At 49.6% G+C, this 288,358-nt stretch overlaps 1 protein-coding gene and 1 non-coding gene across 2 annotated transcripts; one reads left to right on the top strand and one right to left on the bottom strand.

The window, feature by feature from the left end:
* The first annotated feature begins 89,389 nt into the window (after positions 1–89,389).
* LOC103191537 (contactin-associated protein-like 5) lies at positions 89,390–212,703 on the top strand. The gene is made up of 24 exons (XM_042336196.1): positions 89,390–89,432; positions 107,320–107,430; positions 109,311–109,504; positions 137,755–137,902; positions 146,209–146,412; positions 146,669–146,853; positions 147,485–147,628; positions 148,193–148,454; positions 153,757–153,900; positions 154,425–154,596; positions 161,281–161,387; positions 163,115–163,234; positions 165,138–165,338; positions 176,833–176,989; positions 178,778–178,905; positions 180,627–180,797; positions 181,529–181,747; positions 185,899–186,138; positions 188,324–188,539; positions 193,559–193,692; positions 196,823–196,916; positions 200,439–200,660; positions 211,168–211,239; positions 212,474–212,703. The coding sequence occupies exons 1-24, from the start codon at positions 89,390–89,392 to the stop codon at positions 212,668–212,670; spliced, it is 3,885 nt and encodes a 1,294-aa protein (XP_042192130.1). The 3' UTR covers positions 212,671–212,703.
* Positions 212,704–247,319: 34,616 nt separating this feature from the next.
* trnaa-ggc lies at positions 247,320–247,393 on the bottom strand. The gene has a single exon. It is a non-coding gene; the product is annotated as a tRNA-Ala (tRNA).
* Positions 247,394–288,358: the final 40,965 nt, after the last annotated feature.

Raw genomic sequence — 288,358 nt, 5'->3', positions numbered from 1 at the left:
TGTTTGCGGGGACGCTGCTGCGCGCAATTGGCTGCCGCCGCGTTTTGCCCACAAAACACAGTCAATTCGCTTTACAGTGTATCCCTGTGAAGCGCTTTGAGACGTCGCGAAGACCTGATAAGGCGCTGTGTCAAATTAAAACAAGTTTTAAACAAATTGAGGGGTTTTGAACCCGCAACCTTCTGATTCAGAGGCAAGAGCGCTAACCCCCCCCCTTGGATGAACCCTTTTCTTGGGGCTTTGTACGGGTCCACTTTGGTTGGAAACTTTTTTTTTGCGGCTTCGGAGAAAACAGCAGAGCTGAAGCGGCTTTCCAGGTCGCTGAAGCACAAGCTGAGATTTTTTTTTCAGGATAATGAAGACAGAATTGTAACGCCAGCCTTTCGCCTTGAATTGCAAGGGAGGGTTACAGAGGAGTCAATTGCCTGCTTAACTCAACAGGCAAAGTGATGAAGGTTCGCCCTGTGAGGAAGGCTGTTTTTATCGGCGCTCCTCGTCTGCGACCTCGTCCGCCACTACACTTCTCCGCGCAGTCCCCTGTGCGTACAGCTGATGTCTCCCCCTCTCTCTCTTTCTCTCTCTCTCGCCCCTCCAATCCATCGAACCCGGGTCCTCTCGCTTGCGAGGCGAGTGCTCTAACCACCGAGCTGCGGGACTCCATTGCATTGGAGTTCCCTCTTGGATTGCCAACGTGGAGGCTTTAAACCCACAGCCTTCGGACTCGGTCCTTTCTTTCTGCATTGCAAAGAGTGGAAGCAGTCCTATTTATCAGTTAGGCTGGAGGAAACATCAGTGTTTGCTGGTGCCTCTGGTTATTGGCAGCAAACATATTCATTTCAATCAAGCCAATTTACCATCAAGGAAGTTTCTGAGCGGGTTGCCGCAGCACCGTAGGAGCTTTTTGTTGGGAGAGATATCCCGAGGCATCCTTCAGGACAAAGTTTGACAGCTTCATGGGGGCGCAATCGAAAATAAATCAGGTTAAGCAGTTAATGAGTTTCTCCGCAATTGTGTAATGTGCTTTTCATTCCAACTCTTGTTGTATTGTGGAAGATGTATTAACTGTAAATGATGATGGATGATCTGAAGTGCACAGCGTTGAGTAATTTATAATCTACAGTGGGATGTTTTTTATGCAGTCAAATTGCTATAATGGCATCAAAATGTGGCGCTGTCAGCAGTTGTCTTGCACATGATAAGAAGAATAATTCTCGCGTCTGGTCCGGTGTCTTTCACGTGCGAGAGGACATCTCGAAACATGTGCGGCCGCTGAGATATTGGGCCCGAGACAAGCAGACTGCAGCGAGCGTGAGGTTGGCCTGCGTATCGAATACCCGTCACGTGGGTGAATTGAGCGGATCGCAGTCGTTCCTACCCATTCCACTGAGAGACATATTCCCCATCCCACAGCCTGTCTCTCCATCCGACATGTGTACGTTTCCTAGTATGACTATTTTTTGGGAACAAGTCCCATCTCCCTCGATGCCAGCCCCAATACATTATATCTGGATGCATTGGATGAGCCGGGGTGCGAGCCAACAGCCTTTCCTACCCCGTCTCCTCCCACTCTTTCAAGAGGGACAGGTTGGGTGAGTCTGATGTGCGATGAATGCCAAAGGGATGTCTGCTTTGAATGTAGGATCAGATGGACAGATGCAGCAAGTGGCGCTCCATGTTAGATACCGAGAGAAACCTCTAGTGAGGTTGTGTGTGGAGTCCTGTAGCGTAGTGGGTTAGAGCGCTCACCTCCCAAGCGAGAGGAACCGGGTTCGATTCCCGGGCGGGTCAGGTCAGGGCGAAACCTTAGTCAAGTTTCCTTACTCCACACACGCACGCACACACACACACACACACACGCACACACACGCCTCTGTTTACCCAGCGGCAAGTAGGAACCCCGTTGTCAGTCAATTCACGTGTCGCTTTCCAGCTGTAATAATTTCTCGAGCAAGAAACGTGGTCACTCAAATCCACTGACCTGCGCAAACTTGTCTGTCGCCCACAAAATATACAGTCACTCCACTTTGCAGTATGGTTCTGTGAAGCGCTTTGAGACGGCTCAGGGACGTGATAAGGCGCTGTATCGAAAGCAAGGTTTAAGATGATTATTATTATTATTCCAAGTCCCTGTTATGGTAGCAGATGGTTCTGGTCTGTTGAGCCACACGTTTTTACACAGCTCCATCTGACGCCTGTCACCAAACCTCCACTAGATGTCAGACACATACCACGGCATAAGTGCTTGAAAGCTCCACAACGAAAGAAACGAGACAACTGAGCTTAAATGCCGACATAATTAGCATCCCTCTGTGACCAGTGCATTGGCTTTCCAGGCACATTCTCGCCGTCAGAGTCTCAGACCGGAGAACACTGAGGGAAATGCTAAGACGTGGGAACAAATAGGCAGTAAATAACTAATGAAATATTTAATGTTTCATTATCGGGCAATCTGAGACGCAGGCGGAAAGCTAAATTGCACAGTAATCTTAACCCCTTGTTTGCGACGTGAAGATAACAGGCGGCAGAAATCCCACCCGAGTCTAGATTTGAGATCTAATAAGAATATATTAATAATTACGACACTCGCGCACGCGATACAGCGCCTTATCACTGAGACTGAGACGTCTCAAAGCGCTTCAAACTTCAAAGCACTTAGTGTGAAGTGGAGTGACTGGGTATTTGCAAGTAAACTTGACAACCCACTTGCACACAGCAATGTCCCACAAACAGCCATGAACTGAACCATCATTTTTTATTTGCTTGTTGGCCGGGATACCGGAGGGTGGGGGGGGGGGGGGAGAGAAAAAAAACTCCCTTGTCTTTTAGAGTAGCGCCTTGAGATCACTGGAGCATCAGGCTAGACCGTATGAACTCAAAGTCCCCGACGTGGGGCTTGAACCCACCAATTTATGACTCCGAGGCGAGAGCGCTACCAACTGAACCAGGCTGACGGTCTCAACAAGCAGATAGATGCTGCTTCGGTTAAATATTATCGATAGCAAGCTGTGCGGTTTTAGCTGGATCGACTCCAACGTTTACCCCCAACGCACACTCTGGGCTCTCCCCCACCCCCCCACAAGCCTCGGCCTCTGGCCAACCTGCGCCTAATACTCTCCGGAATTAGGTAAGCAGGGTGCGTCCCTCCAGGGAGAGAGGGAGAGAGACAGAGAGTGAGAGTGAGAGAGAGAGAGAGAGAGAGAGAGCGTATCCATTCCAACAATTTATCTCTGGGATGTCCACGTGTGGGTGGGAGGCGTGGCATTCTCATCTTGGTTTGGAGACTCTTAAGCAACGGTGATGGGTTTCCGTGTGTGTCAGACACCCCCAAAATATATATAAATCTCCATCTGAAGATTGAAGGCAACTACCTCCCTCTCTCTCTCTCTCTCTCTCACTCCCTCCCTCCTTCCAGCTCTGCACTTTGGCAGGACATCAGGAGATATGTGGGACAGATTCAAGGTGACTCAACAACTTCCCGGTACCGAACGAATCCGGTCTTTTTTTCTCTTTTTTTTTATTAAAAGAAAAGAACCCAAGTCAAGGATAGATTAATTAGCGACAAAAGGAGCTCATTAACAAAAATAATTATTTGTCTTTTCGAACAATCGGTTCGTGTTGATTGCGTTTGCGCTGAAATCAATCTTTACGGTCGTTCCTTTATCTTTTGCCTCTTTCTCAAGCACAGCTTTGATGTCTTTGCTAATACGCCGCTTTCAAATCCAATTGATTTAGTTAATCGTTCGATTAATCTTCACGTTCTCTGCTCTCAGCGGCTCTCTATGTATTTAATGTGCATTTTGTTTTTCTTGTCACGAAGAGGGGGCAAGCGATTTGAAGTTGTTTAACGTACGTCATAAATCCTCGCACTCGCATTTGATACAGCGCCTTAGCACCTTGTTGCGCCGTCTCAAAGCGCTTCACAGGATATATTGTAAAGTGGATTGACTGCGACACTGTATTTATAGTGACACTATTTTCTGTGTTGCCTGTTCCACACACTCACCACTCTCTGTTTAGTTCTGGTCCCAAGCGAGAGGACCCGGGTCCGATTCCCGGACGGGGCGAAACCTTAGGCAAGTGTTTCCTTACTCCACCTACCCCTATCTTCCTGGCAGGAAATGGGAACCTGGTTGTTAGTTGATTGGCGGATCGCTTTTCCGGGGATAATAATCCCTACGAAAAAAAAATTTGTGGGGACGCTGCTGTGCGCAATTGACTGCAGCGTTTTGCCCACAAAACATACAGTCGATTCACTTTTAAGGTGTATTCTGTGCAATGCTTTGGGACGTCTCGAGGATGTTATAAGGCGCTGTATCAAATGCAAGGATTATTATTATCAGTTTCTGGCTCAGAGGCGAGAGCGCTATCGACTGAGCCAGGCTGACAGTATTTTCTGTGTTGCTTATTCCAGACACTCTCTGTTTAACTCTGAGCCAATTATACAACTGGAGCTCTGCCATGCAGCTCAAACTCTCCGGGACGAGTGATAGCCTCAGTCACAAGGGAAAAATCCAGCGGCAACATCTAAAGTAACAGTCAGGCTTGGCGAGCAAAGCAAGGGTCAGAGGAAACAGCCGGGGGAATATCAGAGCAAAGTGACGCTGACAGGCAGGAACATGACTTAAACCCCTGTCTGCAGTCAGTCACGGATCACTTTGCTGTGGGTTACAGAGTCTGGGGACAGCAACAGGCTGCGCAAGTCACAGCAGAAAATCGCTCGTGTTAGAGCGTAGAGCCGCGAGCCGACAAACGAGGCCACTGCCATTGAGCTGGGGCGCAGGAGTTCGCATTGGGCCACCCCTCACCTCCCCTCTGTAACCGAAGCAAAACATGCTCGATTGCTGCCCTGGTAATCAGGCAGTCGTGTTGTGATCCACCTCAACGCAGAACACGGGAACAGGAGTTAGCCCATCCAGCCCCTCGAGCCTCTCCGCCATTCTGTTGGATCACGGCTGATCTGTACCTCAACTCCAATTAAATCCAATCAAGTAAACGAGATGGGGGGGTGACTAATAATGCCCCTCTTTTTCCTTTGCGGTCAGCCGGGTGTCCGACACACGTGGAAACCCATCGCCGTGCTTCAGAGCATCCAAACTAGACTGAGCTATGCAATGGAATGAAATCTGAAACGGAATGCGCTCTTTCTCTCTCTCTTTCTCTATCCTTCTCAGTCTGTCTCTTCCAGGAGGGATGCATCCTGCTTTATTAAGAGCCAAAGCTTAGGGACCTCAGTGTACGCAATGGGTTCCTGCTGGAGTTTAACCAGCTAAAACCCCCAAACTGTGTAGCTTGCCATTGATAGACCAGTCTGGCAAACCTCTCACCTCTCACGGTTTGTCCAGCTAGGACCACCTGATCCATTAGGACTTACTTTGGCTTGGAGGGGAAACAGGAGCTGAGGGGGGAAAAAAATCACTGCTCCCAACCTGTTCGTGGGACATCGCTGTGCACCAATTAACTACTTCATTTGCCTGCACAGCGCCTTGGGACGTCCTCCCGACGCGAAAGGCGCTTTACAAATGTAATTTTGCATTGTATTTTGCATCGTGCAGAAACACAGTGCCCTACACTTCATAGCAAATCTTTCAGTAGAGATGTTTCGATGATGTATTTCGGCACTGTATCAAATACATTCTTATTATTCTTCTTATTATTTTAAATCCCTGTTCTCTGTTTAACCGATAAAGCAGATAAGCGTTCGGTCCTAAATATCCCGATGGAGGTTGGAATGCGTGGGGGTTTTTTGGCAGAAGGCATGGAATTGAAATGAAATAAAAGCCATTTGCGGTTCACAGTGGGGTGGGAATGAATCAATAATTTAATAAAGTGTAACGCTTCGCGGATTGAACATAGCCTTGGCCCTCAAATACTCATCTCAATAAATGTGGCACATCCAATAGTTAAACAATATTAGCAATTATAATAATCCTTGCATTTAATGTGCATTTAAGCACTTAAGGGTAATAACCCCTTCAAAAAATTAATAATAACAATGCGGTCACTCAATCTACGACTGTTTGTGGGGACCCTGCTGTGCGCAATTGGCTGCCGCGTTTCACCCACGAAAGCACACAGGCACTACGCTTTACAGAATAGTCTGCGAAGCGCTTTGAGACGCCTCAACCGCGTGATAAGAGCGCTATCTGAAACGCAAGGATTATTATTACTTTCGCAACGGGAGACTCTCTCAAAGCACTTTACAGGATATACTGCTTGGTAAACAGAGGCTTGTGGAGTGGGGAAACTTACCTGTCCAGGTGTCCCAGGCTGGTGTCGGTGCCAATTTGCATGACCTGATAAGGCTCTAACGTTGCCCGAATACATGGTCCAACACCTCCAACTGGAGCCAGTTATCAGGTTTCAAACCTGACTTAACGCACCACAAAATTTCATTTGTATAACGCCTTTCACGTCGGGAGGACATCCCAAGGAACCCGGTTGTCAGTCGATTGGTGGATCACTTTCCTAGAAGCAATAATCCCCTAAAAAAAATGATAATGTATGTTTGCGGGACACTTTTTGTGCACAATTGGCTGCTGCGTTTCTTCCACAAAATGTACAGTCAATTCACTTTACATTATGTCATTTTGCTCACTCACTACACGACTGTTTGTGGGACACTGCTGCGTCAATTCACTTCACGGTATATTCTGCGAAGCGCTTTGAGGCGTCTTGTGGTAAGGCGCTATATGAAATGCAAGGATTATTATAATTATAATTATTATTGCGGTAACATATCACTGTGGAAGGCGTCAAAGTGAAAGAGACAGACTTAGACCTCTTCAGCTCCAAAGAAAACTTGGTAATACAGCACCAATTGTGGATCGGGGGGGGGGGAAGCAGACATTTGAGTTGCTCCGATTTCCGAGTGAGCTGGTGCTTTGGGATCTGTGCATCAATGCAATGGAATCTGATAATTTGTGTCAGACTCTTATTAACACAAATTGAAACGAGCGAGAATCATAACTTCATTTTTACAGGAAAATCAGAGCCGATTCAGAGGTGTGGATTAAGTAACATCCAATTACATAGTCTAATGACTCTATTAAGCGGCAACCAGTGAATAGCTCCCAGTAATTACAACCCACGTTTATAATTGTTGCACAATTAACCTAAAGAAAAGAAGACATCTTACCTCGCCACCTAATAACGGAGTGACCGTCTTCTCTGCTGGCTGCCAGCAGGCCTTTAGAGTGACGCTGTTTAATAATAACACTTGCATTTGACGTAGCGCCTTATCACCTCTTCGAGACATCCCAAAGCCCTTCACGGAATGCACAGTGAATTGTCGTGACTGTGCATTTCGTGGGCGAAACGCGGCGGCCAATTGCGCACAGCGGCGTCCCCACAAACAGCCGTGGATTGAGTGACCGAATTATTTATACGTTTTCTTGAAAATTAGGTGCCCAACAGGATCCTAGCGAGAGGGACCTCTTTGACCCTCATGGAGTTGAGTGAGGTCAGGTGTTTGGAGGCTAATTGGGACAAGCTATGGCTTTGAGAGCGGGTGGGGCTGAAGGGTGGATGGAGCCAGGTCAGGTATAAAGGGTGGGGGTCTGGGTTGTATATAAGCTCCACGTCACAAACCCTGTTCTGGTTTGTCCCCCCCCCCCCAAAAAAAAACGTGCGGAACAACTTTATGGGGCTTGTGAAAAAGAAGAGGCGAGAGAGAAAGAGAGGAACGAAGGAAAAAAGATGAAGGAGAAGAAAAGGGAGTGCATCAACGCTAGACAGGACTTTCTGATTCCCAACGCCTTACAGCCCAGCGCCAAGGGAATCTGTGACCGGGAGAAATGCTGTGAGTAAAACTGAGCTCTGTGTGAGCGGGTAGAGGGGAGATGAAAAATTGGTTGCAGAAGTAAAGGGACTTTCTTTTTTCCCCCACACACACACCGACGGAGAGAAAGAATTGACGCCAACAAGAGTAAGAGAGAGAGAAGGTGAGGACCAGAGAGAGAAAGGGAGAGATAGACGCAGCCAAGGAGTGAAGGGGTGTCATTTTGAAACGAGTTGACCGGGCAAAATGTCATGAATAACTTGGAGCTTAAAAATAAAATAAAGTGAATGCTTGCCCTCTGCCGCCACAAGATAGTAGCTTTCAAAAGGGAATTGGATAGGCACTTGAAAAGGAAAACAAATGTGCAGGGATATGGGGAGGGAGCTATGGGGTGGGATTAGTTGGCAGTTCTTTCAAAGAGCTGGCACAGGCACGATGGGCCGAATGGCCTCCCTCTGCGCTGTAATGATCTATGCTTTGGGTGTACAATTACAAAGAGAATTTGTGCTAACTTCAGCTCAAGGGGCAGAATGTCCCTTTGTGGCTACTGTTTGATCTTCATAAACGTTGACTGGTATTCCACGTTGTCCAATTGGGATTTGGCTGAAATATCTGGAGTTGGGGAATTTGAATGCCTCATGTCTACTGTGGGGCAACGAGGCTGAAATCTCGACACTGAGACGGGGATCTGAGCAGAATTCCAGAGAGACGCATTCTGGTTATTTGTAGTGTTTCCTATTTATTAATCCTTTCATCAAGCGTTTTATTAAGTTTCTCTCCCGTCTTTCCCACCCCCCCCACCACCAAACGTTGTGAGCGAAAGGAAACTGATGCACGTTCTGTGAACCGGAAATAATTCTCGACGCGTTCAAGTAACCTCGCCTCAGGGGGAAAAAAAAAATTGCGGCGTCTTTTGTGATTCCGATCGGGTTGATCGTTTCCATTAATACCGAGAATAAAGATAACTTTTTTTTTGCGTGGCGATGGGCAACATAAAGGAGAGAACGTGCTCGCGATTCCATGCGTCTCGCCTGACTTTAAAACTTCCATAAGTCTATCATTACTTTAATAGCTTTTTTTATTCGAGGGAGCCCGATAATATATGCAAGTGGATTGATAAGGATGATTGACATTTATGGTGACATCGCTTTTGGCCAGGGATCAGTACCTTTATAGAAGAAAACAGACGACAGTCCCATTATGTCGGCGCGCAGGCAATGTTAATGCCAAAGACAGCAGGCAAAGGCAACTTGAAATAAGGACTTAAGAATTTCTTAGAGGGTTCTGTTCCCTACGTTTGCCGCTCGCTCGCCGAAGCAGTGATTCCGCAGATTTGTCCCGAATTTACACCACTGCGATCGCAGGCCGTGTCCTCTGGTTCTACTGTTCAGTACAAGATAAGGCGATCAAACTTAGCCAGCATTGATCAGGCTGATATACCTAAAGCCTTCACAGATTGATGATATGCAAGATGCATCAATTACCTTATAGCCTGTGGTTTGCACAAAGAGACCGTCAGTAAGTATAGTGTTATCCAAATAAGCTCAATTGATCCATTTTTTTTATCGTTCATAGTTCAAGGTCCTGTCTGGATTAGACCCGGGTCAGATAAGAGTTATGAGGGATTCCTGGATAGGTTCAGAGAACCACCCTGTAATACAAGGATAAGAAGCCCTCAAATTGAGATAAATATAAGGGGCTCAAATTCTGGTCCGTGATACCACCGATGATCATTATCACATCAGCCAAATGTACAGTCAATAATTAACCTTGGACTTGAGGTGGAAGGGAGGGCAATACCTTGTTATCTATCGACTAATTTTAATCTGCATTATTGGTTGATGAGATAACTGCAGCACTGATGGCATTCCACGCTCCAGTTTTGACCCTGAGATATTTGGGACTGGCTCGTAACTTGCGGCACAAGGAAAAGTGGCAAAGGGGTGGTGGGTGGGGAGGGTTTGGAGTGTGGCCGGGCGAAGGGACTCACAGACCAACAGAGTAAAAGTTTTTAACTGGGGAAAGGATTTAAAAACACTGCCGGGTGGACATTCTAAAGTAAAGTGCAAATCTCCCACGAGTGCCTCTCTCTCTCTCTTAACACTGCAGTTTTCAATGACAAAAAAAACATAGACGCACAACACGTTTCACTCAAGTGCTCTGTGGCATGGCTGGAAGCCATATTCAGGTTTCGAACCCCATTAAGATGCTTTCTGTGCAACATAAATTATGTTATGTTTTGATAAGCGCTGATAAATCAATTTTAATACGCATCCATTAAACGCTTGAAAGCAGTTAAGAGTTGGGGATCAAAACAGCTCCCGACTGAGATAATTAGCTGCTACTCGCACTTTTGTTTTTAAAAAAAAAAGAGAGACTACCGCTTCGTGACTTGCTGCAGTTAATGATGCGTTCTACATCTACAACCATTTAAATGTGCAACTTTCATTTATTTCCCCCTACCATCAAGGGAGTTGCAATTTCCCCCTTCACTCCACTTTAGGACCGCTGTTAATTCTCCCCCCACCACACTTTTTTTAAAAAAAAACACAAAGCATTTACCTCTGTTAATGAACATTTCTTTTTTGTCCCTGTAGTGCTATGTTATCATCTTCCTTTTAACCAAAGAATCAACTATAGGTGTATGGGGAAGAAAAGAGTAGGTAAATGGGACAGAAACGATTGCTCTTGAGGGATACTCAATGGGCCGAACAGCCTTCTTCCGTGGAATAAATTTTTATGCTTCCCTTCTCTGCAGTGCAGTTTCCTTAGTAATAGTCGTCAATGATCCTGATCCTCGACTGTTCAGACACCCCGGCTCACCAACAACAAACCTTTTTTAAATCACTTTTGAGGTTAAAGTTGGGAACGGTGCGTGCACAATCTCCCAGGACCGCAGTAATGGCCGACATCATGAGGTTTGGCGATCATGAGGCTTGGAGTTCAGTACGCTCAACCATAAGGTCCATGTTCCTCCCATCGCCTAGCAAACAGCCTTGAGCTCCGTTAGCACTTGCCAAACCATTGCTCTGGGACCCTACCCCTTGTGAAGGGCGCTATATAAAATGCAAGTTGTTGTTATTGGAAGCCCACCAACTCGGTTGGCACGTCTGATGCCACTCGGTCCACTTTTGTTCCGTGTTGCTGATAGGAGCAGGAGACTCCGACACATTCACTTATGGCTCAGACTTTTCCTTCTCCTCCTCCCCCGCCCCCCCCCTCACCCCCCACCCCCACTCCTTCCCAGATGACGTTATCATAAATCTCTGCGGTTCCCCATCTCTTTCCGAAAACGGGGACAGGGAGGTGGGCAGCCAGAGCAATTTTTCTTGGTAATCGCAGCTTGCCACGGCTCGCGGCGAAAGATTGAGGTGGGCGGACGCATCAGAAATTCCTCAACAAAGCCGTTCGCAAGAAACCTGGCATCTGCGTGACATCCCAGATAATAGATAAGCCAATTGATAGCCCAGATAGCATTAAAATGTCTCTTGCACAATAAATCCTTGCCTGCCAGATTGTGAAAGTGCCATAGATATTAACATTTGGACAGCCTCGCCTCCCTACGTTGGAGGAAATCTATCATAACAGCTAAAACGATCTAACAATAGGAGCAAACGACTTTCTCTCGAAAAGCCTCTGTCCTATTTTCTTTTGATGGCGGTGGATATTTAGTGAACGTTCCGTGAAGAATCACTGAAAGCTTTCATTTGTTAATCATCTCTTGCCCTCAGTGGTTCGCTTCCAACGCTGACGTTCCCATGATTTCAAGGCTGACCTTTTGTTTTGTTATAAAACGACTCTCTCTGAACATTCAGGGATTTTAATTCATTCCCCCCCCCCCCCCCCTTCTCCCTCTCTGTCCTAATATGCTGTTTAGAAGCCAGTGTTCAACTTAAAACCTGTTTAAAATGTCCCGGATGACATTCGCCCCGCGTTTTCTCGTTCCTCTGCTCGTCTAACGCCGGAGGTGCTATAGAAAAGCAAGTTGTTGTTGTTGTAGTCTTGTCAATCTAGATGTTATGTTATCCGTTGGCGGTTCGGGCCAGAAGGAGCTCGACTCCCCGCTCTCCCCAACCCCCTTCCTCCCCCAAAGCCACGGAGAAGATCACAATCAGTCCTCCAAGTGAGCCCCAACTTGCGGCATCCGCCTGGGTCCCCACTTGACCCTCTCCCGACTCGTCGAAGGTGCGCTCCCACTTCCCATCCGGCACGCTGCTTGGCTCGGGCGTCTTCACGTCTGAATGGGGAATGGACCAGTCAATCAGGCCAACAACTCACCTGTCTTAAAGGCGACGCACCCTCTAACTGAGCTGCACTCCCACACCCCCAGAATATTTTCACCCTCTACCTTACCTTTAATGGTATCTCGTTGGTGGATAGCTCTTCGATTCGACACCCAATTAAAAAAGGTTATCCTGAAATTATATCGGGCCATTATTTATTGTTATTTTAATAATAATTTGCCCACGACTGTTTGCCGCTGTACGCAATCGGCTGCCGCGTTTCACCCACAAAATACACAGTCACTCCACTTTGCAGTACATTCCGTGAGGCGCTTTGAGACGTCTCAACACCGTGATAAGGCGCTGTATCAAATGCACGGATTATTATTATTATTTATTATTATTAGCTGCACCACAATAAGCATTGCCGGACTATCTTTTTTCTAAAAATAAACAATTGGGGATTAAACGCCAGAAAGGCAAATGGGTTAATTAGTCTTTCCTCTCTCCTTAGTTTGACTTTGCTGTTACGCTTCCACGTCTGCTGCTGAATTTTAACCGTTTAAAAAAAAAAAAATGTCCTGTGTTTCATATTGGTTACTCAATCCACGGCTATTTGTGGGGACGCTGCTGTGCGCAGTTGGCTGCCGCGTTTCGCCCACAAAATAGTCAACTCGCTTTACAGTCTATTCCCTGAAGCGCCTCTCGAAGACGTGATAACAACAACAACAAGATTTCATTTATAGAGCGCCTTTCACGTCGGGAGGACTTCCCAAGGCGCTGGACAGTTGGGTCGGGAACCGAGCAGTGGGGGGGAATGGTCAGGGTGATGGGAGGGAGCGAGGAGGGGGGAAATGGTCAGGGTGAGGGGAGGGGGCGAGGAGGGGGCGATGGAGTTCCAGAGCCTCGGGGCTGAGAGGCTGAAGGCCCGGTCACCAATGGTAGGCGCTGTATCAAATGCAAGGATTATTACTATGGGATTGATATGGGACTTTTCACACGGGGATGGTTGTCTCAAAGATCTTTCACATGATGTACTGAAAAGTGCGTGTCTTGTGGGTGAACATAGCAGCCATTTTGTACGCAGTAATGTCCCACAAACTGCCAAGAAGTGAATGCTCGATTTTTACTGTGGGCAAGGGGGACATTTTTGGCCAGGACACCGGGAGAGACTCTCCACTCCTTTTCTAAAAGTCCCACAAGATCTTTAACGTCCACCTGAACAGGTAGACGGACTCTCGGATTAATGTCTCACCCGAATGACGGCACCTCTGACAATGCACCGTTCCCCCAGCACTTCACTGTAGCATCGGGACGGACGAGTGTTGGTCAACAAGATAAGTGTTTCTTGATCGAATGTTTCTTGTTTTATGGCTTAAGTCAGTGCCATTTTGTGATTTCTATGATCATTTTGTTGGCCAATCCTGGGCAGTGAAAATCTGCGACCATCTCCCCCCCCCAAAAGGCTGTGGATCCATTCAAATCTTCCAGACTGAGGTGGACAGATGTTTGTAAGGTCAGGGTATCGAGGGAATACGGGGCAAGAGCGAGCAATTGGAGTTGAGGTACAGATCAGCCATGATCTAATAGAAGGGCGGAACAGGCTCTCTAGGGGCTGAATGGCCTCCTCCTGTTCCTATGGATCACTGGCACAGACTATATGGGCTCCAAGTCCCAATGTGGCACTTGAACCCACTCTGAAGCGAGAGTGTTCCCCCACTGAGCCACGCTGACAATCTGGCGATGGTGTCAGCTTGCCACACTAACCCCGAACGGTGCAAATGCTGAGCACAAGGGCAGTCGGGGAGCTTATCTGGGGACGAACGGTAACAACGGGAGCAAAGGCATCCCAGAAGGTGAAAGCGCCAGCGCGAAGCGACGGATTCTGGGACGAGCCCAAGTTGAGGACAGGAATGAGAAATGCACGATCAGATAAGACCCAGCTACGAGATGCAACTGATTTATTATTTAAATCCTAATTAAATTCCATTGATTGCCCTTTCAATCAGCCGGAGATCTGAAAAACTTCCACGCGGATTAGCCAGGGCAAAAGGGACGTTTTAAAGCCCTCGAACCTCCGGCTTTAGAGGCTGCGGGGCTCGTGATGTATGGAAGGCACTTTATATTCCAGATATGCAAAATGATTTAATGAAGCTCCAAGCAGAAATCAATCGGCGCGATTAAAAATCATACCGAGTCGACCTAACAGACTGCCTCCCCCACCACCCCCTCCCCCTTCCGCTCAGACACCTAGCTTTGCTTCTGCGAAACTTTTCCGTCCTCAGCTGGAGGTTGAGATTTCAGTGAAGTGCCGATTGATGCTGCAGTCAGACCACTCGCACATGAGCTAACTTAGCTCACGGCTGTGCAGTGATGCGTAGCTGCTAATCTCTCCGTACCTCTTTGGAGGAGAGGGGTGGGTGGTGGGTGGGGGGGGGAAGGAAGGTCTCGGTGCATACGTGGAACTTGCATTCAGCCTGTCTCTTGTCAGTAGCACTCTCACCTCTGCGTCAAAAGGTTGCGGATTACAATAACACCAACAGTAAACCTTGCGTAGATATAGAGCCTTAACACATCGTTGAGACGTCTCGAAGCACTTCACAGGAGAGCCTGTGAAGTTAGTTGACTCTGTATATTTTGTGGGCGAAACTCAAGAGCGGCCGATTGCCCGCGGGCACGGATTGAGTGACCGATTTTATTAATATTTCCCCCGGAAAGCAATCCGCCGATCGACTAAGCAACCAGGTTCCTACTTACTGCTTGGTAATCAGAGGCGTGTGGAGTGAGGAAACTTGCTGAAGGTTTCGCTCCTCCTGGGGAATCGAAGAGCTTTAAGGCAATGCAATCGACTCTGGAAAGACCAGCGTAAGCAAGTACTTATGCAAAATGAGTAAATAGGATACATTTTCTATTCATTTTTTTTAAAAAAAATCACCTAATAAGAACGCAATTGACCACTTCACGCAGTACTGTATATCTAAATGGAGATGTATTATTTCTCTGCAAAGGTAAAATAGTTGCCGATATTACAATTTAACCATCTTATCAATTACATCGAAAACTTAAGAAGTTTTAATTACATTGTGGATTTATTTAGCTCTTTTTTTTTTTTGCTTAGCTGGGGCGGGTTTCCAAGCCTCATTTACTATTCCGCTGTTGTATAATTAATGTTTTCAGTAAAGCTCATTAAAAATGTATTATACTCCTAAATGTTGATGTAATTGAATTCATTACAAATTTTAGATGACATCGTTTGTCTTCTGACTGTTTAGGATGTGGTGGAGCCCAGTTGCAGAAGGTGACCTTTAGCAATTCTCTTTCTTCAGTCTCGGTTTCTGCAGGTTTCGAGTACGCTTTCCGCGTACTCTATGGGACTCCAAATACCATACAGTCCCCGTAGCTCAGTGGTTAGAGCTGCTCGCCTCGCAAGCGAGAGGACCCGGGTTCGATTCCCGGGTCAGGGCGAAACTTGAGGCAAGTTTCCTTACTCCACACACACACACACGTGCCTCTGTTTATCCAGCAGTAAATAGGAATCCGGTTGCTTGTCGATGGGTGGATTGCTTTCCGGGGATGATGATGATAATAATAAAATTAGTCACTCAATCCGTGGCTGTTTGCGGGGACGCTGCTGTGCGCAATTGGTTGCCGCGTTTCGCCCACAGAATTCCCAATCAATCCACTTTACAATACATCCCGCGAAGCGCTTTGAGACGGCTCGGCGACGTGATGAGGCGCTGCATCAAATGCAAGGGTTATTATTATGATTATTAATTAATATCCCGCAAGGTCACACTCATTCCAAGCTGGGAAACTGCGTGCGACAGACTCTCCTAAGGAGAAACTCCAGATCTCATTGTGCTATCTCAAATGTCCCGGAGCTTGCTGCGAGCGTGCGTTTTGAAACCCTTTCTGATTTAATCCCGTCTCCACCTTTTTTTTTTTTCCTTCTGCAAGGAATCCCGAGCAACGCGCAGCATACGAGTTCTTCCTCCCTCGTCCAGTCAAGCAATCTGTCTCTTTTTTGGGGGGGAGAAAAAGCTCTCACGGTGAACAATGTCTTATAAATCCTTCTTCAAAAACGTTCTCCTCCCACCCCACCACCACAACCACCCGCCTTCGGCTTTGTGCAGTTCTCAATAGATTCAGCTCACCCGCCTTCCCATTTTCCCCGGCTATTTTCTCGGAAAGTAATTTAACCTGCCAGCTTCCATATCAGCCGACGAGGTAAAAGTCAATGACTCTGACAGGTCGTAGGTAAAGCTAATGGACTCTTGTGTGCTTTGTTCAATTGACAAACATGAAAAGCTTTCGAGATGTAGCTCTCCTCTCCCCTCTCTCTGCCTGGTGTCTCGCGACCCGGGAGAAAATAACGGAACAATTTGATTTCAACGCGCGCGCACAGAAGAAGAAGAAGAAAAATTGCACGTGCTTGGATTTTCTTTTTTTTTTGTGTGTGTGTGTGTCTAGTCCTCGGCTCGATACGGACTTTGTGTTGGCTCACAAAAGCACAGCAAGTCGTTGTCGTGAGATTCGCTTCTGAAATGGTGCATAATAAGAGCCTTTTGTGTCCACTTGCTCGTCTCAGGTAGTTTCGGCGAAGCCTTGAGCTCCTAGTCTAGGTTGACGCTCTAACTAGACTAGACGAGGGGGAGGCCGGGATTGTCGGGGGAGCTGTCCTTTGATTCCTTTGCTATTTTTTCTCCGTGGGCGTAAAAGAAACCCCAGTCGCTGTTGGAGAAGAGGAGGGACTTTCTTGTCAGCTATCCTGACTTAGAACAGGGCAGTCCAGACTTTTGGCCCGGATGCTCTATTTGAGAATCGTCCGCATAAGCAATATTTTTGTTTCCCTTCCAGAAATATCACATAAGATTGATGGAGGGAGTGGTGGACCAGACGAGGTGGAGGGTCTGGGGGGCCTGATGCGGCCCGAGGGCCGTCAGTTGGACCACCCTCCTCTAGATAGATCATTTAACCATTCCACCTCCTGGTTCTCCAAGGGGCCTTTCTGCCTCTCTCATAGCGTTGGCGTCTTATGAACCTGAAATGTGGGCGCCCAGTTTCTGTGCTTCCTGTGCAAAATTCCCGCTTGGAGGATGAGCTCAAAGTCCTGATGTGGGGTTTGAAGCCAGAACCTTGGATCTGGAGGTTAAAGTGAGGTCCAGAGAGCTAAGCCGAAGCTTCGGGCATCCTATCCTCTGCAAAGTCTCCTGGAAGACATCTCCATTCGCAGCTGAAGAGTCCTAACTTGTATTGTTGCTCATATTGTTCAGACTTGTGTTGGGGGTCCAAAACAGAAGTGAAACGTGACAATACATGTTACTGTTTAAATGAGGAAAGGCACAAATTAGACACACACAGACGACTTGGGAACCTTCAAACTCTTGGTTCCTACTTACTCTTTGGTACACAGAGGTGTGTGTGTGTGTGTGGAATAAGGAAAGTTGCTTAAGGTTTCGCCCAGCCCGAGAATCGAACCTGGGTCCTCTCACCTTCGAGGCGAGAGCGCGACCCGCTACACTACAGGGTTCTAAGTGGCCGTTAATTTTTTGCATGCCCTTCAACTTAAGAATCTGTCACACGCATTCCTTCAACTATATCAATGTGAACAGGTGAGAAAATACTTTTTTAAATATATATATACACACGCGCGCGCACACACACACTCGTTTTTCCCATGCCAAAAACAACACCTGGTTACCTTCAGGCTGAATTTTTTTTTAAATTAAAAAAAAAAATAAGTTTAGTACAGGAACGGAATAATTGCAGCGGTGGATAATTAGGGAAAGATTTTCTGCTTCTGCTGAGATTTTCCATTTGCACATTCTGCCTGGGTCAGGCGGTTTGTACGGCAGAGTATAAACTCTGGAGAGCGGTTTGGGATGTCGACGCACATCAGTGAGCGAGGAGCAGAGTGGTAGGTAATCCGTGCAGAGATAAAATAATAATAATACTTTGGCCACTCGATACACGGACTGTTTGTGGGAACGCTGCTGTGCGCAATTTGGTTGCCTTGTTTCGCCCACAAAATACAGTCAATTCGCTTTACAATATATGCTCTCTTCAGGCGGATGGTAAAGATCACGTGGCACTATTTGAAAAGAGAAGGGAGTTTCTCTCCCTCCCTGTGTCCTGGACAACAATCTCCCCACCCACCCACCTACCCACCCCGCGTAAATAAACTGATGGTCCACTTCACGGCTGTTTGTGTGGGTATTGCATAAAAAGAAAAATCAGCTGCCGTGTTTGCCCTCATAAATGCAGCCTCTCCCTTTTCCAGGGTATCCTACGAGGCTGTTTTGGGTGTGGGTGGGGGGGGTCCTCCTGACGTGAAAGTCACCACGATCAAATGCAAGGATTTGTTTTATTTTGTGCTGGGGAGCAAACGCCTGTCGAAGCGAGGAGGTCGAGTTGCCAAGCTCCGACACTTAAAGGGAGCTATTTGACGGCTGTTATCGGTGCTCAGCAGATGTGCTGTTCTCTCCTCAGTCCCCAGTGAATACCATTTTGCAGAGCAGGAAATGTAGGTTCTGTCACCGCCGCGACAGACGCTCGCACGTGTATAAATAGAACATTCTGTTTTATGTTTGGGCCAGGTAGGCTGTAAATATAGAACCATATGGCGTACAGTGCCATTACCTGTCTTGCAAAGTTATTGAATTAACTCGAGAACCGCGCAGAAATGTGCAAGCAGGCAGTGATAGATTAGGCAGGTGGGCGGAAGTGTGGCGAACGCTATTTAATGGAAGCGAACGAGCGGTAATGTCTTGATCCTCAAAAAAAAAGAAGGGGGTTTGTAGATGATGGGGTACATGTATTAATTTTGAGGTGGAGGTTAAAATAATTTTTACATTTGGTGAGCGCGCCTTTCACGTTGGGAGGATGTCCTGAAAAGCTTCACAGGATACACCGTAAAGCGTAGCGCCTGGGTTTATTTTTTTCGCGGGTGAACCCGGCAGCCAATTTGCAACCCAACAGCACCCCACCAACGGCCAAGGAGTGAGACTGACCAATTTTATTTGGGGGAGTGTTGGCCAGGAAACCGGTGGTTGGGTGGCGGGGGAGGGGGTGGGAGGGGAGAAAGAAAATCCCTTAACGTTCACCCGAAAAGGCAGACGGAAGGGGATGGGGGGGGGGGGGTGAGGTCGGGCATCTCATCTGAATGGCAGCATCGCCAGTGCGGTGCGTGCCCTTCCAATTGTTTACCCATTGGGCAAAGGAAAAACTTCTTGGTGTCTTCCCTGAAATGGCTCTTTGTATTCCTGCTACAATCTCTCTTCCCTTCTCCCTCATCAAATATCCCTCTCAGCTGATGCTTTTTTATTTTTGATCGAACCCATAACACTTACCAGTAAAACAGGATTACTCATAAATTCAGTCTTGAATTGCGAGATACGTTTCCGCTGTTCTCAGTGAGCTCCGGCTTCAAAATTTGGGGCTGAATTGGAGGACGGATTGATTTATTCATCTTTCATTTGACAGAACTCTGCGCGGCAGAAGTCTCATCGAAATTTGCGGTGCGGAAAGAAAGCCGTTTGACCCGTGGAGTCAGCACTGGCATTCTTCTGCGGGCGAAGCAAAGCAAGCGGTCTGGCAGGCTGAGACTAGGTGGAATTTCGAGGCTCCTACTCGCAGGAAAAGGACCTGGAGCAGTGATGACTTTTATTCATTCCCGAAAGCCATTTAAGATCACACAGCTTTCAGAATAGATGTATTGGCTTCACACTTTCCCCCCCAATGTATTCCATTCGTAAAGCCAGAAATTGTTTTTCTTTTCCCCCAACTCCAGTTTGCTTTTCTGTTTCTGTTTCATTTATTTTTTGGGGGGGGGAAGGGGAGGTGGGGAATATCTAAAGAAATCTTTTTTTGCGCGTTTAATCGTGTCACCCTGCCTTCTCTTTCGTTATTCGCCTCGTTTAGACCATGGCGCTTCCGAAGGTTCTGAGCTCGCGAAATTGTCGAAGTCATGGGCTGGAAATTAAACAGCGTGGGTTTAATCATTCGCGTCCAGATTAAACGCGCACGTAAAGCCAGTCGGCAGACGCTGCGGAGGAAGCGATCTCGGCATGAAATTCGCACACAAAAGGGAGATCTTCTTTGTAGCGCTATTCTGAACGCCTTTGATTATCTTGAACCGCGTCGCTTCGTATCATATCCAGCGCTTCAGGTGAAAATTACTGTGTTTGTCTGCTGTAATGGCTGTGACTCACGACCAGGCTCTTCAAGGACACGCTGAGTGCAGCCGAGGCTTTCCGCAGGAGGCAGTGGCATTTTGCTAAAATGTGGAAATGTCACCGTGGCAGCATAACAGATTTGCAGACACTGTTTCATACCCCGTGTCAATTAAAACGCCTGTGATGGACATGAATAATGTCTAGCGCTGACGAAAGGTTTCGCCGCGTGAGAGGCTTTCAGGGTTGCAGGCCGGTACGTACGTGGAAGCTGCTTCTGGTCTTAATTCTGCTTTTATATTAAAAAAAAAGCCCTGCCATCGGGAGGTATCGCAATAATCCTTACATTGGATACGGCGTCAAGTCAGGTCGTTGAGACGTCTCAAAGCGCTTCACAGAATGTATCGTGAAGTGCGGTGACTATCTTGTGGGCGGAACACGGCAGCCGATTGCGCACAGCAGCGTCCCACAAACAGTCGCGGATCATAACTCCCAGAAAAGCAATTTGATTTGCCATTCGACTAACAACCGGGTTCCTGCTTACTGCCAGGTAGACACAGGCGCGTTGAGTTCGGAAGTTCGCCTCGAGTGCGAACCCGGGTCCTCTCGCTTGCGGGTTGAATGCTCCAACCCATAATAATAACGAACCGCGGGTCTCCGATTATATACTAGTTCGCTAAGCATTGCGGTTGAGCGTAGAAAACATTTTAAGAAGAAGTCACGATCGATAGCTGAGCGTCTTGTAGTTTTGGGTGGCTTGCGGTTCAGTGCGAGGAAGGCTTCACTATCAAATTGGTTGTAAACTCACTGACCGACAAGGCATGAAGCCCAAATGATTTTGGGGATGTTTAAAAGGGAGATGGGTGGCCGCGCATTAAATCAACGTAACTCAACTGGAACGTGTTGGAGCACGAGATAGTTTGTGCATTCCGTTGGACATCATCATAATTAATAATAATAATAACGATGCCCAGATAATAATAATAATCCACGACTGTTGGTGGGACACTGCTGAGCGAAATTGGCTGCCACGTTTCGCCCACATAATATATAGTCACTTTACTTCATACATATCGTCTGGAGCACTTGAGACGTCTTGAAGACGTGATCAGGCGCGGTGTCAACTGCAGGGATTATTATTATTATTATTACCATCAACTTGTCAGAGGATTGGGGTGATGTTGTCCTTTTTTTTTAATATAACCAGGCTTCAAAAATGATTAGTAAAGTGTTATTTTGAATCAGTCGAGAGAGAAACCAGCGCGATATCTTTTCGGTATAAATCCCTAATGGAACGCTTGTGAACATGATGAGATTGCTCGGCGATTGTTAGCACGAAAGGCACTCATCTGTCAAACTCCGTGACTACATTATTTATAACCAGATCCCGACAAACTGTGAGAAGCCTTGGCAACCTTTTATTGTGTCTCGGTTGATCACAGAAACCATTCAGAGTGTGTGTGTGTGTGTGTGTATGTATATATATATATATATCTCTGTGTGTCCATGCTTTTGATTAGCGCAATTAAATCAAAAGTATTTCAAGACATTCATTCATCTTTCATGACAGCCAGTGTCAGCTTGGCTCGGTTGGTAGCACTCGCCTCTGAGGCAAAGGTGGTGGTGGGGTTCAAGCCCCGACACAGGGACTTGCAACTCGTATGGTCTAAGCTGACACTCCAGTGGAGCGCTGGGGGTATTGCTAGAATCTCGGAGGTGCCGTCCTTCAGATCAATGTTAAACCAAGGCACAATCTGTCCGTCTGTTCGAGCTCTCACGGTATTTATCGAAAAGGAGTCCTGGTGTCCTGGCCAGCAAGCCACCAAACAAAACTGATCATTCACTTCAAGGCTGTTTGTGGGGCTTTGCTGAGCGCAAATTGGCTGCTATTTTCGTCTGCAGAATACACGGTTAACTGCACCGTTAGTGTGAATCCCGCGAAGCGCTTTGAGGTGTCTTCTTTCCCTTTAAACGTTGTGTGAATTCTTCGGTTGTTTTAACTCTTGATACAGAGAATGCCTTGGCTCGGTGGTTAAAGCGCTCGCCTCGTAAGCAAGAGGACCTGGGTTCGATTCCCGGGCAAGTTTCCTTACTCCCCACACACGCCTCTGTTTACCAAACAGTATGTAGGAACCCGGTTGTTAGTCGATTGGTGGATCGATTTCTCCGGAGGTAAGAATCCCTCCATCAAAAATAAATGATATTAAAATAATTTGTTCACTCAATCCATGGTGGTTTGTAGGACACTGCTGTGCGCAATTGGCTGCCATGTTTGATGTAACCCCTTATCACGTCTTTGCGACGTCTCAAAGCGCTTCACAGAATTAACTGTAAAATGGAGTGACTATATATTTTGTGGCCAAAACACATGTTGTCACACACTCGCACACACACACAGACACACACAACAGCTGGTGTCGGCGTAGTTTGATAAATGTGATCATTTTAATGTCTTGTTAAAACAAAAATCGAAGTAAGGATAATCTATTACGATCTTTAGCAGATATAATAATCCATTATAATAATCTATTATAATCTTTAGCAGATCTAATTGGGCGGGTGTGGGAGAAAAAAGTCAAATTGAATTCAGGGCAGGACTGAAAAATAAATTTAACAAAGTTTTTTTTTTACGGTCGGTACTGACCCTCCAATACAATGTTGTATTGTTAGAAGTGCCGTCGTTCGAACGCGACGTTAAAACCAAGGTCCCGGTCCGTACCCGTTCAAGTTGACTTTAAAGATCCCGTGGCGCTATTTGAAAGAAGGGAATTTCTCCTGGTTTCTGGCTGATAGTTTTCCCCCCTAACCACCCTGCACCCCCTTGAAAAGGAAATAAATTGGTGGATCGCTTTCAATTCAATTCAAGGGTTTGGGGAAAGAACAGGAGAGTGGGACTAGTTGGTGGCTCTTTCAAAGGCACGATGGCACGATGGGTCGAATGGCCTCCTTCTGTGCTGTAAGTTTCTGTCGATGATGATGGCCTGGGACAGGACTAAGTTGGTATCTGGTTTATAATAATACCCAAGGATTTACTCCGGCTCGTCTGTTCCTAGGGGAATGTCACCCGGCAACAAATCATCATTCCAAAGACACATTGAACGCCACCCCAGATGCTCATCTGGGCTGCAGTCAGTTGTGTCTTGCGCAGAATCTTCCCTGCTGTTGTCTCTCAGTTAATTGAAGTCTAATAATTAGCTGTCAACATACATTAATAAATCTTCCAGTCAAACCTACCTAGCCATGTCACTATGAATTCTTCCACTATAGGGAGATACAGCACCAGGTGTGTTGACTTGACTGTGTTTCATCTTGTCCTTCTGGGTTTTAGTCACCTCATCGGGACGGGGGGGGGGGGGGTTGATGTGAATGTACAGGAGCGAGCTTTGGCATAATAACCCTTGCATTTGAGGCAGCGCCTTATCACGTCGTTGAGACGTCTCAAAGCGCTTCACAGGATATAATGTAAAGTGGAGCGACTGTGTATTTTGCGGACCAAACGAAGCGGACACAGCAGCGTCCCACCAACGGTCGTGAATTGAATGCCCGCGTTTTTTGACCTTGGAGAGATTATTAACCACAGAAAGCGATCTGCCATTCAACCGGGTTCCGTCTTACTGCAGAGGTGCATGTGCAGTAAAGAATCTTGCCGAAGGTTTCGCCCCCGTCTGGGAATCGAACCCAGGTCCTCTCGCTTGCGAGGCGACTGCTTCAACCACTACACTGCAAGACCTCAACGTTAATCGGCAACGCTCTCCTCGAGTCAAAGATTGTGGGTTCGAGCTTCCCGTCGGGACTTTAAACTCACAGTCCAGGCTGACACTCGAGGGCAGCACTGGGTGGGGTGGGGGGGGGGGGGAGAGCTGCATTTGCCAGAGGTGCCGTCCTCTGAGTGGACATTAAAACTGCGGTCCTGTCCACTCGTTCAGGCGGACATCACAGGTCCCGTGAAGCTATTCGAAAAGAGAAGGGAGTTTCTTCCTTTTTCCTGTCGAGCAATCTCCTCCCCCCAACGCCCCCCTCCGTCTCCCCACCGTGATTGAATCAGTAATTCACGTGTAAGACACTGTCGTGTTGGCTGTTGCGTTCGCCCACAAAATACACAGTCACTACACTTCACCGAAGCCAGTGAGCTGCATTGAAATGCCAGCGTGGGCTATATGGGTTCCGGATCCCAAAGTGGGGCTTGAACCCACAACCTTCTGACACAGTGGCCAGAGCGCTATCCACAGGTCTAACCCCGTGACTCGAGGTGCGTACACTGAGGAGCAGCTCAACCCATTCAAAAAGAACCGCCGTTAATTTCTGCAAACGGCGTGTAGCTTTACATTAAGCGCTTTTTACAAGCTGATCACAGTCACTTGACCTTAAAAGGTCCCGCAAATTCCCGTTAGACTCTTCATTTGGTTTCGAGCCTTGATTTATACCGTCACAGCACTAATAACTTGCATTTACACAGCGCCTTGCGCATAAAAATAAATGCCTCGAAGCGGTTCATAAAATATAATTGATTTGAAATGAAACGAATGCCTGTTACACAGTTTACACACGGCAGCTAATGTCTACCAGCCGCAATTCAGCGGAGTCCTGTAGCTCGGTGGTCAGGAGCCCTCGCCTCACCGAGAGAGAGGACCCCGGTTCGATTCCCCGGCAGCTCGAAGCCTTAGGCAAGTTTCCTTACTCCACGCGCCTCTGTTTACGTACCAATGAGTAGGAATCCGGTTGCTAGTCGATTGGCGGATTGCTTTCCGGGGGCGGCGGAGGGGGGTGGGGGTAATAATATTAATAAAATTGGTGCCTCAATCCACGAGTGTTTGTGGGCACTCCGCTGTGCGCGATTGGCTCCCGCGCTTCGACCGCCAATTACACAGTCACTCCACTTTGCAGTATATATATCCGGTTTGAGACGTCCCGATTACCTGATCGGATGTCATATCGACTGCAAGGATTATTATTCCTCTCGATGTGAAAGGCCCCGTACGAATCGCGTCGTTAGATTCGGATCAAAATGACGACTTGGCGTCACCGTTTGACGCTGTCCTTTGAACGTTGCCAATAACAGGCGGAAGCAAACGGGTCAGAGTCCTTAATAATCAATAGACGTTTTGATAAAAATAGCAATCCTCGCGTTCCGCGTGGCGCCTTATCGAGTCGTCTCAAAGCGCTGCGCAGAACATAGGGCGAAACGAATCGACTGTGTATTTTGCGGGCGAAACACGGCAGCCGTTCGCGCCCGGCAGTTAAGTTGTTAGGAGACATCATCTGATTTTTTTTTTTTAACGTGCTGTGTGTTCTCCGTGAAATCAATGGTGTAACCTTGTTTCACCAGCGCGAGCAACTATTCGATAGCAATCCGATGGGGGCGGGGGGGGGGTTAGGGGTGGGGGGGAATGAAGCAGAACGGAAGATAGCGTAGAGAGTCATTCATCACCGAGAGCGAGAGAGCCCAGTGGCATTTTGTTCTTACTACGGGTGCATATTTTTCATGATGGAGTAGGCTGCGGATCCCTTTCTCTCCGGCCTCCAGTCATTGCGTTTACACCGGATAAGTGCATAGTTTCACGGTTGTTTAATTAACCAGTGACCGTTAATGCCGGTTCCGCTGAATCCCCCGAGAAATGGCACTTTTGCCAGCGAGTGGCCAATCTGCAGCGTGTGGTGGTGGTTGATGTGACGGACACCGTTCCTGACGGCTATGCGCCCCTATCCGTCTTCGGTTGCGGAGTCCTGTAGCGTAGCGATCAGAGCACTCGCCTCGCACGCGAGAGGAGCCGGGTTCGATCCCCTGGCGGGGCAAAACCTTCCCTTGCTCCACACGCCTCTGTTTACCGAGCAGTAAAGTCGGAACCCGGTTGGGCGGATCGCTTCCTGTGTGGGGGGGGGTGGGGGGTAATAATCCCTTTCAAGTAAAAATAATCACAATTTGGTCACTCAATCCACGACTGTTTTGCCGGATTGTATAATTTGTGCGCAATTAATTGGCTGCCGCCTTTCGCCCAGAAACTACACAGTCACTCCACTCTACAATGTATTCTGTGAAGCGCTTCGAGACGTGATAAAGCCCTGTATCAAACGCACGTATTATTATTACAGGTACCTATTTTTCAGGGCCGAGGTAACTCACACGCAATGCCATCTTGTAATACAATATAATATTTAATACTAAATCGCAAACCGTGTGTTTGATGATAGGTCAATTATCCCATCAAAGAGTTTCGCCGGATTTTACTGTAAAGTGAAGTGACTGCGTGTATTGTAGGCAGTTGTGGCAACCAATTTGCACACAGCAATGTCCCACAAACAGCCATAAGTGTGAGCGACCAATTTTTTTTTGAACAGCATCGCGGGATCTTTGAGTAACCACCTGTACCGACACAGACGGGACCTTGGTTTAACGTGTCATCCGAAGCCCCCAGTACTGGGACTGGAGCACCAGTACTTAACTGTACAGTCGCCGGCAAAGTTCTCGATGACGTTTTCCACCCCATCAGCCAGTCATTTACACAACTGCTGGCATTTAGTCGAATGTACCTTCTTAACAGCCGTTGCAATGGAAACCGTTGCCAATAGCTGCTCAGGCTTTTAAACAGCCCCATTGCCATAAAAACACCAGGGTGTGTGTTTTTTTATATAGCCAGGAAATCACTGATTCAATGGACTGTTATTAACTGCACTTAACAACACTGCACCCTGCAGCGACTATCTGAAACCTACTCGCTGTAATTGCACTCTCCGCTGACTCAAACCCGCTTCAAGGCTCCTACCCCCACCCCTGCTCCCATTCAGCAAGTGACCTCTTAGCCACTCTCTGCCCCCATTCCGCATAATTCCCTCCCTGAATCGTTCCGCCCTCTCTCTTTGCTTTCACATCCCATTTGAAAACCTCTCTGTATCGTTGGAGTGAGTGAGTGAGTGAGTGACCAGTTTTATCTGGGGGAAAGATAGTCAGCCAGGACGCCAGCTGAGAAACTCTCTCCTCTCTTCATACAGTTGCCACAGGATCCTTAACAGTCCGCGTGAATGCAAAATAACTCTTTTCACAGCCCGCTCTGGTTTTTTTTCCTCCAATAAAGATTTGCTTTCTTTTTGGCCTCCCGACGCGAAAGGCGCTGTACAAACATAACTTGTTGTTCTCTGGGCCGTTTGTTTCTCTCTAAGCAGCGAACAGAAATACTTTGCTTGCCTCTCTTTCTCTCCCCCCACCCCCCCACCTCTCAAACCCCCCCCCCCCACGCCCCACTCCTATCTATATAACATTTTGCAGTCTCCTATTCATCTCTCACGTCCCACAGACGGATCTCGCAGGTTGGCCGAGGTACGATATTGGGTTTCTCGGCGGGACTGGATATTGTTAGCACGCCTTTGTAGCGTGAGCTGATTCAGTCCCGTCATTTAACAGGAGGCAAGATCGTCGCGAGCCGTCGCAGCTGACGGCGAAAGGTACACCCTCACCAACATCTGTGGGACTTAGACGAAGAGTACAGGCCCGCGATTTGTAATAAAACACGCACAGTCACAGCGCTGAATACGCCGGGGATCCAGGCATTTGTATTCCACCCGGGGCTTCATTTTACTCCTGATTTATGGCACCGTCGCGACAATCTGTCGCCACATTTCTCAGTCTCTCCCGGTGTAAGCAGAGTCTCATCAACAGCGCATTAGCGAACAGATACCCTACCGTAATCTTGCGGGTCGTTTGTCACTCTGCGGTGAGCAAGTCCAGTCCATTAAAATCCCATCGGCAGCCCTCGCTGGCGAGTGCAAGGTTTCAGCTCGGAGACGGACTGCAACGAGGGGACTTGCTTGCGCTGTGCGCGGTTGGCAGCCGCGTATCGCCCACAAAACATTACAGCCGTATTCACTTTATTACTGTGTATCCTGAGAAGCGCTTTGAGACGTCTCGAAGACGCGATAAGGCTCTGGGTCACACTCAAGGACTATTATTATTAATATTCTTGTTAAAGGAGCCTTGTAGAGGAGGAAATATGAGTGTATACATCGGTTGTCTTACCTCGCACGTCTTTCTACTTGAAGACCTTTTTGACTGTGCTTACGGTCACCACCTTCCTCCCTCGAAAGGGGGGGCGGTGAGCGGAGTTTAAGCTCCTTTTGTCCCTAGTGTGTGAGTGCTCCGGGATACCGTATAAATGCAAGTTGTTGTTGTGAGGCTAAACATTTAGTGCGACCTTGTGCGTCTTAAATCCGACTCGTCCTTTTTACTTGCGTTCAAGTGAACTCTCGGAAGAGCGATGAAAACGCAAGTCAAATACTCAAATACTTTTTATCCTATTAATAATAACAATCCTTGCATTTTGACACAGCGCCTTATCACATCATCGAGGCGACTTAAAGCCCTTCGCAGGATGTATCGTAAAGAGAATTGTCTGTGTATTTTGTGGGCGAAACACGGCAGCCATTTGCGCACAGCAGCGTCCCCACAAACAGCCGTGGATTAAAGCGACCAATTTATTATTGGGTTTTTTTCTTGAGGGAATATTGTCAGGGGAGTGTGTGGAGTGAGGAAACTTGCCCAAGGTTTACGCCCTGCCGGGAATCGAACCCAGGTCTCTCGCTTGCGAGGCGTGCGCTCCAACCACTGAGCTACAGGACTCCACTAAGGCGCTGAGGCAAAGCGCTTTGAGGTGTCCTCCCGACCTTGAAAGGCACAGGATCAAACGTTGGGGTTATTGTTCGATCTCATCCTTTCAAGGACATTAACCCCACCGTTACTTAACGCAGCGTCAAGCTGTTTGCTGAGCGAGTGCCGGCTTCCAGGAAATACTTTCGTGGTCAAATGATTTCTTGTAAAGCATCTCGCTCTATTTTCACAGCCTGAATAGGCTAACGGCTACAACGGGGCACCTGGGATTCATAGGTTGTTAAGCATTTATTACAAGCACCAAATTGCTGCATAAAAGCTTCAGAGCCTGAATGACTTTGCTACCCAGAGAGAGCATTTGCACCTTGGCCCTGTGCCTCCCAAATGCAATCCCAATGTTAACTCTCTGCCCCTCGCTCTTGCAGAACCAACATTATTCACAAGTCAATCATCAGCTTGTGAAATTGCTAATTCTGGCTCTCGCCTCGCAAGCGAGAGGACCCGGGTTCGATTCCCAGGCAAGGCCAAACGTTGGGCAAGTTTCCTTCCTCCACACGCCTCTGTTTACCCAATAATAATAATAATAATCCCTCCAAAAATATTGGTTCGCTCACTCCACGACTGTTTGTGGGACAGTTCTGTGTACAATTGGCTGCTGCACTTTGCCTGCAAAAATATGCAGTCAATTCACTTTACAGTGTATTCCGCGAGGCGCTTTGAGTTGGCTCAAAGACGTTGTAAGGTGCTGCAGCAAATGCAAGGATTATTATTATAAAAACTCAATGAAAGGCCAGACTGAAAGGCAACCCCAACACACATGATCAGATCGAAGTGGCTCCAAGTGATAGCCTCGTTCCTCTTTAATTCACACTGAACATCGGTGTCAGGAGTTTTGTGAAATCGTAATCCTTGGGCTTGACCCAGCGCCTTGTTACAGGGACGTCTCAAAGCGCTTCAGGAACAGGAATCAACGAAGGCAGAATTAATTGTAGTGCACACTTCTCCCCGTACTCACACCGAGCAATTTGGTCGCTCAGCCCACGACTGCTTGTGGGACGCTGCTGCGCGCGATTGGCCACACAGTCGACCTCCTCGGCAGTATATTTTTGGAAGCTCTTTGAGACGCCTCGATGGAATATGGGTCCTTAAAAAGTTCTTTCAAAATTATCGAACGTGGGAGTCGGTTGTCTTTTAGCAACCACTATTTATATGTATTTTTTGTACGTTTGTCAGCTCTCTTTTTTTAATGCGCTAATTAGTAATTTCCTGCACCATCATAACTCTTTAAGAACACAGTGACATGTCATTAAGAAGGGTAAAGCAATTTGATGTCGAATAAAATTGCATCTTCCCACCACGCCGGATTTTAAATTGCATCCCTGATTTACTCACAATGAGTTTTCTACCCTGTTATCTGAGGGCTTAAGGAAGATTGGTTGGTAAATTAGGATCTCGATCATATTAAAAAAAAATTGGAGCTCATTGATAGCCTTCAGCTATCAGGGTTATAATTAACACTCTGTCGCTAGTTCCTCAGTTCCTTCCAGATTTCTAACTGATCGTGAGATTTGCCACTTGACTGGTAAACTTCTTGAAAAGGGCATGAATCGTAGGAGCAGGAGAATTTGCCGGGCGAGATATTACTTAATTTATATTTGTTTTACGGGAATCCATCTCATTTGTTCTTGAAAGGATCGGGTTCGATTCCACCATCTCCCTCGGGGAGCCAGTTCTAGATCTTTACGGTCGGCACTACCCCCGGGGGTCCTGTTCATTTTCCGGACAGATTCCTTCCTTTCCGTTCAAATGACAGTCCCTTCCTGGATTTTTTTGTTCCTCGCGTGAAGCACTATGAAGTGTCCTAACCTTGCCGCGTTACCGTGTGTGAACTCACCCACGGGGCATAATGCCACGTGCCACGATTGCCCAGTGTAAAACGGGATTGAAATCAGGCGTTTCGCCCACAAATATACAGTTAATTCACTTTACAGTATATTCTGTGAAGCGCTTTGAGACGTCGAGAAGACGTGATAAGGCGCTATATCAAATGCAAGGATTATTATTATTATTATTATTATTATTATTGGCGTGAGACCAGAGGTCACCGAGTTGCCGCAAAAATCTGCGTAACATCGGCCCTTCCACTCCACCCAAATGTCACACAGACAGAATCTACCGGGGGATTTAATAGCTACTGGATTAATACTTGGGAAGTAAAGGATATTAAGAGGTTTTAGGGGAATGGTTTAAAACAATCTACCTTAATCCAAATGCTCTTTTATAGTCAGGGGCTGAGACGATGGGCCAAATGGAAGATCTTTAGATAGGCCTTGAGAACAGGTTCGATGGGTATATCGAATGATCTCCTCTGTTCCAAGTGAACATTGAAACCAAAGATGTTAGTTTTTTTCTCCCTTTTAGTCGGTTTTGGAAACGATACACTTTACTTCTCGTGATTGGAAAAAAAAAAATCAATCGTCTGAAGGATTAGCCCGACGTTAAGGCGATCTGTGCAAATTAAGGGTTTTAAGTTTTAATGAATCCTGATCATTTTTTTCAATGAGTTGTGTAAGTTATTCCTCAGGGCTGAGTACATGACAGTATCCATCATTGTTACTCCAGTCGAAAGAGCTTACACTTCAATGATTTTTATTCGGATTTTGATAGCGCTTCGTGTAAACTACAACATGTGTAGCAAAGTTTTGAATATCCTTTGGATAAACATGAAACTGAAGTCCTATTTGTGTCTGTTCAGGTGGACGTTAAAGATCCTGTGGCGCTATTCGAAAAGAGAAAGGAGTTTTCCTCTCCCGCTATCCTGGCCAATAACCCGCCAAATAAAATTGGTCGCTCACTCCATGGCTGTTTGTGGGGACATTACCATGTGCACAATTCATTTCACTTCACAATATATCCCGTGAAGCTCTTTGAGACGACTTGATAAGGTGCTGCATCGAATGCAAAGGATTGTTGTTGTTGTGACTACCTTTCTCATCGTCGTAACGATAATAACCCTCGCATTCGATTTAAGCGCCTCATCACGGCATTGAGACGCCTCAAAGCGCTTCACAAGATCTAGTGTAAAGTGGATTTTATTTCATTTAAAATAGATCGAGGAAAGCTGACGCTCATTCACACGGCCACTCAAGCCTCCTGTTGCTTGCCTCTCTCAGCTTACACCCACATCCCTCTCGCACGGAGCCTGCTGCTTTCGCATGCCACTTAAACCCCCCGAAGGCTTGATTCCGTTAGTTCAGAGGTTTATATAAAATGAAAGTTGTTCATATTGTCTCCATTCACGTTGCTCAGTCATTCCTGCACAGTTCTGCCAATATACAAGCAGAAATTGCATTGCCTATAAATACACAGTCGCTGCACTTGACAGCAATTACCTATGAAGCGCTTTGAGCTATTTCAGCGTCGTAGGCACTGTATCAAACGCGAAGATTTTATTTTTAATGCCGTTTGCGCTATCATGTGAAAACGTTCCTCTGTTCATTCAGCCCATCTGCATTTAGACAGGTTGCTCTGCACCGAACGAACATACTGTATACCAAGTCTGTCTCTGACACGAAGTCTCCATTTCGTGCTTTCTCCAATTTTTTTTGCGGGGTTCAATTTTTTTTTAATCTCCCTTGATAACCCATTTAGCCCTTAAATGGATTCAGAGCAATATACGTTCTTTTCTGTCCATGGGAAATTTCCTTATGTCGGTGGCATACTTGCGTGGAGTTCTCAGTCTGGTCTGTGATATTTTCAAGCATGGATATTTTCACATCTGGCTCACCAGCAAGAAATATTCTTCCAGCAGCTATTGTGGAGTCCTGTAACACATTGGTTAGAGAGCTCGCCTCGCAAGCGAGAGGACCCGGGTTTGATTCCCAGGTGGGGGCGTAACCTTGAGGCAAATTTCCTTCCTCCGCCCACACAACACCTCTGATTACCTCGCAGTCAGTAGGAACTCAGTTATTTAGGCGATTGGCAGATCGCTTTCTGGGGGCAATAATACCTTCAAAAACAGTAATAGTAATGTAGTATCTCAATCCACGTGGGGACGCTGCTGCGCGCAATTGGCTGCCGCGCTTCACCCACAAAATGCACAGTCGATTCACTTTGCAGTATATCCTGTGAAGCGCTTTGAGACGTCTCAATGGCACAATAAGGCGCTGTCACGAACGCGAGAATTATTCTTATTCAAATTGTGGATGATAGTGAGGGATTCTAACAGTTCGGAAATGTATAAATGAAGTTGCTGCAGGAAATTCGAGACAAAACCGAAATGTGACATGAATAATATCACATTTTTAACCGTCGCATGTTTGCACGGACATCAGAACACAATTAATCTCTGTTTCTGCCTTTAGTTTTATCCTTCAGTTCCATTAATTTTGCATTTATATTCTATCTGATTATGCAAAAGATTTAATTCACACCGTGGTGAAAATCTATTCCCTTCAGAGAATCCTCGTGGTATTTTTGCTGTACACTCTATTAACAAGTTGATGCTTTTATGGTCTATACGTCTTGATAATGCAAATGCAATAATGAGGGATTGCAGTGGCAATAACAGCAACATCACAACGCATAATTTTCTCCCTAAAAAAAAACACAACGTTCGTTAATAACGGAGAATTCCAAAGTTTTCGGGGTCGGGCTCCAGATAAACGGTTGACATGGGGTTGCGAAGAATGGATTTATTCTAAACGATGGAAATCGGTGCGTATTACGGCTTCGTGCAGTGCTGCCGGAAAGACAATCCAATATCCCAGCCGTTTGGCGGAAATTATTCTTCTGCACGGCAGCTCTAATTGATCCTTCTCGTCAAATGCCGTCGGCGAAATTACTCGCCAGCCTCGACGGCAAAGCCAATCACTCGACTGTCTGCGCCTCGTGTTTAACAATTTGTGTCGCAAGTTCACTGCGCCTTTGAACGGTGCGTCGGACTTTGACGTTGGTGCGTTGACTCTAATTTGGTGCCTCGCTATCTTGCCCGGCCCGAACGCTGTTTATGCCTCTAATTGCGGGTTGAACGAGTAAACTTGATTAACGTTATTATCTTTCAAAAAAAAACCAGAGAGGGAGTTTCGCTCTCGGTGTCCTGGCTGACAATCCCCCTTAGATTAAAGAGAACCGGTCAGTCACTTTATGCCTGTGGTGTGCAAACTAGCTGGCGGGTTCGCCCATAAAATACACAGCCACTACACTTCGCGGTTGAAAATCCGGTGAAGCGCTCTGAGGCGTCTCGAGGGCACGGCGAGGCGCGGTATCAAATAAAAGGGTATATTTTTTTTTCTTGTTAACGTCAGGATTCTCCATTAACGCCTCTTCTGAGCTGGAAGAAAGTGAAACTCCATTCGTCATCTGCTTTCTTTTAAAATTTTCGATCCATCTCCGCGATTTCAGTCCAAGAAAAGGCTGCGTCAGCTTTCCTCCTACTTAATTAAACAGAAACATACCTGAGTGTGCAATTGATACGTAGGATTTTTCCCGGGGAGATTTTTTTTTCTCTCTCTCTCACTTCTCCGCTGCAGTCCAAGGTCACTCGAGTAGATATTTTTCCCCAGCAAAGCACTCCGCTGATACCGACAGTGAAAGGGATGTGATGGGACTTAAGCCCCTGCACCTCAGTGGGTGTGTGAGGGGTTGGGGGCGGGTGGGGGGGCAGTTCGAGCAGCCATTGCGTTAATTGAATATGGGAAAGGTTGAGATCTTATTGCTGTGACCAATGAAGTAATTGAAGGCAGCGACCTACTTAAGAGAGAACTGGCCCGTATGTGTGTGTGTGTATGTGTCCATACGTGTACAAATGTTTAGGAGTGTGCGAGTGTGTGTATGAGTGTGCGAGAGAATGTGAAATGTACCCCATTCGGTGGGTTCTATTTCTCTTATTCATTTTGTCCTTTCGTCTTTTGGATCGAATAATAATCCTGGCATTTGACGTAACGTCTTATCACGTCGCTCGGACGCCTCAAAGTGCTTCACAGGCTGTAAAGTGGAGTGACAGCCAATCTCGCAAACAGCCGTGGGGCGAGCGACCAATTTTATTCGGGGGATGACACCGGGAGAAACTCTCTCTTCTGTTCGAACAGCGCCTCAAACGTCCACCTGAACAGGTAGATGGGAACTCGGGTATCAACTCACCCGACGGACAGCACCTCTGACAATGGAGCACATCCCCGGCACTGCATCGCGGCGTCACCTTAGATGAGGGATTTTTAAGTGAAAGCACAGTCAAAGAGGAAGAACTTGAGGCAGAGCTTGAGACGTGACAGTAGATCCCACGGAGGGCTTTAAGACATCCTCCCGCACCTGATGAGGCAGTATATCAAACGCAGGGGTTTATTTTTTATTAATATCAAACCCACACACGAAACGATATCACTTCGAAGCCGTAGACATATTTGCATTGCAACGAACCATCTTAGAAGCCGAGGGGATAATATAAATCGGAATTCAATCAGGGAATTTCCAGCAAAATTGCAAAAGGCGCTCAATATCTCAGAAGAGATATCTGAAAATCGATCTGAGGTTCCGCCGACTTTATTCAGCGGTTGATGAAATCAATATCATCTGAATTGAGTGTAGACTTACAACGATCTCCCAGGTATTTACGTTTTATATAGTCGAAGGAGGGCAATTATATATCTAGTCATACGCCACATCATCTATAAACATCAGGCCGGCTCAGTTGGCAGCGCTCTCATTGCCAAGTCAGAAGCTCACGGTTCCAGCCCAGGGGTGAAGAATGTTTAACCGAGGTCCCATTTACCTGTGGACATCAAAGCTCCCGTTGCAAAAGAGAAGTGGGTCTTTTTAATTCTCCTGGTGTCTTGTCCTGGTGTCCTGCCTAACGGTCCTCCAGCTAAGAAATCGATCTGCCATTTCACTTTATGGCAGTTTAGAAAACAATGGCTTGCGTTTGCACAGCGCCTTTCGCCCGGGGCAGGGTCTCGGAGTGCTAAGCGATGGCGGAGCCTGAAGCCGAGCCGGGTGGAGGGATGGGTGAGGGGGGAGGGAGGTGACTGTCGGCATGGTCGAAGAGGTAGGTCTTCAGTCGTGATCTAAAAGAGGGGAAGGTCAGGAGACGTTCCTGTGTGCAATGACACAGTCAACGCACTTCACAACAAAATCATGCAAAGGATTTTGTGCTGTTCCGATGAAACTTGTGATAAGACGCTGTACCAAATGTGAGGTTGATTGTTATTCTGATATAGAAGCCTTACAAGCGAGATAAGTCACACAATCTCGTGGACCTAAGCAGCTGACAGTCACCATTGTGTTCTTTTTATTGTAGACTGGATTAATCTACCATCACTTTATCTCTTCATACATTATGATCATAAACCGCGCTGTCACACAAAACCACGAACTGTTGCTCAGTGAGTTTGGATACTATCTCTCTTTTGAGGACTATATAAAGAATTTTACTACCAAAATACTGCGCTTTCGTAGGCATAACACTATCCAGCAGGAATCTCAAATGTCACCATTATTATGATCGATCGAGGGACCTGCTTCGAAGCATTGGATACGGTGTGAAGATGCCGTCCTATTGTAGGGCACTATTTTCCTCCCTGCCCCCTGCTCCCCCACCTCCCCACACCCCCCCCCACTGATTAATCACTGCTCGTAGATCAGCTCCACATCCGCTTAAAGCAGATTTAACGTGTCAGGGTTTTCCAGGGTTGAGCTGGTCACTGAGAACACCAAATACAGTAGAAATTTACGATTTACAAACTTACGCACGGCCCGGCCCGGCTCATCGGCAGGACCTGGAAGGGCAGACCAGTCACGAGGGACAGGGAACCCTCCCACTCAGCTCCTGTTGACGAGCTGTGGCGTGTTAGCTGGTTAAGCTCCAGCAGTTACCCCAACTCACACTCTGGGGTACCCCAAGCCTTACCCTGCGCCTAACACTGTCTGGAATTAGGTAAGTAGGGGGAAATTTCCATCATAGGTGCTCTACATATGGTGGAGCTTTGTCTGCTTTGCACCCTGTTAAGCATGGCGATGGGTTTCCGTGTGTGACAGACACCCCCGGCTGACAAAAAAAATTAAAAGACTATATTGAACCTAATTCCTTCAGAGATTTCTATTTATGTCCGAGTATTTAGCATTCCCATAATCACTGTGCAAATGTCTATAACTGGAGAAGACATTAGACAATGATCATGACTTATCATTAGGCATAATGGATGGGTAAATGATGAAGTGCACTGACAGAAGCTATCAAATCACTGCTTTCTTTGAGAGCGCTCATTACTGCTTGAGGAGAGACGAGGTGGGTGGATTCAGATTAAGGCTCTGTTGCCGATAAAGATTTCGCAGTAGTAATAATAATCCTCGCGTCTGATCCCAGCATCGCAAACGGGCTGAAGTCTTAGGTTCCGAAATTCTAACCCCCACCACCCCTCAGCGCTGAAAGACTAGGAAGCCATGGAATTTCAGCCCGGAGTTGGTGTAACCGTGCCCTTGATAGCACTCGAGCGGTGCCTGAGCTCTCAACGTGCTAACGTTTTAAGTCAGACACACGGAAGGGTGACGATTCTCAATGGGATTCGCGAGCTTATTAACCTGACCGCTGCCGGCAACGTTCACAGTCACTTCACTGTAAAATCCTGGGAAGCGCTTTTATTATTATTATCACGTCATTGAGACGTCTCAAAGCGCTTCACGGAACAAACTGGGGAGACTCGGTGTAATAACCGGAAGCCCATCCTTTATTTTTGGTGGCGGGGGTGGGGGGGGGGTGTGTCAGTCTGACACATGCGGAAACCCATCACCTTTGCTTAAGAGTCTCCAAACCCAACTGAGATTTCCAGGCTTCCCGCCTACGCATGGAAATCCCAGAGAAAGATTGTTGGAATGGAATGCGCTCTCTGTCTCTCTCCCTGGAGGGACCCCTCCTTCTTACCTAATTCCAAAGAGTATTAGGCGTAGGTTGGTAAGAGCCTAGGCTTGGGGGTGAGTGGGGGGGGACTCCAGAGTGTGCGTTGGGGCAGCTGTTAGAGGTTAATCAGCTAAAACCGCACAGCTTGCCATTGATATCACTGCCTGGCAAGCTTTCCCGCTGCTTGTCCAGCCAGGACCACCCTCCCCATCAGTAAACCACCTTGTAATCAAATAAAAGGGAGATTGAAAGCACGAGGCGACATCACAAACCGCAGGCGCTAACATCAAATCGGTGGTAATAAATAGAATCATTTTTAGTGTCTGAGGGAGAGCTCTGAGATGACAGTAATGCGTCTTTATCATATCAGACACCAAAGCAAATCCTTGTCAGGTCAACAGGAAGAGCTGGCAATCAATTAGGCGTTCGAGATTGAAGAGATTTGACAGCCTGGGGCTGTCGAGACGCAATGTTTTAATCAAGCGAGAGGCTAAAATGTGTTAGCTTAGACGTGTGTTTGTGTGTGTGTGTGTGTGTGTGTGTGTGTCCGGAAAGCGATCTGCCAATCGACTAACAACCGCCTTCCTGCTTAGCGCTAGGTAAACGGAGGCATTTGCGTGGAGTAAGGAAACGTGCCTATTATTCGCCCTGGCCGGGAATCGAACCCGGGGGCTTCTCGCTTGCGAGGCCGGGGCTCCGACCACTGAGCTACAGGACGCCACAACACGCTGGGATCACTGCAAACAGCAATTGCTGTATCATTTTCCAAATACCTGTAGGGTGGTGCCAGCCATCTGCCTGTACAGAGGGAGTGTGATAACAAGCAGATCCATTAGTACTTTACGCTGCCTGCCAACAGCTGCTGGCTAAAGTACAACACACAGCATGACTGGATCGGTTAATAAATCTCCCTTGGCTTGAAACTACTGTCCCGAACGCAAGACAGCAGACGACTGTCGGAGTAGCATTCAGAAGACTGTTGGAGACCCGCAATAGAGATGACAATAGGGCCTGCGTCGCTTTTTTGCAACCGAAGATATTCCCCTCCTCTCCTCCCCCCAAGGGTGTCAGCCTGGATTTTAATGTCACAATTTCCCTTTCACATCCAAAATGGAGCTGGGTAAATATCTGCAAAAAGGCTAATTATTTTGGGGGAGAAAATGGCAGGTAATTGGGACTGAAAAAGGATGGCTTTTAACGCAGCTTTTAACGGCTTTCTTCGGTCCTCTACTTCCGACAATGCCAAGCTCTTCCAAAGAAAATAAATGGATTTAAATGAAATAAAATGATAATGATGTGATGACTCAGTGACGCTGTTCGCCCACAAAATATACAGTGACTACATTGTACTCTTCTGTGGAGTGCTTTTTAGACGTCTCGAAGACTTGATAAGGCCCTATATCAAATGAAAATAATATTACTGAAATGGAATATCAGTGTTGACTGTGAGTTCAAAGTCCAGACATGGGGTTTCAACCTCCGAGGCTTAAAGACAACAGTGCTAACGACTGAATCAGGATGACTTGGATAACAATTTTACACCTGTACTACAGTACTAAAGGAAGTCGTCCTCAAGGAAACCCTGATTAACTTCCTCTCCGACCTACTATCCCCCTGCCTACCTGCCCCTACCCTCCGTTCCTCTGGCTCCGGTCTGCTCCACATTCCCCGCCCCAACCGCCCTACCATTGGTGGCCGGGCCTTCAGCCTCTCAGCCCCGAGGCTCTGGAACTCCATCCCCCAGTGCCTTCGCCGCTTCCTCCCTTTCCTCCTTCAAGGCCGGTCTCAAGACCTTTCTCTTTGACCTTCAGCCTTCAGCTCCACTCTCGACTCTCTACCCCCTCCTCGCTCCCTCCCTTCCCTCCCCTCACCCTGACCATTTCCCCCTCTCGCTCCCTCCCTTTCCTCCCTCACCCTGACCATTCCCCCTCCTCGCTCCCTCCCTTCCCTCCCTCACCCTGACCATTTCCCCCCCTACTCGGGTCCTGACCCAACTGTACAGCGCCTTGGGACGTCCTCCTGCCGTGAAAGGCGCTCTATAAATGGAATCTTGTTGTTGTTGTTCCTCTCCCCCCATTTCCAGACTAGCAACCGGGCTCCTACTTACTGCTGTAAACCGAGATGTGTGTGTGGAGTAAGGAAACTTGTCCAAGGTTTTGCCCTGTCCAGGAATCGAACCCGGGTACTCTCTCTTGCGAGGCGAGCGCTCTAACCACTACACTACAGGACTCCCAAGTCCACCCAAGCATCACAACCACGCAGTTCCTTGGATGCAAACGCCCAGACAGAAAGAAAATCAGACGACGTTTTAATTTCACTGGCTTGGCGGGGGGTGGAAACGCACACAAGAATCATTTAGCACCTCAAAGCTTTTGATCACAAAAAGGCCATTTATACCTAAACGACTTTGCTAACATTTTTGCAGCGAGCGAGTAACCTTTTTTTTGTTCAAATACCATTTTCAGATCAGCGGTTCGGTAAGTTTCATCACATTGAAAATGTCTTGCATCCCCTTCGGCTGCTTTTTTTTATCACGTGGACTGAGAGAATCATTTGGTTGTTACAATGGCACTCCTTTGGACCCCACTCAGAGATTTGGAGGGTTTAGCTTGTACGGTCCTGTCGCTCAGTGGTTAGGACCCTCGCCTCGCAAGCGAGGGGACTCGCGTCCAATTCCTGGGCGGGCAGGACAAAAGCTTATGTAAGTTTCCTTACTCCACACACACACACACACCTCTGTTTACCCAATAGTGAGTAGGAGCTCAATTGTTTGTCCATCGCTTTTTGCGGGGCTAATAATCCCTTCAAAACAAATAAAGTTGGTCACTCAATCCACGACTGTTTGCGGGGACACCTCTGTGTGCAATTGGCTGTCGCGTTTCATCCACAAAATACGCATTCAATTCACTTTACAATATATTCTGTGAAGCGCTTTGAGACATCTCAACGATGTGACAAGACGCTGCTATATCAAATGAAAGGATTTTTATTGTTATTAAAGCGAGAACACGTTCACACCTTCAAAGGAGACCCGTTCGCTCTCAAAAGTGCTGTTTGTCTAAGTACTTCACGGAGAACACTTCTCCTGCATTTAATAAGCAGTCATCTGAAATATTTATATACTTATGACGCTTTTGTTTAACGGCACTCTGGGCTGGAATGGCCTGCCCAGAGCGAATGCAGATTGAAATGGTGTTTGGGTTGTACGTGGCAGTGTGTACATAGAAACAGGAGGAGGCCATTCAGCCCTCAAGCCTGTTCCGCCACTCGAGAAGATCATGGCCGATCTGTACCTCAAGTCCAATTACCCGGCCTTGCCCCGTGTTCGCCTGACCTAACAGACATCCAGCCGCCTCAGGCTTGAAGATGCGAATGGATCCAGTTGTAATCCACAGCCTTTTGGGGGAAGGGAGCGAGTTCCAGATTCCCACTGTACTTTGGGTGGAAAAACTGACTCCCGATTTCACTGCGTTCGGTAAACGCAGACCTGCGCCCGAGAGCCCGAGAGCAAAAACAAAACCGGAGTCCTGTAGCTCAGCGGTCAGGGAGCTCGCCTCGCAAGCGAGAGGACCCGGGTTCGATTCCCGGACAGGGGGAAAGCACAGCAGCGCCCCCACCCCAGTTTTTTTTTAACTCAATCCATGTCTGTTTGCGGGACACCGCTGTGCGCAATTAGTTGCCGTGTTTCACCCACAAAATATACCGTTAATCTCACGTCACAGTGTATCCTGTGAAGCGCTTCGAGACGTCTCAACGGACGTGATCAGGCGCTAAATCAAATGCAAGTATTATTATTATTATTATTAACTGGAGAGAAAGCACGTGAATCTTGCCCAAAAATCGCTGTTCAAGTAGTAAAACGGTGACAGAAAAGTACCAGAATGGGATGGAGCGAAACACATTTTGAAAGTCCGGTAATAAGTCCGCTCACAGTTTTATTTAACGTGTGATTGAATGGGGGTGGGTGTGGGGGGGAGGGGGGCTGGGAGGGAGGCGGGGGAGGTGAGGGGCCCCTAGGATTTGATTGAATGTGCCGTTTCTTGTGGTGGATTTGTACGGGGGGAAATTAATAACCTATATCTCTCCACAGCATCAAGTCGAGTCTCTCTTGCAGTCTCCTCCGCCGACCGCAAGCACAGTTACAGGCAGTCAGCGTGTTTCGGTCTCTCTAACAAGTAAAATTGAAGCCATATGTCATGGCTTGACAGGCTATTTGCTGGCTTGCCGTGTATTTGACAGATAATGGGCGAAATAAAGAGAAAACGAGCGTTGGACTTTTGATTCGCTTCTGATCGCTAGTGAGGGTGTTATTATCCTCTCCGCGGGGTTGAATTCCACCCTGTTGTGGATTTATCGATCTCAATTTGACACAGGGGCTAACGTGACTTATTGCGACGATGCAGCAAAGTGCCGTTAAATGGGTCTCACTCTCACCTGTAAATTTATTATCACTATTAATGATGCTCGCATTCGACCGGGTGCCGTATCACGGCGTCGAGACGTCTCAAAGGGCTTCACCGAATATGCGGTGAAGTCGATTGACTGTACATTCGCGGACGACACGCGGCAGCCAATTGCACACAGCGGCGTCCCACAAACAGTCGTGGATTGAGTGGGGGGGGGGGGGGTAAGGTGGGGGCAGTTTGCAAGCTGGAGAACTGGTGAGATCAGTGCCTCAAACCTTTTCCTTTGCTGCCAGAACGGAAGCTTAACAATGAACAATAAGACTCCAGTAAAAGTTGCCACGGAGAGTTTCGGAGAGAGAGAGAGAGAGAGAGAGAGAGCCTGGCTTCATAAATCAAGGTCTGCCCTACTGTGGCACCATAATTCACGCATCATCTAACCAGATGACATTCAATAAAGGGGAAAAAAAAAACCTCAGGAAGGTCAGCTGAATTTCCCCCCGATCCATCATTTTTCTCAGGCACGATCTTGAAGGACAGCGCGATGGTGATTTGCTCCGTGTCAGTTACAGCGAGTTTCCGGTGCTAAATCATGTCAATGGGAACTGCTAAGAGATGTGCGAGGGCAGAGAGGTGGGAAGTCCATTAAACACACACACAGTCTATCACGGCACGGCATGCTAGTGTGTGTGCGTTTTTTTATTGCTGAGAAAGGTATTAGTTTAAGAGAGTTCTTTGTGCAACGCTGCACACTTTCCATCAGCGCCTCGGAATAGGTCCCTGCATTAATCATGTCACAGCCACTACAAAGATCCGGTTGACTGAAAGGTTACAATCGCAGCATCAACTATGTAGACGCAATCTGAACTCAGGCCGTTCCATCAAGCCAGCAAACCTCCTCTTACCTCTGTTCCGTGAACGGTGTCAACAGTTTCTTTTAATAGGAAACTCGATGCGTATGTAAGATGGCGTGGAGGAGAATAGAAGGGTATGGGAGAGGCACGGGTGGGGTGGGGGGGTGGGGGGGGGCTCAAGCAGTGTATAAACACCCGCGTAGGCAAGTTGGGCGGAATGGACGGCTTCTGTGACGCGTTGAAATGTCAGCCTAGAGCAGTGGTGGGAAACCTGCGGCCCGCGGGCCGCTTCCGGCCCACCCGGGGGGTAATAAACCCTTCCAAAAATAAGCATATGGTCAACTCAATCCACGACTGTTTGTGGGACACTGCTGCGCAATTGGCCCTCACGTTTCACAGTTCCAATCCACTTCACAGTGAATCCTGTGAAGCGCTTTGAGACGTCTCAACGAGGTGATAAAACACTGTATCAAATGCAAGGATTATTATTATTATCTATTCGATGCCTTTCCTTGGGCTACAAGCACCAAGTTAGCGATGGCTTGTGACTGCTGCATTAACTCGCTAATCCTGCCAAGAGCGAGAGAGAGAGAGAGAGAGAGAAAGCACGAGCCATGACCAGAGATCGGATCGAAAATGAACATCGATAAGAGAACTAATCCAAAGGGTTATTCGACACAGTTCAGTGAATGTAATCCAATCTTGGAGTTTAGGCCACAAACAAAGTAATGACTGTTGCTTAGAATATCAACCAAACTCATCAAGAATCTAATCCATTTTTTTTCTTAATCCACCACCATCAAGCTTCTAAATTAGTAGAGGTTTCCACTCCTCGCTTGCGCAGGCAAGACTTCTGATCACGTTTCATAATCCTCTGCTTCGAGAGGTCTGGTGCACTCTCTCCTTCGAGTTAGAAGTTTGTGGGTTCAAGCCCCCGCGTTGTGACTTTGGACTCGCAGCGTCCAGGCTATTGATTCAGTGCAGCGCTGGGGGTGGGGAGTGTGTGGGGGTGTGGGTGGTGGTGGGGGGAACACCGTGTTGTCGGGAGGCTCACGTCCTTCAGATGAGATGTTAAACCGAGGTCCCGTTTGTGCTCTGTGCAGGTGAGGGTTAAAGATCCTCTGACGCCATTCGACAAGAGAAAGGAGTTTCTCTCCTGTGCCCAGTGACATTTACACGGTTCCTTTCACGGCAGGATGACGTCCCAAGGCGCTGGATTTAGGGATTCGTGCCCAAGCTAATGGTTGGGATCAGGAGGGGTGGAGGGCGGGGAGGGAAGTGATAAGAGGATGAGGATCAACATGACAATGTCCAACAAACAACTGTGAAGTCAGTGACCGATTTTTTTTTCCTTTGGGGCTTATTGTGAGCCAGGACACCGGAAGAGAAACTTCCTTCTCTTTCCCCGAACAGGCAGACAGGGGAACTCGGTCTAACATCTCGTCCAAGCACAGCACCTCTGATAATACAGCTCTTCCCCCCCCCCCCCCACCCCCCAGCACTGCATTGAAACATCAGCCTGGAATGTGAGTTCAACGTGACTGACTCTTTATATAGAGCGAACGGCAAAATCCGGCTTCCCTGTCCTTCCTCCATAGCCCCCACCACAGCTCAACCCAAGCGAAATCAACGAAAACCTTTTCGCAAACCACTCAGCGGTTTAGCATTATTAAAGAAAGAGAAAGAGAGCGAGAGAGAGAGAGAGAGAGAGAGATCCATTACAATAATCCATCTTCGGAAAAACTTTTCAACTAAAAGCATCATATCTGCCACTCATCTAAATGCTTCCCAACAGCTATTAGCAAAGGGATAGTTGGTTTTGTCGTTGCTGTGTGTCATTCAATTCAACATTATACGGAGCGGGACCATAAAAGAAACGTAAGCTGGAAATTGACCTGAAATTGGAAGCAAGTCAGTGGGGAAGGAATCTAAAGCTGGAACGTGAATTTGAAGGACATTGAAATGCATTTTAGCGAAGGGCTCATTGCCTGAGGCAGAAGGATGTCAGTTCAAGGCTTCACGTTCGGCTATTGAACTCCCTGTCTTAACTGACACACCAATATAATTACCCTCACAAGACACACAACATTTGCAGTATTCCCTGTGAAGCGCTTTGAAACATCTTGACATCTCAAAAGAAAAGGCACAGGATCAAATGCAAGTATTATTATTAATGTTGTTGTCAGAGGTCCTTGAAGTGAGATGTTTCGAGCCGTCGTAAGATTTTGAGATTTTCCAACAAATCCTGTGATGTTTCAGCGAAAGTTAACCAGGGAAAAGTGGTCAGACTTGGCCAAAACTTTATGAAACACAAAATAATAATCCTTAAATAATAATCCTTGCATTTGATAAGGCACCTGATCACATTTTTGGGACGTCTCAATGCGCTTCGCAGGATTTTACCGCGAAGTGCAATGGCTATGAGTACAATGTGTTGCGAGTCATTTACACGCCCCACCTCAACTAAATGATCTTTGATTGTTTTTATTTTTCGACCGGGGTTTTATCAGTGACTTCGAAGTTAAATCGTCGATTGGCGAATCTCTTTTCCGGAGGGCAAGAAAGGCTTTTCGGCCCATCTTCAAAAAAAATAATGACAAGAAATCGCTCACTCAATCCACCACTGTCTGTGGGGACGCTGCTGTGCGCAATTGGCTGCCGCGTTTCGCCCACAAAACACACCGTCAATTCACTTTACAATGAATTCTGTGAAGCGCTCTGAGACGTCTCGAAGAAGCGATAAGGACCTACATCAAATGCAAGGATCATTATTATCACAAAATTATTATACACACTTCAATTCAGTTGCGAGAGGACGAACATTCGGGAAAAAGATTCCACGAGACAACAAATTTGTGGGTCAAGATGCCCAATACCGGACAATAAATGGATTTCATTCCATTTAAAACTATATTTTTAATTCAAATGTCTCCGAATGTGCTCTGTCAGATGTCAAATATTTGAGTCGCTCCACATAATATTATGATTTCCATGGTTTACAATCCCCCCCACCCACCCCCACTTCCACCCATTTCAAAGATTAAAAGCAGAACTAAACCTAATTTAGATTAGATTGCGACGATGATGATGATAAGGGGGGAACTAATTCAGTTGAGAACTGAAATAAAACCTATAATGAAAGTCTCCCTCTTGGGAATAAGTGTTGCAATCTGAGCCAATAACAACTTATGCATGGGATTTAGTTAGTGACAATTTGGCGATTTGGATTTAAATGGAAATTGGAGAAAGGGATTGTAATAAATAGCTCTCCTCATTATAATAATAATAATAATCTTTGATTTGACATTGGGCCTTATCATGTCGTTGAGACGTTATACCTAACAGGAAAGGCTGAACATACTTAGACTCTTTTCTCTTGAAAAGAGGAGGGTAAGGGGTGACCTGATAGTGGTCCATAAAATGATGAAAGGGTTTGATAGGGTAGACATAGGGAAGATGTTTCCACTTGTGGGGGAGACCAAAACCAGGGGCCATCACTATAAAATAGTCACCAATAAATCAAATAGGGAAGACAGAAGAATTTTGTTCACACAGACAGTGGTGGGAATGTGGAACTTTGCTACAAGGAGTTGTTGAGGCAAATAGCACAGATGTATTCAAGGGAACGCTCGAGAGGTACATGAGGGAGAAAGGAATAGAAGGTTAGGCTTGAAGGCTTAGTTGAGGAAGGGCAGGAGGAAGCTCAATGTGGAGCATAAACACCGGCAGAGACCAGTTGGGCCGAATGGCCTGTTTCTGTATATTCTAATGTATTCCAACATAAAGCACTTCACAGCATATACCGTCAAGTGAATTGACCGCATTTTGTGGGCGAAACGCAGCAGCCAATTGGGCCCAACCGTGTCCCACAAATAATGGTGCATTCTTTTTGAAGGGTTGATTGTGCCCGGAAAAGCAATCCGCAAATCGTCTAACAACTGGGTTCCTATAACTGCCAGGGAGACAGAGGGAATGTGGAGTAAGGAAACCTGCCTAAGGTTTCGCCCTGCCCGGGAATCCAACCCCGGGGTCATTGAGAGTTAACACTACAACACATTCGAAGGTTTGATCAGAACCATCTCCGGCAGTAATAATAATCCTTGTATTTGAGGATCTTCACACAACGCTTCACGTGATGTGCTTAAACATTCAGATGGTTGGTTCAGATGAAGAAAGCCTTTCAGCCCCTCTGATCCTTCAGAACGCCCACCTCGCCGTCCCCTATCATTAATTAGCGAGTTCGAAGTCCCTGATGTGAACTTTCTGGCTCAGAGTTGAGAGTGGCTCTAACTCTAATCACGTGCCGAGTACAAATACGTACAAGGAAATGGTGAGGAGGAGGTGTGGTAACTGTTTGTGGGAACACCGCTGTGTGCAATTGGTTTGGCCACATTTCGCTCCACAAAATACATAATCACGACACGTTACAGTATATTCTGCGAAGCGCTTTGAAACGCCTGGAAGCCCCGATAAGGCTCGCTGTATCAAATGCAAGGATTATTATTATTATAATAACAGCAATGCTAATATCCAGTGAAAGCAATTAATCGCACGTATGTTGATGAATTCATCAAGTATTAAGCGATATTCAATTGCAGTTTCATATTCTTTCTCAGATTAGATTTGAAAATGAATTTTAAATGTCGAAATAATATGCAGCAGGGAATGAACGCCAGGATAATATTCCTGTATAGTTCCAGTAACTCAAGTTTATCAGAAAAAAACACAATAAAATCACTTATAATGAAAGCCATGGCGGGTAATTGTTATTACATTTCAGTCTTGTCGTTGCATTAAGATCATGACACTTGCTGAGCGAAAGGAGAGTGAGAGAGCGATAAAAAAGACACTTTGAGAAATGTGGAACGGTTTTGCCCAGAGAGGCTGTGGAGGTGGATAGAGTGGGCAGTTTCAAGAGGAAATTGGATAGCATCTTGACAGCAAAGGGAATTGGAAAGGCGGGGCATGAGAGAGAGATGGTATTTGTAAATGGCATCTGCGAGATCGACCGCAATGCCCTTTTAATAATAATAAACCTTACATTTGAGATTTCGAGATCCCCCCACCCTTAACAACCCCCCAAACCAGGATAAAATTGGTCATTCACTTCATCTGTTTGTGCAACGTTGCTGTGCGCGAAACAAATACACAGTCACTACACTTAAAGATCTCGTGAAGCGTGTTGAGGCGTTTTGGACACGACAAGGCACTGTACCACTCACCAAATCGATCGGCTATACAAATCCTCCCTGAACGAGCCATCATCATAATAATAATAATAATAATGATCATCATCTTTGCATTTGGCACAGCGACTTATCGCGTCTTCGAGACGTCTCAAAGCGCTTCACGGGATACACTGCAAAGTGAATCGACTGTGTGTTTTGTGGGCGAAACGCGGCAGCCGATTGCGCACGGCAGCGTCCCCACAAACAGCCGTGGATTCAAGTGACCAATTTATTATTTATTTGTTTTTTGGAGGGATTATTACCCCGGAAAAGCGATCCGCCAATGGGCTAACAACCGGGTTCCTACTTGCTGCTGGGTAGCGTGTGGAGTAAGGAAAGTTGCCCAACGTTTCGCCCTGAATCGTGAATCAAACCCAGGTCTCTCCCTTGCGAACGTACCTCTCACGTACAGCGGGAAGACTCAATGAGGTGTGATTGAACGTGCAATGCAAATGGCACGGACTCTGGGGGTTTTGCTTTTGCAACGCGTAATGCCCGTGGTGGCGGTGTTTGTAAGATGACGTTCTGTGACTGCAGCGCAACCCGATGAGATTCCTTGAGGGTGAGTGTATTTCTATTGATGGCGTAACAGTGTGCGATAACATTACAGCGGGTTAATTTGGGGGTGGGATGAGGGGTGGGGAAACTAACAGTTATCAAAACCCGGGCAGGCTATCATTCTTCCCTATTACGATTATGCAGTGTGTCTGTCTGCTCTCGGTTTTTTCTTGGGAAGAAAAAATACACTCAATTCTGGATTGATGTTAACACGCGCTGTTCTGTAAACTGCGCCGTGCGGGTTGAAATATTTCTGACGCCTTTCCCACACCGACATCCGTCTTGCGAGATGGTTTTCGTGCCCAGTGCGGCAGCTTACTCAATCACACCTTTAATGTGGCCGCTTGACAAAAGTAGGCTAAACGTTTTTCAAGTGCTGCGACTGAGGGAACGAACGAAACCCAGAAACGGGCTGCGAAGGTAACTGTTGAACGTTTTATCCCTTATTGAACCAGGCATCGATTATGGCCAACGGAATATCGGTGGCGTAATCATTTCAAACAGGGGCCCCAGATCACTCATATTCGCGCGTCAGCCTGGCTCAGTCGGCAGCACACTCGCCTCTGAGTCAGAGGGTTGTGGCTTCAAGTCCCCCCCCACGTCAGGTGGATGTTAAAGACCCCGCGGAAAGAGAAAGGAGTTTCGCCCGCGCTCTCCTGGTGTCCTGGCCGACAATCCCCCCAGTTAAAATCGGTCACCGATTTCCACGACTCTTTGCAAGACATGATTGCGTACGTTATTGCAATACTTTGCGAGTGACTCAGTGGAAATGCCGTGAAGCAGTTGAGATGTCCAGCTGACACGAAAGGCTCCTTCCCAATCGTGAGGATTATCTAACAATGCCCTTTCGAGTTTTATTTTTAAACACACGTGAGACTGGAGCTTGTGTGCAACCGATTGGAGTTGGGGATAAGTACGGCGGGCACAGATGTTGGATAAATGTAAGGCTGTTGTGTTGCTGGAAGCACAGGAAGGCTTGGGAGAAAGATATGGAACTGGTACAAGTGGGCAGGATTCCCATAGCTCACAGCTCGCTCCTGTCACCCCCGCCTCAGCCTGTGGGCAAATGCATTTGAGAGAGAGTGAGAGAGAGCGCGAGAGAGAGTGTCTGTGTGTGTTCTAGGCCAAAACACAGTCCACGAGGAACGTTCCACGGACAATTGTTGTGCAGTTCAGCTAGCGCTAGACATTCTGGATTGATTGCAGAGTTGAAAGGAAGTTGCGTTGTCCATAGCTCTCCATTAATTCCAACCATCCCAAAGTGCTTTACAGTCCTTGGCGTCAAGTCAAGCACGCTGGCTAGTTTTTTTTTGGTGTCCCGGAGGATAGTGGTCAGAGCACTCGCCTCGCAAGCGAGAGGACCTAGGTTTGATTCCCGGTCAAGGCGAAACTTTAGGCAAAGTTTCCTGACCCCACGCCCACGCCTCTGTTTACCCAGCAGTAAGTAGGACGTACTGCTGGGTAAACAGGACCCTCGACAAATCGACTCTCCCCTCTCACCCCCTTCTCACCGCACTGGTAGCATCTGCAAACCGAAACTACTCTGATAACCCAGACTTATGATAATAAGATTAATAATAATTTGAAGCCAACTTTGAGCAAGTGACCTCAACGCCATCTTAGGGAGTTGGAGGAGGGAGGGGGAGGAGAGAGGGGGAGGCAGGTGGTGTGGGGGTGGGGGGGTGGAGGAAGGGAGAAGGGTTGGTTGAACAGGCATTTCAGAAACTAATATTGCCGAAATGCTTTAATGCTGCAGATCACTGACTCCTGGTGATGTAGATAAGGCCACGTACAAAGCTGATGCGATATAGGATACACTGCAGCCAGTAATGGGAAAAGACATTCATGCATTTCCCCGGATTCAATTATAAATAGGAATCTGAGTGGCTCTTCAATAACATGTATAATACCATCTGCTGAAGGATGCGGTGAATATTCTGAGATATTCCAATGAATGTTATTCTCTCCCCAACCTCCCTTTCGAGAACAAATGAGATAGATTTCCGTTAGGAGGAGATAGCGTATAGGAGGGAGATAGCGCATAGTTTGGGACCTGACAGGTCAAGCGACTGCCAGGATGGTGGAAGGCAAACTGGATGGACCTTGAAGGGCTTCTTTCCTCCGGAAAGTTCTTGCGTTCTGTTCTTATGGGGAGAGAGAGCCCATTAGAGTTCTTGCTGTTGTTGCCCTCTGTTAGAAAGTTGCATGTGGACATGGAGTGAGAACGGGGATTGGGTTTGACAATGACATCCTCTTCGTTAGTTCTGCTGCTGTTCACGGTCACTAGGCTGACGTTTAGGAGTCAGTTGGTCACCAACCCACCTGCCCAGAGGCATTTTTCCGCTAATGGGGCGGTAACCAGAGGACACCGATTTAAGTCAGTTGGGTAAAAGGACCAGAGGGGGAGACGATGAGACATTTTATCTTCACGCGGTGAGTGGTTACGGTCTGGAACGCTCTGCCTGAGAGGATGGCGGGAGCAGATGCGATAATGGCTTTCTAAAGGGAATCGGATATGTACTTGCGAAAGAAAAAAAATTGCTTAGCTGTGGGGAAAGAGCGAGGGAGTGGGGACAAGTTGGTGGCCCTTTCAAAAGAGAGCCGGCGCAGGCAGGCGCGCTGGGCCGAATGGCACTCCTTCTGTGCTGTAAGGTTTTATCATGCTATGGAATACGGAGGATAGACAGAGCGCTTGGACCCCTGCACCGGGAAGAGGCGATGTTTCTGAGGAGCAGGAGAAGAGGAGAAACTCTTCAGCCATTTGTCTTCATAATAAACGGTAATTCCTTGGTGCAGAGATTGATGGCAGCAGAAGCACATCTAAAACCACCAGTGCACTAAGTTAACGGCTGATAATAATAATCCTGGCATTTGATATAGCGCTGTATCATGTCGTTGAGTCGTCTCCAAGCGCTTCACAGGGTATCACTGTAAAGTGAATTGAGATGACCTCAATATAGCTCCAGAGAGGCTACAGCAATTTTGTGCAAATCCATCAGGGAGCCATTGAGACCCCTTAAAATCAGTCGGAGAAGAGCACAGTTAATGGGATATAGATGCAAGCCTGGTGTCAATACTTCAGAGGGCTGTAGGACCCTTCGGAACTGGAGCAAAGGTTAATCGTGTCTCAGCTAAAGGTTAGAGACTTTCTTTTTTAGACCTCATTGTCTCAGTTGGTCTCAACTAGTTTGAAAACCTTTCCCGTATAATTTGTGCCAATTTCCCATCGGAGTAACATGCCACTGTGTTAGTCCGTACCAAGTGTCAAGTGCGAACAACAACAAATAGCATTCGTACAGCGTCTTTCACGTCGGGGGGAACATCTCGCGGCACTTTACCAGATCTACCGCAAAGTTGACTGCCTTTCACCGCGCAAATTGGCGACTACAGCAGCCAATTCGCGCACAGCGACGTCCCACGAACAGCCAAGAGCGAGCGACCAATTTTATTTGGGGAATTGTCGCCCAGGACACCGGTGGGTGGGGGGGGGTGGGGAGCAGGGGCGGGGTGGAGAGAGAGAAACTCCCCTTCTCTAATCGAATAGCACCGCGGGATCTTTTACGTCCACCTGAACAGGCGCAGACGGGACCTCGTCTCGTCTGAAGGTCCGACAACCCAACACATACACCCCTGACGCTGCAATGGCGTGTTAGCCTGGCGCGTACAAGCCCTGGCAATGTGCGCAGCCTTCTGACTCCGACTGAGCCCGGCTGACATACATGTGGAGATTAACAGGGTAGGGTTTTGCCAAGAGCCGCAGAGAGAGATGTGACACTTAAAGACGCACAAAAGCCGCCGGCTCCGTGCTGCCACACACACACACACACACACATGGAACACACACGCACGGAACACACACAAACACACACGCGCGGAACACACGCACACGGAACACAGAACACACACACACGCGCACGCCAGGAACACACACACACACATGGAACACACACACACAACGCTGTCTCCTTTAGTTCCATTGTGCGCGAACTTGAAGAGCGACATTGCTCAGCTCACAAGGGAGCGATGGATATTTCTGTACACATCCCCCTGCACCCCCCCCCACCCCCCCCTCCCCACCCACCCCTGCACTTCTTGCAATTAGTCAAAACACTCAGAGCTAAGAGAGTTCTGCAGGAAATCTCCTTCCCCTGCGGCCCAGTGGCCCGATCCAAGGCCTCGCCCTTCCAACGTTAGCTGCGAGGTGGATTTCGGGCAGAACAATTTTGATGGCTGTGGGGGAAGCAATCACACTTGCAGCTCGACTGACTCCGGCCTCCTTGATGTCCCTCGTGCCCTCCGTTCCACCATCGGCGGCCGCAGTTTCAGCCACTACGCCCCGGAACACTCTCCCTCTATCCCTCTGCCTTCCGCCTTGCCCCCTCCTCCCCCATCTTCAAGTCGGGCCTCTTCGACTGTGCTTACGGTTACTTCCCCCCCCGCGTCTTGCTCTGTCACCGTCGAGCGCTCTGGGAGGCTCCGCGTGAGGGTGGGTTGGGGGGTGGGGGCGGGCGTGGTGGGGGCTGCGGTGCTGTATAAATAATTGCACCTTGTTGTCGTCGTTGTTGTCGTTGTTGTTGACGCTTTTAGTTTAGTTGACGGGGCGCAATTATCAACCATAGTTCAAAAAAAATAATAATCCCTGCGTTCGAAAACAACAACTGCGTCTCAAAGCGCTTCTCAGCTTTTACCGTAAAGTGTAGTGACTGCGTGTTTCGTAGACCATCGCGGAAGCCAGAGACAGAGAGAGAGAGAGAGACATCCCGCAAAATGGTCATAAAGTGAACGAACGATGCTTTTAAAATACTTCTACGCGTAGAAATTTCCCTTTGGAGCGCAGGAGGTAGCACTCTGCCAACTTAATTCAGGAAAGAAATCATAATCCTTGCACTTGACACAACGCCTTCTCCGGTCGTTGAGACGTCTCAAAGCTCTGCGCAGGATATAATGTTGACCGTGTACTTTTTGGGCGAAATACAGCGACCGCACTTGGAAGACTGTGTGAGGTTCTGGTCACCGCAATTCCAAAATGGATATTGCAGTCATTGAAAGGGTACAGAGGAGGGCAACCAGAATGATTAATAATGATAGTAATAATAATGATCCTCGCATTCGATATAGCGCTTTTCACGTCGGGAGGACGTCCCAAAGCGCTTCACAGAACACACTGTAAAGTGAATTGACTGTATGTTTGTGGGCGAACGCGGCAGCCAATTGCGCACAGCAATGTCCCACAAACAGTCGTGGATTGAAAATGACCAATTTATTATTGTTTTGGTTTTGGAGGGATTATTATTAGGCTCTGTGTGGAGTAAGGAAACTTGCCCGAGGTTTCGCCCTCTGCCTGGAATTGAACTCAGGTCTCTCGCTCGCAAAGCGAGTGCTCTAACCACTGAGCTACAGGACTCCAGGGGGATGGAGAGACTGGACTATGAGGAGCGTTTCATTGAATTGGACCTGTTCACGCTGGAGAAGAGAAGGGCGAGGGGAGACGCGATTACAGACTTTAAGATGCTAAAGGGAACAGACACTGTACACCACGATGAGCTGTTTTATCTTGCACTGAACAGTAGAACCAGAGGACACGGCCTGCCACTGAAACGGGGGAAATTCAGAACAAATCTGCAGAAGCACTACTTTAGTGAGCGAGCAGTAGACAGGAGGAACAGACTCCGCTAGGCAGACGGTGGAAGGTAGAAAGCATTGATTCGTTCAAGAATAAACGAGATAGATTTCTGTGAGGAAACAATAGCTCAGGATGCAGTATATAGTTTGGGACATGACTTGCGACTGCCAGAATGGTGGAAGGCAAACTGGAGGGTTATAATAATAATAATAATCCTTGCATTTGGTACAGCGTCCTGTCACATCTTCAAGACGTCTCAAAGTCCTTCACAGAATACACTGTCAAGTGAACTGACGTTTGTTCAAATGTGTTGTATTATTATGTGCAAACACCCATCGATTCAGTGACCAATTTTGTTTTCTCTGGGAGGGATTATTACCCCCGGAAAGGGATCCGACAATCGACTAACAACCGGGTTCCTACTTACTGCCGGGTAAACCGAGGTGCGTGGGGTAAGGAAATTCGCCCAACGTTTCACCCTGCCCGGGAATCTCATCAGTAATATATTTCAGCTGAAATACTTGTGCCGTGTTTTAAAAACCTCATCCTGTAGGTGCGTCCATCTGTAACAAAACACCACGGCTATAAGTACCTCGACAGCTGACAGAAATGTATTATTGATGATAGTAATTAACCGGGGAATGCATTCATCACAAATGGAGATTGGGGTATTTATTTAAAGAAAGGGATTCAATTCAAGATGCCAGTCTCTTAATGAGGGCGAGTGCAACACGCACTTAATCCAGTCCGACCTCATAAAAGACGTTCGCCTTCACACAGAAAAAAAAAAGGCTTCGAAATCCGCGAGGCGAATCCTAGCAACCGCTTCGTTTGGTTCCAAAGCTCGCCCGCTGATTAAAAATTCTAATTAGCTGCACTTCCCTGGTTCTGTTTCAGGCTTGCTTGCATCTCTTATCTCGGCCTTGGGAGAGTTTTAATTATACCCCCACCTCCTATCGTCGATGGACACGACTCGACCCAGACAAAGTCACCGCGCTGTCCTCAAAAGAACGACCCGCGTCCTTATTTAACGCGAAGGGGGTTACGTTCTTGGCTTGACGTTCTTCGATCGCGCTTACGGTCACCTCTTCCTCCCTCGCTTGGGGTCGGGCTCTGCCACTGTTAAGCCCCCCACCCCCCACACCCACCGCGCGCGTGAGGTGTGGGGGACGCTGCTGGGCGCAATTGGCTGCCGCGTTTCACCCGCAAAGTACACGGTCAAATCACTTCGCGGTATATTCTGCGAAGCGAATGCTGTATCGCCATCGACCCGGGGGGTTTTGGGGTTGGATTTTTTTTCCTCCTACTCTCTGGACCTCCCTCTCGGAATCCCTCCGCCTCAAGAACTCGTTCAGACACTGGATGGATACAACAAGAAATTTTTCCTCCTGACAGGTTAACAAATGACATGTCACGTACGGAGGAGAAATAGCGTCCAGTCTCCTCGTATCTCCAAGACTACAAAACGACCAAAATAGACCCGTCCCAACCAATGACCGATCTGGGGCGCTGGCTATCCATCTTCTCCTGTCTCTCATGTCTCGCTGGGCATTCACAAGCTGCCGGATGGTTATTTGGTCGTTTAACTAGATTTAAATCCACGGCAGACGATTTAATAAAGTCGATCGGAATAAAGTTTACTCGGCACGACCTTGTCAGTGGTCGGAGCGCTAACGCCTCGCAAGCGAGAGGACCCCAGGTCCGATTCCCGGACGGGTCAGGGCGAAACCTTCCAAGCTTCCTCACTCCACACACGCGCCTGTGTTTACCCAGCAGTCGGTAGGAACCCGGTTGTTAGTCGCTTGGCAGATCACTTTCTAGCTGTGATAATCACTCCAAAATCAATAATAATAATAATAATTTGGTGGCTCAATCCATGACTGTTTGTGGGACATGAAAATTGGCTGCCCGCAAGGTACACGGTCATTCCATTCCGTGAAGCGCTTTGAGACGTCTCAACAACAAAGACAGACTGGTTTTGCAGGCTCAGACCAGGTGGAATTTCAGGCCAATTTCAGAAGAATAACACATCTGCCGCCCTCGTCTCGAGACAGATACGGTGAGGTTCATCCCAAGTATCTGACGCAGTTAATGAGGAGAAGCATTATGCGTTTGATGAGGTGCCTTTCGTGTCTCCACATCTCAAAGCCTTCCATGCGGAAGAATCTCTCTCCCCGTGTCTTCGCTGATAAATCAAACCTTCACTTTGTGGCAACTGCCTTGCAAAGCACTTTAAGACCTTCAGACGTCGTCGGCTTCGTGTGGAACGCAAGGAATCTTTTTTTTCTCGTGCTGCGGTTCACAACACGTGTGAGTTCTCGGGGCAGGAATTCGAAGAAAGATCCTATAAGACTGCATCAGCGTCAAGGAGAGAGAGAGAGAGAGAGCCCACCTTCAGCCAAAGTAATTTCCAAGCACATAAAACTCAGTTGCAAAGGCTCGAGGCAAAGATGTGTGTTGCGTACTGGGTTTGCAGCATTTTGACTGACACAGAGAAATCTTTCGCAGCTGATTATTTTGAACGGTAAAATCTGAACTCGTGGATAACACCGCAGCTTAGAGCGATTTTTTTTTCTAGCCTAACTCGCTAACAATTCTGAATAATAATAATGAATAGTGCTAATTCATAATGCATCCGTAATTATTAAGAATAATTCATCACGATAAACAAACTCACTAGTGATTAAGAATAATTGAGAGCTAATAATTATTCATTTATTGTTCATTCATTTTTAATAATAATAAGCACCCATATTGAACCAACTCTAATAATAATTAATGATGAGAAGAATTAAGAGTTCACGATTAAGAGCCAATAATCATTAATAGTTAAACTGCTAATTATTAATAATTAAGAGCGAATAATTAGCCCTGGGGTTCTACCCGGCATGGAGGGGCACTATATAAATGCAAGTTGTCGCGGTTTTAATTTGGACTTGAAACGCAACCAGATCCAGATACAGCGGTGTGTGCAAGTGCTGAAGGGACCTGAGGAGAGAGCAAGGCTTGAGGATAACCCTCTCGAGGAAAAGCAGAGAGTTTCGCAAGTTGACAGCGGGTCAATCAGCAGCCGAAAGATGAGAAAAAAAATATCCCCCTTGGTCAGAAAGTTTCTTTTTTCTCGTCCAGGTGGCGATTCTTCAGACTCGATTTGCAGCACATTCCCTTGCGCGGTCGGTTGACATTATAAAGACCACCCCTCTCCCCGTCCCTCCCCACCACAAGTTAATGAAATAAATGAATAATCCTGATATTCGATGGACAAGCTTTTCACGTGGGAACGTCTGAAATCGCTTCACAGGATATTACCTTAAAGCGCAGTCGCTGTGTGTTTGTGGGTGATTCAATTGCACGCACAGCAATGACGCAAACAGCCAGGGAGCGAGCGACTGGTTTTACTTGGGGAGGGGGAAGGGATTGTCATGACCAAATTATTTGGGCAAACAGCGTGGTATAATATAACTGTGATTCCTTGCGAAACTTCCACACACACACACACACACACGCACACGCAGACGCACACACCCTAACCGAAAAGCAACTCCACACCCCGAACAGTAACACACATACTGTTGAACTCTCCGTTAATAACAGGAGCAGCTCCTGGATTAAGATCGCCAGAGATTTCGTTGATCGGAGCTCGGGATGATTGATGACAGCGAAACACATCTGATGTCCCTCAATCTCAACCTGCACAAGGTGAATCCTCGCCCCTACCACACCGCCCCCCCCCCCCCCCCCACCACCACACCACCCCCCACATCCCTGGAGGAGATGAAAACTGCCCGGGGGGCAAAACAAAAATGCCATGTGTGATAACTTGGCACATCGCCTGAGATTGCTGTCAAACCAGTTGATGCTGATCGATTCATTTTTGACAGAGGGTTGATGACAATGTTTGATAGGAAATTGAAGCTGCAGAGAAGTGATATTAAATGATACAGGGAAAGAGCATGAGATTGAGCTGGGCACTGCGGGAGAGACAGAGCGAGAGAGAGAGAGAGAGAGAGAGAGAAACTGGCGACATGGGATCTGTAACTTTCATCCCGAAAAGCACATGAGGTCCTCAACGATGCAAAGCTCCTCCTCGCCCCTCACCCCAACGCTGCTTGGCCCGTCAGTCCCACTGTGACCTGAACGTCCCAGTAGTGATAATAATAATCCTTGCATTTGACATAGGGCCTTATCTCGTCTTCGAGACGTCTCAAAGCGCTTCGCAGAATATGCCGTCAAGTGAATTGACCGTATGTTTTGTGGGCGAAACGCGGCAGCCAATTGCACACAGCAGCGTCCACACAAACAGCCGTGGAATAAGTGTCCAAATTATTATTTATCTTATCCTTTGGAAGGGATTATAACCTCCGGAAAAGCGATCCGCCAATCGACTAACAACCGGGTTCCTGCTATCTGCTGGGTCAACAGAGACGCGTATGCGGGGTAAGGAAACTTGCCCGATGTTTTGCCCCGCCCGCCCGGGAATCGAATACAGGTCGTCTCGCTTGTGAGGCGAGGGCTCTGACCACTGAGCTACAGGACTCTAAAATAGGGTTCAAACCCACAATTTTCTGACTCGGGGGTGAGTGTGTTGCGGACTGAGCCAGCCTGACACCGCCATTGCTTCTCCTCCGGTGTGATCCAATCGAGGACACCATTCTCTTTGCCGTGACTTTCCTTTGCCCTTTGTCGCTTCTTACCAAATATCAGCCAGATTTCACGCCGTCTCGATTGAGAGCGCTCTCTTCTCTGAAGACGGATAGACTTGAGTTGAAGGCCGCCTGCTTGTCCCTCGTACCCTCCACTCCACCAACGGCCGCGTGCTTCAGCCACTACGCCCCCGAAGCTTTGTACCTCTCTTCTGATCTCTCCGCCTTGGCCCTTCTTCGGCCGTGCTGGTGGTCACCTCCCCTGTGACCCGACCAGCGCCTTGGGACGTCCTTCCGACGTGAAAGGCGCTCTATAAATGGAATCTTGTTGTTGTTGATGTAAGACTCCACCCCTGGTAAACGCCTCGAAACGCTCCCCCCTCCTTGACTCCCTGTGGAGTCCTGTAGCTCAGTGGTTGAGCACTCGCTTTGCAAGCTAGAGACCTGAGTTCAATTCCAGGCAGAGGGCGAAACCTTGGGCAAGTTTCCTTACTCCACACAGAGCCTAATAATAATCCTCCAAAACAAAAAACAATAATAAATTGGTCATTTTCATTCCACGACTGTTTGTGGGACATTGCTGTGCGCAATTGGCTGCCGCGTTCGCCCACAAATATACAGTCAATTCACTTTACAGTGTGTTCTGTGAAGCGCTTTGGGACGTCCTCCCGACGTGAAAAGCGCTATATCAAATGCAAGGATTATTATTATTATTATTAAGGGCGGTATATAAAATGCAAGTTGTTGTTGTTGTTGTTGCTGTGGTTGAGGAATTTCTCCTTCGACTCTTTCCCAACAATCCTCTGCATAAGTCAGTCAGCGTTCACCTCTGAACCTTTCCTCCCGTAGAAATGTCTGCCGTGCGTGTTGGCCGATCGGACCATTCTCTGCGCTAGACAGTAACTGCAAGTGGTTTGACTTTGCTGCATCACACTCCCAGGTGTTCTCTCATTGCTGTAATGACGATTCCATACCTATCCTTTGATTGAGCTCACACGTCAAGTCGGCCCTCTAACTAATCCCTCAATTTCTCCTGCAATTGCTCACCAGAGGAAGGATGCAAGAGTTTCTTCTTAACAGACATCAACAAGTGCACTGATCAGGTGAACTGACCTTTTCTGCTGAAGATGTGAATGCTGATTCGATGAGCGAAGGTTGTGGTGCGATCTTCAGACAACGCACCCGTTTAAAGTGCTTTACCTTGACTCTAAAGTTAATATAATAATTACGATATAACAAGAATAATCCTCGCAGTTGATACGGCGCCTTATCACGTCTTCCAGACGTCTCAAAGCGCTTCACGGGATGCACCGGAAAGTGGAGTGACTGTGGGTTTTGTGGGCGGACGATTGCGCAGAGTATTTTCCGCACATAGATATTTTTTTTTAGCCCCTTATTTCATCGAATCACAGAATATTGCAACGCAGAAGGAGGCCATTCGGCCCATGGTACCTACGCCGGCTACCCAATCAGTCCCACTCCCCCGCGCTCTCTCTCTCTCTCTCTCTCTCCCTCTCTCTTTCCCCACATCCTCGGAAAATGTTTGGTTTCCGAGCACCTATTCCAATGTCTTTTTATTTAATTAAGTAACTTTCAGGAACTAGATCAAAGCATGGCATTTTGCCTCATCGACGAACTCAACCAAACCGAAGTAAATGAAGTACGTTTTTCTTCCGTAGTACCAAAGAGAGAGCCTTCCGAAAGATTAGCCGAACGACTGGCTGACTGACAGGATGGTTCCAGCATGGCTCTGGCTTTCCGCAAGCCAACGCATTGCACATGCAAAGTAACCTGGCGTAGATTGTTTAGCATGCTGGATGATCTTCCTTCCGTCATGTCAGGCATGGCTGCAAGTGGGAGCTGAATCCCTTTCGGCAGCTGTCAAGATCAATCGAATGTGAAGGAACTAGGACAAGAGTATGTTGAAAGCTGCCCTATATGTGCGGCAAAGCCACCATTTCAGGAGAATACACAACCGAGCTGCCCGCCCGTCTGCGTCCCGGCCATATCTTTCCCTCCTGCTTCCTGAGGGGCTTGGGAGCGGCGACGGTTTGCAGCACAAGAGTACAGCAGCAAAGACTGGCGTTTAGGGCACCGTAGAAATTTACGGCGAGGAAGACCATTCGACCCATCGTGTCTACGACAACTCCCTCAAGCGATCCTTTCAGCCCCATTTACCTGCACTTTACTCTCGTCCCTGTAGTTATCTCTTCTTAATGGATCTGTATAGTTCCCTCTTGGCCAATACGGATTCTGTCTCAACCACTGCCCTCTGCAGGGACTTCCATATCCTGACTACTCTGTGTGTGAAAAAAGTGCTGCTGACCTCCCCATTTATGTAGGCGGAGGTGACTCGGAGCACTGATATAATAATATTTAATGTACAGAAGGGTACATTTTACATTTACTCCACTTTACAGTATATCCCGTGAAGCGCTTCGAGGCGTCCCAATGACCTGTTAAGGCGCCAAATCGAATACAAACGCCACTATACCCTGAAACTCTGCCTCTATCCCTCCTCCTTGCCTCCTCCTTCCCCATCTTCAGGTCACGCCCAAAGAGCGTCCTCTTCGGCCGCGTTTACGATCACCTTCCGCCCGGCTCGGCCTCCTGCCCCGCCACTGTCAAGAGCTCCGAGACGCTACCCCCCGCTCCCCACCCCCTTGAGTCCTGCGAGAAGCCAAGGGGATAGAGAGATAGCACGGAAGAACCTTAGAATGGAAATAAATCCACCACCACGAAGACTGAGCACGTCTAAAGGGTGCAAGTGAAATACACCGATAATAGAGGTGGTTAGTTGAGAGATATCTCTCGGAGAACACTCAAAGGATAACGGACGGGGGAAAGAAAGCTGTCTCTTCATTAAATTTGATTTTGACACATCTCGGTAAGAAGGCAAACGATGACGGTGTTTTCGATGAAAAAGGAATGGAGCAAGACTGACATTTAAAGGTTACGGGGAAGGGGGCGAAAAAAAAACGCACGCACACACACACACACACTCGGAAACATCTACAAATAGCTGGAATGAGCATATTTGGCTGCGGTGCTGCTGATTAAAAATCCTGTTAGCATTTTGTCGGAAAGGGAACAGAATGAGCTGGGCGGGCGAGTTAATTGCCACGGATGGATGGCGGCAACTCTTTCAGAGCGAAAGGCTCTGCAGTTGGGTCCTCAGATATCTGGGCGCCAGGTCAGGACTCGCAGAGGTTGTTGTCGGGACTGGACATCATCTAAGTGAGAGGTTAAACGGAGGTCCCGCCTGCGCCTGTTCAGGTGGACGATTCGAAAGAGAAGCGAGTCCTGGCCAACACGTCCTGTAGCTCAGTGGTTAGAGCACTTGTCTCGCGAGCGGGAGACAAAAACAATAATAAATTGGTCATTTTCAATCCACGACTGTTTGTGGGACATTGCTGTGCGCAATTGGCTGCCGCGTTCGCCCATAAATATGCAGTCAATTCACTTTACAGTGTGTTCTGTGAAGCGCTTTGGGACGTCCTCCCGACGTGAAAAGTGCTATATCAAATGCAAGGATTATTATTATTATTATTATTATTATTATTATTATTATTATTATTATTATTATTATTATTATGGGTTCGATTCCCGGGGCAGGGCAGGGCAGGGCAGGGCGAAACATCGGGCAAGTTTCCTTACTCCACACGTCTCCGTTTACCCAGCAGTAGGTAGGTTGTTAGTTAATTGGCGGATCTCTTTTCCGGGGGTAGTAATTCCTTTCCTGTGAGGTTCCTTTCCTCTCCGTGATCAAACACTTTGAGGGACCCCCATCTCAACTGCGGCTCCGAACTCCGCTATAATCCCATCCATTTGATGCAGCGCCTTATCGGGCTGTCTCAGAGCCTCCAGATGCTTTTACAGGATTTCGCTGTGAGAAGCTGTGACCGCGCTTTCATGATCTTTCCTTCATTCTTACTGAGCAATGTTTCTTTGCAGTTCAACTCTTCCAACTATTAACCAAGGGTTCGATTGATTTTCTTGCCGGTAATAACCAGGTTTCGTGTCTTTGAAGCTTCCGGTTATGCCTTAAATAATAATAGTGATAATAATAGTAATAATGACACCAGTAATTATCACAGCACTGACGATAATCCTCGCATTTGATATAGCGCCTCATCACACCGTCGAGACGTCTGGAAGTGCTTCCCAGTGCACACTGTAGAGTAACGTTCCCCGGAGAGCCGTGAAGTGAGGACTGATTTTAATCCGGGTGGGGCGTGGGGGGGGAATAGTCGGCCAGGACGCCGGGGATAGAGAAACACCAGGGCGCAGACATCTCTGGTTTGACGTCTCCATCGAAGTACAGCATCACTGACCAAATAGTAACCGTTACTTCTGGTAGTCGATTGCTTCGAAGGCCCAAATAAAAAAAAAATGCACAGCTTCGTGCAGTATCAGGGGAAAAGCAGCTTGTCACAGCTTAGCGCAACTATATTATGCACGTGGTTGTTTGACTTGCACGTAAAGTAAACAGATCTCAGTACAAACTGTTTCCCTGCGGGTTTAATTTGCTGCCAGCTGCCCTGCTGTTGGTCCTAAACTAGATGTTTTCCGCTCTCGACCGCACAACTCTTGTGTCAGCCTTTCTCGATTGGCAGCGCTTTCGTCTGCAGGTCACAAGGGTGTGGGTTCAAGCCCCCGTGCTATTGTGTCGAGTGGATGTCTCCCAATGGCGCCTTATCACGTCCTCAAGACGTCTCAAAGCGCTTCACAGGATGCACTGTAAAGTGAATTGGCTGCGTATTTTGTCGCAGCGAAACGCGGCAGCCAATAATTGCGCACAGCAGCGTCTCCGCAAAGAGCCGTGGATTGAGCGACCAAATTATTATTTTTTGAAGGGATTATTAGCCTCAGGAAACACGATCCGCCAATCGACTAACAACCGGGTTGCTACGTACTGTTAGGTAAACAGAGGCCCACAAAATTGATTAAGCAGACGACAATGAGAAATGACGGCAGGTTGAACAATCTGCTTGATCTTTATTAAAGACTCATCCTCACACGCTCCAGGTGGGAAGGTGCAATGAAGTAAATACGATGGAGGGTGCAGGTGCCCCAGCGTTCCGTTCCATTGGAGATTCAGTAAAGATAATACTATTTTAACGGCAGATATCGCGGAGCAAGTTTGAAAGGCTTGGATCACTCGGCCCATTTGAAGCTGATTTGCTCACGTCCACAGAAATAGACAGTCAATCACTTTACGATCCACTCTGAGAAACTCTTTGAGACGCCTCGAAGACGTGATAAGGCGCTATATCAAATGCAAGGATTATTCTTATTACAGCGAGGTAAACAGAGGCGTGTGGGGTAAGGAAACCTGCGGACGAAATTTGCTCTGCCAGGTATCGAACCTGGGGCCTCTTATTATTATTATTATTATTAGTAGTAGTAGTAGTAGTAGTATACGATTTTAATTGCTTCTCGTGCCCATTGACTTTGATCCAGGAGAACCATCCAAAAAGAGATTTCAACAATGAAATTAAAAAAAAAAATCGTAACGGCGTAACTTTTTACCTCTTTCACACGAGAGCCAAATGTCTGGCGTCCAAGGACTTATCTCCATTTAACAAACTGCTCTCTGGCCTGAGGGGGAAAGTCAAGCTGAAGCAATTTCCCAAGTCGGAAGGCTGAAATCCACAGAAATTCTTCCAGATTGTCCCTGAGGCAAGTCTTTCAAGGTTGACAATATCTAGCAGGAGAAGGAATCAAAAGCCCGGCCTTGGTTTGGATTTCCCTGGTTCAGATCAATACAAATTGATTTACAAAAAAAATGAGAACTTGCTTTACTCTGTATACCATTTGACGCGGTGTACCTTGACTTCCAAAGCACTGCTATTTGCAATAGACTCGTTCCTGCTCAAGCTCACATCACATGGGTATCAAGGTTATAATAATAATGATCCTCACATTTGATGCAGCGCCTCATCACGTCGTCTCAAAGCACTTCGCAGGATACGCTGTAAAGTGGACTGACTGCGTATTTTGTGGGTGAAAGGTTGAGACTGGGACGCAGATCAGCAAACCTGGCCAAAGAGGAGCAGCAGAGAAGTGTGAGGATGGCAAGGAGAGGAATCCTGTGCGGGTTAGGCACGTATCCTAACCCAAGCATCTATCCAGCAGAACGCTGGATATAGCCCCCCCACCCCCCACCCCCCACCCCCCAATTCCTGGAATAATTAAACCACCTAGACTCACAGACTTATTGTATTTGCAGGTGATACTAAGGTTGGAGGAAAATGGCGTTGGGGGATAGGGAGGAGAGCTACGGAATCGGAACTACAGAACTACGGTCTTACAAGTAGAAATTTCGCCCGCAAAATGCACAGCCAATTCACTTTACAGCATATCCTTCGAGAGACGTCTCGAAGATGTGATAAGGAGCTTTATCACGTGCAAGGATTATTATTATTATTATTATTATTATTATTATTATTTCTGAGCGCTTTGAGATGTCCTCCGGACCCGAAAGGCGCTATGTGAATGATAACTGTAGAGGGTGACAAAAAAGTTGTGATACCATTACAACATCTAATAAGTCTTAAAAGAAATGATTTTTTTTAAAGATAATAGGGTAGTTAGCGCGACGTTCTGATCGCCCTGTATCAGTCCCTAAACCTCAGCAGCGGTTAAGGGAAAGCAAGGCGGAGAGATCGAAGGATTCGCTCCACTGCACACCCCAACCCTCACGCCAGTCTGACTGAATAACATCTTTCTTTGCTCTCTCTTTTGTTTTTACACACACACATCAGCCAAAGTGTTTTTCACACAGTCGCCGTACGACAAAGCAGAGTCTCGGAGGGATAACTTATCTCGGTCGCGAAAAATGTAATCTATCTCCGAAGTCTTTGATCCTGAAGAAAGCTACGGACTTGGAGGCTGAGAGCTGTCAGTTCCCAACGAACTGTGTCATTCAGGGAAAACAACAGCAAAGAGGTTGGCCTCGTCGCTTATTATTTGTTAGGAGGTCGTTTGTGATAATCTCTTTAACCAGAGGAGGATGGAGGGAGCGACGGAGTCAGGGGGCGGGAATGACTCGCTCCTCGTTACCTGCACTCCTGCAATTGCTCCCACTTCGCAGGATTCACCGCAAAATGGAGTAGTGACTGCGTATCTGTAGCCAAATGCGGCAGCACAACTGCGCACAGCGACGTCCCACCAACGGCTGCGAAACGAGCTACCGATTTTACTTGCGGGATTGTTGGCCAGGACACCCTGAGGCCCACCTGAACAGGCAGTCGGGTCCTCGGTTTAACGTCTCACCCGAAAGACGAGCACCTTCGTCAAGGCAACGCTGCATTGGAGCGTCAGCTTAAACTATGTGAGTTTAAGTCCCGAGGTGGGATTCGAACCCACAACCTTCTGACTCGGAGGCGAGAGCGCTACCACCGAGCCAGGCTGACACACCGTTAATAGTTCACCGTGACAGACAGCGTTGCTCCGTTTTAGCCTCGTGTCCCTTGAACGTCCACACACGGGTACATTTTTCAGTGGGCGAGAGTTAGATAGTCCAACGCGCAGAAATAACCTGAGATTAAATTAGTGCACCCCGCTATTTGCCGCAGATGAAATGAGCACAAATCTTAAAAAAATAACAATAATAACAATAATAATAATAATAATCTGGTCAATCAATCCACGACTATTTGTGGGCCGCTGCTGTGCGCAATTGGCTGCTGGGTTTCGCCCACAAAACATAGAGTCAATTCCCTTTGCAGCGAAGCGTTTTGAGACGTCTCGATGACGCGATAAGGCGCTGTATCGAATTCAAGGATTATTATGCTTATCTTTCACGGTCACGAGAGAATGAGTTGAGCGTCTGGGCCCTCTTGAATTTCGCTGTCTCAAACCAAAGCAGATTTGGCAGCCGCATTGCTATTGGTGTAACGGGACATTCCCACAACTAAATAATTGAGGAGAGCTGCTTTTATCATATTGTGTAACACAGCAGTAGTTTAGACATCACTGTCAGTGGCGGTTGGCAATGGAGCGAGTATTGTGGGTTTGCTGGGGGAAACATGAGCGGAGCTGGAGTTCTCCATCGCATGTTAATTAATAATGACGATCCTCGCATTCGATACAGCGCCTGAACAAGTCTTCGAGACGTCTCAAAGCGCTTCACAGAATATGCCATCAAGTGAATTGACCGTATGTTTTGTGGGCGAAACGCGACAGCCAATTGCGCACAGCAGCGTCCCCGCAAAACAGCCGTGGGTTGAAGTGACCAATTTATTATTTTATTGTTTTTTGGAAGGTATTAATAATCCCCGGAAAAGACATCCGCCAGTCGACAAACAACAGGGTTCCTACTTACTGCCAGGTAAACAGAGACGTGCGGCGTAAGGAAACTTGGCCAACGTTTCGCCCCGCTCGGCCGGAATCGAACCCAAGGTCTCCCGCTTGCGAGGCGAGCGCTCGAACCACTGAGCTACAAGACCTACCTTCTCCCCTGTGCACACAAAGGGGAGCCAGAGGGCACAAGCAGTTCTGGGGTTCTGAGCGAAAGAACGGGATGAAGAGAAGGTGGAGTGGGTCTGTCTGTCAAAGAACGTGCAGCGGAGCCCTCCGCCAAGATATACTGCGGGCACGAGTCAACTGGAGTGTCTAAGTCAGAAGTATTCCGCGCCAGCAATCCACATTTACACTTGCGTCTGTCTACTTGCTGCAGAAGCCGCATTAAATGCGCAAACACCGAGGTACACCAGTCCCGAAATTGATTGCAACCCAGATGGCGGGTAATTCCGATTAAGCAGACGCCAATGAGAAATGACAGCAGGTTGGACAATCTGCTGGATCTCTATTAAAGACTCATCCTCAGGTCGGGCGGGATGGGGGTGGGAAGTGCTTCGAAGTAAATACGATGGAGTTGGAAGTTCAGCGGTAAGATTCTGTTAAAAAATATAATATTTAACGGCGGATATCGCAGAGCAAGCGTGAAGGGGCTTGGATCACTCGGCCCACTTGAAGCCGATTTGCTCACGGCCACAAAAGTACGCAGTCAATTCACTTTACTGTGAAGAGCTTCGAGACGTCTCAAAGAGGTGATAAGGAGCTATAGCAAATGCAAGGATTATTATGATTATTATTACTGCTAGGTAAACATAGGGATGTGGAGTGAGGATAGTCATCGAAGAATGTTGCCCGGCCAGGACTATCGAACCTGGGTCCTTATCTAGCTGGTCTGCTCACGTCAAGTCCGATAAAACTACCGCCTTTCGCTCTTATCTTTTCCCCATCGCCTTCGCGCGATCAAACAAATCTCCCCTCAGGTTGCGGAGCTGCGGACATCGGTGAATGTTTCCGTTGTGGGTTTGAAGGCTTTCATCCCGTGAGGGTCTCGATTGAACAAGTCGACAGTGATGGTTAGCCGAGAGAGAGATCCATCCGATCAGAGAAAGCCGTCTCTCAGGAACCTGCGTCCATTAAGAATAATGGTTTTTTTTTGGGTTCTGATCACAATACTGATCCTTGAACTTGATACAGCGCCTTATCGCTTCGTGGGATGCCCCTGGGAAACTACTCTGCACGCCTATATAAATGCAAGTTGTTGCTGTTGTCTCAAAGCATTTCGCATGGACATGCCGTGAAGCACAGATGCTGTGCGTGTTTAAGAAGAACGCAGCAGGCAATTTCCGTACAGCAACGTCCCCTCAAATAGCCACTCGACGGGCAACCAACTTGATCTGGGGGATTATCGGCCAGGGACACCGGGGGAGAGCGAGAGAGAGGGAGAGAGAGAGAAACGCCCTTCCCTTTTCGAATAGGGCCGCGGGATCTTTAACCTCCACCCGAACAGGCAGACGGGACCCTCCGAAGGAAGGAACATCAGCCCGGACCGTGAGTTCTAAGTTCCCGATTGCGGGGCTTGAGCCCACAAGCTTCAGACTCGGAGGTGGGAGTGCCACTGACACCCCAACAGCCTTCAAACCCCAAACCTATTACAGCCCGATGGCACAATTCAAAGCCGTCTGGTGCCCCGCCTCAATCAATTTTTTTTTTGGTTTGAACGTACCGGAAGTTATTTATTATCCTAATTATTCATCATTTATTAATTAATTTATTTATTTATCTATCTATCTATCTATCGTAAATTGCCTCTAGCGGTCGGCGCTCAGCAGCACTCGAGTGCTTTCCCAACCCGCTCGTTTGTGCTGTTAGTGAAACAAAAACACACCAATGTTCCCACTGGGTCAGCAACAACAGAATTTAATGGAGTGGAAAGTGAGAGCCTAATGTAAGAGGTTCTGAAGAGCTCCCAGGCTGATAGTAAGCACAGTGACTGCAGCAGTAAGCTTTAAACGCAGACTGAATCTAGGCCCTGGATAGAATGAAACGAGGAGAGACGAGACGAGACGAGAGAGAGAGAGAGAGAGAGAGAGAGAGAGAGCGAGAGAGAGATACAGCTTCGGATAAACTTCGGAAGAGACGTTAAACCGAGTTCCTCGTCTGTGACTGTTCAGGTGGACGTTGAAGATCCCTGTTCGAAAAGAGAAGGGAGTTTCTCTCTCTCTTTCTTTCCCGGAGTCCTGGTCAACAATCTCTTCCTTCCCCCTACTTCCACCCTCCCCCACTTCCCAGCCCCCCACCCCCCCCCCCCAAATAAAATTGGTCACTCGTTTCTTGACCGTTTGTGCGAGGGACACTGCCGCGAGCCGCTGGCTGCCGCGTTTCGCCCACAAAATATACCCAGTCGATCCACTTTGCGGCACAATCTCCGCCTTAAAACAGTCCACAGTGAAAGCAAGTGCTTCGATACGCCGCGATAAAGCCATTAACTTCGAGACGTCTCAAAGCGCTTCACAGGACACGCCGCAAAGCGTGGTGACTGTGCATTTGGTGGGCGAAAGCGCGGCAGCCAATCGCGCACAGCGGCGTCCCCCCACAAACAGCCGCGGAATCGAGTGACCAATTGATTTATTTTTTTGGGGTGGGGGGGGTTTTAAAAATTCGAAGGGATTATCTTTCAAGGGAGGTCAGTCTTCACGGCCCTTGCAATCCAGGAACGATTGCCATCCAAAGGGAGTGCTTCGGAGTGACCCGGTCGTAACTTTGGCATTCACTTGGTACCAAACGCTAGTGATCCCTCAGAAAAATAATAATAATTTGGTCACTCAATCCACGGGCTGCCGCGTTTCGTCCACAAACTGCACAGTCACTTCACTCTACGGTATAGTATGTTCTGTGAAGCGCTTTGAGACGTCTCGAAGACGCGAGAAAGGGTTATATAACAAATGCAAGGGTTATCATTATTATTATTACGATAATTAAATCAAACGGGGTTTGGCGCGTCTGATGGTCTCACGATGCCTTTGCGCTTCTTTTAAAAAAAGTATGAAATACATTTTTCTTCAATTAAATTTAGAAAAGAGAGTTCACCTGAATTTACCGAGAGGACGGTTCTAGCGTTTTTTATTATTATTATTATTATTATTATTATTATTATTATTATTATTATTTTTCAACCTGAAGGCAAACACAGCTCGCGCGGAGAGACACGCAGCAGGACTGGGAGGGGTGGGAGGGGGCGGAAATCGATGGCGAGGAGCAGAACAAACGAGAGAGTTCACCAAGACAATACTCCGCTTCTTTTGAACGATCTCCAGCCTCGCTTCCCTTTCATCCGTCCTCATTCCAGCAAAGTGGGTCCATTAAACAATCCGACGGGCTGGGCAGATAATCAACAGGGTAAAGGATGCCGGTGGCACACCGCACTGCAATCCTGTCTTCCCTTCCGAGGGATCTTGCCGTTTGAGTGCGGGTCCATGGATTTAGCATTAGCCGCACCATAGTTGTGTGATTTACGATAATAACCCTTGCGTTTGACACGCAACCTCTTCGAGACGTCTCAAAGCGCTTCACAGGATACACTGTCAAGTGAGCTGAGATGACCTCAACGTAGTGTGAGTTCGTAGCGCAGGAAAGGGTGGCTCCAGCCTATATGACGGTCCAGTTGAGGTGCAGTGGTGAGTGCCCTCGCCCGCAAGCAAGTCAGAGGACCCGGGTTCGATTCCCGGGCGGGTCAGGTCAGGGTAAAACCTTAGGCAAGTTTCCTTGCTCCACACACACACACACACACCTCTGTTTACCTGGCAGTAAGTAGCTTGTTAATCAATTTGCGGATTGCTTTTCTGGGGGTAATAATTCCCTAAAAAGAGTAATAAATTGGTCATTTCAATCCACGGCTGTTTGTGGGGGACGCATCTGTGCGCAATTGGCTGCCGCGTTTCTCTCACAAAATGCACAGTCGATCCACTTGAGCGCTTTGAGACGTCTCGAAGACGTGATGAGGCGCCGTATCAAATGCAAGGGTTATTGTTATTATGATTCAAGTGAATTGACTGTATACTTTGCAGCCAATTGCACACAGCAGTGTCCTACAAACAGCTGTGGATTGAGTGACCGAATTATTTATTTAAGTATTGAAGGGATTATTACCCCTCAAAAGCGATCTGTCAGTTGACTTAAAACCATTTACGTACTTACTGCTCGGAGTAAGGAAACTCGCATTAGGTTTGGCCCTGCAGCTAATTGCACATTCCATATGGGAATTCCATATATATTATATTATATATATCAAATATAAGAATTATTAAGCACTAAGGAACAGGGTTGGGAAAACCACTCCTGAAGGAAAGCTGAAGTGATGATAAATCATGTGAAAGAATGCAGAAGCCCATACGAGGACTGGAAAATTGCTCTTGAACCTTAATTGCTTTCAGACCTCCAGCAAAGGAAGGGAAGGGAGGCTGTCAATTGCTTCTACAACTTTACAATGGTCTGTAGGCTCAATGGGAAGGCTAATGATGATTAGCAACCGTTCAATGGAAAGAACAGGGCTCAATCAAACTGCCCCCAAACCTCCTCTGCGTCAATGGAACATCAGCCCTCAGTGGTCTTTACCTCCTCACAGCGACGAACGAAAGAGTAACAGCTGACGTTTACACAGGCCCTTTCACGTCAGGAGGACGTCCCAACGAGCTGGACAGTCACCCGGACCAGGAGCCTGGGATCAGGAGGGGCGTGGAGGGCGTGGAGGGTGGGTGGGGTAGGAGGGTGACCGAAGGCGCAGTCGAAGAGGAAGATCTTGAGACGGGCCTTGAAGGAGGCGAGGTTGGGGTGGTGGCGGGGTGTGAGTCGAAGGTGACTGCCGGATGGAGTTCCGAAGGGCGGGGGGGGGGGGGGCAGAAATTGGTCACTCAATCCACGACTCAATGGCTGTGCCGTTTCGCCCACAAAATGTACAGTCAATTCACCCGACGGTATATTCTGTGAAGCGCTTTTACAGTCGGAGCGAGTGTCGGTTGTTTGAAATACAGCGACATTTCATTGCTTTTTCGTTTGCTTGTTGAGATGGAAAGACATTGAGGCTTAAATACAGGTCGGACGGAGATATTTCTCGAGACATATCACGGCTATTCGGGAGCAGATGTAGAAGGAAATTGACGCAATTTGTTTCAATGATCTTGCAAGGGAACCATCAAGCCACCATCCCTGAACATGATCGATCTCCATCTGAGGACTACAACCGTGACAGCTTCATCATTGTCCGAGCAGCTCCGCTGCTCCTGGTAACAGACAGCAAAAGCGTCCGGGAAGACCTCAGTCCGACAGCCATCACTTTGACAGCTCACGGGATGGAGTCTCCCCCCACCACCCCCCCCCCTTGACACAGCGTAGCGGTTATAGCGCTCGCGTTGCGAGCAAATTAGAGGACGTGGGTTTGATCCCCCAGACTCCAACCCGGGTCCTCTCGCTTGTGAGGCGAGTGCAATTTTGTACAGCAAAATATATAGACTATATATAATATATATAATAATAATAATATATAAGCACTTTGGGACGTCCTCCCGACGTGAAAAGCGCTATATCAAATGCAAGGATTATTATTATTATTATACTGTATTATTATTACTGCTATTATTTAAATACACAGAATACACAGTCACTCTACAGCGTATTCCTGAAGAAGCGTCTCAATGGCGTGAAAAGGCGCTATATCAAATGCAAGGATTATTATTATTATTATTATTATTATTATTATTATTATTATTAATATTATCATCTCCTCCCACCACCCCCATCCTTCCATAGGTTTCCAGCCTTGTAACTCACAGCGTGATGTGTGTGTTGTGTGTGTGTGTGTGTGTGTGTGTATATGTACGTATATGATTGCGATCAGTTCGCAGTTCTCTCTCTGGATGAGCATCACTGGCTTTCCGCCAGCGATTCAACAGTTCAACTCTTTTGCTCCAGAGAGAGCGAGAGCGAGAGAGAGAGAGGAGGAATGTCTGACAAGCCAGCTGACACCCTACACTGGTTAGCGGCAAAGGTTTAGTTGCCATTAACACATGCAGAGCGAGGAGAAATCGGAATAATCGCGAAACATGAACTCTTCAGCTTGGCCGAGCCCCAAAACGGTCACAAGTCTCTGGTCTCCTCACTGAAGCGCAGCTCGCAGTGTGTGTACTGACACGCAAACGCACGGAGAATCCGATCGGGTGGATGATTAATCTCTTCTTCCCCCCACCCCCCCACCCACCCCACACCGCCACACACTCTCTTGTATTCTATCCCGTCTGCCCGGCTTAATCGAAAGCGCTCTCATCTCCAAGTTAGAAGGTTCGGGGCTCAAGCCCCCTCTTCCCCCGCCATACCCACCCGGCTCGAGACGTTGAACTCGCGCGGCTTCGGGTGAGTGACACTCCAGTGCAGCGCTGGCGGGAGCTCGGCACTGTCGGAGGAGACTTCCTTCAGATGAGAAGTCGAGCGAAGCCCTTATCTGTGCTCGTTCGGGTAGATGTTAACAATCCCATGACGCTGCTCGTAAAGAGAAGCGAGTTTCTCTCTCTCTCTCTCTCTCTCTCTCGCCCGGTGTCCTGGCCGACACTCCCCCCCGATAAAATGAGCCGCTCACTTCACGGCTGTTTTGCAGGGTGTTGCGGTGCATAAATGGTCGGTCACGTCGGCTTACAAGATTCACAGACACTTCACTTGATAGTAAAATCCTGTGAAGCACTTTAAGTAATAATAATAATAATTTTTGCATTTGATACAGGGCCTCATCACGTCTTCGAGACGTCTTAAAGCGCTTCACAGAATATACTGTACTATTATTATTGTTAATATTAATATTATCTCTCCCTCCCCCCACGCTTTGAGACGTCCTGCTGACGTGAAAGGCGCTGTACCAAATGCAAGGATTATTATTATTATTATTATTATTATTATTGCTCTGTAATTTTCAGATATTTACAACCAAAGTCACTGTTGCAACATCAATAATCACTGGCAGCGCTTTGTGTGGCAAAAGGTGTAAAACGAATACCAAAAGCGTCGGACGGTGTTTAAGTCAATTGCTTTTTCAAAACATGTTCGATATTTATCTACTACACAAAATATTTGGCGAAGGCATTGACTTAAAGTCCGTGACCTGCACACTGTAGTCTGAAAATCTTAATTGCAACAACAGCTCAGTGACTGCAAGCGAACCATTTACTGTTATTATTTTACGAGGGAAAGAAGTGTCTTAATTAAAGTATCGATATAACGACTCCATTTTTTAAACAAACACTAATTTGACTTTCTGCAGTGGACCTTGGACGAATATTTTTTTTCCCCTGGAATATTTCCCTGTTGTCTAACGGGCGGGCAAAGCGCTGGCGTTCAAGACCGTTTAAGACTTCGTGTTGAGCTAGGCTGTCCCTTTTCCTTCCAAGATCCTTTCCTACCAAGGGTTTTGTTCAATAATCCCTCCGCACGAACCCCCCAAAAATTGGTCACTCAATCCACGGCTGTTTGCGGGACGCTGCTGTGCGCAATTGGCTGCCGCGTTTCGCCCGCAAGCTGCACAGTCACTCCACTTTACATTGTATCCCGTGAAGCGCTTTGAGGCATCTCAATGATGGCACTATATCCATTGCAAGGATTATTATTGTTAATTATTATTATAATATCAAGGGCCAGCCTGGCTCGGTTGGTGGCATTCTCGCCTCCGAGTCAGACGATCGCGAGACACTGAACTCACATCGTCGAAACTCACGTTCCAGTGCAGTGCTGGGGGGGCAATTAGTGACAAGTTAACTTGTCGGAGGTGAAGTCCCTCTTTAATTTACCAAAAGAAAAGCCTTCCGTCTCCTCTCAACCTTCCCCGTTCAGGTGACGATCGGATGGTGGAAGCTCTTGCAATCCCGTGAACAAATCACTCCAAAAATTGACCCCGGGAGCGGCGAACATTATGATCATTAATTGAAAGTGAAACAATTTGCATGGATCGCAGTGACTGTGGCAGACAAATTCATATTTAAGGCCCACTTTACATTTAGCTCATGATCCCTCGATTTATTTTGCAGAGCGACACGGTACTCTCTCTCTCTCTCTCTCTCTCTCTGTCTCTCTCTGCTTCTATCAGTTAATTATAATGTACAAGGGGCGCTCAAGGAGCCTGAAATTCATTTCTAACCACGTGTATTTATGGACTGCTTAGCAAATTATTAATCATTAAAGTGATTGCAAGCTTTTCAAGAAGCTCTCTGGCAGCCAATGGGCCCTTAATAAACGTGTGGAATGATTTGACAGCTGACGCACCCATTAGTTGTACAATTAGACCTTCCCTGGTTCTCAAACCCTACTTGTGACAAGAATGTCCATTCAGATCTACGACTTTTTTCCCCTTTCTCCCTTTGTAGACTTGGATTGAGTCATTGACTCATTGCTCTCGCCTCGCGAGCGAGAGGACCCGGGTTCGATTCCCGGGCGGGTCAGGGGCCAAACCTTAGGCAAGTTTCCTTACTCCACGCACGCACACACTCTGTTTACTTAGCAGTAAGTAGGAACACGGTTGGTGGTCGATTGGCGGATCGCTTTCGGGGGCTTAATAATTCCTTCAAAAAAAAAGTTAATTCGCTCACTCAATCCACCGCCGTTTGCGGGGACGCTGCGGTACGCAATTGCCTGCCTCGTTTTGCCCAAGGAATATATAGTCACTCCACTTTACAGTGCATCCTGTGAAGAGCTTCGAGACATCTCAACGACGCGATAAGGCGCTGCATGAAATGCAAGGATTATTATCATTATTGTAATATTCTAAGGCACGGACGGTACCTCAGTTGAAAGCCTCATCCAAAATGGACGGCACTTCTCGCAATGCATCTCACCCTCGGCGCCGCATTGGCACATCAGCCTGGACTATAAGAGGAGACTGCATGAGGGGACCTGAACCCACTCACAACTTACAGGCTCCGAGGCAGGTGGGGCACAGACTGAGCCAGGTCGACGCTCTTTTTTTTTCCAGCAGCACCAGAAATGCTCCGGTTTCAGACGACCAGATTGGAGACGGCGCAAGTTGGCCCACAAGTTGCGAGCCCGATTCCCGAACCAGACAGGATCAAACTGTGACGGACGCAGTGTGAGATTCTCAGCCAGTGCGATTGCCTTCATCCTTGACGCTCAGCAGTACAGATACTGCTCTACAGTTACCGGAGTTCTGGCTTCGATCCTTTCTCGTGGTTAGAGATGACGTCTGATGCTTTCTGTTCTTGATAGGGCACTGCTGCTTGCTTGACAGGTACGGCTGAAAGAGACAGCCCAGAGGAGATGAGGAGCAAATTCCTTCTACTCTAGAGGCTTTGAGCAGATTGTTTGACGTCTCCTGTTGAGGAACTATTTGCCCCGTCCTTAAAAACTGGCCGTCATCTTCCAGTCACTGGGAGATCTCGGTGGTGGGGGCTGGCAGGCCGGGGAGACATGGAGCGGGCCAGAGTCAAACTGAACAGACAGGTCGATTCTGGAGTAATAATAATAATAATAAAACTTGCATTTGATACAATCAACATTATCACGTCTTCGAGACGCGTCAAAGTGAATCGACTGTGTATTGTATGGGCGAAAGGCGGCACACAATAGTGTCCCACAAACAGTCGTGGAAAGGGACTATTACTCCCGCAAAAGCAATCCGCCAATCGATTAACAACCGGGTTCCTACTTACTGCTCGGTGAACAGAGGCGTGTGTGTGGAATAAGGAAACTTGCCCATTATTTCGCCCCGCCCGGGAATCGAACCTCCTCTCGCTTGCGAGGCGAGTGCCCTGAGCTACGGGACTCCCCCGTAAAGCGATAATTATAATTCCTCGCATTTGATATCGTGCATTTCACGTCAGAAGATCTTCGCAAAGCGCTTCACAGGATCTACTGTGAGGTGTTAGTGACAGTGCTTTTCGGAATGATTTTTCTGTATTGTAACTGTGACGCACTTATTCCAATGGCGGGAACATTGCAATGCCTCTTTCTTAACCAATCTTATCCCAAGGAGAGTGCGGGGCTGATCGGAAGTCGGAAATATTGATCATAAAGCCTCCAGGATAGGTTACGTGACGTAGAAAGTGGCCATCCTTCGGAGGAGACCGTTCAAACGGAGGTCCTGGCCTTGCTTGCTCAGGTGGGTGTTACAGATCCCGTTCGATTTGGAATTCATCCCGGCCGAGAAACCCCCGGATAAAATCGGTCGTTCACGCCACTGCTGGATGTTGCCTGCGTGCAAACTGGCCGCCGCGTTCACCTACGCAACTAGGCGGTTTCCACTCCACAGTCAAATAAATAAGACGTCCACCTGATGTGAAAGCCAATGCATCAATGCAAGGGTTATATTTTTGAGGTGAAATGCCAAAACCCGCCTGGTTGTTCAAACGATTTCTCTCCTTGTTCCTTGGCTTTCCTGCTGCCTTTGATTCACTGTCGTTCTTTCCTCCTGTACTTAGCAATGCATCAAAACTAACGCCTCACGCTAAGCCCTTCTCGCCTTCATCTCCTCGGCCCGAATGCTGAACAGCCAGACCTTGTGGTTTGATTTTGAAGGCAGAACCTTTAAGATAATAATCATCCTTGCATTTGACACAGCGCCTTATCATGTCGTTGAGACTTCTCAAAGCGCTTCACAGAATACACTGTAAAGTGGACTGACCGTATATGTCGGCAGCTAATTGCGTACAGGAGGGGCCCCACACAATTGTGGATTGAGTGACCAGATTATTATTTTTCGGGGGGAAAGGAATTATTACCCCTGACGAGTCAGGTTGCGTTATTTAATGGTTGCATTCGATGCGGCGCCTTATCGCGTCGTTGAAACACTTCAAAGCACTTCACAGAATTTTCCGTAAGGGTGTGGCGACTGTGTATTTTGTGGGCAAACTCGGGCAGCCAATTGGTGCGGCGTTTGCGAATGACCAAATTTTTATCTGGGGCGTTGGCGGGTAGGGACAACTGGGAGAAATTCCCTTCTCTTTTGAAAGGGTGCCATGGGATTTTTAACGTATGATTAATCGGAAAGAGGGCACTTCGGTTTAACATTCATCCGAAGGACTGCACCTCCGACAATACACTGCATTGGAGTCGAAAGTCCCCACGTGAAGCCTGAACCCACAACTTTCTGACTCTCTGACCGGCTTACTCCCCAACTCATTACCCGCTGCCTCCGGCCTCCTGATGCCCCTCGTGCCCTCCGTTCCACCATCGGCATCCGCGCTTTCAGCCGCTACGCCCCGAAACTCTGGAACGCTCTCCCTCATAGGCCCTCCGCCTTGTCTCCTTCCTTCCCCCATCTTCAGGTCGAACCTGAAGTCCTTTCTATTCACCTCCATACCCCCACCTCCCCCCACCTCCACTCCCTCCGGCTCAGCCACTGTCAAGCGCTCTGGGACGCTACAGTGTGCGAGGGGCACCGAAGGCAATCCCAGCCCAACCCTCGATCAAACTGACGCGAAGGGCCAATTCCCCGATTGTTCAACGCCTGCATTAGCTTTTCAGCGTCGTGTGTTACAGGCACCGAAGAATCCTTCAGGTATCAATGTAATTGGGCGAGCTACGACAAGGCACTGGGGACATAAAACATTTGCTCATCAAACACATCGCACCGTGAGCCTCGGACGAAAAGCCTCTGGTCTCCTGGCCGCATCTGCCAGAGCTTTGCAGTTCCTCGGCAAATTTTTCCAGGTCGCGAGTCTGAAAGTTAACATTAATCATATTCCAGCCGGTCTCGGAGAACACAGCGAGCCGAGGGGATTTGTTTTCCCCAACACAAGGCGAGGCGCTGTAAGGCAGATAGATGCTGGTAATCTGAACTGAAGACAGAAGTCGCTGGGAACACTGAGCGGGGATCAGGCAGCATCTAAGGAGAGAGGGGAGTGAGTTACTGTTTCAGAACTTCCCTTCAGAACTCTTGACGCCCTTTCCTTTCTCAGCCTGACCCACCGAGCGTTCCCGGCGACTTCTCTTTCCGGATGGGATCTTCAGTTTTGCCAGGAACTTTATTAGGATTAACCCAATGGGCGTGAAGGCAGATTCCTACGGTTCGTGAGCTGGGAGGAGGGGAGCGGGGAGCAGTACGTAAGCAACGGCTTGAATTACGGGGGGGTGGGGGGGGGCGAGGCGGACATCTCGACTCGTGTCGCTTCACGGCGACATCATCGTAGAGCCAAAAACCGTCGCGCCCCTCAAAAAGGGTCTCGTTCTGCAGCGGGGGATAGAACTTACAGCCGCGAGCGAAGAAGTCACTTCAGAGATGTGCATCCTAAGTGATCGCAGCGGGGGCGAGATTCCAGAGTGCGTGTGTGTGTGTGAATGTGTGTCACCTCAATGTCCTGACAGCTGTTTGACGCAGTGCAAACCGCGCGGAGCAAGTGATTGTCTGGGTGTTATGTACAGCACACACAACTCAGATTTCTATTGAGGCTTGAACTGAGCTCTCGCTGTCTGATTTCGGCCTCGTCTGTAAGGCAGCACGTCAGCAATTTCACGCTCCCTCCAACACGTTGGGCGGCTTTATAGATCTGGCTCCCCAGCATATAAATTTATGGAAAGCCAATTATCCATAGATAGATAGATAGATAGAGAGAGAGAGAGAGAGAGAGAGAGAAGAAAGTACGCTGTTTTGTTGCGGGGAAAAGCCACGGCAAAGGGAACTGTTATTACAGAGACTGTCTTTCTTTGTGTTTTGTTTTCGCAATACGCCACAGGCCCTAACAATGGGGTTTTCTCATTGCATTGTTGGCCATCAAAGAACAATCTTTTTATTCCATCTCTGGATCGACTTTTTCCACCTTCATTACCTTGCGCTTCACTCTCGCGCGATAACCCCTTCAAAGCTGTCGACTCACCTCCCGTGCAGCGCAGCACACTTACGAGAGACTTAAACTAGACATGAAGGACTTGTGAATCAGGTTCAGTCAGTTGCGTTCTCGCCGCCTCAACGTGAAAAGACTTGGGGTTCAAACCCCACGTCGGGGACTCGCCTAGTCTAGTCCGGTGCAGTGCTGGGGGGGGAGAGCTGTAATGTCGGAGGTGACGTCCTTCGGATGAAACGTTAAGCCAAGTTCCTGTCTGCACTTACTCACGCAGACATAAGAGATCCTTTGTCGCTACTCGAAACGACAAGGGAGTTTCTCCCCTTAGTCCTGTGCCCAATAGATCCCCTAAAGGAGTCCGGTATCGTAGCGGATAGCGCTCTCGCCTCGCAAGCGAGAGGACTTGGGTTTGATTCCCAGGCGGGGAAAAATACTACACACACACACACACACACCTCTAACAGTACGTAGGAACCCAGTTGTCAGTCGAGCGACGGATCGCTTTGCTCACCAAATACACAGTCGCTACACGTAACAGTAATCGCCGTGAAGCACTTTGAGCCATCTCAACGACGCCATAAGGCGTGACACGAAGAGCGAGGATTGCAATCTTGTAATAACCCGCAAAAGAAGGTTGGAAAAAGGTGAGTTGTTTTTTTTTCACAAGAGCCTTTGGCATTTGAGAGCATTTAATAACGCAGCTTTTCATTATTTTGAGTAGAATCACAAAGGGGAGGTTTCTCCAGTAGCGAATTCCCTTTACACATTAATTGGGGGGCATTCAGGACTTAAGACGGCTTTGCAATCAAATGCTCATCTACATTCAAGCCAATCTTTAGCTTGAACCCTAATGACAAATTATCCGGAAATGTACCTGGGAGCACAATAAGGTGGGTTTGTATAGCCTTCGCTCCAAATTGCTGAAGAAATGCAGCCCGTTCAGATCGAATTGTTCGCAAAATGCTCAAGTTTTATAATGTCAAAAGGGAGACGTTTTCACGTGTAAGTTCCCTTTCAAATCTACGCACGTGTTCGGTTTGCGTTCCAACGTTCGGCGCTCACGCACAGCAAGAAATATCACGGGAGGGATTTATTATACAATAGTCACAATATATACAATATATATACAATATACAATTAGTCGATTGGCTAATCGCTTTCCGGGGGTAACAATCCCTTCAAGAGAACAAAATAATATTAATTTGGTCGCTCAATCCACAACTCTTTACAACAACAACAACAAGACAATTACATGGGTACATGTGTACATCCCAAGGCGCTGGACAGTCAGTGTTTTGGACCCGAGCTGGGGGTTGGGATCGGGGAAGGCCGAGGGCATCGGGGTGGGTGGTGGTGGGGGGGGAGGGGGTGATCGAAAGCACGGTCGAAGAGGAGGGTCTTTAAGGGGCACCGCTGTGCGCAATTGGCCGCTGAGTTTGGCCCACAAAATACACAGTGAATTCACTTAGCAGTATATTCCGGGGAAGCGCTTTGAGACGTCTCGAAGAGATGCACGCAATCTCATCGCGTATTTTATACAGCCTTCTGACTGGGAGGAGAGAGCGCTGCTAACTGAGCCAGCCCGACATCCCTCATGTTGTGCACAGTAAACGGCTTGTGAGCTATCAGTTATTTTCTGGATCTTGGCAATTACGTGTAACCCAATAATGGGTCAATGCAACCTAGTGAGAACGCAGTCTATCATCATCCAGATGGTTTTCAATATGGCCCTATTAATCATCCCCCTGCGGCGTGACACGCTATGAAGAGTGAAGACTTGGACTGAGTTGTCCGTTTAAGTTGCATTCCGTTGACATTCTGCTGAGGAAGCGCAGGTTGCCAATGGCAGAGCGAGCTTTTCAAAGCAAGCTGCTTGCAACGTTTTGCCCAACCATCCTTAATTCGCTGTTAAATCTGAATGTCATCCATCCTGATGAATTTGGTTTGAACGCTTTGTAAAAGCGCGGAGTCAGATACTGCCCCCACGGCTGTCTGCGGGGACGCTGCTGTGCGCAAATTGGCTGCCGCGTTTGGCCCACGAAATACACGGTCGATTCACTTTACAACAGTGTCCTGCGAAGCGCTTTGAGATGTCTCAACGACGTGATAAGGCGCGATATCGAATGCAAGGATTATTGTTATTATTACTATTATTATTGCTACAGGGCCTTTTCACGTCTTCGAGTCGTCTTAAAATGCTTCACGAGGTTTCACTGCAAAGTGGAGTGACTGAGCGTAGTATTGCATTGCGCTGTCCGATGTAGTGACTGCGTATTTGTAGGTCAAACCCGGCAGCCAAATTGCGCAGAGCCACGAAATGGCCGTGAAGCAGGTGACCAATTTTACCTTGACAGGACGGGGCTTTGATTAATTAACAAGAGGCGTTCATCAGCAGTGCAAGTGGGTGTATCATTCCCCTCCAGCCACCAAGTGACACCGAAAGCTCCTTCCTAGCAACGTACTTTATGAAGAATCATCAGCCCGAATGGCCTGCAGATGAAGACCGCAGCTCGATCAACTCAGCCGCAGAAATCCGCACTGACCCTCGCTGCGCAAATGATGCACAACTCGGGGGCTCCGCGATTATATATAGCACAACGGAAAGCAAAGAGCAATTACAAGCCTCGCTCTCTCTCTCTCTCTCCCTCTCTCTGTTTAATTGAGGAGCTTGGGGTGACGTCACGGAGAAAGAGGTTTAAAGAATGCACCAAATACACAGTCGCTCCGCTTTGCAATCTATTCTGCGAAGCGCTTTGAGACGTCTCAACGACGTGGCGAGGCGCTGTAATGTTAATAACAATCCTCGCATTTGATATAGCGGCTCGCGGGCGAAACGCGGCAGCCATTTGCGAACAGCAGTTGTCCCACAAAGAGTCGTGGGATTGCCTGACCAAATAATAATAATAGTTTATTTTTGAAGGGATTATTACCCCTGGAAAAGTGAATCCGCTAATCGACGCTTGCGCGGCGAGGGAGCTACTGAGCTACAGGACTCCATATATATCAAATGAAAGGAACATTATTACCGTTATCAGTTATAAGCAAACGATTGGTTTGGTGACGCGAGGAAGAGACGCAGGCTGGCTTGGGAGTCTAAAGTTTTGTGCAGTTAAAAAAAAAAACACAAGCGTTGTGTTGAAACATGTTCTTGCAATAAACAATTCATGTTTTGATGTCTCAGAACTGTCAGGGGAATTCACCAGTGGAGAGCGGAAGAAAATTCACTTTGATTTAACAGCGTCGAGTGTAGCTGTGGAGCGCAATTTGACCGATCGCCTTACGAGTTAGAATTTGAATCTGACTAAAATGTCAATGGGAGAGCAGAAGGAAATTAATAATAATACTTGCATTCGATACAGCGCCTTATCACATCTTCAAGACATCTCAAAGCCTTCAACAGAGTATACTTTAAAGAGGAATGACCGTACATTTTGTGGGCGAAACGCGGCGGCCAATTACGCGCGGCAGCGTCCCCCCACAAACAGTGGTGGATTGAAGTGACCAATTTATCATTCATTTATTTTATTTTTTTTGAAGGGATTTATTTGCTCACGGGGAAAAGCGATCCACCAATCGACTGACAAAATTTCTGCTGGCTGTTGGGGTAAACAGAGGCGTGCGTGTGGAGTAAGGAAACTCTCTCGATGCCCTCGCTCTCTCTCTCTCTCTCTCTCTCTCTCTCGTCGTTCTCCCGTTACTTTAACCTGTTTGTGTGCCTCTTGCTTTGGGGGTTGTGGGTTCTGCTTATTTTCCCCACAGAGATCATCTGGACTGATAAGCAGACGGGTCGAAATGCCGTCCGTTTCGATCTAAGTTGCGTTACTCCTTTCGCAGGATTCATTGGTGAGGAAAGCTCTGTGGACTTGCAGGAACTCAACTGCTCTTGAGGCCTTCAGCCTCTCCATCCCCACCCTCTGCAAATCCATCCCACGTTCACTCCGCCTCGCTCCCTGCCTCGGTTCCTCCGAGGCCCTTCAAGTCTCAAGAACCCTCCTCTTCGACCACGCCTTCGGTCGCCCTCCTCCTACGCCCTCCTCCTCGCCGGTCTCCCCAGCTCCGCCGCCCATATACTGACCTGGACCAAACTCCGTAACCCCCGTCGCACCAGTTCTGGCCCAGGCTCCACTGGCTCCCCATCACTGCGGGCATTGATCACACCAGAGAATCGGTGAGAGCCATGCACAGACACCCAGTTAACAGAAGACGTGTGAGCCAATCTTAGCTTGCCGGGCATTTCTTCGCTCACCATCCATTGCACAGCGCTCCGAGATGCCACTGCGAGTTAACTACCCGACGCTGCCTCAGGCGTTCGTTGGGACGTGATAATATTGCGCAAAGGATTTTTTCCCGCTATCTGACTCTAAGTACCTAACCACTGGTGCTCCATTCTGCCAAATGAATTCACAGCAAGAGGCTTCTAATGCAATAAGCACGCAGCTGGATGGTGCAACTCTGTGGAGCTCGGTCATTAAATAGATGCATATTTCACGTGCAAATCAATCCCCTCTGTCTTCATTCCTGAACGCATCACGTGGGCTCATTTCTAGGCTCCTCCTTTCGCTCTGTGCTACTTGGAATTTAATATCGCGTCCGACCAGCTCCCTCAATCATCATTAAAGCACTTTACTTTCTTAATACCGTGCTTAATGAAACCCAATTTACAGCGACAGTCGGGGTGGGAGAGGGTCGAGGCTCTTACAACGCTAAAAGCTGGGCAGATAACCCAAGACGTCCAGCCTGGCTCAATCGGTAGCACTCTCACCTCGGAGTCAGAAGGTCGGTCGGGAGGCGGGGGGGTGGGGTTCAAGCCCCAATGATGGACTTCGAACAAATTCACAGTCCACTCCACTTTACAGTATATTCTGTCAAGCGCTCGGAGACATCTCGACGACCCCAAAAGGCGCTGCATCGAATGCAAGGATGATTATTGTTACCCAAACGGCTCAACAACAAGAACTGGCAATGGACGGAGTCTCGGAGGGCTCCAAAGTGTTTCGGCAAGGTTTGTCTCAGACCCCTGCGCTTGGTGCCGTGTGAATCAGAAAGTTGTCGGAAATGAAAGTACGGGCTTCAAGCAAAGACGATTTGAGACGACTGACACTTTCAGAGGCACCTTCCACACTACAGGCAGCGCACAGCCTGGCTCGGTCACTCGCGCTGACTCGTGAAGTCCCGTAGAATAGTGGTTAGAGCGCTCGTTCTCAGGCGAGGGGACCCGGGTTCGATTCCTGAGCGGGGCGAAATCTTAGGCGAGTTTCCTTACTCCAATCCCTCTTCCCTTCCACAAAAAAAAATTGGTCACTCAATCCACGACTGTTTGCGGGGACACCGCTGGGCACAATTGGTTCCCGCTTTTCGCCCACAATATACACAGTCACTCCACCTTACAATATATTCCGAAACGCTACGAGATGTCTCGACGATGTAACAAGGTGCTATATCAAATGCGAGGATTATTATTACTTTCTGCTCAATGTTCTGCGTAGGGTTTGAGCTTGAGTCCCAGGAGTAGAAAGCTACATCATGTCCCAACCAATGTACCACCTAATCCCTTGTGCAACTAAAGCTTAATATGTTGTACCATCGAATGCAACCGGTGTCGTGTTACCAGCCTTGGTTTGACTTATCATACCCGACTGATAATTCATGATAGCAATACCTCTCTGCTGAAATGATATTTATTGACTGTTGGTCCTCTGTACTTTTCAGCCTCGTTGCAAGTGGATGGTATCAGCTTTGGTACGTTTGCCAATCCATCACACCCTCTACCTGCATATCCATCTATTTATCTGTTGAGATAAACATATATATGTATGTATACGTGTGGGTATGTAATAGAATCCGTTGTAAAATATACGTATTGGCTTTTGAGAAGCTTTCAACAATACTACGTTGCTGGGATAATAAATGATTTCATAATAAATTATTCAATTCAAAGGGCAAATTTTGAAGATGTAAATTCCGATGAAAGCGATGAATGAGACTGTTTTCTTTCACAGCTGATGTGTGTTGTTAAGTTAAGTTGTCCTCCTTGCTCCACACACCCACAGACAAGCCTTGATTCCAATCCCGGCAGAATTCTGTCAAAATAGCTGCCGCACGAAGTTTGCGATTCCGAATGGCATGAACCTCAATTAACTGTTTGTCACATAATGCACATTTCCGTTGAATTTTTTTTTCCCTTTGAAAGTCTCCCCACAGACTGCACTTTTGTCGCCCACAAAAGATACAGTCGATTCTCTTTACGGTATAATTCTGGGAAGAGCTTTGAGACGTCTCGAGAACATGATTAAGGCGCTATATCAAATACAAGGACTGTTATTACTTCTTTCTTTCTTTCTTTCTTTATTTATCCTTTCTTTTTTTATCAACTTATGATAATCCTTGCGTTTGATATAGGACTTATCTCTGGAATTTCCATGTGTAGGGGGAATGCATGGAATTCTCAGATGGGTTTAGAGACTCTTAAGCAATGGCGACGGGTTTCCACGTGTGTCAGACACCCACCCGACCAAAAAAAAAAAGAAGTTACATCTGAGACGACCCAATGTCCCAGTAGCCGGGCCTTTTCTTCTGAGCGCGGGAAAATAAAATGGCTGACTTCTCGGTCGTCAGGTCACTGGCGATGGACGTAAATGGTTCCCGAAATTAAAGGGCCTCCAACGAGTTGCGGGCCCCAGCCCTAGATCCTTCCCTGCATTGGTGGGGAGGGAAGGGGGGTGATTATGTCCAACGCAAAATTTGTTCTGGTGATAAGTGATCCACGAGAGATTATCCTCAGTGGGACCTTTCATCCACAATGAGAGCTCGGAGATAAGTTCACACACAACACTGCCCTCAACAGGCTGGTGGGGTTCGAGAGACAAAAAGATGGTCTTGCAATTTTTTTCAAACCTAGGGGACACCAAGGTCTCCTCCAGTCCTGCACGGCACCCAAAACCGCTACAGCCGTTGACCCGAGTCCATCAGAAAGAACGTCTTAACTCATCAATGCCATTAGTTGAGTAAATCATTTGTGGAGTCCTGTAAGCGAGAGGACCCGGGTTCGATTCCCGGGTCAGGGTGAAACGTCGGGCAAGTTTCCTTACTCCACACACACACACACACACACACAGGCACACATGTCTCTGTTTACCAGCAGTAAGTAGGAACCTGGTTGTTAGTCGATTGGCGGATCGCTTTTCCGGGGGGACTAATCCCTTCAAAAAAAATTATAATTTGGTCACTCAATTCACGGCTGTTTGTGGGGACGCTGCTGTGCGCAATTGGCTGCCGCGTTTCGCCCACAAAATGCACAGTCAATTCACTTGACGGTATATTCCGTGATGCGCCTTGAGACGTCTCGAAGACGTGATGAGGCGCTGTATCGAATGCGAGGATTATTAAAAACGATTATTGTACGTTCTTTCCAGCGCGATGGGAGATAACAATCATCATTTTTTAACAGGACATTTTTTGTTCAGGTGCGATCTGAAGGCTAAGAAGACTCTTTCATTGTTGTTGTAAGAAGACGGGGGGGGGGTTGAGGGAGAGAGTTCCATGGTTTTCGGGGCGTGGTGGCCTCCTACTGTGGAGCGGAGGGGACGAGGGACAAGAAGCAAGAAGCAGGAGCCACCTGAGCAAAGGCGGTAGGCAATGGAGCCGAGAGAGTAAGCAGTACGGAGAGACAGGGCAATGTGAATGACCTCACCGTCATATTTCTTTTCCTTAAAATAAATGCCCTGAGCGTTTTGTGTTCGATGTCGAGTTCCGATGAGTTGCAAGTAAGTCTGAAGCCGCCTTCGTGCGAAAAGGATGAGCAAAATAATTAACCCGTGCTTGGGAAATGAATCTGGAGTTCAAGGATGATTTCCCAGGGATTGCGAGTTATCAGGATCTTGATTACATCCCACATGAAATGGGTCATTCAGCCCTAAGCCCTGTACCTACCAATCAACTATCCCATGATAATAACCGTAAATGTAGGGTAAAGATTACCTCACTCGCCTCACAAGCGAGAGCTTACCCTGCAGCGAGTAGGGACCCGGTTGTTAGTGGATTGGCGGATCGTTTTTCTGAGGGTAACAATCCCTCGAAAAAGAAATGTGGTCACTCAATCCACGACTGTTTGTGGGGCATTGCTGTGCGGAATCGGCTGCCGGATTTCGCCCACAAAATATAGTCACGACACTTTACAGTGCAGCGTATTCAGTGAAGCGCTTTGAGGCTTCTTAACAAGGTGTTTCAGCGCTATATCAAATGTAAGGATTATTATTATTATTATTAAGCACAGCGAACAATGCCTGTAACTGAAGGAGAGGGGGAACAAGGCAGAGATTTCCGAGGGGAAGGTGGGACGGAGGCTTGGATTAGAATAGGGGGAGCGGAGATAATAATAATCCTGGCATTTGATGTAGCGCCTTATCACGTCTTCGAGACGTCTCAAAGCGCTTCACAGAATGCGCTGTAAAATGAATTGACTGTGTGTTTTGAGATGGTCGGAGGGTTGGAAAGGGTTGGCCGGGAGATTGCCCCGGGAAGACTTTTTGAGTCTGGTTCAGCATCCTTTACGACACAGCCGGTGTTAAAAGAAAAGTGGTCTGTCAGGAGTCACAGGGAAGATTAAGTGTAGATAGATGTGTGTGTGTGTGTGTGTGTGTGTGTGTGGGTTTATCGTTTGTAAATTCCATTAGTCTGCACCGATTGTGTTGCAAGGACACGAGGCAACTTGGCAATGGGTTTGTGGGGGTGGTACTTGAGATGGTTTGTGTGACAAGCAGGCGTTTCTGTAGCCAAGGCAGAAGCAAAGCAGCATCTCCCTCTCTCTTTCTTTCATTCACGCTCTCTCTCTCTCTCTCTCTACCCTCCCCTTTCTCTCACACTAGTTTGCGCTGTGCCTTTTTGCGAGATGCAATTTGTTTGGGCTGTGGTGAAGTGAGCAGTGCAGCATTGCTCTTGTGTCTCTCTCTCTCTCCCTCTCTCTCTCTGGCTCTCTCGCTGTTGCTCTTCTGTTTTAACGTCTCCGGGTTAGTTGCTGGATGCACAGTGGTTGCTGCAGCGAGACGTGTTTTGTGCAAGGGACAGCCGGTTAAAGACGAGAGAGAGAGAGAGAGAGAAGGAAGGAAGGGGGTGGGGGTGTGAGAGAGAAAGGAAAAGAAGAGCGAGAGAGAGGAAGAGAGCAGATGTGCACTGACATGGTCAGACGTGGACGACTGGAGTAACGTTGCTCATCTCTTTATTCGCTCACTCGCTCGCTCGCTCTCTCCGGCTGAAAATGGACTGCTTAGCTCCTCGCGTTCACCTCCTTGCCCTCTCAATGTCTGTCAGACTCTGGCTGCTAACTGTGACGGCTTATTCCTGTAAGTACAGCTTTTTTTTTTGTTTTCAAGCTTGTTAACTGAATTGAACCAGGAGGTTGGTAGTGGCGGTGGTGGGCGGGGATGGGTGTGGGAGGTGGACGAGAAAGTGTATGGCTCCCCCCCCCCCCACCGCCTCCACCTTCCCACCCCAAAAAAAAGTATGGGGGAGCATAAGTTTGCACATCAGAGAGAGAGAGAGAGAGACAGTGTGTCCAGGTGAATATGTGGCTTTATTTTGGCATCACTTTCCACTTGTACCAACACTGCCCGATAGTCAATGTGCTCTCTGTAGTCGTGTGCGTGTGTGGAGCGCTCTGGACGTTAGCCTGGGTGATGGGGGGGGTTGGGGGGGGTGGGGGGGGGGCTGTATAAATGCAAGTTGTTGTCGCTTGTATGGATGTGTCTGTGTGTGCGCGCGCGGGTGTGCGTATGAGTGTACATGTATCTGTCTGTGTGTGTGTGTGTCTATTGTGTGTGTGTTTGTGAGTATTACATCTGTGTGTAATTGTGTTGCTGTGTGGTGCGCGCGCGTGTGTGTTCGTGTGCGTGCGCGCGCGCGTGTGTGTGCGCGTGTGTGCGTGTGCGTGTGTGCGTTTACACGCACGCGAGAGACTGTGTCTCGGTGGAGCTTGCTCAAATGGCTACGGGGTTATTAACAAGTGCCCAAGTTTCCGCTGGCGATTTAAAACTGCGCGTGTAAGTGGTGATGGTGATTTGGGAAAGGCGGGCGTGAAGTGTGGGGGTGGGGGGGGGGAACGATTGCGGTCTGTAATGTGCCTGTGGCGTCGAGACGGAGACTCGAAAGGGGAGTGAGTGTACCTTTGACTTGAAACCACAGTCCCTGCTGTCGTGGCGATCTCAGAAACAGAGGGAAAGGCAGGTTGACAGACCCTCGCCGGCTAAACACGGGGAACTCTCACCTCATCCTTCTCTTTACTGAAATCGTCCCTTACACCAACAATAAACCCGGCCCACACCCTCTGCCCCTCCAACCTAAATCACTTGGTGTATTGTGTTTCGTCCACAAAATAACACGTATTCCTACATGAACACACACGCACACACACACACACATATACATACACGCAATGATATGTACGCGCAGACATCCACACATGCACTCTCAAAGTGCTCCACCCGATTCACCGTCATGTGCAGTGACTGTGTACTTTGTGGGCGAAACGCGGCAGCTAATTTGTGCGCAGCGATGTCCCACAAACAGTCACAAAGCGGAAACCAAAATTATTTGGGGTGGGTGGCGGGGGGGGGTGGGGGGGGGAATTGTCGGCCCGGGTCACCGGGAGAGACAGAAACTCTCTTCTCTTTTCAAATAGCACCGCGGGATCTTTAACATCCACCCGGACAGACAGCCAGACAGGCAGACAGGCCGACAGACAGACAGACAGACAGACAGTCAGACAGGACCTTGATTCTTATGTCTCGTCTGAAGGACGACACCTCCAACATTGCAGAGCTCCCTCGTACTCTGTGCGATTCAGCCCGGACGGTGCTTGAAGCCACAACCATCTGTGGGGGGTGATCTTTGACAGTGATTATCGTTATGTCACTGACACACCTGTTGGTCACTCCTTTGGGTAACAAATGCAGTTGTCATAGAATCATAGAATCCAACAGCACAGAAGAGAGGCCATTCGGCCCATCGTGCCTGTGCCCGCTCTTTGAAAGAGCAATCCAACCAGTCCCATTCACTCCCCCCCCACACTCCCCCCCCACCCCCCACCGCTCTTACCCTGCAATTTTTTCCCTTTTCGAGTTTTCCTATCCAATTCCCCTTTGAAAGTTATTGCCGAATCTGCTTCCACCGATCCTTTCAGGCAGCGTCTTCCAGATCGCAACAACTCGCTGCGTAACAAAAAAAAAATCTCCTCATCTCCCCTCTGGTTCTTTTGCCGAATATCAAATGGAAATGAGTAGAAGTTAACGTCAGGGGGTAACATAGTAATAATAATAAAAATCCTTGCATTTGATCCAGAGCCTTAACACGCCTTCGAGACGTCTCAAAGTGCGTCACAGAATATATTATAAAGTGCAGTGACTGTGTATTATTGTTTTTATTTTCTTGAGGGATTATTATCAGCGCATGGAGTAAGGAAACTTGCCCCGAGGTTTCTCCCTGCCGGGAATCGAACCCAGGTCTCTCGCTTGCGAGGCGAGCGCTCTAATCAACGAGCTACAGGACTCCACAATATCCTTCTATAGTGCACTATACCGTTATGATGTGCACTATTCCTCTCTGATGTTATTTGGCGAAGGCTATAAGAGATACCAGTGAATAAGCAGACGAGTTACCAACGGTTTATCCTCGCCGAAACCCAATAAGGAGCGCGTTTGCCTACACGTAGGTTACTGTGTGGGACGGCAAGCTGAGCGTGCGTAGGGAATAGCGGCATTGTTTCCAGGAGAACATTAACACGGGCAGAAGATCCAGTGATCTAACAGGTGTGGAGTTTGCAGTAAAAGCCGGGAACAGTAAATCTCGGCGTCAGTACTTTCAAAGGAAACCCAACAGGTCAATGAGATGAGTCGAGAACTCCAGTGGGGGGGGGGGGGGGGGGCGCGAGCATCAGCATGGGCTAATCGTACTCTCTTCTGCACCGCAAACCAGTTTTTCCTGGTGACTGGACTCCAATAACCTCACAGCCAAGACCGCACGAGAGATCCAGAGTCCTGTAGCTCAGTGGTTAGCTCGCACGCTCACCTCGCAAGCGAGAGGTCCCGGGTTCGATTCCAGGCGTGGCAAAACCCGAGCCGAGTCTCCTTACTCCACACGTCCGCCTCTGTTGACCCAGCACTAAGTAGGAAACCGGTTGTGAGTCGATTGGGGGGAATAATCCCTTCAAAACAAATAGAGATAAGAATTTGGTCACTCAATCCACGGCTGCTTGTGGGAACGCCGCTGTGCGCAATTGGGCTGCCGCGTTTCGCCCGCAAAATGCACAGTCAATTCGCTTTTCTCAACGACGTGTTAAAGCGCTGTAATCAAATGCGAGGATGGTCATTATCTGTTTGGACTTGAGTAGCCTTCTGGCCGACTTACAGTGTTAGCCTGAACTTATGCGTTAGCCTTCTCGCTCTCGCCTCTGAGTCAGAAGGTAGCGGGTTCAAGCGACAACACAACCAACTGCGTTGTCACCCCATAACTGCACTTGTCCTCACGAAGATCGCCCCTTAACTAGACTTACTTTGAACTCAGAGTCCAGGCTGACAGTCCAATACAGCGCCGGGGTGGGGGTGGGGGGAGCAATGCACTGTCGGAGACTTTAAACGAGACGAGGTCCCACCTGTGCCTTGTTCGCTTGGACGTCGAAAGATCCCACGACGCTGGTCAAATAGAGAAGAGGGTTCCTCACTTGCCCAACAATCCCTCCAGATACGAGCAGCCAAATCATCTGCGCAATCACCTACAAAATACACAGGCAGCGCGATTTTGCAGGGAGGGAATTCCCGCTCGAGGGACTTCGAGACGCCTCGCGAGGATTTTTTTTGCGTGTCTGTGCGTGCGTGGATTATTTACTGACTACATTGAAGGGACTCCACAAACGCGCAGCCGTCCTGTGATTAACGCGATGCTTTGTTCAACCAAAGCTACGTTGGAATCTCTTGCGCGTGAAATGTAAACCTGGAGCCCGTTTGGATCAGGTTTGCGACTGTACTGTTCACTAAAGTGTCCTCCTTCAAAGCTCCCACAAGTTGCGATGGGTTTTCAGGGCGCAGGAAGGTGCTTAGAGCGACACGGTCGGTACGGCAGGATTCCCAGCATGAGTGCTGGCGGTTCCGATTGCTTCATTTGGATCGTTAAGATAAGACTGGACAGGGTTCAGCTCGAGGGAGCAGTACGGGCACTCCGATCGCAAATGTACACACTCGCACACAGGAGCACACTCACGCACAGACGCACGCTCACACACAGATGCACACTCACACACAGACACATACTGACACACCAACGCACACTCACACACAGACGTACACTCACACACAGACGCACACTCGCACACAGACGCACGCTCGCACACAGACGCACACTCACACACAGACGCACACTCGCATGAGGAAGAGGGGGATAGAGAGAGGCAGGGAAGAGGGAAGTGGAGAGGTAGAGAAGAGGGAAATGGAGAGGTAGAGAAGAAGGGATTAGAGAGGTAGAGAAGAGGGGAATAACCCACTATTCCTCTCTTCCTCGTGCTTCGCAGTACCTCTTAAATACCCTTATATACCGACTGAGCCAGGCTGACACACGCAAGGAATTTTTCAAATGCTTTTTTCCCGTCAGCCGGGGTGTCTGACACACGCGGAAACCCATCACCTTGTGCTTCAGAGTCTCCTGAACGAGCTGAGAATTCCGCGCCTCCACATGGAAATCTCACAGAAAGACTGTTGGAATGGAATGCGTTCTCTCCCTCTCTCTCTCTCTCTCTCTCTCTCTCCCTCTCCCTCTCCCCGGAGAGACGCATCCTGTTTACGTAATTCCGGAGAGTATTAGGCGCAGGATGGCAAGAGCTGGGAGGGTTAACAGGAGCTGAGCAGGACGACTTCCCTGATCCCAGTGACTGCACACCCAAAGATCAAGGGGATGGATGAGAGAAAGAGTTCCAGTGGAGGAGTTAGTAACAGCTTTACCATTATGCATTTGCACATTTATTGGCAGATACTTTAATGCGGACCCAGATCCTTTCGGGCAGTAATTCCCCCCGGGGTCTAGATTCACTGTGTTTGCGTAGAGTTTCAGAGTGTGAGGAAATTGGGCAAATGGTTCAATTCACTCTTCACTTTTGATGTCGGCTTTTCTGTCGTTGCTTTGAAGTACTTTACCAGAGCGGAAGCGAGAGAAAAATTGCCTTGAAGATGAAGGCTTTGTGTAAGAATTTTCCAAATTCCGTTTCATGCCTCTCGCTCTGAACGTAAGAGCCGAAGAGTCAAATCTTTCTGCGTAGAATCGCGTTCACCTACAAAACACGCAGGCCCCGTGACTGCCGTAATGCGCTTCGAGATGTCTTTCTGACCCGAAAGGGAGTCAGTCGCTGTGGAAAATGCGAGGCTTATTGTTAATAACACTGTAGAGTGAATCGACTGTATATTTTTGCGTCCCCACAAACAGCTGAGCGATCAGCCGGGTTGAGCGGTCACATTATTACGAGTGGAAATGTCGGCCGGGACGCTGGGAGAGAGAAGCCCCCTTCTCTTTTCGGATCGGGCCACGGGATCTTTAACGTCCACCTGAACAGGGCACAGATGGATGGGACCTCGGTTCAATGTCTCATCCGAAGGATGGAGCCCCCGGCAATGCAGGACTTGCTCATTCCTTCATTCGCCTCCTCCTCCTCCTCCCCCATCACCCACTTGATACTGCACTCAATGCAACTGCTGCCATTGAATTGAAACAAAGCAGACACCTTGACCTGAGCTGAAACTCACAGCCAGACAGATCGAAGCTAAGAAGATGGAAATCCTTCAGCCTAAGAAATCAGGCTTCAACCCAAAAACGAAGGCAGGTGGATATCTGAAATCACACGTCAAGTTCGTCTGACAGGCAATCCAACCCGAGACAGATTAATATCCCTGCCTGTCCTTCAGGTCATAAATATACAGCTCTTGAGAATTCAATTATGCGATGGGAAACAGACAAGGACAACATTTCGCCCCGCAAAAGACACAGTTAATTCACTTGACAATGTATCCTGTGAAGCTCTTTGAGACGTCTCGAGGAGGTGATAAGGCGCTGTATCAAATTTTATTATTATTATTATTATTATTATTATTATTATTATTATTATTATTATTATTGTTATTATAGACGTCCTCCCACCGTGGAAGGCGCTGGATCAAACGCGATTGTGTTACTATTATTCACTGAGGAGTAACCTGCCCCTTCCTGCCAAGGAAGATGAGCTCAGTTAGTTGCGAAAGGTTGCAAGTCCAATTCCCAATGGGCCTACCCAGCTCTTCACCCTTTCCTAGGTCATCGGAATGAGCGCGTCCAAAAATAAATCGGTCCTCCAGGGAACAGGTGAGCAAGGGCTCCATAGCTGGACGAGGCCCCAGGAGACATGTCTATCAATGCTGAGCAGGTTTTGCTGTAATCCAAGGCAACCTCCAAGGATGTTCCAGACAAATCCCCAATCCAGCAGACTATAGCCCAAATGAGAAGGATGGTCCTAATTGGAAAAATAACTTGCTGCACTATTAGAGATTCGCTACACATTGTAATGGCTGATGTTATGAAACCTTGGGCAAGTTTCCTAACTCCACACGCCTTTGCTTACTTGGCAGTAAGTCGGAACCCGGCTGTTTGTGGGGACGCTGCTGTGCGCAATTGGCTGTCGCGTTTCGCCCACAAAGTGCACAGCCACTCCACCTTATGGTATACTGTGTCAAGCGCTTTGAGCCGTCTCAATGATGTGATAATACGGCGCCATATCAAATCCAAGGATTATTATTATCATTATTATTAATATTCATAGATCGATACCCATTCTCTGGCACGACCCTCGCTCACTGTTTCAATTGCGAGCATTTCTTCCATACCTGTTGAGTGTCGGTCGGGATGAGTGGCTATTATTGAAGGAAGATGTGGAATTCGAGGTGGCCGCTGTCAATTAAGATCCTCATCCCAATATCGCTGGAGTCCTCAAGCCTGAAATTCCACCCAGTCTTAGCCTGTCAGTCCGGGGGTGCCAGCACGGCTCCTTTGGTAGCCCTCCCACTCCTGAGGCAGCAAGTTTTGGGTGTCACACCACACATCTGGCCCTTTGAACTCACGTAGCCTAGGCCGACCCCCCATTGCTGTGCTGAGGGGGAGCCAGAGGTAGTTAAACCCAGAATCTTCGTGCAATTGACCTGACAGCATTACCTACAGGAATTTCCAGGTGTAATAATAATAATAATAATAATGATGATAATCCTCGCATTTGACATAACGGCTTTTCCCATCTCCGAGACGTCTCAAAGCGCTTCACAGAATACACTGAAAAGTGTAGTGACTGTGTACTTTGTGGGTGAAACGGGGCAGCCAATTGCGCACAGCAGCGTCCCCACAAACAGCCGGGGATTGAGCGACCAAAAACGATTATATTTTAGGCGTAGATGGGATTCATGGAACTCTGTTGGGTTTGGATACTCCCTAAGCGCAGTGATGGGTTTCCACCGCCCCTCAGACACCCGTCTGAACCCCCCCACCCCCCAAAAAAAACCCTGCAAGCCGAGTTGCTCCTCACACTCGATTTCAGTCCAGTGCTTTGTAAAGGAATCCGGATCGATGGGGTTGGAGCGCTGGAGATTGAACGCAAGGATAAGCTAGACTGTTCAGCACATGAAAGACGAAAGATGTGCATCCAAGACTCCTTTCGGTATCTCTCGCGCTACTTACTTGATCTGTTGCCTGTCCTTCACACTTCTCACATCCCTTTCATTGCCTCCCTCACCTGTCCTTTATCCTCCCCAGCGTCTCTTTGACTGGCTCTCCAATACCTTACAGTCTGTGCCATCTGACGCCTAGCGATACTTCTTCATTATGTCGGTCCATTTACTTCTCTATTCACAGCCAACGCACTCAGGAAGATCACCTTCGAAGGCAGAAGATTTGCATTTCCCCGTGTGCTGCCCACTTCTGCCTTCGGTTAAATAATATAGAACGAATTCCCTTGCATTTGCCTTTCACGCTCGGAAGTACTTCACAGGATTTACTGCGTGGTGCAGTGACTGTGGGTTTGGTAGGTGAACCAATTATGAAGGTCCTCAGCATTTTATTTAGAGGTGATTAGACTATTAAACAAAACTATTGCACGGTCTGAAACATCAATGGCCCAAAGGATTTTACACCAATCGTAATAATCAACCGTGCATTTAATACAACAACAACAAATTACATTTATATAGAGCCCTTCACGTCAGGAGGATGTCCTAAAGCACTTCAAACGACACATTGTAAAGTGTGGAGACTGCATGCTTTGCGAGTGTTTTACAGGAACGACTGTAAGGTGTAGTGACTGTGTGCTTTGGAAGGCGAACCGAACGAGGCTGTTTTCCCCAGGGGGCGTGCGGCTGAGGAGGGGGTGGGGGTGAGGGACGGGGTAAAGTATGACCAAAGGTGCGATCAAAGCGGAAGGTGGGCCTTGAGGGAAGGGGCGAGTCGTAGGATGGAAACTCTAGGCCACCTGGAGCGACTTTGAAGGTGAGCCATTCCTCCCTGGCATATCTCTGACGTACGTTAAGATGAAGCCCGTTGCCCTGACTGGAGTTGAAGGCAACGGCGTGTGTTTTGAAGCAATAAAAACAGCCGAATTCATAAGATAAAAATGAAGCAAAATACATGAGGTTGTGCGTCGGATTGGTGGATCGTTTTGCGGAGGGCAATAATTCCTCAAAAAGAAATGTGTTCGCTCAGCCCCACGGCTGTTTGTGGGTCACTGCAGCATGGAATTAGCTGCCCACAAAATACACAGTCACTCCACTTTACAGTATATTCGGTGAAGCGCTTTGAAACGCCTCTCCGACGTGATAAGGCGCTATATCGAACGCAAGGATTATTATTGTTGCTATATGATTATGAATCCTGTCAACGTGCGTCCAAAAGGTACAGAACTGAGTCCGATCAATCCAAAATACATTTAGTCAGAGCCCTCAAACAGCAGAAGAGTTCCCGGTTGCATTAATTGCAGGGACGGCCTAATCGGTTCGTCCCACACCTCCTTCGTCCCCGTCTCGAGCCGTTTCCCTGTATATCGCTTGTTACCTCTCATTAATAACGCGGCTTTGCGGAGAGTTCGATTCCAGCCACCTGCTGTTCTTCATCAATCAGTCACCAACCATCACGCCGAGCAAACTTGCAAGGCAACGCAGAGGTCACTGCGATTAAGGTAGAGAACATGCAGCAGTGCACAGCGTTAAGGCAACATAAAGGAGGGATATTTATTGGGCTTGCTCGCGAGCCTGCGGTGTGGTGGATAGCGCGCTTGGCTCGCAAACTGGGGGACCCGGGTTCGATTCCCGGTCAGGAGCAAGACTTTACTCAAGTTTCCTTGCTCCACACACGCACATGCCTCTGTTTACACAGCAGTAAGTGGGAACCCGGTTGTTCGTCGATAGGTGGATCGCTTTCCCGGGGGGTAATAATCCCTCAAAAAAAAATGAATCCATAACATGTTCTATGAATTGGTTTTATTTTCTCTCTCTGCGTCCTGATCAACCACCCCCCCCCCCCACCCCGCCCCCCAAATACATCCATTCACTTGATGGCAGTTTGTGGGACGCCACTATGCGCAAATAGGCTGCCAGGTTCATCAACAAAATACGCAGTCACCACATTTTCCAGTAAACTCCCGTGAAGCGCTTCGAGACGTCATCAAATGCAAGTGTTATTGTTGCGCCATCGCACTCCAAAGCGGCCCTGATTACTGTAGCAGGTGTCTGCAATGTTGCCAGGAATCTCTCTGGGTTTGAGCGATTGAAGTCGGAAGATCTGTTCATCTGAATACTAATTTGCTGAAGAGTGCGGAGTGAGGGAGTTAGGGTTGGAATCTTTGACGTGGTCCAAGAGTAATGGGTATTGTCAGGGCCAATGTGCTGCGTCTTGTTCTGTGGCGTTCAAAGGTGGACAGTGAGGGGTCAGAGTTTTATGAAATTAATGAGTTGTTTTGCTCACGACAGGGGTTTGGATCCCACCCAGACCAGACGAGACGCGAGTCAAGTCAAAATGAAACGCATTTGTGGCCAGTTTTCAAACTGGTCCCCGGTGAATGAGTTAATCAAGCGAAATTGCCACAATTTAAGCACTAATTTGCAATCTCACTCAGAGCGAGAGAGACAAGAGTCAGGGCAGGTGGTGTTCTGAATGGAAATCGCAAGGATAGGCTGGAACTCTTCCGTGGTACATGCCAGGCGGAGGGAGCGGGAGACGGAAAAATAACGTGTGTCTGAAGTGCGTCGCGCTCCACTCCCTCTCTTTGATACCACGTCTTCAAGCCATCACAAAACGTAACTGTAAAGGGAATTGATTGATGGTATTATTTATGTATATATATGTATGCAATTATATGTTTAACGTCTTCCAATCCCAACTCAAACGATGGCTCTGTCGCTCTGCGAGCCGGCGGAGTGTTTAGCTTTAGAAGTGGAAGATGGGTTTAGTCCTACGGGGTGAAATGTCCCCACGGAATCTGATCTCCGTCTCGATAGAAATTGCAGCGTGTTTCCGAGGTCTGTCTTTTGTTTGCTTTCGTGCTTTCTGCCCTCGCTGTCTGGAACTCTATCCCAGAGTGCTTCTGACCTGCCTCTCTCCTCCCTCCCCATTTTCAAGGCATACCTCGCTTTCGGTCAACTTACCACCCCCACCCCCACCCCCCACCAACCCACACACACACGCACACCAGTATCTCCCTAGTCAGCTCTCAATTTCCCCCCCGATTATCCCAGCTCGGGTGTCCAGCCATCTGTGTTAAACATCTTGAGACATCGTCCCGGTACGAGAGGCGCTGTAACTCGACCCTCTGTTGGCTCGTGGAATCCTGTAGCTCAGTGGTTAGAGCACTCGCCTCGCAAGTGAGAGACTTGGGTTCGATTCCCGGCAGGGCGTAAACCTTGGGCAAGTGTTTCCTTACTCCACGCGCGCGCCTGATAATAATCCCTCAAGAAAGAAAAGCAATAATAAATTGGTCACTTCAATCCACGGCTGTTTGTGGGGACGCTGCTGTACGCAATCGGCTGCCGGTTTTGCCCATAAAAAATGCAGCCAATTCACTTTACAGGCGATATCCTGTGAAGCGCTTTGAGACGTCTCGAAGACGTGATAAAGCACTGTATCAAATACAAGGATTATTATTATTATTATTATTATTATTATAGAAACTCCCCAATGTTGAGGCTCTTGTTAGAGGTTATCTAAGATGCAATAAAACTTGTTTTATTGCACTGTTGGCTTTGCTCCTTTGGCCCGTTTCCAATACGAATCGAATTCCACGTCTTTTGATAAACCAGATACTCCTTTTAACCGAACTGAGGGCACGATTACTAGATTACATACAATCCCGCTGCTAAACCCTTTTATCGACTGTGATAGTGTCTCACATTTACCTCTTACAATGACAATGTAGTCCCCTTTATCTTGTGCTTTTAACCCGCCCTCTCCCTGTGCCAAGTCAGGATTGTACACACAGTCTCTGAAAAACAAGAAGAAGTGACATTTACTCAGCTCTTTTCACATCGGGAGGACATCCCAAGGGCCTGGACAGTTAGAGATTTGCACCCGAGCTGCGGGGCTGGGATCAGGACGGGTGGAGGGCGGGGAGGGTGGGGCTTGGAGGGAGACTGAAGACGCAGTCGAAGTGGAGGGTCTTGAGACGGGCCTTGAGGGAGGGCGAGAGGGGGAGTGAAGCGATGGGACTGTGGGATGGAGTTCCAGAGGGTGGGGGCAGAGAAGCTTGAAGGCCCGATCGGCGATGGTGGGGCGAGTTGGGCTGACGGAGCCCGCTGTGTAGAGGGAGCAGATAGGTAGGCTGGTACGGGACCATCTTGCCATCCTCACAACCGCAGCCAGGACCGGTTTTGAGAAGAATCCGCCTTTTTCGGAGTTGCCGCACACTATTTTGTGGCTTTAACGACTGCGAGACTCGATTAGGATCATCCAACAGCAGAATCATCCTTCAGATGAGACGTTCAACTCATCCCCCCACCCCCCAAAAAAATTGGTCGCTCAATCCACGACTGTTTGCGGGACACTGCCGTGCGCAATTGGCTGCGGCGTTTGGCCCACAAAATCATCCACTCGTTTCGTGACTGTTTGGTAGCGTCTTTGCGGTGCGCAACGCCAGCTGCTGGGTTCAAGGAAATCCGTGAAGTGGCTTCGAGACATTTAGCCGAGGTGAGATCAGGAGTTATATATATCAAACGGGAGGATTTACGGCTATTTCTAATTAATCGTCCGCACGTTTAAATTGAACAAGGTGAAGAATAAACACCTCCAGCTTCTTTTTCCTTGCGGAATAAGGGGTCTAGGTCAAGAAGCCTGAATCATCCATAAGCGAGCCATAGAAAGGGGGATTTATTTCCGTCACACTTCTGCAGGAGATGTTTTTTTTTTACTGCCACTTTTCTTGTTTAATTGAGTCTTAATAGATACATAAACTGCGCACGGAGAGGAACAAAGCGATTTGCTGAAAGAATTGCCTTCCGAGTTGGTAACGTTTTATTGCGGTTATAATTAACGTTCTCGGCTGTTTTATGTGGGAACAGAGAACGGAATCAAATCGTTCGCTTAAAACACACTCCCCTCCCCGTTAATGTGCCATAAACAACACGGGGCGATTTTTCAGACGCAGTTCCTTTTGCGCCTTATGCTCACTTTACGATAACAATTCTCGCAATCCTTGTGGGGAGGGGGAAAGGATAGTGTCCCGGAGCGCTTGATGGTGTTCCCCGTGCCCCCCCCCCCCGCCCCGAGCCGGGGGGAGTGGGAGGGAGGGGGGATTTTGAAGGCCTTTAGGCGGGATTTGAAGGTGCGGAGGGAGGGTGGCGGGGCGGAGGGAATGAGGGAGACGGGGTGGCTTTGAGGCAGTTTGACGAGCGGGGGTGTGGGGGGGTGTGTGGGGGTTGGTGGGGGGGGGGGGGAGTGGGACTAGTCGGATGGTTCTTTTCAAAGAGCCGGCACCCACAGGCACGATGGGCCGAGTGGCCTCCTTCTGTGCTGTACGATTCTGTGATGCCGGGAGATTCACCGGTTCGCTCGTAGCGCTCGCCTGACCATTGGATATTGACCATTAATATAAATCCGTAGCAGATGGGATCGACTGCAGACAGCACACGTTCAGAGTCGCTCAGGAAATGTCAAGTTGCGCTTTAACATATGCTTTGTTCTGCTAAAGCTGTTTTTCTGTGTATTTAAATATCCGCTGACGTGTTACACTGGCGGATAATCCAACCCACCGGGACTCTGGGCGAAACCTTGGGCGAGATTCCTTGCTCCACGCGCGCACACACACACACACACACACACACATGCCTGATAATAATCCCTCAAGAAAAAAATAATAATAATAATAATAATTTGGTCACTCAATCCACGACTGTTTGTGGGAGGCTGCTGCGCGCAATTGGAATTTCTCTCTCCCAGTGTCCTGGCCGACAATCCCACCCCAAATGAAACAGTCGGTCAATGACTTCAAGGCTGTTTGTGGGACTTTGCTGTGTGCCAATCGACTGCAACGTTTCCGTTACACAAAGACCTAAGATGGGGCTTGAACCCGTAAACCTTCTCACCCAGAGACGAGAGTTCTAGCAACTGAGCTAGGCTCACAGTAAACCCTACGAGGCCACAACTTCCATTTATGTGGAGCCCTTCTCATGGGTCAGCGTCCAGGAGTGCTCAAAGCACTTTGAGACGTTCTGTCATTATAGGTGCTGTACAGACGAGAGGATTATTATTACGAAAGGAGAACAAGCACAGCACAGGCAACAATAGACAGGTCGGACAGGAACTGACGTGGGCTTGTCTCTTAAGTAGCGGTAAGAGTGTCTGCCAGCGTTGTGATCAGACACCTCCCAGTGTCTGTCCTGAAATTGCCCTTCACAATCCTAGACCTGTGTCCTCTTGTTCTGCTGTCTCGGCCCATTCCAAAAGAGGCAAAGAGTCCCGTAGCTCAGTGGTTCGAGTTCTCGCCTCGCAAGCGAGAGGACCCGGGTTCGATTCCCGGGCGGGGTGAAGCCTTAGGCAAGTTTCCTTACTCCGCACACCATCTATTTACCCAGCAGTAAGGAGGAATCCGGTTGTTAGTCGATTAGCGGATCGCTTTCTGGGGCTAATAATGCCTTAAAAAAATCTATGAACAATGATGATTTGGTCACTGAATCCAGGACTGTTTGTGGGGACCCCCGCTGAGCGCATTTGGCTGCCAGATCTCGCTCACAAAACACAGTCACTACACTTTACAGTATATCCTGTGAAGCGCTTTGAGATGTCTCAACGACAGGATAAGGCACTGTATCAAATGCCAAGCTTATTATTATTATTATTATTATCATTATTATTATTATTATTCACCTGGGTACGTATCCCAGTCTTTCCTCAAATTAATCTAATGCCTTCTGCTTACTACTCGTGCTGCTGTGCCACAAAAGCGACCTTACCCTTAAAGAGTTATCTGTATTCTGATATTTAAAGCCGTGACAAGTTGCGGAGGCTGCAGATTAAAGCATTTCGGTGGCAAAGTGTTGAACATAGTGCTCAGTGTTTCTCCTGCCCCGTAATTTCTTCATCCCTCACCCACCTCCGCTGATAGGTTTTTCAACATACTGCGGAGAAAGAGAAAGAGAGAGAGAGAGACAGAGCAGATTTATTTTAGGAAATACTATCTTAGGATACAGTTTATAGTTTGGGGCACAACACGTCGTGCGACTGCCAAGATGGTTGGAAGGTGAAGGTTGGAAGACGTTGATATTCTTTTGTCCAGCAAATTCTTATGTTCTTATGTATGAGAGAGAGAGAGAGAGAGAGAGAGAGACACACACAAAGAGAGAGAGCGAGAGAGAGAAGACAGAAATAGAGATGTAAGAGAGACAGAGAGAGAGCGAGAGAAAGAAAAAAGACAGAAAGAGTGACAAGACACACAGAGGGAGATATATAATAAAGAGAGAGAGAGAGAAGATAGAGAGAGAAACAAAAACGAAAAGAGAGAGGCGAGAATGAGCCAATGATGTGTCGATGCATATTCAGAGGCTAAAGAAGCTCTCTTCTCGAAAATCTTCTTCCCTCCTCCTCCTCTCCTACTCTCCGCCTAAAAATCCGTCTCTTCCGCCGCATTCCTCACGTAACCTGCAAAGCGCGGTGACTGTGTATTTTGGGGGTGAACGCGATGGCCGTTTGCACGCAGACACGGACCACAAACAGCCACGAAGCGAAACGAATGACCAATTTTGATCGGGGGTGACGATGGGAGCGTGAGCTCAAAAGTCCCGGAGGGGGGGGAGGCTTGAACCCACAGCCCTCCTGCATTGGAGGCCGGGGAACGGCTACCAATCGAGCTGACGTTTTATTCTAATTGGGTTCCGATGCGGTAGGGGGTCGGGTGGGGGTTGTAGGGCGGAGGGTCGGACTGTACTGAGGGTGCGACGGAAGTCACGGCATCGGGCGCGAATTGATTCCTTGTGTGCGTCGGATTCGCACGCTGGCAAGCACCCATTGTTGAGTTCCGTGTCGAGCTCAACCTCCGATTCTTCCCCCACAAACGAGGCGGAGAGCGTGGGCGAGAGGGACGGACGGACGCGAGGGACGGAGGCGGGGGCTCGTGGCCTGGGTTCATTCTGAGAAGTTTTAGCGCCGCAATCGAACGAGATTGAGGTGTTTCACCCACAGATTTGTAGCGCGAGGCGACGGAAATCTGTGATGCGAATGCAAATGTTTCGCCCAGGTATTATCGTGTTAACTCGTATTATCTTACTGTTACCGTTTAATAGATTTGCCGTGCGTGATCGCACAAACCACTCAATGTGATAATTTTCTCCGAAGCCTTTTCTTTCGACTCTGCTATTTTACACCTGCTGTTGAGGTCCCACGTTGTTAAGCACACAGACACTGTCTGGCCTGTCACTCGATGAGGGAGGTCAAGATGTAGTGACTTGCTGGACGAGGGGAGTGGGTTGGACGGGGAGGGAGTGAGTTCATAAACCCACAGCCCTGGTTTGATTTGTGCTTTCTGCTGAGATAGTTTTAAGATAATAACGATCCTTACCTTTGTTTGGGGAGTCCTGTAGCTCAGTGGTTAGAGCGCTCGGTTTAATAATACTAATTATTAACTAGCGGAGGTAATGATGACTGCCCCCCCCGACTCCGAAAAGAATTTGGTCAATCCACGACTGTTTGTGGGACGCCGCTGTGCGCAATTGGCTGCCGTGTTTCTCCCACAAAATACAGTCAATCCGCTTTACAATATATCCCGTGAAGCGCTTTGAGACTTCTCGACGACGTGACAAGGCGTTATATCAAATGCTAGGATTATTATTATTATTATTATTATTATTATTATTATTATTATTATTATTATTATTATTATTATTATTATTATTATTATTATTATTATTATAGCACCTTTCACGTTGGGAGGACGTCTCAAAGCGCTCCACAGAATATACTGTACAGTGAATCGACTGCATATTTCTGCGGGCGATGTGGAAAGTACACTCAGTTAATCTAACACTGACAGCGGTTTTTTGTTTAAATGAAATCTTCCATCATTCAATTACTATTCAAGCAATAAAAGTGAAATAAGGCATCAACAGCATGTTGTGCCATCTGCCCGCTCAATGGGATGAATGACTGACTGATTGATTGATTGCGCTCTTTATTTCTGTTTGTGTTAAATATCAGTTGGAAAATCTGCTGTGATTAAGTCTACCGGCGTCTTTACATTTTGGTTTTTTTTTTTTTTTCGGTCACTCAACCGCGATGGAGAGTTCCACATATGTTTGTGACTTTGACGTTGGAGATTTCCCCAATGGACTGGAATGGAATGCGCTCTCTCCCTCTCTCTCTCTCTCTCTCTCTCTCTCTCTCTCCCCGGAGGGACTCGTCCTGCTTACCTGATTCCGGAAAGTATTAGGCGCAGGTTGGCGAGAGCCAAGGCTTGGGGGGTTGGGGGGTTGGGGGGGGGGAGGATTCCCTGACCCCCAGTGACCGGTCGGCCCCTTCCAGCTCCTGGCGACGAGCCGGGCCGGGGCTGGTGCTGCCATCAGCAGCGAGTGCCCTGGAATCCTGCAGACCCGCCTGGATTTACTGCGTTGTGTAGTGACTGGGTGTTTGGTAGGCAAGCAAAGTATTTGAAGGAGCAAAAAAAATTCCCTGTGCTCCCATTGACAGGCCAGTATTATCTTTGATAATGTCTTATTGAAGCTAGTTTGTCTTAATTGGTCAAGTGTGAAGTAATAATTTATAATAGTCTCCAGAATATTAATGAGTTCTACCATTTAAATTCTCCAACTTAACGCACATGACCTCTACCGGTAGACCAGCTAAATCAACAACAGTACGCTTTGAATTAGTAGTTTCGTGTAATTGGCTTTTAACCTGTAATTAATTATTCCGGGGATGGCATTTCCAAGGATTATAATTTAATACGCATTAAAATAATAAAATAAAGCAGGCGGACAGTGAGGGCTATCTCTCGTGGGAATAGCTTGAGAAATAATTCTGGACCATTCAGTGCTTGGCGTTTTTTTTTATCTTGCATTTCGTTGCGGAACGGTTGGGTGCAGAGCAAGAAACAGGAGGAACGGGAGGAAACTGTCAGTGTCAAGCTATTTGTAAGGCTTGTCGTGTTGACGCTATTTAATACGCTCTCCTCTGAGTCAAAGCTTGTGAGTTCAAGCTCCCGCCTTGAGGCCTTTCAAGTCTTGGCTGACATTTCGTTACGTTGCTGAGGAGAGCGCTGTATCATCAAGAGTCGCCGTCCTTCAGATGAGACCTTAAACCCAGCTGCGTCCTGTTCGGGTGGACGTTAAAAATCCCTTGGTAGCGTCTGAAAAGAGAAGGTAGTTTCTCGCTCCGGGTGCCCTGGCTGCCCCATGTGCCCTCAAAATACACAGTCACTAAGACTTTACAGTGCAGCCGGCGAAGCACTTTCTGGCGTGAAAGGCGCTGGGTCGAACAATAATGTAATGATCCTTGCACTTGCGTCTTCTAGACGTCTCAAAGCGCTTCACGGATTCTACTGTGAAATGACTTGAGTGTACGTTTTGTGGGCCGAACGCAAGGACCGCTGTTGTTGTAACCTCCGACACTGTGAAGGTCTCACTGAACGGCTCCGCTGATGTTGCAAATGATGCTGCAAAGCCGCGCTGCACAGTTAATTGACTTTAATTGCGACTCTGAACTTGGTCCCGACAGATGACTGTGACGAACACCTGGTGTCTCAGCTTCCTCAGCTGGTCTTCGATTCCTCCTCAGAACTGTCCGGCAGCCACAGCCCGGGTTTTGCGAAGCTGAACAGACGAGACGGTGAGACTCCGGGCTACGGGGCAATGCACGTGCGTGCTGGCGTTCTCAACGGTCCCCCGTCGCTCGCCTCGCAAGCGAGAGGGACCCGGGTTCGATTCCCGGGGGGTCAGGTCAGGGCAAAACCTTAGGAAAGTTTCCTTACTCCGCACACGCACACACACACACACGCCTCTGTTTACCCAGCGGTAAGTAGGAACCCGGTTGTTAGTCAATTGGCGGATGGCTTTCCGGGGGTAATAATCCGGGGGTAATAATCCCTCCCAAAAAATGTTTGGTCACTCAATCCACGGCTGTTTGTGGGGACGCTGCTGCGCGCAGTTGGCTACTGCGTTTCGCCCACAAAATACGCAGTCAATCCACTTGACAATACATCCCGTGAAGCGCTTTGAGACGTCGCGACGAGGTAACAAGGCGCTGCATCAAATGCAAGGATTGTTATGATTATTCATCGTTATGATTATTAATATTATTATTAATCAGCCCCTGATGAGATCTTTGACCTGAAAGAACCCCGAAAACAAAAAAAGTCAACAAACGCGCACACACAGACAGACAGACACACACACACATGCACACAGTCTCTCTCTCTCTCACACACACACACACAGTCTCTCACACACAGTCTCACACACACAGTCACACACACAGACAGACACACACACACAGTAACACTGACGCACACACAGACATACACATACACCACAGACACACACACAGTCACACACACAGACACACACATGCACATACACTCGTACGGACAGACAGACAAGAAGTGTTTGCTGTAAGAGCAATTTTCGACAGAAAGAGATAGAGAAGAAGAGAAAGGGGGAAAGTTATTAATAATAATAATAATAATGGTCGCATTTGATCTCAGCGCCTTATCATGTCGTTGAGACGTCTCGAAGCGTTTCGCAGGATCCACTGTAAAGCGAATTGACTGTGTATTGTGTTGCATTATTAAAATGAAATGGAAAGAAACCTCCCCAGAAAAACACTTGCCCTCACTTTACCCTCTTTGCTTTCGTGCGGGCACGTGTGTGCGTGCGGGCACGTGTGTGCGTGTGGACACGTGGGTGCGTGCGGGCACGTGTGTGCGTGTGTGTGTGTGTGTTTTAAATACAGTAGATGTTTATTATTAAGTTTGTTCTTCCGCAAAGGTAATTTCCCCACAACTCGGTAAAATCCGATTGATTTAGCCTCGCACGCTTGTATAACTGCTCGGATTTTATTTGTGTTTTCTCCCCCCCAACCCCCCCCCCCCACACCCCCGGCTCTGAGATCAATCACTGCAAGATTTCCATTAGCTTTCACAATTAAATTACTTTCCCTTTGCTCCTGTCGCTAACAGCTTGCTTGGGTAACGTTACAAGGGGAGACTGCCTCGTAATTAATGGTGCTCGAGCAACATTATAATCCGAGAGAAATGAGCTCTTAGGGTTGTGTTGCAGAGTGTCCGATCTGCTGACTCCCCAACCCACTACCCACCGCCTCCGTTCGACTGGCTCCAGCCTCCTGCGCGTCCCACGTCCCCTCCGTTCCATCATCGGCTGCTACTCCCCCCCACCCACCCAAACGCCTTCAACCCCTCCGCCTCACCCCACGCCCTCCCCTCCTTCCCCGTCTTCAGATCGGGCCCGAAGACCTTCCTCTTCGACCGCTCTTACGGTCACCTCTTTCCCCCATTGCCGTTTTCACCCGCAGGTCCAACGAAATGATGTGAGGAGCCTTGAGATGTCCTGGTGCTGATCAGGTTGATCTCTCCTCCCACCCCCACCCACCACCACACACACACACACACACACACACACACACACACACACACACCAATGGCTAAACCCAGGGTGTATTAACTCTACATTTCCCAACTCTTGTATCTCCAGGTGCCGGAGGTTGGTCCCCGCTGGAGTCCAACCGGCCCCAGTGGCTGCAGATAGACCTGGGCGAGAGGACGGAGGTCACGGCCGTGGCCACACAGGGCAGGTACGGGAGCTCGGACTGGGTGACCAGCTACGCCCTGATGTTCAGCGACTCGGAGAGCAACTGGAAACAATACCGGCAGCAAGACAGCATCTGGGTCAGTGCTCCTCATCATTAGCTGCTGTTGTACATCGCATGTGTATGAGTGTGTGTGTCACATACAGAGAGATGTAATCACCGGAGGTGCTCAATTGGCTGCCGCGTTTCGCCCACAAAATGCACAGTCACTACACTTTACAGTATATTCTGTCAAGCGCTTTGAGACGTCTCGAAGACGTGATAAGGCGCTGCATCAAACGCAAGGATTATTATTATTATTATTATTAATAATGCAAACCACACAATGCATTTCATTCTCTTACGCAGTGAAATCCCACTTCTTAGGAACAGAGGAACAGGAGGAGGCCATTCAGCCCTCGGGCCTGTTCTGCCATTCCTTCAATGGATCTGTACCTCAACTCCAAGGAACTCAAGGCTCGACTTTTGAACCTCGGTCTTCTTTGTACAATAATAGCCACACGTCCTTCCTGCTCAAAGACTCCAGCGATGGTGTCAATGGTTTAGTGTCTAGTTCCCAAGGTCGGGAATGGTCTGCGGAAGGACCATTTCAGTGAGCGAGCAGTCAACGTGTGGAACAGGCTCCCCGAGGGAGATGATGGAAGAAGAGAGTGTCGACTCTTTCACAGGCACATCAGATAGATGGTAGAAGGCAAACTGGACCGGTCTTGGTCTTCTATTGCCTAGAAGTTACTAGGTTCTTAAATTGGCTGCCATTTTCATCTACCAAGGCACAGTCACTACGCCCGACAGCAAAATCCCTGTTAACCATTTGGTTTGGAAGACGGATGGATGAGCAGAGTGGGTGGCGGGTGTGGGCGGGAGAGAACACTGTCACCAGTAAGTTACGGCAAATTTTGTGCCAAGTTCGGAACGCTAACCACTGTTAATTGCGGCGCTAATTAACAACTGCGCTAATTTAAGGAACGCTCTTGCATTTCCCACATCATTGTTTGTTGTTCCTTGAGATCAATCTGGGTTTGTTCCTTCCTTTTTATCTCAAACTCCGGTTCCTGCTTGAATAGAAGGCGCTGGTCGCCTCACCCATTCCCTTTCATTACCTTGAAAGCTTCGATCTCGCCCAGACTTTTATCCCCCCCCTCTCTAACGAGAATATTTTTGGGGTTCCATGAGGCGTCGCTTCACAGCTCCTCGCTCCAAACCACCCCGAGCCTCCTGGAGTCATCACAGAGTTGAGTTGCTTCAATATGAACTAGGTTGAGATACAAAGCACCAAGGCTGTAAGGAATCAATTGATCTCAACTCATTCCGTCGCCTGCTTTTGACTCCCAATTCCATTGTGCTTCCCCTCCCTCTGTCCTCACCCACCCCCCCCCCCCCCCGCCATCCCCACCCAATTCCTGTCGAGCCAGGATTGTCAAGCTCCTTGCGAGGTCCTCCTGAACGTGAAAGATGCCGTCAAATTGGGAGGGAGAGGGGGGGTGGTGAAGACTTGCGTGGAGTATAACCAGCGACACGGACTGGTTGGGCCGAGAGTCCAATTTATTCCAACAGACTTCACGTCGGGAAGGACGTCTCGAAGTTGCGTCTCGCAGGGTTTACCGCGAAGCGCGGTGACTGCGTATTTGTGTGTGGGTGGGGGTGGGGGGGGGGGGGGGTGCGTGTGCGCACAGGGACACGTCGCCAGGGACTCGACTCCACGTCGGTCGCACCACGAGCTCCTAACCTGTAGGCGGAACAAGGGTTAAAAGACATCCCAGCCAACTTAATAGCCGTTCAAAGTCCAACACTGATGGAGAGATTGGAAATGGAGCATCAGCGAGGGACCGACCTCATATATTTGCTGCAATGAGCAGTGACATTACAGCTGTAATTAAGGCCTCAAGTTTGCTTTAAGGAAAAGCAATTTTGAAATGACACACACGCAGGTAAAAACAGAATCTAATAACGTCCCCGTGTTAGACAGTGCTTTATACTCCACTCCGCTATTATTTTGAATTTTCTCATTTAAATCCCGTTCGCCCAGGGTGAAACAAAGAATGTGACAGCGTCGAACACTTTATTTTGACAGGACGGGAAACGAGGAAGGACTTGAGCGGGTTTAAAATAATATCGGAATATTTTTTCTGGCGGTAATTGCTTTTGATAACGGCACCTTATTCACGTTGAGGGATCTTCGAGTACTTCACGTAATGAGCTGCTGTTATTGGAGGCGGATTCGGTCGCTTACGTCCCCGCTGTCTGGGGTGGGGGGGGGGGGGTGGGTGGGGGGTGGTGGGATGGTAAGTGGGGTCTCCTTGGAGCTGAACTGGCTTTAAGGTGACCTGACTTGCGGGTTCGGTCCGGTCTTTGACCCTCACGTAATCTAGGTTGACAGTCCGGTGTTGCAGCGCTGGCGGAGGGGGGGGAGCACTGCTTTTTTTTTAATCAGAGGCACAGTCCTTCGGGGTGGGGGCGGCACGTTAAACCGAGGTCCGATTTGTGTCTGTTCAGGTGGACGTTAAAGGTTTTGCAACCAAATTTTGTGGCTGTTCGTTGGATATTGCCGTGCGCCACATAGCGTCTCACAATCCTGCATCGATGATAGACACTTTTGATCAAGTACGTTGGTGTTTCCGGTGTGGCCACCACCCCCCACCCTTTTTTCTTCTCGCACCAACGCACTAAACTATGTATTTTGCTATCCAAGTTCATTTGAATTTATCTTCGTTCAACTCCTCCACATAGGAGACGCTACTTAACTTCCCTGGTAGGTACGGATGATTTTGACGTGTATATACCCTTAATTGCTCGCTTCCTTCAACCCCAATTTCCTCCCTGATCTCACACGTCCCGAGACCTGGGGCAATAGAGAATTTCAATTTAATTTCCAATCCGTAACTGAGTTATGTGAGGACAGAGTACTCCAGCTGTGATATCCTTCGCATCTGCTTCCTTTGCTCCCAGTTGGTTACGTGTACAAAGCTTGTTTCAAAGCGTGTTTAGCTGTTGCCCCCCCCCACCCCGCCCACCGCCACCCTCCCGTCCGCTTCGCTATCACCCTAAAACTCTCTCCCCAGTCCCTCTCCGTCTTGCCCCCTCTTGCCCCGTTTTCAGACCACGCCTGAAGACCACCTCCCACTTCCCCCAGCTCAATGTCAGGCTCCACCTCCACCATTTTGTTTGTGAATGAGGGTTTATCGGTGAACAGAGGATTGTGGAGTGAGGAAACTCGCCCAAGGTTTCGCCCTGACCCGACCCGCCCGGGAATCGAACCCGGATCCTCTCGCTTGCGAGGCGAGCGCTCTAACCGCCGAGCTACAGGATTCCAGGACTCGGACTTGGAGAAAGGAAGAGAGCACAAGACTGCTTCTGGTGATATCGACAGCAGGCAATTTGTGTCGTAGCCTCTTACCGCGTAAGTGTGTCACCCCCGAAGGACAAGAGACACGGAGGAGTCAATCAATAAGATGGCCGAGGATCCAATTAGCAATGCTGTGCAATTCTGTATCAGCTACGATAGGGGATTCTGCTGGAGGTATGAATCACACTAATTCGAGCTCTTAATTGATGCCTAAAGAATGAAGTCAATACAATTGAAGGCTCTTCTCACTTCTGCCTGAATGCGTCACTTAGGAAGAGAGCGTGTGTGTCATACTGATCTGCCGATCTCCCCGGGTAGGTCGCCGCTGAAATATCAATGAGCTGTGCCCACTGGTAGGAGCCCAAGGAACTGAGCATTATTCTGAAAGCAGACACTCATTATTATAATAATAATAATAATAATCCGTGCATTTGATTCAGCGCCTTATCACTTCGTCGAGCGCTTCACAACACATACTGTAAAATGTAGTGACTGTATATTTTGTGGGCAAAACGGGGCGGACAATTGCGCACAGCGGCGTCCCCAACAAACAGTCGTGGATTGAGTGACCCAATTATTTATTTATATATTTATTTTAAGGGATTATTACCCCCCCCCCCCCACCCCCGGAAAGCGATCCGCCAATCGACTAACAGCCAGGTTCCCACTTACTGCCGGGCAAACAGAGGCGCGCGCGTGTGTGTGTGTGTGCGTGCGTGTGCGCGCGTGCGCGCGCGCGTGGAGAGTAAGGAAACTTGCCGAAGGTTTCGCCCCCTACCCGGGGGAATCGAACCCGGGTCCTCTCGCTTGCGAGGCGAGGGGTCTAACCACTTCGCTGCGGGATTCCACTTGGCATTCCTCTGTCTGCCCGGCAGTAAGCAGGAACACGGTGGTTAGACGACTGGCGGGTTGCTTTCTGGTGGGGCAATAATCTCTCCAACAAAATAATAATAATAATAATAGTAACTTGGACACTCAATCCACGTCTGTTTGTGGGGACGCTGCTGTGCAGTGATCATTACTATTTATATTACACCTGTGGTTGGAAATCAGACATCCGCACTTCTGATCGCTCCTGGCTATTTTGCCGATCGGGTCCTTTCCCAACCCGGAAAAGCTCCAATATTCCGATAAAAATCCGGCTACAAAACGGGATAGAAATTTTGTCCTGATCTTTCTTTGTGTACGGCCCAAGGCTTTCGCAGGATTTCAACGTAAAACGTAGTGGCTGCGCAGTTTGTAGGTGAATTAGAGACCGCGTGCAATTGACCATCCAAAGCACTTCAGCATTTGCCTACAAAATGCACAAGTCACTTCGCTTTACAATATACCCTGTGAAGGGCTTTAATCTGTGCTTCGACATGAGAGGCGCTATATCAAACGTAAGAAGCGTTATTATTTAGGATTTACTGTCCGCAAGACTTGAGTATCATTCCCTTGCGGATTGGCTCAAAGAGCAGAGAAAATAACAGGGGAAATAAAGCAAGTCGAGATTGTTTTTATTTGACAGCTGAAAAGATTCCAACGATATCCTTTCTTTTTTTTTAACCGTGAAGCCGGGGCTCCGATTAGCAAAGGATTTAGACTGCACTTAGAAACGTTTAACACATTTTACATTCGGGTCAGTCGAAGAAAATCAGCCGTCCACAGCAAGCTTATGAAATGAATTAAATGATACAGTTTGGCAATCTCTGCATCAGTAATGGGTTGGGGAATAATTTTCCGATTTTCTGCGCTGTGCAATCTCAGGTCGAGGCAAGTCGTCAGCGGTGAAGGCTCCTAATGTGGCTCATTCAATGCAGCAAGCGAAACAAAGCGAGAGCAGCTTTTATTCCCTGACATTCACCCTGACATCCGCTGTATCCGACGCATTGTATTACAAAGAGCTCTGAAAGGCAATAATTAGACAAAATACACACAGTGAATTCAGGTTACAGCGTATCCTGTGAAGCGCTTTGAGACGTCTCGAAGGCGTGATAAGGCGCTAGATCAAATGCAAGGATTATTATTATTATTATTATTATTACTACCCTTCGACCAAGCCTATGGTCACCTCCCCTCCCGCTCCCCTCTCTTGCTCAGGGTCCAAACCCACCACTGTATAGCGTTCAGAGACCTTGTTGCATTGGAGTCCTGTAGCGCAGTGGTTAGGGCACTCGCCTCGCGAGGGAGAGGAACTGGGTTCGATTCCCGGGCGGGTCAGGGCGAAACCTTAGGCAAAGAAGAGAGGATTTGGAAGGGTCAGGAGAGGAAGCTCCACATTTTAGGGACGTAGATTGGAAATTTTCACCACAGATGGGCGGGAAGAGGATGCACCGAGTGAAAAGACTGAGGTAACTGAGCGAAGGAGGAGGTTGGAAAGGCGGAGAGGTGCTAAGGCGTGAAGGGAAAACAACTCGCATTTGGGCAGCGCCCTTCGCGTGCGGTTGCGTTCCGGAGGGCGTAACAGTAGTGTAGATTAACGCTGAGCTGGGAGGAGAGAAGAGTTGGTCTGCTGCAAACAAGAGAGTTCCTGTGGCAGCCACGACTCTGTCAGGCTTTTTAATCCGCTTTTACGCCGTTAAATGCTGGTCAAAATTACATCCTGCCATGTTCTGCCAGGTTTTATTTCACCGTGGAGAAATCAGGCACATTAGAGCAGTGCTTAGCGTAAGCTGTGGCAGTTTATATAAGCGTTTCAATTTAACTACCTCCATTTCAGTGAGAGTGAAACCTCAATGTGTTTTTGGCTGCTGTTGCATTGGACGGGTTTGCTTACATGTCTGATTCGAGGAAGGTTGTGAAACATCATTCTCGTCCAACAGAATCTGCTGTTGTTTTTTTTTTATCCTTCCAATCTGGAATACTAAATATATGATATCTATGAGTGCGTAAGGCTGGCTCAGGCAATAGTCCTGTAGCGTAATGGTTAGAGCCCTCGCCTCGCAAGCGAGAGGACTTGGGTTTGATTCCCAGCCCGGGCGGAACCTAAACCAAGTTTCCTTACCCCACACGCCTCTGTTTACCCAGCAGTAAGTAGGAACCCTGTCGTTAGTCGACTGGCGGATCACTTTCTGGAGGATAGGAAACCCTTCAAGAGAAATAATAATAATAATTTGGTCACTCAATCCTCTGTGGGAAATTTTCGCCCACAACATGTAGTCAAGCCACTTTGCAGCATGTTCTGCGAAGCGCTTTGAGACCCCTCGAGTTCAAGATCCTCTCACTCGTGTTCAAATCCCTTCACTCCCTGGCACCTCCCTACCTCTCTCCGACCTCCTCACTCCCCAGTCCACCACCGCTCAACTGGCACCGGCCTCCTGCACGTCCCTCGCGCCCTCCGCCCGACCATCGGAGGTCGTGAATCCCCCCAACTTGTACCCCTTCTCTCCTTTCTCAAGTCCCGCCTGAAGACCTTCCTCTTCGACTATGCTTTTGGCCACCTCCCCACCCCCCACCCACCCACCCCCAACCCCGGGCTCGGAGTCAGGTTCCGCCATTTTAACCACTACCTTGCGTGGAGGGCGCTATAGAGTTGTTGGTGGTGGTGGCTGATCCATGTGATGAGGCGCTATATCAAATGCAAGGATGATTGATGTGAGTGACCAGGTTCCTACTTACTGCCGCGTAAACAGAGGCGTGTGTGGAGTAAGGAAACTTGCCTAAGAAATTCCCGCACCAGGAATACCTCCGCCTTTATAAGCAATTGCTTTTGACGGGGCACACTTTACCGCACTCAACCAAACTGCCCTCTTAGATACTTACAGCAAAAATCCTGTTTGCCTTGCCATTGATTTTCCAATCTCGATGATCTCAAAAGGAAGCTCGCGCTGTTGAAATTATAACTGCTGATTGACCTATAATCGCGGTTCCCTTTATTTGCACAGATACGGAGAAATTATGCTGCTGCGTTATTTAACATTTAGATTTTTCGTTTGCCAACGAGCACTTAATGAAACAAAAGCTCTTTATCTTTGCATAATGAATAGATCCGCGCAAACTCCTCCGAAGGAAGCAAGCTTCATCCATTAGCCTTCCTTGTTATTGCTCGACTGTTTTTTGTTGAAGAGTAATGCACATTTTAGTCACGTAGGATACCGCACTTGCAATTCTTTACCCATCCTTGCCGTGCCGTTCACAACAAGATGATATTATTGCGGTTGCAACCGTTCTTGGAGTCCCGTAGTCTAGTGGTTAGTGCCCTCGTCTCGCGAGCCAGAGGACCCAGGTTCGATTCCTGGACGGGGCAAAACCTTAGGCAAGTTTGCTTACTCCACACATGCCTCTGTTTACCCAGCAGTAAGTAGGAAAACTGGTTGCTGGCATAATAATCCCTACAAACCAAAAAAAAGAAGAATTTGGTCACTCAATCCACGACTGTTTGCGGGGACGCTGCTGTGCGCAATTGGCTGCCGCGTTTCGCCCAGAAAATATACAGTCAATTCACTTAACTTTGAGACATCTCGAAGGCGTGATAAGGCGCTGTATCAAATGCAAGGATTATTTTTATGATTATTTATCTTATTCACCTACTTGTCTACGGACGGCACAAATGGGGAGCTCGGTGGACCGGCTCATCCGGAGGATGGCACCTCCGACAATCCAGCGCTCCCCTCAGCACTGCATTGGAGTGTCAGCCTGGACTATGTGAGTTCAGTGTCTCCAGCATTCAGTCCACAAACTTCTGACTGAGAGAGCGCATCTGGTGTCTCTAAACGATTGCACGTCAGCACCTTTGGAGCTGAACATGTGAGCCAGGCTGGTCTTCAAGACATATCCTCTGCCAAAAGAAGAAACGCGCTGGCTTTGGCTCCACCGTCAGCCTTGCTAAGCATCTGTCTGCATAATTATAGCGACTTCATGAACCCTCGTTACACACTTGGGCCTAATTTGCAACTAAGGCATCAACACATGTGGAAAATTTGGAGATCGGCTTAACCGTGTGCCAATGTCATGTGTACAGAAGGAATTACAGATGTTCTTAGTTAAGTAACTCACAGATTTGGTGTTAATTTCATGACTGTGTGATTAACCCAACGTGTAGATTTTGCACCCAGTTTTTTTTCTTTCAGCCCGTCCCGCAAATTAGCCCTCACGGTCAATCAACAGGTGGGAGCTGCCATGCTTTCCAGGGGTAATAATCTCTTCAAAAAATAATTGGTTAATTCAACCCACGACTGTTTGTGGGACTCTGCTGCGCGTAATTGGCTCAAACCGTAATTCCGCCCACAAAACATACAATCAATTCACTTCGCGGCGTATCCTGTGGAGCGCTTTCAGGTGTCTCGAAGACGTGATAAGCCGCTATATCACATGCAAGGATTACCTTCATCACATCATTATGCACATCATATATCATCATAACAATCCCACATTTAACACCGTGCACTTGAGTTTTTTCCTTTAGAGCGACAACAAATTACATTCACCTTGGGAGGACATTCCAAAATGCTGGGCAGTCAGGATTTGGACTAGATCATATGATAATAAATATGACGTTCATCCCGGCGCTTGATATAGCAACTTATCACGTTTGCCATAAAGTCTCATAGCGCTTTGAAATTTGACCTTGAGGCTGGTCACTCTAAATCGCATGGTATCTAATACCCGGAAACAGGACTTTTCTGTCCTCCTAATCCCAGACAGAGTGTATACTCCACACAAGCCTCCTAATCCCGCTCCCTCGCCTCTCCCCCCCGCCCCCCCCATGCCCCTATTCCCCTCTCCCTCATGTACGGCGAGGTCAGAGACGGAGTTTATACAGCAACATGCTGAAAGAGAGACACTCTATCTCAGTGATTAATGGGCGTGTGGCTGAACCTGATCTCTTTAGCACATTTTGTATCAATCCCTAATAATATCGTCCGTGATGCATTATTTTTTTTGCAGCATCACCCAGCCTGGGTGTTGTCCTATTTAATGTGGGTTTTTTTTTAAAAAAATGACCTCGGACGTCATTAATAAACCTTTCGGGACATTTTGCACATCAAGAGAGGGGTGAATTTTCTCAAAGCGCTCTTGTGCGTGTCAACCCGGCTCAGCTGGTAGCAAACCTGCCTCCGAGTGAGAAGGTTTATGGATTGAACGCCTTCCCCCCCCCCTCTCTCCCCCCCCCCCCCACTTCAGGACTCGGAACTCATACAGCGGAGTGTAGCGGCTTAGAGCGCTCGCCTCTGCAAGCGAAAGGACCCGGGTTCGATTCCCGGCCAGGCCGAAACCTTGGGCAAGTTCCCTTACTCCACGCGTCCTCTGTTTACCCAGTAGTAAATAGGTCCCCGGTGGTTAGTCAATTGGCGGATCGCTTGCTGGGAGTAATAAGCTCTCACCCCAAAATATGTTGGTCACTCAACCCCCGACTGTTTGTGGGGACGCTACTGTGCGCAATTGGCTGCCGGGTTTCGCCCACAAGACGCACAGCCACTCTACTCCACAGCGTATCCTGTGAAGCGCTTTGAGACATCTCAACGACGTGATAAGGCGCTGTATCAACCACAAAGGATTACTATTATTGGATAAACCTTTGTGACAGAGGCTCAAATGACGGGCTGGCCGAGATTTGAAACAAATGACAAACAGACGGGTAGGATTTCAAGCCATCAGATGAAAGCATAAACCATTCAACCTTCCCTCTGAAGCCCTGGATTAGATTACAACCTCCCGTTCATTTCCCCGCCGTCCATTATTTTATAAATATTTAAGTGTTAAGTGTTATTGCGGATCTGCTCAGCGAGCACTGCTTGTGGCTCCGAGCTTTTTCTCGTTGATAATTTCCAGCTCAATTTTGCTTTCGGGCCAGGAGTAATCATAATAATAACCCTGGCATTTGATGTAGCGCCTTATCATGTCGTTGAGATGTCTCAAAGCGCTTCACGGGATGTATTATTACCCCCGAAAAGCGTTCCGCTAACAGCCGGGTCCCTATTTACTGCTTGGTAAGCAGAGGCGTGTGGAGTAAGGAAAGTTGCTCGAGGTTTCGCCCTGTCTGCCCGGGAATCGAAACCCGGGCCGGTTATCCAAGGACAGATGTTTGACTTTGAAAGCTGTTTTTTTTTTGGAAAGTAATAGATTGCGTAAATGACGCGTCAAAGGATTATTTAGCATTTAAAGTGAGTCGATTCTCGAACGCAGAGCTGTCGACTTTACGGGTCGAGTTTTAACCTTAGAAGCCACGCCATTTGTATTCATATTTCGCCCACAAAATACACAGTCAATTCACTTCGCAATATATTCCGTGAGGCGTTTTGAGTCGTGATAAGGCGTCATATCAAAAGCAAGGATTATTATTATTATCCTTGGCCCAGCCAGGAGCACTCTTTTCTTGCAGCTTGAATTAATCGTTACATTTTCACACTCAGTAAAGCACCTTTCAAGTCAGGATGACATCTCGAAGCGCATCTGAGATGGTACTGTCAGGTGCAGTCACTACATTTTTTAAGCAAGCACCTACTTGCGCACCGCAATGTCCTAGGAACAGATGTGAAGCGAGCGACCAATTTTATTCGGTGGGGGATCGTCGGCCAGGACACCGGGAGGGAGAAAACCTCCTTCTCTTCCCGAACAGCGCCCCGGGATCCTTAACGTCCACCTGAACAGGGCAACGGACGGGGAGTGAGGTTTAACTTCTCGACCGAATGACGGCGTCTCCGACAATGCGGGGTTTCCCCCCAGTACTGCCCTGGGGCGACAACCTGGGCTATGAGTTCAAAGCGCCCGCAGATTTGACCACACGGCCCACACAAACCTTCCCCATGACCATCTGATTCTCCTAAATGAATATTGCTTTATTTCTTTAATTATTATTGGTTCTGAGGAACTCGCTGCCCAAAGCGGTGGTTTGAAGCAGAAAGTGTAGAGAGGAAGCTGGACCTTCATGTGAGGGAGAAAGGAATGGAAGGGCGCGGGAAGGAGGGAGGGAGGGAGAGGGGTTGAGCCGAACGGCCTGTTTCCGCGCCATTCTGTGTCACTATTAACCTGTCCACTGGAGCAATGTGCAATAATAATCCTCGCATTTGTTTCAGCGCCTTACCACGTCCCAAAGCGCTTCACAGAACATGCCGCAAAGTGAATTGACGGCGTGTTTCGGGGGCGAAACGCGGCAGCCAACTGCCCACGTCAGCGTCCCCGCAAACGGTCGTGGGTTGAGTGACCGATTTAAAATTAATTTTTTTTGAGGGATCATTAGCCCAGGAAAAGTGATCCGCAAATCCACTGACAGATCGGGTTCCTCCCTATTATAACTGCTATAGTTCCTCCTGATTATATTCATTACATTCAATCAAGTCCCCCAGGAATTGAAACAGGTACCCGTCACAGCGTTTCAGAGCAACGTTGATAATCGCGCTGACACCCAAGAAAAAAATCTCTTTACATTGAAAAGTTACATAGGAGAAAGATTATGTAACTCCTTCTCTTCCTCCCCCCCCCCCACCTCTTTCTCTCTCTCTCGCTCTCTCTCTCGTCCCAAACACGCCACTTAATACCAGGACACTTTTCCACGTGACGTTCTCTCTGGAGCTCCAGGCCGGCGACGCTCCCGAGAGAAGGAAATTCAGAGGAATATTCTATTTTTTTCTGCATATCTGTCAAGGGCAGTGGGGATTTGGTAACATAAATCACGTCTTTCATCAAGCCATCAACGGTTTAATCTTAGCGAGCGGAACTTTTTTTGCTCCCAGACACCGGTGGGGGAGAGGTCCAGCGAGAATGTCTGAGCAAAACTCTCAACAGTTTTAGTTGCTTGACCTTAGCGGAATAATTATGAGGTCGCTGGCGTCAAATGCCTCAAACGGACTTGACTCTCGGTTCGTGTTTGATGACTGAGGGCCAGTGTTCGTCTGACAACCTTAGGAGGTGAAGTCCTGTGGCATATTGGGTTAGAGCCCTCGCCTCGCCAGCGAGTGGACCCCCGGGTTCGACTCCCGGACGCGGCAAAACCTCACTCCACACACTCGCCTCTGATGGATGGTTGTAAGTCCCTCCAAAAAAATATATTCGCCCTCAAAATACACAGTCAATTCACTTTACCGTATATTCCGTGAAGCTCTTTGAGACGTCTCAACCGAAAGACGGCACTGCAAACACCTCCCCCAGCACTGCACTGGAGCGTCAGCTTAGACGGTGTGATTCCAAGTCCTTGCCCCCCACCCTCCCCTCACACCCCACCCCCCCACCCGCCCCACCACCTCCACCAGCTTCACTTACCGTGTGCCGAACTCAGTGGGGATGCTCCGCGGATAAAAAAAAACCTGCCACGGAGAAAAATAACACGTCATTTTTATTCAAGGGGAAAAAAAAGGCATCGCCCGCTGCCTGGATGAAAACTTATAATAATTTTGATTAAGGTTCTGCGTTATCTGAAAAAATTGTAGCATTCGCCCAGTTTCCTGTCACAGTCCAATTATAAAACGCGACTAATCAATTGTCCTTTTTTTTAAAAAAACATTTTCCAATTCCAATTAACTTGCGGCAAAGAGAGGGGGTTTTGACAACCCTCCTCACCCCGGGTACCTAATTTGATTGAACAGATTAAATTGCTGAACGGAGACGCGACATTCAAATGATCCCCTGACAGCCTGACCGCTTCACCGGAGCGAAATGATAAGAGTGATCCTAAGGCGCTTGACACAGCGCCTTATCACGTCTTCGAGACGTCTCAAAGCCTTTCGCGGAATATACCGTCAGGTGGATCGAGCGTATGTCTTGTGGGTTGTAGGTTCCAGCCCTCCAACACCAGGACTCTTTGTGGGGACGCTGCTGTGCGCGATTGGCCGCCGCGTTCCGCCCACAAGCTACACACTCGGTCCGCTTATTTAAGGAGAAGGAAAAGACAGGGATCAGGTCCGAATATGACGACCGTGTTTACACAGAAGGAACAGCGGGCGGGTAAGCTTCCGGCTTGAAGCTGGAAGAGACGGGAATCATTTATTCGGTGCGTCAGCTGGTTGCGTTTTGGATCGACTCACCCACTTCCCCTCCGGTCCAGCCACACGCGGCGAAAGTGCACAGAACAGGCAGAGACGGTCGTCACTTGGCCCGACAGCGGGCTCCGCCGTTGCTAAGCTCCCTGGGAACCTGCCCCGGGGTGGAGGGCGCGAAACAAATGCAAGTTGTTATAATAATATAATATAATATAATAAGTTGTTGTCGTCGTCGTTGTTCCTGCAGTTACAGCTCCCGCTGAGTTTACCGTGTGAGGAGCTTACACTAATAATAATGCTAATAATAGTGGTAATAATAATATTCAGTACACTTGATATGGGGCCTCATCATATAATAATAATTAATGATAATAATCTTCGCACGAGGGTCCTTATCGTGTCGTCCAGACGTCTCGAAGCGCTTCACAGAATATACCGGTAAGTCAATTGGCTGAAACACAGTCGCTGCGGTTTCACAGTGAACCCTGCGAATCGTTTGGGGACACCCTCTCGGCGTGAAAGGCGCTGTGCCCAAGTGCAAGGATTATTAACGTTACTATCATTACTATGAACGATCGAGGTGCGAACCCACCCGTTGGCTCCCCACCTGGTGTTGAGCGTCGAAGCGGTAAGTGACACGGCATCAAGTGAGACATTTATCGATCAGCCAGAAATTATAACGGAACAAGTGAGCCTGATGGTGGAGGAAATTAATCACTAACCGAGGCTGCAGCTCGAATACAGTCATTCCTTCTGCCACAATGGCCTTTATCTGATTAATAGTTGTTTTCACTGGCCCTGTGGTTGACACTTTTATTTGCCGTAATTTTTTACGCGAAGAGGAGAAAAACACAGAGATTAACATCTCCTGTTCTCCTCGCCTTCTAATTCGCTGTTACACGCACACACACACACACACACACATATATATATACATATGTGTATGTGTGTGTGTAAAGCAGTAAGTAGGACCCCAGCTGTTAGTCGATTTCCAGGGGTAATAATTCCTTTCAAAAAATACTAATAGTAAATTTGGTCACTTCAATCCACGGCTGTTTGTGGGGGACGTCGCTGCGCGCAATCGGCTGCGCGTTTCGCCCACAAAATATACGGTCACTGCACTTTACAGCGGATCCTGTGAAGCGCTTTGAGACGTCTCGAAGACGTGATGAGGCGCTGTACCCAAAGCAAGGATTGTTTATTATTCTTCTTACGTATATGTTCCCCTTCAGGCCCTGGCACCGCCCTCCCTCGCTAACCTGCTTTCTCCCCACTCCACAACCCGTTGCCTCCCCGTTGCCTCCCGGCCTCTTGTTTGTCCCTCGTCCCCTCCGCTCCACCGTCAGCGGCAGCACTTTCAACCGCTGCTCCGCAAAGCTTTGGAGCTCTCTCTCTCAAACCCTCCGCCTTTCCCGCCTCCTTCCCCTCTTGTAGATCACGACTGAAGACCTCCCTCTTCGTCCGTGCCTACGGTCACCCCACCGGGCTCGGGGTCAGGCTCCGTCACTGTTAAGCCCTCCGAGACCCTGCCCTGCGCGAAGGGCGCTGTGTAAATACAAGACGCCATTTTACTTTGGACATATATCTTCCACACGTTAATAAATGTAGCGCAATCCACGACCCCTTAACACCAACGCGCAAGTATTTTATCAACCCCGTCAGAATTGCCTCACGGTGATATATCCGTGAAACACAAGCCGTCTCCGGAATACACGCATAATTTATTCCGTCTCCGCCATTTGGCGTTTGTTGGGAGCCCCAAAGGATCGGGCAAATGCCAAGCTCCCTCTGATTTAATGTCACAACGTCAACCTGAAGTGCTACTGCACAGTGCAATTTCAACCCAAGTGCCGGTGCGCCACATGATTCACACTGCGGCCAGAGAGAGAGAGAGAGAGAGAGAGAGAGAGTGGCTTCGCTGGTGCGACACGTGGGATCAGTTTACCCTGAACCTGCTGTAAATTCCACTCAAGTGAATTCCACTCACGTTTCGAGGGCCTTTTTGACGTTCGGAGACTTAAAACACTCACGTCCCGCCCTATCTCTATCACCCCCGCTCTCCCCGACTTCTCCTTCCGCCCCCGCCTGTTCACCTTTAAGTAAGCAGAGGGGTTGGCGGGGTGTGAGGGGAGAGGAAGGTCGAAGAGGAAGGTTTTTACGGGTGGGACTTGAAAAGGGGGAGAGAAAGGGGGGGGGGGGCAAGGCGGAGGGATTGAGGGAAGCGCTCGGGGCGCAAGTGGCTGAAAGCGAGTCGATTGGCGGATCGCTTTCTCCGGGGGTGATGATCCCTTCCAGAAAAGCAATAATTCGGTCAACTCGACCCACGACTTGTTCGCGAGACAATACTGTGCCCAATCGACTGCCGCGTTTCTCCTGTAAAGGACCCAGGTCAATCCACTTTTCTGCGAAGGACTTCGAGACATCTTGCCAACGTGGAAAAGGTACTGCATCAAACAGAAGGATTATTATTGTCGCATCATCTGTTTTTTCTTTTTTTTGACCGCATCAGCAGCTTTGGAGCTGTCTGGAGGCGGACTCGCAAATGGGTGTTGACTTGCACCCATCTATCTCGTTCATCACGCAAACACGAGCGGTCAGAACTATTTCCTGATAGATATGGATGTTTCGCTGTAAGCAAAGTCTGTGGCTCGGGACCGGCCGTTAATACGCTCGCAAGGTGAAAACACGAAGCTTTGCAAATGAACCGCTCTGTGTTTGCAACGTAATGACATGGAATTCTGCATCACCCATTATTGCCTTAATAATCCCATTGGGCAGTTAAGCGTACGGGTCCCGTCTTGTCCTCTCAGCGCTCCGAGATGCTACCCCGCGGAAAGGACGCTGCCTAAGTGCGAGCTGTTCAAGACGGCAAATATTCCTCGCGCCACATGCCCTTGAATTAGTTTCGTTGAGCGTTGTGACAATCAAACGGGTATCGCGGTGTCCTGTAGTGCACTCGCCTCGCAAGCGAGAGGACCCCGGGTTGGATTCCCGGGCGGGGCGAAACCTTAAGGAAGTCCCGTTACTCCACACGCATGCCTTCCTTTACCCAGAACGAACCCGGAAATTAGTCTGTTGGCGGATCGCTTTTCCAGGGGTGATATTCCCTTCAAAAGAATAATAATAAGAAGAATTTGATCACTCTGTCCACGACCGTTTGTGGGGACGCTGCTGTGCACGATTGGCTGCCAGGTTTCGCCCACAAAATATACAGTCACTACACTTTACAGTACGTTCTGTGAAGCGCTTTGAGACGTGGGTAAAACTCGGCAGTTGTCCCACCAAACAACCGTGGATTGAGTGACCAATTTGATTGAGTTACAACTTACTGCTAATTAAACAGAGGCGTGTCCGTGTGGAGTAAGGAAACTTGCCTAAGGTTTCGCCCCTGACCGGGTCCTCTCGCTTGCGACGCGAGTGCTCTAACCTCGACGCTGCAGGAGGATTCAAATTGCCATATATATATATATATATACACGGCTGGCAGACGGATAGCAAAGCCATAATGCAGCTTTGATATTACTCTATGATTCTCCGAATGGCCCGAATGGCTTTGCAGAGATTGCTGGATAATGTACAAACCCCTTTCCTACGCTAGGTTCCAGCTGGGGTCGCTCAGAGCTATTGAGAACACCACAATTCTGAGATCCAGTGCCAAATTAAATCTAGATCAGAGTGTTTGGCTTATTTTAAATTGCTGCCGTATCTCTGTAATATTGTCTCAGCTGTAAGGAACGTTCCTTCACCAGGGGTGATTAATTTATGACTGGAGAGCTTTTATCTCGAGATGTGATTGTGGCAAGGTCGTGCGTTTCGACAGTTGTCTCAGCCCGGCTCAGTCGGTAGCGCTCTCGGCTCTGAGGCAGAAGTTTGTGGGTTCAAGCTCCACGTTGGCACTTGCAACTCATACAGTCTATAAGCTGATGCTCCAATTCAGCGCTGTGTAGCGTCTTAAACGGGGTAGCGCCTTAACAGTAGCGGAGCCTGACTCCGAGCCGGGAGCGGGTGGCGGGGTGTGGGGTGGGGGAGAGGAAGGTCGAAGAGGAAGGTTTACAGGTGGGACTTGAAAAGGGGGAGAGAGAGAGAGAGAGAGGGGGCAAGCCGGAGGGATTGAGGGAAAACGTTCCAGAGTTTCGGGGCGCAGCGGCTAAAAGCGCGACCTCCGATGGTGGGGCGGAGGGCGCGAGGGACGGGCAGGAGGCCGGGTGGTGGATTGAGGGGAGCGAGGAGGCCAGAGAGAGGTAGGGAGGTGCCAGGGAGTGAAGGGATTTGAACACGAGAGTGAGGATCTTGAAGTTCGAGGGCCCGTCTACCCGTTCAGGTGGATGTTAAGGACCCCTGTGACGCTATCCGAAAAGAGAATATAGTTTCTCCGGGTGTCCTGGCCCTCACCCTGAGATAAAATTGACCATTCACTTCATTGCTGTTTTTGGCTGACGCAATCACCTCCAAAAAATGTACAATAATAATAATATGCAAAAAATATAGTTCTGGACTTTACGGTAAATCTTCCGAAGCGCTGTGAGAGGCCTCTCGAGACATTCTCCCGAAATGAAAGACAACCACTCGCATTTGCACAGCGTCCTTCATTGGGGGAGGGGGGGGGAAAGGTGTAGCGCTGTATAAAGGTATTTTCATACGACTCACAACTCGTAGGTGCTGTATAACGGCAAACGGCCAATATTCAGGGAAATGCATCGACTGTTTGGCTGCAGTCGGAAGCTGACGGCTTCCGGAAATTCAACTCGTTTAAACATTCCCAGATTGTTTGAGCTAACTCGTTAATCTTTTTATTATCAACATTAGCTAACAAAAACACACACACACACACACACACACACCCGCTGTCTGTCTCTCGCCCAAAGACAGAATCGCTCAACCCGAGTCAAAAAATCCTCGTCGGCCCTCTTCGCTAGTTTGAAGCCGAGGGACGTGGATAACAGAAGGGGAACATCAGGCACTCCGAACCATTCAACGCTAAACCGTTTTGAGTCGAACAGAGCAGAATAGAATAGCAATTTAGAAAGCAATAGCGGGAGACATCACACCACATCAAAAGGCATAACGTGTACTGGGGTGAATCGAACCCATCTGCAAAGCAAAATCATTTCAGGTCCAGGCGCTTTAACTTGCCGCTCCTTTCAATCTCCGCTATGCCAACTCCGATTGAGGCGTCTGTTTAGATAAGCGCCGTTGGTATCGCCGGTCGGCCCAGCTCTGCCTAGAAATACGGTCGCTACGCCTCACGGGAAATCCCGTGAAGCAGTACGCGATGTCTGGCTGGCACAAAAGGCACAGACCGATCGACTGCACAGATTAGTATTATTACCATCATCATCAGGAGTTCCGCGGTGCAGTGGGCAGCGCTTTCGCCCGCACGTGAGAGGGCCCCCCCCCCCCCCCCGGTTCAATTTGGTCACTCAATCCACGGTTGTTTGTGGGGGGACGCTGCTGTGCGCAATTGGCTGCCGCGTTTCGCCCACCAAATAGGCGGTCGATTCACTTTGCAGTGTATCCCGCGAAGCGCTTCGAGACGTCTCGACGGCGTGAGAAGGCGCCGCACCAAATGCAAGGGTTATTATCATCATTATTATTATTATTATTATTAACAAGCTGTGGCAAGCTGGAATTCTCTCCAGCTGCTAACGTTAGTATGGAGAGAACGTCTCCAACAATGACAGGCGCCGATCGATGAAGCAAACGGGTTGAGAATCTTAAGTTCAGCCGCCTAACTGAGACATCAATACAGCAGAGCTCCCAGGTACCCGCAAATTCTGTCTCCACGTCTCAATACTGCATCATCAATTGCGTGAAGCGCTTTTGAAGCATCTCCAAGACGTGAAAAGGGCTGTGTCAAATGCAAAGGTTATCATAATGCTGTTTTATTACTGAGAGATCAGCTAATTTTGCAAACGTTAGAATCAAATCCACCGGCTGGTTGGCAGCTAATCTCTTTTCTCTTCTCTTCTGTGCCTTTTCCCCTTCGGAGGCACAGTCTTACAATCCTATTCCCGCAACGTTGCTTTATAATACTAACAGGAATAATTTTATTAGCGGATTGTGGGCCAGGACACCGGGAGAGAGAAATTCCGTTCTCCTTTCCGACAGCATCGTGGGATCTTTTACGTCCGTCTGAACAGGCAGACGGAGCCTCGGTTTAAAGTCTCATCTGAAAGTCCGCACCTCCGACAATACAGTCGGATGGAGGGTCAGATTATTATTATAACTTATTATTAAAACGTCAGACTTCACACCAGATAAATATTGAGTCATGTGGGGCAAGTTTCCTTACTCCGCACGCGCGCACGCCTCTGTTTGCCCAGCAGTCAGTAGGAACCCGGTTGTTAGTCGATTGGGGGAGTAATAATCCCTCAAAACTAATTCGGTCACTCAATCCACGGCTGTTTGTGGGGGACGCTGCTGTCCGTAATCGGCTGCCGAGTTCCGCCCACAAAATACACAGTCACTGCACTTTACAATATATCCCGTGAAGCGCTTTGAGACGTCCCCGACGCCTTAATGTCACTTCATCGAGTTTATTTATTGTTACTCTCATCATTACAGTTTAGTGATCACGCTAAAAAGCGCGATCTCCTTTGAGAACGTCACGGACACAACATCGCACCTCTTTTTTTTTCCTTCTTGCTCTTGCAAATCGCAGCTGCCACCGGATTAACGTCTGTGTTCAAAGAGAATGAAAGGGATAGGGACTGTTTTAGCTTTAATGGTTTCGCGCGCTCATAAAACACACAGCTCGGTATTTTGCAAATCGATTCACGTTCTGCCTCCTATATTTATTATTCTCTTATTCCCAGGGTGATTCTATATTTCACCTGCCCCCAGAAACCTATCACTGCTTGAATAACCCATGTTTGCTGGCATATTAAAAAAAAACTCCTCGCTATGCCCATTCCTACTCAACTGTCACTGTAATAGAATAAGAAACCACACGTATATTGCTTTCAATAATTGAGTATAGCTCCTTTGATTGAAAGATTCAGCACAACAATTCGGTGCTTCAGTGCAATACATTGCACCTTAAGCCCAATTCAGCACACGACGGCAATCTTTAAACAGCTTAATTTGATAGACTGGGGGTTTTTTTTTTCCTTTGGCGCTCAGAAGGTTGAGAGGAGATACGACGGAGGTGGATAAGATGATGGGTGGGAGGTAAGCAGAGGGGTGCGGAGTAAGGAAACTTAGCCAAGGTTTCGCCCCGCCCCGGGAATCGAACCCAGGTCCTCTCGCTTTGCGAGGCGAGTGCTCCAGCTCCAACCATGGACACTGTTCCTGGACTTGTCAGAGATGCGGGGGGTGGGGGGGAGATAGGGAGGTAGAGAGGTAGGTAAAACCCTGCAGAGAAAATAGAGTTTTGATAGCTGAGACTCCACATAAGTTGAGAGCTGTACGTAATCTCTCGAGGCCACAGCTCGAAATTTTACCAAGCCAAAAATAAACCCGTAGCCCACAGGGTTCAACACCGATGCCGGGCTTTCGAAACAGTTTCCTCGGCTTTGAGGAAAGTGCGCGATTGTGACTGATGTCTGTGACAGAAGGAAAAGGGGTTTGAGAAATGACTGACTGAGTGAACTTGCGCAGAGGAGAGAGAAGGGCAGTCCAGGGCTACAGGTACAAGGACATATGGGACAAGAAATCCTTTTGATTTTCTCAGCTATTTGGAGCTGCAACTCTATCGGTGTTGATATTCCACGAGTTGAGAGTCCTGTAGCTCAGCGGTTAGAGCTCTCGCCTCGCAAGCGAGAGGACCTGGGTTCGATTCCCGGGCGGGCATGACGAAACACTGGGCAGGTTTATAATAATAATAATAATCCTCGCAATTTGATATAGCGCTTTTCACGTCGGGAGGACGTCCCAAAGCGCTTCACAGAACACACTGTAAAGTGAATTGACTGTATATTTGTGGGCGAACGCGGCAGCCAATTGCGCACAGCAATGTCCCACAAACAGTCGTAGATTGAAAATGACCAATTTATTATTGTTTCTTTTGTTTTGGAGGGACTATTATTAGGCTCTGTGTGGAGTAAGGAAACTTGCCCAAGGTTTCGCCCTCTGCCTGGAATTGAACTCAGGTCTCTCGCTTGCAAAGCGAGTGCTCTAACCACTGAGCTACAGGACTCCACAAAGAATTAGGGCTTTCCCCGTCCCCGATTGTGAAAGAGTTCAATTTATGGTGATAATAATGACCATTGCATTTGATCCAACGCCTTATCGCGACTCCACAGGTTTCCTTACTCCACACACACACACACACACACACACGCGTCTCTGTTCATCCGCAGTAAGTCGGAACCCCAGTGTTAGTCGATCGGCGGATAACTTTTCTGGGGTAACAGTCCCTACAAAAACGATATTAACAGTAATTTGGCCACTTCCATCCACGGCTGTTTGCGCGACACTTCCCGTGCGCGATTAATTGTCTGCCGCGTTTCGCCCACCAAACACCCGATCAGTTCACTTACGGAGTATATCCCGTGCGGCTCTTTGGGGCGGCTCGAAGACGCGATAAGGCGTCGGATCAAACGCAATGGTCATTATTATCACCATAAATTGAACTCTTTCGCAATCGGGGACGGGGAAAATCCCCAGTTCTTCGGAAACAAGCCGGCGCGAGAAAAAAACCCTGGTTTCGTTCTCTCTTCAACCCTAAACGTCGCAAAGCCTCTTGTCGGCTTTTATTCATCTGTTAGGAGCTGAATCACATTGCTTCCCCCCTCACTCTATTCCCCGTCTACTTTCAGAGAGCAACTGATGCATAATTGAAATATACAGCGAGCCGTCAATTTGATTTAGTTTGCCGTCGCCTATATCTTTTTTTTTTCCCCCGCCATAATAATGGTAATGCGATTCCCGCTGCAACATATTACGTTTCAATATTTTACGACGTTTCAGCGAAAGGGGCAGATGGAAGCATTCAGCCTGTGTGAAATTAGTCCTCGATCCCCTCCTGCTTCTCCCTTCCAAGTGCCGGAACGATTTGCGCAGCGCTGCAATATTTTATCGCCCGTGCCCGTCGAACCCGCGCGCAGTGCTTTCTTTGGCTCAGAGGTTTCGGCAGTCAGATCAGCCGTGAAGTTAGCCGCGCTCGTCCCACGTGGAAGCCTGGCTCAGCCTCACCAGAAGGTTGTGGGTTCACCCCTCGTGTCAGGACTTGGAACTCACATGGTCTAAGCCAGGACGCTCTGACTGTACATGTAATAATAATAATAATAATAATAATAATAATAATAATAATAATAATAATAATAATAATAATAATAATAATAATAATAATAATAATAATAATAATAATAATAATAATAATAATAATAATAATAATAATAATAATAATAATAATAATGACAGTATGTGATGTTTCTGGAAGGGAAACACAGAAATATTGCTTCTGCGGCTCTCAGCAGCCAAAAGGTTGGACCACAAAACAGCCATGGAGCGAGCGGCCGGTTCTATCCGGAGAATTGATGAACCACTTGTGAGACGTCCAAGATGACAACTGCGATGCAGTACCAGGGGTGCGCTGCTTATTTTACTGAAAGCAAATCCATCAGCTAATCCCCCCGAGTCCCGTCTGCCACTCCTGACGATTCGGATTGGATGTTAAAGCTCCCATTGGCACTCCGCCCTTCGGAGGAGATGTTAAACCTCACTCCCCGTCTGTGCCCTGTTCAGCTGGAACTTTAAAGATCCTGCCACGCTGTTCGAAAAGAGAAGGGAGTTTCTCTCTCTCTCTCTCTCTCTCTCTCTCTCTTTCTCTCTCTCTCCCGGTGTCCTGGCCGACAATCCCCCCGAATAAAAATTGGTCACTCATTTCATAGCTAAGTTTGTGGGGCACCGCTGTGCGCAAACTGGCTGTCACGTTTCGTCCGCACAGTACAATACAGGTCATTCCGCTTTCACAATATATTCTGTGAAGCGCGTTGAGATGCCTCAGTGAGGTGATGAGGCGCTATATCAATTGCAAGGATTATATAGATTAAGGTATAAAAATCCCCCCCCCCTCACCACCCCTTCCATTAGCATTGATTTTTGTTTCTGCAGCGTATTTTCTAGCACCGGGGCGAGCAATTGATTGATTCATTCATTAATTAAGTAAACAAGCGGTGTGTTGTAAAACCGGCAACGGAGAGAGCGATAGTTCGACAGGCTTCGCGGACTCACGCGAACAATCTCATCTGCCTTTGCTTTTCGTTTGCCAATGGCATTTGGAGCAAAAGTGATCATTTCTGTCTGGTTACTCCCCGCACATCATGTTTCTTCTCGCAAATCAAAAGCTCTCGGAAGGAAATTGGAACGGCGAGATACAATGGAACGAAAATTGTATCTGCGGTCGTGAGATTTCTCTCTCTCTCTCTCTCTCTCTCTTTCTCTTTCTCTCCCTCTCTCTCCACCCCCTCTCCACCACCGCAGTTTACAGTCCAAATTTTGTTCTTTCCGCCTTACGCAAGTGAGGCGTGGACTGAATTCAGTCGCGTGTCCAGAGATGGCAGGTTAGCCTGTTAAACGACGGCTCAGTCAATTTTGCCCGAGTCCCGGCTGCTACGATTCCATCAGCGATCATTCCCATGTAAATGGAATAAAGTGGAATTTCGCGGAATCATAGGCATTACAGCGCAAGAGGAAACCATTTGACCTGACAAGCCCACCCGCTCCTGTAACAACCGTAATAACTTTCGCATTTGATGCAATGCCTCATAGCACCGAAAAGCCTCAAAAGCAATTTCCAGCAGATACTGCAACCGGCAGTGACTGCGCTGCGCATTTTGCGGGCGGATTTGGCAGCCAATTTTTGTGGCGCAGCAATGAACGTTCTCACGGAACAACAGCCGTGAAGTGAATGACCAAATTTACTCAGAGGGGAGAGCGGTGGTGGGGTGAGAGGGGGTGGAAATTGTCGACCAACGCACTGGGATATAAACTCCCTTCTCTTTTCGGATAGTTTAAGTGTCTTTCAAACCCCCACCCCCCCCCCCCCCAGCCACCCCGAACAAATGGGCGGGAGCTCAGTTTAATGCGTCATCTGCGGGGAGGCACATCTGACAGGACTTGAACCTGCAAACCACAGATGGGTTCGAATCATAAATAATCCTGAAACCGCATGGCTGGCAAGTGAGAGAGCACACCGCCTGGCGAGCTTTCCCCCTACTTTTCCAGGCCAGGACTCTACCCATTCGGCCTTTGGCTTGCAGGAGCTTGAGTGGGAAACGTCCCTGCATTGGATCATCCTCAAGTCATCGGTACGTAGAAACAGGAGGAGGCTATTCAGCTCCTCGAGCCTAGTTACGCCATTTTATAAGATCATGGCTGATCTACACCTCAAGTCCAAGTTACCTGCCTTTGCCCCCTATCCCTTAACACCCTAACCCAACAAATATTTGTCTACCTTCATCTTGAAAACTGCATCCGACGCACAACGCCTTACAGCCCGGAAACGTCTCAAAGTGCTTCGCGAAACGCAGTAAAACACGGGGCAACGCAGCAGCCAAATCTGAGCACGTTAATATCCCCACAAAGCGGCTGAAAAGCGCACGACCGAACCATTCTAGGGTTGCGACGACCAGAACTGTACCACGACTCCAAGGCGTGTCTTTGCCCAGAGCACTGTACGGCTCTCAATGGAGTCTCTGACTTTAATTCCGAAATTCTTCTCAGTCTTGTTCAAGACACAAGAAAAGAAACGGAGAGAGATTACTCTCCGCCTCTCCCTGTGAAATCAATTTCCTGCTCATCTCCGAGGCTTTGTCTTACGCTGCACCGTGAATATTGTCTTAATTATAGCGTCTCATTCCTGCAGGGATGCTAAGATATTCAAATGATATTGATATCTTCGACAAAGTTCTGTGAAAAATAGGGCAATTATCTGTATTAATCGTTTGGGCTCCCACCCAAAAGGCCCGTTGATATCAGACCTGTGTGTGTCGATACGCTTTTGGCTACAGATTTTTCTTTGCAAAGTTATTTAATGTGTCACACCCCGGAGGATAGACCAGAAACTAATTATTGCAGGGGTTTTTTTGTGAAAAAAAAAGAAGAGATTACGGGTTTCATTTTCCTATCCTCGAGGAAAGTTACCTCAATGGTGTTTCGCTGCAAGAACTAACTCAGCATCTCATGGCGGTAGCAATTCATTGATAATAATACGATTAATAATCCTTACAGAGTAAACTCTGCAGCTCGTGTACTCTCGCGCACCCGGCTCCGTGACCCCATCACTCCCACTCTCAACCAACTCCACCGGCTCCCCATCCCCCAGAGGATCGAGTTCAAGATCCTCGTCCTCACCTTTAAGGCCATCCATGGCCTTGCCCTCTCCTACCTCTCTGACCTGCTGACTCCCTACCAACCTGCCCGCTCCCCCCGTTCATCGGGCTCCGCTCTGCTCCATGTCTCGGTGGCCGAGCTTTCAGCCTCTCTGCCCCCACCCTCTGGACCTCCATCCCACGGTCCCTTCGCCTCCCTTCCTCCATTGCCTCCTTCAAGGCCGGTCTCAAGACCTTTCTCTTCGACCGCGCCTTTGGTCTCCCTCCCACCTCTCTGCCTTCCCTCACCCCTACACTCCGCCCCTCCCCCATGCTCGGGCCCCGACACCTGACCGTCCAGCGCTTTGGGACGTCCTCCCAACGTGAAAGGCGCTCTACAAATCTAGTTATGTTGTTGTTGTTACAGTTTAGTGTGGTGCATTCTCTGTTTGAGGACTGCCACACATGACCTTTAGCGAACACCTGAACCGGCGGACCGGAGCTCGGTTTAACGTCTCACACTTCCGACAATGCAGAGTGTCAGCCTCGACCGTGAGTTCCAAGTCCCGATGTCAGGGCTTGAACCCACAAACCTTCTGTCTCAGAGACGACGGTTCCAGCCTAAGAGGAATCGAATCAACATTGGAATGACTGCAAAGTAACACCTAGCGATTGCCAGCAACTGTGTCAATGCCAATAAAGCAATGTACACATTCTCGAGCCATTGTAAGCAAGTGAGACTAATTCCTCAAAATTGGATTAAAGGCAGCACAGATATATCAGAAATGCCCGATTCAAGATGTCTTGCATATTATATCGAGGCAAAAGGATATCATTCATTCACTTATTTATCAGCATGATAAATGCATTTAATACTAACGTGCGAAAGTCTGGCATAAATCAAATCTAAACTGATTAAGGATGACCTTTAACGTCTTGTTAATGGACGAGACTGTTAAACAGGAGTTTAAAATCAGTCCTTGGAAACGCATCTCTCATTACAGTTATACATCACAGAGAATTAATCATAATCCCACGATTGGTGATACGATATTTCCACTGGAAGTTGAACGTTTGCACAATTTTTTTTTTTGCAAAATATATAATAAGACTGTGTTAGATTACCCACAGTGGGCTGTTGGTTACGTTCAGTGCTGTCAGCCTGTCTCAGTTCAATAATACATCTTGCCTCTCAAGCAGAAGGTTGTGGGTTCACGCCCCGTGTTGGGGATGTTCAACTCACAACTGTCTTGGTTGACGCTCCAACTCAGCCCTGGGGATGTGCTGTGTTGTCAGAGGTGCCGTCCTCCGATGCGATGTTAAACCGAGGTCCCGTCTCCCTGTTTCAGGTGGACGTTAGACATCCCACGGCTCTGTTCGAAAAGTAAAGTGAGTTTCCCTCTCCCGGTGGCCTGGCCGACAATCCCCCAAATAAAATGGGTCACTCACTCCACGGCTGTTTGTGGGACACTGGCTGTGCGCCGCTGGCTGCAGAGTTGCGTTCGATATATAGCTTCTTATCAAGTCGTTCAGACCTCTCACAAAGCGCTTCACGGGAATTTACTGTAAAGTGGAGTGACTGTATATTTTGTGGGCGAAACGCGGCAGTCAACTGCGCACGGCAGCGTCCCCACAAACAGCCGTGGGTCGAGTGACCAAATTATTGATTGATTGATTGATTTTGAAAGGATTATTACCTCCAGAAAGCAATGCACCAATCAACTAACAATCGCGTTCCTACTTACTGCTCGGTGAACAGAGGCGTGTGTGTGTGTGTGGAGTAAGGGAACTTGACTAAGGTTTCGCCCCGAATCGAACCCAATTCATAGGTTATATATAGATTAATAGGGAATCGAACCCGGGTCCTCTCGCTTGCGAGTCGAGTGTTCTAACCACAACGTTGCATTTTATCCCCATATTTTCAAGCTTCTATCATTCACGTCCCTGTCGGATTCACTCTTGCACCCCTGACAGACTCTGCCTCTATCCCCTCCCTTGGCATTCCACTCTCGGAGTGAATAATCAAATGCAATAATTATTACCTGATGATGATATTGTGGCAGAGTGGGGGCAGCTGCATAGCAATGTGTTTGCTGACAGGAATCCATTGAGGACTCAGCCTCCGCGTGTGAATACAGAACAAATAGATGGCCTGAGCTTCCCAAACCAGGTTGATGTCCACGTGAGCTGCATTAATGAGCGATGCCAGGGTTGGGATAACAAGTTAACGGCTCCAGCAATTCATTGTGCAACCAGGTCTCGGCAGAGCTGCCCAGAAAGGTTACGGTTCATTTGGGATTCCTGTTTGCTGTACGTAAATTAGCTTCCACGTCCTCCCACACAATAAACACCGATCGGACTTAACATCATACCCTGTCAAGTGCTTTGGGATGTCCTCCCAACATGAAAGGCACTGTACCAAATATCATAATAATAATAACAATAATCTTTGTATTTGATATAGCACTTTATCATGTCGATAAGGCGTTGCAAAGCACTTCACAGACTATACAGCAGCGTAAAGTGGATTGCCTGTGTGATTTTTTGTGGGCGAAATGTGGGAGCAAGCAGGTCAGAGAGGGAGGGAGGTGTCAGGGCATGAAGGGATTTGTAGACGAGTGAGAGGATCTTGAAGTCGATCCGTTCCATGATACAGAGCCGGTGGAGCCTGGCGAGGCCTGGTGTGATTGGGGGAGTGGGGGGGTAGAGCGGGTGAGCCTACGCACGATTTTGAAACTAATTGGTATGTGTTGGCGTATTGTAGATCTCCAGTGCCTTTTGCTTTGCCTGGACTCATCTCTCTCTGTCTCTCTCTCTCCCCCTTCCCCGCTCACAGGCTTTCACTGGGAACTCCAATGCAGATGGTGTGGTGCGACACACTTTACAGCACTCCATCAAAGCTCGCCTCCTACGCCTGGTCCCGCTCGACTGGAATGCCAACGGCAGAATCGGGATGAGAGTGGAGGTTTACGGCTGTTCGTACAGTAAGTAAAAGAGCGTGAGAATTTGCTGCACGAAAGAAGACCGCGGTCCATCCAGTTTGCCTTCCACTGTCCTGGCGCTTGACACATCGTGTCCCGAACTATATACTGTCTCCCCCGAGATACTATTTCCTAAAAGGGAGAGCCTTGGTCAGACCCCGTCCGCGTTCAGTTTTGGGCACCGCACCTCAGGAAAGATATATTGGCCCTGGAGGTTGTGGCATCTCAGATCCACCAAACGATACCAGGATTTAAAGGGGTTAAACTACGAGGACTGCGTTGCATAACCTTTGGTCTGTATTCCCTTGAGTTCAGATGGTTGAGGGGTGATCTGATTGAGTGTGTAAAGTAATAAAGGGATTGGATAGGGCAGCTACAGGGAAACTATTTCCTCTGGTGGGCGGTGGGGGGGGGAATCCAGAACAAGGAGGGGCATCATCTTAAAATTAGAGCCAAGCCATTTGGGGGTGAAATTAAGAGGCAGTTTTTCACCCAAAGGCCGGTGGGAATCTGGGACTCGCTCTCCCTCCCCCAAAGGCTGTGGGTTATGTCAGGATCCATTCACGTTGTCCAGACTGAGGTCTGGAGATGTTTGTCAGGTCGGGGGGGGCCAAGGGGATACGGGGCAAAGGCCCCTAATAGAACGGCGGAACAGGCTCGAGGGGCTGAATGCTCCTACGCTCCTAAAATCAATCGAATTTGCTTTTCGAATTGAGTCCTGCCAATAGGAGAGCCGACCACTTCACAAGCTTGAAAAACAAAGTACATTTCTCAAGTGTTTTGCTTCCGTCTCGCAATTTCAATCGAGAGAGAGAAAGAGAGAGAGAGAGAGAGAGAGAGAGAGCGCAAAGGCGAGAGAGATAGAAAGAAAAAAACAAGGGCCATCGACGTGCTGAGTTGTTTCCCCCCCCTCCCCCCCCCCCAATACCGCGGGAAGCTTTAGATAAACAGTGCGAGAGGATAATCGTGCGAAGGCGTAGGCGTAAGCGAAAGGCAGCGGTTACAGCAGCCCCAGCGCAGGATGAAATACAAGTTGATAACAAAGGTCAGAGAAAATTAATTCGGTTGCTTTATCAGCCGTGCTCCGGGGAGACCCGAGTTACACAAGGCAAAAGGCTTTCGCGATAATTCATCACGAGAGAAACATCCCACTGCTAATAATTCAAATCGACGCCGTCACGTCACTTAACAGCTTCGGCAGCGATAAAACGCAGGGAACTTCAACTTGCGCCCCTAATTATTTCACGCGATGGAAGAAGAATCTTTTTTCCTTCGGCTCACGCGATCGCAAACCTGCTCCCTCCGAGGCGACAGCCCCGTGTTGCAACCGCAACGGTCCGCGCTTTCGACCCAGCGCCCTTTCGTGTCGGGGAAGGACGTCTCCAAGCCGTTCACAGGATGTTTCTGGTGGTTAGCGATGTTTCGATTCCCAGGCGGCAATAACCCCTTCGTAAGAACGTTGATCGCTCAACCCACAGCTGTTTGTGTGGGTTTCGCCGCGTTTCGCCCACAAAAAAAACACACGGCCAATTCACTCTACGGCGTGTCCCGTGAAGCGCTTTGGGACGCCACGAAGACCCGATGAGGCGCCGGATCCGACGCAAGGATTATTGTTAGCGTTTTGCCACAAGGCGCGGCGACCGTGCATTTTGTGGGCGAACGGGGCGACCAATTGGGCACACAGCCGCGCCCCCCGCACCAACAGCAACGTCCCCACAAAGAGGAGTGACCCGAATAATCCAGATAAAATCCCTCATTCTCTACCACCGCGCTCTCGTGGGACGTTCGCCGCGTGCAAATCGGCCGCCGGGTCCATCCGCAAAATACGAGGTCACCGCACTCCCCGTGAGGCACCTTGAGACAATTCTCCCCGCAGGTGAAAGGGCGCGCTCTGGAGCCAGTGTCGTTGGATGGCGTTGTTATATTCCGGGCGTTGACGAGAGAGCTGTCGTGATTTACCCGCTGGTTGCGTTACGCGCACCAGTAACGGTTTAAGGCAGGAGCTGCTGGTACTAAACCCTCGGTTTCGCTTGCGTTATTTGGTCCAAACGCTGTAATAGATTCTGCGAGATGGCGCCCAGGGAGCTTCAGAAATTGAACTGAGGCTCTTGATGTTTGGTATCAGATTCCGCCGGGAAGGCTCGAGAAGAATGAAGCCTTTTATTGCGAAGACAAACCGTTTAAATCTCTGCCAATGTGCGTTACAGGCTCGATGTATAATAACCCTCGCATTTCGCGGAGGACTTCGTCGTGTCGTCGAGATGCATCGGAGCCTTTCGCAGGATTCCCAGGGCCAAGCGTAGTGACCCTGCCTTTGCCGGCGAACGCCGCAGCCGATTTGAGAGGCAGCAGCGGCCGGCAAACATCCAGTGATCAATTTCATCCGGGGAATTGTCTGTCGGCCGGGACACTGGGGAAAAAAAATTCCCTTCTCTTTGCGATATCTTTAACCGGCAATTGAAGAGGTACAGTCAGGACCTCGGTTTAATGTCTCATCCCAAGCGAGAAGGACCCGGGTTCGATTCCCGGGCGGGGAGAGAAACACTAGCCGAGTTTCCGTCCACCACACGCCTCCGCTTTCCCTTGCACCAACAGAAACCCGATTGTTTTCGGGGGTAATAATCCCCTTAAAATGACAATGACAGTAATAGTACGGTCACGTAATCCCCTTGTCAATACATCCCGATAACGCGCTTTAAAGAAACCTCAACGACACGATAAGGCGCTGTATCGAATGCGAGGAATTATGATGTTATCGTCCCTATTGTAAAGCTGCTCAAACGTGGTTGTGTAAGCCAGAATGTGGCCACAGTGGAGGCTGCGGAAACCATTTAATTGTAGTGTGCCGGCGTGACAGGGGCGAGGAACAGAGGAACCCTGCACTGACATCCCTTTCGGGAGCTGTCCAATTAATACGTAACAGGAAAAATAGGCTTTGCTGGGTAGGTCACGCTGTCTCCATTAGTAGGGCGATGTACAGTCCTTGGGATGTAGCCTACTTCCTTGTTAATCTTTTTTGGGGGGGATTCTCACAAAAAGGGGTCGCTTTTTTAATGTCAGCAACGCTTGTTTCAACACTTTGTATCTCCAGCCCCTGCCCCCAGCACCTCGGGGAGTTCAGCTCACAGTGTAATAATAATAATATTAATAATAATAATAATAATAATCCTTGCGTTTGATCTCAAAGCGCCGTCACAGAACGTACCGACGGCTGTATATTTTGCGGGCGGAACCCGACAGCCAATTGCGCGCAGCGGAGTCCCACACAAACAGCCGTGGATTGAGGTGACCGAATTATTATTTTGAAGATCCATTTTCCCGAAGGGATGATGACCGCCCGGGAAAGCGATCCGCCAGTCGACTAACGACTGAGTTCCTACTTGGTGAACAGAGACGGAGTGCGGAGTGAGGACACTTGCCTCAGGTTTCGCCCCGCCCCAGGTCCCTCGCAATCTAAGTCAATCAGATCCACTTGCCCACGTCCCCCATTATAAAGTAATCCTGAGCCGGTCGCTCTTTCAGCCCTTATAACACCGGGATAAAATGTAACGGATAAATTAATTACCTGGGGGTTAATTAACTTTGTTAACTGATCTTATAGCAGGATTATGTTACACGCTCCGGTAATGAGGGTGTCTGTCTGGGGTGCGGATTCTGTGGCTGTCCTACATTGCCTGTGATCCGCAGCTTGTAATATCACAGCGTCTTTTTTTTCCCACGTAATAATAATCAGAATTTACACATGACTTGAAAGTAGGTTCCGTTGATAAGCGAGATCTGTTCGGATCTTTGACGAGAAGACCGGCAAAGAAACAGAAAGAGGGAGATATACTACGTCTAAGACAGACAGATGGACAAAGAAAGAGAGAGAGAGAGAGCGAGAGAGCGAGAGAGAGAGAGAGGGGGAAAAAGAAAGAAAGAAGAAAGAAAGGAAGGAGCAGTTAAAGAAGAAGATCTTGAGATGGACCTGGAAGAAGGTTAGGGAAGGGGCGAGGCGAAGGGATACAGGGATGGAGTTTCAGAGAGTGGCGGCAGAGAGGCTGAAAGCTCGACCAGCGATGGTGGGGACGGGAGACATGAAGGGGGAAATGGAGGGAAAAGGGCGGGTTGGTTGCGAGATTTCGGTCACAATCTCCAACCTGAAGGCAAAAATACTGCCTTAGGCAAAGACTGGGTGGAATTGGGGGCGTCAGAGTATGATCCCAATCTCGCGGAGTTGAACGCAGGTGCTTTGTGCCTCTTGGCCTTGTGTCAAGTCGTGTTGGAACATTGTGACGTCCGTTTTTGTTCCATCGATATTTTTCATTAAACTAAGGTCCACCCGTGGAAGTTTCGATCAAAATGCAATTTATAAGAGAAATCAATCCAGGTTGTATTTTTTTCTACACTCCCCCCCCCCCCCCCCACCGCACTTTGACACCGTTTCGATGAATGCGATGAGGCCCTGTTAATAAAACAACAACAATAATCCCGGCATTTGATGTTACGCCTTATCACGTGATTGAGACGTCTCAAAGCTCTCTACGGAAAATGCCGTAAAGTGGAGCGACTGTGCGTTGTGTGGGCGAAACGCGGCAGCCAATTGCGCACAGCGGCGTCCGAATTTTTTATTAATTTCTCTGAAGGGACTATCACCCCCGGAAAAGCGACTAACAACGCCGGGTTCCTACTCACTGCTGGGTCAGGAGAGGAGCGTGTGCGAACCCGGGCGTCCTCTCGCTTGTGAAGCGAGAGCCGTAACGGCTGAGCCGCAGGAGTCGAAAGCAAGAATTATTAGAACAATAAATTAATACACAGGATTATTTAATAACCCTTACATCTAGCACAGCGCCTTTCACGCCGGCAGAACATCTCGGAGCGTGCAGCTGAATCGCTTCTGAGAATTGTCTTGGTCGGGAATTGCTTTTTTTTTTCTTCGAACGCATCCAGTCGGCTGAATTTCGAGGCTGTACCCAACTAATCTCTAATTTGGAATGCAGAGCAGATGTGTTTTAAAGACTCTTTCCCCCACACACACACACACACACCCCCCCTCTCCCACTTTAAACTCCAATTAAAATCTAAACCCCACTCGAGCTTCGGTGTATTAAGGTTTACTTACATGGCTCCCTTCGAACTTACACGTCTGCGATGGTAAAATTCTTCTCCCTCCTCTTCTCATCCCTCCCTCCAAGACCCTCCTCTCCGACTGCGCCCTTCGGTCCCCCCCCCCTACCCCCGACCCTCCCTGCCCTCCAACCCCCCCCCCCCCGCCCGCATCCCGTGATCCCAACCCCCAGCTCGGTTACCCAATCCCCCGACTGCCCAGTAAACTTGGGAGACGTCCTCCCGACGTGAATGAAAGGCGCTGCGGAAATGCAAGCTGTTGTTGTCGTTTCTCGGAACCAGTCATCTGTTACCGCTCTTTCAGTGGACAACGGCCCCGATTTGCCGGATTGGCAGCTTGTCCTCGCGGACGTAAGAGCCGGCACGAGTTTGTCGAAAGAAAAGGCTCTGGAGGAGCTTCACGAGACGATTTATTCACTTACCTTGGGAACTGTCAGCTAATAGTGTCTAAAAATTACCATTGAACCCAATAAGCTCGTGTGTAGTCGCCCCTATATATCAGCAAGTCGCTGGGCTCTTAAACATCAGCCTGGCTCAGTCAGTCAGTCAGTCAGTCACTCTCTCGCTCTCCAAGCCAGAAGGTTGAGGGCTCAAGCCCACGTATCTCAGTCAGGGGTTTCCGACGGTACATCACCCCCCCACCCACCCGGGTCATGTCTCACACACGCTCAACACAAACCAAGATATTATTTAACTGCAGCTTAAGCAAAAAAAAAGTTTCTTTGACTTGCAGCTGAACAGTCGCTGATGGGACCGCAGTTTAACATCGCGTCCGAGGGACCTCTGACTCAATAATAATAATAATAATAATAACAACAATTGTCCTTGCGTTTGACACAGCGCCTCATCACGTCGACGAGACGCCCGAGCAATATCCTACAGGAGAGAGAAACAAAGTGATCACTTCCCGAGCTGCACACTGAAAGGAAACAGCTCCAATCCTGATTCCAATTACGTCTCGTTCGTCCAGCGATGCGCAATATACTCCTCATCGCCACTTATTATTCATTGAAGACGCCGAACCTCAATAGCTCATTAGAAATATTATTCCAAGTCCGGTTCAGCTGGGAATCTTTCGGTCTCTTTCATCGGGTAAACTCGTTCTCCGTTTCATCCGATCGGCTTTCATTTTTTTTTCCGGGAGCGTCGAAGAGAAGGTGATCCTCTCGAATTTTTTGTCCGTTCAGTTGCCTCAGTACTTGGTTTATTCACTAACTGCTCCCGTTGACTCCCCGGATGTGACTCCTGATCGCGGGGCTAAAGCTCGGCGGTTAGAGCGCTCGCCTCGCAAGCGAGGGGACCCGGGGTTCGATTCCCGGGCGGGTCAGAGCGAAACCTTGAGCAAATTTCCTCACCCCACACACACACACACACACACACACACACACACGCGCGCGTCTCTGTTTACTCAGCGGTAAGCAGAAACCCAGTTGTTATTCGATTTCCGGTAGTAATAATCCCTCCAAAATTTGATCACTGAATCCACGGCTGTTTTGTGGATCGAGTGACCGATGTATTACTATTTTTGGTCGAAGGAGTTGTTAACCCCGGAAAAGCGATCCACCAATCGATTAACAACCGAAGTTGCTGCTCACCACAAGAGCACTGTTTCAAATGCAAGGATTATTCAGAATTCACAAGACCACAGGACCAGAGAGATACACCAACCGATACTCCCCGCAACCCAGATCTCTAGTCCTTAGCCCCCTCCCCGCCACGTTGGGACGTTAGAACTCATACTGATGCTCCACTACAGTGCTGGGATGTAGCACTACATTGTCAGAGGTGTCGTCTTGCCCTTGAGGTGTTAAACTGAGGTCCCCGTCCGTTTCTGTCCAGGCGGACGTTAAAGATGCCTTGGGAGAAAAAAAAAGAAGGGGCTTTCCTCCTCCCGGTGTCTCGGCCGACAATTCCCCAAATAAAATTGTGGGACGTCACTGAGCGCAGAAATTGGCTGCCGTGTACGCCCACCAACACACGGTCGCTGCGCTGAGGGCTTTCCGACGTCTCGGTGACGTGTTGAGACGTTGTATGGGAGGAGGGGAGGGAGGGAGGGAATTGGAGGGAGGGAGGGAGGGAGTTGGAGGAACTCTGAGATGGAGCTCCAGAAAATGGGGGGAAGATAATTACATTACAAATTTCCGGTTATAATTGTACACAGTTCATTGTTACCAATTTATTATCACTGTCATGGGCTACGGGACTGAATTATTGTCTATTTTTGGCATTTATTGTTTGTGTTTCTAATCTCCTTTCCAGCATTCCTTTCTAATGGACTAATGAGCCCATTATTCATTCTCATTCTGAGTGACACGTTATTAATGACTAAAGGATTATAATATTATAATTAAACCCATTTTTTGGGGGGTCGGGAGGATCGCAGATAATTAACGGCGCCGTTATTTGAGTCTATCGTTTCCTTGGGTGACCTTAAGCTGCCATTTTATCGAAGTGTCGACACTTTTGGGGTTCAAAAGTCTAGATAGCTGACAGGCGTCAGCCTGACTCAGTCGCTGGCACCGAGTCAAAAGTTTGTGGGTTCGAGCCCCAACCCACGTCGACTCACACGCTCGAAACTGACACTCGAATGTAGTGTTGATGATAATTAATACAACAACAATAATAATAATAATCTTTGCGTTTGATTATCGCTTTATTATCATGTCTTACCGTGTTGTTGTAATGTCTCAAAGCGCTTCACGGGATGTACTGTAAAGTGTATTTCGTGGGTGAAGCGCGGCAGCCAATCGCGCACAGCGGCGTCCCCCACAAAGCAGCCACCAAACGAGCGACTAATTTTATTTGGGGAGGCGGGCGAGGGCAGGAATTGTCAGCCAGGGACACCGGAGAGAGAGAGAGAGAGAGAGAGAGAGAGAAAGAAACTCCCTTCTCTTTTGCAATAGCCCATTGGGATCTTTAACGTCCGCCTGAACAGGCGCAGACGGAGAATGAGGACCGAAGGACGGCGTCTCTGACAATACAGCACACACACACACCCCCCCCAGCGCTGCTTAGACGGTGTGAGTCCGAGTCACGATGTGGGGGCTTGAACCCACAACCTTCTGCCCCAAAGGCGAGAGAGAGAGAGAGAGAGAGCGAGAGAGAGAGAGAGAGAGAGAGAGCGCTACCCACTGAGCCAGGCCGACAGACAGCCACTCGCTCACAAGCTCCTACCCGTGCGTCCTGTCTCCCCCCCCCTCCAGAGTCGGACGTGGCGGACTTTGACGGCCGGAGCTCGCTGCTGTACAGATTCAGTCAGAAGACGGTCAGCACCGTGAAGGACACGATCTCGCTCCAGTTCAGGAGCACGGAGAGCGAGGGGGTGATCCTGCACGGAGAGGGGCAGAGGGGGGACTACATCACGCTGGAGCTCAGCAAAGGCCAAGTCTCCCTGCAGCTCAACCTGGGTGAGAGCGGGTAACTTTCTTCTTACTGCCCGACACCGGCGGTGGAACCGGGCGGTGGCATTCGCGCAACCCGGCGAGCGCCCTCGACAGCGGCAGCGAATCACACAGAGAGAGATAGAGAGAGAGTGACCGAGCCAGGCTTCTCAGCTCGAGAGAGAGAGAGAGAGGGGGGGAGAGAGAGTCGCTGGCTGCACAAGGCGTGAACATAACGCTCTCGTTCCCTGTCTCTCTCTCTCTCTCTCTGTCTCTCTCTCAGGCGACACGAAGCTGCAGTCGGTGAACGGCCACACCTCGGCCACCCTGGGCAGTCTGCTGGACGACCAGCACTGGCACTCGGTCACCATCGAACGGTACAACAAGCAGGTGAACTTCACCGTGGATCAGCACACGCAGCACTTCCGCACCAGGGGCGAGTTCGACTACCTGGACATCGACTACGAGGTGAGACCCGGCGTCCAGCTGCGCTGCGCTGGGCTGACACGACCGTTGACGTGGGAAACCCCCCCCCCACCCCCACCCCCCACCCCCGCCGCTGGCGTATTCAATTAATAATCAATTAACAATTAATGAATAGTTAATTAATAATCAATCAATTAATCAATGAATTAATTAACTGACATTTTCATCCTCGTCTTCTCTTCCTCTCGCTCTTACTCTCCTCTCCCCTCCTCTCGCCCTCTCTCTTAATTAATTGATTCATTGATAGATTGATTGATTGATTGATTGATTGATGGATCGATCGATCGATAATTCACGTGTATGCCGTGAAGCGCTGGGCGGAGATGGGACGAATCGCGTCCCTGCTTCCTGCGGTTGTCACCTCTGCGACCCTCCTAAATCCCCCCCCCACCCCCACCTACCGCCTCGCCCGCCCCCTCCGCTCGGCGGTCCTCCGACCTGCTTCCCCGTCCACCCGCCTCGCCCGCCCCGCTATCCGCCACTCTGGCCCCAACCCTCGCCCTCCTTCAAGACCCATCTCAAGAGCCTCCAAGAATTTTTTTTCCGAGAGGGAGAGATTTCCCGGACGGTTTCTGACCGTGTAGCTCCGGCGTCTCCTTATCTTTCCCCAAAGCTTAGCTTCGGAGGGATCCCGGTGCCTGGCAAGTCGGTGACCTTCCTGAGGAAGAACTTCCGCGGCTGCCTGGAAAACCTTTACTACAACGGGGTCAACATCATCGACCTGGCCAAGAGGCACAAACCTCAGATACACGTCCTGGTAAGAGCGCCGTACGCGACCAGCGAACCCGAGGGGGTTAGCGAGAGAGGGAGAGAGAGCGAGAGAGAGAGAGATAGTGAGATAGATAGAGAGGGAGATGGAGAGGCAGCCTGTTTTTTTTTTGGTCAACCGGATGGCCGACATTTTCATGCTTGTTTTCTCTTCCTCTCGCTCTTACTCTCCTCTCCCCTCCTCTCGCCCTCTCTCTCTTTCATTACTCACCGCCCCTCACCACCGCCCCTCGCTCTCTCCTTTCTCTCCCTCTCCCACTCGCCTCTCTCCTCTCCCCCCTCTCCCCATCCCCTCTCTCCCCCTTCCCCCCTTCCCCCTTTCCTCCACTCCCCCCCACCTCCACTCTCCGTCCCTCTCCCTTCCCCCCATCCCACCTCTCTCCCCTCTCCCGCTCGCCCCCTCTCCCCCTCCCTCTCCCTCCTCCCCCCTTTCCTCCCTTCCTCCCTACACTCCCCTTCTCCCCCACTACTCTCCCCCCCTCTCCCCCCCACTCCCAACTCTCTCCCCCTCTCTCCCCCTCTCCGCCCCCCCCCCCTCTCCCCCCATCCCCAGGGGAACGTGAGCTTCTCCTGCTGGGAGGCCCCGGTGGTGCCGGTGACGTTTGGCAGCTCGGGCAGTTACCTGGTGCTCCCGGGGCGGCCCCGGATGGATGGGCTGTCGCTCAGCTTCCAGTTCCGCACGTGGAACGGGGACGGACTGCTGCTGTACAGCCGACTTCCCGGGACAGCCGGGGCTCTCCGCGTCCGGATCAGCAACGGGAAACTCCGCAGCAACATCCTCACCTCATCAAAGGTCCACAGCAGCAGCACCGCAGGTAACAATAACAATAATCACAACAACAATAATAACAATAACAATAATAATAATATTAATCACAATAACAACAACAATAATAATATTAATAACAATAACAACAATAATAACAACAATAATAACAATAATAATAACAATAACAACAATAACAATAATAATATTAATAGCAATAATAATAACAATAATAACAAAAATAATAACAACCATAAGAATTATAATGACATTTATAATAATAATAATAACAATAATAATCCTTGCGTTTGACACGACGCCTTTTCGCGTCGTCGAGACGTCTCAAAGCGCTTCACGGGATGACGCTGTAAAGTGGAGTGACTGTGTGTTTTTCGGTGCGATCAGCCGGGTGCCCCGACACACGCAGAAACCCATGGCCATGGCAGAGAATCCCACATGTGAATGCCGCCGTGGGAATGGAATAGAATGCCCACTCTCTGCCCATCGAGGGACCGAAATAACCCCCGTTTACCCAATTCTCCGGAGCATACAAGGCACAGGTCGGCAGGAGCTAAGGCTCGGGGAACCCCAGCGCGTGCGTTGGATTGACAAGCGCTAAGGTTTAACCGGCTAAAACCTCATTGCCGGCTGTTGGGAACCTGGCCAACCCTTCCTGCCGCTTGTCAAGCTGGGACGAAACCTATCTCGCTGGAAGATAGTTGGCCAGGACACCCGGGGGAAACCAGAAGCCAGGCCGCATGGCTGGAGACCGCCCGCCAGCCGACCCGAGACCCTTGCGTTCACACCAACTCCGCAATCGTCCGCCTTCAAACGTTGGAGTAATTATAACTTTATTAGGGCAATGAGCGCGGGTAGAGTTTCTATATAAAGCCACTTCAAAGGCCCCGACCTTCTCCTCCCAGGAAGGAAATTGCTTTCTCACCCCCCCCTCCCACGCCCCACCCCCCCGCCAGTGACCCGTCGTTTATATTAAAGAGGATTAGTCTCGTTGGAGTTGGGTCCAATAGCTTCTTATCTTGCGCTGCACGATCTGATTCAACCATCGCTTGAGGCAGCGAGTTCCACTATCTCATTATCTCCCTCTCCTCGCGGTGGCCCCTCCTAAGTTCTGTTTATTTAAGGGCTTCAGGCAGGATTGTGAAAGGGGGCGTGAGGCGGAGGGTTCATCTTTGGGAAAGGCTTTGCGGTAATATTCCGTGTTTTTTTGATACGGCGCCTTATCACATCCCCGAGCCTTCAAAAGGTACTTTTTCGCAGGATATACTGCAAAGTGGTGTGACTGTATTTTGTGGGGGGGGGGGGGAACCACGGCAGCCAATTTTGCCCAGTGGAAGTGGGGTGGGGGGGAGGCGGGGGTTGGGGAGGGAGGCAAAGTGGCTGAAGGCTTTCTCGATAACAGGAGGGCAGAGGGATGGGGGTGGGGGGGGGGGGCGCGGGCGTTGAGGCGGGGAATGGACTGGGCGGGCACGGAGCGGGAGGAGTGGCTGGGAGAGTTGGGTCTTGGGAGGTGGCAGAGACGAGGGTGGTACAAGGCTGTGGAGGCTGGTGAAGGTGAAGGTGTAGGACAGAGATCTTGGCGTTGAGAGCCTGGAGCGGGTGGGGGGGGGAGAGGGTGGGGGTGTGGGGGTTCCAACCTGTTGGACGCTGATGCGGTCCGGATGGAATGCAGTTAGCGGGGTTGTGGTGTGTGGGAAACGCAGCGGGGGGGGCCGGCGCGCAAGAATCGCCAAAACTGCGGAGAGACATCAAATAGGGTCGTGACGTTACACGCTCGATCTATCTTTGTGGAGTCCTGTAGCTCAGTGGTTAGAGCACTCGCTTTGCAAGTGAGAGACCTGAGTTCAATCCCCGGGGGGTCAGGGCGAAACCTTGGGCAAGTTTCCTTACTCCACACAGAGCCTAATAATAATCCCTCCAAAGCCAAAAACAATAATAAATTGGTCATTTTCAATCTACGACTGTTTGTGGGACATTGCTGTGCGCAATTGGCTGCCGCGTTCGCCCACAGATATCCAGTCAATTCGCTTTACAGTGTGTTCTGTGAAGCGCTTTGGGACGTCCTCCCGACGTGAAAAGCGCTATATCAAATGCAAGGATTATTATTATTATTATTATTATAAGCCTGGCAAAGGCGGCGAGAGAGAGAGAGGGAGGGAGGGAGAGAGAGAGAGAGAGATGAACTTTGCATGGATAACGTGGGTGTGAGCAGGCGATAGCAAGGCACGCTGTAGTCGCACAACATAGCAGTTGGCGTGTTTGCGCAGGGTCTTTCAGTCGAAAGGGATTCAAATGATTATCTTCTGATGACCGGTCCGGGTGTCTGACACACGGAAACTCATCACTGGGCTTAAAGTGCACTCCAACGCACGCTCTGGGCTCTCCCTCCGGAGGGAGGGAAAGGGAATTAAGGCTGCGAGCCGTGCTCCAGGCAGAGGAGAAACCGGAAAGGAAGGGAAGGGCTCGGGTATTCTTCCCAGCAAAGCAAAATGCTCCTCTGTTACTTCTAACAGCCCCGAGATGCGATGAAATGCCAGCGTTATCTGTTAGAAATTTTCAAAGCAACGCAATTGGCCAGCTGAGGGCACCCTGGAGTATTCAATTAAGTCTGGGGTTGCATGCAAGCGCGAGCAATCAATAGGAATTTAAAATTCTATGAATTTTATAGCGCAGTATAATGCCCGTCGGCCCGACCCTGATCCCCGCCAGCTCCACGCTTTGCAAACTGGCAGCAGCTACAAGGGATTCTCGGCTGCTCAGAGGCCATCATCTCTGCTATTTGGGGTTGCTGTTGTTGTTGTCGAAGAGCACTGGATGCAGCTCGGCGGTTAGAGCCCTCGTCTCGCAAGCCAGGGGACCCGGGTTCGATTCCCTGGTCAGGGCGGAAGCTCAGGCAAGTTTCCTGACTCCGCGCACGAATCCGTTTACCCGGCAGTAAGTCGGAACCCAGTTGTTAGTCGATTGGCGGATTCCCTTCATTAAATAAACAATGAATCGTAATAAGTTGGTCACTCGATCCGCGGCTGCCTGCGGGGACGCTGTCCGGGCGCAATTGGCCGCCGCGTTTCGCCCGCAAAACACGCCGTCAATCCACTTTACGGCGTATCCCGTGATGCGCTTTGAGACGTCTCGACGACGTGATGAGGCGCCGTATCGAATGCGAGGGTTATTATTATTATTATTTTTATTATATAAATGCAAGTCGTTGCTGTGGGTGTTAATCCCCCCAAAAAAGGCTCAGACAGCCTTCGGGAACTCTCTCTCCTCTCTCTCTCTCCTCTCTCTCTCGCTCTCTCTCTCAGCCAAGCGAAGCGAGGAGAAACACGACAGGTATTTTAATAATAACAAGCGGAGGCCACGCTCCAGTGTTATCATTGAGGTGCCAAGCCCCGGCTCAGTCCGTCAGCCAACCCCGACCCACTCGCCCCCCCCCCTGAGTCGTAAGGTCCCAGGTTCAAGCCGGGAGACTTTGAACTCGCTCGTGCTAAGCCGAGGCTCCAATGCAACGCAGCGCAGCACGAAATGGCGCTCACACAAGCGCCTTACCGCGTCTCCGAGGCGCCTGAAAGCGCTTCGCAAGATTACACGGCAAAGTCAATCGACCGCGTGCTTGACGGCGAAGCGCGGCAGCCGATTTGCGCAGCGCACGGCAGCGTTCCCCCGCACGCGGACAGTCGAGTGACCAAATTATTTTTGTTTAAGCGCACGGATTATTAGTGCTGCGACAAGAGGACGTTTGGGACGGGCTGAACAGATGCCTGAAGGAAGAAGTGGTGGCAGATTGTCAGCCAATTCATTCAAGATTTTCTTTTATTTTTATTTTTTTCCGGTCAGCCGGGTTCCTGACACGCGCGGAAACCCGTCGCCGCGCTTCAGGGCGAGAGCATCCACTGAGCGTTAACAAAGCTGTTCCACGTTGGCCCCGGACGAGATACCACAGACAGACTGACGCCCTGAGGGTTGGGCTGGCGCTGGAACAGTCCGGTCTTCGGGACGTCTCAAAACCCTTCACAGTATTCCGGAGAGTGAATTGACCCGTACATCCCGTGGCCGAAGCGAGGCAACCAATTGCGCGCAGAGGTGCCCCACGAACAGCCGTGGATTGAAATGACCGAATTGTTAGCGTTGTTATTTTTTTTGAAGAGTTTATTGCCGCCGGAAGAGTTATCCGCCAGTCGACTACCCACCGGGTTCCTACTGAAGGCTGGGTAAGCAGAGGCGTGTGGCGTGAGGAACCTCGCCTCAGCTTTCGCCGCGGCCTGGGAATCCAACCCAGGTTTCTCGCCTGCGAGGCGAGTGCTCTAACCACTGAGCTACAGGACTCCTGGTCAACAGGGCTACAGGGACGTGTGTTGGGAATACAGCAGAGCACGAGAGAGAGAGAGAGAGAGAGAGCGAGAGCAGGAACGCGAGCCAACTACGCAGCACCAACAGATGGTCCATCAGACATCCTCCCGAGCCAGACACTAACCAACTGACTGCACCCAACATTATTATTCCTGTTTGTTCGAAACAAAACATGGTTGGGATTCACAAAGTGCCTGCATTCGTCTTTGTGGAGTCCTGTAGCTCGGTGGCGGGAGCGCTCGCCTCGCAAGCGAGAGGACCCGGGTTCGATTCCCGGGCGGGTCAGGTCAGGGCGAAACCTAAGGCGAGTTTCCTTACTCCACGCACACGCCTGTGTCTACCCGACAGTAGGTAAGAACCCGGTTGTTAGTCGATTGGAGGATCGCTTTCCGGGGGTAATAATCCATTACAAAAAGATAATAATTTAGTCACTCAATCCACGGCCGCTGTGCGTCTCGCCCACAAAACACACAGTCACTCCACTTTACAGTATATGCGGCGAAGCGCTTTGAGACGTCTCGATAAGGCGCTGTATCAAATGCAAGGATCATTATTATTATTGTTGTTGTTATTATTATTATTATTATTAAAGTCTTTCCGATCGCTATAAACGACCTCGCGATGATGCCGGGCGATCGCTGAGCGTTTCGAAACGGGTTGACCTGCGGAGGTCGCCAAGCGGATATCCTGGGTCTCAAATCCCGCCGCGTCTCAGCCCGCCCGCCAGACCGTTCCGTCCCGAAAGCCTTTGAGGCCCGGGGAGAACGTGAGACATCTCGACCACCCGATGGAGGCCCCGCGTCGAACGTAGGTTGCCGTCGGTTTACTCCCGTCCTGGGTTTGCACGCCATTAAAGCCACGGTGGTGGGTTTTCCGTCGCGCAGGGTCAGGTCGGGAAGGGCATCCCAGCAGATTGTTAACCCCCCCCCCACACCCCCCTCAGGCCTCGCCCGCTTCGTGTTTTAATCCGCTGCGTGTTTTCCCAGGGGCCGACCTCAACGACGGACGGTGGCACCAGGTCTATTTGGCCGCCCGGGGAAATCAGGTCAGCATCACTTTGGACCACGTCCCAGCCTTGAACGCTCATTCCACCGTCCAGATTTACTCGGGGAGCAGTTACTATTTCGGAGGTAGGTCACCCGTCTTTCCCATTAACACACCTTCACACACACACCCCCACACCATTCAGCCCCTCGAGCCTGTTCCGCCGTTCTATTAGATCATGTATCTGTACCTCAGCTCCAATCACTTCCCTTTGCCCCGTATCCCCTTTGATCCCCTGAACTGACAAACATCTCTCCATCTCAGTCTGGACAACGTGAATGGATCCAATCGTAATCCACAGCCTTTTGGGGGAGGGAGAGAGAGTTCCAGATCAGCCTTTGGGGACAAAAAATGTTTGGGTGAAAGTGCACCCATTTTCGGGGACTTTCTGCCACCCCCTACCACACCCCCCCCCACCCCCACACCACTGCTGTGCGCAATTAGCTGCCACGTTTCACCCACAAAATATACAGTCACCACACTTTACATTTACGGTGTATCCCGTGAAGCGCCTTGAGACGTCTCAACGACGTGATAAGGCGCTGTATCAAATGCGAGGATTATTATTGTTGTTGTTAACGCCGCCTGCCGTGTGTGATGTGCTTCTCAGGCTGTCCTGACACCGTCAGCGTCGGTGGATGCTCCAATCCCTTCGATGGTTTCCGCGGCTGCATGCGATTAATCTTTGTGGACAACCAGCCAGCCAACCTTACGCTGCTCCTGCAAGGCTCACAGGGCAATTCCAGCCACCTCCAGATAGGCCTGTGCGGAATCGTGGACAGGTAGACGCTTCACTCCCTCTTGTACGTCTGGCGCAGTGGGTCGGAGCTCTCGCCTCGCCAGCGAGAGGACCCGGGTTCGATTCCCAGGTGGGGCGAAACCTTGGGCAAGTTTCCTTACTCCACTCTGTTTACCCGGCAGTAAGTAGGAACCCGGTTGTTAGTCGATTGGCGGATGGCTTTCTGGCGGTAATAATCCCTTCCAAAAAATAACAATACGGTCAGTCAATTCGCGACTGCTTATGGGACGCCGCTGTGCACAACTGACTGCCACGTTTCTCCCACAAAATGCACAGTCACTACATTTTACGGTATGTTCTGTGAGGCGTTTCGAGACGGCGCGGAGCACGTTGAATCAGGCGCTGTAACAAAAGCAAGGAGTATTCTCGTTACCGCCGTCTGTCTGATCCAAGAGGAAACCCTTCGGCTTCGAGTTCAAGAGTATCCAAACCAGACTGAGAGTTGGGCATAAACACGCCGCTCGCATGTGGAAAATCTCCACACATGCACCCACCCCCGCCCCATCCTGAGGGTGCGATGAGGCGCCAGACCAGAAGCAAGGCTTATAATTATGTTAATATATTAATCCCGGGGCGCATCGGGCTCAGTCAGGTTGGCAAGAGCCGAGGCTTGAGGTCCTCAGAGCGCGCCATGAGTTTAACCGGCCTCCTCGCCCGCCTTTGAGAGCGCTGCCTGTCCAGCTTCCCGCGGCTTGTCCAGCTAAGGACCACCCCAACCCGTTGGGGCTTTGGCTTGTAGGGTTAGCGGAAGCCAAGTGGGAAGAATCCCATTCATCTCCTGCTGAACCCCGCAAGCCCGAACCTGTTACCCACAAAACACACCGGAGGCTTGAGATCTTAATCGGTCTTCGGCTGCGATTCCGTTTTGTCCTCAAGTCTGACCGGTTGAGTAGAAAGTCCAGCCAGGTCGAGATTTTATCTATTCGAACGTTTAGTTGTCCAGAATTGGCGGAATGGGTCAGCTAATTTACGTTCAGTCAACTCCCCCCTCTCCCTCTCCTCCCCCCACCCCCACCCCGTAAAATATACAGCAAATTCACTTTACGGTCTATATATTCTGGTCTTTTATAGATAGATTTCTTTTAGGAAATAATATCTGGGGATACAGTAAATAGTTTGGGAGTTATTAGTTATTATTATTATTATTATTACTCCCCCCTCTCCAAGCCTCAAACTCAAGCCTCAAGCCTCTCAAGACTCTCAAGCCTCAAAACTCAAGTAAAGTAATGAAACGCCTTCGCTTGCAATCTGACGGGGATCAATGCGGGGCTGGTTGCCGAACAATGAGCCTTCCAGTTCTTGAGTTGGCGTATTCTCGATTTCCCAGCGATTTCCTGTGTGCATCTCGTCGCTGTTTTACTCGTGAATCAGCACGATCAGCCGTGAAGTGAGCGAATGATTTCCATCGAGGGGGAAATGTCTAGTGGAACTGTGGCGGCAGCTTGAGCCGGAAGGTTGTGGGTTGAAGCCCCCTCGGTGGATGGCTGGGCTGACGGTCCAGGCTGAACGTCAGTGATCTCGCGGGGGTGTGGGGGGACGGGGGGGGGGGGGGGACGCAGGAAGGGCCCCTCACATGACTTCCTGTGCTAAGCGCGGGAATCGCCGCTGACATCGCTCCCTGTGTGGTACGCAGGAAGCACGATTGACATCACGTCCTGTCTTTGCGCACCGACGTCGTCGCATTGGAAAAGAAGTTGAGCAGCGACACAATGGCAGAGAAGCCGGGCCGTTATTTATTCCGCGCCACCATTTTCATGGCGGTTGGGAAAGGGGGTTTATCTGATGACCCAAACTACTGCGTTCTAATGTGGTGTTGGTGTGGTCCATTGCAAATAATGTAGAAACAGGAGGAGGCCATTCAGCCCCTTGAGCCTGTTCTGCCGTGCTATAAGATTATGGCTGATCCGTACCTCGAGTCCAATTACCCGCCTTTGCCCCGTATCCCTTAATACCCTGACCTAATGAGGTAGGTTTCTACGTGTTAACACAACATCCCAAAATGGGAGAGAAGCCAGAGCTTTCTCAGGTGTTGAGGATTGCTGTTATTTTCGGGACGGAGAGAGAGAGAGAGAGAGAGAGAGATGAGAGAGAGAGAGAGAGGAGTGTGAATTCTCTCCGACGTGGAGAGGAGGCTTATCTCGCGAGTGCTTAGAGGGTCATCATCGGCGAATTGTCGGAGGTGACCTCCTTCATCCGAAGGAGGTCACCTCCGACAATACAACACTCCGCCCCCCCACCCCCCCTTCACCCCAGAGCTGCATTGGAACGTCGGCTTAGACGTAGACGATGTGATTCCAAGCGCTGACGTGCGGGTAGGGGTGGGGGGGGGCTTGAAACCCACAACCTTCTTGACCGAGCGGGCGATAGCGGTAGCGACTGAGCCGAGACGAACACCCCCTCATTTCGGAAGCGTTAACTCTAACGAACCGATCGAACAACAAACCAACCGACTGACTAACTGGAAAAAGGACCAACCGAGTAACAAGAAAAATGTAAGTTAAACGCATCTTAACACCCAATTCCAGCAAATCGGCCGTGAAAATGATTTGTTTTCCACCTGATGAAGGCAGCAAACGATATCGAACAAGTCAATCGTTCCCGGAGACTGATTGACTGTTTGATGTTCCACTTCCTAGTGGGGTTGACGTTTTTTTTTTGCATTAGCGATGGGTAGGTATTCGCATTTCTATTTACCGCCGCCCCCCCCCCACCCCGTGTTTAATAAACGGAACAGATGCCAAATCGTTCAGGTGGTATGTTTGCTCATTGAGCCCTGACTGTATCTCAACCAATTAGCTGGAAAAAGCCGAGATGAAATGAGGAGGTGTGCGCGTGCGTGAGCGCAAAAAAAACATATTCGATCCATTGCGTTCGCCACAAGGACAACAACTTGCCTTCGTACAGCGTGGGTTAGCGACCCGGAACTCGCGGGGGCAAGGTTTCGACCCAACGACAACAAACAACGACAACTTTATTCCTGGTCTGGCGCGTCGGGAGGAAGTCCTAAGACCCTGGACGGTCAGGGATTTGGAATCCCGAAAACCCGGGGGTGAGGGGGGGGAGGTCGGGATTGAGGAGGGGAGGGGTGGGGTGGGCTGGAGGGGTGTGGAGGGCAAGGAGGGTAGGAGTTTGAGGGTGACCAAAGGCTCGGTCGAAGAGGAGGGTCTTGAAGGAGGCAGGGGAGGGAGCAAGGCAGAACGCGCAGCCAATAAATTGTCGCACCATTTCCTTTCTGTTATAGATAAGGCCTGGCTTTGGGGTGCCGGCCCGGCTCGGTTGATAGCGAGGGTCAGAAGGTAGTGGGTCCATTGAGCCGGGCTGACTCCCCTGTGCAGTACAGGAGGAGCTCTGAGTCGTCACAGGTAAACTGCTCCGTAAGACGTGACTGAGCTGTCTGGATCAGGCGGGCGTTTAGGGAGAGCTTTGGACGGTAGACAGTATGTCAATGGACGAATATCACGCGATTATGCTCGATTGCTTTGGGATCGAGGGGGCTGTGTCCCTCAGGAGGTAGTGAGGGTGTGAGGAGGCAATGCTTTGTTAAGATTTGTCGGGGTCTATGGAGGAAAGCTGTCTCTATGGCAACCGAACACCTAAACTCCCGGAATTCACAGCCGAGAAATCTTTGTGGCTGTTTGGGGGACGTTGCTGTGCGCATGCGGTGCTGTGCACGAATTCACAGACACTACACTTCACTGTAAACCGCGTGAAGCACTTGGGAGACTTGCCCCACGTGTTTGCACTTGAATGGGGGCTGAAAATGTTGCGAGCACGGGGTTAATTTCCCCGCGTCGGTAGAACCGAGTTCATTGCGGGCGCGAAATGGAATCCTGATGTTGTTGTTGTTGGTGTTGTCAGTGTGAGAGAAGGAGAGAGAGAGAGCGAGAGAGAGTATAACACTTGTATAGCGGTTATAAAGCACCTTTCAAGTCAGATACAAAGGGGGTGCGGGTGCGGAAGGGCAGGTAATAGTAATAATAATCCTCGCATCTGATACAGCGCCTTATCACGTCGTTCAGACGTCTCAAAGCGCTTCGCGGGACGCACTGTAAAGTGAATCGAATTGCGCCCGAAACCAATTGCCCACCGCAGGGGCCCGCAAACAGTCACGGATCGCGTGTGCGCGCGCTTGGTTGCTGAGCTTGCAGTGTTTATCATGGAGGGCCGATCGGGGTTAACACAACAGAAGAACTTGCTGGGCAGACAGTTGACCAAGGTCCATCCAGTTTGCCTTCCACCATCCTGCCAGTCGCTCACACATGTCGTGTCTAAAACCATGCACTGTCTCCCCCGAGATAGTGTTTCCGAACAGAAATCTCTCCCATCTGTTCCTTTCTGCTTCCACCGTTTGTCTCCTGTGCCGTACATTTTCCCACTCGCTCACCGAATTATCGTCCGCTCGGATTTCTTCCGTGCTTACCGCCCGCGCCACCCACCCACCCACCCACCCCACCTCCCCCTCCCCTTTCGATCGCAGGCCGTGTCCTCGGCTTCTGGATCGGCGCAGCTCAGCGTCCAAGCGGGCAGCAAAAGTAATAACATTGATAATAATAATCATGGCATTGGATTCTGCGCCTTAGCACGTCGTCGCGACGTCTCGAGGCGCTTCACGGGATATACTGTCGAGCGGATTGATAGGCAGCGAGCAGGGCAGTGTTCAGCAAAGCCCAGCGTGTGTCAGAGCAGGCTGCGTTCAGTGGAAAAGGTGACAGTGCTAAGCAGGGAGCAGATCGGGGTTAAGCAGGGAGCAAGGCAGTGATAAACAGGGCAGTGTTAAGCAGAAAGCAGTCCAGTCTTCTGCGCAGACCGTATAACCACGGTATCGGAAAGAGGGAGAAGACACAATTCGTTCGGGGGAATCTCCACGAAAGGCAGAGTGCAGCACGAAACCTCTCTGTACGGGTTTCGACTGAACGTTCATTAAGGAAAGAGTTTGAAGGATCGCACGGAGCGAGAGGGGACAGCTTTTGCCTTTAGTCAGCAAATAATGGTAGAGAGAGAGAGAGAGAGAGAGAGAGATAGAGAGAAGATCCTCGTGGAGTCCAGCAATACAATGAAAACGTTTGGAAGGAAATACAGTAAGCTGCGACTTTGTGTGACTTAATGACATCTGGTGGACGTAGGAATGTATTGCAAATGTTCGGAGATTCACAGAGTAACTTTCCAATTTCCTCTCCTTCCTCTGTTTTCGCTCTCTCTTTCTGCCCCCACCCTCCACCTCTCTTGTTCTCGCTCAGTCTCTCCTCTTTCTATCTGTCTTTGACTCTTTTTTTCCTCTCTCTCTCTCTCTCTCTCGCTTATCTTCCTCTCTCATTTCTCTCTCGTTCTCTCTCTCCCTTTCTCTCCCCCAGCGTGAAACGAGTTGAGATGTCCTCCTGACGGACAGGGCGCTATTTTAATTTTAAAACTGTTGTTTTCTCCCTCTTTCTTTCTCTCTATCGCTCTCCTTTCTCTCTCTTCTCTCTCTCTCTTCCTCCCTCGGAGTCCTGTAGCGTATTGGTTAGAGCACTTGCCTCTGTTTACCTCACAGCAAGTAGGAACCTGGTTGTTAGTCGATTGGCGGATCGCTTTCCGCAAGTAATAATCCCTTTAAAAATAATAATTTGGTCACTCAATCCATGACTGCTGTGTGCGATTGGCTGCCGCGTTTCGCCCACAAGCTACGCACTCAATTCACTTTACAATAGATCCTGTGAAGCGCTTTAAGACGTCTCAATAAGGCGCTATATCAAATGCAAGGATATTATCATTGAAGTCAACATCGTCTTCTCCATCTCTCTCTCTCTCTCTCTCTCTCTCTCTCTCCTTCTCTCTCTCTCTTCCTCTTAAGTGTTATTATCTTCTCCTCCTTTGTAAATGAAGCAAACACGACATGAATTATTCAGGAGCTGTTATGTTCCGCTGTTATTACTTCAGTAAATATAATAACAGGATAAATTACCGAAAGCTCACAAGCAAACGTAATGAAGCGGGGATGTACATATAATGGAAACCAGCGTCCATTGGATTCAATACACCAGGTCCCGTAAAAGCCGTTGTCTTCATTAAGGAACTCCAGCAAGTTACAAAAGATCTGTCAGACGCAATTGCAAGGAAAACTTGATGTAACGGACGTTTCGTGAAACGATTAATTACGCACGCCGTTTTAGGAAGCCCCGTTTCTCCCACGGTTAAGCTCCGACCGTCTAGTCCACGAGCAAAGTCACGTTGCAAAGGTATATCCGTGCGTTCGCTGCAGCACTTTATTGTGATAATCGTAAGGACAATCGTTGCATTCGATTTGGCGTCTTATCGTACCGTTGAGACGTCTTAAAGCGCTTCGCAGGATATCCTGTGAAGTGGATTGAGTGACTGCATTTTTTTGGGGGTGTGGTGGTGGGGGGGGGGGGAAGGGATTGTTACTCCCAGAAAAGCCAATCGACTAACAACCGGGTTCCTACTTACCGCTGGGTAACCAGAGGCGTGTGCGTGCGTGCGCGTGTGTGTGTAGAGTAAGGAAACCTGCCTAAAGTTTCGCCCCCGACCTGACCGGACCCGACCCGCCCGGGAATCGAACCCGGGTCCCTCCCTCCCGCTCGCGAGGCGAGGCGAGAGCGCCCTGACCGCCTGCGTTAAAGCCCGTGCGCGTTTCCTAACAGACGTGTGATCGCCGGCTTGTTTTTGGTAGGTGTTTGCCCAACTACTGCGAGCACGGGGGGGAGTGCTCGCAAACCTGGAGCGGCTTTTACTGTGACTGCACGGGGACAGGATACACCGGGGAGACCTGCCACAGATGTGAGTAACAAGGAACAAACCCGGCCGCTCGCTACCGGGGAAGTTTTTCTTGAGCGGGTTCTGCTTGTTTTAACGGGAAGCTTCGGGAGGTGACCGCCCCCCCCCATCGAAGTCCGGAGCTGTTCGCGCGGGATAGTTCACCTTACCCTGAACGGCAACCGAGCCGAAGTCATCGCCCGATGGCACAGCACAAGTTTCAATAATAACAACGGCAATAACACCAGCAGTAGCAGTAATAATAAAAAGAATAATAAAAGTAGTAATAAAAATAATAATAAAAATAACAACACTGATAACAACGCTAATAGCAATAATAATAATAATAATATAGCAATAATAATATAAATCTTCGCCCTTGATCCTTTAAAAGAATTGACAATAAACGTGGGACACTGCTGTGCGCAATTGCCTGTCTCATTTCACCCACAGACTATAGTCATTTGTCTTCACAGTATATTCAATACAAATTGTTATTGTTATTATTATTATTATTATTACTATTAACAGCGCCCCCTTCTGGAGCATGATCTCAGTTTTCGTTTAGACACAGCCTTTCGATGTCTCACAACACTTCACGGGCATCAGACACGGGAGAGCGGAGAGGATTGGGGGGTCGGGGCAGTTGGGAGGCAACTGTAGGTAAAACCAGTCAGGTCTAACAGCATCAACCACAACTGGGGCGCAGTGGGGTGGGGGGGAGGGGGGAGGGGGGAGGCAGGAGGTGACCGTCAGCCCGGTCGAGGAGGAAGGTCTTCGGTCGTTATCCAAAAGAGGGGAAGGAGGCAGTGAGGCGGGAGGAGGGATTGAGGGAGAGAGTTCCAAAGTTTGGTGGCGAAGGGGCTGAAAGTGCCGCACTCGCCCAACAAAACACACAGTCTTTACGCCCGACACAAATGACCCCACGAAGGGCTTTGAGATGTTCTGATACCGTCCGATGCCGTATTCCAATACGAGGACTGTTATTAACTCATTCCTTACGGCTATTTTGTTTCACTCTCAGAGCACAATTAACTTTCCTTCCTTCCTTCCTTCCTTCCTTTTCTCTCTCTCTTTCTCTTTCTCTTTCTCTATCTGTCCTCTGTCTCTTACTCTTCCTCTTACTCTTCCTCTCTATCTCTCTCTCTCTCCAGCAAGATCGTGCAGTTTTTATGCAAAGTGTTTTTGCTACGCTCATTGCGATGATAATTAATAACAATAATCCTTGCACTTGGTGTGACGCCTTATCACGTCTTCGGGACGCCTCAAACCGCTTTAAAGTCTAGCGGCTGGTTTTGAGCGCTTTGAGTCGTCTCGGAAGACGTGATCAAATGCTATATCAAACGTAAGGATTATTCTTGAGATTCTTGTTGTTGTTCTTTGTGTTGTTGTTCGTGTTCTTGTTCTTGTTGTTGTGTTGTTCTTGTTGTGTTGTTGTGTTGCTGTTCTTGTTCTTTCTGTTGTTCTTTTTCTTGTTCTTGTTGTCGTTGTTGTTGTTTGTTGTTGATGTTGTGTTGTTGTGTTGTTGTCGTGTTCTTGTTGGTCTCACTGTGTTGTTGTGTTGTTGTGTTGTTGTTCTGTTTGCTGTTCTTGTTCTTCTTGTTCTTCTTGTTGTTGTGTTGTTGTTCTCGTTGCGGTGTTGTTGTGTTGTTGTTGTGTGGTTGTTGTTGTTGTTGTCGCTATGCCCCCTATGCTGCAGGTCTCCGCTGGTTGTAAAGCTTTGCCTTTTGATCCCTTCCCCCACACTGCAGCAGTGCACGAGCAGTCGTGTGAAGCCGTGAAGCACAAAGGCAGGACATCCGGAGTCTTCCCCATCGATCCAGACGGCAGTGCTGCTGCCAAACCTTTCCTGGTGTACTGCAACATGACAGGTGAGCCACCCAGCCCAGCCCCGCCCAACCCAGCCCCGCCCAACCCAGCCCCGCCCAACCCAGCCCAACCCAACCCCAAGACAGCCCAACCCAACCCCAACCCAACCCAGCCCAGCCCAGCCCAGCCCCGCCCAACCCAGCCCAGCCCAGCCCCGCCCAACCCCAACCCAGTCCAACCCAACCCAGCCCCGCCCAACCCAGCCCCGCCCAACCCAGCCCAACCCAACCCAACCCAGCACAGCCCAACCCAATCCCAACCCAACCCAGCACAGCCCAGCCCAACCCAATCCCAACCCAGCCCAGCCCAACCCCCGCCCAACCCAACCCAACCCAGCACAGCCCAGCCCAACCCAATCCCAACCCAGCCCAACCCAACCCAACCCAGCCCAGCCCAACCCAGCCCAACCCAACCCAACCCAGCACAGCCCAGCCCAACCCAATCCCAACCCAGCCCAACCCAGCACAGCCCAGCCCAACCCAATCCCAACCCAGCCCAACCCAACCCAACCTAGCCCAGTCCAACCCAGCCCAATCCAACCCAACCCAACCCAAACCAGCCCAACCCAACCCAACCCAACCCAACCCAACCCAGCACAGCCCAACCCAATCCCAACCCAACCCAATCCCAACCCAACCCAACCCAGCACAGCCCAGCCCAACCCAACCCAACCCAGCCCAACCCAACCCAGCCCAGCCCAACCCAGCCCAACCCAGCCCAACCCAACCCAACCCAGCACAGGCCAACCCAGCACAGCCCAGCCCAACCCCTCCCAACCCAACCCCAACCCAACCCAACCCAACCCAGCCCAACCCAAACCAGCGCAACCCAACCCAGCCCAGCCCCGCCCAACCCAGCCCAACCCAACCCAGCACAGCACAGCCCAGCCCAGCCCAACCCAACCCCAACTCAGCCCAACCCAGCCCAACCAAACCCAACCAAACCCAGCCCAGCCCAGCCCAACCCAACCCCAACTCAGCCCAACCCAGCCCAACCCAGCCCAACCCAACCCAGCCCAGCCCAGCCCAGCCCAGCCCAACCCAACCCCAACCCAGCCCAACGCAGCCCAACCCAACCCAACCCAGCCCAGCCCAGCACAGCCCAGCCCAACCCAACCCCAACCCAGCCCAGCCCAACCCAACCCAACCCAACCCAGCCCAGCCCAGCCCAACCCCAGCGCAACCCAACCCAACCCCAGCCCAACCCAACCCAGCCCAGCCCAACCCAGTAATCAATAATAACAATAATAATAATCCTTGCATTTGATACAGCGTCTTATCACATCTCTCTCTCTCTCTCGCTCTCTCTCCCTCTTTCTTTGGAGGGATGCATCCTGTTTACCTAATTCTGGAGATTATTAGACACGCGTTGGCAAGAGCAAAGGCGTTGGGGAGACCCCAGATTGAGTCGTTGGAGGAACTGCTGGAGTCTAATCAGTTTAAAACCACACAGCTCGCCATCGAGAGCACTGACTGGCAAGCTTTCCCGCAGCTTGGCCAGCTAGGACCACCCTCCCCGCTAGGGCTCTGGCTTGTAGATTACGTGAACGCTGGCTGCTGCAATTTGCCTTCAAAACCACACGGTCACTACACTTTACAGTGAATCTCGTGACGTGCTTTGCGAGGTCCTCCTGGATCTCCCAAGTGTTAAATTGGGGGGGTGGGAAGGGTGGGTGGAGGGTGTGGGGGGGGAGGGGAGGGGTGGGGGGATTCCCAACTGCTGGAATTTAACTGGCTAAAACAAGATAGCTTGAAATCGAGAGCGTTGTCTGAGCTTTGCTGCTCGCTTGTCCAGCAAGGACCATCCCGACAACACCCTTTGAATGTCAACGCATTAACTTCGCTCTCTATCTCTCTCTCACTCTCTCTCGCTCGTTCTCTCTCTCTCTCTCTCTCTGAACGACAGAGGACAAGACATGGACTATAATCCAGCACAACAACACAGAGCTGACCAGAGTGCGAGGCTCCAGAGGGGAGAGGAGTGGTTTGGTTGACTTCAACTACACAGCCAGTCTGGACCAGCTTCAAGCCATGATGGACAGCATGGAACACTGCGAACAGGAAGTGGCCTTCCACTGTAAGAAATCGCGTCTCTTCGACACGCCCGGTGAGCCTAAACACGTCGACCACGAACGCAAATGACTCGCGCTCACACAGCCCCCTCCACGCGGGGCAGGGTCTCGGAGGGCTTGATGGTGGCGGAGCCGGGGTGGGGTTGGGTGTAGGATTCCAAAGCTTCGGGAAGCAAGCTTTGCCGGCAAATCTTCCCCCCACCTCATCCTCCACCCACCGCCCCCACCACCTTTTTTTGTTTGTGGGGGTCATCTCTGCGCTCGTATTGGCGGCCTCTTCAACCTATTAAAATACGCAGTCACTACACTTCACAGTGAATCCTCCGAAAGCACTTTGAGACATCTTCCCAGGGTAGAAGGAGTTACATTAATAAAGCGAGGATAGATACCGTATAAAAGGACACTTAGACATTCAGGGATTTGGAAACCGATAGATACGTCGATAGAAACAAGGGTCGAGGTCGGGGCAGTGGGGAATCGATTGAACGATCAGCGCTGAGTCTATTTGCGACTCTATTTATGATTAATCAGTGCTTAGTTGGCTTGACGGAGAGTTGGGACGCAAAGTGATCCCGTCTTCCCTGGCAACACGCAAAGAAAAAAAAAACTCCCGTCCCTCCTCAAAGTCATTAATCTTGCTTCCCGGAAAAAAAAGCTCGTCGCAAAGCAGAAAAATAATTCAATCCTGCAATAATTTAGCTGGTGGAACCTCCAGCGAGGCCAGCCTCTGCACGCGAGGGTTTCCTGGTGATTATCTGCTGACAAGAAAGGGGGCAGCGAGGCTGATTCCAACGCCCTATGGCTCTATTACTCTCCGGCGACCGGAATTTCACTCAACTGCATATAAATGCAGAAACCTCACCTTCAGAACAAATGACCTCTCATCAACCATACAGTCCCAATTACATTCGATTTCCCCCCCAAACACCGCAGTCGCTTGACCCAGAAACATGTGGCGCGCAATTGGTTTGCCGCGTTTCACCCGCAAAATATACAGTCACTTCATTGGCAGCGTATTGTGTGAAGCGCTTTGAGAAGGTCTCAACGGTGCGATAAGGCACGATCACAGAGGAAGGTCTTCAGACCGGGACTTGAAGGAGGCAAGAGAGGGGGTGTGGGGGTGAGGCGGAGGGTTTGCGGGAGAGAGTTCCAGAGCGCGGTGGGCGGGCGGGCGGGCGGGCGGGTGGGGGGGGTTCCAGAGAAGGGAGTTTCGCTCTGCTTCGTCGCTGTGTGCAAATTGGCTGCCGAGTTCGCCCGCAAAACACTGCGCTTTAGGCTGTACCTGTAACCTGTGAAGCGTTTTGAGATGTGGTCCAATGCTGCATCAAATGCAAGGATTATTATTAGTATTATTATCGTTATTATGTCTGCCCAGTGATGTGTACTGAGTATAATTATCTCTGAGTCCTTCAACGCCTTGTTACACCCAAAGCGTGTCAACTGATTTAGAATTAGGACGCAATGTTTATCCAACCCTCGGACCCCAATGCGTTAGGAAAGTTCTCCAGGGGTTGACCACCTTCACAGACTCTCAGTTTTTTTGTGCGTAAAGTGTGGATGATTTTAAAATCGCCCCCTCCAGACTTTATTCCCACCCCCCCCCCCCCACCACCCTAAAATAATTTCACGGGTAGCTGTTAAGCACCAGCACTGAAGCCCTCTCTACCCGTCTCTCTCTCTCTGTCTCGCCCCCCCATCCCTCTCTCTTGCATTTCCTCCCTCCCCAACTCACTCTCACTCTCACTCCTTGCCACCATCATATATTTCTTCAAAAAAATAATAATAAATTAGTGGGGACACTGCTGCGCGCAATTGGCTGCCGGATTTCGCTCACTATATATGCACCCAATTCACTTTACAAGTCTATTCTGCGAAGCGCTTTGAGACGTCTCGAAGACGTGAGAGGCGCTATATCAAATCAAGGGATTATTATTATTATTATGCCTCCCTCCCACTCTCCCTCCCTCCCTCCTTCCCTCCCATCCGCCCTCCCTCCCTCCCACCTGCCCTCACCCCACTTTCTCCTTCAATAACATTAATCATCCAGCCAGACTCCGTGTTAATCAGCGATGTCTTACAGGAGGAGAAATAGGCTGCAAGAGGTTTGATGGCTCAGAGCTTTGGTCTGAACGCACCATGATTGACACTTAACATCGATTTGGGGAAAGATGGCAGAGGCGTTGTGTAAATTCCCGTTTTAATATTCCACAAGGCCCTCTCGCCACACGTGCCCTTGTAGCCTGGTTCTCAAGGACGCTTCCCAACATATAAATACAGACAGATGGAAGATTGGCATTAATTATCTTACAGCATCGCCATCCTTCAGAAATAAGGTCAGCGATAGAGAGTGTCGAGCTGTTTCTCGGAGCTGGGATCCTTCCAAATGCTCCAATTATTACGCCGTTAATTGTCAGACGTCAATTCGGAATTGCAACATATGGCGAGGAAGATTATTGTCAGGTCAGCCCGGTGTTGACCCAGGCTTCCTGAAGAAGCAGATAAACTCCTGTGCACCATCTGCGCGCAGAAGGCCACGAGTTTCCCAGTCCGACTCGCTTCCCGACGCTCAGCGCTTCACGGGCCGTCGACCGAGATTCACGTCCCCGTCCGGCGAATGCTGCGGTGACTTTAAAGAAAACTGGGGACGCCGCTGGGCGCGATTGGCCTTCGCGTTTCGCCCACAAAAACACGCAGCCTTACTGTGTGTCCCGTGAAGCGCTTTGAGTGAGACGTCTCGACGACCTGACGAGGCGCTGTATCAAACTCAAGGATTATTATTATTATTGTATCATTAGTCGATACCACACACAACACGATGCAAAATTCCATTTGTGCAGCGCCTTTCACCCCGCGAGGACGTCCCACGAGAACGCCCGCAGCATCTCAGTTGTGGCTTTTGGTTTCGGATCAGCATTGGGGACATTTCTTTCTTTTAATCTTGCCCCAATAACGCCTTCAAGACAGGGGTTAGATGTCAAAAGCTACTCTCTCCCTCCTGCCTGCCCTGCCCTCTGCCTCAACCCCAATCTCCCAGAGACTCGCAGCGTGGAGGCAATCCAAATTTGTTCCGTTTCACTGGACTCGCGAGATTGCCAATCGGGTCGCAATTTGCCCCTCGCCTCACGGCCGCCTTTTCTGTCGGGACCCCTGTGGGCGCTTTGACCCGAGTCCACACTGCCCTCGCCATGTCTTGCGACCCAGCCCCCGATTTCAGAGGTGAAAACGACAGCCAGCCAAACCCGTTGCCGCTTAGAGGTTTGATGGAACGGTAAATAAGCGTCAGACACGGGGACTTTCAGCAAAACTGATTGCAGTCAGAGTGCCCGTAAAACAATTGTTCGTCTCGTGTAGTCCACTCCACTCCGCAGATGCGGGGTGGGTGAGGGGGAGGAGTGGGGGTGGGGGGGTTGGGGTGTTTTGGGGGATGGTGGGGGTGAGCCTTAACCGATGGTCTTGTTGGTCGCGGCTCACTAAGTGGGATTTATTTAACAACAATCGCGAGAATCGAACGCACAAAAAAAAATGGGGTCCTGTAGCTCAGTGGTTAGAGCGCTTTCCGGGCGTAATAATCCCTTTAAAAATGATATAATTGTGGGGACACCGCTGTGCGCAATTGGCTACCGCGTTTCGCCCACAAAATACACAAGTCGATTCTGCACTGTATTCTGCGAAGCGCTTTAAGACGTCTGAACAATGTCCGACACACCCGAAGCAAAGCCTCTACCCCACTAACCAGTGAAGATTAGCACATCCCACATTGCCACTTTCACCCTTTTAACGTGTTTTTCTCTCTCTCTCTCTCTCTCTCTCTCCGTCAAACTCGGATTGAGGTGCCGTGGATTTGCGAGGACTTTCACCCCCAGTTCCTTTACCTCCTCGTTCTTCCCTCCGTCCCTTGTTAATTTACGTTCCCTCCGCAAACAGGGTTTGCAGGGTTGAGTCAACACGGCCCAGGTTGACCACAATTTTCCCGCCGTCTCTCTCCTCTAACATATGTGTTGTTGTCAGGAGCGATGGAGCAGATGTCCTTGATTGTCAGGTAGTGAGAAGTGGAACTCCCCCAAGACGTCGGCTAACAACATGTCACGCACTAAAAATCAGCATTCAGCCTCGTAAACAGGTGTAAGTCAGTTCAGGTCCCCTTCAACTTACCAATGTTTCATCTCTTTTGGAGATAGCTCATCAACAGAGAAGCTGCCGACGTTTGGCAATCTTGCTGGAGAGTGTGACTGGGGGAATGTAAAGAGAGTTCATTTGCACGTTGTCCCCCCAACAGCCGGCAACTAAATGACCACAGCATCATCTGGGCGATTCTTGGCTCTGCCTTTTTTTGAATAGCGCCCTGGGATCTTTAAAGCCCGGGATCTCAGTTAAACATCTCATCCGAAGTTACATCTACCCCTCGCTCTCCTCTCTCTCTCTCTCTCTCTCTCTCTCACATCCACAAGCATCTGCAGAGGAAGGAATGTCACCTTAGACTTTAAACTCACAGCATCAAAGGTGATTCGACCCATTGCGTCCATGCAGTTTCCGTCTCGACTCCCGGCTCCGTAGACCAATAACAATTGCGACAATGACTATTTTCCTTACATTTGATGCAGCGCCTTTTCACGCCGTCGGGACGTCTCGAAGCGCTCGGCAGGATTCACTGCAAAGTGGATTCACTGCGCTTTTCAGTGGCCGAAACACGGCGGACAATTGCGCACAAGGTTTTATATTGTCTGTTGCTTGACAGATTCAAAACTGTTCGAGTTTCTTCACGCGGCTAAACCTTCTAACCACCTCCCCCCACCCCCTCCACCCGCCCCCGGCATCCTTGCAACAAATGTCATGCAACTAATCGTGCATCGCAGGAGTCTTGGCATTTGCCTGCAGAACACACGGTCACCGAACTTTACAATAAATCTTGTGAGGCAACGCTCAGAGATGTGCTCCCGACATGGATCAAAAATGTAAGGGATGATTATTTTTATCATTAGGATTATTATTCTTCTGAAAGACTGTAACTTTCACCTGCAGGGTTTTACGTGATCGGGCGCCGGATCAAAGGCAAGGATTATTATTGTTGTTATTGCACGATAAAGAGAGGCGTGCGGAGTTAGGGAAACTTCCCTGAGGTTTCGTCCTCTCGCCCTCGTCTTCGGATGGAACATTAGCAAACGAAGGGTCACGAGAGCCTTAATACCTTTTCCCGGCGGTAAATGAGAAAATTGACATGAAATTCGCGGACTCGTCAATATGTTTTATTTTCCAAGGTATATATATATATATCTGTATATATTCTTTGAAAAAGCGAGCTCGACTGCAATTAAAGCTCCGCATAATTACCTCTGTTTGAGAGCTCAGTGAACATACACACACACACGCGCACAAAGCAGGTATTGCCTGAGGGAGAGAAGCTTTTATTGGTGAAACCTGTAATTATAGGCTCGCTCTGCTTTCCCTCGGGTCTGATGTGCCTGACATGCTGTGAAATGAACATAAAGCTATTTTTGTACTTGTCAAGTCGCAAATCTTTCAGCGATTCCACAGCCCCTCAGGCGATACCATTGACATAACGCTCCACAAAGATGTTGCATAACCAATTACCCTCAGCCCCCATCTCTCCCCCCCCCCCCCCCCCACCCGCCTCTCCCCTCTCTCGCCTAACCCCCCCCCCCCCCCCACCAACACCACCCCCTTCCACCCCCCGCCCCCGCCCCCCAATCCCACAGTAACAATAGTGTTAGATACGGGCAGCCAAACCCACTGTATCTCCCGCAACCTAACCCGCACTGCGACCGCTTTCAAGCCATCATCGTTCGCTGACATTAATGATAACGATGGCAGCTTTTGGAGTCCTGTAGCGTAGTGGTTAGAGCACTCGTCTCGCAAAGCGAGAGGACGCAGGTTCGATTACCGGGCGGGACCACAGATAAGGCGCTATATCAAATGCAAGTATATTATTATTACTATTATTAATCCTTGCATTTGATATACCGCCTCATCTCGTTGTCGAAACTTCGCAAATTGCTTCACGGATTTACTCTAATAATAATAATAGTAATCCTTGCATTTGATACAGCGCTGTATCAGCTTATTGTTGGAATCGAATGCGCTCTCTCTCTCTCTCTCTCTCTCTCTCCCTGGAGGGACGCACCCTGCTTACCTAATTCCGGAGAGTATTAGGCGCAAGTTGGCAAGAGCCACGGGTTAGAGGGAGAACTTAGAGTGTGCGTTGGGGGTAACTGTTGGGAGTCTATAACCAGCTAAAACCGCACACTTGCCATTGATAGCGCAGTCTGGACAGCTTTCACCGCTGCTTGTCCAGTAGAAAGTGACCCCACAGTCTCTGATTTAACAAGTAAAGTGTGTCACTGCAAATCCAGTGCTATTGGGTGCAGATGATTTACCCAAAAAAAACTGTTTGCAAATCGCTGTAAATTCAGGATGAGGCATGACCCGTCTGGAAGTCATTACAGGATCATATTCAGCGCCAAGTCGCCTTGAGACCTTGCCAGACTGCTCAGTTATTTGCACCAATTATTCCTGGAGTGAGAAAGGGAGCGAGAAGCAGCTAAATGGAATTGGTGAAGTCACGTCAGAGCCAAGAGTGTCTGACCCAGATAAACATCACGGAGCACGTGGAAATCTACTGCCCTTGGTGGGCAAAGTGCTTAGGAGCTCATGATGTTCGACTTGAAAAGATCTTGCTTTTAAACCAGTCTTCACCTAAGAGTCTTGTAGCGCAGTGGTTAGAGCCCTTGCCTCGCAACCGAGAGGACCCAAGTTCGATTCCCGGCCAGAATCGACCCAAGTTCGATTCCCGGCAAGTTTCCTTACTCCACACACCTCTGCTTGCCGAGCAGTAAGTAGGAACCCGGTTGTTATTTAATTATTGTATTTATGCATTCGCTTATTTTGAAGGGATTATTACCCCCGCAGAAGCCATCCGCCAATCGACCAAAAACCGGGTCTCTAGTTACTGCTGGGTGAACGGAGGCGTGTGCGGGTGGAGCACGGAGACTTGCCTAAGGTTTCGCCCTGACCTGACCCGCCCGGGAATCGAACCCGGGTTCAACACTCACTTTACAGTATATTGTGCGAATCGCTTCGAGGGGTCATAACAAGAGACGCTGTGTCATACGCGAGGATTATCACATACCATGCGTTATTATTAGATCATGTCCCGTTGGACTCCTTGATCGTCTCCACCTTAGTGTTTGGAAGCTTCTCCCCCGCCTTGCTGCTGATCCGGGACCCCGCACAGACCACAGAGAGTCTCTCTGGCTCTCTGATGGGACCAATTCACCGATGGGTGTCGCGTCAGAGTGTACAGGCAGAGGTATCGCGTCAACGGGGCTTGACAGGCTGCCCCGCAGGCCGCTAACGCTCGCGAAATGATAAGCAAGTGAAATTAAACTTGCCCCCAAGGGTGAAACCATTTGCTGAAGTGTTCTTCAAGTTAGCAATCTGTGCCCGCGCTGATTTCAGAAACAAGTCGGTCACACACCGACCGACCCTTCGGCCCATCTGATCTCACCCGTCTAGAAGATTTTGTCCCCTTTCTCTCCCCCAACAAACCCCCCCCCCCCCCACCCCCCACCCCAATTTCTCAGCATCAAGCTTTTTTTTAAAACAGGTCCCAGTGTCTTCTTCATTCAAACCAATCTCGTGAACGTCAGGGGATCTGCCGCTTTGCTAAAGTCGAGTAGTCAAGACGTTTCGCCCTCAAAATGCACAGTCGCTCCACTCCGCGGTATATTCTGTGAAGCGCTTCGAGACGTCTCAATGGTTGCACTCAGGCGCTGTATCGAATGCAAGGATTGTTATGATTAATATTATAAAATCCTGTGAAGCGCTTTGTGAAACGATAGCAAAAGGATCGTCATCACTATCATCGTTATTATTATCGCTATTAATTATTGTCATTATTATGATTTAAGACCGTGAAACCTAAAACTGGTTTCCTGCAGGAAAACAAATGAACAGAAAAATCACGACAGGGATCAGGAAATTTTGCCCACATGCCCCCCCCCTTCGTCTTAGCCCGTGCGGTCTCGGGGAGCCAAGGTGGAATTTCCTGCCGTTTACCCCTTGGAGATACCCTCGAGGAAATTCCCCATCAGTTGCACTATGCCCCACTATTGCTGGAGGTCCCGGGATGACAGGCAGGGATTATTAATTGCCCATGGGACTAGTTTTAATCAGCGCTCAGCAACCGACAGAGAATTAAAGACAACTTGATCCTCGGGGGAGTCAAAAACAGTTCAGGGTTAAGCAAAGGCCACTTATTTCCGCTTCCCAGCCTTGTTTACTTGGAGGAAATTCAAGCGACAGACATCAAGCGGGGAACAGCCGCGACGTAGAGAAGCTCCGACAATAAATGCTTAATAATAATGCATCGTTAGTTTAACGAAGCGACGGATTCGATACAGCGTCCTGTCGTGGTCCCCGAGAGGTCTCAGAGCGCTTCGCGGGATGTCACGTGGAGTGGAGTGACCGTGTAGTTTGCGGCAGACAGCCGGTTGCGCGCAGCAGCGTCCCCGCAAACAGTCGTGGGTGGAGAGACCCCATTGCTTTTTAAAGGGTGTTTCGAGTTACAACCGGGTTCCTACTCGCACCCGGGCAAACCCTTTGGAACTCCATCCCGCAGTCCCTCCGCCTCACTCCCTCCCTCGCCTCCTTCAAGGGCCGTCTCAAGACCCTCCTCTTCGACCTCGCCTTCGGACACCCTCCTACCCCCTACCCCTTCCATCCCCTCCTCCCCTCCTGATCACAACTCCCAGATTACGCGAAAGCAAATGCAAGTTGTCGTGGTTGTCTTTCGACACCTTGGAACGGGAGCAGCTTTGCTCCGACACGAGATATTTACTGCTGGGTTTTTTTGTTGTTGTTGTTGTCGTCGTCTTCGTGGCAGAACTTCATCCAAGTGGATGAAGTGCGGCGCCCAAACTTCTTTTTGATGTCTCTTTCGCGCTCGCGTTCGTGTCTCTGTGTCCCTCAGTGAGCGCAGTGTTGTCTAAGTGCGTTACATTCGCTGTGTGCCACTCTTCGCGGCTCGTGGGATTATACATATATATATTTATTTTTTTTTTTCGCTTGTCAAGCATGTCATGACAGCCCGGAATTACTGACGCTCGCGCTGAGAGACTGAATAATTCATCCCGCTCCAAAGCTTTCTTTCTATCCCCGTTTAAAAATAGGGCCGGGCTTCCAAGACACTCAGCGCGCACTGTCACTCGACTTCACTTCACCGGGAACACCATTTTCGTTCGAAAAGAGAAGAGAGTTTCTTTCTGCTTCCCAACCAACAACCAACACCCCCCAGCTCCCCCCCCCCACTTCCCCCTAACCGATAAACCACCCCCCACCCTCACCAGTCCTCGCCAGGCTCCGCTAGTTCCCCGTCACAGAAAGGAACGATGTCGAGATCCTCTCACTCGTCTCACAAATCCCCTCACGCCCCGGCACCTCCCTACCTCTCCGACCTCCATCCCCAACACCCACACCACCCCCCCCCCCCACTCCACTACCCGCTGCCCGCTACCCGCTACCCGCTCCTGCTTGTCCCTCAACCCCTCCGCTCCACCACACCCCAAAGCTTTGGAACTCTCTCCCCCAATCCCTCCGCCTCGCCTCCTCCTTCCCCTATTTCGGATCACTACTGAAGACCTTCCTCTTCGACGGTGTTTACGGTCACACCTCCCCCTCCCCCTCCACCCGTGCCTCCACCCCACCCCACCCCACCCTGGCTCCGCAACCGTTTAGCGCTCCGAAATGCTGCCCCGCCTGAAGGCGCTGAGCCAACGCTAGAGCTTTGAGCTAATAAATAATAATCATAATCCTTGCGTTTGACCCGACGCCTTTTTTACGTCTGCGCGACGTCTCAAAGCGCTTTCGCAGAACGTATAGCAAAGTGGACTGACTGCGTATTTCGTGGATAAAGATAAGGTGCCGTCAACACAATAACTAATACCGATAAAAGTAAAACATTAATAAGATGGAGTCCAAATGGATAAGGCGCTGCAGCAAAAATGTAAGGAATATTTGGAACGAAAGAAATAGCCCCCACCCGCCCGCCCCCTCCCAATGCGAGCAAAAGTTTCGAGGAAAACTTGCCCCGCAAACTGTTGAACTGTTCACCGATTCAGCGCACACGGCTGCATTAGCTGTGAGATTCGCAGCGTTATTGGAAAATACAGAACGAATCAGCCTCAAAGGGTTTGGCTGTCCTCGGAAGGGAACGGGCCCTCTAAACAATGTGTTCGACAGAATGTTCCTCTGATTGCGATGTCAAGCCTGTTCGCCATATTTGCCGGCGAAGCAATTGCTTTGGGAATAAAAACCTTCAACATTGATTTTTTTTTTTCTCTCTCTCTCTCTCCCTGCGCCCCCTCTCTCTCTCTCTCTCTCTTTCTCTCTCCGCTCGGAATCATTAGGCCCGGCGGCAAGGAAATAGCGTGTATTTTTTTCATTCCCCCCGGCCACTCAACCCCTCATCGCTGTTAATATCAGCGATGTGCCGTTCCCCCTGACTCGGTGGGTAACGCCGTAGGCTCCGGAAAAAGGAACCCGTCTCGAAATTGACCCCACTGTCGGCTTTCTGTTAAGGGGTGTCAGCCTGGCTCTGCCGATAGCACCCTCGCCAACCGGTCAGAAGATTGTGGGTTCAAACGGGTAGGGTGGTCCTAGTTGGATTAGCGGCGGGAAAGCTGGTCGGACGGTGCTATCAATGCTGAGCTACGTCGTTTGAGCTGCTTAGACTCCAGCGTCCAACACACGCTCTGGGCTTCCCCCCACCCCCCCCACCCCCACACAAGCCTTGGCTCTCGCCAACCTGCGCCTCGTACCCTTAGCAATTAGGAAAACAGGATCCGTCCCTCTAGGGAGAGAGAGAGAGAGAGAGAGAGAGAGTATTCCATCCCAACAATCTACCTCTGGGATTTTCTCGTGTAGGTGGGACGTGTGGAATTCTCAGTTGGGTGGGGAAGCTCCGCATTGTCGGAAACGCCATCCTACAGCGCCTCATCACCGCTTCGAAGCGCGTCACAGGATATCCTGCGAAGGGAATTGACTGTCTTGTTTGGGGGGTGGGGGGGGGGGGGCGCGAAACTGGGTTGGAAGGTCAGCCTGGACTTGATGACTTCAAGCCCTGATGTCGAGCTTGAGGCCACAACCTTCTGACTCCGAGGCAAGAGTGCGACCAACTGAGCCAGGCTGGAAGGACAACAAGAGCAACAGCAGCGACAACAACAACAGCAACAACAGCAACAACAACAACAACAACAACAAGAGCAAATTACATTTGCAAAGCGCCTTTCACGTCAGGAGGACACCCCAAGGCGCTGGACATTCAGGGACATGCACACAAGGGGCGGAGGGTTAAAAACGTGGCGGTGATGTTATCGGCAATAACAACTTGCATTTAATTCAGCTCGCCTTGTGCTGGGCAGTGTCTCGGAGCGCTCTACCATCTGCTGGAAGGGAAAACTTTGATCTGTCTTTCTTTACCCCCCCAAACCTCCCCCTCCTTCTCCCCCTCGCTAGGTGGGACACCGTTCACATGGTGGATCGGGAGGACCAACGAAAAGCAGACCTACTGGGGCGGCGCGAGGCCTGGAGTCCGGCAGTGCGCCTGCGGACTGGAGGGAAACTGCGCGGATGCCAAACATCTCTGCAACTGCGATGCCGATGGGGAGACCTGGTAGGTCAAAGGTTCGATTCGATTCGAGGCGCAAAACATTTCGTTTCTCTCGAACGAAAAAGAAAAACTGGAACACTTTTACGGGAACAACAGAAGGCGGAGGCGACCTGCCCTGCTCCAGGCAACGGTCTGTCCCTCTGGGTCAGGGTAGAAGGACCAGAGGCTCTCAAGCAGCCATTTTGGTTGGTTCCCCCCCCCCCCGGGCAACAGAGATTTCTTTGGGACCTGAACATTTTCGAGGCTGCGTAGCGGGGTTTCCCGAGGTTACTGGCGTCCGTGTTGCTTGTTCTTATCTTGGCTCCTTTCCACGGCTGATCTCTCCAAGGAGGACTGACACCCTATCGGTATTTTGTGGGCCGAAAGGTGGCAGCCAATTGCGCTCAGCAACGTCCCACAAACAGCCGCGGATTGAGGGTCACCACATTTTTTTTCTGATGAGGTTCTTCACCTCCACACCCCCCCGCCCCCACCACCCCAGCAAAGCCATCCACCAATCGACCAAACAGCTGAGCCGCCGCGTTTCGCCCGCGAATATACAGTCAATTCGCTTTACAGTCTGTTCTGTGAAGCGCTTTGAGACGTCGAGCGAAAAAGCGCGGTGTCACGCGCGTGGATTATTATTATTCATGATTGAACCGAGCCAGACCGACACATCGTACAGTTAACACAGTAAATTCCCGGGTGGCACCTTTAATCGCAGATTGTCAATTAAGATTCGCAGAGTGCAAAGCGTGAACGGCATTGAGATAGCAGAACGCTTCGTCGAAGCAGAGATAAATTTCAGTCGCTGTCTCGAACCCGTGGCCGACAACAAACAAACAAAGCTCCCAAACTTTTATAAATCATGCACGTCATTCACAGTGTGTATTCAGACATCGTCCCCATTCCCTCCAGACCAGGCTGTTTTATTTTCCAGCTTGTATTATTTACATCGATTTTTTTTCCTTGCTTCAACGTCAGAAACTTAACCAGAGAGACCCAATTTTTCACCCCCGCACCCCTCCCCACCAACAAAAAATGCAACCGGTTGTGCTGGGCTGAATCACAATTGGGAGAGCGTTTTTCATGAGGTTTTCTTGTAACGCTGTAAGCCTCACCATCCCACGAGCCAAACCCTATTTAGTTGCTACATAGCAGGAATTGCTCACAACAATACCAATCGATATCGTGCAATTTGCGCAAGAGACCAGAACTGCTCAAATTTAATGGGAAAAAAATAGTCTTTTTGGGTTACTTCTGTTTGAGTCCTCTCTCATCGCGAGGGGAGGGGCGAAGAGATGAGAGCGGGGGCGGGTGGGGGGAGGACAGGATGATGGGATGTTGCTGTGGATTGTGGAGCCCTGTGGCGTAGTGGGTGAGAGCGCTCTCGCCTCGCAAGCGAGAGGACCCCGGGTTCGATTCCCGAGCGGGCAGGGCCAAACCTCGGGCAAGTACCCTTACTCCTCACGCGTTTACCCAGCAGTGAGTAGGAACCCGGTGGTTAGTCGATCTGCGGAGCGCCTTCCGGGGATAATAATCCTTTATTATCCAACAAAAAGTAACATAGCCGTTGAATCCACGAGTGTTTGGGGGACACCGCCGTGTGCGCCCAATCGCGTTTCGTCCACAAAGCACACAATCAATCCACTTTACCGTGTATTCTGCGCAGGCCTTTGGGACGTCTCAATGACGCGATAAGGGGCGGTGTGAAAGGCAAGGACTATTCTTCTTTACAATGCTTGACTCAATGTGATATCGATGCTCCTTTACGTGCCTGGCATTTTACACGTTCATTCTAACTGTTGGTAGGACGAGTGACTCCGGTCTGCTCTCCTACAAAGACCACTTGCCGGTGACTCGCATTCACATTGGGGACATCAACAGAACCAACTCGGAAGCCGCGTACAAGCTGGGACCCCTTCGCTGCTACGGTGACAGTAAGTACAAACCCAAATTACATTTTGGATCGCGCCTTTCGCGTCGGGAGGACGTCCCAAGGCCCTGGACGGTCAGGGATCGGGACCCGTGGTTACCTACAGCACAGAAGGAGGCCATTCGGCCCATCGTACCTGTGCCAGCTCTTCGAAAGATCAGCCCAAAGAGCCCCACTCCCTCCCCCGCTCTCATCCCATAGCCCAACAAATTTTTCCTTCGCCAGTACCTATCCAATTCCCTTTTAAAACTTACTATTGAATCCGTTCCCACCAATCCTTTCAGGCCGTGGGATCCAGATCGTAACCCCTCACTTCTCCTCTTTTCCCCTCTTTTGCCAAAAGATCTGAAATCTGTCCCGTGATCAGAAATATGATAATAATAATAATAATCATCATCATCCTCGCATTCGATACAGCACCTTATCACATCGTCACAAGGTACGCTATAAAATGGGGTGACGGGGTGCGATTTGTGGGCGATTTGGACTCAGCAGCTTTCCGCAAACGACTAATTTTTAATCTGGAGGAATTGTTGGCCCGGACAGAGAGAGAGAGAGAGAGAGAGAGAGACAGACAGAGAGACAGAGACACAGAGACGGAGAGACAGAGACATAAGAGAGAGAGAGAGACACACAGAGAGAGCGAAAGAAACTCATTTCGCTTCTTGGACAGTGTGTGTGAGACAAAAAAAGGTAAATATGTGCATTTTAAATTGTATTACCCTCAGCGGCAAACCATTTACATTTTTATGACTTCAATTCGCTTTGATTGTTTGTGTGTTGGTCCTCAATTTATTTGGCAAATACATCGTTTCAGTATGTATTCAGGGTAACCCCCCCCCACCCCCCACACACCCCCCACACACACACACACCCCCCACCCCCAGAGACCCCGGTGCAAAGTTGGGGGAATGTGTTTAGACACCTTGAAGCCCACAGATGAATTGCAGCTTATTTCGAGTGAATAAATCTTCGCTCGTCTAGAAATTGGTCCCCGATGATTTCAGGGGTCTAATCATCCATGGTCACCTCCTTCCTTCCTTCCTTCCTTCCTTCCTTCCTTCCTTCCTTCCTTCCTTCCTTCCTTCCTTCCTTCCTTCCTTCCTTCCCTCCTTCCTTCCTTCCTTCCTTCCTTCCTTCCTTCCTTCCTTCCTTCCTTCCTTCCCTCCTTCCTTCCTTCCTTCCTTCCTTCCTTCCTTCCTTCCCTCCTTCCTTCCTTCCTTCCCTCCCTCCCTCCTTCCTTCCTTCCTTCCTTCCTTCCTTCCTTCCTTCCTTCCCTCCTTCCTTCCTTCCTTCCTTCCGTCCTACCTTCCTTCTTTCCTTCCTTCCTTCAGTCCTACCTTCCTCCCTCCCTCCCTCCCTCACCCCTTGCTCGACGCCCAGCTCGGTCACTGTTAAGCCCTCCGAGACGCTGCCTTACCTGAAGGGCGCTATATATAAATGCAAATTGTTGTGGTGGTTGCTGCTGCTGCTGCTGTTGTTGTTGTTGTTGTCAGCCTGGCTCAGTCACTGGCACTCTGGCCTCCAAGACAGAAGTTTGTGGGTTCAAGCCCTCGCGTCGGAAGAGGTCTTGGAGCTCACGATCGAGGCTGATGCTCCAGTACGATGTTGCCCTGCGCGAGGGGACGCTGTGTAAATGCAAGTTGTTGTTGCTGCTGTTGTCGTCGTTGTTGTTGTTGTCGTTGTCGTCGTCGGCGCTGATGACCTGACTTCCCGCCCGCACAGGAAGCTACTGGAACGCGGCCTCCTTCAGCTCGGGCTCCTCGTACCTGCACTTCCCCACCTTCCGCGGCGAGCTCAGCGCCGACATCTCCTTCTTCTTCAAGACCACCGCCTCCTCGGGCGTTTTCCTGGAGAACCTGGGCATCAAGGACTTCATCAGGCTCCAGCTCAACTGTGAGTGGTGCCTCCTCACCCCAACCCCCCATCACCCGTAGCCTGCACCCCAACCCTCTCCCTCAACTCTCCCCTCCGCCCTCAACTGTTAATGGGGTTCAGGTGCCTCCTCACCCCAACCCCCATCACCCGTAGCCTGCACCCCAACCCTCGCCCTCAACTCTCCCCTCCTCCCTCAACTGTTAATGGGGTTCAGGTGCCTCCTCACCCCAACCCCCAACCCCCGTAGCCTGCACCCCAACCCTCTCCCCTCCTCTTCCCTCAACTGTGAGTGGGGTCCCTCCTCCCCACAATCGTCTGGCCCCCTGCTCTACCCTCTCCTCCCCCTCCCCCTTCCCCTATCCCCCCCCCACCCCTGCCAGACCACTGGGTTCAGGTCACCGTCCGGCATAGCCGCTAACGCTCTCGCTTCCGAGTCAGAAGGTTGTGGGTTCGAGCCCCAACCACCACCACACCCCACCCCACCCCACCCCACTTCCACTTGGAATCACACAGTCTAAGCTGACGCACCAATGCAGGGCTGGAGGGAGTGGGGGGTGGGGGGGGTTACATTGTCGGAGACACAGAGAGAGACACAAACACAGAGAGAGAATGAGAAAGAGCAACCGTCTTCAATTCTCCACGTGTTGTGTGTGTGTGTGTATGTGTCTGTGTGTGCGGTGCGTGTCTGTGTGTGCGGTGCGTGTCTGCGTGTGCGGTGCGTGTGTGCGTGTGTGTGTTTTTTTCCCCAGCCCCGGTAGAAGTGATGCTGTCCTTCGACGTGGGAAACGGTTTGCTGGAGGTGGCGGTCAAATCGCGCACCAAACTGAACGACAACCAGTGGCATTACGTGGAGGCAGAACGGAACGTCAAAGAGGCCTCGCTCCGAGTAGACAACCTGCCGCGGAGATCCCAGAAAGCCCCCGCTGACGGGCACATCCACTTGCAGCTCAACAGCCAGCTGTTCGTAGGTAAGGCTTGGCTTGCCCCCACCCCCACCCCCACCCCCACCCCCGCTGTTGCGTTGCCTCTCTCTCTCAAGTTCAGTCAACTCCAACCGCGCAACGCGCAGTCGATTCACTTCGCGATACAATCCCGTGAAGCGCTTCGAGACGTCTCGAAGACCTGATAAGGCGCCGTATGGATTATTATTAGTAGTAGTAGTAGTAGTAGTAACAATAGCAGTAACTACAACAACTTGCATTGTTTGGCGCTTGCGTTTCAAATGCGGTCTCTTCCGGGGATCAAATCTCTTCTCAGTCACTGCGCTTTACAGTATATCCTGTGAAGCTCTTTGAGGCGTCCCAACGACGTGACAAGGCGCTGTATCAAACGCAGGAATTATCATTATTATTATTATTATTATTATTATTATCGGAGGTGCCGTCCTCCGGATGAGACGTCAAACCGAGGTGCCCATCAGTGCCCTGTTCGGGCAGACGTTAAGGATCCCACGGCATTATCGGGAAAGAGAAAAGAGCTTCTCCGGTGTTCAGGCCGACAATTAGGGGTTGGGGGTGAGGGGAGGCTTACATATCAATCGACACTAGTTTAAGAGTCGGGAAGAAAAGACGGCCATCGTTGTGCCCAAACGGTAATAAAAGTGCTACAAATATTGCCGAGGAATCACATTGAAAAAGACAATCTAAATGGGATTAAGGGGCACCTTGATGTTTGTCTGGATCAGGAAGGGATTGAAGGATACAACAAGCCTAAATCAACAGCGAAGTCATTTTTTTTTGGTGGGAGTGGGGGGGGGGGGGTGTCAGCCGGGTGTCTGACACCCGTGGAAACCCACGTCGCCGCGCTTAAGAGCATCCAAACCAGATCGCGCGTTCCCCGCGTGCGTGAGGCACCCATCGTCGAGACGTCGCCCCCACCCCCCTCCCCCCCACCCCCCAAAAAAAAAACTCAACGCAGCCTGTAGTCGTTGCTTCGGGTAACCATGCCTTAGATAAAGAAGGAACAGCAGCCCCAGCGCTTAACAATGAGCATAAATGCAACGTTGGGGAAGAGAAGCGAATTGAACCCTAGAGACACTCGTATGAGCGCAAGCACTTGATAGGACACACTGCAATCCGCTGCTTAAAGTCCTCTCTCTTTAACGGCAGGGAAGTCTTGCTGTGGCAGTAAAACGTTGGCTCTAACAGCCGGGCGGAGTCATAAAGACCGGCCCAACACTCCACTCGCTCGTACGACTGTTGAGCGATGCGTCTCAAGGGTTTGACTGGACTGTGACATCTACAACGAGAGATAAAAACTTGTGTTGCTTTTTTTTTTAATCTCCGCCACCTGCTCTCCGCCTTCCTTACGCCTCTACCTTTACGGTAGAGGTGAGGATATTGGGAATCGTTTATGAAGCAGCTTGATGAGGTGTTGGAGGGGTGGGGTGGGGGGTGAGGGGAGGGGAGGGGGGGATTGAGTGGTAGGGTGGGTGTGCTAGAAGGATGAAGTCAGATAATGGTGATAATAATCCTTGCATTTGATAGAGCTCCTTTTCTCGCGGTCGAGACGTCTCAAAGCGCTTTGCGGGATATCCTGTGACGTGAACTGACTGCGTATTTTCGGGGGAAACCCGGCAGCCAATTGCGCACAGCGGAGTCCCCACAAAACGGTAGTGGGTCGTGTGACCCATGAGCCAGAGAGGTTTCTTCACCCAAACCAATCTTGTGTCCAGCGCTTTGGGACGTCCTCCCGACGCGAAAGGCGCTCTATAACTGGAATCTTGTCGTTGTTGTTGTTGCCTGGCAAGCTCCCCGCAGCGAGGACCAGGGCTTGGGCTTGCGGGGTTAACAGAAACCAAGGAGCAGGAATCCACCCACTCTACCGCACCAGGTCCTGCCGACGGGCCAGGCCGGGCTGGTGCTGCCATCAGCAGAGAGTGCTCTGGAAAGCTGAGGACCCTCCTGGCTCAGGAACCAGACTGGAGAGACCGTCAACAGAGTCATTGCTCGATACCCACGTTCTGTCGTCCAACGGGTCACAGCAGAGCCAGCTCAGCTCCGAGGGGACACCGCCCTTACCTCTCTCTCTGGGCCGGCTGTCTCGTTTGGTTACCTTTGCGAGACGTGTACGTACATCAGAGAAAAACGTAGCGGCGATGTGGGAAAGGCGGTTCGTGTAAACCGAACTTTCCACTCAAAGCGCCGAAGCGAATCGATCTGCATCTCTGCTGTGCCACGACGGAACGTTCAGCCGTTTGAGTAAAACGTGCTCCTGTGTCTGAAGCCACCGACGCAGGTCACGAGTGTGTGCAAAGCGACATAATTCAGAAGTATGATTACATTGCAGGTTCCTTTTTCACAGGAGTAGCAGCGCTAGAGATTGATTTAAGTTGCCCCGGCGGTGACGCGGTGGTGGGCAAACGCGGTGGTGGGCAAATAAGGAGCAGAGCCACGGGTGGATTTAATATTGTTAACAGTATTAATAATAATAATCCTTGCATTTGATACAGCGCCTTATCGCGTCGTTGATACGTTTCGAAGCGCTTCGCCAGCGTATACTGTGAAATGGATCATCTGTATAGTTGTGGGCGAATCGCCGCGGCAGCCAATTGCGCGCACGACCATCCCACAAACAGGCGTGGATTGAGTGACCAAATTATTAGCATTTATTTAGAAATTTACTGCTGGGTAAACAGAGGCGTGCGTGCGCGCGCGCGTGTGTGTGTGTGTGTGTTTGTGTGTGTGGAGTAAGGAAACTTGCCTAAGGTTTCGCCCTGACCCGACCCGCCCGGGAATACTGGTCAAGACGTGGTACACTTGCTCTTAGAGTGACCTTGCTGTTGCACTTATTGGAAGAGCAGGAGTCCATCCAGCGATGGACATGGTTTCTATCTGATCTCTTTTCAATTGGTGCCAATGGGCAGGCAGCCATTTTGGTCTGCCCACCGCCTCGCCCTGCGCACCCCTTGCCTTCTCTCCCCCCCGTACAATTATCCTCCGCTCCCTTCCCTTTAAGACTGTTGTAAACCTCCGTCCATATCCTACCTTTGATAACTGCTGACATTAGCGCGTGAAGGAGTCTCCAGTGCGTCTTTGCAACGCCGAGTACAAGTGACGCACTAATGAAGATGGATGGATATCCACTTTGTCTAATAAGCAAGGTGTAACGATCAACAAATAGGCTCTCACGTCTGCCTTAGCTATGATCTGCTTCAGAACTCCCATTGCCACATCTCCACAGACGTATTCGGTCCAGTGTTGAGGACCTGAATCCTACAGTTGAGACGTTAAACCAAGTCTGTGCCCTGTCCAGGTGGATGTCAAAGATCCTTTTCGCGCTATTCGCAAAGAGAAGGAGAAGTTTCTCTCTCTCTCTCTCTCTCTCTCTCTCTCTCGCGCGCTGTGTCCTGGCTGAGAGTCCCCGTCGGGTAAAACCGTTCACCCACTTCAGGGCTGTCTGTGGGACGTCTCCGTGAGCAAAAATAGCCGCCGTGCTCACCCACAAAATACACCAGTCGCTACACCTTAAAGCACCTGAAGCGCCTGGAGACGCTTTGACGATATAGGTGTATGATAATAACAACCACTTCATCAACGGCAAGGAAACTGGACGGTCGAGTTTCTGCTCCGTTAACCCAATATGTTGGACTGAGCTCTGCTGACCGAGCCAGAGATTGACATCTCTTATCAAGGGGAGGGCGGCTGGAGGGGGCGAGGGGTGGGGGGGGGTGGGGGGGGGAGAGAGTGGTGGACTGTCACGAGGAAAATGCATTTGGAAAAGCGTTAGGATGGCTGAAGGGATCAATGAAGGTAGGATCTGTAATAGAGGGCGTCAATCGCTGCGCCTTAGCCTTTTGCGAGCGCTAGAAGTACCCGCATGCTTCGCAAGAGAGAGGGAGCTTTGTGCTTAAGGTTCGCTCAACGAGAATCCACGGCTGTTCGCGGGGGATGCTGCCGTGAGCAATTGGCTGCCGCCTTTCGCCCGCCAAACACACAGTCACTGCACTTCGCAGAATACTCCGTGAAGCGCTTGGAGACGTCTCGAAGAGGTGATGAGGCGCTGCGTCAAATTCAAGGGTCGTAATTATTATTATCAATAATTATTATTATTATTATTTTGTGAACGTCGCCTTAACACTTGTGAATGTGATTCCCCCCCCCCCCCCCCCCCACCCCAGGAGGGACGGCCTCGAGGCAGAGGGGTTTCCTGGGCTGTATCCGGTCCGTGCGGCTGAACGGGGCGAGCCTGGACCTGGAGGAGCGAGCCACAGTGACCCCCGGGGTAACGGCCGGCTGCCCGGGGCACTGCAGCAGCTACGGCAGTCTGTGCCACAACGGGGGCCGGTGTACAGAGAGGCCCAGCGGGTACTCCTGTGACTGCAGCCAGTCCCCGTACAACGGGCCCTTCTGTAAGGCAGGTGAGCGGTTCAAGTCCAGCCTCGACCACGAGTAATTAGAATGACAGTACGATGATAATAATATGATTATAGTAGTAATTTGATGATGAGAATAATATAATAAACGCATAGACATTATTAATGACAATAATAATCTATGCTTGTACACACTTGATAATGGCAATAACATTAAGGTAGTAATGAAAAGGATATTAATATAATAATCACAATACAAATAGCGATGGCAATAATTATAACAATCGCAATAATAATAATGACAATAATAATAATAATAATACTAATAACTACGAAGACCTCAACGTGAGGCCAAACAAATGATCCGAATGTTGGCGCGGGAGGAATTAAAGCTGAGAAGGCTGTTTGCCACAAACAACTCTTTTGCAAGAGTTTGCATTCCGCTCGGCAAATCAGAAAGGACAAGGAAAGATTTCATAGCACTTTATTGCTTTACGGAAATGATTTATTCGAACACTAATCCAATAATAGCAGCGCGTTCACTTCACTTTCCCGCTGCATAAATATTTATCTCCGCAAGGAGATCTTTTGCGGGACGAGGCTGTTTCAAGTTAAGATTAACAAGGGATCATTCCCTTGTTTGTCAATGATATGCTCTCTTTCAGAAGCAAAACTGCTGCAAATTGCTTTCGCAGTAAAACTCAGTTTACTCGCCAGGAACTGATCTCCGGTCGAAGCACAACCAGCAATTCAAATTCCTTTCGCCTCTCACGATCACGAGTGTCCCGAAATCAAAGCTTTGTTTCTTTTCCCCCTTCTGTTCTCTTAAGTTCGCAGATTTCTAACAACGTAATGATAACAGTAATCCTTGCATTTGCATTTGCATTTGCGCCTTATCGCGTCCTTCGAGACGTCTCAAAGCGCTCCACGGGATTTGCTTGTAACGTGAATTGACTGCGTATTGTGTGGGGCGAAACGCGGCAGCCAATTGCGCCCACAAAATACGCAGTCAGTCGACTAACAGCCGGGTTCCTGTTTACTGATGGTAAACAGGGACGCGTGTGCGGAGTGAGGAAACTTGCCTCGGGTTTCCTCCCTGCCCGGGAATCGAACCCGGGTCCTCCGGCTCGCGAGGCGAGCGCTCTAACCAATGCGCCTCGGAAACTCCACCCGCACGCCGGCCGGATTTGAGGGGGAGCCTTAGGGTGTGCGTTGGGGTGACTCCTGGAGCCCGACCAGCTAAAACCGCACAGCCTGCCATCAGAAGCGCGAGGAGAGATGTCCGGCAACGCACCTGCGCTCCCCAACGCAGAACAGAGAGAATAATCTCCGGCCGCAAGAAAACTAACAGATTGCGCTGATATCAAACTCAGCTTTTTAATCGCTCGTCTTAATGACGTCCGCACTGAGACCGAGAGAGCGACGCAGAGCCACGAGGCTGGCAAAAAAACCTCGGTGAATTCGTCGGGGGTGTGGGGGGGGGTGTGGGGGGTCTCAAAATGTTTCATGTCAAAGAAAAAAGTTCAGGTCCAGAATCCGAGCAAATTCATTCTACAAGTTCCTATCTTTTAAAGGAAATTGGCTGGACAGTCGGGGGGGGGGGGGGAGCCATACACGGTCTGATTTATTAAAGTTGCTTTGCTTCCTATCGGCCTTCTCCGCTGCGATTTAAAGAGAGATGAAGGCTCGGGCAACTTGTAGGTCCAACGAGGCCAGCGATTTGGGCTCTTACTATCTCGCCGTTCCGGCCGCTCATTCTCTCTCTCGGAATCGCGCAGTCTAAGCTGAGGCTCCAGCGCAGCGCTGGGGGCGGGTGGGTGGGTGCGTGTGTCGGTGTGTGTGTGTGTGCGCGGGCGCGCGCGCGCGAGTGTGTTGAGTTGTCCTTCGGCCGAGACGTTAAACCGAGCTCCCCGTCTGCGCCTGTTCAAGTGGACGTTAAGGATCCCGCGGCGCTACTCGAAAAGAGAAGGGACTTTCTCTCTCTCTCTCTCTCTCTCTCTCCCACGCCCCCCGTCCTCGGCCCGGAAAACACACAGTCGCTCCACTTTTACGGCCCTGTCGAAGCGCTTCACAGGACACACCGCCAAAGTGGTTTCGACCGTGCCTTGCGTGAGCCATTATTATTATTATTAATAATAATAAATTGTCACGGGGAATTCTCGCCGGACGGACCAGCGGAGGAGCTCACCGGAGAAGCTCTGACATTTGGTTGTTCCCTCCTTTGTTTCAGAGATCTCAGCCCTCTTCGAGCCGGGCACGTCACTGAGGTACACCATGCAGGAACCCCTCAAAAACGCCAGTGATCTCCCCTCCCCCCAGTCCCCGGCCCCCACCCTGGCCGGCGAGAACATCGCCTTGAGTTTTCGGACCGCCCAGACGCCCGCCGTGCTGCTCTACGTTAATTCCCACAGCCGGGAATATATAGCCGTGACCTTGTCCAACAACGGTAAGTCTCCGCACAACCGCGCACTTGTCTGGCACAGGAGGGAGGCCATTCAGCCCACCGAGCCTGTTCCACCGCTTTATCAGATCATGGCCGTTCTTTTTAATCCCATCTCCCTTCCTTTTTCTCCGCCATCGCCCCACCCACCCTCTTCCCCCCTCGCCTTCCGCAAATATCTGTCTACCTCCCAGTTTGGTTCTGCCCCTAAGTACTATACCCCGAAACTCTGGAAATCTCTCCCTCTGTCCCTCCACCTTCCCCATCTTGAAGTTCCTGTAGCTCAGTGGTTCGAGCCCTCGCCTCGCAAGCGAGAGACCTGGGTTCGATTCCCGGGCAGGACGAAACATTAGGCAACAACAACAACAACAACAAGATTCCATTTATAGAGCGCCTTTCACGTCAGGAGGACGTCCCAAGTTTCCTTACTCCACATACCTCCGTTTATCCAGCAGTAAGTAGGAACCTGATCATCAATTGATTGGCGGATGACTTTTCCGGGAGTAATGAGTCCTTCAAAAAGAAATAACAAAAAGAAATTGGTCGCTTCAATCCACCGCTGTTTGTGGGCATCGCCGCAGTGCGCAATCGGCTGCCGCGTTTCGCCCACAAACCATACAATCACTCCACTTTACAATATATCCCGTGAAGCGCTTTGAGACGTCTCAACAGCGTGATAAGGCGCTATATCAAATGCAAGGATTATCATCATCATTATTATTATCACCATCATCATCACAGCCCCACAAATAGAGATTAAAAACAAGTCGAACACGGCCAAACTTTCCCGTGACCCAAATGCACTTTCCCACTATTGATTGACGGCCAAGATTCATGAGGTGCGCGTGTTTTTTCTTCCCCGTCCCAATGTAATATTTATAAAGGCGCGCATTAATATTTAATTCGTAAAAAGGTTATTTTTTGTGGCACAGTCGGTGAAAGGCTTAATTTATCAACACTGCGTGTTTTCTTGAATTCTGACGGCAAATCCGGACTTGAGTTGTCTTCTGTCGGAAATGTCACTGACACGTCAGTCATGTCTGGAGCTGATGAATCAAGTTAGACTGGCTTAATCCTTCAGTTTGACAGTCTAAAGTGCGATATTATTTTACACTGCAGCTGATCGCTGGAGCCAGAGTTCAATTTGTTTAGCTTCCCAGCTCGACACTCTGCGCCTTTCCTTTCTTAATAGCCTCGAACAAACAGCGGGGACTTACGCGACGGCTGCCGAGAACGTTCCCGAGGGAAATCGGCCGCGGCTGGTTTTGCCTCGCTCTGTCGGGCGCGGTTTGCCGGCCGCCGCACGTGCTCGGCCGCGGTCCGCGAGGTCCTGTCCGGTGCCGTATGGAATGCGAGGATTCTTTCCTGGGGTGAGGAGGGCCCGGGATAAGGGATTGTGGCGAAACCTTAGGCAGGTTTCCTTGCTCCACGCACTTCGGTTTGCCCGGCAGTAAAGTAGGAGCCCGGTCGATAATCGGTCAAATTGGCGGATGGCTTTTCGGGGGTAATAATCCCTCCGCAAAAAAATGCGCCATCGTTCAGATGAGACGTTGAACCGAGGGTCCCGTCTGCCCGTTCAGGTCGACGTTACGGATCCCACTGCGCTATTCAAAAAGAGAAGGGAGTTTTTCTCTCTTTCTTTCTCTCTCTCTCTCTCTCTCTCTCTCTCCCGCTGTCCCTGACCGCCAATCGCAATTGGTGACTCACTCCGTGGCTGTTTGTGGGACATTTCTGCGCGTACGCTGTCTGCCGCAGTTCGCCTACAGAACACTCGGTCGATCCATTTCGCAGTAATTCCTGTGAAGCGTCCATAAAATTGTTTTTTTGGAGGGGATTATTCCCTCCCTGGAAAAGCCATCCGCCCATCGACTAACAACCGGGTTCCTACTGACTGCTGGAGTAACCAGAGGCGTGCGTGCGGAGTAAGGAAACTCACCCAAAGTTTCGTTCTCCCCGGGAAACGAACCCGGCGTCTCTTATCTCATCTCATCTCACCTGAAGGATGGTACCTCCAGCAATGCAGCCCTTCCCCGTTGAAGCATCAACCTGCACTGTTTGAGTTCAAAGTCCCCGATGTAGAGGTGGTGGGGGGGCGGCGGCGAAGGAGTTGGCGCATGGGGTGGTGGTGGTGGTGGGGGGGGGGTTTGGTATTGAACTCACAACCTTCTGACTCTGTCAGAAGGCTGACAGCCTCTCTCGCCGAACCCCTCGGGGGCCTTTGTCATCAGACATTCTGGTAACGTAACCCCAAACCGGGTCAATATCTTCAGCGCCATCATCCGCGACAGCGGTGATGGTTGCGCTGTTCCCCGGGGGAATCCAATTCCCGATCTCCCCCCGCCCGCCCCCCGCGCCCCCACCAACCAACCCCCTTCCTTGTTATCCTCATGAGACACCACCGATCAAATCAACCCGTCTTTCTTCCTCCACTCGGGAGCGGTTTCGGACTCGAACGTTACTTCGAAGGGAGCCACGGTATCGCGGCTTTTCTCGGACGCAGATTGTCATCCCACACCGTTCGATATTGAGGTGAAGCGCCGGATTCGGGGCAATCGTAGAATATTTCTTTTTTGATGAAGGCCTGAGTCAGATCCGGCTTCCCCACCTCGCTTCCCGGAGCCTCTGTTGCTCCTTCGCTCCCGCAGCTCCTCGAGATGGAAGTCGTACCTTCGCTCGGTCGGAGGGATGTAGATGTTGAGAAGGTTTTCGGCTGCCGTTCGGTCATCGTGGAAACAGGACACAGACCCAGCGAGCGAGAGCGAGAGAGAGAGAGAGAGAGCGAGAGAGAGAGAAGTAAAGTTTCTCACCAATTTTTCACCATCAAGCAATCAGATGCTGCGAGATGTTATCCTGTGCGTGTGTCGGTCTGGCTCAGTCGATAGCGCTCTCTTTCTCTTTCCCTCTCTCTCTCCTCTCTCTCTCTCTCTCTCGCTTCTGAATCAAACCCCCCCCCGCGCCCACCCCCACGTCGAGACTTGGAAACACACAGTCACTACACTTTAACAACAGCCGCAGCAACAGCAACACTAATAATAATAATAATGCAGCTTTGACGAGAGTGGTTACAACACGCGCATACGTGGTAGTCATCAGCCTCGAGACGTCTCGAAGCGCTCCGCAGAGCATAGCGTCAAGCGGAGGCGACCGGGTACTTCGCGGGCGGAACTCGGCAGCCGGTGAGACAAGAAACTGCATCAAATGTCAAGCGATGTGTTGCTGCTGCTGTTGCTGCTGTTGCTGTTGCTACTCCTGCAGGGTAGATGGACGCGCGAACTTACCTTGGGGTAAGTTTCCAGGCTCCGGAAACGGGGGACAACTCACTCGATTTCCAATAAACGCCCCCAAATTAGTATTGCGCGAGAAATGAAACGAAACGGCTGCTCGTCGCGCACACCGTGCCTAACGCCGCACCTTGACGCACCGGCGATCGCTGCAACGGTCCCTCGAGTTCTCTTCCAAAACCCGCCGATGGAACCCGGTTGCTAGTCGATTGGCGGATCGCTTTTCAGGGGGCTATCAATCCCTCTAATAATAATAATGATAATCTGGTCGCTCAACCCACGGCTGTTTGCGGGGACGCTGCCGTGCTTCGCGTCGCTTCACTTGACTCCACAGCTGCTGTGTTCGCCTTCGCTCCGTGAAGCGTTGAGCTCTGAGACGTCCCCCTGAAGTGAAACGAAAGTAAGGATTATTATTATCATTATTATTATTATTCTATGACTTAGAATGACAAAGCATGGACACAGGCCATTCGGCCCAATAGTCCGTGATGGTGTTTATATCCCCATCGAGCCTCCATTCCCTCCTTATCCCCTCTCCCTTACCCCTTGAAAAGGAAATGAATGGCAGCCCCACCCCCCACCTCCCCCCCACCACATTTTATTTGCTCAATCTGATCCTCGACTGTCTCAATCTGCAAGAAGTTGTGAGTGAGTGTTTCTGGCACGTCAGGCGACGGGCCAGGCAATAGACAGTGACAGCGAGTCAGCTCGCATCTGTGGTTCCATATGTCTTGTTCTTCTCTGTCTCGACACCCACACATCAACTGAAGCCAAACTAACGGAGTGGGGGCAGGGGAGGGTGGGGGTGGGGGATGGTGGTGGGGGGGGTCAGTCAATGCCCTCACGGCAGAAGATTAATTGCTCTTCGTTCAGCCTCTCTGCTCCCCAACGCTTCGGAACTCCATCCCACAATCGCTCGGCCTCCCTCGCCCCCCTACAAGGCCGTTTTGAAGACCTTCCTCGTCGACCGTGCCTCCTAACCTCCTGGCACCTCCCGACCTCTCCCACCTAACTCACTCCCCAGCCCGCTACCCGCTGCCTCCGCTCGACTGGCTTCCCCCTCCTTCCTGCTGTCCCTCGCGCCCTCCGTTCCGCCACCGACCGCTACGCCCCGAAACTCTGGAACGCTCTCCCTCAATGCCTTGCCCGGTCGGGGGCCTGAAGACCTTCCTCTTCGACCGTGCCTACGGTAAACTCACCTCGACATCTGGATGAAAATTGGAGTTCGCCGCGGTGTAAATTGTTGGCGCTGACACTACCGGGAACAATCTAAACACTCGAAACCCAATAATATGTTTGGCACGGACCCGAGCAACTGAGATAGATGGAGAGAAGGAGAGAGAGAGAGAGAGACAGAGAGAGAATGAGAGAGAGACATTCAAAGGGACCTCACCACCATCAATAATCCTTGCGTCTGATATTGCGCCTAATCACGTCGGTGGGATGTCTCAAAGCGCTCCTAACGAATAATAATCCTCGCGTCTGACATGGAGCCTTCTCACGTCTTCGAGACGTCTCAAAGCGCTTCGCGCGATTTAATGCCAAACGGAGTACGTCCGCGGGCACAGCTGGCGCGCGGCGGCGTCCGGCAAACGGCCGCGGAACAAGCTGCCGATTTTATTTGAGCAGGAAAAGGAGCAGGAAACGGAACGGGACAGGATAGAACGACATCCGTGGGCGGCAGTCATGGGGCTCTGCGTGTGTGTGTCTCCGCCGCTGAATTCGATGTACTCTTTCGTTGCAGGGAGTTTTCAGGTCAGTTACAAGCTGGATGACGCTCAAGGTCCGTGCTCCTTCAGCGCCGGCCACAGAAACCTGGCCGACGGACATGTTCACAGCGTGAAGATTGACCGCGAGGGGAAGGACGTCTACATTCAGGTAAGAGGCGCCAGAATATCCCGTCTCGAAGAGCTTCGCAGGATGTACCGGAAAGCGGAGTGAGCGTGTATTTTGTGGGCGGATGTCCCGCAGATAGCCATGGAGCGAGCGAGCGAGCGATTTTATTTGGGGGGGAGGGCGGTGGGTATTGTCGGCCAGGACATCGAGAGAGAGAGAGAGAGAAAGAGAGAGAAACTCCCTTCTCTTTTCCAATAGCGCCGCGGGACCTTTAACGTCTCATCCCAAGCACGGCACCTCTGACCCACAACACACACATAACCCCCACCCCACCCCCCACCCTCCAGAGGCGAGAGAGAGAGAGAGAGAGAGAGAGAGAGAGAGAAAGCGCTGAACCAGGCTGTCACACACTACACCTCCCTTCCGCAGCATCAAAGCTGTTTTTTTTCCGGATGCGTCCATTGTCCTGGCCTCAATTACCCTTCCTAGCAACCCCGTTCCAGTCGTTAATCACCGCACAAATCAAAGCGCGCTCCACATTAAGATGTAGTTTCAAATCCCTGTGTTACTTGTATCCAATTAGTCTCTCTGCCAAGAATATAATTAGAATCCCTCGGAGTTAGTGAAAGAACCTCAGTGATCGCCACCGATTCATTAGAGATTTCCACTGCTGGTACATTCTCTTGTAGATCCAATCTTTCTCCATTTCCGACAGCGCTGGTCTCGCAGGGTTGACTTTTGAAGACCCTTGGCCTTCGCGTTCAGATACCGCGCGGTCAGAGCTGCTCGCCTCGCAAGCGAGAGGACCCCGGGTTCGATTCCCGGGCCGGGCGAAACCTTAGGCAAGTTTCCTTACTCCTCACACACAGACACACACACACACAGACACACACGCGCCTCTGTTTACCCGGCAGTAAGTAGGAACCCGGTTGTTGGTCGATTGGCGGATCGCTTTCCGAGGGTTAACAATCCCTCCAAAGAATCAAAAAAAATGGTCGTTCGATCCACGACTGCTTGTGGGCAATTGGCTGCCGTGTTTCAACCACAAAATATACAAAAATTGGAGCATCAGCCTAGACCGTGAGCTCAAAGTCCTGACTTGGGGGGTGGGGTTTGGGCGGGTTGGGGCTTGAACCCACAACCTGTTGACTCAGAGGCGAGAGGGATAGCGACTGAGCCAGGCAGCCTCTAAAGCGTGGGCTTAACGTAGAACATGAAGTCTCGAGTGATCGATTGAAGGCCAATAGTCTCGTCAGCGCGCATTGGGAGCTGTGTGGCGGCGCTGCATCGATGAAGGAGCAACAATAATTAGCGTCAGCGGACAATAACTATGTTAAGCTGAGCCCAGAACGATGACACTCTCACAGACTGGTATCCTCAGGTAGGAAAAGCTATTAGATGTGCTGCTTTGTGTGACAGTAGTGTGATTCAAGCAGCCATCAAAGAGGACTGGAAGGTTGGGGTAAATCACATTAAGCGTATTTCTTCATTACTTGCGGAAAACTGAAAGGAGACTCATTGCCTTATCTGAACGTGTGGAAAATTCTTCAATTCAGTCTTTGTTTGGAAGCCGCTTTCATTCTGTAATAATAATAATAATAATCCTCGCATTTGGTACAGCGCCTTATCACGTCGTTGAGACATCTCAAAGCGCTTTGAATGCCCACAAACCCTCGTGGATTGAATGACCTTTTTTTATTTTATTTTTTGGAGGGATTATTACCCTCGGAAAGCGATCCGCCAATCGACTAACGACCGGGTTCCTACTTACCAATAGCGTGTGGAGTAAGGAAACCTGCTTAAGTTTTCGCCCCGCCAGGGCAATTGAACCCAGGAATTGACTGGGGAAGGCAGAGCGAACGGGTCATGACGTGCATGTGGGGTCGAAAGGGACAGTTGAGGGACAAGGTTCCGGACTGGCGCAGTGAGGTGAGGAGGCGCTGACGGGAGCTAATCAGGAGAGCCTCGGTCTCGTTGACGTTTAACTGACGAAAGTTTGCTCTCATCATGACGGACATTCTGTCAGGACTGCAGCGGGTCCTGGAGTCGAGGGTTGAGGCAGAGAGGTAGAGTTGGGTGTCATCCGCATACATGTAGAAGTTGACCCCACGTCTGCGGATGACGTCACCGAGACGGAGAACATACAAGTTGAAGAGTTGACGAGAGCCAAGGCTTGGCGGGTGGTGGGTGGGGTGGGGTGGGGGGGGGGAGCCCAGATTGTGTGTTGACGTAACTGCTGGAGGCTAACCAGCTGAAACCATTATAGCTTGCCATTGATATCAGTGAGTAAAATGGGAAACACGTCAAAATATATATTCTTCGGGGACTGTTTGGGTTCGAAGTGAGAACTTGTATCAACTCAAAACAGATTTAATGGTTGACTGGTCTTCCCATCTCATCAATAAGACTTTGAGATGGTGACGTGTCGTCAATGCCCTAACAGGCAGGATTAGTCTAGCTCTAGCTGGACAAGTGCCATGAACTGTGGGAGTGCTTCAAACTGATCTACAGCACAGGTACCATCACTGATTGATGTTGGAAAGGTGTCCAACCTACGGAGAGAGCGCAGAGGAGATTTAGTGGGATGATACCTTTGGATGAATGGTTTGACCTGTGTGCAGAGAACAGGGAAAATTGACTGGACTTATTTTCTTTTCCGTTTAGGAGACCTGAACGATAATGGATCCTGATAGGGTCGAGAGGGAGAGATTATTTCCACTAGTCGGTTAGTCAGTCAGCATAGGGCAGCAAGTTAAGACAGTTTACAAAGAGGTTATCTGTGAGGCAGCGAGTTGTTAAGGCTGCGGAGTAATCTGCTGGGTTAGGTGGGCGAGATAGAATCCATGTTAAAATCCTCCTTGCATTTGATACAGTGCCTATCACTTTGCCCCCTTTGCCCACAAAAGACCCAGCGAATTCCCTTTACGGTAATATCCTGCGAAGCGCTTTGAGACGTCTCAACAATGTAATAAGGCGTTATATCAATGATTATTAGTGTTGTTATTAATTATTAATTATTGTAACAGAAAATCAGTCTAAAAGGATCCGATTCTCCTCTAAGGAGAATAGTCCGCTCTGCCTATTTGATTGATTCTGTGCAGGGAAGACTTAAGAGAGCCAGTGTATAAACTTTATGTGACCTATTGTATTTCTACCGTTTAATTATTTACAGATTGACCAGTTTGCTACCATCAGGCACAGCCTCCCATCTGCAACAGACACAGACTTCAATGCCGTCAAATCTCTCATCTTGGGCAAAATCCAGGGTAAGAGACACATGTATAACGACGCCATTATTCTTATTTTTTTTCCCCGCTCGATGCGAATCCACCGTACGGCGTTTCGCCCGCAAAGCACACCGAGGGATTTCACTTTACAGCGTGTTTCCCGTGAAGGGCTGCGAGACGTCTCGAAGGCTTGATAAGTTGCTGTAGCAAATGCGAGGGCTATTGCTTCTACAAGGCACAGTCCAGATTATGTCGGGTTCCCTGCGTCCAGAGCGCTCGCCTCGCAAGCGAGAGGACCCGGGTTTGATTCCCAGGCGGGACGAAACCTTCGGCAAGTAGGAACACCCCTCCCACCCACCTAAAAAGAATTGGCCGCTCAACCCACGACTGTTTTTGGGACACTGCTGTGCACAACTGGCCGACGCGTTTCGCCCACAACGTACCCAACCAATTAAAAATATCTGCCGATCTTTCGAGAGTGCGAAGAATATTTTAAGTCGCAGTTCATCTCTTTAACGCCGTCGGAAAAGCTTCTGTGTACTTCACACTCGCGGAGCTGTTAATCTCTCTCATTAGTTTGAAGCGTATTGACCTCCGTCTCCTGTTAGCGCAAACAGCAGCTGCCGGGGAACGGAACGAGGAAATCAAACGTGACTCAAAGAATTATTTTCTCGTTGTAGTTTATTTCGGGATTTTCTTTTTTTAGCTCGCAGTCTAGGCTGATGTTCCAGTCCAGTGCCAGGGTTGGGGGGGGGGGGTGGGGGGTGCGGGGTGGGGGTGTCAGGTTGGGGACTGCGTTGTCAGAATCCACGTCCTTTGGTTGAGACGTGAGACCGTGTTCCCTTCTGCGACTGTTCAGGTGGACGTTAAAGATCCCGCGGGGCTGTTCGAAAAGAGAAGGGAGTTTATTTCTCCTGGTGTCCTGGCTGAAAAACCTCCCCCCACCACCCCCCACGCACAAACTCACTCACTCACCCCCAAATAAAAATTGGTCCCCCACTTCATAGCTGTTTGCGGGAAGTCACTGAGCTATGCGCAAATTTGCTGCTGCGATTGCCTGCAAAGTGCACAGTCACCACCCCTTTCCCAGTCCATCCTGTGAAGCGCTTTGAGACAGTGGAAGGCGCTTTAATAACAAGAATAAGAATCCTTGCGGGTGATATATAGCACCTTATCGCCTTGAGACGTCTCAAAGCGCTTCGCAGACTAGACCGTAAAGTGGAGTGACCGTATGAAACGCAAGGATTGTTGTTTGAAACTACTTTTAACAGCTTTGTGCTTCTTAAATTTGCTGTCGGCCTGGCAAACGTGTCTTGTGTCACGAAATTACAATATCAAGAGAGTGTTTGGCTTCCTCTGTCTCTCTCTGGCTCTCTCTCTCTCTCTCTCTCTCTCTCTCTCTCTGGCTCTTTCTCTCTCTCGCGCTCTCATCTGTCAGCGCTGAGAAATTATAAATGCAAGCAGCTGCCGAGAGCTTCAGCTGAATAATCACTGCTTTCCTCGCCGAACAAAAGAAATTTTAAGTCCATTTGCTGAGTAAATGATAGCAGTTTATTCTAAAGCCATTGTCAGTTCATAGCGATCCATTGGCTTTATTTACTCTGCCAGCGGAGCCATTACACTGCGGGTGATAGTGAATGAATTGATTAATCGCTGCATATCTGCGGTTGCGGGAACGTGGGCTGAGCGCTCAATGGAGGCATTTGAGTCTGTGTGGCCTGGGATGTTAACAGAGACAGGAGGCAGTCACCCTCTGGGACTCCAGCCTGTTTCTCCAGTTAATCACACTAGATGGATGGCTCATTAAAACCGAGCTCCCCGTCTGTGGACTGCTAGAGACACCTCCAACGCTACTCGATAAAGAGAAGGGAGTTTCTCCCAGCCCCCACTCTCTCTCTCTCTCTCTCTCTCTCTCTCTCCCTCCCTCCCTCTCTCTCTCTCTTTCTCTCTCCGCCGTGAACAACAACAACAATTACACGTCAGGAGGACGTCCCAGGGCGCTGGACATTGGATGGGTGGGGGAGGTGGTGGGGGGGGGAGGGGGGGTTGGGATCGCTAGCGGGTGGAGGGCGGGGAGGGGAGGGGGTAGGAGGGCGACCAAAGGCACGGTCGAAGAGGAGGGTCTCGAGACGGAAACGGGAGGCCGGCCGAGGCGGTGGGGGGTGTGGGGGATATGAAGCAGGACGGACGGAGGTGAACAGGGAGGAAAGATGCAGAGGAATAAGGAGGATCCATTGCAGTTCTCAAGACTGAGATGGATAGAGGTTTGTTAGGTCAGGGAGTCAAGGGATACGGGGCCAAGGTTGGTAATTGGACTTGAGCTATAGATCAGCCCATGATCTAATAGAATGGCGGAACATGCTCAAGGGATTGAATGGCCTCCTCCAGTTCCCCGCGGTCTTGTTTTCCTATGATGTGGAGTGATGTGGCAGATTGGTACAGCCTTGGTGCAACCTTTGAAACAGAAGGATTGAAGGTGCCATCAGATTAAAAAGTTTATTTTCCGTGGGGTGGGAGTCAGAGAGCGACAGACAGACAGACAGACAGACAGACAGACAGACAGACAGACAGACAGACAGACAGACAGACAGACAGACAGACAGACAGACAGACAGACAGACAGACAGACAGACAGACAGACAGACAGACAGACAGACAGACAGACAGAGAGAAAATGGATTTGAGGCTTTTTAAATCCGTCTATTGATGCGGGAGTCATTGATTGAAGGAATTCTCTGCCTTCGCCGAGATCCGATTACATTTGGGTTGCGAAGCCATTGACCGTATATATATATATATATATATTTTTTTGTCAAGTGTATAAAATGGAAAAAAACATCCAGGGGCAATTGGATTTTTGTATTACTTTTGCAGAGAAACACTATCAGAAAGAAATGCTGAATTCCCTGAGCAACGGGCTATCATATTTACAGAGCTGAGCAGAGCGAGCGGGGAATTGAGATTAGGACACTCAGCTTTTTTGGAGGAACCACAAAATAATGGGGAGAATTGCTTCCCGCTGTGTTGTCTGTGGTTCCCTGTTATCTCTGTGCAATGCTTCAGTGGCGATGATAACATTTTAGCCTTCGATATGAGCAAATCGACCCTCCTTCTTGTTGAAGAGACGTGATAACCTGCGCGATTTGATAATAATAATATTATTATTAATAATAATAATAATAATCTTCGCCTTATCACCTCGTCGAGACGTCTCAAAGCTCGAGGATACACCGCCAAGCGGATTGACCGTGCAGTTTTGTTGGCGGAACGCGGCAGCCAATTTTACGCTCAGTAGGGTCCCGCAAACGGTCGTGGAGCGAGTGACCTATTTTATTTGCGGGGGGTGGGGGGGGGGGGGAGGGTGGAATTCTCGGCCAGGACGCCGGGAGAGAGAGAGAGAGAGAGGAAGAGAGAGAGAAACACTCCCTTCTCTTTTCGAACAGCGCCGCGGGAAACAGGGCGCAGACGGGGAGTGAGGTTTACCCGTTCACCAGCTCCTTTATTGCACGCCGTCCAGCCCGGCTCGAGCTAATCTCACTCGGTGTTTAATTGCCTTCGCAGACAGCGACGGCCCCCCGGACAACGAGGTACTCAGGGCCAACGCGGCCGGCTTCGTCGGCTGCCTCTCTGCGGTCCAGTTCGAGGGCATTTCCCCGCTCAAGGTCGCCCTCCACCAACCCCGCTCGCCTCTGGTCTCGGTGACGGGCCCTTTGACCCAATCGAATTGCCGGTCTTCGGTGACGAGTGAATTGACGGCCATCACCACGTCGTACTCGCTGACAGGTATTCTTCCTACTCTGGCAACCTTAGCAGGAAAACAAATCCGCTGACAGCAGGGTGGTTCCAACCGGCGGCCCCGGGCCACATCCGGCCCACTTGGGGCCCACGGGCCGATCTGATCCAAACCCCAAACCCACCCCCCCCTGTAAGGGAAACACAAAAATTACTCTTACATTGCCTGGTCCCTGGTTCTCGCCCGAGTCCCAAAGCCCAAAGGGCCTCAACCACCATTCCTCGTAACCCTGTTCCAGTCATCGATTAGCCCTTTGCGAGCTGTTGCTGCGCGTAACTTGGTTTGCCCCGTTCACCTACGAAACACACAGTCACTACACTTTACAATAAATTCTGTGAAGCGCTTCGAAATATATCTCCATTGGGCGCTGGACCAAAAGCAAGGATTATTAGCCATGCAGGAATAAGACCAACAACAACAATTTGCCTTTACACAACGCCCCTCGCTCACGCACGGTAGCGTCCCAGAGCGCTTGGCGGTGGCGGAGCTCGTAGGCCCGGTCGAATAGGAAGGTCTTTAGGCGCGACCTGAAGATGGGGCAAGGAGGGGGCGAGGGCGGAGAGATAGAGAGAGAGAGTGTTCCAGAGTTTCGGGGCGTAGTGGTTGAAAGCTTGGCCACCGATGGTGGAACGGAGGGACGAACAACAACAACAACAACAACTCGGATTTACATCCGCGCCGGACTCCGGATGGCGTCTCAGGGCGCTTACGAGCAGGAGGAGGCCGGAGCCGGTCGAGCGGAGGCAGCGGGCAGCGGGTTGGGGAGTAAGGAGGTCCGAGAGGTAGCGAAGGAGGTGTCAGGCGTGGAGGGATTTGAAGATGAGTCTGAGAGGATCTTGGAATCGATCAAAGGAAGAAAATAATTTATTTTGGGGGCATTTTAAGACTATCAACTTAGTTTGGTCTCGGAAGGTGGACCTTGGGCACTGAGGTAAGGAGCTTACGTGAAGTTGAGCGATGAAGCAACCAATGTCTGTCGAAAATTAGTCAGAGGAATGAGGAATGAGCAGGACCTTGAATTGGTGGAAGGGAAATAATGATTGTTTTCACCATGAGAAAATTGAAGACATTTGAGACACATTACTCATTTGTTATGGGCTTATTACTGTCTGGAAATTGAAGGCAATTTAAAAGGGAATTGGAAAAAAACAGCTGAAAAAAAGGAACGCTTAAAGGCTTAAGAATGTCTTATCCTGCGTGGATGTTTGCGTAGTATGTCAGCCTGGCTCAGTGATTAGTTCTCTTGCCACATCAGGACGTTGAGCTCACATTGTCTAAGATAATAATAATAATAATAATAATAATCCTTGCATTTGATGCAGCGTCTCATCCCGTCTTTGAGACGTCTAAAAAGCACTTCACGGGATGCACTGCAAAGTTAATTGACTGTATGTTTTGAGGGCGAAACGCAGCAGCCAATTTCCGCACAGCAGCGTGCCCGCAAACAGCCATGGAATAAGTGACTAAATTATCATTTATTTATTTTTTTTGAAGGGATGATCATCCCCGGAAAAGCAATCCGCCAGTCGACTAACAACCAGGTCCCTACTTGCTGCTGGGTAAACGGAGGCGTGTGGTGTAAGGAAACTTGCCCGACGTTTCACCCTGCCCGCCCGGGAATCAAACCGGGGTCCTCTCGCTTGCGAGGCGAGGGTTCGAACCACTAAGAAACAGGAGATGATGCCCCAATTGGCAAACAGCATGGACACAATATGTTCAATGGCCTCCTATGGTGCTATAAACATTCGAGTACTCTTTCCATGATCAGAAGACCGACACAGATTAGTGTGACTGGATGATATAATGGATTGAGAGTAGGGAGAAGATTACAGTTCTCCACAGTCCAGCTGTGGAGAAATTGCAAAGTAAGGAATGCCCTGGTCACTAAATAAACACTTATTTCAGGACCAAGCAATATTCAACTGCTCCTCACCAGAGAGCGTACAAATGTACATTTTGTGTGTGTGTGTGTATATCAGTATAGCTCTGTCCCTGTTAAGCGAGACACTATCCAAGTGAGTGATAATAATAATCCTGGCATTTGATGCAGCGCCTTATCACGTCTTCGAGCCGTCTCAAAGCGCTTCACGGAATAGACTGTAAAGTGAGTTGACTGTGTTTTTTTTGTGGGCGAAAACCGGCAGCCAATGCACAGCAGTGTCCCCGCAAACAGTCGTGGATTGAGTAACCAAATTATTATTATTACCCCCGGAAAAGCGATCCGCTAATCGACTAACAACCGGGTTCCTACTTACCTACTTACCAACGACAACAAAATACATCTGTATAGCACCTTTCACATCGGGAGGACGTCCCAAGGCCCTGGACTATGGACCCGCATGTTTCGGACCCGAGCTGGGGGTTGGGATTGGGGAGTGTGGAGGGCAGTGGGGGGGAAGCCGGGTGATCGAAAGCGCGGTCGATGAGTGGGGTCTTGAGATGGGTCTTAAAGGAGGCAAGGGGGGTTGGGGGGCTGGGCAAGGCAGAGGGACTAAACAGAGGTGTAAGTGGAGTGAGGAAACTTGACTAAGGTTTCGCCCTGTCCGGGAATCGAACCCGGGTCCTCTGGCCTGCAAGGCGAGTGCCCTAACCGCCACTGTGCTTCAGGACTCCAAGGCCGATCATTAAAATGATTAATGTTGAAGCTGTTTCCCCTATTCCTGACCCTGTTAAGCCTTTTATTGCCTTAGCGATCAGCAGAACATTGTCATGTCCTGGGGAGCTCTCGCGTCGGAAGCACAATGATGATTGACATCTCTTCACTGAAGCGCCACAAACGGAAAATCTCAATTCATTCCCTTATTTTTGCTCAAATTGCCGAATTGATTGTCAGTGATCCGGGGAGGAGGGTGGTGGGGTGGAGGGGGGGGGGGGAGTTTAAGAATAGCTTGACGTGCGGGAAGCTCACATAAAAGCGCACAAATAACAAGAGGAAACCTTGCGGGGGGGTTTTTTCTCTCTCTTACGAAGAGTTATAAGGATTTATAAAGTCATCAGCATGCAGGGCGCAGAGTGAACAGATCATGCACTTTTCCTAGTTTGACGTGCTTTCGGTCCATTTCCCTTTCCCGAAGACACCCGACCCACGCCTCGGGTGTGATCCCGCAGTCCTCGGTGTCTTACCCGAATGGGCTTGTGAGCTTTGATCACAAGAGCCTCGTAGCTCAGTGGTTAGACTCTCGCCTTCGCAAGCATCGGTTCGATTCCCGGGCGGGGCCGGGCAGGGCGAAACCTTAGGCAAGTTTCCTTACTCTACACCCTCTTACTCTGTTTACCTAGCAATAGTTGTTAGTCCATCGGCAGATCGCTTTCCGGGGGAAATAATCCCTCTCTCCAAACCCCCACACACCCCCCCCACCCAAAAAAAATACATTTGGTCACTCAATCCAGATAGATGCTGAATTATAACTATATTTGACACAGCGTCTTATTACATGGTCGCTCGCTCGCTCCCTCACCCACCCACCCACTCACTCACTCACTCACTCACTCACTCACTCGCTCCGCGGCTGTTTGTGGGACACGGCTGTGAGCAAATGGCTTGCGCGTTTCGCCCACAAAACGCACAGCCGATCGGACTCGCACGGATTCCGCCTGTGAGGCGCTTTGAGAGATATTCATCAAATGCAATGATCATCATCATAACAGAGAGAGACTGCCAGCCACAGATTTGCGGCTGAGATCTCATTGCCAGGCACGTCGCCTTGAAAGGGCACATTGTTCACAAACGATGCCCGGAAACCATTCTTACCCCCCCCCCCGCACCACCCTCCCCACCCACGCGTCCCAGCCCCCACCTCTTGTAAGGGTTTACAGCTGAAATTACCGCTGAGAAGCATGATTGCCCTTTGCCAGTGAAATCATCGAGCCTAATAATAATCCCTCCAAAACAAAATAATAATAAATTGGTCATTTTCAATCCACGACTGTTTGTGGGACATTGCTGTGCGCAATTAGCTGCCGCGTTCGCCCACAAATATACAGTCAATTCACTTTACAGTATATTCTGTGAAGCGCTTTGGGACGTCCTCCCGACGTGAAAAGCGCTATATCAAATGCAAGGATTATTATTATTATTATTATTGTAATGATTTGAACCCCTTCATTATTAATAACTCCAATGCAAACAGAAGAGAGGTTTAGTCGGGGTTTGCATGGGGGTGTGGGGGGGGGAGGGAGGGAGGGGGAAGGGGGTGGGGGGGAGCGGAACCAGAGACAAGGAGCGACAATCAGATGATAAATAAGGTATACGCCTCGCCCTTGTTTTGCATCAGGCTCTTAACTCACTGCGTGATCATCAGTCAAGAATATTGTGCCATCATCTTGCGTTGCCAACCTCTCGATATAATTCCCATTTGACAAATAACAGGTTCTCTACCTTTGAAAAGATCCACCACCAAACCCCCCCCGCAACTCCCCCCCCCACACCCCCACCTCTCCACCCCCCCACGCACACTCTATCGCTTACTACATTAAGATTGATTTTAAGGGTTTTTCGCTCCCCTCCAGGGGGATGAAACGAGGGAAAATGGCAAGATTTGTGAATTTTATTGTCAGTATCATTAAAATGCGAACCTTTCGGAGCCAGTCTAGGCAAGTAATATGAGTTTAAATACACACATTGATCCTTTTTAGATGCATTCCCCCTTTTCTTTTCTCTCTCAAAGCTGTTCTGAGCAATGCCAGTTCATCATGACATGAACAACAGTATCACCATAATATCCCCAAGGCTTTATATTTCTATTGTGAGGTCCATCAGCGATGGAATCAGTTGCGGTTTGTCTTCATTGCAGCGCCAGATGTCTGTCGGAATCAAAGAAAAATAATAACAATCCTTGCATTCGATCTCACGTCTTCGAGACGCCTCAAAGCGCTTCACGGACTACCCTGTGAAGCGAACTGCCGGTATATTGGTGTGGGCGAAACGCGGCAGCCAATTGCGCACGGCGTTGCCTCACAAACACTCGGGGATTGAGGGACCGAATTATTAGTTTAGTTTAGGGATTATTACCCCCGGAAAGTGATCCACCAATCGACTTAACAACCGGGTTCCTTCTCACCGCTGGGTGAACAGAGGCGCGCGTGCGCGTGTGTGTGTGTGTGTACGTGTGCGTGTGTGTTTCCTTCTGTGTGTGTCTGTGCAAAAACTAATCCCGTGCAATAATCCGCAATCAATGCCCCCCTTAATAACGGCTCACCAATCAGCGGAAGTAGTCTTTTCTCTATTCGTCCCGTAGCAGCTGCGAGAGGTTTTAAGAGAGACAAGAATTCGGCTCGATTCCAACAGGTGCACTCAAATTCATGGCTCACGCTGTGAGCATTTTCAACCTCATTGATATACGGTATAAATTATGTAAAAAAGGGGGAATTTTTTTTTATTAAAAAGCGAGAGAGAGAGAGAGAGAGAGAGAGGGGGAGAGAGAGAGAGAGGCATCCAAGATGTTCTGTATTCATTTTGAGCTAATGGTTGCCTTTGTACGGTTTTGAACAAAAAAAAAGATAGATATCGAGAGAGACAGAAAGAGAGAGAGAGAGAGAGAGAGAGAGAGAGAAAGGAAATGGTTTCTGGTGATGCAAAGTTCTGCCTTGGTACAAAGGGAAGACAGTAGGGAGCTCGTTGCCTTTGACTGTGTGGCTTGTTTGGAAGGGGATTAAATGGGTTTGGTGATCTTGCAAAAGGCGCGGTGCAAGTGTCTCTCTACGGTCTTTTCATTGCTCCTCACGTCCACCCGTTGCTTCTGTCCAACGTTGAGGTTTGAAAGCTCAGTGCTCGCACAGCCAGCGTTCAGTCTCTGTGCTCAAGTGTGTCCCTTCTAACCCCGTCACTCTCCCTGGCACTTCCCTCCCTCTCTCCGACCTCCTCACTCGCCTCAATCCACCACCCGGCACCTCCGCTCGACTGGCACCGGCCTCCTGCTCGTCCCTCGCGCCCTCCGCCCCACCATCGGAGATCGCGCTTTCAGCCACTCCGCCCCGAACCTCGGGAACACTCTCCCTCAATCCCTCCGCCTTGCATCCCTCTGTGTGTGTGTGTCTGTGTGCGTGTCTGTGTGTATGTGTGTATATCTGTGTGTGTGTGTGTGTCTGTATGTGTGTGTGTATCTGTGTGTGTGTGTCTGTATGTGTGTGTGTGTCTGTACGTGTGTGTCTGTGTGTATATCTGTGTGTGTGTGTCTGTATGTGTGTGTCTGTGTGTATATCTGTGTGTGTGTGTGTTTGTGTATGTATGTCTGTGTATGTGTGTCTGTGTGTATATCTGTGTTTGTGTGTCTCTATGTGTATGTCTGTGTGTCAGTGTGTATATCTGTGTGTGTGCATCTGTGTGTGTATGTCTGTGTGTGTGCGGGTCTCTGTGCGTGTGTCTATATGTGTACGTCTGTGTGTGTGTCTGTGTGTATATCTGTGTGTGTGTGTGTGTGTGTGTGCGCCTGTCTGTGTGGATGCCCGCGTGTGTCCGCCTGTGTGTACGTGTGCGTCTGCCCGCGTGCACGTGAAAAAAAAAAATTAACCGCTTCTCGAAACAAGGTGAAAGGCGCTATAAAAAAGCAGGTTGTAGGTGTGTGTATCGGACCAACACCATCTACTAAACGTAGCAACAAAGTACACCTGAATCCTTCGAAGCCGCAGCAACACACTGGCGCACCTTTATGAAGCTAATACGCTTTGATTTATTAGATTTCGGCTCGTCTTAAAACTCAAAGAAAAATGGATTTTAACCTGAAAGGTACCTTGATGCATTTGGAAGTAAATAGATAAGTTTGCACAATAAGTGCTTTGTAATGAAAATGCAAATTTAATCGGTGAGATTTGAAGTGCTTCTGCACAGCGCAGTTCATTACGGTTTCTGTTCTGAAATGTAATCATCTTCTCAAACACCGGCTGCGTTCTGGTTCAGTATTTTTTTTATCTGCGGAGGTTTTTGAAGAGGAAAAATAATTCACTGGGGTGGTGGGTGAGGGGTTTTGGGATGGGGTGGGGGTGGGGGGGGGGGTGCGGGAGCAATATAATAAATAACCGCTTCTTGAAATAAGGTGAAAGGCGCTATACAAAATGCAGGTTGTTATTTCAGGGGATTTATTTTTTTTTACGCTTTGGTAGAAAAACGGTGTCTTTATTTTCCTGAAAACCAAAGGGCCGGGTTTTCCCGACTTCCGATAGGAATCGTTGCGTATTCCGGCGCTGTTCGCGCAAAGCCTTTTGTTTAATTCACGGTTTGCCAGCCTGGCGCAATGGAAGCACACTCCCTCTCTCTCTCTCTCTCTCTCTCTTTCTCTCTCTCGCCTCGGAGTCGGAAGGTTGTGGGTTCAATCCCCCCATTTGCCCACTTGGAATCGCGCACTCGAAGCTGACGCTCCAATGCGGGCGCGGAGGGGGTGCGTGTGCGTTGCGCGGTCGGAGACGCAGTCCTTCGGATGAGACGTTAAACCTCACTGTGCGGGTGGAGGTTAAAAATTCCGCACCGCTATTCGAAAAGAGAAGGAAGTTTCTCTCTCTCTCTCTCTCTCTCTCTCTCGCTCTCTCTCTCCCTCTCTCCCTCCCGGTGTCCTGGCTGACAATTCCCCCCCCACCACCCCCAAATAAAATTGGTCTCTCACTCCATGGCTATTTAGCTGCCGTATTTGGCCCTAACATACACAGTCAATCCACCTTACAGTATACCCTACGAGGAGCCTTGAGACGTCTCAACGATGTGATTAAGGCTACATCAAACACCGTGATGGTTATTATCATAATTGCTGCGCATTACACTTTTGCGATTGCGAGAGTCAATAATAATAACAATAATCATAAAAGTCATTAAATTAAATTCGAGGCGGCGCCTTTCACGCCGGGAAGGCTTCTCACAGAGCTTCGCAGAGCAAAGCGGAGGGACTGCGGGTAACTTGGAGGGCAAACACGGCAGGCAATTTGCACACGGTAACGCTTCACTGACTAACAGCCGTGAAATAAATGACCGATTTCTTTTCGCTGGGAGTGGGGGGGGGGGGGGTGGACTGGTTAGTCGACCGAGAGAGAGAGAGAATATGTCTGTACGAGGGAACTGGAGGTAAAATAGTGCAATATATATCACAGAACATCCTCTGGGAACAGAATTAAACTCCCAACAAGATGAGATCTCCGCGGTTTGCAAGAGCCTTGGGCCAAATTGAGCTCAGTGTGGTCTCAGCCCATCTTTATCGATGGGTGAAGATCCATTGAGAAACAAAGGACATGATTTGAAAATAAATTGGCTGGTTCCGAGCGATAGAAATAATACAGCTGCGCGATCCTTTCATCTGACTCTGAGCGGACGAGATGTCTCAAAGCGCTCCACGGGATACACCGTAAAGTGGAGTGACTGTCTCTTTGACTGTCGCAGGAGGAGATACTTCTTTCTATGAACTTGTGTGGGCGGAAGGGCACATTAGGAGGTCGTCGTGCCCGTTAGGACTTAATAACAATAATAATTATTATTATTATCTTCTCCCCGCACGTCCCCCATCGCCCCTCGATCGCTTTTCCCGGGGTAATAATCCCTTACATATAAAAATAATTTCAAAGACGTTTCGAAGAGGTGATAAGGCGCTGTATCAAATGGAAGGATTATTATTATAATAATTATTATTATTATTGCTGTTATTCCCCGTGTCCGGTACGGAATGCGAGGGTGCGGTTTTCTCCCCGCACGGACACTCATTAAAATAATCGTCATTTATTTGCCACATCGTACCTTTCCTTACAGCTAATTGAGCCAGCAAGCGAAACCGTTGCCTTTAAACCTCTCCAGGTCTGCCTTTCCAATCTAGTCTGGAGAGCGATTGAGAATGATTAATCACTAATTAGCTTCATTGAGCGCAATGACCTCGAAGTCTCGAACCCTCCCAGAACCCCCCCCACCCGGTCCTGAGGTTAAATCACTATTTATACTCCGCAATTTTCCATTCACTCCAACGCTTAAGAAAAGTGGTGGAGGTTGAATCCAGTTTTAAGGCTATTAGTTCGAACGTATTCGATAGAGTGATGGAAATTTTCTGCGACGGAAGAGGTCATTCAGCCCATCGGGTCAGAGCCACTGCTTCCTGTTTCTCCAAATCTCTTTTAAATTAAATCCCACTTTTACGATCCCCGCATTTGATGCAGCGCCTCGTCACCTCGTCGAGACGTCTCCAAGCGCTGCACGGAATACACTGCAAACATACTCGATATTTTTTTGTGGGCGATTGGCACACAGCAGTGTCCCACAAGCAGTTGTGAATTAAGTGACCCTCCAAATTTTTTTGGAAGGGATTATTACCCCCGGAAAGCGATCCGCCAAACGACTAACAACCGGGTTCCTGCTTACCGCTAGGTAAACAGAGGCGTGTGGGGTAAGGAAACTTGCCTGAGGTGTCGTCCCACCCGGGAATCGAACCAGGGGGACTCTCGCTTGCGAGAAGAGTGTGCTACGTGACTGCACTTTACAGTATACTTTATGAAGTGTTCTGAGACGTCCTGCCGATGTGAAAGGCACGGTATCAAACGAATCCTTCAGGATTGAGACGTTGAAGAGAGAGGTTAGCTATTTATGCATCAATTAATTAGCAGCTCTTTCAAATTTAGCCTCCCGTCAGCAAAAAGAAACATGAGCAGAGAGACCTGTGGTTTATTATAAGAGTCGAAGGATTTTTTTTGGGTGAGGGGGGGGCGCTTTGATAGAAAAGTGATGCCTTTATTTTCCTGACAACCCAACGACAAGAATTTCCAACTTAATTGCATCCGTTGCAAACTCAAGCTGAGGTGCGTTCTCTCATCTGCTGATCTCTCCCCAGCGCACGTCACATCACTGCTTCGCTCTTCGAACCGTAATACTAATAATAAATAGTTATTTAATGTTATATAGTTGCATCAAAATGCGTTTTTCGCGCAAAGTGGAGTCTTCGAGACTCTCCAAGCGATTCGCAGAGTACGCTGTAAAGCCAGTGTTGAACCCAGGTCCTCTCGCTTGCGAGGCGAGAGCTCCCAGCACTACGCTACACGACGTAATGGGCCCAAGCGAGAGGACCCAGGTTCGGTTCCCGGGTGGGTCAGGGCGAAAAATTGGGCAAGTTTCCTTACTCCACGCGCACACGCACATACGCAGACCTCTGGTTACCCAGCAGCAAGTAGGAACCCGGCTGTTAGTCGATTAGCGGATCGCTTTCTGAGTATAATAGTCACCCCCCCCCCAAAAAAGTACGATCGCGCAATTCACGACTGTTTGCGGGGACGCTACTGGGCGTAATTGGCTGCCACGTTTCGCCCGCAACACACACAGTCAAGTGACTTGACGGTATATCCTGTGAACGCTTTGAGGCGTCTCGAAGACGTGATAAGGCGTATCGAGCGCAAGGGTTATTATTATTATTGTTGTGATTTCATCCTTTCATCCAGTCTCTCTCTGCTGCAGAAGAGAGGGACAGCGGAATCTTAATCTGTCTGCGGAAGAGCTACTTACACCTCTAACCATTTCTCATTCTGACTTCTCCCCTCGACCCACAGACCATTCTGGGACGGTAGATGTTGGGGGGCCCTTAAAGAATTCGATCCGCGGCGACTCAGCAATCATTGGAGGTAAGTGGCAGCCACCAAGCTGTCAGTCCACAGTCATCTCAGCGCCAGTAACCTCACCCCCAAGGCTGGGTAACGCCATTGGTGGCCGTGGCGTCAGCCTCTGCACCCCAAAACTCTGGAACTCTCTCCCTCGATCCCTCTGCCTTGGCCCCCGCCTCGCCCCACCTTCAAATCCCACCTAAAGACCTTCTTTTTTTGATTGCTCTTAGGGTCACCTCGCTCAGTACCTTACCCGTCAAGGCTTTTTGGCTTGCAGGGCAATAGGAGCTGAGTGGGATAATTCCCTGCCCCCCCCCACCCCCAAGGCTGCCGTAGAGATGAAGGGTAATAATAGTACGGGAAGACGTTTCATAATTTCATAAAGGTGTCAGGAAGGGAGCGCACGGAATAGGATCTGCTTCGGAGGTTTCGCAAAGGACAAACTTTTCGCTTCAATTGGGTGGGGGGGGGTGGGGAGAGGGGAAAAAAGATTGGACTTACGTGGAGGGTACAGTGCGATCTATTCGCGACGGAAAATGACGGGTTTGGGATGTTCTGGGGATGACTCAAGTCTTGCGCAGGAATGGACCAACGCACGAAGAAATGAACTTGGGTCTAAACTCGCCCAATTTTCAATCGCGTCAGAGATTTGGGAGTTTCATCAGTTCAGCCTCAGCTCCGAGATCCCAAAAGGATCAAAAGCAAAGGATATTGGACCTGCAATAAGGCCGCTCCCAAACTACATTTTGCAGGCGACCTTACAATAATCCTCGCATTTGATCGTTCGACGCAGCACCTTTCAGGTCGGGAGGACGGCTCAGAGAGCTTCAGCGGATTCCGTTATGAACTGCAATGGCTTTTCCTTTGTTGAGGGCGAACGGACCGGCCAGTTCGCAGCCACAAAGCGAACGACCAAACCCGAGTGGGACCGTGAAAATCGGCCAAATCGGGCTCGCTTCTGAGTCGCTGAGAGAATAGCTGGATTTCGCCCACAAGACACACGGTCACTCCGCTTCGACCGTCCGTCCTGTGAAGCGCTTTGAGGCGTCTCGAAGACGTGATAAGGCGCTGTATCAAATTGCAAGGATTATTGTTACTTTATTTATTTATTACTTTATTCATTTATTTTGTTGTTTACCCCACTCTTTCTCCCTCTCCAACCCTCCGTCAACCCCACAACCCTCCCCCCTTCTCCCCCTCCCTCTCCCTCAACCCCACACCCCTTCCCTTCCCCCTCCATCTCCCTCCCCCCCAGGTGTGATAGCGTTGGTGATCTTCGTGACGCTCTGTGCGTTGGGGGTGATGAGCCGCGTGTTTTACCGACACAAAGGCAGCTCCCGCCCCAACGAGACCAAACCGGGGGAGTGCGCGGAGACCACCGACACCACAGCAAAGGGGAACAGTCATTACCAGGACACAGTGAACGACAGCACCAAGGAATACTTCATCTGAGAGAGAGCGAGAGAGACCCAACTTACCCTTCCCCCCGCGAGCTCTCTCCCTCCTTTCTCTCTCCTCTCCTCCTTTCTCTCTCTCTCTCTCTCTCTCTCTCTCTTTTCCCCCCTTTCTCTCCTCTCCCCCTTTCCATCTCTTCCCTCCCCCTTCTCGCGCTCTCTCCCCCTTCCCCTTTTCTCTCTCCATCTTCCTCCCCTTTCTCTCTACCCTCTCCCCTCCCTTTCTCCCCTTCTCTTTCCTGTAACCCCCCCACCACCACCCTCTCTCTCTCTCTCTCTCTCTCTCCCCTCTCCTCCCCTTCTTCCCTCTCCCCTCCCCCTATCTCTCTCTCTCTCTCTCTCTCTCTCCCCTCCACCCTCATCTCGCTCCCCCCCTCTTTCCTCATCACCACAAGACGCGGCAGTGGATTCAGACACACCACAGAGCCCGGGGTCCCTACGTTTTTGGCACGGAGAGAAGCCTAGTATCCTGCTTCCTGAGGATCAGAAGATACTCGCAAATTGCTTCCGAATCATCAGGACGAAAGGGAAGAAAAGGAAATAGGGATCGAAAAAAATGGAAGAGAAAACGGAGGGAGTGTGGAAGGGGTGGGGTGGGGCGTAGGTGGGGGTGGGGGGGAGGAAATTCCCGTTCAAATTTGGCGCCATCGATGAGTCCATATCCCATTTGGTGTCACAAGCGTTCGAGTTCAAGCGGAAAAAGGACGGAAGAATTTGCCGGACGAAAGAATCAACCCCTTCTGCTTCCACCGTCCATCTCCCCGAGAGGGACCACGTTTACGATTTGCTCAGTGAAATCGTGTCTCCGCGCATTTGTTCTGAATTTTACCCCCACCTCCCCCCCTTTTCGATCGCAGGCCGTGTCCTCTGGCTCTACTGCTGCGGACCAATATAAAACAGCTTATCAACGGTCTACGTTACCCGGTCCCTTTAGCATTCTTAAAGACCGCAATTATATCGCCCCTCTCTTCCCCCGCGTGGACGCGCCCAATTTAACCAATCGCTCCTCAAAGTCCACAGACAGTCGTGGACTGAGCGATCAAATTCTTTTTTGGGGGGCGGCAGAGATTATTACCCCCAAAACTCCATCCGCCGATCGACTAACAACCGGGTTCCTACTTACTGTCGGGTAAACCGAGGCGCGTGGAGTGAGGAAAGTTGCCTGAGGTTTCGGGGATCGGAAATAAACAGGATATCAACCGTCGATACAAGACAGTACAAACACGATACGAATTTACATTGAGAGGGGAAAGGAGGTTCATTGTGTACGGAAAGCAGGTATCCCATCTCCGGCTGTTATGGTATCTCGGTTCTGAGTGGGTGTCGATAAGTAATTTTTCCACTTCTAAAGCTATTTCATAGCTAATGTATAATCCAATCTTTATAATATTGGTTGTTTTTTTTTTGTAAATGGCGCTGACGCAAGCTGAAAGCGGATTACACACTAATTTTTAATCAACAAAACTTTTTCTCGGGAGAGGAATTCCACCCGGGCTTCAGAGAATTGTCCCGCAGACCTAATTTCCGAAGGGCGTCGCGGAAACGTTTGAAATTCGGTCTTAAATTAAGAATTCGATTTAGGAACGTTCCGCAATTTAAAATAAATTAATAATCTTCAATGCTCCTTTACGTTCGGTACAACGGCCTTTCACGCGAGGGGGAGGGAGTCCCAAAAGCACCTCACCTGATACGCTGTACAGCGTAGTGACTGGATGTTCTGTGGGGCCAACCCCTGGAAAATTTTGAATTTTAATTGAGATGAGGTGACATATTTGGACATTGTTTGGACTCCAGATTTAGGGTTATTTTTCAGCGTTTCATAAAGACCAAACTATTCGGAGAAACTCAGCCCTTCATCTTGAAGCCAGTTCCGAACCGAACGCAAGAGGAGAACGGTATCAGAATTAAGACTGGATTCAAGAAATAATAATAATAATAATAATAACCGTCACGTCATTCAGACGTCTCAAAGCGCTTCACAGAACCCACTGTAAAGTGTAGTGACTGTTTATTCTATGGGCGAAATGTCAATGTCAATAGTTCGCTCTCTGAGACATTGAGAGAAATAAAATAAGACAAAATTCAGACTTGGGTGGAATTTCTCCTGTTCCTTCCCCCTCCTGTTCCCCAAACCTCCCCCCCCCCCCTCCCGGGTTCCCAGAATGTTTCTGAGTTGCCGTAATGCTGACTTCAAAATGTAGCCTTATATATTTATAAAAGTGCTTTGTAAATTCTTGTCATGTGTTCGGAATAAATACCTTCTTACGCAAAGGTTCACAAGATAGTTTTGCCTCGTTTTTGTTTTGAGGGCTTTAACGTCTTGCGATGCGATAAAATTATAGGGTTCTATTCAAAAAGTGGTGATTTTATCTAAAAAAACATCATCATTTCTTTAAGACTTGTCGGTCATTGTAATGGTGTGTGTGTGGTGTAAGGAAACTCGCCTAAGGTTTCGCCCTGACTGACCCGCCCGGGAATCGAACCCGGGTCCCCTCGCTCGCGAGGCGAGCCCTCTCGCTCACCGCTACTCCCACTGAACCCCACACGAATCCACATATGTCATCGGTATAATAAATCCACACAGTGCAAGCAGCGCGAGGCAGACAAGATAGCAGGCAAATAAGTACGTTGCGTTTCGAAGCGAAATTGGAAAGAACATGAGTGAAAAGGTACATCGTCGTGAACAAGAAGTGTGCGTCAATAATGCGCTACACAAAGATAATATTGTTGTTTGTCTGTTGCCGCTGTTGTTAATATTAATGATGTACCGAGGCCCTAATGCAAAACAAATTGAGGTGGGCGTATTGAGAATTGAGGAGGGGGCGGATTGATTAATCAATAGAAGTTTTGGGGATGTTTGAGACGGGCTATTAATGGGCAACATTAGCATTTATGAAATAGGCATCGTGAGATATCAAAAGCAGGAAGCAGCGAGATAGCTCCCAAAAAAACAGCTTGATATCATTAACGGGCAGGAGGTTCCCCTCGGGGGATTCGGACTGCAACACGAGAGAGTTGGAAGGGAAAAGTACGTGGACAAATGGAGGTTAGGGTCGAAGTGGGGGTGGGGGGGTGGGGGTGGAATAAAGCGAGCGAAGGTAACGCCCACGTTGGCCCTACGAAATGCACAGTCACTACGCTTGCGTGGGCATGGAAGCAGGAGGAGGCCATTCAGTCCCTCGAGCCTGTGCCGCCATTTTATAAGATCAAGTCCAACCACAGCCCCCACCCCCCCCCCCCCTTCGCCCCATAGATCTCAATACCCCTTGGCCTAAGAAATATTTATCTCCCGCCATCACTTGACAGTAAATCCAGTGGAACTCATTCGAGACGCTTTGACTAATAATAATAACCCTCGCGTTTGATACGGCGCCTTATCACGTGTTCGAGACGCCTCAAAGCGCTCGGCGGGATATATTGTCAAGCGGATTGACTGTGTATTTCGCGGGCGTAACGCGGCAGACCAATTGCGCAGCTCGGCAGCGTCCCCCGCAAACAGCCGTGGGTTTAATTGGACCAAATCGCCATTAACCGATGGTAATAATGCGTCGACAACTCTACGAGACGAGGCCCGACATCGAACAGAAGGAGCCATTATTAGTGTCGACCTCAATCACATCCGCTGCACGATTAAGTGAAGCCCAATGGAAGGCTATGACAAACCGGGACCAATTACCAGGAAAGGTGACAGGTCACTCCGCCGGGACTTGTTTGAGATGCCCTAATGAGCGGAGGGTAACGTGGGTGTTGTGCGAGGGTGAGATCAGATGGACCAGAAGACCTTCTTCATCCCAACGCAATCTTCTGAAGACTTCCTTCTGGTCATCTGGGGTGGTGGGGGGGGTGGGGGGGGGGTAAGATGTGAAATAATGGGGTCGACGGAAACGGGTTAACGGTGGGAATCCAACGGAGGAGAAACTTTGCAGGACGCTCTGAGACGTTCTCCCGACGCCCAAAATGCAGACCGCCGTTGGTTTGGTTTTTTTTTTGTTGCGTTCGGCCAGCAAAAAACGCACAGTCACTACACCAGGCATCACGGTAAAATCCTGCGCAGCTCTTTGAGACGTCCCCCCGCCGTCGAATCAAGGCAGGCGCTGCGTCGATCGCAAAAGGTCATTATCGTTGTGGGGATGGTATGAAATGCAAGGATGATTATTATAATAATTATTATTATTATTATTATTATTCTTATCATTATTGGTATTACAGGAGATGTACCGAATGTAAGGCTTATTATTTATTACTGGATTGTCTGTCTCACGTGCCTTGTTTTTAAAGAAAAAAATCATTTCGCCAAGAGCCTGTGTGCATTAATAATAATAATAATAATAATAATAATAAGTCATCGTCGCATTCGACACAGCGCCTTTTCACATTATTAAGCGAAGTTCTTAAGTGCACCTTCTAATGTCCGAAGCCCACGGTCCAGCGTAACCGAGGCTGGATTTCTCCGGCGCTAATTGGGTGGGTATAACGAGGGAGTTCGCTGATGGATGTTGTTTCTCCCGACCCACGGACACCAGACTGAGCCAAACGGACCCCCTCACCCCCACCCCCAGACCAGAAGGTGGGCGAGGGAGGGTAGGGGGAGCTCTCTCTCTCTCTCTCTCTCTCTCTCTCTCTCCTCTCCTCTCCGTGTCCTCGCCATCGCTGGGCAAACTGGCCGGGCGTCCACCGACAAAACGCACGGCCGCTACTCTTGACCGTCACCGCCAAAGCGCTTCGCGGGATTCAAGGGCGGAAGTCTCAAAGCGCTCACAGGGCGCGCCCCCCCACCCCCCCCCCCCCCACCCCACCACTGCAAAGTACAGTGACTGTGGCCAAAATATTGTTATTCTTGATTCAGATGTTAACGGGATTTGTGAGGTCGGGAGTAAGGACGTTTCTCCATCCCGGAGTCCTGTCCGACAATCCCTCCCTCGAACCCCACCCCCCGCCGCACCCCAAATAAAATCAGTCACAAAAACAGTCACTGCACCACACGGTACGATCCTGCGAAACACTTTGAGACGCCGAGGCTCTGGGTCAGAAGCACGAGGATTGTTATTTCATTACCACCGCGCAATATATTCCCCGAAGCGTATGTAGTTTTGCCGCTGGGAGAGGCAAGCTGCGTTTGATTGGGAAAGGGCGAGCGGGGTTAGGAGGTCGGAGCTGTTCGAAGCTCGTCAAAAAAGCCTGCAAACGTAAACAGCCCACGGTTTTATGAAGGGCAGCGCAGATACTTCTTGCGCAAGTTTACACCAGCGACCCCCGTGAACTGCCACGAGATTACACGCTGCCCGCGTTGCAGGTCGTCCACTTTGGCGGTTGATGTTCTAACAGAGCAGAAAGATACTGCAAGATGTCAACCCAATTTCCGCGCGTGGTGTTGTTCGATCGCTTCGTCGGAAATTGCCGGTTCGCCTTCGAACCCCGTTGATTGGACGCGTCCGACGGCGAGAGCGATGGGGGCCGGTCGGGGGCCTGGCTCAAAGTTCGAACCACCGGACCCAGAACCTACCCCGGCTTTCCTGCGCGGTGTTGGGCGAGGGAGGGGTGGAGAGCGGGGATGGTAGGGGGGTACAAAGGTGACCGAAGGCGCGGTCGAAGAGGAAGGTCTCGAGACGGGCCTTGGAGGAGGCGAGTGTGGGTGGGGCAAGAACGCCATCCTACAGTCCCTTTGTCTCGCTGCCTTCCTTATCGCTCCCTCGGTGTCTTGGTCAACCATTTCCCTCTCCCCCCCCCACCGCCACCCGACCCCACCCGACCCCACCAGGTAGAATTGATCGTCCGGTCGGTGGCCGTTTCTGGGAGCGTCGCTGGGCGCGAAGAGGCTGTCAACAAAACACACACGCGCTTTGCGAGCAAAGGAAAAGGTTGAGATGTTTCACCACAAATAAGAGACGCTGCGTTGTTTTTCTGTGCATCAATGTAGGTTAAAGGAATGCTGGAGGATAAAGGGCTGTGATGGATTCATCCCTGAAGGATCCCGAGCTCCTGATTGGGAACGCTCTCCCGCCTCCGGGTGAGTTTTGTTTAGCATCGCAACTTAGAGATGTTTCTTTTAGCGATGATCCTTTCAGACGCAGCGTTCAAGGACGAGAGCGTTTCTTTCTGAGGGTGGGGGGGGGTGGGGGGGGGTGGGGGGAGGGAGGGCTTTATCCCCAATGCTCTCCTTCCTTGCCATCTGGAGGGCAGTGCGACCGAAAGGGATTATGGGCTTGAGGGGCGGTGGTGGTGGTGGTGGTGGTGGTGGGGGGGGGGGTCAGCCAGGAGTCTGACACACGCGGAAACCCCTCACTGTTGCTTAAGAGCAGCCCAGCTGCACGTCGGAAAGGAAATCCCAGAGGATCTTTAACGTCCACCTGATCTTTAACGTCCACCAAGGGCACAGACAAGGACCTCGGTTTAACACCTCACCCAAAGGACGGCATCTCCGACACTACAACGCCCCCCACCCCACCCACGCCCGCCCGCCAGTACTGCACTGGGAGAGTCCGCCCAGAACCCCGTGAGCTCGGAGTCCCTGAAGTGTCTGCGGTGATGATGTTTGTGGGTGTGTGCACGTGGGTTTGTGTGTGGGGGGTATATGTGTGTGTGTGTGTGAATGTGTGGGTTGTGTACGCGTGTGGGGATGTGTGGAGGCGTGTGTGTGGATGGGGTGTGTGTTGGTTGTGTGGGTGTGTGGGTGGAGATATGGTGTGTGTGTGTTGGTTGTGTGTGTGTGTTGGTTGTGTGTGTGTGTGTGGTGGGGGGGGTGGTGTGTGTGTTGGTTATGTGTGTGTGGGTATTTGGTGTGGGTGTGTGTAGATGTGGTGTGTGTGTGTGTGTGTAGATGTGGTGTGTGTGTTTTTATGTATGTGTGTGTGTGTGGTGATGGGGGTGTATGTTGATGTTGTGTGTGTTGGTTATGTATGTGTGTGTTTGTAGATGTGGTGTGTGTGTTGGTTATGTATGTGTGTGGTGGTGGTGGGGTTGTATGTAGATGTGTTTATTGGTTATGTATGTGTGTGTGGTGGTGGGGTTGTATGTAGATGTTGTGTGTGTTGGTTATGTGTGTATGTGGTGGAGGTGTGTGTAGATGTGGTGTGTGTGTTGGTTATGTGTGTGTGTGTGGTGGGGTGTGTGTAGATGTGGTGTGTGTGTGTGTGTGTGTGGTGGGGGTGTGTGTAGATGTGGTGTGTGTGTTGGTTATGTGTGTGTGTGTGTGTGTGTGGTGGGGGTGTCTGTAGATGTGGTGTGTGTGTTGGTTATGTATGTGTGTGTGTGTGGGTGTGTGAAGATGTGGTGTGTGTAGATGTGGTGTGTGTGTTGGTTATATGTGTGTGTGTGTGGTGGGGGTATGTGTAGATGTGTGTGTGTTGGTTATGTGTGTGTGTGTGGTGGGGGTGTGTGTAGATGTGGTGTGTGTGTGTGGTGGGGGTGTGTATAGATGTGGTGTGTGTGTGTGTGGTGGGGGTGTGTGTAGATGTGGTGTGTGTGTGTGTGGGGGTGTGTGTGGTTATGTGTGTAGATGTGGTGTGTGTGTAGATGTGGTGTGTGTATGTGTGGTTATGTGTGTAGATGTGGTGTGTGTGTGTGTGTGTGGGTGTGTGTAGATGTGGTGTGTGTGTGTGTGTGTGGTGGGGGTGTGTGGAGATGTGGTGTGTGTGTGTGTGTGTGTGGTTATGTGTGTAGATGTGGTATGTGTGTGGGTGTGTGGGTGTGTGTAGATGTGGTGTGTGTGTGTGTGTGTGTGGTGGGGGGGTGTGTAGATGTGGTGTGTGTGTGTGGTTATGTGTGTAGATGTGGTGTGTGTGTGTGTGTGTGTGGTGGGGGTGTGTGTAGATGTGGTGTGTGTGTGTGGTTATGTGTGTAGATGTGGTGTGTGTGTGTGTGTGTGTGGGGGGGTGTGTGTGTAGATGTGGTGTGTGTGTGTGTGTGTGTGGTAGGGGTGTGTGTAGATGTGGTGTGTGTGTGTGTGGTGGGGGTGTGTGTAGATGTGGTGTGTGTGTTGGTTATGTGTGTGTGTGTGTGTGTGTGGTGGGGGTGTATGTAGATGTGGTGTGTGTGTGTGTGTGTGTGTGTGGTTATGTGTGTAGATGTGGTGTGTGTGTGTGGTGGGGGTGTGTGTAGATGTGGTGTGTGTGTGTGTGTGTGGTGGGGGTGTGTGTAGATGTGGTGTGTGTGTGTGTGTGTGTGGTAGGGGTGTGTGTAGATGTGGTGTGTGTGTGTGTGGTGGGGGTGTGTGTAGATGTGGTGTGTGTGTTGGTTATGTGTGTGTGTGTGTGTGTGTGGTGGGGGTGTATGTAGATGTGGTGTGTGTGTGTGTGTGTGGTTATGTGTGTAGATGTGGTGTGTGTGTGTGGTGGGGGTGTGTGTAGATGTGGTGTGTGTGTGTGTGTGTGGTGGGGGTGTGTGTAGATGTGGTGTGTGTGTGTGTGGGGGTGTGTGTGGTTATGTGTGTAGATGTGGTGTGTGTATGTGTGGTTATGTGTGTAGATGTGGTGTGTGTGTGTGTGTGGGTGTGTGTAGATGTGGTGTGGTGTGTGTGTGTGGTGGGGGTGTGTGGAGATGTGGTGTGTGTGTGTGTGTGTGTGGTTATGTGTGTAGATGTGGTATGTGTGTGGGTGTGTGGGTGTGTGTAGATGTGGTGTGTGTGTGTGTGTGTGTGGTGGGGTGTGTGTAGATGTGGTGTGTGTGTGTGGTTATGTGTGTAGATGTGGTGTGTGTGTGTGGGGGGTGTGTGTGTAGATGTGGTGTGTGTGTGTGTGTGTGTGGTGGGGGTGTGTGTAGATGTGGTGTGTGTGTTGGTTATGTGTGTGTGTGTGTGTGTGTGGTGGGGGTGTATGTAGATGTGGTGTGTGTGTGTGTGTGTGTGTGTGGTTATGTGTGTAGATGTGGTGTGTGTGTGTGTGTGTGTGGTGGGGGTGTATATAGATGTGGTGTGTGTGTGTGTGTGTGGTTATGTGTGTAGATGTGGTGTGTGTGTGTGTGTGTGGTTATGTGTGTAGATGTGGTGTGTGTGTGTGTGTGTGTGTGTGGGTGTGTGTAGATGTGGTGTGTGTGTTGGTTATGTGTGTGTGTGTGTGTGTGTGTGGGTGTGTGTAGATGTGGTGTGTGTGTGTGTGTGTGTGGTGGGGGTGTATATAGATGTGGTGTGTGTGTGTGTGTGTGTGTGTGGGTGTGTGTAGATGTGGTGTGTGTGTCTGGGCTGTCAGCTATGACCAGCTGGAATTTCAGAGCCCAGTGGGGCCACGTTTCGAAATGTCAAAAAAACGTCCTGTTCCTCAATGGTGACATCGGTCACTTTAATGAGCACAAATCCAAGCAGTTGATTATTTTCCCCATCGCATCAATTCGCGGTTTGTACCTCAAACTGCTCTCAATCTCCCGACTCCGAGGAACCCCATCCATCAGTGCAGACGGTCATTTCACACCCGTCAACCCGGGAAGTTCAAGGTAAAAGCCGTCGCTTTGCTGAAGTACTGTGATTTCTGCTCCTCACCGTTAGCCACAGCATTGCTTCCGACACCCACCGAGATTTTACGAGGGTTGGGGGGCGCGGGGGGGGGGGGGGGGGGAGGGGGGGCGGGCGGGAGAGGAGCCTATTTCGCGGTATTTCTTAATCGATTTCTTGCTGAGAGATGTGTGATTATTGTCATTTTTACCTCGTTACGGCATCTACCAAAAATCGCTGCAATTGGAATGAGGGAGATGGCAGGCGCAGGAGGGAATAATAATAATAATAATAATAATAATTGATATAGCGCCCTATCACGTCTTCGAGACGGCTCCAGGATTTACTGCAAAGTGAACCGACTGCATGTTTTGTGGACGGCTCTTGTGAATCAGTCTATTTCGCGGTATTTCTTGCCTTCGTTCCCCGAGAAGGTCAGCGAGAGGGAACAAAAAAGATGGCACAATGTTTTCTTAGCTTAGCTCAGGGAAAATTAACTTAGCCAAAAGCTGATTGATCGATCGATTGATTGATTGATTGATTGATCGATCGATCAAAGCGCTTCACTGGAGATGCTGTAAAAGTGTAGCGTCCGTGTATTTCGTGAGCGAAGGCGGCAGCCAATTTTGCACGCGGTAGCGTCTCTCAAACAGCTCATGAAGCGAATGATCTGTTTTATTTGGGGGTGGGGGGGTGAGGAAGGGCGATTGTCGGCCAGGACACCGGGAAGAGAGAGAGCGAGAAAGAGAAAGAGAGAGAGAGAGAGAGAGAAATTCCCTCCTCTTTCCGAATAGCACCGCAAGCTCTTTAACGTCCACCCGAACAGACCGCAGGTAGGTTTAATGTTCCATCTGAAGGACGGCACACCCCACAAGCGCAAGCCACACGCCCCCAGCACCGTGTTGGCGCGACGGCAAAGACTGGACTGAGGCTAAAGCCTTGAGTTCAGCGACGGACTTCACACCTCAATGTCCTTTGAAGGTCCAGTTCGGATCTCAGGTCCAGCGATGTCCAGGGCTCGAGGGTACGAATTGAAAGGCAGGAAATCAACGACGTGATCCGACACCAAAAAGGTCCTCATCTGCTGTCTGCCGGTGAGCTGCAGAAACCAGGTGACAACCTGTTGGATTTTTTTCAATACTCGCCATTAGCCATCGTGACGGTCAAGCAATCAATGATTTTCATGCATAGCGGTCGTTCTATTAAAGTTGGTAACAGCAAAATCGATCGGCTGATTGATTAATTCAGGTCGTTTTCTTTTAATATGAATACATATATATTTATGATTTATATATTTATGATTTAACTCTGCATCTCGGCTCCCCCGCCCCCACGACCGCCCCTCCCTCGCCTCCTTGAAGACCCACCTCAAGACCCTCCGCTTCGACAGTCACACTCCTGCCCCTTCCCCCTCCCCGCCCTCCACTCATCCTGATCCCAACACCCTCCTCCTCTCCCCCCTAGTAGAGAAACTCTACTTTCTCGGCGTTTTTTTTGAGCGCCGGAGAACTTCACGGATTCGCAAGCTCGTCCTTTGCTTTGCGGTGTCCGGCGAAGCTCTTCCGGACGTTTCAGCGATGGAGATAAGGTGCCGTCTCCTCGCGAACGCGAGGATTATCCCAAATGAGTACCGCAAGATCCTAACTTGTCGCTACCACTTAAGTCATCACGCTGTCAGTATCCTGGCCACATCTATTTATTATTATAATAATAATAATAATAATAATAATCCTGGCATTTGATACAGCGCCTTATCACGTCGTCGAGACGTCTCAAAGCGCTTCGCAGAATGTATTGTTAAGTGGAGTGACTGTATTATTTTGTCACAGCTAATGGCGCCCAGCAGGGACCCACCTAACTCGCCACTCCGGATAACATCTCGTCACTGATCTCTTTTCCCCTGGAGTGACCAGTTAGCAGGAGTTAACTTACATTACGCTTGACGGTGCCCGTGTGGGGCGGGGGGGGAGGTGTAGGAAGCTAACACGTAAGCGCGATCGATCCAAAAATGACCGCAAACACGATCAGGCGGGATTTGAAAGTATTACCTTTCCGGTTAAAAGAAACTGGACGTGTTTCGGATTGCAATCCATGGGTTAATGCGTAGATTGAGGCCATGACTCGCAGCACTCGTTTTGTGACTCCTTAACCCGATCACGTTTCAGCTCCGGCTTTAAACAACAGCGTGTGCGTGCGTGCGTGTGAGCGCGCGAGCGCGTGTGTGTGTGTGTGTGTGCGCGCGTGTGGGAGTACAATGCTGACAATTTGACAATAATTGCGGTGTTAAGGTTTGGTAGGACTAATGCTCAGGATCACACCGCGATTCCCAAATGGGCTTTATTGAACGCCTTCAACTCCACTAATGATATTCATCCATCTTCCTCTGTCTTCGGAATTTCTTTTGTTTTTGCCGTGCGCAAAGCAGTGCCCAGGAAGAAGCCGGCGCTGCCTGCTCCATTACGTAGATGCTTCACGCTCTGGCATCCAGTCGAGAAACTCCCCCCCAGTAAATTAATTTCTGCCATCGCAAGGGGTGGGGGTGGGGGTGGGGGGCGTCGTTGGCGCTGGGCATCAGAACCCAGCACCTCGGCGAGACTATCACCCTCCCCCTCCCATCCTCGCCCGCCTCCACTGGCAAAATCCTCGTCCTGGCTTTTAAAGCCCTCCGCTGTCTTGCTCCTCCCTACCTCCGCGAGCTTCCGAAACCTTGCCAACCCCCGCCCGCTCCCTCCACTCGGCAGGCAATGGCCTGCTCCATGTACCCACTTCACCTGACCCCCCCTACTCAGTTCCCTCACCCCCCCCCCAAACCCCCAAACCCCCGCTCAGCCCTGCCTGCTCCACCATCGACAGTTGCCTTTCTGCCCTCACTTTCCAGAACTCTAATCCCTTCACCTCCCTCCCTCTGTCCCTCGCTCCCTCCCTCCCTCCCTCGCCTCCTTCAAGGTCCATCTCAAGACCTTCCCCTTTGACCACATCTCCAGGAGGGGGTGGGGGGGTGCGAATTAAGAGCCAGTTGAGCCGCGTGAAGCTCCTGCCACAGTAAGTGAATAAGGAGGGACCCACTTGACGGTAGAGGCCGAGGCCAACCACAACAGAGCAAAGGTCCTTCTCTTAAATTATTTTTTCGATCGTCCTTTTTTTTTGTGGGAGCGAGAAATAATTTACGGTGCCAGATGGGAGACTGTAATTGCGTGGCTAATTGTGCCATCACATCTCCGTTTAATAACTCGCTAAGACAGCGTTCCAGATGAGATACGACGAATCAAATAACCGTTCGCAACTGATGCCTTTTCTCGACTGCGATTTTCAATGTTTGCTGTAACCTTGTGAACACAGCGCTTCACATCAGGCGAGGAGACGATTCGGTGGCGATTCGTGGAGTTCCCGCGGCTCAGGGGTTAGAGCGTTCGCCTCCCAAGCGGGTCCCCGGGTGGGGGTGGGGAGGTCAGTCAGTCAGGGCGAATCGTCGGGCAAGTTTCCTTACTCCACACACACACACACACACACATACGCCTCTGTTTACCCGGCAATAAGTTAGTCAATTGGTTGTTAGTCAATCGGCGGATCGCTTTTCCGGGGGTAATAATCCCTTCGAAGAAAAAATAATAATAATAACGATTCGGCCACTCGATCCATGACTGTTTGTGGGCACGCTGCCGTGCGCAACGCAACCGGCCGCCGGGTTTCGCCTTCGAGACTCCTCGAAGCCTCGATAAGGCGCCGTACCAAATGCGAGGATGATGATTATTTACATTTGTACAGCGTCTTTCACCCCAGGAAGCAATTCCACCCCAGATATAATATGGTCAATCGCTTCACGGCTGTTTATGGGACATCTGTGTTGCGTGCACGGTTTTTTTTTGGGTGGGGTGGGGGGCGCTGGGTGTTTGGTGGTGGTGGGGGGGGGGGTTACAGCCGGGTGTCTGACGCATGCGGAAACTCATCCCCAAGCTTAAGAGTATCGAGAATTCCACGCATCCCGCCATGTTTGCCGGACGTTGCTGGGCGCAAGTTTGGCTGCTACGTTTTCGTCCGCAAAATACGGACAGTCAAAGCCCCTTTAGGTGGAAATTCTAGAGACAGATTCCCGAGTCTCCCCGGAGCCACGCATCCTGTTTACCTAATTCTGGAGATTATTAGACGCGCGTTGGCAAGAGCCAAGCCTTTGGGGAGACCCCAGATTGTGTCGTTGGAGGAACTGCTGGAGTCTAATCAGCTGAAACCACACAGCTCGCCATCGAGACCGCTGCCTGGCAAGCTCGCCCGCAGCTTGGCCAGCTAGGACCACCCTCCCCGCTCGGGCTCTGGCTCGTACGTTACGCGAACGCTGGCTGCTGCATTTTGCCTTCAAAGCCGCACGGTCACTACACTGTGCAGTGACTCTCGTGCAGTGCTTTGAGACGGCTTCCTGGCACGAAAGGGGCTGTATCAAACCCGACAGCAATAATAAAAATAATAATAATTGCTGTTGTCACTATTAACTGGGAACTTTATTGACGAAAGATGGTGATCGGAAGAGTTTGACCTGTGGTGCTATAAACGTACTCCCGTCAATTAATAAATACCATGAATTAATAAAAATTTTTTTGTCGATGATGCATCACCGCCTCCAACGTCAAAACAGCTTGAAGCACTTCACAGCTAATTACGCACAAGAGCAGTGATTGCGCATTTGCGGCAAACCAGAGGAATCAATTTGCACACCATTTATCTCGTAGCAACGTCCCACAAACAGCCGTGATTTATCTGGAGGTTTGTCGGCCAGGACACCAGGACAACCTCCCTTCTCTTTCCCAACAAGCGGTCCTCGGATATTTTAACGGCCACCTGAACAGGTGGGGACGGGACCTTGACTGAACATCTCAGCCGAAGGATGGCACCTCCTGCAGCGCAATGCCTCGCGAAGGAGCCATTTTATTTCAGGGAAATAAAAACAGTTGGACAAGGCAGAAAGCCTTGTAATAAGACGCGTCCAGCTGCAAAGAGTAGAGAGAAATCACAAGGCTGATTGCAAATTGCAAACCAGCGAATTGATGGACCAGGAGGACCTTTATTAGGGCGTCGGAACGATGCTTTTTCCGTCCGGGTTTACACTGTCTGGAGAAGGAGGTTGGGAATCGATCAGGAGGCAGGCAAAGACACACAGGGCTGGATGATGTGATGGATTGGGGACCTTCAGCGATAGGGACGAGGGCAATCCATTCGTTCCAGAGATCGGAAAGTATGCCACGAGCTATCGGGCTAACCTCAGGCGTAGGGCGCAAGGACGTGCTGTGACCAGCACGTTTCCTCCAGCTGGAATCGCTGGCCACTCGGTTACAGAGCAAATAAAATCATAACAAGAACGCAATAATAGTTTGATACGTGAATTGACTGAGTATTTTGTGGGCGAAAGGCGGCAAAACCCTCGACACAACTGGCTCGGCAACTGAGCTGGGGCGCGGGGGGGGGGGGAGACGGAGGTTGTAAATGGGAGCCAAATGGAGTGGGGAGGGGAAAAGTGACCTCAAGTGCAGTCGAAGAGGTACATGTTGTGGTGGGCCTTGGAACGAGCGGAGAGTTGGGGTGGGAGAGAGAGAGAGAGGGAGTAAGGCAGTGAGTGAGTGAGGGAGGGAGAGAGAAAGAGGGAGGGAGGGAATCCAAAGGACACCAAGATGCTCCTTACACCAGACCCGCAAAGCGCGGATCGCAGAGAGCTTCACCCAAAACCGGAGCCTGGGAATGTTCGGATGGAGTGTGAGCTGTGTGGTGTTTATAACTCGTCCACCTGGGGGTGCTAATCAACCTCAAAATAATTGGCGAGCACACAACACCCTCAACTGCGAAGCCGGTTTCTCTCTGGCGTTTGCCCTTTGGCGCTTTTTGTTGTGTCTCCATTTCTTCGGAGGAATTAACCTTCTCTTTCCCAATAGGGGTAAGCGGGATCTTTAACGTCCACTCGAATAATTTGTGCAGCTCGTCCTCTGATTACCTCACCAATTACGAGCCTGGAAGGGACCTCGTTGGGCTCAGCTCAGCGTTGCGGTCTTGACAGCCCACCCGAGGATTTTGGCTCTCTGGGGCGTCCTCTATCCTCTGGGAAAAAAGGGGGAGCCAGTGGAGCCGGGCGAGGATGTCAGTGATAAGGTCACGGAGCTTGGCACTTTGCTCGTCGACCCCGAGGACGTTGAAATTGAGCTCATGGAATTTTATGAGTGAACCGAGATCTCACACAGGCTCTCCCTGTGTGAACTGTGTTCAACGTACTAGTCATTCATTTGCATCTCTCTCTTCCTCCCTCTCCCTCTCTCTCTCTCTCTCTCTCTCCATCTCCATCTCTCTAAAGCCACGAGTTGGACCGGGGCAGAAATTGCGCATTTGGCCACAGGTCCTCAGCGTTCCCTGATGACTTGCTTCATGTCCCCGGGTTCCAATCAGTTGGACAGACCCGGTTTCTGTGAGAGAATCGTTTGCAGGAAGGTTACCCTGTGCGTGGTGCGGTGTGCGTGCGTGTGCGTGCGTGTGCGTGTGTGTGCGTGTCCAAGACCACCACACGCATTTATATAATAATAACCCCTCGCATTTGATTCAGCGCCTGATCCCATCGTCGAGAAGCCTCAAAGCGCTTCACAGGATACACTGTAAACTGTAGTGACTGTGTATTTTGTGGGCGAAACGCGGCAGCCAATTGCGCACAGCAGCGTCCCCGCAAACAGCTGTGGACTGAGAGACTGAATTATTATTGTGTTATCCTTGAGGGATTCTTATCAGGCGTGTGTGTGTGTGTGCGTGTGTGTGCGTGTGTGCGTGTGTGGAGTAAGGAAACTTGCCCAAGGTTTCGTCCTGGCCGGGAATCGAACCCGGGTCCTCTCGCTTGCGAGGCGAGAGCTCTAAACCACTGAGCTACGGCGAGATGCTTTGCAAGAGGAAAGGTAGACCTTCACACGAGGGAGAGGGGAAGAGGAGGGTGAGGGAGGGAATGGGAATGGGGATGGGTGAGGACTGGCGTGGAGTGTAAACAGCAGTGGGGCCGATTGGCCTGTTCCCGCTCTGTACGTCCCGTGTCAATCTAAGTGCGTAAAAACACAGGAGATGTCAGGCAAAGCAGAGACGACGAAAAAAAAAAGACTAATCGGGATTTCTTCTAAGGTGGGTTTAGTCGAATGGGAGGGTTAAGACAAGCTGACATATGTGGGCGGTGCAACTGATCACTGCTAACCAAAGGCAACGTGAAATGTTCCAAAAAAAAAAGGCATAAAAGGCCATTAAAGGATAAAGCAAACGCTTTTGCACTAATGCGCGGAGATTAAGAATCCTGGGGATTTAAAGATATTCGCAGGGAGGAGAAATATTGACACAGACTTCGTGGGAGCAGTGCTGTGAGCAGACTTTGAGCAGAAGAGAAACGAGAGAAAACGTATCTTTAAAGGGGAACGACCGGAATAAAAGAGCTCATAAGGTCGTGAGATCTCATTCGTTCTACCACCACCCCACCCGCCCACGCCCGGCTCTTGTTAAAGCGAAGGGAGTTCCTCTCTCTCTCTCTCTCTATCTCTCCCGGTGCACTGGCCGACAATCTCCCCCCCCCCCCCAAACCACCCACCCCACCTCCCTCCTCTCCATCCCCAATTTCCCGGCCGTCGGCGCGACGTTGTCGTGGAGGATACGCCTGCCGAATGCACAGTCACTGCACTTTGCGGCAAATCCCAACCCCCCCACCACCACCCGCCCGCCCCCCCACCCCCCCCCACTTTCAGACCCAGGGAAGGAGGCAACTTGAAAGCAGTTGACAAATCGCTGTTCAAGTTACCGTTACGCCAGATCCCAAACTATTAGCGGCCTCGGTAATGTGGGTCGTCGTATCACAATTAATGGTCGGGATATAAATAACAAGGATGGAGTTGAAAGGAATAAACATCAGACAAATCGTGCGTCTCGGGAGGCGAGGCGAGGTGGGGGGGGTGCGGGAGGGTGGGCTTGAGGCAAACCACGCAGGGGTTTGCTTCGAGGGGCAGCTGATGGTAACCGTTGGGTTTGATGTAGAATTCCTCGTAGGCTCCGGGAAGTGCCGTGACTGCAGGTAAACCGGTAACTAGTTCACGCGCAGCGATGTGCCCCGAACAGCCGCGGAGCGATGGTCGATTTCATCCAAATATTAGGGGTGGGGGAGAGTAGGGGGTGGGGGGGGGAAATGGTGGTCAGGATGTAGGGAGAGAGAGAGAGAGAGAGAGAGAAACTCTCTTCTCTTCTCAAACAGCGCCACGGGATCTGTTACGTCCGCCTGAACAGGCACAGGCGGGATTCGAACCCGGGTCCTCTCGCTCGCGAGGCGAGTGCTCTAACCAACCGTGCTACAGGATTCCGAGTGGTGGTGGTGGTGGTGGTGGTGGAGGGGGCGTGGGGCGTGTGGGGGGGGGGTGGGGAAAAGGGCAGGTAAACGGGATTGAAAGGCTCGCTCTTCGAAAGAGCTGGGCACGGGCACGATGGGCCGAATGACCTCCCTCTCGGCTGCTGTAAGATGTCCACGGTTTCTCGTTCGCTTGATGGCCAACGCAGGCGCCAAACAGACGGGGTGAACAACAGAGAGGCGGCTCGGCATTTGCCCGAGAGTTACGGGTGAAGCCACCGGAATATTAAAGACTCGACGGATCATCCGAGAGGTGAGCTGAGCGAAAACTTCATTGCGGATCAGGAAACGGCAGATGTGGCGGATGAATTATTCACCTCATTTTTATTTTAACGCAGAAAAAACACACACACACACACACAAGTGAGAGACTCAGGACAAATTGCGCATTTATTCAGATTGGCTTGGGAACTCATTAACTCCGCAGACCTGAAGGGAGAGTGGGCGTTCTGGTGTACAAATCTTCCTCTTGACTCTCCCCTTGCGCCTTCGAGCACTTCCTTCTCCTCGCTTTGCGGGCCGATCCGATCTTACCGGATGGGGATGGGGGTGGGGGGCGGGGGGGTTGGGGTGGGGCGGGTGGGGGGGGGGATCGCTTCGGTTAAAAACCTCCACCAGCCCGGCTCGGGTTCCGCTTCTGCCGCTTGCCTTCGGGTTCAGTCGACGGCGTCCGAGGCCGTGCTGGTAGGCGTGCGCTGGCTGTTGGAAAAGAGGAGGGAGTTCCTCCCGGTGCAAAAAACACGGCCAATCCACTTTGCAGCCCATTCCCATGACGCGGGTTGAGATGACTCCGGGATGTTGGTGAGGCGCTGTTCTGAAAGCGTATTCGATTAATATTCAATTAATTCACTTTACTCTGTGAGACGCTTTGACGTGATAAGGCGTTACATCAAATCCGAAGATGATTAGTATTATTATTATGATTATTATTATTATTATTATTACAGAATACACAGGCACGGAGCACCTTGAGGAGTTTTAGTCGCAGTACCAAACGCGTGGATTATTCTCGCCCTCTCTATAATTTGCCTATCAGCCATCGCACATGTTTTATTCAATACAATCCGCTATATCAAAGCAAAATACTAATTACGTCTCTATTTTTGGGCAAGGATCCAATTAACTTCGTTCTTAGCATGACAAGTTTATTCGCTGGATGTGCCGCTTGGCTTTGGTTGCACTAACGAATACATTTGGCTGACTGCGAGCCTGACTGTTCGATTGGCTCGGTCAAAGCACTCTCGCCCCACAAAACGGTGGGTCCAAGCCGTACATCTCCGAGCGCTTCTCAGGGTTACGCTGTGAAGCGGGTTCCACCGTCCATTTTTGCGGGCGGAACGCGGCAGCCAATTGCGCCCGGAGGCGTCCCCGCAAACGGCCGTGGGATTGAAGTGACCGCTCGTTTTTCTTAAGTGGTTTATTGCACACCCCTCCGGGAAAGCGATCCGCCAATCGACCCAACAACCGGGTTCCTGGTTACGGTTAGGGAAACAGAGGCGCGCGTGCGTGCGCGCGCGTGTGTGCGTGTGTGCGTGTGTGTGTGCGTTAAGGAAACTCGCCTAAGGTTTCGCCCCACCCGGGAATCGAACCCGGGCCCCTCTCGCTTGCGAGGCGAGGGTTCGAACCCACCGCGCAACAGGACTCGGTGTGGCCTTGCAGCATGTCGCTCTCTGCCAATCCGGCCGGTGCCTGAAATCATTCTAATTGAATCCAAGATTATTATAATTACAAAGGTATTAATATTCTCCGAGAGCGTCTCATAAAGTATCGCCTCCTTTCCTGTTTCTAATTTGCATCAAACTAATTCTTGCTAATTACGCTAATCACTGTGGCATTGGTGCTAAACTCAAGAGTTGCTCAATCTCTTCCTCCCTCTCCACCCCTCCCTTTCTTTCTTCCCCCCCTCCATTCTCTCTCTCTCTCTCTCTCTCTCTCTCTCTCTCTCTCTCCCTCCCTTCCTCCCATACACGCACATTCATACAACTCACACGTATGGAGGACGTTCGAAAGCACTTGATGGTAGGGGCGGATAGAGTGGGAGAACGTGGAACGGGCCGGGTGGGTCAGGGACAAGGAGGTTGCAGGGGGAGGGGGAACGGGCCAGGAAGGGCAACGACGCAACGAGGCGTCAAGGCAAAGGATTATTATTATCTATTGTCATGTAAGTGCCTCGTTCCGCTGCCGTCGTTGCCTGTAGTTCACGGTTCCGATAGCAGCGAGAGGTTTCTTGACGACCTTCCCCTGATAACCTTAGCACCATCAGATTCAGTCTCTCTCTCTCTCTGTGTGTGTGTGTTAGTCGTGCTCCATCGGTAGGTTATCCAAAGAGCACGAGCTTCCGATTTCTCTGCACTCTCTCTCTCTCTCTCTCTCTCTCTCGTGTGCACATTTTCACGTGGGTTCTGTTGAGCCACGTGTGTCGGGCGGCACTTCAGAGGCGAGATTCATCACTCAGAATTCCTCCGAGGCGCTGCAGGCGACGGTTCAACTCGACGACTTGTTTGTGACTTTCCCCACCAGACGCAACACCAGACACAAATTAAACAGCGTTTGCGTTCGCCGGGGGGCCGCTCGTTCATGTTAATTAGGAATGCTTCGCAGCTCTCTTTCTCGGCAGCCTGATCCGCGAAAAAAAAAAAAACTAACGCTGCTTTTTCGGCACGAGTCCTGGACGGACGTTCCCGGAGGGGAAAGGGGGATTCGTTTACGCAGCGTATTCGCCGTGCGAGCGCGCCCGTCCTTCGAGCGTTACGATAGAGTATCGCCACCCGCAGATTTGCGGCTTAAGCGGTTGGCACATTCTCGCCTCCTGGCAAGCGAGAATAGACGGGTTTGATTTTGCCGGGCGGGGCGAGACCGCGGGCGAGTTTCCGTCCTCCCCGCACCGCCCTCTGTTTACCTGGCGCCCTGGGGCGTTCCCGGCGCCTTCGGGAACGTCCTCCCGACGTGAAAGGTAGTAATCCCTTTCCAAAAAACAGATAGGTCGCCAGACCCACGGCTGTTTGTTCATGTCGGGAGGAAGTCGCCTCGAAGGCCTTATCGTGTTGGCCGGGCACCCGAGTTGGGGGCGGCGGGGGGGGCGGGGGGTGAGTTTTTGAGATGTGCCTCGAAAGAGGGGAGGGAGGGTGGTGGGGGCTATAGGATAGAGCCAGGTCTCTGGTCTCCAGGATAGAGCTCCAGGGAGCAAGGGCAAAATGGCTGAGACTTTCGCTTGGCAATGGTGGGGCAGATACCCCAGGTGCTGGGGGAGGTGGGTAGTGGTGGGGGGGGGGGTGGGGGTAAGGGGGGAGGGCATGTTTGTTGGGTTGAGCGGAGGGAGAGGCTGGGTGGGTGGGTGGGTGGGCGGGTGGTGTGTAAGGAGGTCGTGGAGATGGAGGATGGGGAGGAGGAGGAGGAGGAGGAGGGGAGGAGGTGAGGCAGGTGGTGGGGCAGGTGGTGGGGGTGGGAGGGCGAGGGGGTGGGGGTCGAGGGATCATGGAGGGAATTAACAGTGAGAGTGAGGATCTTGAACTCAATTCGCTGTGGGGATGGGGAGCCAGTGGAGCCGTGCAAGGATATGCGGGGCAGGGGCTGCGGGGGGTGGGGGGCAGGTTGGGCGATGGATTATTATACAATAAATCACTTCCTCTTTCCCCCCCCCCGCCACCCCTCCCCCTTTCTCTCCCCAATCTCGCTCGGGCTTCCCACCGCCTTTGACACAGTCAAAGCGGAAGGTTTTCAGGCGTAGTCTGAAACGGGGGTGAAGGAAGGGGCAAGACGGAGGGAATGGGGGTGAGAGAGAGAGAGAGAGAGAGCTCCAAACCTTTGTACCCCATAACATGAGCCGAGTGGGAAAACTGGGCCAGAACTCCCTCCCTCCCTCCCTTTCTTCCTCCCTCGCTCCCTCGCTCTTCACACCCTCCCCACCCTGCTCTCCCCCACCCTCCTTCTCCCCGTGCTCTCTGCCCCCCCCTTTCCGTTGTTTTGCTCTTTCTCTCTCTCGCTCTCTCTCTCCCTCTCGTTGTCGCCAGTTACCCTCCGTAGACACGAATATGCGTACCACATTAATTAGGGTACGTCGAGGGCCCTGGTACTGCCGGCACTAACTCGGAAGCCGTGCGCCACCGCCAGAGACACGCAAGTGAGTATCCGGGCTGTGTATTCTGCAGACGAGCTCTCGGCCACCTCTCGCGTACACGTGCGGGCTGCCCGTGTGTGGGTGTTGCGTGAGAGGGCGCGCGGATGTGTCGGTGGGGGGGGGGGGTGCGAGTGTGTGTGTGATTGTGCAGGTGTGCGTGATGTTTACGTGTGTGTGCGCGCACACGCGCGAGAGTGTATGCGTGCGATTGTGCGACGAGCCGTCGTAGCAAAAGCCGGCGGCGGGTCTCAGAAGTTCAGAGCGAGCCTTAGCTCTCGGCGCAGCGGGAGTGGGGGGTGGGGGGGCACTAGGCGGAGAGCCGGAACACCGTCGGGATCCGATCCCAGAAGGTATGTTACCGAAACATTTATTCCGTAGAATTCTGGAGGTTAAGGGGGTGATCTGAGGGAGTTATTGTAAAGCAATAAAAGGTAATAGCACAAAAATCTCTTTTTTTTTACACACACACACACACCTGATAACCGTTGCACTTGATACAACGCCTCATCACGACTCAAAGAGCGGCACAGTTTCCTGCACAGGGTGTGCGCTGACCGAGGGTGTTTTGTAGCCCCCCCCCCCCACCCCACCCAGCCCCCCGCCCCGAACACAGCACAAACAGGCGCGCGGCGAATGGTTGATCTCATCTGGGGGATCTCCGGCCAGGACACCTCCTTTTTATTGTTATCTTTCGAGTAGGATTTTTTCTAACGTCCGTCCACCTGAACGGTCAGATGGGTCCTCGGTTCAACATCTCATCCAAGGGACAATATAACATCACCTCCCACCCACCCACCCACCCACCCCCGCACCCCCCCCACAGCGCTGCACTGGAACATCAGCTTAGGCTGCGTGAGTTCCAAGTCCCCACTTGGGGCTTGAGATCCAAATCCTTCTGACTCCAAGCTGGGAATGCAACCAACTGAGCCTGGCGCTGACACCGATGGTCGAATGAGAGGATTGTTATTATGTTTATGATGATGATTATTATTATTATTATTGTTGTTGTTGCCTCCAATTGCCTGAAGTCATTTCCAATCCGGTTTCTTAATTAAGAAATCAATTACGAACCCCTGGCAAATCGAGCCCTACACATTGGCAAAATTATTGGTGACGCCTTGACGTATTAAAAGGACTTGCTTATCCCCCCCCGGGCTGTTGCCACCTTTCCTTGTGTTTAATGCTTGCAGTGCTAAACGGAGTGTAATTACATCTTAATAGACTTGTTAAATTGTTTCGTCGCGCACCTATTTTAACACTGTGTCCCATTGTGTTACGCGAGCCCTCCTGTTCAGCGCTCGCGTCGGGAAGGATTCCGAGCATCGGAGAAGACGGCAGCGTAGAGAGCTACCAAGTTACTCAATCCACGACTGTGTGGGGGGGGGGGGGGGGGGAGAGGGGGGGGAACGCCGCTGTGCGCGTTTCGTCCACAAAATGCACAGTCGCTCCGCTTTCCAGCCTATCCTGTGAAGCGCTTTGAGACGTCTCGACAAAGTGATAAGAGCGCTGTGTCAAACGCAAGGTTTATTATTATTATCATTATGATCATGACTGTTGCTGCTATTATTATTATTGCTGGGAAGAGGTGGAAATAGTAGGGCGGGTGGAGCGCGGGGTTCGAAACATGGCTCGAAGCCAGGGAGAGAACCAGCAAAGGAGAAGCCATTCTGCGTATGTTTAGCCCTGGAGGAGGTTAGCTTAGACAGACATGCTACGCTGGCAGTGTATTAATTTCCCACTTAGCTGGAGAAACAAAACTGCTTGAGAAGACAGAAATACCAATTCCAGTTATTCTCCAATATCTAAGCATTAACTTAAACCTACAGGGGATGAGCGATGCCCTGAGCGGAAGAAAAACCATTAGTGATTTTCTGGGGTAACAAGGTCAGTAGATGATAGACCGGACAGCTCAATAAGCGAAGGGTTTGGCAACAGCAGACAGGAGATCAAAGTGAAGGATGGTTTGAGGGTGGGGGAAGGAGGAGGGGGTGGTGGCTGTGCAATTCGAGTCACTCATTTGGCCTTGTGCTCGATTCACGGCGGAGGCAAAACTTTTACCATATAGCAATAATAATAATAATAACAATAATAATCTTTGCAATTGAAACAGCGCCTGATCACATCCTCGAGACGTCTCAAAGCGCTTCGCGGAGCACACCGTTAACGTACGACGCGCGGCAGCCAATTGGGGTTTCCTAAAAGCAGAAGTACAGTCGGAGTGGGCGAACAATCAACAAATCACTCATCATTACTCTATGATATCAGCGTTACTCTGTAACATCCTTGTTATATAATATATCACAATAATATTATGGCTATAGATTATATTCCGTACCCAATAGGTTTGGAGACACTGATGCTATTTCTGGCCAGCGATTAGATTAGATGTTGGTCGGGATAATCTTATAACTATTGATGGATGTTAACAGGTTTCACTTCTCTCTGACTCTCTCTCTATCTCTCTCTCTCTCTCTGTTTCTCGCTCTTCCCCCAACATATAAGTTGCCTTGAGCTGACTCAGCTGAAGCTGGTGTTCATTGTGGGATAAGATAGCATAATACAGCATTGATTGATGGAGGAGACATTCCTTGTGGCTGTGTCGGCGGAGACAGATTATTGTGAGATGTGTACCATTCAGGCTCTGCTGTCATGTACTACAGAGCTACAGACAGCGAACAGTGCAAGCGGGGAAAGGCCGTTCAAGCCATCCACCGCACCCAGGTCTGAAGCACAGAGGCGCAAACATTCTCGCTGTTCCTTAAGCCGTGGGTTTCTTATGTCAATTAACGCAACCAGCGAAGCCCCCATGAGTTAATATACAGTAACACTATTAATAATCCTTGGGTTTGATATACGCGCCTCATCACATCAATGGGACATCTCAAAGGGCTTTACGGGATATATTCTCAGGCGGGGTGACTACTGCGGGGGAAACGGACGAGCTAGTTCACCCACAGGAATCGCGTCGGAATTAACGCGAGGGATCGGTGCCGCGTGTTAATTAATCAGCGCCGCAAACCGGTGCCGCGCGATGACTGTCGCCAGGAATAATTCGCGCCCGCGCAATTGACACCAGCAACGTGGGGTCCCTCCCGTGGGCCAAACAACACCCAGAAAAGCAAGACGCAAAGGGACACTTCAGACGTTGCCCTCTGGACCGAGGGATATTTACAGCGATTCCTGGAAGGTGTAGATTCTGACTTTGTCCTCCCAGCACCAGGGTGACTCCTGTTGTTTGGATAATTAAATAAGGGACCCTCACAGAATTGATGAGGCAGAAACCTGCTTGTAATTTCCACGCTTTAACTCTCTGAAAACGTTACTTACTTAAACGAAACCCTGTTGAGATAGGAGTGTGCGGAGTTCTCACTCCCACTGTTATTAATTAGGATTTTTTTTTTTTTTTGTGTGTGGTGCACGACGCAGTTACATTAACGACCCAACTGGATGAGTCACAGGCGGTGACAAGAAGCACTGCGGTGAAAGATGTTCCCATTTACATCATCCGTCATCGACAGTTCCGAAGTGTCAACCTGACTCAAGTCGGTCACGCTCTCGCCTCTGGGTCAGAAGGTTGTGGGTTCAAGTCCCCTAACCAACCCCCCCCACCCCTCACGTCAGCACTTTGATTGAACTCATATTTAATAATAATAATAACAAGAATAATAACCCTCGCATTTCACATAACGCCTTTTCCCGTCGTCGAGACCCCTCAAAGCGCTTCACAGACTATATTGTAAAGTGTAGCGACTGGTGTTTTGTGGGCGAAAGGCGGCGGCCAATTGCGCACAGCAGCGTCCCCACAAACAGCCGTGGGTTGAGTGACCAAATTGAAGGATTATTATACCCCGGACAGCGATCCGCCAATCGACTAACAACCGGGTTCCTATTTACTGCGGGGTACAGAGGTGCGTGTGTGTGTGGGTGTAGGTGGCGTAAGGAAACTTGCCTAAGGTTTCGCCCTGACCTGACCCGCCCGGGAAGCGAACCCGGGTCTGCAGATGGAAGTTGGGGGAGTCATCATCCACTGATGGGGAGGGGAGAGGGTGGTGGGGGTTGGCGGTGGGGGGGGTGGGTGGGGTCAGGCTGGGAGCAGATGTATCTGCTCAGGCGGAGAAACTTGGAAAAATAAAAAGTCCGAGTCCAAGACCGTGTATTCAGTGAAACTTTCAAAAGAGACCGACTGCCAATAGAGGTCCCAAATGGCGCCCGGTGTTGCACAGGCTGTGAGCTCCAGCCATCTGGATCGCCGCAGCCCAGGTTGCTCGCAGATGGACCGACTTGCAAGTTTTATGCCTGTTAAAAAGATAAAGAAGGGGTCAGCGGGGAACTGGGCTACTCAGCCTGCGATGCTGGAGTTGTCCGTGTCTGACCGAGGCAGCACGTGGGCGGAGAGAGAACAGCTGTCGGGCACAGTCTCCTCACCCAGCCTGAAGTCCGAGGTAGTTTTCGCTGCTCTATCGACGACAACTTTCACTTACTTACTTACTTACTTACTTACTTACTTACTTACTTACTTACTTACTTACTTACTTACTTACTTACTTACTTACTTACTTACTTACTTACTTACTTACTTACTTACTTACTTACTTACTTACTTACTTACTTACTTACTCACTCACTCACTTACTCACTTACTCACTTACTCACTTACTCACTTACTCACTCACTCACTCACTTACTTACTTACTTACTTACTTAACTTACTTACTTACTTACGCGGGCTTGGGTCTCAGAGCGCTTAAAGGACCCTGACCTGTTCCAAGTGCCCTCGCCCGGGCCCCATCGGCGGTCGAGCCTTCAACCCCTCTGCCCCCCACTCTTTGGAACTCCAACCCACAGTCACTTCACCTCACTCTCCTCCCCCCCCTCCCCCCCCCCCCTCCCCACCCACCTCATTCGAGGCCCATCTCAAGACCTTCCTCTTCGACCCTGCTCCGCCCACCTCCTGGATCCCAGCCCCCAGCTCGGGGGTCACCAGCAGTGGCGGAACTTGACTAGCAAGGGGCAAGGCGAGGCGGAGGGATGGATGGAGACCGGGAAGTGCCATCGTTTCGTGGTCGACGAGCAGGAAGCGTGGCTGCTGATGGTGGAGTAGAGGGCACGAGAGAGGTGCCGGAGCCCAGAGCCTGCTGAGCGAAGCGAGTGTGGAGTGGAGTGGAATGGGGTGGGGTGGGGTGTAAGTAGCTTCAGTGAGGTTGTGATGGGGTGGTGGGGTGGGGTGGGGGGGGGAGGGGGGGAAGGGGGACTGCCAGGGAACGAAGGGATTTGTAAGCGAGCGCGAGGATCTTGAAAGCAAAGCGCGAGGATCTTGAAAGCAAAGCGAGAGGATCTTGAAAGCAAAGCGAGAGGATCTTGAAAGCAAAGCGAGAGGATCTTGAATCACGCAGAACTTTGGGGGGGAAAAAAAAAGACTGAGAGTCCCAGAGACCGAGAGAGAGAGAGAGAGAGAGAGCAAGAGAGGGAAAGATATATTTATGCGGCCTCAAAACATGTGTCTGGAATGCAAATGCATTCACGTCCTCTCTCTCTTTCTCTCTCCCTGGCGAGACTCCAAAGCAGTAGTGGGGGGGGGGGGGAGGGGAGTTGCATGAGCATCGGAGGTCCCGTCCTTCGAATGAGACGTTAGAAACCGAGACCCCCGTCGATCTGTTTAGGCGCAGGTTAAAGATTCCCCACGGCGCTCTCTCTCGCTCGCTCTCTCTCTCTCGCGCGGTATCCAGGCTGACAATCCCCCAGATTCTGGGCTGCGAGAAAAAAAAATACGCAGTCAGTAAACACGGTAAAAATCCATCAAACCGCTCTGCGGACGTACCTCCCGACACGAAGGGCGCTGCACGGAACGCAAGGAGACTATTTATGATTTCACTGGAAAAAAAAAACCACACACTCTCTCTCTCTCTCTCTCTCCGTTCTGACTCCTTGGGTTTGTTTTTTGTGCCGTGAATTTAAACGAAAGAAAACTTTAGGGATCGTAATTCTGACACCCGCTCGATGTTGTTCAGGGCTTTTCCAAGGTTATTTTCACAAGCCCCTGAAAGTGACAGCAGAGATGCAGCATCTGTAGAGGAAGAACAGAGTCCCCGCACCCCCCCACACCCCCACACCCCCTCTCTCTCACACACACATAACCCCGATTTTCTTGTCAGATGCATCAAAACAGTCAATAACCAAATTTCCGCAACAAAACGCGCCTCTGTTTGGCAGCGGTCAGTAGGAACCCGGTAGTTAGTCGATCAGCGGATCGCTTTCCGGGGGGGGGGGTATTACTCCCTCCAAAAAGAAATAATAATAATTTGGTCACTTCAATCCACGACTGTTTGCGGGGACGCTGCTGTGCGCCATTGGCTGAAACGTCTTGCCCACAGAATACAGTCACTACACTTTGCAGAATATTCTGTGAAGCGCTTTGAGACGCCTCCACGACCTGATCATTATTATCATTATTATCATTATTATCATTATTATCATTATTATCATTATTATCATTATTATCATTATTATCATTATTATCATTATTATCATTATTATATAACCCCTTTTGCATGTGGTCGGACACCCAAAAAAAAATAAAGCCTGAAGTCTCGGGGAATCGTTTTCAGGCCAAAAGAAAAACAAAAAAACGGTGGCCCGGGCTGAGTCCAGGCGGAACTTTTGAGGCTTCGCCTCAGGCCGTGCGGGCAAAGGGAAAGTTTGCCAGCCTCTCCCGAGGTTCGGAGCAGGGAAAACGGGAACTGATTACCAGCCTCATTTTTCGCCACAACAATCAATGTATTTCATTTAGCGCACGGCTGACAACGAGAACAGCCGGGATTTATAAGGTACAATTAGGGCTGTATAATGCGAGACTGGTTTACCAGAAGCTGAGCACTTGGCAACAGGGAAACCCTCTTAACTGATGCAAACATGTCTTCAATTATTGTGACAATCTTTAAATACCGAGGTTTCTTTAAAACAATGCTTAGCGCTTCATGTGCAAATTTAAGACTCAATTCCTGCGGCTGATTTACTGTTTATGTGTTGTCACAAACTGCGGGCCCTTTCGACTGGCTGAGATTATACATTATTTAAGGTCTGTTTGTGTTCTGAGCCGCAGACAGCTTACTCAGCCTCAGAGAGCGCAGCTGACGAGCGTTGCTTTGGCAATGCCGGGCCCCTACAGTCTCACTTGGTGGACGCAGCCCCGTCCGAAATGCGTACGCTCGGCGGTTCGCTGCGAAATTTTGAGAAAGAACGGGACAATAATAATATCGGTGATGAGGATAATAATAAATAATCCTTACAGTACGTTTGCCCTCCGCACTACACGGTCGATCCTCTCCGGAACAGCCTTTCTCTGTCCCTCCGCCTTGTCCCCTTCCTTCCCCATCTTCAGGTCGTGTCCTCGAGACTTTCCCCTTCGATCTGGGACACTAACCTGCCCGAGTGGGGCTGTCTAAATGCAAGACGTCGTTTCAAATGTATCCCGTGAAGCGCTTTGAGACGTCTCGATGACGTGATAAGGCGCTGCATCAAATGCAAGGCTCATTATTCTTAATATTTGATGGGAACGCCTTCGCATCAGGAGGACGTCTCAAAGCGCTTCACAGAATGGACCTTAAAGTGCAGTGACTGTGTGTGTTCGGCTGGCAATCAATTTGACCCCAGCGACGCCCTCCGCCCAAAACACCAATGAAGTGAGGCCTAAACAGTCGCCTAGACTATGTGAGCGCAAAGTCCGTTCCCCCCCACCCCACCCCACCACAGTCTATGACTCAGAGGCAAGAGGGCGACTGAGTCAAGCTGCTGCGTAGGTATGTTTCTGTCTTCATTATGCCCAGGGAACTAACCCAATGTGCTAAATATCATCAAATCTCTAAATCCAGCACATGTGTTAATTAACACCACGGGGGTCGATAAACATAGTCCAATTTTCGCCCCCAGTGGTGCGTCACTGGAAGGAAATATTTCATATTGTCCGCTGTGTTTCAACTCACATTTCGGGTTCGTTTGGCTAATTGGACTTGCGTTCACACTTAGCCAAACGGCAATGACCCCACGCCGAGGTGATTAACATCAAAGCTCCACGTTTCCGAGGATTATTGATCGCCTTTGCAGTCGATAAGCGTCGATCAGCACTTCACGAGGGGACGGGCAACGAAACGCGGACAGACGGGACCTCGGTTTAACGTCTCACCTGAAGCACGGCGCCTTTGACAATGCCGCGCTTCCCTAAGCAATGTATTGGCGGCGTCAGCCTAGTGGAGTCCCGTAGCTCAGTGGTTAGAGCTGCTCGCCTCGCAAGCGAGAGGACCCGGGTTCGATTCCCGGGTCAGGGCGAAACTTTAGGCGAGTTTCCTTACCCCACACACACGCCACCTGTTTGCCCGGCAGTGAATAGGAACCCGGTTGTTAGACGATTGACGGATGGCTTTCTGGAGGGTAATGATCCCTTCAAAACAAAAATAAGAAGAATTTGGTCACTTGATCGACAACTGTTTCTGGGGCACTGGCTGCCGCGTTTTGCCCACAGAATATACAGTCGATAATATATAATAATAATAATCCTTGCATTTGGTGTAGCGCTTTTCACGTCTCCTCGACGTCTCAAAGCACTTCACAGAATACTCTGTAAAGTGAATTGACTGCGTATTTGCGGGCGAAACGCGGCAGCCAATTACGCACAGCAGCGTCCCCGCAAAGCCGTGGATTGAAAATGACTAATTTATTATTGTCTTGTTTTTTGGAGGGATTATTATTAGGCTCTGTGTGGGGGAAGGAAACTTGCCCAAGGTTTCGCCCTGACCTGCCTGGAATCGAACCCAGGTCCTCTTGCTTGCAAAACGAGTGCTCTAACCACTGAGCTGCTGCAGGACTCCACACACATATATATTGCAAAGCACATTGAGACGTCTGAACGACGCGATAAGGTGCTATATCAAATGCAAAGATTATTATTATGATTATTATTATTATTGGAGCGTCAGCCTAGATTGTGAGCTCAACACCCTTGACATAAGGGGGAAGAGGGGATTTGAGCCTCGAACCTTCCGACCCAGAGCTGTGAGTGCTGCTGACTGAGCCAGGGTGACACCCAAGTGAATCACGCTACGCAGATGTTAACATTTACCTAAATAGATGGAGTGATAACTTTGCAGTGAGTGTCAACCTTGTGTCGGCGATGGCTCAGGGATTGGTAGCGTTCTCACCTCTGAGCCAGAAGGTTGTGGGTTGGGGGTTCAAGCTCCCACCTCGACAACTGCGCACTCATACGTCGAGGCTGACTCTCCAATGCTGTGCCGCGTGGTCAGAGGTTGCCTTTCTTCGAGGAGACGTTAAATCCGCGTCCGGTCTGCCATTTCCAGGTGGTTGTTAAAGATCCAAAGGGAAGGGAGTTTCTCCTGGTGTCCTGGCCAACAAGCCCCCCCGAGTAATATTGGTCATTGATTACGTGGCTGTTTGTGGGACATTGTAGCGCCCGAATCCAACCCAACACAGCTTTAAGTCCACGCTTCTTCCTCCAGCCTCTTAACGGGCCGAGGGTGAGAGACGGCGAGATGAGGTTTGAACGTTTACGGCTCTGGCTATAAATAAAACGAGATTGACTTAACAATTACATTTCCTCCACCTCCTACCTGTGTCAACCCGCCCTCACACCCACACCCCCACCCACCCACCCACCCCAAACCCCTCCCCTCCCCTCCGCCACCTCGCCTCCACCCACACAGGAATAATTCGTCCCGAGGCCGGGAAAGACCGAAACATGTAAACAACCGCAACAACAACAACAACAACAGCAGCAACGTTGCACGTCGGTAAAGAATCCTGCTTGCGTAATTTGGCCCATGTTTGTTAATCGATGCTCTCTCTCCTCCTACCCATTAGCAAGTTATTGCTCCGTGTAATGACAATGACAGTATTAATCACTGTATAGATGGATCCATTATCATAACACTTAAATTAATGTTGCCTATTAAAGTGCGTGTTGTGCTGTCTCTATTGACGTGCGCCGTGTCTACACTGTGGCTCCGAGATGCTGGTCTATAGATGCTGTAGATGAAACTTTTTCGGACACTGGAGGTTTTTCCGTGGCTCTTAATGTTGCCTCGAGGAATCAAGCTGAGTCGAGAGTCACATGGCGAGTCAAACACTGTGATAACAGCTCGGAAACAGGCCATTCGACCCAACTAGTCCGTGCCGGTGTTTGTACGCCATGATAGTTGGGTTCGGCTCGCGCTAGACTCCTCTGAGGAGGTGAATACACACTGAATAGAAGCTCTAATGCCACCGGTTTATCAAACCGTAAGAGAAAATCGTCCTGATGGCTTGACGGGAGTCGATCGACCCTTCAGGATTAATTCAGGGTTTCTTTTTGCCTCCAGTCAATGTACAATAAGACAGACTCCTTGCATTTGACGATACAGCGCCTTTAACGTCAGGAGGTTTGCCTCAAGGAGCTTTATTCCACTCCAATGGCGTCCTGCGGATGGGATGTCAAACCGAGGCACGGTCTTTACGTTAAAGATTCCGCAGCGCTGTTCGAAAAGAGAAGGGAATTTCTCTCTCTTCCCCCCCCACCCCCCCCAACCCTCCCCGGTGTCCTGGCTGACAATCCCTCAGATGAAATCGATCACTCGCTGTTCGTGTGACGTCGCTACGCGCACGTTGGCCTACAAACTCACAGTCACTGCACTTCGCGGTGAATCCTGTGAAGCGCTTTGAGACGATGATATTAACCCTTGCGTTTGATCGGGCGCCTTATCACGTCGTCGAGACGTCTTAAAAAGCGCTTCACGGGATTATACTGTAAAGTGGAGCGACTGGGTATTTCCTGGGCGAGGAATGCCTCCAACTGACGTCAAATTAAGAATAACAATAACCGATTACTGTCGCAACGGCTTATGTGTTATGATTACTATCATAAAAAGGGATTAAGCAGTCGGCTGCCGCGCTTCGTCCACGAAATCTACGGTCGATTCATTTTAACGGCGTATCCGGTGAGGCGCTTTCAGGTGTCTCGACGACGTGGTGAGGCGCGGTGTCGAAGGCAAGAATTATTATCATCACCGTTAATTCCTAAAGCCGCCTGTTCACGAATGAGCTTCGGTTTTAACAAGCGAGTTACAGTTCAGCCCTCCCAACGCAAGATAACTAGATTAGGCCCATCCTGAATACATTTTTTTATAGAACTACTTATCAATCATGTTAAATATTTAAACAGACGGTGTGTTAAATGCAGCTCAACGTTGGACTATTTAACCGACCTCTGGCTATATTAATTATACCAAACCTCTCAAATCTGGACCCATTTTCTTCTGCTGGTAATCGCTGCGCCGATAAATCAAAATGTGCCCGTTTTCCGCAGTCAACCCATTCCTGATTTATTCCTGTCGTTATTAAGGATCATTTGAGGAATTAGGTCCCTGTGTTTTCCTCTCCTTCAAGACTTTTACTTATCTGTTATAAATGTATCATAAATAATAATTATTGTTAATAATTCAGCTGCTAGAAACCGACCCAGCTCGGGTCCGAATCCCTGACTGGGCAGAGCCTTGGGACGTTATACTTATATATTTATAGGGTCCAAATACTTGACTCGTCAAGCGCCTTGGGACATCCTCCCAACGTGAAAGCCAGGCGCGGGGGGGGGTGGGTGTAAATGTAATTTGTTGTCGTTGTGTTGTCTGCCGGCGCAGAAGAAGGCCTCTCGTGCTGACTCTTTTAAGAGAGCGATCCTTCCGATGCCATTTATTCGCCAGTCGTGCGACCTCCTGCTGAGTTACGCGCCACACGTCACGCCCACATCACCCGAAAGGTGTCTGGCTTAAATAACGCTGGGAATGTAGAGAGGGACCTTCGGAACGGCAAGAGCCTCGAGTCTTGCGGGAGCCGAGAGTTAGCGCACGTTATCTGCTCAGCGGGGAATCCGAAACTAACTGCGTGTGGGAGGGACGGAACGTCTTTTCCGTTGAGCTGTGCCTTTAGATTCTTAGCACAGATGAAGAGGGATGTTCGTTGAGAAGCCTGGGACTGGCGAGTCATTGCCTCCTGCGCTCGCTGGTTCTAACAGTAAAAAGTTGCCTTAGAAACACAGGAGGCCATTCAGCCCATCCAGCCTGTTCCGCCATTCTGTAAGCTCGTGGCTGAACTGTACCTCAACTCCAGTCAACCGCCCTTTGTACGGCTTCCCCTTCACGCCCAACAAACGTCCCGAACTCCTTCACAAAATAGAATCGCTCGGAAGCAAAACCGAGTGTTTTTTTTGTAGGCAAATGCCCTGAACAACAGCCAGACACGACTCTGAGGGTTAAATGTTTATTAAAAATCATCTTAGACAAAAGCCTACGTGCTTTATCTTACCAGCTGCTCCTGCTCCTGCTGTTGGGAGTAATTCTGCTGTTTTTTTTTCCCCTCTATAAATGATTAATAATAATAAATCGGTCGCTCAATCCGCCTCTGTCTGCAGTTCTCCCACAAAAATACACAGTCAATTCACTTCACGGCATATTCTGCGTTCAGGCGTCTCGACGACGTGATTCGTTATCTGTGGTTTGTTTCTTTGTTTATTTATTTGAAGGGGTTATTATTACCCCCGGGAAAGCAATCCGCCGATCGACTAACAACCGGGTTCCTATTTACCGCTGAGTAAACAGGAGGCGCGCGCGCGCGTGTGTGCGTGCGTGTGCGTGTGCGCGTGTGCGGGGAGTAAGGAAACTCGCCTAAGGTTACGCCTTGACCTGACCCGCCCGGGAATCGAACCCGGGTCCCCCTCGCTTGCCAGGCGAGCGCTCTAACCCCTGAGCTACGGGGTGGGGGGGGGGGGGGGAGACTGACGCCCAGATGGTCGTGTTCCCCAGTGACTCTGAACGCTGTGCCTTTGCCGGGATAGCCCGCGAGCATTCAGTCCACCAACAGATCCGGCGATTTTGTTGATCGCTCCCGCCAGAACCCATGGGCCCGAACATTGCATTAATATTTATTTGGGACGGCTGTCGAGAAGCTTGATGTATAACGGTGAAAAATGAATACGGAAAAAAAAAAAAATAAAAAATTAGCCGCCTGTCAGCTCCTTGATGAATAACAACATGAATAAGAAGTGATTACGGAACGAAATATGTCTCGGAGGAAGCATTGACGGAGTTAAATCTGGAACAGGGCCCTAACCCTTTTGTTTGTAAACTTTGCCGCCTGGGCTATAAGCCATCGGACGACGCGCTTTCTTTAACGGGGAATAAAGTGATTGATTAACGCGGCCACTAACTGCTGCAGCTCAGAGTCATCGCGGTTTGAAACGATTCTTCCCGGTATTAGAACGAAACGATTTGAGTCCAGGCCCCCGCGCACCGATGGGGCTGCGTTAGACGCCGACGTTTCTCAAAGGGGCTCATCTTTGGCGGGTGTAATAATAATAATAATAATAATCATAATAATAATTCTTGCATTTGACACAGCGCCTTATTACGTCGTCGCAACGTCTCAAAGCACTTCACGGGACAAATGGGGTAAAGTGGTTCGACTGTGAGTTTCGCGTCCCCCACAAACAGTCGTGGGTCGAGTGACCACATTTGTTTTAGGGGGGGATTATTACCCCCCTGGAAAGCCATCGACTAACAACCGGGTGCCTACTTACTGCTGGGTAAACAGAGTCATGTGGAGTCAGGAAACTTGTCTAAGGTTTAAGTGATTGTTCCTTTTACCGCTTGAAAACATTGACAGTCCCTCTAATTCTAATTGGCGGGCGCGGGGAGGGGAATAATAATCGTTATATGGCCCCACCTGCCCCCCCTAACCCCCACCTACGGACATTCCTGAAACCTTCAGCTGACAATATTCGACAGCCGCCACAGACCCAACGTTAAATCTTGCCCGGCGCTGTGAAGTTTAGACTTTAATTACGTTTGCGCTTAAATGAATCTCCCCGCCAGTCAGCTCGCAGGTTCCCCTTTCCTCACCCTGCTGTCGTGAGGACCGATGAGTTGGGAAAGAGCGAGAGCAAAAGAGAGAGAGAGAGAGAGAGAGAGAGCGCGCGCGGGGGGGGGAGAGAGACAGAGAAAGCTGCAGGCACACATCAAAGAAATGGGATATAAAATCAATTCGGATCCCGCGCAGCTAATTGATAGTGAATGGTGTTGAAATGATGTGGTGAGAACATGCGTTCACTGAAAACCATATATATATTTATATGTATATAGATGCACATGTACATAGTGTGTTTCATGTCCCAAAGATTTGGACCTGAGCAGTAGGGGAGCGTGGGGGGGGGGGGGGGGAGAGATTGGGGTGGGGGTGGGAGGGTGGTCGAAGGCACGGTCGAAGAGGTTTCTTGAGACGTGCCTTGAAGGAGGCGAGGGAGGGAGGGAGAGAGGGAGGGAGGCGAAGGGAACGTGGGATAAATATCCTCCAATACTGGGGGGGGGTTCGGGGTGGGTTTGGGGGGAACGCTGTCAACTGTCGTCAACGTCATCAATCCGGTCTAATTTGCACCGTCTCTTAACAGGAAAACCGTCCCAATTTATTTAACTGTGACGACTTGCAATAAGCTGCACAATGGGTAATCGGATCAACCCCCTCCTCAGTACACAGGCGCACTCACACCCTCCTGTCCGCTCCGTTTCCTCCCGTCCAACCCTGACCCTACCCCTCCTCTCCCCTTGTCCCGTCATTGAAATGGCCTCAAATCGCTTTCACGGGGATTTTCTTTTACTGTAAAGTGTAGTGACTGTATGCTGCGGGTGAAAGGCAGCTGCGGATTTGCCACATAAAAGGTTAGGAAGTGAAGCAGTGATTTTATCTGGCGGGGGGGGGGGGGGGGAGTTGTTCATCCGCAGAATACGCAGATGATTCACTTTGCAGTAATATCCTGTGAAGCGCTTTGAGACGTCTCGAAGACGTGATAAGGCCCTATAATCAAACGCGATAATTATTATTATTATTATTATAACGCCTGAGGAGCAAAATTGCCACATCCGTGCGGTCTCTGTAATCTCTTCCGACCGCAAACCCGAGATCCGGGTAACCGATCGAACAGAAAAGTTATACCCGGGCTCCATCTCTCTCGCTCTGACTTTTAAACAGTTTCCAATGAATCGTACATTTTTGCTATCTGTTTCAGCGCTATATATAGTCCGGCAGAGAGAGCAGCGTCAGGAAAAATTATCAATACTTTTCCTGGACGAGATACTGCAGAAATGCAGCGGCAAGACTTGGCTGATCTTGCGGAAGGACAAAGCTCTTAAAGGAATACTCCAAGCTTCCCGTCTGTAGTGATCCTTGCATTTGATATAGCGCCTTAGCACGTCGTCGAGACGCCTCACAGCCCTTCACGGGATACCCTGCGAAGTGCAGTCACCGTGTATTTTGTGGGTTAAACACGACAGCCACTTTGCGCACAGCAGCGTCCCCACAAACAGTCGTGGGGTGAGTGACCAATTTTATTTGGGGGAGTGTCGGTCAGGACACCGGGAGAGAGACAGAGAGAGAGAGAGAGAGAGAAAGTGCTGCATTGGAGCGTCAGCTTAGACTACGTGATTCCAACTCTCGACAGGGGCTCGAACCCACCACCTTCTGACTGAGAGGTGAGGCACGTCCTGTGGTTGATTTAAATATAACAAAAAACAAGTCTCGCGTTTGATACAGAGCCTTGTCAGGCCATCGAGACGTCTTAAAGAGCTTCACGGGAATTTACTGTTAAGTGCAGTGACTGTGTGTTTCGTAGGCAAACTTGGTAGAACATTTGCCACAGTTGACGTCCCACAAACAGCCACGGAGGGAACGACTGAAGCCCGAAGCCAGAACACATTCCCTTTTCCAATAGTGTGGTGGATCGTTAAGTCCAACTGAACTCTCACAGACGCACAGGCCCCAACCCAATCCCCGACTGTCAGGATTAAAACACTTAGACTGAGCCGCGGAGGATACTATTATAGAGTCTGCGTGCTGTTGGGGAGAGGGGCTTGATTGTCTGTCTATCACAGTCGGCTTGAGTTTAATTGCACGGAGGTGTGGAGCTTTGCTTGTCTACCTTTGGACAATGGCGTACATTTGTGCAGAACTCATTCAGGATATGAAAGGTGAGAGCCAAGGCTTGGGAGGACCCCAGGCTGCGTGCACTGGGGTAAGCGCTCCGGAGTTTAACCAGTTAAAGCCACAATTCGCCATTGAGAGCACCGTCCAGTGAGCTTCGCACTGCTTGTCCGGTTCTCAGCACGTCAAGTGCAATGGGATCTTTAACGTCCACCCGAACAGGCAGCCGGGAGCTCGGTTTACCGATGGCACCACCGATAATTCAACGCACCCCCCCCCTCCCCCCCCACCACACCGGCGCTGCATCGGAACGCCAGCTTGGACTACGTGATCCCAAAGCTTTCCCTTCAACTGTACCTTTGGGTTAAAAAAAACGAAATTGGACAATTTGCGGTACTTCTTAATGGAGTCCTAAATAAGAAAAATGCGAATGATGGAATTTTGGAAACCTGCACCGTGCGCTGAATGCATTGATCAGCACATTGCATGAAGGGTCAATAGGTGTTCATTTCATATAATCATAATCCTTATCTGGTCGTTCGGACGTCTCAAAGCGCTTCACGGAATATAGTCTAAAGTGGAGTGACTGTATTTTGTGGGCGAAACGCGGCAGCCAATCGCGCACAGCAGCGTCCCCACAAACACTCGTGGATTGAGTGACCAAATTATTATTATTTTATTTTTTGGGAGGGTTTTAATTGCCTCCTGGCGTGTGTTTGTGGAGTAAGGAAACTTGTCTAAGATTTCCCCCCCCCCCCCCCGCCCGGGGAATCGAACCCGGGTCCTCTCGCTCGCCAGGCGAGAGCTCTAGCCACCGAGCTACAGGACTCCACACAGTATTAAGAAACCAGGCAAAAGAAATACCGCAAATTAAATCCCATAATAACACAGATTCTGTGACATTGCGCAGCAGGAGAAAGCAAAACCACTTCTTAGAGTGTTCGTGCTTAAGCTTTTCGAAGCCTCGGGTCAATATCTGACCACAGCAGCCTGTGTCGAGGGGTGTAATGTTCAATATAAAATATTCTATTTCTTTACTCAGTGATTCATTATGAATTGCTGTGTCGCACGTGTTTATTTCAGGTACCAGTTAATGCCTGACTTAGATTTTTGGCTCCACTCACCGCAATATTGGCCGTACTGTGCCTCCAACATCACCGACAACAACGACAAAATTACATTTATAGAGAGCCTTGGACGTCCCAAGGCTCTGGACGGTCAGGGGTCGGGACCCGAGCATGGGGGGGGAGGGATTGGGGTAGGGGTGAGGGAAGGCAGAGAGTGTGAGAGGGCGACTGATCGAAGAGGAGGGTCTTGAGACGGGCCTTGAAGGAGGGAAGGGAGGAAGCGAGGCGAAGGGACTGTGGGATGGTGTTCCAGAGTGTGGGGGGCAGAGAGGCTGAAAGCAAGCGAGAGGACCCGGGGTTCGATTCCCGGGCGGGTCAGGGCGAAACCTTAGGGAAGTTTCCTTACCACACGCACACACGTACATACACACACACACGCGCCTCTGTTTACCCTGCAGTTGGTAGGAACCCGGTTGTTAGTCGAATGGTGGATCACTTTCTGGGGGTAACAATCCCTTCAAAAAGAAAAGTACTGGTCACTCAATCCACGGCTGTTTGTGGGGACGCTGCTGCGCGCAATTGGCTGCCGCCTTTCGCCCACAAAATGCACATTCGATACACTTTGCGGTATATTCTGTGAAGCGCTTTGAGAGGTCTCAACAGCGTGATAAGGCGCTGCATCAAATAATAATAAAAACAAACCTTGCATTTGATATCACGACTTATCACGTCTCCGAGACGTCTCAAAGCGCTTCGCAGGATGCACTGCAAAGCGAATTGAGGGTAGATTTTGTGAGCGAAACACGGCAGCCAATTGCGCACAGGAATTATTATTGCAAGGATTAGTATTATTATTATTATTGGAATGGTTCGAAGGGTTCTGTCTCTTCCACCTTTCAACAGTGGTTGACAGACAGACAGACATAAATATATATATATATATATATATATATAAATAGAAAGGGACAATATTTTGGCCTAAGGATAATAGGAGGGCAAAATGGGATTAAAAGCTCTGCCATCGTTTAACAAATTAATGGAACGGGCAAATGGCCTCCACTCATTCCTAACGATAAATTAACCTTTTAATTAAAAGAGAAGGGAATTTATTTCTGTTCACCGCTTCCGACTCTATACAGATGTAATGTGTTGCCGTTGCTGTCGTTCTTGTCTCTGCGAGTATTGGTATCGGGCCTCGCTTTCCTCTCTCGCTGCCATTCGAACCGTTGGATAATATAACATCATATCCTCATCACGTGGTTGAGGCTTTTCGAAGCGCTTGGCGGAATATGCTGTGAAGCGTAGTGACCGTGTCATTTTGTGGGCGCAACGCGGCGGCCAATTGCGCACAGCAGCGTCCTCACCAAGCAGCGGTGGATTGAGCGACCGCATTTTTTTCAGAGGGATTATCCCCCCCCCCCCCCCCCCCACGCCCCAGAAAACGATTCGCCAACCGAGTAACACTTATGACAAGGATTACAACGCCATCAAAACACCCGGAGCCAAGTTACTCAAGTCATCGCCACCGAGATGGGTCTTTTTCTCCCTGACCTATATATATATATATTATACATATATACTCGTCATATACTTGTACCAGAACCCCTTTGAGACACCCTCGGAGCGCTTGAATCCTCGCAAAAAACTCCCTCCCTCCCTTCCCCCTGCCCCCACGGCGTTATCCGACACCCCGAAGATTTCTTCTCTGCCCCCCCCCCCTTTTTTAATCGCGTGATGAAAAGGCAGGCTGCTCGCCCCGAATCCAATCTTATTTTTTTTCTTTATTTGAACGCAGAGGGCCGTGAAGGAGATGGATCCGTGACAGCTTTGAATGAGCCCTGTCCGCTCGCTCTTTGCGAACAATCCATTATTTAATCCTCGGGATGTTCTGATAGCTTCGGACAGATACTTTTCCCTCTCCCTCCGGAAGGTTTCCTCTCTGCCTTAATCTGATTTCCAGCGGATCTTTTCCTGCGCAGAGGTGTCGGCGTGAACGCCTCGCTCCCGCCTCCCCCCCCCCCCCACCACCACCACCCGGACGGATGCGACCTGCGATTCGTTGGCCGTATTTCGCAGGTCTTGGCACGTTCGGTCTCGGGGAACCGTCAGCCCACGGCCGAATAAAACCGACCCCGGGCTTTCTCTGTCAGCGCTCTTCCAGAGCCCACAAAATGCACAGCCGCTACGCTTTACGGTGTGTCCAGTGAAGCGCTTTGGGACGTCTCAACCGCGCGATAAGGCACTGCGTCAAGCGCGAGGAGCAGCAGCGGTAATAGTTGCGCTGTGGGGGAGGTGTTGCATTGTCAGAGGTACCGTCCTTCAGATGAGACCTTAAATCAAGGTCCCGTCTGCCTGTTCAGGTGGACGTTAAATATCCTGCGGCGTTGTGTGAAAAGAGAAGGGAGTTGCTCTCTCTCTCTCTCTCTCTCTCTCTCTCGGCTGGTGTCCTGACCCACAATACCACCCCACCCCTCAAATAAAACCGGTCACTCACTCCACGGCTGTTTGTGGGACGTCGCCTTTCACCCACACGGCAGACACACAGGCGGTGCACGTCACAATAAACCCTGCGAAACACTCAGAGATATCTCGCAGACACGAAAAAGCGCTGGATCAAATGCAAGGATTATTATAACCCCTTTTAAGTCCGAGGCAATCTGCGACCCTCGGATCCGAAGAGGACTTTTCAATGAGGCCGGGGCTTAAATATAAAAAGAAATGAATAGATAACGTTTTCGGAGCTTGCAATTCGAGGCTCTAAACATTACAGGTCTTTCCAAAAGAAAAAATGTCACAATGAAGTCAATGGGTTTGTATAACCTTCACGAACTAGTGCTTCACAGTGCAGATTAGAGATGTGCAGCCCCACAATAGGCACTACCGAGTGAGTATATGGCTTAGTGGATGCTATTCATCCTCTTGCTTTTCCTTCCCCACCCATTCCCCTCCCACCCCTCAATCTCCTCTCCCTATCCTTCCTCCGTCCAATTTTTCAGGAGCTTGACTCACACTGAGTTGACGGTTCTGCGGACCTTGGTGGCTGTTCATCTTTTATCCTAAGGGAATCTTTGTTCACGTGAGAGCCAGGACATTAGGTAATGCGATGCCATGAACTCCGTCTGTCACAAGAAAGCCTTGGAGGTTACGTGTCGGTCTGTCTCAGTCGGTAGGGCTCTCGCCTCTGAGTCAGAAGGTTGGTGGGTTCAAATCCCGCAGCGGGACTTGAACTCACATAGTCTAAGCCAGGACTGGTCAACCTTTTGGCTACCGAGGGCCGGATGTGGCCCGGGGGCCGCCAGTTGGAACACCATGATCTAAGAAGGGGGTTGTGGCATTGTCGGAAGTGCTGTCCTTCGGATGAGATGTAAACCTGAGGTCCCGTTGCCTGTTCAGGCGCATGTTAAAGATCCCGCGGCGCGATTCAAAAACAAATGGGAGTTTCCCCTAGTGTCCAGGCCAACAATATTTAAAATTGGTCATCCGCTTCATGCTGTTGTGGGACGTCGCTGTGTGCAATTGTGCTGCCGAGTTTGCCTACAAATACACAGTCACTCCATTTCACAGTAAATCCAATGAAGCACTTTGAGGTGTCGATCCAACATGAGAAGGCGCTACATCAACCTTCCGGCTCTTTTTGGAGGCTGGTTATTTGGGAGAGATTATTCCTGCTCGGCTCCTGTTAACCCCATACGTCAAAGCCTTGATGGGTAAGGTGTAAATTAAGGAAACTTCCTTACACGTATGTAACTCTCGGTCTGGTTTGGATGCTCTTACGCTTATTTCGGACACCCGGCTGACCAAACAGAAGCATTTAAGAACTGCGGAAAAAAACAGCGTCCGAGTTGGGAACGTCGTTCGTGAATATTCCCCACTGCGTTTGATCTTAAATTTTAAGGCAAGAATGGTCTTACAGTGCGACGTGCGATCCATTCACCTTTTCGAATGACCCTATTGAAGAAAGAATTAAATAAACATGCTCGTTCCCGTCCCTTGGGTTCTAGGGGGCATCTATCCGGACTGCCCATCAATAGTCCAACGTAAACAGGGTCAAGTGTCAGCCTGACTGAATCAGCTTCACTCTCACCTCTGCGGTCAGAAGGATCTGGGTTCAAGCCCCACGTCGAAACTTTAAGGTAGACAGCCACTTAAGCACAAAACCGCGGGGCAGTGCTGTATTGACGGAGGTGCTGTTGCTGTGGTTGAGGCATCTCAAAAATGTGATAAGGAGCTTAGAATTAGGTCACTCAATCCACGGCTGTTTGTGGGTGATGCCCACAAAGCGCGCAGTCACTACGCTTTACAGCACGCCCTGCGAAGCGCTCTGAGACGTCTCGAAGACGTGATGAGGGCGCTGTATCAGATGCAAGGATTATTATTATTAATACGTCCGCTGGATTTTCATAGGGACTCACATCCCGAAGAAGGCAAGTGGAATTGGGGGGGGAAAGGAAGGGGAATTGTTAAGCAGCACGCTGGGAAGAAACTCCCGTCTCTTTTCAGCCTGTGAGCTCCAAGTCAGTGATGATGATGATGATGATGGGGTTGGGGAGGTGAAGGTGGGAGAGAGGGAGGCTTGAACCCAGGGCCTTCTGACTCAGAGGCGAAAGCCAGGCTATAGTGTCTCGTATCATCTCCGCAACGGGAAACAAACTAGATTGCTCAAACACTCCCAAGTCCCGGCAGGAAACGACACCCAAATAATTCATAGAATATTACTTTTTCCTTGCGCGAGAGAGTGTGTGTGCGCGCCTGTGTGTGTTTTTCTCTCCCCCCCCCCTCCCCCCAAAAAAAGGATGCGAGACTCCAATTAACACCACTCAACTATGTGGTTTCACAAGCATCGCTAAATTATTCACAAGACCCTCATCAAATTCCTGCGCGTGCCAACGTTTTTTTTTGGCAAACAGATTCTCGGCCAGCTCAGGGCGCTGAAATGTAATTTTCTCCTGCGGAATGAAAGAAAGAGAGGCACTTTCTCTGATAGCATATCTGTGGTAATGTAATCTGAGATCAGTGTGTTACTGTCAGAGTCCGCTAGATTACTCAGAAGTGGTAACGGGGAACCAATGTTTTGCAAGCAATCCAACGAAGCTTTCATAGAAAACAATCTGGTCAATAATCTCCTACCTCTCCAGGAAGCCACGACCACTTTGCCTCATCGATGTGGTTTTAACCGACACGACCCCAAACCGACACTTCGACTGTTTCAGATTCAAGACGCCCGCAAAATACGCAGTCATTTCACTTTACGGTCTGTCCCGTGAAGCGCTTTGAGACCTCTCGGAGACGTGATAAGGCGCTGTATCAAATGCGAGGATTATTATTATTATTATGAAGTCAACCTTTTTTTTCTCCTTTCTGCTCAGAAACGGACCCAATTCTTATCAAGTATTAAGTCGTTTAGAAGTGAAATCAAGAAGCATTTTTTTCACGCAAAGGAACTCTCTCTCTCTTTCCCCCAAAAGGCTGTGGGATCCATTCGCATTGTCCAGACTGAGGTGGAGAGATGTTTGTTAGGTCGGGGGATCGAGGGATTCAGGGCAAAGGCGGGTAATTGGAGTTGAGGTACAGATCAGTCATGATCTAATAGAATGGTGGAACAGGGTCGAGGGGCTGAATGGCCTCCTCCTGTTCCTGTGCCTACTGTCCCGCGATTTATGGTTAATGGTTATCTCGCGTTGTCGAGACGTCTCAAAGCGCTTCACAGAATTTCTGCCGCAAAAACAGCAGTGGAGTGAGTGACCAATCTCTTCATTTTGGCCAGGACACTGGGAGAGAGGAATTCCCTTCACTTTGTAAATAGGGCCGCAGAATGTTTAACGTCCACCTGAACAGGCACGCGGGGGCTTGAACCCACAACCTTCTGTCTCTAGAGGAGAGAGCGATGGCGAGAGAGAGAGAGAGGAGAGAGAGAGAGAACGCGCGCTACCCACTGAACGAGGCTGACACACAGATGGAGTGCAAGAGGGTTCATCCAGTGAATGGTGCACAGCGCGTCAGAAGGGCAGGTGAGGGTTAACCATTCACCAGGAGACAACGTGACTGAGTTTGACCACAAAAAAGGACTCGCGAAAAGCAGCTATAGAGACGGTTGGAAGCAGCGGGTTTCTATCTGAGAGAGCGCAAAAGGGGTCGGAGTCAGGTTGGGGTCAATTTATTTGAGTTGCAGTCACGAGGGGCTGAGTCCCCACATCGAATGTTCCGACTTATAGCATCCGCTGCGGAATGACCCAAGTGGCTGAACTTGTACCACAGCCACTGCTTATTAATATTAATAAGAGGCCCGGCTCCAATTTAAAGCCTGTGTGAACCCGATGCCATTAATATGCAGGCTCATTACAGTAACAACAAGCCATAAATTGGGAGCGTTGGGATTCTGACCCCCTTCCGCGTGAAGACTTTGGTCAGACTGTGAATGCAGAACGAGCCTGGAAGCCCACCAAACTCCAGCCACAACCAACAACAACTACTTGCATTTACACAGCACCCTTCACCCTGGGCAGGGTCTCCCGAGCCTGGCGCTGTATCAAATGCAAGGATTATTCTTCTTATTATCATTATTAATTACCATCTAGGATAAAAAAAAAAACTTCCCGGAGTCAGTCCTAAGATTTAACGCTGCGACATTGAACCTGTGTCCTCTTGTTCCATTGCGCTGCGATCTGAAAGTACTGTTGTGGGTTTATCAGTCTCAATCCCCTTTAGAAAGGGGATATACAGTACCTCAGCGAGCCTCCCCTCTGAGACGTCTCCGCTAAAGACTCATCTGAAAAAAGGGGCTTTTGCTCAGATTCCACTTGAGCCGTCGGGATCGAACCCTCCGGAGATTGGAACGGAACTTGTTTTCACTTGCTCGCAGCTCTGCAGCTGGGCAAGGCAGCGCTCCTCTACAGCCCTGTTTGCTTCCCTCGGACTGTTTGCTCGCAGGGAATTACTGATGCAGGAACGGAGTTTGGCACGTGGCAATGGGTACCAACTAAGGTTGGTATTTTTAGACAGAGGGTTTGTGTGCGGAGGGATCATTTGCAAGTCGATGTGTCGTATCAATTAGCACCCTGGGCAGGCCAGCTTCAGTCAGCCCAACACAATGGTAAACAGCTTCGGAACAGATGGAGGAGAGGTGATTAGCCTTTTGGCTGTGTTTACCAGAAGGCCAATGTGCAAAGGAGATGGTTTTATTGTCTGGTGAAAGGCCAAAGCCTTCAAGAACTCAAGGGGGACACGCAGACACAGAGGGCTCAACCGGGCAGCAAAGAGAGTCACTCTTCACCCCGCTCGCGGGAACCAGAACAAAGACTAAAATCAGGTCCTGCCTCCAGACGTCCTCCTGATATGAAGGACGCTATATCGGATGCAGAGATTACTGTTGTCCATCTCTCCATCTCACCATCTTTCTACCCATTCTCTCTGTCGATCTATCTCTCTCTGTCCATCTCTCGCTCTCGCTCTCTCTTTCTATGCAATTCACATCCACATTTCTCCCTCAAAAAAAAACCAGTCAATTCACTTCACGGCATATTCTGTGAAGTGAGAACGTCTCGAAGACGTGATAAGGCGCTGTATCAAATGCAAGGATTGTTATTATTATTTACTATTATCATTCACCTCCATCTCTCTCTCTCTATCCCACTATCAATTCTCTCTCTCTCTCTCCCTCTATTCCTCTCTCCCTCCCTTTCCCTCTATCCATCTATCTGGCTGCTTGTGGGACGTCGCTATTTACAAATTGGTTGCCTCGGTTGCCCACAGAACACACGCATTGCACCACTTAACAGTATAACCTGTGAAGCGCTTGGAGATAGCTCGGTTCAGTTTTCCTTGGGGCAAAGTACCTTTGGAACTCCATCCCACATTGCCTTCGCCTTGCTCCCTCCCCTGTCGTGCTTCAAGGCACGTCTTAAGACCCTCGACTTCAACCCGCCGTCCACTCTCCCTGATCCCAGCTCCCCCAGCTCGTGTCCAAAACCCCTGACTGTGCCGCACCTTTGGGACTTCCTCCCGACATGAAAGCCGCTGCCTTTTGTACTGTGACTTGACCTGTTCTTGGCACATTGCCCAAACCAACACAGCCCAAGATCAGCATCTCAGCCAGGGATTCAGATCACATCGCTGAATAGGACTGAGGGCTCCTGTTACAGCGTATACATTTAATTCAATACAAGTCAACATCCTTTAAAGATGGGGCGATAGCAACGTAGGAACAGGAACAGGCCATTCAGCCCCTCGAGCCTGTTGCACACTCGCTTCTCAAGCGAGAGGACCCGGGTCCGATTCCCGGACGGGCGGGCGGGGGGGAGGGGTGGGGGGCGGGCAAGGGGCGAAACCTTTGTCAAGATTTCTTCCTCCGCACATTTACCAGCGGTAAGTAGGAACCCGGCTGTTAGGGAATTGATGGATCGCTTTCCGAGGGTAATAATCCCACCGAAAGAAATGTCATCACTCAATTCGCGGCTGTTTGTGAGACACGACTCTGCGCAATCGGCTGCCGCGTTCGGCTCACAAAATACAGTTATTCCGCCTTACAAGATATTTTGCAACGTGCTTTGATTCATCTCAACGACGTGATAAGGCCCTAAATCAAATGCAAAGGACGGGTTAGGATATAGTAAGGTGGCAGGTGGCGATATGGCACAATATTAAATTACATTTTACATTTTTTTTTAAATTCCAGCACAAACATGCAGTCCATCATTCGTCTCAAGACTTTGAAGCCCCGGAGAAAATCAGATAAGATCCTTTGTGGTTATGCAGTACTTTTTTTTAAAAAAAAGAGAGATCAGTTCGGAAACGTTTTGAAGACTTTTTTTTTTTCTTCGTGAATCCAGAAAGCTTTTGGATGCTAAAGTGACACGAGAGTGGGAGAGGAAATTGTCACTTAACCACAGAAGCAACAAATCAGACGGAATCAAGAGTTTCATTCTCGTCGGGGTGAGAGAGATGCATATTTGATGATCGCTGCTGTCAGCCTGAATTTCAAAGAGCATTTCAGCTTTTTACATATTTATTTGCGGCTTAAAATAGTGATGGAAATGGGGTGAACGGGTGGTGGGGGAAATACATGAAGCTTAGCATTTAGCTTGTTCCAACTGGTTGGGGAGTCTGTAACAAAGCAAAATAAGGTTTAGAGAGCGACTGGAGGGTTTGCATTCTACCCTCACAAAATATACAGTCAATCCACTTTGCAGTATGTTCTGTGAAGTGCTTTGGGACGTCTCAATGCCATGATAATGTGATATATCAAATAAAAGGACCTTATTATTATCTAAAAGAGAATTTAAGAGGAACGACTTCACGTGGAGGGGAGTCAGACTGTGGAACTCGCTGCCTGAAGAAGTGGTTGAAGCAGATGGTGCAGATAAAGTCAAGGGGAAGCGAGACCTTCACATGAGGGAGAGGGGAATAGAAGGGTGTGGGAGGAGGCAAGGAACGGATGGAGACGCGGGTGAAGCCTGAACGCTGTCGTAAAACCGAGGACATTAAAGATCCTCCGGCGCCATTGGAAAAGAGAAGTGTCCTGGCCAACCCCAGATAAGATTGATCAATCACTCCGATGGGCGACTGATCAATGAGCTGCCGAGTTCGCCTCCAAAACCCTCGGTGTTTGAAACTCGAGATCTCTTATCAATTTATGGTATAATCAGGAGCTCTCGTCAGCGGTTTTAGTAACAGAACGAGCCGTCCTGGGCACAGGAGAGGCAGAGAAGAAATCTGCTTAGACAACAGCAAGCGAAACGGCAAAAGGATCTATTTTGAGGTATTGGTGGATACCCAAAATGAAGAGCGAGGAGAGGGTATTTTTAGACCGAGCATCTTGCAGAAATAATGCCTGAATTAGCAATTGTTAGGTGGGCTTTGACAAAGCTTGTTTTCTTCAAGGTTTTGCTTGTCCGAAATAAACCTGCGCCCGAAACAGGGTGGTGACCAAAAAAGAAAAAGAAAAAACTTGATACTGTGACAACGTCTGATAGGACTTAAAGAAATGACGATTTCTTTTTTAGATGAATAGGGTAACATATCACGACTTTTTGGTCACTCCGCACTTTCCGGAATTAGGTCATTGGGAATGGTTCCCTCCGGGGAGAGAGAGAGATAGAGCGAGAGAGGGAGCGCGAGAGAGAGAGCGCGCAATCCATTCCAACGATCTGCCTCTGGGACGTCCACGTGTGGGTGGGACGCGTGGAACTCTCAGCTTGGTTTGGATGCTCTTAAGCAACGGCGACGGGTTTCCGCCTGGGTCAGGCACCCCGGCCGACCCCCCAAAAATATTCCTTGCATTTGGTCGAGGTGTCTCAGAGCGCTTCGCTGAATGTTTCGCAAAGTGGAGTGACTGTGTATATTGCGCGGGCGGAACCCAACGGCCGATTGCAGGCGGCAACTTCCCCACAAACAGTGACGGATTGAGTGATCAAATTTGTTTTTTTTTGTAAGGGATTTCTTACCCCCCGGAAAGTGATCCACCAATCGTCCTACCGACGGGTCCCTACTGACTGCTCGGCAAACAGAGGCGTGTGGAGTAAAGGACACTCAGCCAAGGTTTCACACTGCCCCGGGGATCGAATCCCGGGTCCTTGGAGCCACTTCAGCTCCAAAGCCGGGGTTCAAGAGGGGGAGGGAGAGGCAGAAGGGAGCGTGGGAAGGGAGGTAGAAACGAACGGAACGAGGGAGAAAGCGATAAAAAAGGCAAGGGATCAGAAAGAACTGAAAGTGACAAATCAAGACAATTTTTTTGCTGAAAAGAAAAAGGGAATGTAGTCAAAAATCACATCAAAATGAATGTTTTAACAACTCTTTCGTATGTCAGTAAAAATATGTTTTGTCAGTTAAAAAAATACACACATATATATATATATATATATACGCGCGTGTGTGTGTGTGTGTGTGCCTGTACTTTGTTCCTCTGTGTATAAATCTTGAGGGTGCAGGCTGTGCTGTCAATGAGAATCGGGAAACTTGAATTTAAATTGCACTTCACACTGAAGGGATAATGGAAGCTAGAAATAAAACATGAGGAGTGAGAAGAGGCTTCGGAAAAGTTGCACTGGATCCCTCCGTCGTTTGGTTTTCTTGCTTGTTTGTTTGTGCGAAAGGCGCAAAGAAAACAGCACATAATAACTCTAATAATCCTTGCATTTGATACAGCGCCTTATCACGTCTTCAAGACAATCTCTAAGCCCTTCGCGGAACATACCGTCAAGCGGATTGTCTGTGTAATTTTGTGGGCCAAACGCGGCAGCCGATTGCGCACAGCAGCGTCACCCACAAACGGCCGTGGATTGAGTCACCGAGTTTATTATTTTTTTTTAAGGGATTATCAGCCCCCGGAAAAGCGATCCGCCAACCAGGCACCTGCTTACGGCTGCGCCAACCGAGGTTTGCGGAGTAAGGAAACTTGTCTAACCTTTCTCCCCGCCTGGGAATCGATCTCGGGTCCTCTCGCTCGCGAGGCGAGGGCTCTAACCACTGCCCTGCGCGTCCGACCCTACAAAAAATACCATCAGCACCATCATCCAGCTGTGTTTTTTAAATAAGTTCCAGTGTCCTGGCCTCAACCACCTTTCCTGCTCGCCCCGATCCGGTCTTTAATTGCTCTCTGGGTAAAGAAATACTTCCTGGTGTCTGTCTCTGAAATCGCTCCGTATACTATTGCCTTACTATCTCGGTGCATCCTCAAGATGAGAAGTTAAACCTCACCCCCCACTCCGCCCCCTCCTGCCCCCCCCCCCCTCGTCCGTCCGTACCCTGTTCAGGTGGACGTTAAAGATCCCTCAGCGCCGCTCAAAACGAGAAGGGAGTCTCTCTCTCTCTCCCGGTGTCCTGACCGACAATCCCCCCTCTGCCCCCCCCCCCCTCCACCCCCCACCTCCCCATTTTATTGGGTCACCCGCTCCTTGTCGGAAATTCCTGTTCGCCCGCAAAACACGCAGTCACTCCGCTTCGCAGTCTGCGCTGCGGAGCTCTTTCAGACGTCTCGACGAAGTGATAAAGAGCTGCACCGAATGCGAGAGTTGTTATCATTGTTATTATTATTAACACTGTCCTAAAAATACCGTGCTGCGTTTACATCTTGCATCCCGCTTTACGCGCCTCTCTTAAGGTCGCTTCTGAGATGCGTCCGCTTAAAGGCTGAAGAGAGCTCTTAACTTGTTGCTCAAGGCTCGCTCGCCCCTACTCATCACTGGCCCCCCCCAAAAAAAAAGAAAACCCACCGTGCGTGTTGTGTGCCGACGGCATCCTGACCAACAGCACCGCACGGCTCGAGTTTAACTTGCGGAGGTGTCAGGAGTCGGCAGGTTTGTGTTTTTTTTTTTATCTCGCTCGCTGTCAGGTGATTGAACGTGATTGATTCGGGAGCCTGTTAAAGTGATGTCTGTCTCATCTTTTTGATCAATTGGGTAACAGCGCCTGTATGTAGCGTTCGATAAGGTCGATTTCCTCTCGGGAGAGAAAGAAAGCACACTCGCACGCGCACGCGCCCACGCCCACGCGCGCGCACACACCGTTTATTGCGCGTCTGTCCCGATTTAAACAGAGCAATAACGTTTAAGAGAAGTCGCGGGTGATTTCTCCGCTCCTCTCGACGAGGTGGTGTTTGACAAGCGGGTGCCAGGGCTTTGATAAGCTTTCCTGCTGACATTGATTCTGCGTTTAAATATGTCAGTCATTGGGCGTCAATTGCTCATCACTCAAAGTTACTGATGGACGGGAAGGTGGTGACAACAACAACAAGAAGATTTACGTATTATTATATTATTATAGGTGCCTTTCACGTCGGGAGGACGTCCCAAGGCACTGACAAGTCTCTCACGTATTTCATGCCACCGTGTAGCCCACCAGGTAGCTTGCAGGGATTTATATAATATATATTTTACGTAATAATCCTTGTTACCTTCTTATCACCTCCTCAAGACGTCCTCAAAGCCCTTCACGGGATACACTGTAAAGTGAATTGACCGTACATTTTGTGGGCGAAACTTGTGCTTTGAGTTCCTAGCGTCCACCGGGTGAGGGCTCAAACCCACCAACTTTGCGGGATGTCAAAGGAGCGACGGGTTAGTGACTGTCCTCCGTGGAGGGGGAGGTGAAGTGAACTGGCTCCGGGATGACACGTTTGGCAACGGAACGACGGAATCGAGCCAGCCCCCTTCTGCGGCCGTCTCGGTAGCCCCGGCTGCCGAGCCAAGCGGGGCACCGTTGACAGACTTTGAAGCGCGCACGAGAGCGAGAGAGAGAGAGAGAGAGAGAGCGAGAGAGTGCTAGCTGTTGCGCCAGGCTGACACCGATGGCGTTTCTTTCCTTGCCGTGAGGCAAAGCGGGAGCAGCGAATTGTAAATCATGTCACTTTGCGAGTTCGGCGGCAGAAGCGCAGGGCGAGATGCTCCGACATCGACCCCCTCTTCCCGAAGCCTCGGACTTCTGCCGTTGGCGCACACAACTGCGCTAACGAAGGCTGGAACCTCGTAATTGTTCCCCGGCTGTCAATGTCGGACGCTCACAGCACAGTGCGATTCCTCTCGGACTCTTTTAAACAGGGGGTGGGGGGGGGGGGCGGTCGATTTCGGGAGCAGTGGATTTCTCTTTTCTTGCAAATCTCCCGTCAGATACCATTTTAATTAAGATTGATCGCACGGAGCCGAGGTATGCAATATCAATCGGGCTTTTGCCAAGCTCGGGGAGGGCTACACACTTTGAGGCAAAACAGCACCGCAGATTGGTGCTACGTCCACATACACAGGGTGACCAAAACGTCGGGATACCTTTATAAGGGCTAATACGTCATAAGAAAGGATACGTAATAAGAAAGGATGATATATTTTGGGGGGCGTTTTTAGATGATAGGGTAGTTAACGTGACTTTTTTTGGGTCGCCCTGTAATCAAAACACATCCGAAAGACCTCTTGACGATCATAATCATGACAGTAATCCTCTCGCATTTGACACAGCGCCTTAATCTCGTCGCCGAGACGCCTCAGAGCGCTCCGTGAAGCGAATCCGCTGTGTGCTTTGCGGGCGATGACGAGCAAATCTTCTTTTGAAACGAAAAACTACGAGTAAAAATAATCCTGCTCGCACTTGAGGCGACGGACGTCTTTCACGTCGGGCGGACTCGTCAAAGCGCTTCACGGGATTTGCCGTGAAGCGAAGAGACTGCGTGTTTTTTTTTGAGGGCCGACGCAACGGCCAATTTGCACCACAAATGGTCATGATGTCAATCCTGCCAACCGTTATTCCAAGACCCTCACAAGATTGGATTGGATAAAGAAGGCCACTCATCTCATCGTTCCAAGCACTCCGTCCCTTCCCCCCCATCTCATCGTGGCCACAAGCTGCGTTTTTTTTGAAGCCTCATCTGATTCAAGTGTTTTAAACTAATAAAGGGATTCAATAGGGCAGCTGCGGAGAAACTATTTCCTCTGGTGGGGGAGGGTGAATCCACAACATCATCTTAAAATTAGAGCCAGGCCGTTCAGGGGTGAAATTAAGAGGCATTTCACCCAAAGGCCGGTGGGAATCTGGGACTCGCTCTCCCTCCCCCCAAAGGCTGTGGGTTATGTCAGGATCCATTCACGTTGTCCAGACTGAGGTCTAGAGATGTTTGTCAGGTCGGGGGGGGGCCAAGGGGATACGGGGGCAAAGGAATTGGAGTCGAGGTACAGATCAGCCGTGATCTGACAGAATGAAGGAACAGGCTCGAGGGGCTGAATGGCCTCCTCCTGTTTCTACGCTTCTACCACCTGTACTGACCTCCCGGTTCCAGTCGCTGATCACTCTCTGACTGGTTTGTGAAAAGCTTTGCCCTGGACTCAGTTGCTGGGGGATTGGGAGCGCGGTGACACCTGTATCTGTTTGATGGGAATAGATTGACTTGGACTATATTGCTGATTGGTCCGGATCAGATTGCTTTGCTTCTGTCCCCGAGGAACTCTCAAAGGACCTGTGTGTGTGTGCGAGTGTTTTCGTGAGCTTGTGATCAGTGATGTAAGGTATGGTTTTTGGATCGTATTTTTTTTTTTGGTGTGTTTTTGTGAATTATAATACTAATAATAATCCTTGCATTTGATATAGCGCTTTTCACGTCAGGAGGACGTCCCAAAGCGCTTCACAGAACACACTGTAAAGTGAATTGACTGTATATTTGTGGGCGAACGCGGCAGCCAATTGCGCACAGCAATGTCCCACAGACAGTCGTAGATTGAAAATGACCAATTTATTATTGTTTTTGGTTTTGGAGGGACTATTATTAGGCTCTGTGTGGAGTAAGGAAACTTGCCCGAGGTTTCGCCCTCTGCCTGGAATTGAACTCAGGTCTCTCACTTGCAAAGCGAGTGCTCTAACCACTGAGCTACAGGACTCCACAATTGATACCAAAAAGGCCCAGGTTCCTTCCTTACCCCCCACCCCCCCAACTTAAAGTTATAAGCTTTAAGTTGATACTCGTCAGGTTAATGTTCTGCTTTAAACACAACAGTTGTGTTCTTTCATGTGGTTCAGATAACTCAAAGTGCTTCACGGTACCTACAACAACAACAACAAATTGCATTTATACAGTAGTTTTCCCCTTGGGATGACGTCCCAAGGTTACCTTCCACTATAAAGTGTAGTGACTGTGTACTTTGCGGCTGAATGCGCGTATAGCAAACCTATTCTGTTCTCCACTGCTTGGAAATAGCATAGGAGTTATATGCGTGTGTCTGTATCTTTGTGTGTGTGTGTGTCTCTGACTCTGTGTGTGTGTGTGTGTGTGTGTGTCTCTGACTCTCTCTGTGTGTGTCTCTGACTCTCTCTGTGTGTGTCTCTGACTCTCTCTGTGTGTGTCTCTGACTCTCTCTGTGTGTGTCTCTGACTCTCTCTGTGTGTGTCTCTGACTCTCTGACTGTGTGTCTCTGACTGTGTGTCTCTGTCTGTGTGTCTCTCTCTGTGTGCGCGTGTCTCTGTGTGCGCGTGTCTCTGTGTGCGCGTGTCTCTGACTCTGTGTGTGCCTCTGGCTCTGTGCGTGTGCATGCGTGTCTGCGTGTGTGCGTGCGAGCGCTTTCAGTTCCTGCCTTTACTGCAACGCCGTCGCTCACCAATCCAGTCGGTGAACTCCACTCGTCTCACCGACGCACTGGGTGACCGGTGAGCAATTGCGAGAGGCAATGTGGAGATTGAAAGAATCGCGACAAATTTGTTCGAGAGCCATCGGTTTGTTTGTGTGCGAGTCAAAAAAAAAAAAAGAAAAAAAAATCGATGGTGTCGCCTAGTTTCGTGAGAGTGACTGGGCACTTGATAGCCATCTGATTGGAAATGATACAGAACGGGAGATAGCTTTGGATGGGGGGGGAGAGGGGGAGATAGTCATTTATCACCGAGATAGCCTCGTACCCTCTGTGTGCAAATTAGGCGTGATGGAATAGGTTGCCTTTACAGCCGTCCCCGCTATCTAGTCCCCGCGTTTATCCTGGATACAGCTTTTAAGGTCAATTAATAAAAAAAAAAGGAGTAAGGAATTGTTCTGCTAATGATTACAAATTCAGCGTCACGGAGGTTTATTTCCTCTTGTCCCCGACCCGTTCGACAATGTTAGCGTTCGGTGGACGATCGCCCAACCCATTGTTTCACCGGGTCGTTAATTTGCGGTCCTGTTTATCGTGTGATTCAGGTTGACTTAAAGGGACTGTCCTTTTGTTGCTCTGTTCTTCCCCCTCCTTCCCACCCCCCGATTAAATCCTTCACTCACTCGATGGCTGGTTGTGGGACGCTCCCGGGCGCAATTGGCTGCCGCGTTTCGCCCACAGAACGTACGTTCGATGCACTTCGCAGTGCATCCCGTGAAGCGCTTTGAGACGTCTTGAAGACGTGGTAAGGCAGCGATTATTATTAAATCCTCTGAATCGTCCTCCCCAACGTGAAAGGCTCTGCATCAGTCGCAAGGAACATTGCTATTATTACGAGTTGATATTTACGTATTTATTTACAGGATTGGCGAGGGATGACATTTGCAGTAAAGGCACACAAAAAAAAAAACTACACGGGGAGGGGAGCGAACCTTCGAAAGTTTCACTGTTACAAGAACTTAACTAAATGATTTGTTCTTCTTTGTTGCAGATCGGTGAGCGCAGTCTGAAAGGCAAGAAATGTACAATTGACTTAACAACTCGCCGCAAACCTCGGCTTCCAGAGACGCAGACACACAGCGAGAGAGAGAGAGAGAGAGAGAGAGAGACGGACAGAAGATTGACCTTGATGCTTCGAGCCCGACAAGAAATATGGCTCGTTTCGTAAAGCTGTAAACTTTCTCCAGCACTTGTCGAAGCTCTGACTTCCAACACGTTGACCAAACCAGGTAATCCGCATCGTCACGTCTGGCGTCCCCCCAGAGCTCTGTCCTTGGCCCTTGGGGGGGAGAAGAGCCTTCAGCCACTCTGCCCCCAACCTCTGGAACTCCATTCCTCAATCATTCCGCCTCGCCTCCTCCTTAGCCTCCTTCAAGTCCCACCTCAAGACCCTCCTCTTCGACCGTACCGTCAGCCACCCCCTTCCCGTCCCCTCCCTTCTCTCCTCTCCTCTGACCCCGGCTCAGGTCTGAAATGCTGCACACTGTCCAGCGCCTTGGGACGCCCTCCCGACGTTATACAAATGTAATCTCGCTGTTGATGTTGGTGCCCTTTCTGTGATTGTTTCAACAGCAAATGCAATAGATTTTTTTTCTTGTAAGGAAATTAATATCTCAGGGATCCAGTCTGTAGTTTGGGCCCTGAGGTTTGCAAGCGACTGTCTGGATGGTAGGAAGGCGACTTAGCAGATTCTTATATTCTTTATTCCATGGAAACAAAGCTGTTTTTTTGTTATTTTCCTCTCTCTGGGTCCTTTGTCAAAGTATTTTCAAATCTTTGTCCGCGTGGAGATGCGTTTCCAATGGGGGCCGTGAACTTGAAGGACAAAGCGGGCTGTTGAGTTATAAGGAGGTGACTTTCACAAAGCGATGTAGGCTGTAAATCGAATTGACTATTTTGTGGGCGAAACCGCCCCCATTTTTAGGGTGGGTGGTGGGGGGGGGGGGCTGGCAGTTAGCAATAGGTGGGGTGGGGGTGGGGAGGGTGCGCGAGAGTCGGTTCACGATGGGTCAATTAGTGATGGGGGTGTGGGTTGAATTTCTTGTCCAAATTCTGTGTGAAATTTTATTTTTGTTGCAACCGCTAAATGGTTTGACAGTTAATTTACGAGCCGACCCAATTAGCAGAGACGGTTTTTAGCAGAGCTCGTGAAGCTGGCCATCCAATCTCCGAAAATGCCACGCTGTAATATAACACCAGAGTAGCTCAATCCCTCGCTCTCCGTTTTGCATTCGGGTCCCTCAGGATTATTCCCAGGACCTCGTGGCTGGAAATATTACACCGCTCTACAGCGGCTGGGTCAATTAGACTTCAAACTTATTTAATTGAACGTTGTGGATTTATTCATGACGAAGAGGGTCGAGGGCTTGGCCTGTTACGAGGCTGGAAATCTCTGCGGATTTCCACTCTTTGCCCGGCCTGTCGGTCAGTCTGGTTCAGTCTAACTGCCTCTCGGTTAGAAGGTCGTGGATCCTAACCCCCTTAACGTTAGGAATTTGAGCTCATATGGGTTAGGCTGAAACTCCAGTGCAGTGCTGGGGTGGGGGGAACGGGGAAGGTGGGTGGGCTCCAAGGTGACGTGTTTGGTCACAGAATGTCAGAATAAAGCCCACCCTCTGTGTCGGTCTCTCCAGTCCGGTTCCTGAGTCAGGAGGGGCCACGTTATTCCAGGGTACTCACTACTGATGGCAGTACCCGGCTCATCGGCAGGACCTGGAAGGGGCCGACGAGTCACTGGGGGTCAGAGAATCCTCCCCCCTCAGCTCCTGGTAACCCTGCAAGCCAAGGCCCTAACAGATCAGGGTGGTCCTAGCCGGACAAGCAGCGGGAAAGCTTGGCCAGACAGCGATATCAATGGGCAAGCTGTGCGGTTTTAGTTGGTCAGACTCCAGCAGTTACCCCCAACACACAATCTGGGCTCTCCCCACAAGCCTTGGCTCTCTCCAACCTGCGCCTAATACTCTCCGGAATTAGGTAAACCAGAGAGAGAGAGAGAGAGAGAGAGTGCGCGTTCCATTCCAATAAACATCTCTGGATTTTCAACGGATAGAAATTTTCAATTTGGTTTTGGGTACTTTGACGTACAGTGAGAGGTTCCCGCATGTGTCAGACACCCGGCTGACTAAGAATAAAAGTATTTATTTTAGGATGACACGAACCAATTCTATGCCTGTGAGTCACTTAATAGAGCACGGGAGAAGATTCCTTCATCTTGAACAATTCTGCTAATGAGTCCTGTTATAGATAGTGTTACAGAACAGCCTCTGCTATTGTTAACAAACTGTAATTGAGTAAAATAGCCATTCCGAACATTGTGCACCCGTTGAGTCATTGTGATACTCAGTGAAATCTCTTACGTTGCTATAATAATATCATAAATAATAATTTATCCTATAGCTGTCTGAAATTCAAATTTCCGAGAGCTCCTTTCACACGGAGTGGGGGAATGTCTCAGAGCACGGCGCAGAATATAGCAGCGAAGTGAATGCGCCGTGTATATTGTAGGAGAAACCCGGCAGCCAGTTTGCGCCCGGCAGCGGCCCCGCAAAAGCGATCGATTTTAGGAGAGACTGTGGGTCAGGACATTTGGAGAGAAACTCCCTCCTCTATTCGAGCAGCGCCGCGCGATCTTTAACGTCCACGTGAACAGGCGGGACCTCGGTTTAACTTCTCATCCGAAGGACACCACCTCTGATGTTTTGCCCTACAAAAAAATAGTCACGACACTTTGCAGTAGGTTCTGTGAAGCGTTTTGAGAGGCCTCAAAGACGTGATGAGGCATTATTCATGAAGGATTATTATTACGGCCACCCCATTTAGATAGAAATTTACATATATAACATACTTAATAAAATACGATCTTCTTTAAAAGAGATATAATCACTCCAAACAGTCTAAGGATATCATCTATTAAATTGTTTCTGGCCAACGCTGATGGTTCGTTGCTGAAAGTCAGCAGAAAACTAATTTCACAGCAACGTGCAGCTCGGGCAGCGACCTGTGGGGGCTTGGTATAATCCGCGGCAAATAAATAAATATTAAACGGGGAAAATAGAGAAGGAGCGGGTAATGTTCCAGGCAATTTATTTCATCATCAGAGCCATTCCATTTCGCAACATACCAGTTTCATCTCGAACAGGGCTGTACATCGCTGCACTGTGCGGGCGGGTGGGTGCGTGTGTGTTGTGTGTGTACGACCACGAGAGCATAGGAACAGGAGGAGGCTATTCAGCCCCTCGAGCCTGTTGTGCCATTCGATAAGGTCACGGCTGATCTGTACCTCGACTCCAATTACCCGCCTTTGCCCCATATCTCTTGATTCCCCTCCACCTCAGTCTTGAAGATGTGGATGGATTCAGCTATAATCCACAGCCTTTTGTGAGAGAGAGAGAGAGTTCCAAATTTCCATCACACCTTTGCGTAAGGGGGAAAAAAAAAACAAGTGCTTCCTGATTTCATGTGTGCGTGTGTGCTCTCGCTTCTGGGTTCAAGCCCCAACATTGGAGGACTTTGAGCTCATTGGGCTAAGCTGTGTTGTGGCGGTGCAGTCTGTACCTGTTGGGGTGGATGTTTTATTATTAATAATAATAATAATACTTGCATTTTACAGCGCCTTATCATGTCTGCGAGACGTCTCAAAGTGCTTTGCGGGATACGCTGTAAAGTGAATCGACTGCGGATTTTGCGGGCGAAACGCGGCAGCCAATTGCGCACAGCAGCGTTCCCCCATACAAACAGCCGTGGATTGAGTGACCAAATTATTATTGTTTAATTGAAAAGCGAAGGGAGTTTCTCCCAGCCTCCTGGCCAGCGATCCTCGACACTAAATTGTTCATTCGTCGCGTACCCAGGAGGACAATAAAGATTCCCGACGATACTCGAACAGAGAATAAAATTGATTTGTTTTCAGATGCAGATGTGGATTTTTTTTTTTTGACTGTTTCTTGAACGGTTGTTAAATAATGTAGATTAACGTCTGTAAAGGGAAGGGACATCGGGAGGAGGGGGGGGGACGGAAAGACGAGAAGCAAAATAAATTGGTTCTTCAATCCCTCCCAAATCCATTTTACAATATACTTGAGATGTCTCGACGACATGATAAGCCGCTGCATCAAATGCAAGATTTTATTATGACCGAAGACCTTTTCGGTTTGAAGCAGATATTTTGCGACAAAAATATAAATAAATATCCCGCTCTCCCACGGAGGTAATTGCCAGACTCCCGATCCCCACCCACCCCCCACCGCCCCCAACCCCGGACTGTGATAAACGTCTCCAGCAATAAAACCAAATACATTTCCCAGCTCACGATCAGCGATTCCTGAGAGACAGAAAGATTACGTGTACAAATAGCCTCCCTCCGCCTGGCTCCCCTCCTTTCACTGGTGTTCAGAACAGCCTGACAGTAAATGGGAATGATGGGAATCATTTCAGTTTGGAAGAATGTGTTTTTTTTTTATTAAAAATTCACTCAAGAGTTGCTCTTAAGTATTGAATTATCCTAATTTCACCTTTATTGCCTCTCGCAGGCACCTAATGGGAAACTCGGGCAGAGGAGTTGCGCTCGAAATGCATCAAATTGGCTCTCGCAAAGCGGGGGGGTGGGGGGGGGAGGGAAGAAAGGAAGTGGTGGTGGTGGGGAGGGGTGTGGGGGCTGCGGCGGTGGTGGCGATGTTAGATCGAGATTGCTTCCTTTGACAGATCACCCCCACCGAGTCAGAAGGTTGTGGGTTCAAGCCCCCACATTGGGCCTTGGAAATCGCACAGTCTAAGCTGCGCTGGGGGTTGAGGGTGGGAGGGGGGGGGTAGGCAGTGGGTTTCATTCTTATTAGACGTTAAACCTGGCTCCCCGGAGCCTGTGCCCGTTCAGGTGGACGTTAAAGAGCTCATGGCGCGACTCAAAAAGAGAAGGAAATTTCTCTCTCTCTCTCTCTCGGTGTCCTGGCCAACAATCCACCGCATCAAATTGGCCGCTCACTCCATGCCCGCTTGTGGGGACGCTGCCGGGCGCAATCGGCTGTCGCGTTTCGTCCGGAAACTACACAGTCACTCCGCTTTGCGGCGCATTCCGCGAAGCACTTTGCGGCATCTCAACGAAATTGCAAGGATTATTATTTATTCTAGAATTCTGCAGCCTGTAGAGGGTGCGATGAAAGCTGCTGCTGCTGAGGGTTGCGTTGTATTGTCGGAGACGCCGTCCTTCAGGTGAGACGTTAAACAGGGTCCAGGGACTGGGTTGGGGACCGGGATAAGGATGGGGACGAGACGTTTCCGGCAGCGAGGAAGGAATGGAAGAGTTCCTTTAGCTGACGAAGCTGTAATTATTTTCACATCGCACGTCCTTCTGGAAGTCCCTCTGTAGTTCCAAATGAACACCTCCCCCTCCCTGACCGCGAATCCCCTTCTTTATCTTCCAACCGCCCCCCCCCCCCCCACGCACCTCCTCCCTCCGCAGCGCGGAAATACTCTTCCCGCTTCAGAATCTAATTTTCCAGTTCCATGACCCAGGATATTGAGAAGCGAGAAGTCGTATTGCAGTCTGTAACGCATTAATCTGGCGGTGAGCATGGGAAGATCTAGTCATCAGATGTGCAACCAATTAGTCAGGAGTCGAACTCCCTTCTTACGTGCTCCGTTCGCTCAAAACATGCAACTTGCACCAACCCTGGTGGAAAGCGAACTGGGTGGACCTTGATCTCGTCTTCCTTCGCCCGGCAAATTCTTCTGGGCTTGAGGCAGGGAGTTCCAGAGGGTCGGGTCAGGGAGCATTGAGCGGCTGAAAGGACAGTCGCGGATTGGGCGACCGAATTATTATTTAAGGGAACGGGAGAAATGTCCGGGTGGAATCGAAGTCAGTTTAAATACACTCCTTATCCTGCAAACCGTTAAATCAATTGTTATCTCATTGATTTTTTTCTAAAAAAATTATATATATATCTCTTATATCTGCTGAGCAGTATCGCTTTCCACAGCCTGAGCCTGAAAGAAAACCAAGATGGGTTTTTAAAGGCAACGCAGGCGATTTTTTTTGAGGAACTAAGAGACGGTAAATATTTTTTTTCAAACCCTCTTCGGTATCTACGTCCCCCCCACCCGCCACCCCCTCCGAAAAAAGGGGGGAAACGGCAAGAAACGTAGCTCAATCCACCTCCAGCAACATTAACCTAAATGCTTTGTGGCATTTGAAAGGAAATGTCAGGTCACATTCTTACTTTCACAGTGTTTATTGAGGGAACCGAGGGAACGATTAACATTTTCTTAATTGTGTGCCTTGCAGTTAGCCGGTGACCTGCTCTCAAATGAACAATTTAATGATTGGAATAATAATAATAACCCTTGCTTTTGATGTAGCAGCCCATCACGTCATCGAGACGTCTCAAAGCGCTTCACAGAATACACTCCAAAGCGAACTGACTGTGTATTTTGTGGGCGAAAACCAGCAGTGGATTGAAGTGACCCAATTATTTATCATTTAAAAAATATATGTATATTTTTGAAGGGATTATTACTTCCAGTAAAGCGAACCGGGTTCCTACTGACTGCTAGGTCAGCAGAGGCGTGTGGAGTAAAAAAAAACTTAACCAAAGGTTTTGCACGGCCTGGGAATCAAAACCAATATACGGAACTCTCAGTCTATGTTTGAATAGTTTTCAGCGCAAAGATGTGTATCCCTCATGTGTCAGAAACCCGACTGAGCTGAGAAAAGTCGATAACAGGATTGTTTTTGTTAATAGTCCCGAGATTATTGGTTTCAGAGGACAACAAATAGACAAGTTGAACAAACTTTGCGAGTGCTTTGGGTCGGTGGTAATTGGACCAGCAGATAATGGCTTCCCCAACATAATTGTGTTCTGTTGAATCTTGTACGTCAAGAAACAGTCCCTACGCTACACCAACAACAACAAAAAAAAACCCCGGGACTTTTTGCAACGATCCTTACATTTGACATCAGGTCCTTACCATATTGGAACACCACCTCAGTGCTCCTCGGGAGAGAGAAAAACTCCCTTCTCTTTCCAAATAGCGCCATGGAAGCACTGTTAAGGGTTCACCCGAACAGTGCAAAGATGCTTAACGTTTCATCTGAAGGACGGTTTCTCTGACAACGTGGTGCTCCCCTCCCCTTCTCCCCCGCACAGCCCCCCCCCCCCCCCCACCCTCCCTACTTCCCCCACCCCATCATCGATTGTTAGTCAATTGGCGGATCACTTTCCAATATCACAAAGTGATATTGATAATAATGCTTGCATTTGACATCGGGCCCTTATCACGTCTTCGAGACGTCTCAAAGCGCTTCTCAGGATATACTGTAAAGTGGAGTGACTGTGTACTTTGTGGCCAAACTCAGCAGCCAATTACACACAGCAGCGTCCCCGCCAACGGTCGTGAATTAAATGACTCTTTTTTTTGAGGGCTTGTTACCCACAGAAAATAAGGGCGTTATATCGAATGCTACTTATGTTATCATCAGCACCATAAGCAAAAGCGTGCTTAATAATAATGATGAATAATAATAATAATCCTTGCATTTGATATAGCGCCTTATCACGACGTCGAGACGTCTCAAAGCCCTTCACAGGACACATTGTGAGTGTACATGCTTAAGCCTGGGGGCAAGGTGTTGCTGCGTCAGGGTTGTCCTGTAGTCCCCATCAAACCTTCCCGAGGAAAGATGACTCTTCTTCAAAGATGCACTGGAGGACAGATGCCTTTTCACCGTAGATGTTTGTCGTTCTTGTGAGCAACGCTTCACAAACTGCACAGCACTCGTTTCAATATTTAAATTGCTGCGTTATTACTAATGGATGATGTGGACAAAGCCAATAGTGGATTCAATGACAATGTGCATATTTCATGACCTGGGATTGAGAAGCATCCGAAGCTGTGAGGGAACCTCTTTAACATATACGCATCTATATTTTAATTTTCTTGATTTAAAAAAAAAGTCAGGTCGAAAGTTTGATCTTCGAAAATATGCTATTTGCTTTGTTTTTAACTTGCTAAAGTTGGGGGATGGAGAGTAGAGGGAGAGGGCGGTGTGGGGGGGGGGGGTGTGGGGGCTGGAAAACACAATATGTGATGATTATTGTATCGCGTACTGCGTTTTCACCGCTTACTGTGTCTGGCGGCTCCTGGGAGGGCAAAGGCAATTGAGAAAGGTTTTCAGGACGGTGTGATGGAGGGAGAGGGTTGCTGTATAAATAAAATGCAAGGATTAAGGGATTTCGGGACAGACGCCAGGAAGTTTTTTTCTTTACCCCAAGAATTAACGACTTTGTGCCCTGGCACCTCTCTGACCTGCTTACTCCCCAACCCACTCCCCAGCTGCCTCCGCTCAACTGACTCCGGCCTCCTGCTTTGTCCCTCGTGCCCTCCGTTTCACCGCGCTTTCAGCCACCAGGTCCCCGAAACTCTGGAACGCTCTCCCTCAATCCCCCCGCCTTAGTTTCTCCAACCAGGGGAAACAATCTCCCACTATCTACTCTACCATGGCCTTGGACGCTAGCCTGCGAGTTGTAGTTGCGAACAGGTTGACAGTAAGGGTGATGGTAGCCAGGACACTGGACAGAAACAACTTGATGTCGTGATGGGAGGATGGGGTAGGGCGGGTGTCTGGAAGGTTGAGATCAAGTCGGCCAAAGTGTCTTCTTCATCTGATCCAATACGGTAAATTCTGACGGGTTGTGAAATCATAGAGGAAAGTGGTATTTCGAACCCTATTATTCTTCGTCTGGGCGATCGGCAACCATCTCTCTCTCTCTTGCACTCTCTCAGCCTCTCTGCCCCACCCCACCCCCACGGCCCTTCCGCCCCACTTCCTTCCCCATCTTTCAGAACCCGGCTCAAGACCCTCCTCTTCGACCGCGCCTTCGGTCACCTTCTTACACCCCCCGCCCTCCCACCCTTTCCTGATCCCAACCCCCAGCTGGGGTGCTGATCCCTGACTGCCCAGCGCCTCGAGACATCCTCCCGACACGAAAGGTGCCGTGGAAATGTCATTTGTTGCTGTTGTTTTACTTTCGCTTCCTCTTTTTCGCTCTCTCTTTCTTCCGCGCTCTCCCTCGCCGTCTCTAGCTCTTCCTCTGTGAGCGCGTGAGTGAATCTCTCTCCCTTTCTCTCTTTCTTTCTCTCTTTTTCTCTTGTTCTTTTCCACGTCCTGAATTTACAGCACACTTAGCTGCAATTACTTCGACACTCGGAATTGTCCCAAATATAACCCTTTAACGGTAATGAAGAGGAAGTGTCGAGATGATAAGTGTGATGTTTAATGGGCGAATGAGATGTGAGAGATCTCAATGAAGGATTTATTTTTCTCCCCCACCCACTCCCCCCCACCCCCTCTTCCTTGCGAAATATTAACAATGGATCTCGAGTCAGCAATTGATTTCCAGTTGCAAACCTTTCTCTTCAAGGCTGGTCCGACCGTACGAATTACAAGTGTTGACATTTGCGTAGCTCACCAGAATGTTGCGTAGCCCACACACGTTCCAGAGACAATTTACACATCAAATTCATCTGTGCCCGACTTGCTCACACCACTCCGTGAATTCAAAGCGACTGCGAGATTTCTTTGCAGCGGCGGACGTACTTCTGGGTTTTGATTCGATTAGGACCTCGAGTCTAATAGCTGATTATTCGAGGTTCAAACGCTTAATAATCACTTGCAAGTGTGGGTGTCGTGCGTGTGGGTGGGGGGGTGGTACATATTGCACCTGTCGTCTCCTGTGTGTTGCAAGGTGGGAGTAGCGGTGTGGGTGTGTGTGTGTGGGGGGGGGTAGGGATGGGGTGGCTGTAGGGATGGATTTGTGTGTGTGTGTGTGTCAGATGGCTCAGTTGCTAGCATTCTCACCTCTCGAGTCACATTGGAGGTTCTTTCCTTCGGAACTTCTCTCTCTCTCTCTCTCCCTCTCCCGGGGTCCCAGCCGACAGTTCCCCCCGCGATAACAATCAGTCATTCACTTCACAGCTGCGCGTGGGATCTTGCTGTGTGCAAGTCGAACTATTTACCCAGTAAAATATGCAGTCAACTTGCTTGACAGCAAATGTGTGTGATGGTGCTCGCAGATATTTTTTGTGGTTTGACATAGTGCAGTAAATGCAAGGCCTATTATAGCTCTACTACAGAACCTCTGCCTATCTACTCACATCGCTCTACTGATATAATAATGGTCCTTGCATTTGATATAGCGCCTTATCGTGTCCTTGAGACGTCTCGAAATTCTTCACAGAATTTCTTCAATTGACTGTATGTCTTGCGGGCATCCTGCTTATCTGAATTTTCGAGAGCGTTAGGCAAAGGCTTAAGGGGAGAATCTCAGAGTACATCTTAAGTAACTGCTGGAGTTTCAGCAGCTAAACCCACGTAGCTTGCCCATCGAGAGCGTTGTCTGGTAAGCTTTCCCGCTGCTTGTCCAGCTAGGACCACCCTTATCCGTCAGGACTTTGGCCTGCGGGGTTAAACAGGAGCTGAGGGGGAGGACTCCAGGCCGGGGCTGGTGCTGCCATCAGCAGCGAGTGCCCTGGAATACTGCGGCCCCTCCTGGCTCAGGAACCGGACTGGAGAGACCATCGCATTAACACAATCCGCAGACGGCGGCCATTCCAATTTCCAAGCTAGAAATCATCTCGATTGGAAAATAAGCCTCTGGTTGGAAAGCGCAACCTGCGCATGTGCTTTATTTCGCAAAGAATGGTTGAGATGTTGGGGACGGAGACGGGGGCGGGGCTGAAACGAGGTGTAAATTAATTGGATTAAATTAAACCTAATTCGCATCTAAGTGACTCCAAAATATTTCGGTGTCGTGGCTTGTTTTTTTTCCAAAAAAGCTGGAGAGGATAATCGACAGAACGCTGCTAATGTAATAAAGAACTCGACGAATTGGGCTTTATTCATGTCTAAACCAGCGCGATGGCACGAGTTTCCATTTGCGAAACCGATCGCAAAGGGAGGTCGGATGAAGGCTGAAACCACTGGGGAGAAATTGGTGGCATTTGATGGGGATATTATATTTTGCTGGCTTTTCTGCTTAGCTCGCTAGGGGGACGACGTGTGAAAGCACTTCAGGGGAGATTTGTAGAGGAGTCCTGGGGCTCAGTGGTTAGAGGGAGAGGACCCGAGTTTGATTCCCGGTCAGGAAAAAAACATTGAGTTTCCTTACTCCGCACACACACACACGCCTCTGTTTACCTAGCACCAAGTAGGAACCCGGTTGTTAGTCGATTGGGGGATCGCTGTTCCGGAAGAAATAATCCTGAGTGAGAGGGCGCTCTATAAATACAAGTTGTTGTTGCTGTTGATGTGGAGGCAAGAGCCCTATCGACTGAGCCACGCGGACACCCTAATTGAAACCGTAATCGTTATAATAATAATAACCCTGGATCATTTGATACTAACTACGCCGTACCAGGTCGTTGAGACGTCTCAAAGCGCTTCACAGGACAGGCTGTGAAGTGAATGGACTGCGGACGGCGTGCGGGCGAAGCGCGGCAGCCGATTGCGCACCGCGGGGTCCACCGCAAACCTTCGGGGGGAATTGAGCGACCAAATTAACTGGTGGCCGCTCTTCGCAGGCTCCTTCAGGTAACGGGTACGGACGTATGATTCACAGCATCTGCACGTCCAGGCAAACCCAGAAGTTACTGCTTTATTGAGCACACTTAATTCAGTCTTCTGTGCTTCTGAATCCTGAGACGCCAGTGAAACTTACACTCTCCTTTCAAGCACTCGTGACTAATGACTCGTTTGTTTTTCCTTCTTGCCTTTGTTACAGCAAATCCTTTTGTCGATAAAGGACGAGAGGTGAGCAGAGCGGAGAGGGTTCGGGGTTTGCCAGCAGCAAAATTTTGCGAGCGCTTGAAAATGCACAGCAGGTCGATCAGCGCTCGAGAGATGGAGGGGCGGTGTGGGAGGGGTGGGGTGTGAGGGGGGGGGGAGTGGGAAAGAGGCACATTAATGTTAATGTGCTTTGACATAACCTCGCGTTTCACCCACAAACGAAAGCGGAACCCCCCACCCGGTTCTTCGTCGATTGTTGGGTCGCTTTTCTGGGGGTTGATAATCCCTTTAAAATATACATATTTTTAAAAAAAAATATTAATGATTTGGTCACTCAATTTCCCTCCCGACTGTTCGTGCCGGGACGCTGCCGTGCGTAATCGGTTCCCCCCTTTCGCGCTCAAAATGTACACTTTACGGCGTATCCCGTGAAGCACTTTGAGACGTCTCGACGCTGGTCTCATCGGCCTCGAGGTCGGGTTTCCCACCTCAGGTTACCTATCGAGTTCCTTGACCCAGTTGATCGCTCCTCTCCTACGAACCTCCGCAGTTTGCCGTCTGCTTTGACCGCAGGGTGGGGGGAAGGGGGGGAAGCGAACGCAACAGGTGTCAGCCCGGCTCAGTCGCTAACACTCCCGGCTCAGAGTCGGAAGGTTGCGGGTTCAAGCCCCCACCTTGGGTGTCGTCGGACGTGACACCTTTCGGGAGTGGAATTTTTCACCATCAAACGATCGATCATCACTAACCGTTACCCATTATTGAAAACCTTGAGACGTTTTGATATGATGGTATTACTTAAAGGCTTCCATTAATAATCCTATAAATCATAATGCTTGCATTTGGTGTAGCCCCTTTCACGTCAGGAGCATATCCTCCCTCCGCACGCCTCTGTTTACCCAGCAGTAAGTAGGAGCACGGTTGTTAGGTGATCGGCTTTCCGGGGCTAATAATCCCTTTATATATTAAACAAAAATTGGTCACTCACTCCATGACTGTGCGTAACAGCTGTGCACGATTGGCTGCTGCCTTGTGCCCACAAGCTATACAGTCCATCAACTTTATAATATATCCCGCGAAGCGCTTTGAGACGTCTCAACGACCTGATAAGGCGCCGTATCGAATGCAAGGATTATTATTAATATTATTATTCAAGTTGCCAACACGAGAAGCTACTTGACAAATGTTCGTCCGTCTCTCTCTCTCTCTCTCTCTGTCTGTCTGTGTTTCCGTTCCTTGCTGAAGGCCAAGTTATCTCCCCCCACTTCACACCTCGTACGCCGCATAATAAGGGCAAATTATCTGCAAAACCCACTTGCTAGCCATTACTTTCACTGATTGCATTTGGGAAGAGATGAAGAGAGATTTGATTACCAATCCATTATGACTAGAGTCATTGGAAAAATTACCCTGAGCCGTTCTAATCAATAGACTGCTTTTGCATCGTCTCCAACTCGGGCTGTGTGTGTGTCTTTTTTTTCCAATTCCAGTTTGTCAATTTTACTCAATCAATTAACTGGTGAGCTTTGTATTCAAAAAGAATAATTATTTAGTCCCTCAATTCGCAACTGTTTGCGGGGACGCTGCTGTGCGCAAATGGCTGCCGCTTTTCGCCCACAAAATATACAGTCGCTACCCTTTACAGTATATCCTGTGAAGCGCTCTGAGACCTCTCAACGGTGTGATAAGGCGCTGTATCAAATGCGAGGATTATTATTAAGCTACAACTGTTTGGGGGCAGAGTGTTGGAATTTCAAAATATAATTCGAAGCCTGGCTCATCGGCAGAACCTGGAAGGGTAGACCAGTCCTTGTGAGACAGGGAATCCTCCCACTCAGCTCCTGTTATCGCTGGAGCCAAAGCCCCAATGGATCGGGTGGTCCTCGCTGGACAAACAGTGGCGAACGGCACAGACGGGATCTCGGTTCAACATCTCAATCGAAAGACGGCATCTCTAACAGTCCAAAGCTCCCCCCATCGCTGCACTGGAGGAACAGCCTAGACAGTCAATGAGCTAAAACCTAGGGAGCACAGGAAGAGGAGGAGGCCATTCAGCCCCTTGAGCCTGTTCCGCCATTCTATTAGATCTGTACCTCGACTCCAAAATCCCTACCACTGGGGTTTAAACCCACGGGTTTCTGACTCAGAGGACAGAGTGCGCATCTGCAAATCACACCAGTTTCCTCCACGTGGGCATTAAGCGATTCATTTCGCACTCGGGCACATCCGAGCTGCCATTCTTCCTCACGCACCACACCGCCTTTCCCCACCCCACTCTGCACCCATTGCACGCAAAAAAAAAGGCCCCCACCCCAAAAAAAACCCAGCATGAAATTCAACAATTTTTTTTAACGCACCGGAGAGAAAAATTCACTCCCACAGAACAGCAAGCAACGATCGTGACATCAAACCTCTCGTAAAACAATGTCTGTTGAGAGGGTATGACCCTATTTAAAAAAAAATCACCGCCACTCCCCCCCCAACCCCCAAAAAATCTTTATATTGTAGTTATTACAGAACAATCTGATCCCCCTCCACCCACCACAATCCACCATCTAAGTGGCAAATCTCATTAAAACCGGGTGAAGCAATAATTAGATGCCTTTACAAAACATGTCTCATCAGCCCACGTCTCAACACTTGCAGCTTTCCCTCACCGACACACACTCGATTGGTTGCCGTGGGTTGGTGTGTTGAAGGGGACGTCGAATTCCACCCGGTCTCAGATTATGATATCAAGCCTCGCATTTGATTTAGGGCCTGGTCACGTCTTCGAGATGCCTCGAAGGGCTTCGCAGGATCACACTGTCAAGTGAATTGACCCTATATTTTGTGGGCGAAACCGCAGAAGCCAATTGCACACAGCGGCGTCCCCACAAACAGTCGTGGATTGAGCGACCAATTTATTATTTTGTAACGAGCCCCTCGACCCAACAGGTTCGTGTCGGCGTTTATACTCCACAGGCGTCTTAACCCATTCCTTTACTCCCTCCCAAACCCTTCCATTCCTCTCTGGTTAGCTGAGTGGGAAATTGCTGGACTCCAGGTAGCGTAGAGAGAGAGAGAGAGAGGCTTGGTAAGCACTAAGCACTGCCGGGGTCTGTTGGGTTCATTAAAAGAAAGATAGGGCAAAGTGTTTAAGAATCCCATTAATTATTACCCGCGACTCCTCACCGAGAGCAGAGCTGCATTCAAAGCCAGACCCACGAGGCAGAACACAGGTAGAGGGGGGAAGAGCCATTGGGGTCAATGGATTTCTGCTGTTTCAAGTGAGAACATGTGTGTGTATGCGCGTGCGAGAGAGAAGGAGAGTGCGCGTGTGAAAGAGAGTGAGGGAGAGAATTTGTACATGAGCAAGCGAGAGAGTGAGCAAAGGAGGGGGAGAGAGAGTGCACGTGTGAGAGGGGTGGGGGGGGGAGATGGGAATGAGGGAGGATGATGGAGAGAGTATGAGAGAGAGAGAGAGAAAGAGCCTTTTTTTATTTATTGAGTTTGGACTTGAGGTACAGATCAGCCACCATCTAATAGAATGACGGAAGAGGCTCGAGGGGCCGAATGGCCTCCTCCCGTTTGTACGTTCCTGTACGTAAAGAGCGAGAGAGAGAGAAATTGAGGGAGAGAGTGAGAGAGAGAGAGAGAGAGAGAGAGAGAGAGAATGAGACGGAACACAAGAGAATGAAGGAAACGGGGAAAAGTGAACGACAAAACGAGTGATTTGTGATCTCTGTTACACAGCTACGCAGTTTCCTAGCAACCCCCGTGACACAGAACATTTGTCCGTCAGAGAGATTGCCGTTGTCTTTCATCACTTTGTGGTTCACCCTTCTAACCGCTTCGAGGCACAACAGGTCTCGCAACCTGAAGTGGTTGTTAACACATGGACGACGGGTCTGTAGGCCTCTCCGACCCCCCCCCCTTCCCTTAGCCAGATGCAGCGTAGCGGTTAGCGCGCTCGCCTCGTGAGCGAGAGGACCCATTTAATTTGTCAAATTAAATTAAAAACAAATGATTTGACAGTCTCAATTAATAGAGGCAAATTAAATGTTCAACACCCAACCCAGGTGAGTTTTCCTACCCGTTTTCTTCCACACGCCTCTGCGTGCCCCGCAGTATGTAGGAACGGTTGAGATCGACGGATCGCTTTTCCGGGGCTGATAATCCCTTGAAAGAAAATAGCAATCTGGTCGCTCAATCCACGACGACTGTTTATGGGACACTGCTGGGTGCAATTGTGGGTTTAAGCCCCGTGTTGGAATTTTGAATTCAAATATGTATACCCACACACACACACACACACACACACGTATATATAGATATATATAGTCAAGGCTGATACTCCAATACAATGTTGGGGGAGTGGTGTATTGTCAGATGTGCGTCCTTAGGGACCGGCTCAGGTGAACGTTAAGGATCCCGATTTGAAAAGCGAAGGGAGTTTTTCTCTCTCTCCCGGTTTCCTGGACGACAATTCTCCACCCCCCCCCCCCACCACCAAATAAAACATTCACTCCGTGGCTGTTATACATAATTTACAGTGAATTCACTTCACAGTATATCCTATGAAGCGCCTTGAGATGTCTCAATGATGTGATGAGGCACTATATTAAATGCAAGGACTATTATTATGTAAAGCACTTGCACTGGACCCTTTTTTTCCCCCCCAACAATGCAATACAAATAATAATTATGCATTATTAACATTATTATTGAATTGCTGTGGAAAAATGCGATGCTGCAGATTCAGCCGGACGGCCTTTCAACACCCAAAAACAAATCATTTGACGGAATTAATAGAGACAAATTAATTGTTCCCATCTCATTAACTGAGAATAAACGATCCGAGATTTTGTTTTTCCGGAAAAATTCGTAAAAAAAAAAAAAAAAATCGATGCCATTGATCTTGCATTGAGTTTGGTATTAAGCTCCAAAAAAAGCAAAGCTCTTTTTGATGCACAGAACTAAACTGCGTCAAAGTGGTTGAAGGTCCAATCTCTGATCTTACTTGCCTTGGGTTTGATACGGCGCCTTATCACGTCTTCGAGACCTCTCAAAGCGCTTCACCAGGACGCGCTGTAACATCCAGAAGGAATCTACGCAAACACTATTTCGGGGAGCGCACGGTAAAAGCTGTGGGACAGGCTCTCTGGGGAGACGGTCGAAGCAGGAGATGTCGATTCCTTCAAACGCGGATCGGATAGTTTTCTTTTAGGAAATAATCACACGACGGGAATACAGTGCAGAGGCAGTTCGGGACATATGTGCAATGCCACTGACCGCCAGAAAGGTGAACTAGATGGACCTCGGTCTGTGTTTTCGCGTCTACCCCAACAAAATTACATTTGTAGAGCTTACGTCCTTATATTCCTAATGGGTTTGTCTCGTGTGTTCAGCTCAGCGCGCTCACAACACTTGTCTGAGGACTTGTCCTCACAGTACAAGGCGTCGCTCCAGACCAGCACCTTGGAGACAGCGCATTGTTCCTTCGAAGTCCCATAGACCAACCCCCCCCCACCCCCCCGAAGTCACCGTCTGCCTCCTCCGACAGACGCTCAAAGCAATCCCGCGGCACTGCTCGCGAAAGAGAGGGCAAGTTTCTCCCCCCCCAGCCGACAATCCCAAAGCTAGAGCGATCGCTCACTTTCCCGGCTGTTTGTGGGACAGACCTTGCTGTGGGCAAAAACATGCCTATAAATACACAAGTCGCTATAACGTGACAGCAAGTCCCTGGGAAGCGCTTTGAGTCATTTTGCAGTCGCTGGAATGACATCGAAGGCGAAGTGGTTGTTATTATTATTATGATTACTATTTTGAAACGGAGGCCTCTATAATATTCAGAGGCTCTCAGATCAATTGTGCTCTTCCGTTCGTCTGTGAAACTATTATAGCAACGACAAATGGCGTTCACACCTCCGGAGGACGCTCCAAGGCGCTGGACAGTCAGGGATTTGGACCCGAGCTGGGGGTTTGGGTCAGGAGGGGATGGAGGGTAGGATAGGGGGGTAGGAGGGTGATCGATGGCGCGGTCGAAGAGGAGGGTCTCGAGATGGGTCTTGAAGGAGGCGAGGGAGGGAATGAGGCGAAGGGACTGTGGGATGGATCCCCAAAGGGTGTGAGGCAGTGTTGGGGGGTGGGGGGGGGGTTTGAATCGAGTTGGACTGTGCGCTCAAGCATCTTGAGAAAAGAAAGATGGGTTGCAAGGACGAGCGATTGGGCGGGGTGGAAAGAAAGAGAGAGAGAGAGAGAGGGAAAGAGAGAGACAGAAAGGTGAATGAATCAATGAATGACTAAGTGAAGGTGTCTGACGCAACCCAACGGCAATTTGCGGGGCTTAATCATGAGGTCAACGGGATCGTAAAAAGTTCTCCAACATTTTACCCCCCCCTCCCGAATATCCACTGGCTGCGCGCTCAACGGGGCCTTTGCGTGGATTAAAAGAGTTTGAGCGGATTACCACGGTTTCCGTGGTAATGGGAGTCAACCAGTCAGGGCACCAAACTAATTAAATGGCAGATCAGGGAGCTCAGGAGGAACGGAGGGGAGACAACAGATCCATCCACTCCCAGGCACCTCCCTACCTCTCCAATTTCCTCGGGCTCTAACCCTCCGCTCGCTACCCTACCCTTCCGCTCAGCTAACTCGGGCTCACTATATATCCTCTCCCTCCCCCACCCCACCCCCACCACTCTCCCCACCCCCCACACTCCCTCCATTCCACCATCGGTGGCTATACCTTGAGTTCCTAAGCCCCCTAAACCTCTGGGACTTCCTCCATTCCTCCTTCTAACACTCCGTCTCCTCCTCTCGTTCTATCTTCAAGACGCACCTCAAATCTTACCTCCGTGAAGTCCCGTAGCCTAGTGGGTCAGAGCACTCGCCTCGCAAGCGAGAGGACCCCGGGTTCGATTCCCAGGCGGGTGGGGCACGACCCTATGCAACCTTATGTGGGGACGCTGCTGTGCGCAAATTGACCGCCGCGTTTCGCCCACAAAATACACACAGTCACTGCACTTTACAGTATATTCCGTGATGCGCCTTGAGACATATCAATGACGTGACAGGGCGCTGTGTCAAATGCAAGGATTATTATTACCTCTTTGATCGTGTTTGAGGCTATCTCAAATCTGTACGACATTGGTTACAGATTTGAGTGGTTATGACTGATCATCGAAGGTAAAGAAAAAGTTCAGTCGCCACGTCTAAGCTACTATTCTCTCTCTCTCTCTCTCTCTCTCTCTCTCTCCTTCCCTCCTTCCCTCTTCCCGGGCCTTTGAATGCCACTGCTTCGCAAAGAAAAGTGTGAAATCATTTCACGCAGCCTGATGTGAGGTTCATAATTCCTCAATCCTGGTCAATAAAAGCTACTGATTCAATCAAAAGCTCTCCTGTAATCAATAAAGCCAGTGCAACTGCTACTTTTCTCACCCCCTCGCCCCAACAGCAATATGGAAATCGCACATCAGTTAGATGAAATCATGCGCCGTTAATGACTTCTCAGGACGGAAATTAATCAACGGCTAAGACTGTAAACTGAATCGACTGCATATTTTGTGGGAGAAACTGCGACAACAGCCAATTGCTGCGCACAGCAGCGCCCCAAAAAACAGTCATGGGTCGAGTATTTTTTTAAGTGATTATTACGCCCCGGAAAGCGATTGCCAATCGACTAACAGCCGGGCTCCTTACTTACCGCTCGGCAAACACAGGCGTGTGGAGTAAGGAAACTCGAGAAACTGAGTCCCGCCTGGGAATCGAACCCGGGTCCTCTCGCTTGCAAAGGGCAACTCGAGGGCAGACACAAAGCGGTATTTCTTTACCCAGGAAAGG

The sequence above is a fragment of the Callorhinchus milii genome, unplaced genomic scaffold (genome assembly GCF_018977255.1).
Source record: "Callorhinchus milii isolate IMCB2004 unplaced genomic scaffold, IMCB_Cmil_1.0 Scaffold6, whole genome shotgun sequence".
NCBI lineage: Eukaryota > Metazoa > Chordata > Chondrichthyes > Chimaeriformes > Callorhinchidae > Callorhinchus > Callorhinchus milii.
This window is presented reverse-complemented; position numbering and strand designations above follow the sequence as displayed.

What these genes read in the sequence shown, in the direction of transcription:
- LOC103191537 (XM_042336196.1), top strand. Translation starts at nt 89,390, where the DNA reads ATGTCTGTCAGACTCTGGCTGCTAACTGTGACGGCTTATTCCT. An exon ending in GATGCCGATGGGGAGACCTG is followed by an intron (nt 176,990 to 178,777) that starts GTAGGTCAAAGG and finishes AACTGTTGGTAG; the next exon opens with GACGAGTGACTCCGGTCTGC. An exon ending in GGAAGGACGTCTACATTCAG is followed by an intron (nt 193,693 to 196,822) that starts GTAAGAGGCGCC and finishes AATTATTTACAG; the next exon opens with ATTGACCAGTTTGCTACCAT.